The sequence below is a fragment of the Salvelinus alpinus genome, chromosome 3 (assembly GCF_045679555.1).
Source record: "Salvelinus alpinus chromosome 3, SLU_Salpinus.1, whole genome shotgun sequence".
In the NCBI taxonomy this organism is placed as follows: Eukaryota; Metazoa; Chordata; class Actinopteri; order Salmoniformes; family Salmonidae; genus Salvelinus; species Salvelinus alpinus.
Window position 1 is genome coordinate 85,928,624 of NC_092088.1, and position 288,358 is coordinate 86,216,981.

At 43.8% G+C, this 288,358-nt stretch overlaps 3 protein-coding genes and 2 long non-coding RNA genes across 8 annotated transcripts; 3 read left to right on the top strand and 2 right to left on the bottom strand.

Moving 5' to 3' along the window:
* Window positions 1-34,550: 34,550 nt before the first annotated feature.
* LOC139571473 (endoplasmic reticulum lectin 1-like) lies at window positions 34,551-44,861 on the top strand. Of its 3 annotated transcripts, XM_071394390.1 has the most exons (14): window positions 34,551-34,865; window positions 35,152-35,256; window positions 35,400-35,480; window positions 36,465-36,542; window positions 36,647-36,775; window positions 36,973-37,196; window positions 37,880-38,024; window positions 38,929-39,093; window positions 39,571-39,630; window positions 39,791-39,915; window positions 40,170-40,247; window positions 42,529-42,604; window positions 42,771-42,882; window positions 42,962-44,861. In XM_071394390.1, exons 1-13 carry the CDS (start codon window positions 34,722-34,724, stop codon window positions 42,840-42,842), a joined length of 1,482 nt encoding a protein of 493 aa, XP_071250491.1. In that variant the 5' UTR covers window positions 34,551-34,721; the 3' UTR covers window positions 42,843-42,882; window positions 42,962-44,861. The 3 variants fall into 3 exon arrangements, with proteins under 3 accessions (XP_071250491.1, XP_071250492.1, XP_071250490.1); XM_071394389.1 differs by having other exon boundaries at window positions 34,552-34,865; window positions 42,771-44,861; XM_071394391.1 differs by lacking the exon at window positions 35,152-35,256 and having other exon boundaries at window positions 42,771-44,861.
* Window positions 44,862-45,298: 437 nt separating this feature from the next.
* gpr75 (G protein-coupled receptor 75) lies at window positions 45,299-49,864 on the bottom strand. The gene is made up of 5 exons (XM_071394388.1): window positions 49,593-49,864; window positions 48,536-48,807; window positions 48,201-48,454; window positions 47,147-47,532; window positions 45,299-46,923 (listed from the first exon to the last, which is right to left on the bottom strand). The coding sequence occupies exons 2-5, from the start codon at window positions 48,607-48,609 to the stop codon at window positions 45,949-45,951; spliced, it is 1,689 nt and encodes a 562-aa protein (XP_071250489.1). The 5' UTR covers window positions 48,610-48,807; window positions 49,593-49,864; the 3' UTR covers window positions 45,299-45,948.
* Window positions 49,865-52,833: 2,969 nt separating this feature from the next.
* Window positions 52,834-53,393, top strand: LOC139571474 (uncharacterized). The gene is made up of 2 exons (XR_011674304.1): window positions 52,834-53,141; window positions 53,192-53,393. It is a non-coding gene; the product is annotated as an uncharacterized lncRNA (long non-coding RNA).
* Window positions 53,048-159,597, bottom strand: LOC139571470 (proteasome activator complex subunit 4B-like). Of its 2 annotated transcripts, XM_071394385.1 has the most exons (44): window positions 159,092-159,597; window positions 133,508-133,648; window positions 132,889-133,005; window positions 131,974-132,030; window positions 128,853-128,897; window positions 124,113-124,262; window positions 121,663-121,726; window positions 121,385-121,459; window positions 120,685-120,807; window positions 120,256-120,348; window positions 116,958-117,223; window positions 115,780-115,966; window positions 115,487-115,641; window positions 106,577-106,727; window positions 106,230-106,398; window positions 105,954-106,021; window positions 105,472-105,687; window positions 100,356-100,513; window positions 98,656-98,751; window positions 98,479-98,534; window positions 98,225-98,281; window positions 95,208-95,362; window positions 92,542-92,604; window positions 91,562-91,657; window positions 88,146-88,277; window positions 86,703-86,912; window positions 86,367-86,503; window positions 86,078-86,131; window positions 83,814-83,943; window positions 83,206-83,287; window positions 81,477-81,700; window positions 81,030-81,155; window positions 76,995-77,147; window positions 74,341-74,445; window positions 73,784-73,875; window positions 71,028-71,159; window positions 67,389-67,597; window positions 66,830-66,915; window positions 66,596-66,724; window positions 63,894-64,049; window positions 59,051-59,213; window positions 56,417-56,550; window positions 55,606-55,747; window positions 53,048-55,440 (listed from the first exon to the last, which is right to left on the bottom strand). In XM_071394385.1, the coding sequence occupies exons 1-43, from the start codon at window positions 159,286-159,288 to the stop codon at window positions 55,613-55,615; spliced, it is 5,544 nt and encodes a 1,847-aa protein (XP_071250486.1). In that variant the 5' UTR covers window positions 159,289-159,597; the 3' UTR covers window positions 53,048-55,440; window positions 55,606-55,612. The 2 variants fall into 2 exon arrangements, with proteins under 2 accessions (XP_071250486.1, XP_071250487.1); XM_071394386.1 differs by lacking the exon at window positions 131,974-132,030.
* A 3,136-nt stretch (window positions 159,598-162,733) lies between these two features.
* LOC139571475 (uncharacterized) lies at window positions 162,734-186,744 on the top strand. Its single transcript, XR_011674305.1, has 5 exons — window positions 162,734-162,895; window positions 165,019-165,198; window positions 165,303-165,420; window positions 177,292-177,400; window positions 186,001-186,744. It is a non-coding gene; the product is annotated as an uncharacterized lncRNA (long non-coding RNA).
* The last annotated feature ends 101,614 nt before the right edge of the window (window positions 186,745-288,358 follow it).

Sequence of the window (288,358 nt, forward strand, 5' to 3'; positions counted from 1 at the left end):
CAGAGTCAGGTAGAAATAGAGAGGGAGTTACCATAGACAACACGGTGTCAGAGTCAGGTAGAAATAGAGAGGGAGTTACCATAGACAACATGGTGTCAGAGTCAGGTAGAAATAGAGAGGGAGTTACCATAGACAACATGGTGTCAGAGTCAGGTAGAAATAGAGAGGGAGTTACCATAGACAACACGGTGTCAGAGTCAGGTAGAAATAGAGAGGGAGTTACCATAGACAACACTGGTGTCAGAGTCAGGTAGAAATAGAGAGGGAGTTACCATAGACAACACTGGTGTCAGAGTCAGGTAGAAATAGAGAGGGAGTTACCATAGACAACACGGTGTCAGAGTCAGGTAGAAATAGAGAGGGAGTTACCATAGACAACACGGTGTCAGAGTCAGGTAGAAATAGAGAGGGAGTTACCATAGACAACACGGTGTCAGAGTCAGGTAGAAATAGAGAGGGAGTTACCATAGACAACACTGTGTCAGAGTCAGGTAGAAATAGAGAGGGAGTTACCATAGACAACATGGTGTCAGAGTCAGGTAGAAATAGAGAGGGAGTTACCATAGACAACACGGTGTCAGAGTCAGGTAGAAATAGAGAGGGAGTTACCATAGACAACACGGTGTCAGAGTCAGGTAGAAATAGAGAGGGAGTTACCATAGACAACATGGTGTCAGAGTCAGGTAGAAATAGAGAGGGAGTTACCATAGACAACACGGTGTCAGAGTCAGGTAGAAATAGAGAGGGAGTTACCATAGACAACACGGTGTCAGAGTCAGGTAGAAATAGAGAGGGAGTTACCATAGACAACACTGGTGTCAGAGTCAGGTAGAAATAGAGAGGGAGTTACCATAGACAACACGGTGTCAGAGTCAGGTAGAAATAGAGAGGGAGTTACCATAGACAACACGGTGTCAGAGTCAGGTAGAAATAGAGAGGGAGTTACCATAGACAACACGGTGTCAGAGTCAGGTAGAAATAGAGAGGGAGTTACCATAGACAACACGGTGTCAGAGTCAGGTAGAAATAGAGAGGGAGTTACCATAGACAACATGGTGTCAGAGTCAGGTAGAAATAGAGAGGGAGTTACCATAGACAACACGGTGTCAGAGTCAGGTAGAAATAGAGAGGGAGTTACCATAGACAACACGGTGTCAGAGTCAGGTAGAAATAGAGAGGGAGTTACCATAGACAACACGGTGTCAGAGTCAGGTAGAAATAGAGAGGGAGTTACCATAGACAACACTGTGTCAGAGTCAGGTAGAAATAGAGAGGGAGTTACCATAGACAACATGGTGTCAGAGTCAGGTAGAAATAGAGAGGGAGTTACCATAGACAACACGGTGTCAGAGTCAGGTAGAAATAGAGAGGGAGTTACCATAGACAACACTGTGTCAGAGTCAGGTAGAAATAGAGAGGGAGTTACCATAGACAACATGGTGTCAGAGTCAGGTAGAAATAGAGAGGGAGTTACCATAGACAACACGGTGTCAGAGTCAGGTAGAAATAGAGAGGGAGTTACCATAGACAACACGGTGTCAGAGTCAGGTAGAAATAGAGAGGGAGTTACCATAGACAACACGGTGTCAGAGTCAGGTAGAAATAGAGAGGGAGTTACCATAGACAACACTGGTGTCAGAGTCAGGTAGAAATAGAGAGGGAGTTACCATAGACAACATGGTGTCAGAGTCAGGTAGAAATAGAGAGGGAGTTACCATAGACAACACGGTGTCAGAGTCAGGTAGAAATAGAGAGGGAGTTACCATAGACAACACGGTGTCAGAGTCAGGTAGAAATAGAGAGGGAGTTACCATAGACAACACTGTGTCAGAGTCAGGTAGAAATAGAGAGGGAGTTACCATAGACAACACGGTGTCAGAGTCAGGTAGAAATAGAGAGGGAGTTACCATAGACAACACGGTGTCAGAGTCAGGTAGAAATAGAGAGGGAGTTACCATAGACAACACGGTGTCAGAGTCAGGTAGAAATAGAGAGGGAGTTACCATAGACAACACGGTGTCAGAGTCAGGTAGAAATAGAGAGGGAGTTACCATAGACAACATGGTGTCAGAGTCAGGTAGAAATAGAGAGGGAGTTACCATAGACAACACGGTGTCAGAGTCAGGTAGAAATAGAGAGGGAGTTACCATAGACAACACGGTGTCAGAGTCAGGTAGAAATAGAGAGGGAGTTACCATAGACAACACGGTGTCAGAGTCAGGTAGAAATAGAGAGGGAGTTACCATAGACAACACGGTGTCAGAGTCAGGTAGAAATAGAGAGGGAGTTACCATAGACAACACGGTGTCAGAGTCAGGTAGAAATAGAGAGGGAGTTACCATAGACAACACGGTGTCAGAGTCAGGTAGAAATAGAGAGGGAGTTACCATAGACAACATGGTGTCAGAGTCAGGTAGAAATAGAGAGGGAGTTACCATAGACAACACTGGTGTCAGAGTCAGGTAGAAATAGAGAGGGAGTTACCATAGACAACATGGTGTCAGAGTCAGGTAGAAATAGAGAGGGAGTTACCATAGACAACACGGTGTCAGAGTCAGGTAGAAATAGAGAGGGAGTTACCATAGACAACACTGTGTCAGAGTCAGGTAGAAATAGAGAGGGAGTTACCATAGACAACATGGTGTCAGAGTCAGGTAGAAATAGAGAGGGAGTTACCATAGACAACACTGTGTCAGAGTCAGGTAGAAATAGAGAGGGAGTTACCATAGACAACATGGTGTCAGAGTCAGGTAGAAATAGAGAGGGAGTTACCATAGACAACACGGTGTCAGAGTCAGGTAGAAATAGAGAGGGAGTTACCATAGACAACACTGTGTCAGAGTCAGGTAGAAATAGAGAGGGAGTTACCATAGACAACATGGTGTCAGAGTCAGGTAGAAATAGAGAGGGAGTTACCATAGACAACACGGTGTCAGAGTCAGGTAGAAATAGAGAGGGAGTTACCATAGACAACACGGTGTCAGAGTCAGGTAGAAATAGAGAGGGAGTTACCATAGACAACACTGTGTCAGAGTCAGGTAGAAATAGAGAGGGAGTTACCATAGACAACACTGTGTCAGAGTCAGGTAGAAATAGAGAGGGAGTTACCATAGACAACACGGTGTCAGAGTCAGGTAGAAATAGAGAGGGAGTTACCATAGACAACATGGTGTCAGAGTCAGGTAGAAATAGAGAGGGAGTTACCATAGACAACATGGTGTCAGAGTCAGGTAGAAATAGAGAGGGAGTTACCATAGACAACATGGTGTCAGAGTCAGGTAGAAATAGAGAGGGAGTTACCATAGACAACACGGTGTCAGAGTCAGGTAGAAATAGAGAGGGAGTTACCATAGACAACACTGTGTCAGAGTCAGGTAGAAATAGAGAGGGAGTTACCATAGACAACACGGTGTCAGAGTCAGGTAGAAATAGAGAGGGAGTTACCATAGACAACACGGTGTCAGAGTCAGGTAGAAATAGAGAGGGAGTTACCATAGACAACATGGTGTCAGAGTCAGGTAGAAATAGAGAGGGAGTTACCATAGACAACACGGTGTCAGAGTCAGGTAGAAATAGAGAGGGAGTTACCATAGACAACACGGTGTCAGAGTCAGGTAGAAATAGAGAGGGAGTTACCATAGACAACATGGTGTCAGAGTCAGGTAGAAATAGAGAGGGAGTTACCATAGACAACATGGTGTCAGAGTCAGGTAGAAATAGAGAGGGAGTTACCATAGACAACACGGTGTCAGAGTCAGGTAGAAATAGAGAGGGAGTTACCATAGACAACACGGTGTCAGAGTCAGGTAGAAATAGAGAGGGAGTTACCATAGACAACACGGTGTCAGAGTCAGGTAGAAATAGAGAGGGAGTTACCATAGACAACACGGTGTCAGAGTCAGGTAGAAATAGAGAGGGAGTTACCATAGACAACATGGTGTCAGAGTCAGGTAGAAATAGAGAGGGAGTTACCATAGACAACATGGTGTCAGAGTCAGGTAGAAATAGAGAGGGAGTTACCATAGACAACATGGTGTCAGAGTCAGGTAGAAATAGAGAGGGAGTTACCATAGACAACACGGTGTCAGAGTCAGGTAGAAATAGAGAGGGAGTTACCATAGACAACACGGTGTCAGAGTCAGGTAGAAATAGAGAGGGAGTTACCATAGACAACACTGTGTCAGAGTCAGGTAGAAATAGAGAGGGAGTTACCATAGACAACATGGTGTCAGAGTCAGGTAGAAATAGAGAGGGAGTTACCATAGACAACACGGTGTCAGAGTCAGGTAGAAATAGAGAGGGAGTTACCATAGACAACACGGTGTCAGAGTCAGGTAGAAATAGAGAGGGAGTTACCATAGACAACACGGTGTCAGAGTCAGGTAGAAATAGAGAGGGAGTTACCATAGACAACACGGTGTCAGAGTCAGGTAGAAATAGAGAGGGAGTTACCATAGACAACACGGTGTCAGAGTCAGGTAGAAATAGAGAGGGAGTTACCATAGACAACATGGTGTCAGAGTCAGGTAGAAATAGAGAGGGAGTTACCATAGACAACACGGTGTCAGAGTCAGGTAGAAATAGAGAGGGAGTTACCATAGACAACACGGTGTCAGAGTCAGGTAGAAATAGAGAGGGAGTTACCATAGACAACACTGTGTCAGAGTCAGGTAGAAATAGAGAGGGAGTTACCATAGACAACACTGTGTCAGAGTCAGGTAGAAATAGAGAGGGAGTTACCATAGACAACACGGTGTCAGAGTCAGGTAGAAATAGAGAGGGAGTTACCATAGACAACACGGTGTCAGAGTCAGGTAGAAATAGAGAGGGAGTTACCATAGACAACATGGTGTCAGAGTCAGGTAGAAATAGAGAGGGAGTTACCATAGACAACACGGTGTCAGAGTCAGGTAGAAATAGAGAGGGAGTTACCATAGACAACACTGTGTCAGAGTCAGGTAGAAATAGAGAGGGAGTTACCATAGACAACACGGTGTCAGAGTCAGGTAGAAATAGAGAGGGAGTTACCATAGACAACACGGTGTCAGAGTCAGGTAGAAATAGAGAGGGAGTTACCATAGACAACACGGTGTCAGAGTCAGGTAGAAATAGAGAGGGAGTTACCATAGACAACACTGTGTCAGAGTCAGGTAGAAATAGAGAGGGAGTTACCATAGACAACACTGGTGTCAGAGTCAGGTAGAAATAGAGAGGGAGTTACCATAGACAACACGGTGTCAGAGTCAGGTAGAAATAGAGAGGGAGTTACCATAGACAACACGGTGTCAGAGTCAGGTAGAAATAGAGAGGGAGTTACCATAGACAACATGGTGTCAGAGTCAGGTAGAAATAGAGAGGGAGTTACCATAGACAACACGGTGTCAGAGTCAGGTAGAAATAGAGAGGGAGTTACCATAGACAACACGGTGTCAGAGTCAGGTAGAAATAGAGAGGGAGTTACCATAGACAACATGGTGTCAGAGTCAGGTAGAAATAGAGAGGGAGTTACCATAGACAACACTGTGTCAGAGTCAGGTAGAAATAGAGAGGGAGTTACCATAGACAACACTGGTGTCAGAGTCAGGTAGAAATAGAGAGGGAGTTACCATAGACAACACGGTGTCAGAGTCAGGTAGAAATAGAGAGGGAGTTACCATAGACAACACGGTGTCAGAGTCAGGTAGAAATAGAGAGGGAGTTACCATAGACAACACGGTGTCAGAGTCAGGTAGAAATAGAGAGGGAGTTACCATAGACAACACGGTGTCAGAGTCAGGTAGAAATAGAGAGGGAGTTACCATAGACAACACTGTGTCAGAGTCAGGTAGAAATAGAGAGGGAGTTACCATAGACAACACTGTGTCAGAGTCAGGTAGAAATAGAGAGGGAGTTACCATAGACAACACGGTGTCAGAGTCAGGTAGAAATAGAGAGGGAGTTACCATAGACAACACGGTGTCAGAGTCAGGTAGAAATAGAGAGGGAGTTACCATAGACAACACTGTGTCAGAGTCAGGTAGAAATAGAGAGGGAGTTACCATAGACAACACTGTGTCAGAGTCAGGTAGAAATAGAGAGGGAGTTACCATAGACAACACGGTGTCAGAGTCAGGTAGAAATAGAGAGGGAGTTACCATAGACAACACTGTGTCAGAGTCAGGTAGAAATAGAGAGGGAGTTACCATAGACAACACTGTGTCAGAGTCAGGTAGAAATAGAGAGGGAGTTACCATAGACAACACGGTGTCAGAGTCAGGTAGAAATAGAGAGGGAGTTACCATAGACAACACGGTGTCAGAGTCAGGTAGAAATAGAGAGGGAGTTACCATAGACAACACGGTGTCAGAGTCAGGTAGAAATAGAGAGGGAGTTACCATAGACAACACGGTGTCAGAGTCAGGTAGAAATAGAGAGGGAGTTACCATAGACAACATGGTGTCAGAGTCAGGTAGAAATAGAGAGGGAGTTACCATAGACAACACGGTGTCAGAGTCAGGTAGAAATAGAGAGGGAGTTACCATAGACAACACTGTGTCAGAGTCAGGTAGAAATAGAGAGGGAGTTACCATAGACAACATGGTGTCAGAGTCAGGTAGAAATAGAGAGGGAGTTACCATAGACAACACGGTGTCAGAGTCAGGTAGAAATAGAGAGGGAGTTACCATAGACAACACGGTGTCAGAGTCAGGTAGAAATAGAGAGGGAGTTACCATAGACAACACTGTGTCAGAGTCAGGTAGAAATAGAGAGGGAGTTACCATAGACAACACGGTGTCAGAGTCAGGTAGAAATAGAGAGGGAGTTACCATAGACAACACGGTGTCAGAGTCAGGTAGAAATAGAGAGGGAGTTACCATAGACAACACGGTGTCAGAGTCAGGTAGAAATAGAGAGGGAGTTACCATAGACAACATGGTGTCAGAGTCAGGTAGAAATAGAGAGGGAGTTACCATAGACAACACGGTGTCAGAGTCAGGTAGAAATAGAGAGGGAGTTACCATAGACAACACTGGTGTCAGAGTCAGGTAGAAATAGAGAGGGAGTTACCATAGACAACATGGTGTCAGAGTCAGGTAGAAATAGAGAGGGAGTTACCATAGACAACACGGTGTCAGAGTCAGGTAGAAATAGAGAGGGAGTTACCATAGACAACACGGTGTCAGAGTCAGGTAGAAATAGAGAGGGAGTTACCATAGACAACACGGTGTCAGAGTCAGGTAGAAATAGAGAGGGAGTTACCATAGACAACACTGTGTCAGAGTCAGGTAGAAATAGAGAGGGAGTTACCATAGACAACACGGTGTCAGAGTCAGGTAGAAATAGAGAGGGAGTTACCATAGACAACACGGTGTCAGAGTCAGGTAGAAATAGAGAGGGAGTTACCATAGACAACATGGTGTCAGAGTCAGGTAGAAATAGAGAGGGAGTTACCATAGACAACACTGTGTCAGAGTCAGGTAGAAATAGAGAGGGAGTTACCATAGACAACACGGTGTCAGAGTCAGGTAGAAATAGAGAGGGAGTTACCATAGACAACACGGTGTCAGAGTCAGGTAGAAAGAGAGAGGGAGTTACCATAGACAACACTGTGTCAGAGTCAGGTAGAAATAGAGAGGGAGTTACCATAGACAACACGGTGTCAGAGTCAGGTAGAAATAGAGAGGGAGTTACCATAGACAACATGGTGTCAGAGTCAGGTAGAAATAGAGAGGGAGTTACCATAGACAACACGGTGTCAGAGTCAGGTAGAAATAGAGAGGGAGTTACCATAGACAACACGGTGTCAGAGTCAGGTAGAAATAGAGAGGGAGTTACCATAGACAACACGGTGTCAGAGTCAGGTAGAAATAGAGAGGGAGTTACCATAGACAACACTGGTGTCAGAGTCAGGTAGAAATAGAGAGGGAGTTACCATAGACAACACTGGTGTCAGAGTCAGGTAGAAATAGAGAGGGAGTTACCATAGACAACATGGTGTCAGAGTCAGGTAGAAATAGAGAGGGAGTTACCATAGACAACACGGTGTCAGAGTCAGGTAGAAATAGAGAGGGAGTTACCATAGACAACACGGTGTCAGAGTCAGGTAGAAATAGAGAGGGAGTTACCATAGACAACACTGTGTCAGAGTCAGGTAGAAATAGAGAGGGAGTTACCATAGACAACACTGGTGTCAGAGTCAGGTAGAAATAGAGAGGGAGTTACCATAGACAACACGGTGTCAGAGTCAGGTAGAAATAGAGAGGGAGTTACCATAGACAACACGGTGTCAGAGTCAGGTAGAAATAGAGAGGGAGTTACCATAGACAACATGGTGTCAGAGTCAGGTAGAAATAGAGAGGGAGTTACCATAGACAACACTGTGTCAGAGTCAGGTAGAAATAGAGAGGGAGTTACCATAGACAACACGGTGTCAGAGTCAGGTAGAAATAGAGAGGGAGTTACCATAGACAACATGGTGTCAGAGTCAGGTAGAAATAGAGAGGGAGTTACCATAGACAACACGGTGTCAGAGTCAGGTAGAAATAGAGAGGGAGTTACCATAGACAACACTGTGTCAGAGTCAGGTAGAAATAGAGAGGGAGTTACCATAGACAACATGGTGTCAGAGTCAGGTAGAAATAGAGAGGGAGTTACCATAGACAACACGGTGTCAGAGTCAGGTAGAAATAGAGAGGGAGTTACCATAGACAACACGGTGTCAGAGTCAGGTAGAAATAGAGAGGGAGTTACCATAGACAACACGGTGTCAGAGTCAGGTAGAAATAGAGAGGGAGTTACCATAGACAACACTGTGTCAGAGTCAGGTAGAAATAGAGAGGGAGTTACCATAGACAACACGGTGTCAGAGTCAGGTAGAAATAGAGAGGGAGTTACCATAGACAACACTGTGTCAGAGTCAGGTAGAAATAGAGAGGGAGTTACCATAGACAACATGGTGTCAGAGTCAGGTAGAAATAGAGAGGGAGTTACCATAGACAACACGGTGTCAGAGTCAGGTAGAAATAGAGAGGGAGTTACCATAGACAACATGGTGTCAGAGTCAGGTAGAAATAGAGAGGGAGTTACCATAGACAACACTGTGTCAGAGTCAGGTAGAAATAGAGAGGGAGTTACCATAGACAACACTGTGTCAGAGTCAGGTAGAAATAGAGAGGGAGTTACCATAGACAACATGGTGTCAGAGTCAGGTAGAAATAGAGAGGGAGTTACCATAGACAACACGGTGTCAGAGTCAGGTAGAAATAGAGAGGGAGTTACCATAGACAACACGGTGTCAGAGTCAGGTAGAAATAGAGAGGGAGTTACCATAGACAACACTGTGTCAGAGTCAGGTAGAAATAGAGAGGGAGTTACCATAGACAACATGGTGTCAGAGTCAGGTAGAAATAGAGAGGGAGTTACCATAGACAACATGGTGTCAGAGTCAGGTAGAAATAGAGAGGGAGTTACCATAGACAACACGGTGTCAGAGTCAGGTAGAAATAGAGAGGGAGTTACCATAGACAACACTGTGTCAGAGTCAGGTAGAAATAGAGAGGGAGTTACCATAGACAACATGGTGTCAGAGTCAGGTAGAAATAGAGAGGGAGTTACCATAGACAACACTGTGTCAGAGTCAGGTAGAAATAGAGAGGGAGTTACCATAGACAACACGGTGTCAGAGTCAGGTAGAAATAGAGAGGGAGTTACCATAGACAACACGGTGTCAGAGTCAGGTAGAAATAGAGAGGGAGTTACCATAGACAACACGGTGTCAGAGTCAGGTAGAAATAGAGAGGGAGTTACCATAGACAACACTGTGTCAGAGTCAGGTAGAAATAGAGAGGGAGTTACCATAGACAACACGGTGTCAGAGTCAGGTAGAAATAGAGAGGGAGTTACCATAGACAACACGGTGTCAGAGTCAGGTAGAAATAGAGAGGGAGTTACCATAGACAACACTGTGTCAGAGTCAGGTAGAAATAGAGAGGGAGTTACCATAGACAACACTGTGTCAGAGTCAGGTAGAAATAGAGAGGGAGTTACCATAGACAACATGGTGTCAGAGTCAGGTAGAAATAGAGAGGGAGTTACCATAGACAACACTGTGTCAGAGTCAGGTAGAAATAGAGAGGGAGTTACCATAGACAACATGGTGTCAGAGTCAGGTAGAAATAGAGAGGGAGTTACCATAGACAACACTGGTGTCAGAGTCAGGTAGAAATAGAGAGGGAGTTACCATAGACAACACTGTGTCAGAGTCAGGTAGAAATAGAGAGGGAGTTACCATAGACAACACGGTGTCAGAGTCAGGTAGAAATAGAGAGGGAGTTACCATAGACAACACTGGTGTCAGAGTCAGGTAGAAATAGAGAGGGAGTTACCATAGACAACACGGTGTCAGAGTCAGGTAGAAATAGAGAGGGAGTTACCATAGACAACACGGTGTCAGAGTCAGGTAGAAATAGAGAGGGAGTTACCATAGACAACACTGTGTCAGAGTCAGGTAGAAATAGAGAGGGAGTTACCATAGACAACATGGTGTCAGAGTCAGGTAGAAATAGAGAGGGAGTTACCATAGACAACACGGTGTCAGAGTCAGGTAGAAATAGAGAGGGAGTTACCATAGACAACACTGTGTCAGAGTCAGGTAGAAATAGAGAGGGAGTTACCATAGACAACATGGTGTCAGAGTCAGGTAGAAATAGAGAGGGAGTTACCATAGACAACACGGTGTCAGAGTCAGGTAGAAATAGAGAGGGAGTTACCATAGACAACACGGTGTCAGAGTCAGGTAGAAATAGAGAGGGAGTTACCATAGACAACACTGTGTCAGAGTCAGGTAGAAATAGAGAGGGAGTTACCATAGACAACACTGTGTCAGAGTCAGGTAGAAATAGAGAGGGAGTTACCATAGACAACATGGTGTCAGAGTCAGGTAGAAATAGAGAGGGAGTTACCATAGACAACATGGTGTCAGAGTCAGGTAGAAATAGAGAGGGAGTTACCATAGACAACACGGTGTCAGAGTCAGGTAGAAATAGAGAGGGAGTTACCATAGACAACACTGTGTCAGAGTCAGGTAGAAATAGAGAGGGAGTTACCATAGACAACACTGGTGTCAGAGTCAGGTAGAAATAGAGAGGGAGTTACCATAGACAACACTGTGTCAGAGTCAGGTAGAAATAGAGAGGGAGTTACCATAGACAACACGGTGTCAGAGTCAGGTAGAAATAGAGAGGGAGTTACCATAGACAACACTGGTGTCAGAGTCAGGTAGAAATAGAGAGGGAGTTACCATAGACAACACTGTGTCAGAGTCAGGTAGAAATAGAGAGGGAGTTACCATAGACAACACGGTGTCAGAGTCAGGTAGAAATAGAGAGGGAGTTACCATAGACAACATGGTGTCAGAGTCAGGTAGAAATAGAGAGGGAGTTACCATAGACAACATGGTGTCAGAGTCAGGTAGAAATAGAGAGGGAGTTACCATAGACAACACTGTGTCAGAGTCAGGTAGAAATAGAGAGGGAGTTACCATAGACAACACTGGTGTCAGAGTCAGGTAGAAATAGAGAGGGAGTTACCATAGACAACACGGTGTCAGAGTCAGGTAGAAATAGAGAGGGAGTTACCATAGACAACACTGTGTCAGAGTCAGGTAGAAATAGAGAGGGAGTTACCATAGACAACACGGTGTCAGAGTCAGGTAGAAATAGAGAGGGAGTTACCATAGACAACACGGTGTCAGAGTCAGGTAGAAATAGAGAGGGAGTTACCATAGACAACACGGTGTCAGAGTCAGGTAGAAATAGAGAGGGAGTTACCATAGACAACACTGTGTCAGAGTCAGGTAGAAATAGAGAGGGAGTTACCATAGACAACACTGGTGTCAGAGTCAGGTAGAAATAGAGAGGGAGTTACCATAGACAACACGGTGTCAGAGTCAGGTAGAAATAGAGAGGGAGTTACCATAGACAACACTGTGTCAGAGTCAGGTAGAAATAGAGAGGGAGTTACCATAGACAACACTGTGTCAGAGTCAGGTAGAAATAGAGAGGGAGTTACCATAGACAACATGGTGTCAGAGTCAGGTAGAAATAGAGAGGGAGTTACCATAGACAACACTGTGTCAGAGTCAGGTAGAAATAGAGAGGGAGTTACCATAGACAACACGGTGTCAGAGTCAGGTAGAAATAGAGAGGGAGTTACCATAGACAACACTGTGTCAGAGTCAGGTAGAAATAGAGAGGGAGTTACCATAGACAACATGGTGTCAGAGTCAGGTAGAAATAGAGAGGGAGTTACCATAGACAACATGGTGTCAGAGTCAGGTAGAAATAGAGAGGGAGTTACCATAGACAACACGGTGTCAGAGTCAGGTAGAAATAGAGAGGGAGTTACCATAGACAACACTGTGTCAGAGTCAGGTAGAAATAGAGAGGGAGTTACCATAGACAACACGGTGTCAGAGTCAGGTAGAAATAGAGAGGGAGTTACCATAGACAACACTGTGTCAGAGTCAGGTAGAAATAGAGAGGGAGTTACCATAGACAACACTGTGTCAGAGTCAGGTAGAAATAGAGAGGGAGTTACCATAGACAACATGGTGTCAGAGTCAGGTAGAAATAGAGAGGGAGTTACCATAGACAACACTGTGTCAGAGTCAGGTAGAAATAGAGAGGGAGTTACCATAGACAACACTGTGTCAGAGTCAGGTAGAAATAGAGAGGGAGTTACCATAGACAACATGGTGTCAGAGTCAGGTAGAAATAGAGAGGGAGTTACCATAGACAACACGGTGTCAGAGTCAGGTAGAAATAGAGAGGGAGTTACCATAGACAACACTGTGTCAGAGTCAGGTAGAAATAGAGAGGGAGTTACCATAGACAACATGGTGTCAGAGTCAGGTAGAAATAGAGAGGGAGTTACCATAGACAACACTGTGTCAGAGTCAGGTAGAAATAGAGAGGGAGTTACCATAGACAACATGGTGTCAGAGTCAGGTAGAAATAGAGAGGGAGTTACCATAGACAACACGGTGTCAGAGTCAGGTAGAAATAGAGAGGGAGTTACCATAGACAACACGGTGTCAGAGTCAGGTAGAAATAGAGAGGGAGTTACCATAGACAACACTGTGTCAGAGTCAGGTAGAAATAGAGAGGGAGTTACCATAGACAACATGGTGTCAGAGTCAGGTAGAAATAGAGAGGGAGTTACCATAGACAACACTGTGTCAGAGTCAGGTAGAAATAGAGAGGGAGTTACCATAGACAACACTGTGTCAGAGTCAGGTAGAAATAGAGAGGGAGTTACCATAGACAACACTGTGTCAGAGTCAGGTAGAAATAGAGAGGGAGTTACCATAGACAACACGGTGTCAGAGTCAGGTAGAAATAGAGAGGGAGTTACCATAGACAACACGGTGTCAGAGTCAGGTAGAAATAGAGAGGGAGTTACCATAGACAACACTGTGTCAGAGTCAGGTAGAAATAGAGAGGGAGTTACCATAGACAACATGGTGTCAGAGTCAGGTAGAAATAGAGAGGGAGTTACCATAGACAACATGGTGTCAGAGTCAGGTAGAAATAGAGAGGGAGTTACCATAGACAACACGGTGTCAGAGTCAGGTAGAAATAGAGAGGGAGTTACCATAGACAACACTGTGTCAGAGTCAGGTAGAAATAGAGAGGGAGTTACCATAGACAACACTGTGTCAGAGTCAGGTAGAAATAGAGAGGGAGTTACCATAGACAACACGGTGTCAGAGTCAGGTAGAAATAGAGAGGGAGTTACCATAGACAACACTGTGTCAGAGTCAGGTAGAAATAGAGAGGGAGTTACCATAGACAACACTGTGTCAGAGTCAGGTAGAAATAGAGAGGGAGTTACCATAGACAACACTGTGTCAGAGTCAGGTAGAAATAGAGAGGGAGTTACCATAGACAACACTGTGTCAGAGTCAGGTAGAAATAGAGAGGGAGTTACCATAGACAACATGGTGTCAGAGTCAGGTAGAAATAGAGAGGGAGTTACCATAGACAACACTGTGTCAGAGTCAGGTAGAAATAGAGAGGGAGTTACCATAGACAACACTGTGTCAGAGTCAGGTAGAAATAGAGAGGGAGTTACCATAGACAACATGGTGTCAGAGTCAGGTAGAAATAGAGAGGGAGTTACCATAGACAACACTGTGTCAGAGTCAGGTAGAAATAGAGAGGGAGTTACCATAGACAACACTGTGTCAGAGTCAGGTAGAAATAGAGAGGGAGTTACCATAGACAACACTGTGTCAGAGTCAGGTAGAAATAGAGAGGGAGTTACCATAGACAACATGGTGTCAGAGTCAGGTAGAAATAGAGAGGGAGTTACCATAGACAACACGGTGTCAGAGTCAGGTAGAAATAGAGAGGGAGTTACCATAGACAACACGGTGTCAGAGTCAGGTAGAAATAGAGAGGGAGTTACCATAGACAACACTGTGTCAGAGTCAGGTAGAAATAGAGAGGGAGTTACCATAGACAACACTGTGTCAGAGTCAGGTAGAAATAGAGAGGGAGTTACCATAGACAACATGGTGTCAGAGTCAGGTAGAAATAGAGAGGGAGTTACCATAGACAACACTGTGTCAGAGTCAGGTAGAAATAGAGAGGGAGTTACCATAGACAACACTGTGTCAGAGTCAGGTAGAAATAGAGAGGGAGTTACCATAGACAACACTGTGTCAGAGTCAGGTAGAAATAGAGAGGGAGTTACCATAGACAACATGGTGTCAGAGTCAGGTAGAAATAGAGAGGGAGTTACCATAGACAACATGGTGTCAGAGTCAGGTAGAAATAGAGAGGGAGTTACCATAGACAACATGGTGTCAGAGTCAGGTAGAAATAGAGAGGGAGTTACCATAGACAACATGGTGTCAGAGTCAGGTAGAAATAGAGAGGGAGTTACCATAGACAACACGGTGTCAGAGTCAGGTAGAAATAGAGAGGGAGTTACCATAGACAACACGGTGTCAGAGTCAGGTAGAAATAGAGAGGGAGTTACCATAGACAACACTGTGTCAGAGTCAGGTAGAAATAGAGAGGGAGTTACCATAGACAACACTGGTGTCAGAGTCAGGTAGAAATAGAGAGGGAGTTACCATAGACAACACTGTGTCAGAGTCAGGTAGAAATAGAGAGGGAGTTACCATAGACAACACTGTGTCAGAGTCAGGTAGAAATAGAGAGGGAGTTACCATAGACAACACTGTGTCAGAGTCAGGTAGAAATAGAGAGGGAGTTACCATAGACAACACTGTGTCAGAGTCAGGTAGAAATAGAGAGGGAGTTACCATAGACAACATGGTGTCAGAGTCAGGTAGAAATAGAGAGGGAGTTACCATAGACAACACTGTGTCAGAGTCAGGTAGAAATAGAGAGGGAGTTACCATAGACAACATGGTGTCAGAGTCAGGTAGAAATAGAGAGGGAGTTACCATAGACAACACGGTGTCAGAGTCAGGTAGAAATAGAGAGGGAGTTACCATAGACAACACTGTGTCAGAGTCAGGTAGAAATAGAGAGGGAGTTACCATAGACAACACTGTGTCAGAGTCAGGTAGAAATAGAGAGGGAGTTACCATAGACAACATGGTGTCAGAGTCAGGTAGAAATAGAGAGGGAGTTACCATAGACAACACGGTGTCAGAGTCAGGTAGAAATAGAGAGGGAGTTACCATAGACAACACTGTGTCAGAGTCAGGTAGAAATAGAGAGGGAGTTACCATAGACAACATGGTGTCAGAGTCAGGTAGAAATAGAGAGGGAGTTACCATAGACAACACTGTGTCAGAGTCAGGTAGAAATAGAGAGGGAGTTACCATAGACAACATGGTGTCAGAGTCAGGTAGAAATAGAGAGGGAGTTACCATAGACAACATGGTGTCAGAGTCAGGTAGAAATAGAGAGGGAGTTACCATAGACAACACGGTGTCAGAGTCAGGTAGAAATAGAGAGGGAGTTACCATAGACAACACTGTGTCAGAGTCAGGTAGAAATAGAGAGGGAGTTACCATAGACAACATGGTGTCAGAGTCAGGTAGAAATAGAGAGGGAGTTACCATAGACAACACGGTGTCAGAGTCAGGTAGAAATAGAGAGGGAGTTACCATAGACAACACGGTGTCAGAGTCAGGTAGAAATAGAGAGGGAGTTACCATAGACAACACGGTGTCAGAGTCAGGTAGAAATAGAGAGGGAGTTACCATAGACAACACGGTGTCAGAGTCAGGTAGAAATAGAGAGGGAGTTACCATAGACAACACGGTGTCAGAGTCAGGTAGAAATAGAGAGGGAGTTACCATAGACAACACTGTGTCAGAGTCAGGTAGAAATAGAGAGGGAGTTACCATAGACAACACTGTGTCAGAGTCAGGTAGAAATAGAGAGGGAGTTACCATAGACAACACTGTGTCAGAGTCAGGTAGAAATAGAGAGGGAGTTACCATAGACAACACTGGTGTCAGAGTCAGGTAGAAATAGAGAGGGAGTTACCATAGACAACATGGTGTCAGAGTCAGGTAGAAATAGAGAGGGAGTTACCATAGACAACACTGTGTCAGAGTCAGGTAGAAATAGAGAGGGAGTTACCATAGACAACACTGTGTCAGAGTCAGGTAGAAATAGAGAGGGAGTTACCATAGACAACACTGTGTCAGAGTCAGGTAGAAATAGAGAGGGAGTTACCATAGACAACACGGTGTCAGAGTCAGGTAGAAATAGAGAGGGAGTTACCATAGACAACACGGTGTCAGAGTCAGGTAGAAATAGAGAGGGAGTTACCATAGACAACACTGTGTCAGAGTCAGGTAGAAATAGAGAGGGAGTTACCATAGACAACATGGTGTCAGAGTCAGGTAGAAATAGAGAGGGAGTTACCATAGACAACACTGGTGTCAGAGTCAGGTAGAAATAGAGAGGGAGTTACCATAGACAACACTGTGTCAGAGTCAGGTAGAAATAGAGAGGGAGTTACCATAGACAACACGGTGTCAGAGTCAGGTAGAAATAGAGAGGGAGTTACCATAGACAACACTGTGTCAGAGTCAGGTAGAAATAGAGAGGGAGTTACCATAGACAACACTGTGTCAGAGTCAGGTAGAAATAGAGAGGGAGTTACCATAGACAACATGGTGTCAGAGTCAGGTAGAAATAGAGAGGGAGTTACCATAGACAACACTGTGTCAGAGTCAGGTAGAAATAGAGAGGGAGTTACCATAGACAACACTGTGTCAGAGTCAGGTAGAAATAGAGAGGGAGTTACCATAGACAACACTGGTGTCAGAGTCAGGTAGAAATAGAGAGGGAGTTACCATAGACAACACTGTGTCAGAGTCAGGTAGAAATAGAGAGGGAGTTACCATAGACAACATGGTGTCAGAGTCAGGTAGAAATAGAGAGGGAGTTACCATAGACAACACGGTGTCAGAGTCAGGTAGAAATAGAGAGGGAGTTACCATAGACAACACTGTGTCAGAGTCAGGTAGAAATAGAGAGGGAGTTACCATAGACAACATGGTGTCAGAGTCAGGTAGAAATAGAGAGGGAGTTACCATAGACAACACTGTGTCAGAGTCAGGTAGAAATAGAGAGGGAGTTACCATAGACAACACGGTGTCAGAGTCAGGTAGAAATAGAGAGGGAGTTACCATAGACAACACGGTGTCAGAGTCAGGTAGAAATAGAGAGGGAGTTACCATAGACAACACTGTGTCAGAGTCAGGTAGAAATAGAGAGGGAGTTACCATAGACAACATGGTGTCAGAGTCAGGTAGAAATAGAGAGGGAGTTACCATAGACAACACTGTGTCAGAGTCAGGTAGAAATAGAGAGGGAGTTACCATAGACAACACTGTGTCAGAGTCAGGTAGAAATAGAGAGGGAGTTACCATAGACAACACTGTGTCAGAGTCAGGTAGAAATAGAGAGGGAGTTACCATAGACAACACTGGTGTCAGAGTCAGGTAGAAATAGAGAGGGAGTTACCATAGACAACATGGTGTCAGAGTCAGGTAGAAATAGAGAGGGAGTTACCATAGACAACATGGTGTCAGAGTCAGGTAGAAATAGAGAGGGAGTTACCATAGACAACACGGTGTCAGAGTCAGGTAGAAATAGAGAGGGAGTTACCATAGACAACACTGTGTCAGAGTCAGGTAGAAATAGAGAGGGAGTTACCATAGACAACATGGTGTCAGAGTCAGGTAGAAATAGAGAGGGAGTTACCATAGACAACACTGTGTCAGAGTCAGGTAGAAATAGAGAGGGAGTTACCATAGACAACACGGTGTCAGAGTCAGGTAGAAATAGAGAGGGAGTTACCATAGACAACACTGTGTCAGAGTCAGGTAGAAATAGAGAGGGAGTTACCATAGACAACACGGTGTCAGAGTCAGGTAGAAATAGAGAGGGAGTTACCATAGACAACACTGTGTCAGAGTCAGGTAGAAATAGAGAGGGAGTTACCATAGACAACACTGGTGTCAGAGTCAGGTAGAAATAGAGAGGGAGTTACCATAGACAACATGGTGTCAGAGTCAGGTAGAAATAGAGAGGGAGTTACCATAGACAACACTGTGTCAGAGTCAGGTAGAAATAGAGAGGGAGTTACCATAGACAACACTGTGTCAGAGTCAGGTAGAAATAGAGAGGGAGTTACCATAGACAACACTGTGTCAGAGTCAGGTAGAAATAGAGAGGGAGTTACCATAGACAACATGGTGTCAGAGTCAGGTAGAAATAGAGAGGGAGTTACCATAGACAACACTGTGTCAGAGTCAGGTAGAAATAGAGAGGGAGTTACCATAGACAACACTGTGTCAGAGTCAGGTAGAAATAGAGAGGGAGTTACCATAGACAACATGGTGTCAGAGTCAGGTAGAAATAGAGAGGGAGTTACCATAGACAACACTGGTGTCAGAGTCAGGTAGAAATAGAGAGGGAGTTACCATAGACAACACTGTGTCAGAGTCAGGTAGAAATAGAGAGGGAGTTACCATAGACAACACTGGTGTCAGAGTCAGGTAGAAATAGAGAGGGAGTTACCATAGACAACACTGTGTCAGAGTCAGGTAGAAATAGAGAGGGAGTTACCATAGACAACACTGTGTCAGAGTCAGGTAGAAATAGAGAGGGAGTTACCATAGACAACACTGTGTCAGAGTCAGGTAGAAATAGAGAGGGAGTTACCATAGACAACATGGTGTCAGAGTCAGGTAGAAATAGAGAGGGAGTTACCATAGACAACACTGTGTCAGAGTCAGGTAGAAATAGAGAGGGAGTTACCATAGACAACATGGTGTCAGAGTCAGGTAGAAATAGAGTGTGAGAGGAGGAAAGAGGATGGGAGAGGGGGAAGATAGAGTGGTTGATTCTCTGAATGTGTCCTACCCTGTTCCTCCAGTTTCTCTCTCTCTCTCTCTCTCTCTCTCTCTCTCTCTCTCTCTCTCTCTCTCTCTCTCTCTCTCTCTCTCTCTCTCTCTCTCTCTCTCTCTCTCTCTCTCTCTCTCTCTCTCTCTCTCTCTCTCTCTCTCTCTCTCTCTCTCTCTCTCTCTCTCTCTCTCTCTCTCTCTCTCTCTCTCTCTCTCTCTCTCTCTCTCTCTCTCTCTCTCTCTCTCTCTCTCTCTCTCTCTCTCGTCAACAGCTCCACCAAGAGGTAGAGAAAGCTTCCTCATGTGCATCTCTCTCCATCATAAGCCTCAGTCTCCCAACATAAAACACTGTTCCTCTACCATACCAGCTGGGCTTACCCCCCCCCCCCCCCCCATGTAAATACAGATATACCTAGCTGGGCTTAACCCCTATGTAAATACAGATATACCTAGCTGGGCTTACCCCCCATGTAAATACAGATATACCTAGCTGGGCTTAACCCCTATGTAAATACAGATATACCTAGCTGGGCTTACCCCCCACGTAAATACAGATATACCCACTATAAAACACAACAGCCCTACGAACCCCACTATAAAACACAACAGCCCTAAAAAACCCACTATAAAACACAACAGCCCTAAAAAACCCACTATAAAACACAACAGCCCTAAAAAACCCACTATAAAACACAACAGCCCTAAAAAACCCACTATAAAACACAACAGCCCTACAAAACCCACTATAAAACACAACAGCCCTACAAAACCCACTATAAAACACAACAGCCCTACAAAACCCACTATAAAACACAACAGCCCTACAAAACCCACTATAAAACACAACAGCCCTAAAAAACCCACGAGAAAACACAAGATCCCTACAAAACCCACTATAAAACACAACTGTCCTACAAAACACACTATAAATCACATAATACACCACATTAAACATATTTAAGAAAAGCAATCACATTCTGTAACATAAGCGTCTCCAATCAATAATTTAAAATGCCTGAAAGGAACCAGAATATCAAATTGCAAGTTGTTCTGCATATTGTTCCACAAATAATGAATTATGTGGAGACCAAAGGGATCTCCAGGGTTATCCATCCCTGAGAACGGGTTTGGTCATTTGTACGTCTAAAATGAATCAATGAAGCAATCTACAGAGGAAGTTTCTACAGACTGCTTTGTAAATATATAAAAGAGAGTGCAGCTCTCTTCTTACAGACAGAGGTCCATCCCACATGTTAAAAATACAATGATGAGTCCTAAAATCGCCCCCAGTGATAAAACGTATTACTGAATGGAATACTGAGTCCAATGGTTTCAAAACAGAGGCTGTCGTGTGCAAATAAATAATGTCACCATAGTCTACCACAGGGAGAGGCATTGTTTGAACAATCCTCCTTCTATTTTCAAAACTGAGGCAAGATTTGTTTCTACATAAAGAACAATCATAGATCTCAGCTTCTTTGTCAAGTTTTCAATGTGTGTTTCAAAAGACAACTATACGTGCTCTGTCTTCCAGTTAACGCGTGCCTTGTCTTGTAAAAACTCCCTTTTCTGTGTGTTCATCCCAAATGGCACCCTATTTCCTATATAGTGCACTACTTTTGACCAGAGCACTATGGTCCTGCTCAAAAGAAGTGCACTATGTGGGAATAGGATGCCATTTGGGACACATTTCTGCCTCCTCCTTGGCTCCTCTCTGACATGTATCTCTTGCTCTGGAAGGGCCGAGGCCGGAGGTGCTGACCAAGCAGAATATGAATTACATGAATAGTTGCACAATTATGAAAACAAGGACGGTAATAAATGCCTATAGACGTGAAATATCATATGGTTTCACAGCAGCCATGCAGATTATTTTTTATTTTTTATTTTACCTTTATTTAACCAGGTAGGCTTGTTGAGAACAAGTTCTCATTTACAACTGCGACCTGGCCAAGATAAAGCACAGCAGTTCGACACATACAGCAACCAGACTTACACATGGAATAAACAAACATACAGTCAATAATACAGTAGAAAAAAAGCAAGGTATATATACAGTGAGTGCAAATGAGGTAAGATAAGGGAGGTAAGGCAATAAATAGGCCATGGTGGTGAAGTAATTACAATATAACAATTAAACACTGGAATAGTAGATGTGCAGAAGATGAATGTGCAAGTAGAGATACTGGGGTGCAAATGAGCAAGATAAATAAATGAATACAGTATGGGGATGAGGTAGTTGGATGGGCTGTTTACAAATGGGCTATGTACAGGTGCAGTGATCTGTGAGCTGCTCTGACAGCTGGTGCTTTAAGCTAGTGAGGGAGATATGAGTCTCCAGCTTCAGTGATTTTTGCAGATAGCCTCACTGTTGGTGCAGTTTTATGTGTGGCTAAGATGAGATCTTCTGTTTATTTTAAATTTTTAATCCTAGCCCCCGTCCCCGCAGGAGGCCTTTTGCCTTCTAGTAGGCCAACATTGTAAATAAGAATTTGTTCTTAACTGACTTGTCTAGTTAAATAAAGGTTCAATAAAATAATGTGTGTTATGTCCCAAATGGCATCCCATTCCCCATATAGTGGACTACTTTTTAACAGAGTCCTTACCTCTCTAGTCAAAAGTAGTGCACTACATAGGGAGTAGGGTACCATTTGGGACGGACTTCATGTCGCTGCTCTGTCTGCAACATTGATATTTGCTGCATTGCCACTCACTGCCACTGACGTTTTGCTGCTGTACCAGACAAATCCACTGGGGGACATAGTTGAGGCGTAGTGTGGCCTGGGATTGTGCCTGAAGGTGAGAGTCCACTGGGGGGCAGAGTTGAGGCGTAGTGTGGCCTGGGATCGTGCCTGAAGGTGAGTCCATTCTCCACTAGACATAAATGATGCAGGACAGTCAAAAACTGCCTCAAGCAGAAAGTAGACTGCACAGATTAAAAAACATAAAAAAATAAGTAAGAAGACTAAGTATATATTTGCCTGATAAACATTATTTCAAGGTTTTAGTAAGAAAGGTCAAATCGAAATCAAATCAAATGTTAATTGTCACATGCTTTGTAAACAACATGTGTAGACTAACAGTGAAATGCTTACTTACAGACTCTTCCCAACAATACAAAGAGAAAGAAATTAAATCAAAGAAAAATAAAAACAAGAGGAATAAATACAAAATCTTGGCTATATTAAAGGAGTACCAGTACTGAGTAATGATAACTTGGTTATATACACGGGGTACCAGTTCTAAGTAATGATAACTTGGCTATATACAAGGAGTACCAGTACTGAGTAATGATAACTTGGTTATATACACGGGGTACCAGTTCTAAGTAATGATAACTTGGCTATATACATGGGGTACCAGTTCTAAGTAATGATAACTTGGCTATATACACGGGGTACCAGTTCTAAGTAATGATAACTTGGCTATATACATGGGGTACCAGTACTGAGTAATGATAACTTGGCTATATACATGGGGTACCAGTTCTAAGTAATGATAACTTGGCTATATACACGGGGTACCAGTTCTAAGTAATGATAACTTGGCTATATACACGGGGTACCAGTTCTAAGTAATGATAACTTGGCTATATACATGGGGTACCAGTACTGAGTAATGATAACTTGTCTATTCTGTCTGCAAGGGGAACCAGTACTGAGTAATGATAACTTGGCTATATACACGGGGTACCAGTACTGAGTCCATGTGCAGGAGTATGAGATAGTTGAGGTATATTAGTACATACAGGTAGGGGTAAAGTGACTAGACAACAGGATAAATAATGAACTGTAGCAGCAGCGTATGTGATGAGTCATGAGGTATTAACATACTAGACAGAATGTTATTTTAAAAACACATTGTCTAACACTAGTCTGCTGTATGATCTAGTTTTAATAAGTTAAGGTCAATAAAATGTTATACTATAACTTAACTTGACTATGACTTCAATATGTTTGATAAAGCAATAGCCTTATTAGCCTAGCAGGCCTGGATTGGGAATCACTCAAATAGACCTACAGTACGTCCTACATGTAGAATATGCATTTCTAACATGATTAAATATATCCAAAGTCATAGCAGACCAGACCAGACAAATGAGTTGAACAACTAGAGGAAGTTTAGCCAGTTCAGGCATCTCCTCCTCTCCAATCTGCTCTGTCTTTATTCCATCCGTCAGTAAGAGCTTGTGGAGCAGACCAACTCATTCCTCTGAAAGGAAAGGCTGTCGTAACATTGATGTCTCTCCTGTCCCCTAGAGAGACACACTCACAGAGAGAGAGAGAGAGAGAGAGAGAGAGAGAGAGAGAGAGATACATTGTTACATCATGCCAATAAAGCAAATTTCATTGAATTGAATTGAGAGCGAGAGAGAGGGTGGGGGAGAGAGAGAGAGAGACATAGACAGAGAGAGGGGGAGAGAGCGAGAGAGAGAGAGAGAGATTAGAAGAATCGGCAGCACCTGGTATCACCCTACACAACACTGAAATCAAGTGTCTGCTGTACGCAGATGACCTGGTGCTGCTGTCTCCCACTAAAGAGGGGTTACAGCAACACCTAGATCATCTTCACAGGTTCTGTCAGACTTGGGCTCTGACCGTTAACCTAAAAAAAACAAATATAATGATATTCCAAAAAAGGTCCGGAAATAAGGATGACAAATATAAATTCTATTTGGACACAGTTCTATTAGAACACACCAAAAACGACACATATCTAGGACTAAATATCAGCAACACAGGTAGCTTTCACATGGCTGTGAATGAGCTGAGAGACAAAGCAAGAAGAGCATTCTATGCCATTAAAAGGAACATCAAAATTCCAATTCCAATTAGAATCTGGCTCAAAATTTTTCAATCAGTTATAGAACCAATTGCTCTATATGACAGTGAAGTATGGGGTCCACTCTCTAATAATGAATTTACTAAATGGGACAAACATCCAATTGAAGTATTGCATGCAGAGTTTTGCAAGACTGTATTGCAAGTACAAAGAAAAACTCTAAATAACGCATGTAGGGCAGAATTGGGCCAATATCCCCTCCTCATTCGAATAGAAAAAAGAGCCATCAAATTTTACAACCATCTAAAAACAAGTGACCCTAAAACATTCCATCACACAGCTCTACAATGTCAAGAGATGAAACCAGAGAAGAGTCCCCTCAGCCAGCTGGTTCTGAGGCTCAGTTCACCAACCCAAACCAACCCCATAGAGCCTCGGGACAGCCCTCAGAAAATCTGGCCCAACCAAATCATCACAAAACAAAAAGAAAAATATATAACCTATTGGAAAGACACCACAAAAAATCAAAGTAAACTTCAATGCTATTTGGCTCTAAACAGACAGTACATGGTGGCAGACTATCTGACCACTGTGACTGATAGAAAACTGAGGAAAACATTGACTAGATACAGACTCAGTGAGCACAGTCTGGCTATAGAGACCGGTCGTCACAGACAAACCTGGCTGCCCAGGGAGGACAGGCTGTGCTCACTCTGCTCCAGGGGAGAGGTAGAGACAGAAGTGCATTTCCTACTACACTGTGACAAATACTCAGACCTAAGAGCATATTTCTTTCCCAAAATTATAATTCAATACAAAGAATTTGAAACTATAAAAGATGAAGAAAAATTCAAATATTTATTGGGTGAAAAGCCAAAATGTGCAATATGTGTCCTCCTGCCACAGCCTGAGGGACAGCCAGTGAAAAATGCAAAGTAATGTTGATAATATTTCCCATTTAGCTTAGTTTTGTTTTGTCTTTCGTACCAGGTCATGTGTCTTCTCAGTCATGTTGACACTGGTCTACTACTGTTGCTTTAATGTATTGTTGTTCTGATTAATATTGTTGTTGTAGCTGTTATTAATGGTAATCCCATGTCCACTACTACTATTATTATTGCTGTTAATCCCACCATTTATTTATATATAAATATATATATATTTTGTGTATATATATACATATATATTTTATTTAAATTTTTCGATATGTATACTTTGACAATGTAAGTAATAATAACTTGCCATGTCAATAAAGTCAATTGAATTGAATTGAATTGAATTGAATTGAGAGAGAGAGAGAGAGAGAGAGAGAGAGAGAGAGAGAGAGAGAGAGAGAGAGAGAGAGAGAGAGAGAGAGAGAGAGAGAGAGAGAGAGAGAGAGAGAGAGAGAGAGAGAGAGAGAGAGAGAGAGAGAGAGAGAGAGAGAGAGAGAGAGAGAGAGAGAGAGAGAGAGAGAGAGAGAGAGAGAGAGAGAGAGAGAGAGAGAGGGAGAGAGAGAGGGAGAGAGAGAGAGAGAGAGAGAGAGAGAGAGAGAGAGAGAGAGAGAGAGAGAGAGAGAGAGAGAGAGAGAGAGAAAAAGAGACAGAGGAAGACAGAGACAGAGACAGAGACAGAGACAGAGACAGAGACAGAGACAGAGAGAGAGAAGAGCAGACCAGAGCAGACCAGAGCAGAGCTGTAGCCTGTCTGCCTGTCCATCAGTCTGTTTGTCTCTCTGTCTGCCTGCCTGTCTGGAGAAGGAAGAGGAATCCTAATAAACACACCTGCGGCAACTGTGTGATGCCATCGCATCAGCATGGACCAATAACCTTCTAGAATGCCCCAAAGAATTCAGTATGTTCTGGAGGCAAAGGGGTCCGACCCGGAACTAGATGGGTGTACCTAATAAACTTTCCGGTGAGTGTAAGTTTTCCTGTGAGAACTCTTGTTCAGAACCCATTATGATGTTTCAGGTGCCAAGTGTATGGTCATGTTGCAACAGTATGTAGGAGGGAGATTTTGAAGCGTGAGAAGTGTGCTGGAGGCCATGGGACAAAAAGTGTGTAGTTTAGGTGTAAAAAGTGGAGTGTTTCAATTGTGGTGGTGGCCATGTTGCTGGGGATCAGACATGCTTTGCGAGTGAGACAGACTGAAGTTTCCAGGGTGAGAGCAGTGCAGAAAGGGACATATGCTTATGTAACAGCTGTCCCACGAAGACTGTAGTAAGTAAGACTGGTCTCGGCACCAGTGTAACAGATGCGATTGTCTAGTCTCTGGCTAGTCATGAAATGTGAAGACTAGTGGGTCTTGCGACGGGTATACAGAGATGACCAGTGTACAGAGGAGTATAGAGTGCAGTGATGTGTCCTATAAGAAGCATTGGTGGCAAATCTGATGGCCGAATGGTAAAGAACATATCTAGCCGCTCGAGAGCACCCTTACCTGCTGATCTATAAATTATGTCTCCGTAATCTAGCAAGGGTAGGATGGTCATCTGAATCAGGGTTATTTTGGCAGCTGGGGTGAAAGAGGAGCGATTACGATAGAGGAAACCAAGTCTAGATCTAATTTTAGCCTGCAGCTTTGATATGTGCTGAGAGAAGGACAGTGTACTGTCAAGCCATACTTCCAAGTACTTGTATGAGGTGACTACCTCAAGCTATTAACCCTCAGAGGTAGTAATCACACCTGTGGGGAGAGGGGCATTCTTCTTACCGAACCACATGAACTTTGTTTTGGAGGTGTTCAGAACAAGGTTAAGGATAGAGAAAGCTTGCTGGACACTAAGAAAGCTTTGTTGTAGAGCATTTAACACAAAATCTGGGGAGGGGCCAGCTGAGTATAAGACAGTATCATTGTCACGACTTCCGCCGGAGTCGGTCCCTCTCCTTGTTCGGGCGGCGATCGGTGGTCGACGTCACCAGTCTTTTAGCCATCGCTGCTCCACCTTTCATTTTCCATTTGTTTTGTCTTGTTTTCCTGCACACCTGGTTTACGTCTCCTCATAATTACTATGTGTATTTAGCCCTCTGTTCCCTCCATGTCTGTGTGGGATATTGTTTACTGTCGAGGTTGGCACGCTTCCGGCTGGTTAGAGCTGGGTTTTATGTGTACCCGTGATTTATGGCAGCCGGTACTTTGTTTGTGGTACTTTGTGCTGCCTTACTTGTTTTGGGCATTTGTTTTTTTTGTGACGCTGTTGCGTTCTGGTCTTACAAATGCCTCAGTAAAGTGCTTCTGTTCACTCATCTCTGCTCTCCTGCGCCTGACTTCCATGCACCAGCTACACCCTCCATTGACAATCATCTGTAGCAAAATGCTTGGGCTTCTAGTCCCGACCATGCAGTAATATCTAACAAGTAATCTAACAATTTCACAACAACTACCTTATACACACAAGTGTAAAGGAATGAATAAGAATATATACATAAAAATATATGGATAAGCGATGGTCGAACGGCATAGGCAAGATGCAGTAGATGGTATAGAGTACAGTATATATATGAGATGAGCAATGTAGGGTATGTAAACATGATATAAAGTGGCATTGTTTAAAGTGGCTAGTGATACATTTATTACATCAATTTTTCCATTATTAAAGTGGCTAGAGTTGAGTCAGTATGTTGGCAGCAGCCACTCAATGTTAGTGGTGGCTGTTTAACAGTCTGATGGCCTTGAGATAGAAGCTGTTTTTCAGTCTCTCGGTCCCCGCTTTGATGCACCTGTACTGACCACGCCTTCTGGATGATAGAGGGGTGAACAGGCAGTGGCTCGGGTGGTGGTGTCCTTGATGATCTTTTTGGCCTTCCTGTGACATCGGGGGGTGTAGGTGTCCTGGAGTGCAGGTGGTTTGCCTCCGGTGATGCGTTGTGCAGACCTCACTACCCTCTGCAGAGCCTTACGAGTGTGGATGGAGCAGTTGCCGTACCAGGCGGTGATACAGCCCGACAGGATGCTCTCGATTGTGCATCTGTAAACGTTTGTGAGTGTTTTTGGTGACAAGCTGAATTTCTTCAGCCTCCTGAGGTTGAAGAGGCGCTGCTGAATCCACCTCTGGCCTGCTCGCCTCCCTACCTCTGAGGAAGTACAGTTCCCGCTCAGCCCAGTCAAAACTGTTCGCTGCTCTGGCACCCCAATGGTGGAACAAACTCCCTCACGACGCCAGGTCAGCGGAGTCAATCACCACCTTCCGGAGACACCTGAAACCCCACCTCTTTAAGGAATACCTAGGATAGGATAAAGTAATCCTTCTAACCCCCCCCCCCCCCCCCCCCTTAAAAGAGTTAGATGCACTATTGTAAAGTGGTTGTTCCACTGGATATCATAAGGTGAATGCACCAATTTGTAAGTCGCTCTGGATAAGAGCGTCTGCTAAATGACTTAAATGTAAATGTGAAGCTGTTGCGCCTTCTTCACCACGCTGTCTGTGTGGGTGGACCATTTCAGTTTGTCCGTGATGTGTACGCCGAAGAACTTAAAGCTTTCCGCCTTCTCCACTACTGTCTTGTCGATGTGGATAGGGGGGTGCTCCCTCTGCTGTTTCCTGAAGTCCATGATCATCTCCTTTGTTTTGTTGACATTGAGTGTGAGGTTATTTTCCTGACACCACACTCCGAGGGCCCTCTCCTCCTCCCTGTAGGCCGTCTCGTCGTTGTTGGTAATCAAGCCTACCACTGCAGTGTCGTCTGCAAACTTGATGATTGAGTTGGAGGCGTGCATGGCCACGCAGTCATGGGTGAACAGGGAGTACGGGAGAGGGCTGAGAACGCACCCTTGTGGGGACCCAGTGTTGAGGATCAGCGGGGTGGAGATGTTGTTACCTACCCTCACCACCTGGGGGCGGCCCGTCAGGAAGTCCAGGACTCAGTTGCACAGGGCTGGGTCGAGACCCAGGGTCTCGAGCTTAATGACGAGTTTGGAGGGTACTATGGTGTTAAATGCTGAGCTGTAGTCAATGAACAGCATTCTTACATAGGTATTCCTCTTGTCCAGATGGGTTAGGGCAGTGTGCAGTGTGATTGCGATTGCGTCGTCTGTGGACCTATTGGGGCGGTAAGCAAATTGGAGTGGGTCTAGGGTGTCAGGTAGGGTGGAGGTGATATGGTCCTTGACTAGTCTCTCAAAGCACTTCATGATGATGGAGGTGAGTGCTACGGGGCGATAGTCATTTAGCTCAGTTACCTTAGCTTTCTTGGGAACAGGAACAATGGTGGCCCTCTTGAAGCATGTGGGAACAGCATACTGGGATAAGGATTGATTGAATATGTCCGTAAACACACCAGCCAGCTGGTCTGCGCATGCTCTGAGGACGCGGCTAGGGATGCCGTCTGGGCCTGCAGCCCTGCGATGGTTAACACGTTTAAATGTTTTACTCACGTTGGCTGCAGTGATCTCCCCTTTAAATAAAGAACGAACCGTGGCTGCCTTCCAAGCAATGGAAACCTCCCCAGAGAGGAGAGACAGGTTAAAAAGGATTGAGATAGGCTTGGTGATGATAGGGGCAGCAACCTTAAAGAAGAAAGGGTCTAAACCATCTGACCCAAATGTTTTTTTGGGGTCAAGTTTCAGGAGCTCCTCTAGCACCTCAGACTCTTATTTCTCATTTGCCTGAACGAGAGCCAGTCAGCCTGAGTATGCGTGTGCCTAGCGTTTCGCCAAGTGCAATTATTTTGGTGGAGTAACTCTGCAAGATCTCGGTCGAACCAGGGGCCGAACCTGTTTTTAATTCTCATTTTCTTTATGGGGGCATGTTTTTTAACAATATCACTGAAAATATATAAAAAGAAGGTCCAAGTGTCTTCGACAGAGGGGATCAAGCTGATTCTAAACCATTTTACAGATCGTCATGACATGATCGTACTTCGCAATTCTCTTGCGTTGTGTTTTTAAAGACAGGATTGCTATACAAGTGATTGCTATTAATTCTTTGCATTTCAGATTTTCTTTTATATTTTCTAAACAATACAAAACAACATTGTACAAACGACAACATCATACAAACATCACTACATCACACCTGCTCAGACATCCAGCGCCCCAAATCACTTTCCGTCACATGGCCTGAAACTGTGGCATTTTGTTTCTCTCCAAAGCACTTTCAATATTTAAAGAATAAATAATTCGATTTTTCGATTGTGTAAATGATGGCGGATTGATTTCCACATCTATAGTATACTTTTTTTCAAGATGAGTGATGAGAAGTGTTGGTGTTTATTCTGACGATAGACACAAGGAAGCACATTAGGACAACAGGATGTTGATGGCAGTGGAGGCAGCACATTAGGACAACAGGATGTTGATGGCAGTGGAGGCAGCACATTAGGACAACAGGATGTTGATGGCAGTGGAGGAAGCACATTAGGACAACAGGATGTTGATGGCAGTGGAGGCAGCACATTAGGACAACAGGATGTTGATGGCAGTGGAGGCAGCACATTAGGACAACAGGATGTTGATGGCAGTGGAGGAAGCACATTAGGACAACAGGATGTTGATGGCAGTGGAGGCAGCACATTAGGACAACAGGATGTTGATGGCAGTGGAGGCAGCACATTAGGACAACAGGATGTTGATGGCAGTGGAGGCAGCACATTAGGACAACAGGATGTTGATGGCAGTGGAGGCAGGAGCTATAGGAGGATGGGCTCATTGTAATAGCTGGAATGGAATAAATGAAATGCAGTCAAACATGTGGTTTCCAAGAAAGTGAATTTTGATGTGGAGAATCTGTTTAAGGGTAAAATTTACGTAATCTTTCTAAGACAGAGCGGGATGCAGTTGAATCATTGTCCAAAAATGAACAGATTGTGGTTAAAAAAGCAGACAAAGGTGGAGCTACAGTAGTGTGGAGTAAAGACAAATATGTGACAGAAGCCTACCGTCAATTAGACAATGACGAATTCTACCAATCTCTTACCTTCAACCCTACAGAGGACCTAAAAACGGAATTGAAAGGGATCCTCACAGAAGCTAAGGAGAATGGCTACATTTCAGACAATGAGTTCAAATTTCTTTTCAATGGCAGTCTGCGTATGGCTTCTTTTAACCTTCTTCCAAAAGTCCACAAAAATCTTGAAAATCCCCCAGGCAGACCAGTCATTAGTGGTAATGAAAGTCTGACAGAACCCATCTCTAAGTACATTGATTACTTTATCAAGCCTTTCCTGACGTCACTCCCAGCCTATCTTCAAGATACCACAGATGTGTTGAACAAAATTAAGGAATTGAACAATATAGGTACAGCTTCCTTTTTAGTCACCATGGATGTGGAGTCTCTATACACCACCATTGAGCATGAACAAGGTTTGGCAGCTATGCACCATTTCTTGAGTACCCGGCCTGAACTGAGATGCCTCCTACAGAATTCATTGTCTCACTGACTGAATGGACTCTTAATCATAACATCTTTATCTTCCAGGACCGTATTTTTAAACAGGTCAAAGGATGTGCCATGGGAGCTTGCTACAGCCCTTCCTATGCTGGTTTGTACTTGGGTAAATGGGAAAATGACTTCATTTTGGATCCTTCTAATAACCATTTCTTTGACCGGATTATATGGTGGGGACGCTATATTGATGATGTTTGCCTGTTTTGGTCCGGCTCAGAAGATGAACTTATTTCCTTCCACCAAAACCTTAACAGCATTAACCCTAACATCAAACTAACTATGGAATACAGCAAGGATATTTTTTGGACCTCGACATTAGTAAAAATGACAAAGGTTGTTTGCACATATCAATCTTTAGGAAGCCTACAGATGGGAATACCATTCTGAGGGCAGACAGCTTTCACCCCAAAAGGCTAAAAGAGAATATTTCATATGGCCAATTCCAAAGAGTCCGCAGAATTTGCGATCAGGAAACAGACTACAGTGTCAAATCTGCTGAATTGGAGAATCGCTTCTTGAATCGCGGCTACAGCGTTCAGGTCCTGAAAGATGCCGGTATAAGGGCTGGATTACTTGACAGAGAGAACTTGTTGCGAAGGGGAGTGTTTGTTACAAAATACAGCACTGAAGCAGAGAACATTAAAAGAATCATTAAAAATAATTGGGGAATCATCCAAAGTGATACGCTACTACGCCAAGTCTTTCCTGAGCCACCAGTCATAAGCTTTAAGAGATGTCCTACCCTAAATGACAAATTAGTCCACAGTTATCTTCCGGGTGACTCTCAAAAAACTTGGCTTGACCACAAACCCAAGGGCTCGACCACAAACCCAAGGGCTCTTTTAAATGTAACTTGCAACCATTGCAGAAATATTGCACAGAATAAGTATTTTGTTGACACAGCTTCCAAAATGGAGTATTACGTCAAGCATTTCATTAACTGCAAAACCACTCATGTCATCTATAGATTGGAATGTCCACAGTGCAAGGTGTTCTACATTGTACGGACAAAGAGACGCCTTCAACACCGCTTAGCGGAACACAAGTACACCATACGGGTAGGCAATAAAGACTACCCCATGGCAAGGCACTACAAGTCCTTACACCATGGCAACCCTGCCTCCCTACAAGCTATGGGTATTGATCTTATTCCGGCCTCTATTAGAAAAGGGGACCGTCTTAAACAGTTAAACCAAAGGGAAAGTTTGGGGATTTACAAACTACAGGCCACTAAATACCCTGGTTTAAATGAAGATATGGATTTCTCACCCTTCCTGTAGGGTCGTGATGGGTCCATTTGCTGTCATCTAGTGGACATTTTGCTCAATTGCCATTAGCTATGTTTAGACTGCTGTTGTTCATGTTTTGCTGTGTTCTAGTGTACTATGGAATATATTGCTTTCTTATTCTTGACACTTCTCCCAGTCATATTTAAGGTTAGAACTACCTTTTAGTGTTCTGATACTTCTAGCTTGGAGTTGTATTTTTATGATAACATAGCTACAGTATTTCACCTTTTAATGTGTATAGTATTGCTTACTAGGTGTGTCCAATCAATTTTGTAAACACTCCCTCTTCCAATTAGGGCTAATTGGAAAAGCTGTTAAAAAGAGGACATTGTATTCCTTTTTTTTTGTACTCCCTGACGAAGGCCATGCAGCCGAAATGCGTCGGTTTTTACAAAACTTTGTTTCTATTGAACATGCCATACTAATAAAGGCATTTTAATTAATTATATGAAGAGTGCCTTGGTCCTCCTTTCTTTCTGAAGACCAATTTACCCCTTTTACCAAAGAGCACCTTCTATCTACCAAAATGTACTATTGTGTACCTTAGTAGCGCTTCCCTTCCTCCTCTTTCTACATGTGGTTTCCATATGTTTGATACTGTTCCATTTATTCTATTAAAATCAAATAAAATTGTATTTGTCACATGCGCCGAATACAACAGGTGTAGACCTTACCTTGAAATTCTTACTTACAAACCCTTAAAACCTGTGGGTCCCCCGCGGGGCAGTTGAGCAAAGGCTAATGTGATTAGCATGAGGTTGTAAGTAACAAGAACATTTCCCAGGACATAGACATATCTGATATTGGCTGAAAGCCTAAATTCTTGTTAATCTAACTGCACTGTCCAATTTACAGTGGCTAGTATAGTTTAAGAATACCATGCTATTGTTTGAGGAGAGTGCACAGTTCTGAACTTAAAAATGTATTAATAAACCAATTAGTCACATTTGGGCAGTCTTGCTACAACATTTTGAACAGAAATACAATGGTTCATTGAATCAGTCCAAAACTTTGCACACACACTGATGCCATCTAGTGTCCAAAATTGCGCTTAGATTCCTAAGTCATATATTGGCCTTTCTCTTGCATTTCAACGATGATGGTACAAAATTTTTTACAAGAAAGCGCTTGGTTTGTTCTTTGTATTATCTTATACCAGATCTAATGTGTTATATTCTCCTACATTAAATTAACATTTCCTAAAACTTCAAAGTGTTTCCTTTCAAATGGTATCAAAAAAAGGGTCAGATCCTTATTAACCAACAATGCAGTTCAAAAAATAGAGTTAAGAAAATATTTACTAAATAAACTAAAGTAAACATTTTAATAAAAAGTAACAATAAAATAACAATACCGAGGCTATATACAGGGTACAACAGTATTACAACTACCACCTGAGACCCTGAGGAAAGTAGGAGAGGGTGGGCATTGGGCAAAGGGTGAGGGAGAAATTTAGGATCCCTGTGAGTAGGCCAGCACTAAATGACCCGAACAGTTTGTGCTTTAGTAAGGTTGGTTTCTGGTAAGTAGAGTTCCTAAAGATTATACATATGCTTTTGTTGACAGGAAACTTATTTTTTGGTGAAGCCGGCTATATTGTGGTAGGGTTGTTTTCCGTCGCCACCCACAAGAACAATTCTCAACTCAGGGAGTCCAACCAATACAGACTGCCGATGTTGTGTCCCAAAGCTGGCTAAACCGGCTGTACCGGAAATAGACGTGGCAAGCGACTAGATACTTCCTGTTCGCTGTGTTGACAAATGAAAGAGAGACAGCCAGATGGATTCATAATTTTACGATAACTCCGAAGCTAACCCGATTTAACTCAGGTTAGCTATCTCATGCCTTGGCAGGCACCGTAGAAGATAGTTAGCGAACGAGCCTTGCAGAGGTAATGGACGGGACTAGGCTGTTGTTCGTGTTGTTTGGGGGTTTGTTGGAGATGTGTTGTGGTGTGTCGGCTAACAGAGGTGGATCTCCTTCCTTTACTGATGAAATCCCATTCAAAATTAACTGGCCCGGGGCCGAATTCACCCTGGTGAGTGTTGTGTGGTTGTGTGATAGAGAATAAATATAGTTTTTGTCATAGTTAACGTTAAATCATGGCTGGTTATTTATGACTTAATTGAAAAGCGAACGTTAGCTAGCTAGTTTTAAATGGTGATAAAGTCTGTTAAGCTTAAGCCTAGCTAGCTGGTATTCCTTGTTATGGCTGTTGTCATATGACTGCCAACGCAAAAACTGACCATGCATAGTTTCCTGTTATGACTGCTGTAAAGTAGTGCACTTACACAACATATGACCCTAAATTTGTCCTTCCATAGCCAACCTCAGGTGCCCTCTACAAAGAAGATGACTTTGTCATCATGACAACAACAGAGAAGGAGAAATACAAATGTCTCCTGCCTTCCTTGTCAAATGGAGATGGCGTGAGTTAGATTAATACTTTTCAGTTTCACTCTTTTCAACAATATTGCTTGTCTCGCTTATCCTCCTGTCTCCCTCTGTGTCTGTTTGTCTTTCTGCCTCTCTCCTCCCTCTCTTTTTCTCTCCTCACCCCTCTCTTTCTCAGGATGATGACAAGGTGTACGCTGGTCCCACTCCAGGTGATCTGCTGGACCCACTGTTCAAAGAGAGCAGCTGCTCCTACAGAGTGAGAACTGAACCGTTTCACTTCTACTTCTGTCTAAATATAGGCTATATTGAGTCCCACTGCAACACTAATGTCATGGGTTCCCCCCTAGGGATCACATGCTATAGATGTACACTGTCTAAACTACTGGCACACAGCTCGGAGAGGTCTCTTCACAGTCCCCAAGTCCAGAGCAGACTATGGAAGGCACACAGTACTACAACTCTATTCCACATCAAGTAACTGATGCAAGCGGTAAAATTTGATTTAAAAAAACAGATGAACACCTTATGGAACAGCGGGGACTGTGAAGCAACACAAGCATTGGCACAGACACATGCATACGCACATACGATAACATACACATGGATTTAGTAATGTGGTAGTGGTGGAGTAGGGGCCTGAGGACACACAGTGTGTTGTGAAATCTGTGAATGTATTGTAATGTTTAAAAAAAATTATAAATCACCTTAAATTTGCTGGACCCCAGGAAGAGTAGCTGCTGCTTTGGCAGCAGCTAATGGGGATCCATAATAAATACAAATAAATACTACCTTTCAAAGTTTGGGGTCACTTAGAAATGTCCTTGTTTTTGAAAGAAAAGCTATTTTTTTGGTCCATTAAAATAACATCAAATTGATAAGAAATACAGTGTAGACATTGTTAATCTACCTAGCTGGAAATGGCAGATTTATTTTATGGAATATCTACATAGGCGTACAGAGGCCCATTATCAGCAACCATCACTCCTGTAGATAATCCATAAAAAATCTGCAGTTTCCAGCTACAATAGTCATTTACAACATAAACAATGTCTACACAGTATTTCTGATCAATTTGATGTTATTTTAATGGACCAAAAATGGCTTTTCTTTCAAAAACAAGGACATTTCTAAGTGACCCCAAACTTTTGAACGGTAGTGTATGTCATGTTCTGTGCTGTCACTTTCTATGGATAGGCTAACCACGGTCTCTTCTGGCATTTGTTGTGGTGTTAATGAATAGATCGAGTCATACTGGACGTATGAGGTGTGTCATGGGAAACATGTGAGACAATACCATGAGGAGAAGGAGACGGGACATGTCAGTGGGAAATTATGTTACTTCAAAATTGGCATCATTATAATGTCTACCATCAAGTATGTTGCAATAAATAAGAAAAAATGATTTTCGTGTTGATCTGGCAGATCAAAGTTCAGGAGTACGTCTTGGGAAGCATGACCAAGACGACAGAGTCTTCAGCCACTTCAGGAACAGAGATTGCAGAGGTAGAGAAAGTTGAGGAGATGGATCCTACGCCAGAAGCTGAGAAAGAGGTTGGTTGTTCAACATTTTGACTCATACACATAAAACATTTAAAAAAAACACTTCGTAAGACTTCTTTTCTCGTTTTATTTCTCTCTCTAATCATGGGTTGCTATTTTGAAGGTTTTACTTGCTGTGGTTAGTTTATCTACCTAAGTTGAATGCGCCGATTGTCTCTGATAAGCGACGAAAATATAAATGTTTCTAGGTTCCTACTAAGAACGTGGAGGGCCAGCTGACTCCATACTACCCGGTGTTGATGGCCCACGGGACGGCGTGCATCCTGAAACAGAACACTCCTCGCTCCACCAACGTGCTGTATGTCTGCCACCCCGAAGCCAAGCACGAGATCCTTTCTATCGCTGAGGTCACTACCTGCGAGTACGAAGTAGTGGTGCTGACCCCTCTGATCTGTGCACACCCCAAATACAGGTGGGTAGAGAATGAGGTACACACCCCAAATACAGGTGGGTAGAGAGAGAATAATGTACACACCCAAAATACAGCAGCATACCACCCTTCACCCCACTGCTGGCTTGCCACTGAAGCTAAGCAGGGTCAGTCCCTGGATGGGAGACCAGATGCTGCTGGAAGTGGTGTTGGAGGGCCAATAGGAGGCACTCTTTCCTCTTGTCTAAAAAAATATCACAATGCCCCAGGGCAGTGATTAAGGACATTGCCTTGTGTAGGGTACGTTAAACGTGTGTCCTGACTCTGTGGTCATTAAAGATCCAGTGGCACTTATCGTAAGAGTAGCGGTGTTAACCCTGGTGTCCTGGCTAAATTCCCAGTCTGGCCCTCATACCATCATGGCCACCTAATCATCCCCAGTTTACAATCGGCTCATTCATCCCCCCTCTCCCACATAACTATTCCCCAGGTTGTTGCTGTCAATTAGAATGTGTTCTCAGTCAACTTACCTGGTAAAGTAAGGGTTAAATAAAAATACAGGTACCAGCAGGTCTACTGTAAACTGCATCCCAAACCCAACCAGTTCCCCTCATGATCTATTTCTCAACTACCATAGCTGATTTAACTAATGCAACTATAAGTAAAGGGGTCTACCTTGTTTGAAATGATATGGAAGCTTATATCTTTATCCCGTGGTCTGTTAGGTTCAAGTCGTCCCCAGTGAATGCCATCTTCTGCCAGGCCATGTCTGGTTCTCCCCTGCGGCCTCACAGTCTCTCTCAGATGGACCGGGAGCAGGAGGAGCTGCTGAAACCTCCCTTCACTGCTGCTGCTGCCCCGGAAAGAGAAGTGAGGGAGGAGGAGAGAGAGGGAGGGAGGGGGGGAAGGAGAGAGACTAGGGGAGGGAGAGAGAGGGAGGGAGGGGGAAGGAGAGGACTAGGGGAGGGAGGAGAGTGAGAAAGAAGGGAAGATAAAGATAAAAGGATAAAGAGGTGAAGATAATAGGTGATGGTAGTGGGGCACAGTGTGGAAAAATTACCCAATTGTCATAAGTGAGTATAAGTAAAGATACCTTAATAGAAATGACTCAAATAAAAATAAAAGTCACCCAGTATAATACTACTTGAGTAAAAGTCTAAAAGTATTTGGTTTGAAATATACTTAAGTATCAAAACTAAAAAGTATAAATTGTTTCAAATTCCTTATATTAATCAAATCAGATGGCACAATTTTTCATGTTTTAAAACATTTACAGATAGCCAGGGGCACACTCCAACACTCAGACATCATTCAGAAACAAAGCATTTGTGTTTAGTGAGTTGTCAGATCATAGGCAGTACGGATGACCAGGGATGTTGTCTTGATAAGTGCGTGAATTGGACCTTTTCTGTCCTGTTAAGCATTCAAAATGTAACGAGTACTTTTGGGTGTCAGGGAAAATGTACGGAGTAAAGTACATCATTTTCTTTAGGAATGTAGTGAAGTAAAAGTAGTCAAAAATATACAGATACCCCAAAAAACTACTTAAGTAGTACATTAAAGTATTTTTACTTAAATACTTTACACCACTGATGGGGCAATACAGGGTCATGATCAGGAGAACGAAAATGTGTATTCCTGTTGGACAAGTTCGGGTAGGTAGCTATTCCCACTATTTGAAAACTGTTTTGTCTGTACTGAACACAACCCAGGTTTAGAAGCTGTCTGTTTAATGTCTTCTAACTAAACACCTCCCCCCTCTCTTGTCCTCCAGGAGGAGAGTACGTCCCCCATGAGAGAGGAGGCCTTCTCCTCTACCCATAAGCCCCTCGTGGTGGGCGGGCAGACCCAGGTTACCGTGGGAACCACCCACATCTCCCGTCTGACGGACGAGCAGCTGATCAAAGAGTTCCTGAGTGGCTCCTACTGTCTCCATGGGGTTAGTATGAGGCCTGCTGATAGGCTGGCTGTTGAAAGAGACACCTGCTCATTGTCCACAGCCACATATTGGCTACTGCTCATTGGCTGCTGTTGTTAATTCAATGTAATATGCAGTGCCTTCAAAGTATTCAGACCCCTTGACTTTTTCCACATTTTGTTACGTTACAGCCTTATTCAAAAATTGATTAAATAAATAAAACCCCTCAGCAATCTACACACAATACCCCATAATGACAAAGCGAAAACTGTTTCTTAGAAATTTTAGCAAATTTATAAAACATAAAACACGTACCTTATTTACATAAGTATTCAGCCCTTTGCTATAAGACTCGAAATTGAGCTCAGCTGCATCCTTTTTCTATTGATCATCCTTGAGATGTTCCTACATCTTGATTGGAGCCCACCTGTGGTAAATTCAACTCCCACAACTCTTCATACTTTAGCCTCTGTCTGATGTCTGGAATGTGTGTTGCAGGGAGTAGGATGGTGGAAGTATGAGTTCTGCTATGGGAAGCATGTACATCAGTACCATGAGGTAAGGGTTATTTACTTAGTAGCTCAGTAATGTTGAAATGCTTAAGCACAATATTTCCTGTACACTGAAAGATGTTACAGTATTGGCTGGCTGGGTGCCTCATGTATTTTTTACTATGTTAAAGTATCTAATATAGGATGATGAATTGATTCCCTCCCAGGATAAGGAGCAGGGGAAGAACATTGTGGTAGTGGGCAGTTGGAACGCTGAGGAACATCTGCAGTGGGCTCAGAAGAACGTGGCCCGATCCTACCAGTTCAAAGACGACGGGGTCCAGAAAGTCAAGTACGTCCGTCAGCTATACAATACGTTTATTTTTTATTTTAAGATTTCATTGATCAGCACAATGTTAATGAATATTGGGGTATTAGGGGCTGGTGTCCTGGACAAAGATAAACTCAATTAAGAATATCAATTGAAAGGGCGTTTTAGTCCAGGAATAGGATTCATCAGTGTCCAGGAAACCTGATTTTCTAATGACAACACATTGATTTGATAGTGAGGATAAGGACTTCATGGTTGTTGTACTTCCTCCCCAGACTGGTGTCCCTCTTCTACGGCCATGGGGACGTGTGTGACCTGACGGGGAAACCCAGACAGGTCATCGTCAAGCTCAAGTAGGGTCTCTTAATATTCTTATATACAGTTGAAGTCGGAAGTGTACATACACTTAGGTTGGAGTCATTAAAACTCGTTTTTCAACCACTCCACAAATTTCTTGTTAACAAACTATAGTTTTGGCAAGTCGGTAGGACATCTACTTTGTGCATGACACAAGTCATTTCTCCAACAATTGTTTACAGACAGATTATTTCACTTATTATTCACTGTATCACAATTCCAATGGGTCAGAAGTTTACATACACAAAGTTGAATGTGCCTTTAAACAGCTTGGAAAATTCCAGAAAAGGATGTCATGGCTTCAGAACCTTCTGATAGGCTGATTGACATAATTTGAGTCAATTAGAGGTGTACCTGTGGATGTATTTCAAGGCCTGGCTTCAAACTCAGTGCCTCTTTGCTTGACATCATGGGAAAATTAAAAGAAATCAGCCAAGACCTCAGAAAAATTGTAGACCTCCACAACTCTGGTTCATCCTTGGGATCAATTTCCAAACGCCTGAAGGTGCCACGTTCATCTGTACAAACAATAGTTTGCAAGTATACACACCATGGAACCACACAGCCGTCATACCGCTCAGGATGGAGACGCGTTCTCTCTCCTAGAGAGGAACGTACTTTTGTGAGGAAAATGCAAATCAATCCCAGAACAACAGCAAAGGACCTTGTGAAGATTCTGGAGGAAACGGGTACAAAGTATCTATATCCACATATCCTGAAAGGCCGCTCAGCAAGGAAGTAGGCACTGCTCCAAAACCGCCATAAAAAAGCCAGACTACGGTTTGCAACCGCACATGGGGACAAATATTGTACTTTTTGGAGAAATGTCCGCTGGTCTGATGAAACAAAAATAGAACTGTTTGGCCATAATGACCATCGTTATGTCTGGAGGAAAAGGGGGGATGCTTGCAAGCCGAAGAACACCATCCCAACCGTGAAGTATGGGGGTGGCAGCATCGTTTTGTGGGGGTGCTTTGCTGAAGGAGGGACTGGTGCACTTTACAAAATAGATGGCATCATGAGGGAGGAAAATTATGTGGATATATTGAAGCAACATCTCAAGACATCAGTCAGGAAGTTAAAGGGTCTTCCAAATGGACAATGACCCCAAGCATACTTCCAAAGTTGTGGCAAAATGGCAACAAAGTCAAGGTATTGGAGTGGCCATCACAAAGCCCTGACCTCAATCCTATAGAAGATTTGTGGGCAGATCTATAAAAGTGTGTTCGAGCAAGGAGGCCTACAAACCTGACTCAGTTACACCAGCTCTGTCAGGAGGAATGGGCCAAAATTCACCCAACCTATTGTGGGAAGTTTGCGGAAGGCTACCCGAAACGGTGATGTCTGGTGAGGACCTGCCTTACAACAGGCCTATAAGCCTATTGCCGACAGTCTGAGCACTGATGGAGGGGTTGTGCGTTCCTGCTGCAACTCGGGCAGTTGTTGTTGCCATCCTGTACCTGTCCCGCAGGTGTGATGTTCGGATGTACCGATCCTGTGCAGGTGTTGTTACATGTGGTCTGCCACTGCGAGGTCGATCAGTTGTCCGTCCTGTCTCCCTGTAGCGCTGTCTTAGGCGTCTCACAGTACGGACATTGCAATTTATTAGAGTCCGTAGAAAGGCCTCTTTAGTGTCCTGTTTTCATAACTGTGACCTTAATTGCCTACCGTCTGTAAGCTGTTAGTGTCTTAACGACCGTTCCCCAGGTGCATGTTCATTTAATTGTTCATGGTTCATTGAACAAGCATGGCAAACAGTGTTTAAACCCTTTACAATGAAGATCTGTGAAGTTATTTGGATTTTTACAAATTATTTTTGAAAGAAAGGGACGTTTCTTTTTTTGCTGAGTGGACATGATTCCATGTCTTCACTATTATTCTAAAATGTAGAAAAAATTTAAACCCTTGAATTAGTAGGTGTGTCCAAACTTTTGACTGGTACTGTATATTGTGAGTCATCATCGGTGTGGTCTAGTAGGGTCTCTTAATATAATATACAGTACCAGTTTGGACACGCCTACTCATTCAAGGGTTTTTCTTTATTTTTTACTATTTTGTACATTGTAGAATAATAGTGAAGACATCAACTATGAAATAACACATGGAATAATGTAGTAACCAAAAAAGTGTTAAACAAATCCAAATTATTTTGAGATTCTTCAAAGTAGCCACCCTCTGCCTAGATGACAGCTTTGCAAACTTGGCATTCTCGTTCAGAACGTTTCATGTCACTGAATACACAGCCGGTCTCTGATTGAAGCCCGTCCTGTGTCTCAGGTGTAAGGAGTCTGAGTCTCCCCATGCCGTCACTGTGTACATGCTGGAGCCTCAGACCTGCCAGTATGTCCTTGGGGTAAGAATGCACACACACATTACTGTCGCACCATGTTATGGTTAAACACTTGAACCCATTCTTGCTGTTTTTGTGTTTTTACCGCAAGCGGTTGGGCGAGTCAGGTTTCCAGTGTATTCACTACACATGGCAAATAAACATGATCAGGTTATTTTTTCTCCATCAGGTTGAGTCTCCAGTTATATGCCAGATCCTGGACACAGCTGATGAGAAAGGCCTTCTATCCATCTCCAGCTAACAGCACGGACAGAGGAGGCGAAAAGGAGGGATGAGCAGAAGTAAAAAGGAAGACGTTTTACTACATTTAAATTGATAAATTGATGTGCACATCTAAGTAAAACGTGTTCTTTGTTCTAGAAAATAAAGGACAGGGATTTAGGCAAAGATGTCCTGAAATGGAAGACTGTATGAACCAAGGCCCATGGCACTACTCAGGAGGTCCAGACTGACATGGACTTGGAGAGGAGCGTGTTGATCCTAGAACGGCCCTTGGAACCCAGGACCACAGCCCCCCTCTTCCACCCTGGTTTAAACCTCCTATGTACTGAACCAACTCCATGTTGCATCAAAAACCTTATGATAAACCTGACATTTGATCTGAGTTGGAAATGGGACCCTGTTCACTCCACAAGGCTCTATGGACTGGACTTCAGATCTTCCTCTTAGGGCAGGTTAGTTCTAGTGTTCTCTGGCCAAGATGCCAGGACAGAACAACCAATCATTCAAACAGCATCATCAGGAGAACCAGCTTCCATGTTGTAGTTGGTTTTATCAGCTATAAAAAATAGAGTTGAACACTATATATAAACTCCCAGTAAAGTATTGGGTAAATCACCAACATTTCGGCATCACTGTGTTCTCTTCAGGGTAATGTCATGAATGCTAAAACCAGGTTATATAGACAACAGTGCAATTAGCGCAACCAATGACATTAGTGAGGAGTGTGTCATAATTCATTCAGTAATTGAGTGAAACTGTTAAAGAACATTGACTATCCAGTAGCAGCTCACTTTGTTGAAGCTAATCAACCGTTCTCTCTCAAATGCACAGGCATTGAGCATGTTGCTCTACCAAGGAGAGGAGGTAACATGGAGATTCTACTACTACAAAGGGAGTCTTACTGGATATCCTCTCTAAAAACATTGACCCCTAGTGGTCTGAATATTGACTTTGATCTCAGGCCCATTTTATGAACAATTCTCTCTATTATGAACAAGTCTTATAAATGGATATATTCTTTCTACAGTTTATCAGCGTACACCCAATATGTTCCCCCTGTTGATGATGCTTATTATGGTTGAACCAAAAGATCACATGTTGTTTATGAAATAGGAAACAAATATATATATATATTGAATTGAACAATGTATGTTGGTGCTAATATATACAATATTTATGTTTCCATATGATAATAGCCTAATATATTCAATATGCTATCATTTTTATTTTGTAATAGTTTCACTCAATTCATTCTAATTAACTTAATTATGACACACCCTTCACTATTGTCATTTGTTGCACTAATTCCACTGTTTGTCTACATTCATGACATTACCCTGAAGAAGGCACAGTGATGCTGAAACGTTGGTGATTTACCCAATAAATGACAGGGAGTTTATATAGTGTGCGACTCTTTATTTTTTAGAGCTGATAGTTTATTCGCCGGTAGTCAGCACCTAAAATAATTTTCTCTGCTCATGTTTTTTTATACGTAGTTGGTTTTATTGTCAGCATTTTAAATGTATTTATTTGGGTTTCATTTCAGTTTGATTACATGCTTGTCCTTGACAATTATACGCATTATTTTGTTTGTAGATACAATATCTTCCAACAAAGTCCGTTTGAATTTTAAAATATGTGGACAAACAATATCTGTGCATAATAAGACTGGGGCTTTGGTGTCAGGGTTGGGGTCAAATCAATTTGTCAATTCAGGAAGTAAACTGAAATTCCAATTTCCTCATTCGAAAGCACTAAAGGAAAATTAGGATTTGAATTTCAGTTTACTTCTGAAATTGACTGTGTTGAAAAGGAATTGACCCCAACCCTGGTTGTTGTTACGTTACAGGGTGATTGAGAGTATCTTAGAAACTGATGTGCTGTGAATTCAATCCCCGGATGTTATTGACGAGCGCTGAAGATTAACATTGGTTATGCACTGAATCAGATGTCATTTCTGTGGATTTCTAAATCTGGTGTGTTCTGTGGTTTAAATGAGGGATACACTGAAAAAATAAATACAACTATCTGAACAAAATTAGGTTAAAAGGAATTCTAGTCATACCCCATTGTCTTGGATAGCTAGCCACAATGTGATAACTTGAATGGCCCTCAGCTCTCAACCATTATACATTTAGTAAAAGGCCAACTGATGCTCTTCTCTAAAAAAAAAAAGTGACTTCTGTCTGATCACAATAGATCAGGGTTCTCAAACTTCTCAGTAACCCCATACATTCCATGTATTTGAACTATTCCACAGCTAGCTCACCTGATTGAACTTGTCGACTAGGTGAGTTAGTTCAACAACATGGTGAAACGTCTGGGGGTTGAGAACCACTGTACTGGACATCACTGTGTGACATGACAAAAGCTTGGACAGTGAGTTGCAGGTTGATAGGAGTTGACCATAAGAGGTGTTTACCTTTCTGGATCTTCAATTTAGATATTTTCTTTGCCAGGAGTGCACTGGACACATTGCACTTGCAAAACATTTACTGATATCATAGAACATGTATGAGACTCACAAATACAGTATTATTATGACGAGAAAGACCATCTAAATTGTACAATATGAAAAATGTCATGTCAGTGTAAAAATTGATTCCACTTATTTCAGTAACATCAATAACAATATGGGATCAGTACTGTTTCTCTCACTCTGGACTAAGAGATCTTCCATTTTATATTCTCAAGTCAATGGGGGTTATTCTTTACCTCTAACAGTTCACTACCACATGATATTCAGACAATTAGTACCGTTTACTCTCTGGTGTCTTGTGGTAATAGTCATATAATATTATAGTAACTGTTAGCATCCCTGAACTATAAACGCCCAATCCCTCTCCAGTTTCAGCATGGTGGCTAGGTTACACTCAAAGTACAGTATCTGATCAATAAACAAATCAATTCATGTATAAATCATTGTGGTAAGTTAAACTGAAGGTATGGAGATCTGATGCACCGAGGTGCTCTCAAAGTCCGGCAGAACCACAAGACTATGTTAGCCCACTGAACTAAAGCCTATTGGCATTAGATTGGCGAGCCAACACAAGTCTTCAGGTTTAAGCCAAGGTTATTCATCAGTTTAGACTGAAGGGATCCAATCAATCAATCATGGTGGTTAGTCAGACTGAAGGTATGGGTATCTTATGGGCTGAGGTACTCTCAACGTCCTGCAGCACCTCCTGGTGGATGTGATAGTGCATGGCAACGTAGGACTTGTTGAACCCAAAGGCCTGGGAGGAGGAGGAGTTGGCAGCAGGCTGCAGACTGTTGGTAGGGGAGCCAGGTCCTGCAGAGGGGCTGCTGTTGTAGATACTGTAGTAGGGCTCGATACGGGTGTTGATGGGAGTGGAGGTACTAGGGGGCCGGGGCTTACGCCCACCATGCCCGCCCGTAGCTCTCGGACTGGGGGCACAGTCCCGGGAGTGACTGGGTCCACAGGCTTGATCCACCAGTCTCCTTTGTGGTTTGGGTGAGAGGATATAGGCAGAGTTGGTCTCGTGGTGCGAGGACTTGTTACGGTTGACCTCGAGACTGCCTTTCCCCATGGCATGGAGCCGTGTCTTGTGCTTGCAGCAGAGGAACACAAGTGCCACCCATTGGAGGCAGCAGAGGACGCGCCGGCGGAGCCCGGCGCTGTTGCGAGAGTACACGAATGGGTTGATGCACGACTTGAGGAAGATGAGCGCGAAACCGCACAGTTCGAACTGGTAGTGAGCGAAGCTGCTCTCTGGAGAGAGGACGTCCTGGGCTAAGGAGACGCCCATGGGGAGACAACAGAGAAGGACAGAGAATACAATCACCACACAGGTTACTACAGCCTTGGAGTCTTTAACTGTGGCCAGGTTGACGGTAGAGACAAGCTGGCAGCAGGTAGCTCCCTGGGCAGCCCCGGGTACTAGACCCTGGCTGGTGGGTCTGTTAGTGTAGGAGTGAGTCTGAATGTGTTGGAGCTTGTTGTAGGTCTGGTTGCGGTAGAGTGAAGGAACCTGGACGGCACACTGCATGCTCTCTAAGCCGGCCGCCATGAGCGGGGGAGGGGGTTGTGGTAGCGGCGGGCGTGTGGCGTCTACAGTGATGACGCGGCACTTCCTCACCTGGGGACAGGATGGGAACAACCACTTAGCATAGAGAGACATAACATTATTTCGCTTTATACATGCTTATAGCAAGTTATAAGAAATTAAGTGTGACTAAAATTTCTTAAAAACGTGTCAAATAATCCCGCAAGGGGTGGGTCGCTAAGGTGATTTACCTGACACGAAAATCAAATGTCATTCATCCATCTATCGATCCAATCCATCCCTCCCTCCCTCTCACCTGTGCGTTCTTCCTCAGCGTCTGAGCGATCATCAGGTAGCAGACAGACACCACCGCCACGCAGAAGGCAAAGTCTGCCAGGTAGACATATAGAACCACCCTTGCAGGCCCACCCGTTAGGCCGAAGTGAGGCAGGCAGGGTCCCTCCTTCATGGGGTAGGCTCGCAGGGTGAGCAGGGCAGCCATAGTAAAGCTAGAGGTCCAGAGGAGGGCGGTGAGAGCCAGAGTACAGGGGAGCGAGGCCATGCGGTTGGGCTGCTGGCCCAGGACCATACGGAGCCGATGGAGGGCGATCACAGCTACCGTCTCCAGAGACATGATGATGAAGGCAGAGCTGGTCAGGTGGAAGGTGAAGCAAAAAGTCTTTGACACGCCACCCCCTCCTCCTGGAACAAAAAAAAAGTTTACTCTTTAGACTTTTGCAAACCTTCAAGAATCAGACCAGGGTTCAAAAACTTGGAAAAATACATTCAAATAGTTGGATCATTTGGTTGAGTCTGCCTGGAGTGCTAGAAGGGAACAGCTTGCAGTTTTGGGACTTTGCTATTGGTTTATTAAGCCAAGCGAACTCAAATAGGCACACAACAGAACAATAATAATAATTAGGTGGGTGATTATATTCATCCTATTTCACACAAGTGTGTATTATACGCATGTGAATTAGAAAACTGTTTTTTTTGGCATATACCAACTACCCAAGATAGCCTCGGAAAGTGAGGTCACGGCCAGGGTCAGCCATTATCAACTACAATCCTGAAGCAATAAGGGCTAAGTGCCTTGCTCAAGGGTACATCAACAGATTTTTCACCTTGTCGGCTCTAGGATTCGAACATGCTCTAACGCTCTAACCACTAGGCTACCTGCCACCCAAAACAAAAATCTATTAATCGGGGACAGACAGGGCCCAGTGTCTTAGCTGAAGCAAGAGACAAGATCTAAGCAAAGAACAGAACGAAGTAAATATCATAGAGATCCTATGAAATGACTATAGAGGCTATGTTATGAATCCTCAAAGTTCCAGAATGGTATTCTATGGTAAATACAGTCTACTGACCTGAGTCCAGGAAAAGCACCAATGCGAACATCGGCGCAGTCACGCAACATATAATCATATCACAGAATGATAAGTTCAGGATCATGAAGTCGAAGTTGGTGCGGAACTTGCGGAAGGCCGGGTGGAAGAAGGAGAGGAACACCACCAGGTTGCCGTAAGAACCCAAAAAGAATATGAGGATGAGGAGGAGGGTGCAGGAAGTGAGGGTAGCCGTGTGGATCAGGGCCCAGCCAGGGGAGGAAGAGGAGGAGGACCTAGAGGGATGAGGAGAAGATGGCTGATACATATTCCTTACATTCCACAGAAATGTGTCTTTTTCTTTTCAACCCACGCACCTCGGGCCCAGGCTGCTGTTGTAGGTGTGGTGGTGGCAGACTGATGGCAGACTGGTCACATTCATCATACACATAGGGCTGGTTTCCCGGACACAGATTAAGCCGAGTCCTGGACTAAAAAGCTGTTTTAATGGAGTTTCTCCATTGGGTTAGTAAAGACTGGAGAACAGCCTCACAGGTGTTCACATCATTTCACTGAACAGGATGGCGAAGGTATCTGCTGTCTCCTCCATTGACATGGTCCCCTTGGTCATGGGAAAGACCCCATATTTCTACATAGAAACAGAGGAATCTGAGTTTAGTACAACACCATATTATTACAATGAAAGACATCTATGAGGACCATTGTGAATGATAATAATTCTGATCTTTCAATGGGAAAAGCCCTTCCCTTCCTGCCAGACAAACACTGAAGTCTAAATAGGCCTAGGCTGAAGCAAGAGCAAACAAATAAAATGTGTAGCCTACACAGTAATCTAATCCTTCTATCATTATTGTCGAGGGTGTTTAATATATGTTTATTATGTTTACACAATAGATTTGGATAGAATGATAGAATGTGGCTGAGCTTATGACGACAATAGTCCTACACAAAAGCTGCAACTCCTATCGATAATGAAAATGTACATGGAATTCTAAAATGATCACATTTACTTAGTCAAACATACAGGCTTACCGCATCTGCATTTATCTGTATGTGCGTGTGAATGATCTGATGCAAAACCATTTCAATATGATAGTCGAGTCATCATGGTCATTTGATTATGGTTATGAAAACCAATACAATACTCAATGTGTTGCTCTCCATCCAGCCACCAGCACAGCTACAGGCATTAGAAATAAAAAAGAAGTATTCCTTCACAGATAATCAGAAGCAATAATATACGATACTTATATTCTGTATGCAACCTAATATTGCGGCGTACTTGAAAATGATAAAGGCATTGTCATAATGATGTGAACGCTAATAGAGAAGACAAATACGCGAAAATAGACATAGGCCTAATTGTTATACAACCCATAGGTTACATTTTCATATTCGGAATTGGCAACTTACCGTCCGCATGCATTATAACCACACGCACTTTTATTCACAATATATCATTCAAAAAGAGCGTGTATTTTATTGTCGATGTGATGTATCCATTTTTGTTTTATCCGGGAGAAGACGAAGACCGGGCTCAGTACATCGGTAAGACGTGGGATATGACATACAGTACTGGGCGCGTTCCCCTGCTTAGGTGTTGCTGACGCATGCCAGATCTTACCAGGCCTGGATAGGTATTTTACATGTCAGCTAACCACATATTCGTTTCGGTACTGGTACTTCATGTATGTTATTAACTGTGTATATATTCGTGTCACTATTTATATTTAATGTTTGTACATCTTTAACATCAGCGCTTGCGGGTACCAGTTACCGCCTCGGGCTGTCAACCTTTAGCTCGAACATCTCATTCTAACGGAATCAAAAGGATACGAATCCATTCTCATGGGCGATAAGCTGCAACATTTAGTCTAGAAATACATTTAGGTAATATTGGGTTCCAACTCGTTCTAGAATTCCCTCTCTTTGTAGGGTACAGTATCTTTGTACATTGAGACCCAACTCCTAGCCCTCGATGGATTAAGGTACCCTCTCAACCTGGTAGGCTACGGTAAAACCAGTCAAAGTGCCATCTAATATTGCACAATTATCAAATCAAATTTTGTTTGTCACTTACACATGGTTAGCAGATGTTAATGCGAGTGTAGCGAAATGCTTGTGCTTCTAGTTCCGACAATGCAGTAATAACCAATGAGTAATCTAACCTAACAATTCCACAACTACTACCTTATACACACGTGTAAAGGGATAAAGAATATGTACATAAAGATATATGAATGAGTGATGGTACAGAACGGCATAGGCAAGATGCAGTAGATGGTATAGAGTACAGTCTATACATATGAGATGAGTAATGTAGGGTATATAAACATAAAGTGGCATAGTTTAAAGTGGCTAGTGATACATGTATTACATAAAGATGGCAAGATGCAGTAGATGATATAGAGTACAGTATATACATATACATATGAGATGAGTAATGTAGGGTATGTAAACATTATATTAAGTGGCATTGTTTAAAGTGGCTAGTGATACATTTTTTATCAATTTCCATCAATTTCCATTATTAAAGTGAGCTGGAGTTGAGTCAGTATGTTGGCAGCAGCCACTCAATGTTAGTGGTGGCCGTTTATCAGTCTGATGGCCTTGAGATAGAAGCTGTTTTTCAGTCTCTCGGTCCCTGCTTTGATGCACCTGTACTGACCTCGCCTTCTGGATGATAGCGGGGTGAACAGGCAGTGGCTCGGGTGGTTGTTGTCCTTGATGATCTTTATGGCCTTCCTGTGACATCGGGTGGTGTAAGTGTCCTGGAGGGCAGGTAGTTTGCCCCCAATGATGCGTTGTGCAGACCTCACTACCCTCTGGAGAGCCTTACGGTTGTGGGCGGAGCAGTTGTCGTACTAGGCAGTGATACAGCCCGACAGGATGCTCTCGATTGTGCATCTGTAGAAGTTTGTGAGTGCTTTTGGTGACAAGCCGAATTTCTTCAGCCTCCTGAGGTTGAAGAGGCGCTGCTGCGCCTTCTTCACAACGCTGTCTGTGTGGGTGGACCATTTCAGTTTGTCCGTGATGTGTACGCCGAGGAACTTAAAACTTTCCACCTTCTCCACTACTGTCCCGTCGATGTGGATAGGGGGGTGCTCCCTCTGCTGTTTCCTGAAGTCCACAATCATCTCCTTTGTTTTGTTGACGTTGAGTGTGAGGTTATTTTCCTGACACCACACTCCGAGGGCCCTCACCTCCTCCCTGTAGGCCGTCTCGTCGTTGTTGGTAATCAAGCCTACCACTGTAGTGTCGTCAGCAAACTTGATGATTGAGTTGGAGGCGTGCATGGCCACGCAGTCGTGGGTGAACAGGGAGTACAGGAGAGGGCTCAGAACGCACCCTTGTGGGGCCCCAGTGTTGAGGATTAGCGGGGTGGAGATGTTGTTACCTACCCTCACCACCTGGGGGCGGCCCGTCAGGAAGTCCAGTACCCAGTTGCACAGGGCGGGGTCGAAACCCAGGGTCTCGAGCTTGATGACGAGTTTGGAGGGTACTATGGTGTTAAATGCTGAGCTGTAGTCGATGAACAGCATTCTCACATAGGTATTCCTCTTGTCCAGATGGGTTAGGGCAGTGTGCAGTGTGGTTGCGATTGCGTCGTCTGTGGACCTATTGGGGCGGTAAGCAAATTGGAGTGGGTCTAGGGTGTCAGGTAGGGTGTAGGTGATATGGTCCTTGACTAGTCTCTCAAAGCACTTCATGATGACGGAAGTGAGTGCTACGGGGCGGTAGTCGTTTAGCTCAGTTACCTTAGCTTTCTTGGGAACAGGAACAATGGTGGCCCTCTTGAAGCATGTGGGAATAATAATAAATAAAATGCAAATTAATTACTTTAAAATCATACAATGTGATTTTCTGGATTTTTGTTTTAGATTCCGTCTCTCACAGTTGAAGTGTACCTATGATAAAAAATTACAGACCTCTACATGCTTTGTAAGTAGGAAAACCTGCAAAATCAGCAGTGTATCAAATACTTGTTCTCCCCACTGTATGTACTTGATATGAAGGTATAGGTATAGGAACTGTACCACGGCTGCCCTATAGAGGATACATGTCGCTGTGACTAACTTCAATATGAGCAGTGGTGGAAAAGTACCCAATTGTCTTTTTAAAAATGTTACCTAATCAAATCGGTTAAGAACAAATTATTTTTTACAATGGACAGCCTACACCAGCCAAACCCGGACGACGCTGGTCCAATTGAGCGCCGCCCTAAGGGACTCCCAATCACGGCAGGTTGTGGTCCTGCCTGGATTCGAACCTGTAGTGACGCCTCTAGCACTTAGACCACTGCGCCACTCGGGAGCACGAATGGCATATTTGAGTAAAAGTAAAGATTCCTTAATTGAAAATTACTCAAAAGTCACCCAGTAAACTACTTGAGTAAAAGTCTAACAGTATTTGGTTTAAAATATTCTTATGTATCAAAGTAAAATTAATTTCAAATTGCTTAAATTAAGCAAACCAGACGTTTTAATATATTTATTTAGGGTTAGACAGGGACACACTCCAACACCCAGACAAAATTTACAGAGGAAGCATTTGTGTTTAGTGAGTCCACCAGATCAGAGGCAGTAGGGATGTTCTCTTGATAAGTGTGTGAATTGGTCCATTTTCCTGCCCTGTTAAGAATTCATAATGTAACCAGTACTATTGGGTGTCAGGGATAATGTACAGAGTAAAATGTACATTATTTTCACTAGGAATGTAGTGAAGTAAAAGTTGTCAAAAATATAAATAGTAAAGTAAAATACAGATACCCCCAAAAACTACTTCAGTAGTATTTTTACTTAAATACTTTATACCACTGAATAGGAGCCATCCCAGAACCAATCAGCACAAAGACACACACAAAAAAGTTTATTACCCATTATTTTATTTTTATTTTATTCAGAAAACAGTACATCTAAAAAGAATCACTGCAGTTTTGGCACTACACTAAACAGGAGTGAGGTACTAAACTGAATCACTGCAGTTTTGGCACTACACTAAACAGGAGTGAGGTACTAAACTGAATCACTGCAGTTTTGGCACTACACTAAACAGGAGTGAGGTACTAAACTGAACCAATGCGACTAGATTTTCAAGTCTTCATGGAAAATTAAATATTGAACCAAAAATAAATCTCTCACTAGGGTTTTTAAAAAAGAATGGAGAACAATGTAATATTGAGGAGTCGAGGGGAAGGGGTGCGATGCTAAGGTGGTGGACAGGATGTTTGGCTATTCCTTGGGCCCTGTTTCCCAGACACAGATCAAGCCTAGTCCTGGACTAAAAAGCTTTGTTTCAATGGAGACTCTCCAATTATCATGCTTTTTAGTCCAGGACCAAGCTAGATCTGTGTCCGGGAAATGAGTCCCTTGGGGTTTTGAGAGGGGTTTAGACATGCCATGATGATTAAACTGTACTCATCAGCTGAAAACCGTGCACATAGCCTTGAGGAATGAACACACACTCACACACTCACTCTGCTACATAGTCATCATTGCCCAAGCGAGAGCAGATTACATCAAATGCTCTGTCACTAACAAGCTGAACAATCTATCTACTCACAAACCAAAATCTTTCATTACAAGCAACTTTAAGAATAATAAAATCAGCACTTCAAACAAATAAATAAACATGTTTGTGCATTTATGTTACATACACATGTTATATACACATAATAAAATATGCATATAGCAGAGATAAACAAAGTACACAAACATCAAGTATGTAAATGTGTGTGCCAGGTTAAAATCTAAGTTATGTCCCAAATGACACCCTATTCCTTTATAGTGCACTACTTTTGATCAGAGCCTTATGGGCCCTGATCAAAAGTAGTGCACTAAAAGGAAAAGGGCCCTATTGGGAAACACTCCTAATCTAATGATAATGAACGATCATCTGAACACATACAGACTGTGGCTAAGAACACTTCACTGGAGACCTGGGACAATATGGTTCCTATCCTCTAGAGCAGTGCTCTCCAACCCTGTTTCTGGAGATCTACCCTCCTGTAGGTTTTCACTCCAACCCTGTTCCTGGGGAGCTACTCTACTGTAGGTTTTCACTCCAACCCTGTTCCTGGAGAGATACCCTCCTGTAGATTTTCACTCCAACCCTGTTCCTGGGGAGCTACCCTCCTGTAGGTTCTCACTCCAACCCTGTTCCTGGGGAGCTACCCTCCTGTAGGTTCTCACTCCAACCCTGTTCCTGGGGAGCTACCCTCCTGTAGGTTTTCACTCCAACCCCAGTTGTAACCATCTTAATTCAGCTGATCAACCACGTAGTTTTTAGAATCAGGTGTGCTAGATTAGGGTCATAGTGAAACGTACAGGACGGCAGCTCCCCTGGAACAGGACTGGAGAGCCTTGCTCTAGTGGGAGAATATAGTTAGTTGGTGCAGAGTTGATAACATTGAGGGGATGTTGTACTGAGAGCAATAGTACGGGGGAAACTAGCTCTGGTCCTACGGCGTAGTGGTGCACTAATGGGGGAACACGCACTACATCTTGGACCAGAGATAGAGGGAAACCTGCAGGTATCTTCATCAAGCATTCCACTCCCCCCCCCCCCCCCAACACACACACAAAAAGGAAAAGAACAAGAGAAATCAACTGTACAGTAATATTACAGTAATATTACAAACTGCAGATCAATCATCCATGCTATGGTTTATCCTTAAATATTAAGTATAGTAGAAATGTAAATGAGCGCTAAAAACAAATACACAACTCTATTTTATTCCATCCATTCATTACGTATGCATATTCCCCCCCTCCCCCCTTCTCAAGGTCCTCAGGGTACAGGGTTGTATTCGTTACGGCACAACGTAGCAAAAACCTTTTTCTAAGGAAACATCCAGGTAGTTCCTCCTCGTTTCATTACGTTTGGTGCCTAGAGAAAACGACCCAGGTGTCGTCCATTGGTCTGGTCAGAGGGAAGGGACCTGGACGTGAGGCCCGTCTCCCCTCATGCAGGCTCGTCTGTTCTGGTATTCACACAGCATCTCAGAGTAGCGCTGCTGATCGAGGATCAGGTCGCCATGTCCATATAATGGTATTCAATACGATCAGAAAGGCTAAACTGATCCTAAATCAGCAATTGTACTCAGACGCTTTGTGAATACGGCCCTGTTCTGTTCAGTCTGAGGCTTTCCCAGACTAATAACAGAGTGAGGAACTGTTGAGTGGCTCAAAGAGGGCATTCAGGGTGTCGTTCCTCCGTTAAGAGAACATAACAATCTCCATCTGAAAGTTGTACCAGGGCCCTAAAGAGAGACCAAATGGACGCTTGGATTAATGCTTGGTGCCTTGAGGAAGTGCCTTGTAGTTTATAATGTACTGTAACTTGTGTTGGTGAGGTTTCCACCCAAGCAAACGTTTGAATTGATCTACAATGAGTGAGCATTTTAGGATGGGAGTGTGTGTCCTACCAGGTATCTAGGCATAGTAGCAGGGAGAGACCAGCAGGTCGGTCAGAACCAGCAGCTGGTCGTCAGTGAACTGCTGTTTGTGTTCCTGCCAGTTGTCATGATGAGTCCGCCGGAAGTTAGACAGGGTCTTCTTCACAGTCATCTTCAGGTGAGAGAGAGATATTCAGGAGTGAGCGAGATTCAGGAGCGAGAGAGCGCGAGATATTCAGGATCGAGAGAGCGCGAGATAGTCAGGATCGAGAGAGCGCAAGATATTCAGGATCGAGAGATTCAGGATCGAGAGAGAGTGAGATATTCAGGATCGAGAGAGAGCGAGATATTCAGGATCGAGAGAGAGCGAGATATTCAGGATCGAGAGAGATTCAGGATCGAGAGAGTGAGATATTCAGGATCGAGAGAGAGCGAGATATTCAGGATCGAGAGAGATTCAGGATAGAGAGAGCGCGAGATATTCAGGATCGAGAGAGCGCGAGATATTCAGGATCGAGAGAGCGCGAGATATTTAGGATCGAGCGAGATTCAGGATCGAGAGAGAGTGAGATTCAGGATCGAGAGAGAGTGAGATATTCAGGATCGAGAGAGCGCGAGATATTCAGGATCGAGCGAGATTCAGGATCGAGAGAGCGAGATTCAGGATCGAGAGAGAGTGAGATTCAGGATCGAGAGAGAGCGAGATTCAGGATCGAGAGATAGCGAGATTCAGGATCGAGAGAGAGCGAGATTCAGGGGCGAGAGAGAGCGAGATTCAGGGGCGAGAGAGAGCGAGTGAGAGGGAGAGTGACGTTGAGCTGTGTGTGTTAGTCCTCCTCACCTCAATGGGCTGTGTGTCGTTGAGGTGGACGCTCAGGTTCATCAGTAGCTGGGGCATCCAGCTGGGAACATCGTAGGGGCTGGACAGGATACAGGCACTCAGACCTAACACTCCAGCATGTCGCCTCACTAGATCTACACACACACACACACACACACACACACACACACACACACACACACACACACACACACACACACACACACACACACACACACACACACACACACACACACACACACACACACACACACACACACACACAGGGGGGGGCATTGAAAAACTGAACTATAACATGTTCAGCAAGGTCAAGACAAATGCATTTTAGAAGCCTATCTAACACAACCATGGCAACTGTGTTCCAAGTAAACAATTGACCGTTGGATGTAGACAGCTATGTTCTAATACCCACACCAGTGTGCCACTTAAAGTTAAGATACACAAAATATACAAAAGTATGTGGACACCCCTTCAAATTAGTGGATTTGACTATTTCAGCCCCACCCTTTGCTGAAAGGTGTATAAAATCGAGCACACTGCCATGCAATCTCCATAGACAAACATTGCAGTAGAATGGCCTTACTGAAGAGGTGTGACTTTTAACGTGGCACCGTCATAGGATGCCACCTTTCCAACAAGTCAGTTGGTCTAATTTCTGCCCTGCTAAGGCTGCCCTGGTCAACTGTAAGTGCTGTTATTGTGAAGTGGAAACATCTAGGAGCAACAACGTCTCAGCCGCGACATGGTAGGACACAGAACGGGACCGCCGAGTGCAGGAGCGCATAATAATAGTCTGTACCCGGTTGCAACACTCGATACCGAGTTCCAAACTGCCTGGAAGCAACGTCAGCACAATAACTGTTCGTCTGGGGCTTCATGAAATAGGTTTCCGTGGCCAAGCAGCCACACACAAGCCTATCACCATGCGTGGGTGCCAGGAGAACACTACCTGCCCCAATGCATAGTGCCAACTGTAAAGTTTGGTGGAGGAGGAATAATGGTCTGGGGCTGTTTTTCATGGTTTCATGTTCTCCTTAGTTCCAGGGAAGGGAAATCTTAACGCTACAGCATACAATGACATTCTAGACAAATATGTGCTTCTAACTTTGTGGCAACAGTTTGGGGTAGGCCCTTTCCTGTTTCAGCCCCTGTGCACAAAGTGTGGTCCATGCAGAAATGGTTTGTCGAGATCGGTGTGGAAGAACTTGACTGGCCTGAGCACAGCCCTGACCTCAACCCCATCGAACACCTTTGGGATGAACTGGAACGCCGACTGCGAGCCAGGCCTAATCACGCAACAGTGCACGACCTCACTAATGCTCGTAGCTGAACGGAAGCAAGTCCCAGCAGCAATGTTCCAACATCTAGTTGAACACCTTCCCAGAAGAGTGGAGGCTGTTATAGTAGCAAAGGGGGGACCAACTCCATATTAATGCCCATGGTTTTTTGGAATGAGATGTTCGACGAGCACGTGTCTACATACTTTTGGTCATGTAGTGTGTCATATACCTTTGACTATTGCATGTTCTTATAGGCACTATAGTATTGCCAGCCTAATCTCAGGAGTTGATAGGCTTGAAGTCATAAACAGCGTAATGCTTGAAGCACAGCGAAGAGCTGCTGGCAAATGCAGGAAAGTGCTGTTTGAATGAATGCTTACGAGCCTGCTGCTGCCTACCACCGCTCAGTCGGTGACTTAATTATAATATAATAACAGACAGAAATACGAGCCTCAGGTCATTAATATGGTAAAATACGGAAACTATCATTTCGAAAACAAAACGTTTATTCTTTCAGTGAAATACGGAACCGTTCCGTATTTTATCTAATGGGTGACAACCCTAAGTCTAAATATTACTGTTACATTGTACAACCTTCAATGTTATGTCATAATTATGTACAATTCTGGCAAATTAATTACGGTATTTGTTAGGGAGAAATGGTCTTCACACAGTTTGCAACGAGCCAGGCGGCCCAAACTGCTGCATATACCCTGACTCTGCTTGCACAAAAGCCAAGAGAAGTGACACAATTTCACTAGTTAAAAGAAATCCATGTTAGCAGGCAATATTAACTAAATATGCATGTTTAAAAATATATACTTGTGTATTGATTTTAAGAAAGGCATTGATATTTATGGTTAGGTACACATTGGTGCAACGACAGTGCTTTTTTCGCGAATGTGCTTGTTAAATCATCACCCATTTGGCGAAGTAGGCTGTCATTCGATGATAAATTAACAAGCACCGCATCGATTATATGCAACGCAGGACAAGCTAGATAAACTAGTAATATCATCAACCATGTGTAGTTAACTAGTGATTATGTTAAGATAGATTTTTTTTGATAAGATAAGTTTAATGCTAGCTAGCAACTTACCTTGGCTCCTTGCTGCACTCGCATAACAGGTAGTCAGCCTGCCACGCAGTCTCCTCGTGGAGTGCAATGTAATCGGCCATAATCAGTGTCCAAAAACGCAGATTACTGATCGCTATGAAAACTTGAAATCGGCCCTAATTAAATCGTCCATTCCGATAAATCGGTCGACCTCTAACATGTTTGTCAATTAGCAGACACTGTTATCCAGAGTGACTTATGGGTACAATTAGAGTTAAGTGTTTTGCTCATGGCTACCTCCAGAGGGGATGGTGTCCACCACGGAGCCCAGCTCCCTCTTCCTCTTCTTGGGCAGGCGGGTCTTGCAGAGGGCCTCAAAGTGGCTCTGCATGGGGCCCTCTATGGACAGGAAGTTACACTGAAGGAAACCGCTCAGAGTGGTGGCAGCCATCTCCCTCACCTGGGGGAGAGAAGGAAAGAGGGTTCATTATTTCTACATACATATGTGGAGCTGGCTGGTCCAGTCTGTACTGACTAGATCTGCTCAACAGACAGAAGCTCCATCTAAACTCTCCTCCTCCTCAAAATGCAGTGAAGAAAGGCTGAGGGGTGGGACCATAGTTGGACATTGTCCTCCAATACTCTTGAGAAGTAGTCAAGGAGATAGGAAGAGATGAATCACTGAAAGATTAATTGAGAGCGAGCTAGCGGAGAGGGAGCGAGCGAGGAGAGAGAGCGAGCGAGCGGGGAGACAGAACGAGCGAGCGGGGAGAGTGAGCGAGCGGGGAGAGAGAACGAGCGAGCAGGGAGAGAGAGCGAGCGAGCGAGCAGGGAGAGGGAGCGAGCAGGGAGAGAGAGCGAGCGAGCGAGCAGGGAGAGGGAGCGAGCAAGGAGAGAGAGCGAGCGAGCGAGCAGGGAGAGGGAGGGAGCGAGCAGGGAGAGGGAGGGAGCGAGCAGGGAGAGGGAGGGAGCGAGCAGGGAGAGGGAGAGAGCGAGCAGGGAGAGGGAGGGAGCGAGCAGGGAGAGGGAGGGAGCATCAAAGTATTGAGATAAACTTTTGTTATTGACCAAATACTTATTTCCCACCATAATTTGCAAATAAATTCATTAAAAATCCTACAATGTGATTTTCTGGATTTTTCCCCCTCATTTTGTCTGTCATAGTTGAAGTATGATGTATGATGAATTACAGGCCTCTCTCATCTTTTTAAGTGGGAGAACTTGCACAATTGGTGGCTGACTAAATACTTTTTTGCCCCACTGTATATAGAGGGCAGGTCAGACTAGATATAGAGGGCAGGTCAGACTAGATATAGAGGGCAGGTCATTAGACCAGAGGGCAGGTCATTAGACTAGAGGGAAGGTCATTAGACCAGAGGGCAGGTCATTAGACCAGAGGGCAGGTCATTAGATTAGAGGGCAGGTCATTAGACCAGAGGGCAGGTCATTAGACTAGAGGGAAGGTCATTAGACCAGAGGGCAGGTCATTAGATTAGAGGGCAGGTCATTAGACCAGAGGGCAGGTCATTAGATTAGAGGGCAGGTCATTAGACTAGAGGGCAGGTCATTAGACTAGAGGGCAGGTCATTAGACCAGAGGGCAGGTCATTAGACTAGAGGGCAGGTCATTAGACTAGAGGGCAGGTCATTAGACTAGAGGGCAGGTCATTAGACTAGAGGACAGGTCATTAGACTAGAGGGCAGGTCATTAGACTAGAGGGCAGGTCATTAGACTAGAGGGCAGGTCATTAGACTAGAGGGCAGGTCATTAGACTAGAGGGCAGGTCATTAGACTAGAGGGCAGGTCATTAGACTAGAGGGCAGGTCATTAGACTAGAGGGCAGGTCATTAGACTAGAGGGCAGGTCATTAGACTAGAGGGCAGGTCATTAGATCAGAGGGCAGGTCATTAGATTAGAGGGCAGGTCATTAGACTAGAGGACAGGTCATTAGACTAGAGGGCAGGTCATTAGACTAGAGGGCAGGTCATTAGACTAGAGGACAGGTCATTAGACTAGAGGACAGGTCATTAGACTAGAGGACAGGTCATTAGACTAGAGGACAAGTGAACTGGGGTATTTTGTCTGAATAGAAATACAGAAAAGGCTACATCACCCTCCCCCTTATCCCCTCCCCATAGCAACAGAATACTCCTGCAGTCTGTGGTTTCCATAGCAACAAGTGAGAGGGGGACCGGAGGGGGAGAATAAGGAGGAAGAGTGCTGTAAGACAGGGAGGGCCTGTGATCACACACACACACACACACACACACACACACACACACACACACACACACACACACACACACACACACACACACACACACACACACACACACACACACACACACACACACTTACTTTGTAACCTCCAGACCTACCTATCTACCATTCTGTCTTCTTCAATGTGATCTGTAACCTCCAGACCTACCTATCTACCATTCTGTCTTCTTCAATGTGATCAGTAACCTCCAGACCTACCTATCTATCATTCTGTCTTCTTCAATGTGATCTGTAACCTCCAGGACTACCTATCTACCATTCTGTCTTCTTCAATGTGATCAGTAACCTCCAGACCTACCTATCTATCATTCTGTCTTCTTCAATGTGATCTGTAACCTCCAGACCTACCTATCTACCATTCTGTCTTCTTCAATGTGATCTGTAACCTCCAGACCTACCTATCTACCATTCTGTCTTCTTCAATGTGATCTGTAACCTCCAGGACTACCTATCTACCATTCTGTCTTCTTCAATGTGATCTGTAACCTCCAGACCTACCTATCTACCATTCTGTCTTCTTCAATGTGATCTGTAACCTCCAGACCTACCTATCTACCATTCTGTCTTCTTCAATGTGATCTGTAACCTCCAGGACTACCTATCTATCATTCTGTCTTCTTCAATGTGATCTGTAACCTCCAGACCTACCTATCTACCATTCTGTCTTATTCAATGTGATCTGTAACCTCCAGACCTACCTATCTACCATTCTGTCTTCTTCAATGTGATCTGTAACCTCCAGACCTACCTATCTACCATTCTGTCTTCTTCAATGTGATCTGTAACCTCCAGGACTACCTATCTATCATTCTGTCTTCTTCAATGTGATCTGTAACCTCCAGACCTACCTATCTACCATTCTGTCTTCTTCAATGTGATCTGTAACCTCCAGACCTACCTATCTACCATTCTGTCTTCTTCAATGTGATCTGTAACCTCCAGACCTACCTATCTATCATTCTGTCTTCTTCAATGTGATCTGTAACCTCCAGACCTACCTATCTACCATTCTGTCTTCTTCAATGTGATCTGTAACCTCCAGACCTACCTATCTACCATTCTGTCTTCTTCAATGTGATCTGTAACCTCCAGACCTACCTATCTACCATTCTGTCTTCTTCAATGTGATCAGTAACCTCCAGACCTACCTATCTACCATTCTGTCTTCTTCAATGTGATCTGTAACCTCCAGACCTACCTACAGTGGGGAGAACAAGTATTTGATACACTGCCGATTTTGCAGGTTTTCCTACTTACAAAGCATGTAGAGGTCTGTCATTTTTATCATAGGTACACTTCAACTGTGAGAGACGGAATCTAAAACAAAAATCCAGAAAATCACATTGTATGATTTTTAAGTAATTAATTTGCATTTTATTGCATGACATAAGTATTTGATCACCTACCAACCAGTAAGAATTCCGGCTCTCACAGACCTGTTAGTTTTTCTTTAAGAAGCCCTCCTGTTCTCCACTCATTACCTGTATTAACTGCACCTGTTTGAACTCGTTACCTGTATAAAAGACACCTGTCCACACACTCAATCAAACAGACTCCAACCTCTCCACAATGGCCAAGACCAGAGAGCTGTGTAAGGACATCAGGGATAAATTGTAGACCTGTACAAGGCTGGGATGGGCTACAGGACAATAGCCAAGCAGCTTGGTGAGAAGGCAACAACTGTTGGCACAATTATTAGAAAATGGAAGAAGTTCAAGATGACGGTCAATCACCCTCGGTCTGGGGCTCCATGCAAGATCTCACCTCGTGGGGCATCAATGATCATGAGGAATGTGAGGGATCAGCCCAGAACTACACGGCAGGACCTGGTCAATGACCTGAAGAGAGCTGGGACCACAGTCTCAAAGAAAACCATTAGTAACACACTACGCCGTCATGGATTAAAATCCTGCAGCGCACGCAAGGTCCCCCTGCTCAAGCCAGCGCATGTCCAGGCCCGTCTGAAGTTTGCCAATGACCATCTGGATGATCCAGAGGAGGAATGGGAGAAGGTCATGTGGTCTGATGAGACAAAAATAGAGCTTTTTGCTCTAAACTCCACTCGCCGTGTTTGGAGGAATAGAAGGATGAGTACAACCCCAAGAACACCATCCCAACCGTGAAGCATGGAGGTGGAAACATCATTCTTTGGGGATGCTTTTCTGCAAAGGGGACAGGACGACTGCACCGTATTGAAGGGAGGATGGATGGGGCCATGTATCGCGAGATCTTGACCAACAACCTCCTTCCCTCAGTAAGAGCATTGAAGATGGGTCGTGGCTGGGTCTTCCAGCATGACAACGACCCGAAACACACAGCCAGGGCAACTAAGGAGTGGCTCCGTAAGAAGCATCTCAAGGTCCTGGAGTGGCCTAGCCAGTCTCCAGACCTGAACCCAATAGAAAATCTTTGGAGGGAGCCGAAAGTCCGTATTGCCCAGCGACAGCCCCGAAACCTGAAGGATCTGGAGAAGGTCTGTATGGAGGAGTGGGCCAAAATCCCTGCTGCAGTGTGTGCAAACCTGGTCAAGAACTACAGGAAACGTATGATCTCTGAAATTGCAAACTAAGGTTTCTGTACCAAATATTCAGTTCTGCTTTTCTGATGTATCAAATACTTATGTCATGCAATAAAATGCAAATTAATTAATAAAAAATCATACAATGTGATTTTCTGGATTTTTGTTTTAGATTCCTTCTCTCACAGTTGAAGTGTACCTATGATAAAAATTACAGACCTCTACATGCTTTGTAAGTAGGAAAACCTGCAAAATCGTCAGTGTATCAAATACTTGTTCTCCCCACTGTATATATATATATATATATATATATATATATATATATGTGTGTGTGTGTGTTACCTCCAGCTGCTCGTCCTCCAGCAGGCGTATGACCAGTGCTCTGACGTCGTTGACGGCTCCATGGTCGCTCATAAAGGTGAACAGGTTGTAGAAGACCATGATCTGTAGGTACGTCAGCACCGTGTAGCGTGCATGCCACGAACTGCTGCCCGCTATCTGGAATATAACGGAACTATGTAAATTTCAACATGACGGTAATGATCTGTAGGGACGTCAGCACTGTACAGAATGCATGCCACAAACTACTGTAACATAATCCAGCATGTGCCACAAATTACTGTAACACCATCCAGCATGTACCACAAACTACTGAAACATAATCCAGCATGTACCACAAACTACTGAAACATAATCCAGCATGTACCACAAACTACTGTAACATAATCCAGAGAGAACAGCATCCAGTGTGTACCACAAACTACTGAAACATAATCCAGCATGTACCACAAACTACTGTAACATAATCCAGCATGTACCACAAACTACTGTAACACCATCCCGCATGTACCACAAACTACTGAAACATAATCTAGAGAGAACAGCATCCAGTGTGTACCACAAACTACTGTAACACCATCCAGCATGTACCACAAACTACTGAAACATAATCTAGAGAGAACAGCATCCAGTGTGTACCACAAACTACTGTAACATAATCCAGCATGTACCACAAACTACTGTAACATAATCCAACATGTACCACAAACTACTGAAACATAATCCACAGAGACCACCATTCAGCGTGTACCACAAACTACTGAAACATAATCCAGTGAGAACACCATTCAGCGTGTACCACAAACTACTGTAACATAATCCAGAGAACACCATTCAGCGTGTACCACAAACTACTGTAACATAATCCAGAGAGAAAACCATTCAGCGTGTACCACAAACTACTGAAACATAATCCAGTGAGAACACCATTCAGCGTGTACCACAAACTACTGAAACATAATCCAGAAAGACCACCATTCAGCGTGTACCACAAACTACTGTAACATAATCCAGAGAGAAAACCATTCAGCGTGTACCACAAACTACTGAAACGTAATCCAGAAAGACCACCATTCAGCATGTACCACAAACTACTGAAACATAATCCAGAGAGAAAACCATTCAGCGTGTACCACAAACTACTGAAACATAATCCAGAGAGAACACCATTCAGCATGTACCACAAACTACTGAAACATAATCCACAGAGAACACCATTCAGCGTGTACCACAAACTACTGAAACATAATCCAGAGAACACCATTCAGCGTGTACCACAAACTACTGAAACATAATCCACAGAGAACACCATCCAGCGTGTACCACAAACTACTGTAACATAATCCAGAGAGAAAACCATTCAGCGTGTACCACAAACTACTGTAACGTAATCCAGAGAGAACACCATTCAGCGTGTACCACAAACTACTGTAACATAATCCAGAGAGAACACCATTCAGCGTGTACCACAAACTACTGAAACATAATCCAGAAAGACCACCATTCAGCATGTACCACAAAACTACTGTAACGTAATCCAGAGAGAACACCATCCAGCGTGTACCACAAACTACTGCAACATAATCCAGAGAGAACACCATTCAGCGTGTACCACAAACTACTGTAACATAATCCAGAGAGAAAACCATTCAGCGTGTACCACAAACTACTGTAACATAATCCAGAAAAACCACCATTCAGCGTGTACCACAAACTACTGAAACATAATCCAGAAAGACCACCATTCAGCATGTACCACAAAACTACTGTAACGTAATCCAGAGAGAACACCATCCAGCGTGTACCACAAACTACTGCAACATAATCCAGAGAGAACACCATTCAGCGTGTACCACAAAACTACTGTAACGTAATCCAGAGAGAACACCATTCAGCGTGTACCACAAACTACTGAAACATAATCCAGAGAAAACGCCAATCAGCGTGTACCACAAACTACTGAAACATAATCCAGAGAGAACACTATTCAGCATGTACCACAAACTACTGTAACGTAATCCAGAGAGAAAACCATTCAGCGTGTACCACAAACTACTGTAACGTAATCCAGAGAGAACACCATTCAGCATGTACCACAAACTACTGTAACGTAATCCAGAGAGAAAACCATTCAGCGTGTACCACAAACTACTGAAACATAATCCAGAAAGACCACCATTCAGCATGTACCACAAACTACTGTAACGTAATCCAGAGAGAACACCATTCAGTATGTACCACAAACTACTGAAACATAATCCACAGAGAACACCATCCAGCGTGTACCACAAACTACGGTAACGTAATCCAGAGAGAACACCATCCAGTATGTACCACAAACTACTGAAACGTAATCCAGAGAGAACACCATTCAGTATGTACCACAAACTACTGTAACATAATCCAGAGAACACCATCCAGCGTGTACCACAAACTACTGTAACGTAATCCAGAGAGAACACCATCCAGTATGTACCACAAACTACTGTAATGTAATCCAGAGAGAACACCATCCAGTGCGTACCACAAAACTCACAGCAACTTCAAACAAACATTTTGCATAGGCTCAGAGAGTTGTTAGAACCAGAGTCTTGACAATGGGGGTTTTGACATGTTTTTTAACCTTTTTCTCTTTGGAGATTGCAGTGAATGGAGAAAGTGGTTGTAGATGAGTCTGGCCTGTTTTTGGGTGTGTGTGTACACACCTCTTGCAGGGCCAGCAGGACCAGTGGTATCTGCTCTGTGTAGAGTAGTCCCTGGGACATCAGAGACAGACAGGTCTTAGCATCCCTCTTCAGCTCATCATAACTGTCATCATTCTCCACCGGAGCGATCTACAAGAGGAGACAGATGAGGGTTGTTAGCATTCAGCCAGAGGATGATAGACCTCCCATCAGTCTGGTTCCTCTCAAGGTTTCTTCCTTCCTTGACCCACCCACCTTGAACAGCAGGGGTAGCAACTGGAGCTGCTCTGGAACGGCCGTGGAGAAGGAGCGTCCAGCACTGGCCATCAGCCACTTGAGTACTGGAAACACATACATAACCTTTTTACATCGTATGCTCTGACGAAGGTCTTCATAACTAAACATTTGGCACATTCAATTACTGAAATCTGCATCGTGCAGTGATCCAGTGAGCCGGGACTCTTTTCTCTTGGCTTTACACCTGGGTTTATTAGCTCCATCAACTATATCCCTGAACATACTATATCCCTGTCTTCAGTAGTTTGATGGCCTGGGTTAGGGGTCGTACCGGCCTTTTGTAGTTTGATGGGTTAGGGGTCGTACCTGTCTTCAGTAGTTTGATGGCCTGGGTTAGGGGTCGTACCGGCCTTTTGTAGTTTGATGGGTTAGGGGTCGTACCTGTCTTCAGTAGTTTGATGGCCTGGGTTAGGGGTCGTACCGGCCTTTTGTAGTTTGATGGGTTAGGGGTCGTACCTGTTTTCAGTAGTTTGATGCGTTAGGGGTCGTACCTGTCTTCAGTAGTTAGGGGTTGTACCTGTCTTCAGTAGTTTGATGGCCTGTGTCCTCTCGTCCTGCTCCCCCACATCGTTCTCCTCTACCACGTGGTTCTGGATCTCCTCGTCCCCCTCCGTCAGGGGTTTGAGGCGCAGCAGTACTCGCTCTGTGAACTCCTTGATGCGAGGCGAGGCCGTGGGCTGGGTGTATGGCAGGTTGACGTCTATCATGAAGATGTAGGTGAGGACGCTGAAGAAGAGAGAGGAAAGAGAGCGAAAGAGGAGGCAGAGGGAGATTAACACCTTTAGTTTAGTGAATTCATTCATCTAGATTCTTCCATTTAGGCCTACATTTTTGATGTATTCCTCTTTTTCGACAGTTTGCTGGTCTCTACCTCTTTCAGTACTCTATTGAATGATAAAATCAACAATTCTACCTGGTTTTACATAAATAAAAAACATAAGGTGATCTCTTGGCCAACATGTTTGAAAAGTTATGGACAAATGTTTACCTACTATGACTGATGTGTGGTTAGATACCTAGCTGAATGAACTATGACTGATGTGTGGTTAGATACCTAGCTGAATGAACTATGACTGATGTGTGGTTAGACACCTAGCTGAATGAACTATGACTGATGTGTGGTTAGATACCTAGCTGAATGAACTATGACTGATGTGTGGTTAGATACCTAGCTGAATGAACTATGACTGACGTGTGGTTAGATACCTAGCTGAATGAACTATGACTGATGTGTGGTTAGATACCTAGCTGAATGAACTATGACTGACGTGTGGTTAGATACCTAGCTGAATGAACTATGACTGACGTGTGGTTAGATACCTAGAAGAATGAACTATGACTGACGTGTGGTTAGATACCTAGCTGAATGAACTATGACTGACGTGTGGTTAGATACCTAGCTGAATGAACTATGACTGACATGTGGTTAGATACCTAGCTGAATGAACTATGACTGACGTGTGGTTAGATACCTAGAAGAATGAACTATGACTGATGTATGGTTAGACACCTAGCTGAATGAACTATGACTGACGTGTGGTTAGATACCTAGAAGAATGAACTATGACTGACGTGTGGTTAGATACCTAGCTGAATGAACTATGACTGACGTGTGGTTAGATACCTAGCTGAATGAACTATGACTGACGTGTGGTTAGATACCTAGCTGAATGAACTATGACTGACGTGTGGTTAGATACCTAGCTGAATGAACTATGACTGATGTGTGGTTAGATACCTAGCTGAATGAACTATGACTGACGTGTGGTTAGATACCTAGAAGAATGAACTATGACTGATGTGTGGTTAGATACCTAGAAGAATGAACTATGACTGATGTGTGGTTAGATACCTAGCTGAATGAACTATGACTGACGTGTGGTTAGATACCTAGAAGAATGAACTATGACTGACGTGTGGTTAGACACCTAGCTGAATGAACTATGACTGACGTGTGGTTAGATACCTAGAAGAATGAACTATGACTGACGTGTGGTTAGATACCTAGAAGAATGAACTATGACTGATGTGTGGTTAGACACCTAGATGAATGAACTATGACTGATGTGTGGTTAGATACCTAGCTGAATGAACTATGACTGATGTGTGGTTAGATACCTAGCTGAATGAACTATGACTGATGTGTGGTTAGATACCTAGCTGAATGAACTATGACTGACGTGTGGTTAGATACCTAGCTGAATGAACTATGACTGACGTGTGGTTAGATACCTAGCTGAATGAACTATGACTGATGTGTGGTTAGATACCTAGAAGAATGAACTATGACTGATGTGTGGTTAGATACCTAGCTGAATGAACTATGACTGATGTGTGGTTAGATACCTAGCTGAATGAACTATGACTGATGTGTGGTTAGACACCTAGCTGAATGAACTATGACTGATGTGTGGTTAGATACCTAGCTGAATGAACTATGACTGATGTGTGGTTAGATACCTAGCTGAATGAACTATGACTGATGTGTGGTTAGATACCTAGCTGAATGAACTATGACTGATGTGTGGTTAGATACCTAGCTGAATGAACTATGACTGACGTGTGGTTAGATACCTAGCTGAATGAACTATGACTGACGTGTGGTTAGATACCTAGCTGAATGAACTATGACTGATGTGTGGTTAGATACCTAGAAGAATGAACTATGACTGATGTGTGGTTAGATACCTAGCTGAATGAACTATGACTGATGTGTGGTTAGATACCTAGCTGAATGAACTATGACTGATGTGTGGTTAGACACCTAGCTGAATGAACTATGACTGATGTGTGGTTAGATACCTAGCTGAATGAACTATGACTGACGTGTGGTTAGATACCTAGCTGAATGAACTATGACTGATGTGTGGTTAGATACCTAGCTGAATGAACTATGACTGATGTGTGGTTAGACACCTAGCTGAATGAACTATGACTGATGTGTGGTTAGATACCTAGCTGAATGAACTATGACTGATGTGTGGTTAGATACCTAGAAGAATGAACTATGACTGATGTGTGGTTAGACACCTAGCTGAATGAACTATGACTGATGTGTGGTTAGATACCTAGCTGAATGAACTATGACTGACGTGTGGTTAGACACCTAGCTGAATGAACTATGACTGATGTGTGGTTAGATACCTAGCTGAATGAACTATGACTGATGTGTGGTTAGATACCTAGCTGAATGAACTATGACTGATGTGTGGTTAGATACCTAGCTGAATGAACTATGACTGATGTGTGGTTAGACACCTAGCTGAATGAAGTATGACTGATGTGTGGTTAGATACCTAGCTGAATGAACTATGACTGATGTGTGGTTAGACACCTAGCTGAATGAACTATGACTGATGTGTGGTTAGATACCTAGCTGAATGAACTATGACTGATGTGTGGTTAGATACCTAGCTGAATGAACTATGACTGACGTATGGTTAGACACCTAGCTGAATGAACTATGACTGATGTGTGGTTAGACACCTAGCTGAATGAACTATGACTGACGTATGGTTAGATACCTAGCTGAATGAACTATGACTGACGTGTGGTTAGATACCTAGCTGAATGAACTATGACTGACGTGTGGTTAGATACCTAGCTGAATGAACTATGACTGACGTGTGGTTAGATACCTAGCTGAATGAACTATGACTGATGTGTGGTTAGATACCTAGAAGAATGAACTATGATTGATGTGTGGTTAGATACCTAGATGAACGAACTATGACTGACGTGTGGTTAGATACCTAGAAGAATGAACTATGATTGATGTGTGGTTAGATACCTAGCTGAATGAACTATGACTGATGTGTGGTTAGATACCTAGCTGAATGAAGTATGACTGACGTATGGTTAGATACCTAGCTGAATGAAGTATGACTGACGTATGGTTAGATACCTAGCTGAATGAAGTATGACTGACGTATGGTTAGATACCTAGCTGAATGAAGTATGACTGACGTATGGTTAGATACCTAGCTGAATGAACTATGACTGACGTGTGGTTAGATACCTAGCTGAATGAACTATGACTGATGTGTGGTTAGATACCGAGCTGAATGAACTATGACTGATGTGGTAAGTGGCAGTAAGCTATGGACAAGAGTGTCAGCAATGAAAATGTTTGTGCAATGTGTAGGCGAGGTCCTACCTTCCGATGCGCTCACGGACGTTCTTGTAGACCTGTGTGAGTTTGGGCTCTAGGTACTGCAGCAGTCTGTGGAGCAGCTCAGGGACCCTCCACTCCTGCTGAGCCAGGCCCCCCTGCAGCACATACAGACGACTGGACAGGAGAGGAGAGTTATACACACACCTAACCCTAAGTCAGGCCTCCCTGCAGAGTACACAGAAGACTGGACAGGAGAGAACAATAAAATATAATCATTTGTTTATTGTCCAACAAGGAGAATATTCTTGACTCACAGACAAACATTTTACAGACAAACAAACTATCACCGACCCAGACTCCATAGCTGTGTTCGAATACCCATACTAACATACTGTATACTACATACATAATGGGTATATACACTACATACTATTAGTTCATTTTAGCATACTGTAAACGAACGGTACCCTTTCAGTTGAGCGTACTTCGCCTGTCTACCGGAAGTTGATGCTGTTGCTATGCAACCTCTTGCTAGCTTGTTAGCATTACAAATTACTAGCTAGACTTTTTACGACTCCAGGTGTGTTCGTAAATTCAATCTGGAGTGTGCTCTGGGCGTACGTAAATTCAGGGCGTTGTCAGATTGTCCGTTAGAGAATTTTGAGTGTTTCACTCTCGGAGCATTCAGAGCGCACACTGGACCCTCTGGCCGAGGAGTAGGGTTGATCCGAGCATTCGAATATACTGGCAAGTTCGACGCATTAGTACTAGCCTACTAACGTTAGCTAGCTAGCTAACATACCGGTACATACTGCTGTAATGATATGTTGTGGTTCGTAAGGAAAGTGTAGCTAACAAATTGTCAGTCAACGTAACTTATTTGAAAAGTCATTACTTTATTATATTGCTCAAAATATCTTAACATTTGTCATGATTAGTTAAAGCAATGAAATTGTATCCTTTCTCGTCGGACTTCGGCTCAAATCGGCTGCATATTCGCCGCCATTTTCTTGAAATCTGAAACCGTTGTGAAGCCACGCCCATTCTCTGAAGAATTGTATTATGGGCTCTAAAAGCACGGAAATAGTGTCCACTGCTTGTATACTTCATATTTTGACAAATTTAGTTTGACATCCGGGAACTTTTGGCACACTAATGTCATGATGTTGCCTGCTTGGGTACTGCAAACCCCATCCCCCTCTCCCTGCCTCTCCCTTTCCACCACAACCCATGCGGTGATCACAGAGAGATGTCGTAAATTCCTGAGAATCTCCCCACCACAAACAGTATTAAGACAGAGGGTAAACTTTCAGGACAAAGGAATTCTCTTCCACCTCACAGAACTTGAGGTACGAACATATTTCATACATATTTCATTCCTGCAAAAGTATAAAGATCAGTGGAAGAGTCCAGCTATGAACCGGTCCATTTGTCCCCATGTGGGAAACTCAGGAGAGACGGGTTAGCCACACTACCATACCGCTGTTTATATAATAACCTCAGATATGAGGTTTACACCTGTTTGTTGTATAAAATGAATGAGTGAGTATGATACTGTTTGTATAATTGTGTAATATGATTTTGGACTGTTTAATTAAGAAAAATACAAATACCTTTTTGATTTGAACTAAATCCAAGGACCGCCCTGAGCCCAGTATGGGTCAGAGACCATGGGACCACCCCTCTCTGCTATCTGAATAAAAGCCAACTCTTAAGAAATTACCCCAGACCATGTTTATCCTCCAAGGAGGAGAACGAAGGTTGAGTAGAATTACTTTCTATACCACGTGGTTAAAACTCTTATACCAATAATAACAAGTTTTGATATTGATTACTAGTCTGCAGCTAGTAATTCGGTATCATTGAACGCGAAGAAAGAGAACCGCCGAAACATCCATTCTATAACGAATGACACTCTGAACAATCCACAACCGAGACAGAACTTCACTCCAACCAAAACGAACTTCTCTCCAACGACCAAGGCGACACACACACTGAACGTAACTATATATATATTGATTGCAATTGTTCCCGAATGAGTGAGCGTTCATGTGTAAAGGATTAGCATGTCAATTGTTATAATTATGGACTCTGTAGTGAATTCTTAGTCGAACGCAACTTTCCCTTTGTCTAACAGCCGCCATGCCGGTTCAGCCCACTAGGGCATATTGCTCCCATCATTTCATGTAACTATTTTAAGTTTGTTTGTTTGTTTATGCATTTCTGTGAATTAATTAGTTAGTAATAAATGAATGATTTAAGACAATTGATGTATGGATGACTCGTGGTGAAGACTGGGTTCGTGCAGATCAACGATTTACGACGTTTGGAATGAGACTGACGTAAGGTAGAGTAAATAAATCATTAATTAGAAGACCATTGATCAGATATGAAAATATCTGAAAGGTTATATTGGGAAATTATAACTTTGTAATCTAATAACTTTCCCTGGTGCCCTCGAATTCATAGTTAATTAATTACGTTATTACTCAAGTGATCGCGTAATCCCTAATTATAGGAATCTATGATAAAAACTATAAGTCTTCAATTTAACGATAGCAAAGACACGACACTAACTATATCCATACTATGGCCAATAAGCATACTACATTTCAATTTACTCATACTCAATTTACATCACAAAAAGTACAGTTAGTATGAGTATTCGAACACAGCTCATCTCTTCCATGCAGGACTAGTCATCTGAGCAGATATGGAGCAGAATAAATACACCCTTCCACACAAACACCAAGACACTGTCTAGGATGAGAATTAAAGGAGGCAAAGTGTTTCCTTACCAGGCATCTACGAAGGATCCCCCCTCCCCGTTGACTGGAGATTCCATCAGCATTTCAAACAACCAGTGGAGCTTCCTGGGGTCTCTGCTCTCCTGTACAACACAACCAACCTAAAGTCAACGTCTGCTCTCCTGTACAACACAACCAACCTAAAGTCAACATCTGCTCTCCTGTACAACACAACCAACCTAAAGTCAACGTCTGCTCTCCTGTACAACACAACCAACCTAAAGTCAACGTCTGCTCTCCTGTACAACAACAAGGTCAAATGTCAACAGCATGGAAGCAGGAAATTACCAGGCCAGGCAAGTACTAGACAGGAGCTTCAGGAGGCTATTTCTCAATATCTGTACTCAATTCTTCACTCCTCGCCTTTTTCTCAAAATGCATTGGAAGAGAAGATTCAAGTTCCCCTCCCATTCAGGCCTTCTCCTCTAATGCGTTTTGAGAAGGAAACAAGGAGAGGATGCAAATGGGAATAAAGGAACTACCAATTGAGAAAGAACCTGAAAGAAAAGGACTGCTGAATGAGAGGGATGGGAGGGCTAGCAGCTTACACAGGCTGTGGCGATGCAGGTGCCCCAGTCAGCGTAGGTTTCTACAGTGATGTTGTTCAGAGCTGTACGGATCAGAGGACACAGCAGCTCCCACAGACTCTCCACCTGGGAGGGGAACATAGGTCAAAGGTCAAGGACTTAACAAATATTCAACTTTTATTTATCCAGGTAAGTCAGTTAAGAACAAATGCTTATTTGCAACGAGGACCTGGCAAATGGCAAGTGAAATATGTAAAGTTCTGATTATAAGCATGGTGTGTGACCACAGCGTATGTCTCTCTCCCCTACCTTTCCATAGATCCAGTGTTCCTTCCTCTCCCCTACCTTTCCATAGCTCCAGTGTTCCTTCCTCTCATCTACCTTTCCATAGCTCCAGTGTTCCTTCCTCTCCCCTACCTTTCCATAGCTCCAGTGCTCCTTCCTCTCCCCTACCTTTCCATAGCTCCAGTGTTCCTTCCTCTCCCCTACCTTGCCATAGCTCCAGTGTTCCTTCCTCTCCCCTACCTTTCCATAGCTCCAGTGTTCCTTCCTCTCCCCTACCTTGCCATAGCTCCAGTGTTCCTTCCTCTCCCCTACCTTTCCATAGCTCCAGTGTTCCTTCCTCTCCCCTACCTTGCCATAGCTCCAGTGCTCCTTCCTCTCCCCTACCTTGCCATAGCTCCAGTGTTCCTTCCTCTCCCCTACCTTGCCATAGCTCCAGTGTTCCTTCCTCTCCCCTACCTTGCCATAGCTCCAGTGTTCCTTCCTCTCCCCTACCTTGCCATAGCTCCAGTGTTCCTTCCTCTCCCCTACCTTGCCATAGCTCCAGTGTTCCTTCCTCGCCCCTACCTTGCCATAGCTCCAGTGTTCCTTCCTCTCCCCTACCTTGCCATAGCTCCAGTGTTCCTTCCTCTCCCCTACCTTTCCATAGCTCCAGTGTTCCTTCCTCTCCCCTACCTTGCCATAGCTCCAGTGTTCCTTCCTCGCCCCTACCTTGCCATAGCTCCAGTGTTCCTTCCTCTCCCCTACCTTGCCATAGCTCCAGTGTTCCTTCCTCTCCCCTACCTTTCCATAGCTCCAGTGTTCCTTCCTCTCCCCTACCTTTCCATAGCTCCAGTGTTCCTTCCTCTCCCCTACCTTGCCATAGCTCCAGTGTTCCTTCCTCGCCCCTACCTTGCCATAGCTCCAGTGTTCCTTCCTCTCCCCTACCTTGCCATAGCTCCAGTGTTCCTTCCTCTCCCCTACCTTTCCATAGCTCCAGTGTTCCTTCCTCTCCCCTACCTTTCCATAGCTCCAGTGTTCCTTCCTCTCCCCTACCTTGCCATAGCTCCAGTGTTCCTTCCTCTCCCCTACCTTGCCATAGCTCCAGTGTTCCTTCCTCTCCCCTACCTTGCCATAGCTCCAGTGTTCCTTCCTCTCCCCTACCTTGCCATAGCTCCAGTGTTCCTTCCTCGCCCCTACCTTGCCATAGCTCCAGTGTTCCTTCCTCTCCCCTACCTTTCCATAGCTCCAGTGTTCCTTCCTCTCCCCTACCTTTCCATAGCTCCAGTGTTCCTTCCTCTCCCCTACCTTGCCATAGCTCCAGTGTTCCTTCCTCGCCCCTACCTTTCCATAGCTCCAGTGTTCCTTCCTCTCCCCTACCTTGCCATAGCTCCAGTGCTCCTTCCTCTCCCCTACCTTTCCATAGCTCCAGTGCTCCTTCCTCTCCCCTACCTTTCCATAGCTCCAGTGTGTTCCTTCCTCTCCCCTACCTTTCATATCTCCAGTGTTCCTTCCTCTCCCCTAGCTTGCCATAGCTCCAGTGCTCCTTCCTCTCCCCTACCTTTCCATAGCTCCAGTGTTCCTTCCTCTCCCCTACCTTTCCATAGCTCCAGTGTTCCTTCCTCTCCCCTACCTTTCCATAGCTCCAGTGTTCCTTCCTCTCCCCTACCTTGCCATAGCTCCAGTGCTCCTTCCTCTCCCCTACCTTTCCATAGCTCCAGTGTTCCTTCCTCTCCCCTACCTTGCCATAGCTCCAGTGTTCCTTCCTCGCCCCTACCTTTCCATAGCTCCAGTGTTCCTTCCTCTCCCCTACCTTTCCATAGCTCCAGTGTTCCTTCCTCTCCCCTACCTTTCCATAGCTCCAGTGTGTTCCTTCCTCTCCCCTACCTTGCCATAGCTCCAGTGTTCCTTCCTCTCCCCTACCTTTCCATAGCTCCAGTGTGTTCCTTCCTCTCCCCTACCTTGCCATAGCTCCAGTGTTCCTTCCTCTCCCCTACCTTTCCATAGCTCCAGTGTTCCTTCCTCTCCCCTACCTTTCCATAGCTCCAGTGTTCCTTCCTCTCCCCTACCTTGCCATAGTTCCAGTGCTCCTTCCTCTCCCCTACCTTGCCATAGCTCCAGTGTTCCTTCCTCTCCCCTACCTTTCCATAGCTCCAGTGTTCCTTCCTCTCCCCTACCTTGCCATAGCTCCAGTGTTCCTTCCTCTCCCCTACCTTTCCATAGCTCCAGTGTTCCTTCCTCTCCCCTACCTTGCCATAGCTCCAGTGTGTTCCTTCCTACCTTGCCATAGCTCCAGTGTTCCTTCCTCTCCCCTACCTTTCCATAGCTCCAGTGTGTTCCTTCCTACCTTGCCGTAGCTCCAGTGTTCCTTCCTCTCCCCTACCTTTCCATAGCTCCAGTGTGTTCCTTCCTACCTTGCCATAGCTCCAGTGCTTGCTGCCTCTGATCAGTCCAGAGGTGATCTCTGCTACACAGCGCTGTTTGCTCTCGTGTGTGTCGGCCACCAGACGCTCCATGTGTGGTTTCAACAGGGGCAGGAAGGCATCGTTGAAGTTCCGGAACAGACCCTGAGGGATAGAGGAGAGGAATAAAACAGTGTTAGGGAAGCCTGATTCATAACTAGGGTTGCCATATTAGAAATCCTGCTGGGAGGATTCTGGATTTCCTGCTTATTCTGGGAAACTTCCAGACGCGTTTTCTAGAAAACTGGGGATTTTGGGTTACCAGTTACCAGTACAGAGTCAATGTGCAGGTGTACGAGGTAATAACTCGTCTATATACAGGGAGTACCAGTACTAAGTTGATGTGCACATGTACGAGGTAAAAACATGGCAATTTATTATTAATATTAACACATGGGATAAACAAACGTACAGTCAATTACACAATTGATAGAAAACACAATAGAAAAATCTATGTACAGTGTGTGCAAATGTAGTAAGATTAGGGAGGTAAGGCAATAAATAGGCCAGAGTGGCGAAATAATTACAATTTGCATTAACACTGGAGTGATAGATGTACAGATGATGATGTGTAAATAGAGATACTGGAGTGCAAAAAGAGAAAAAATAAATAATTTTGGGAATGAGGTAGTCGGGTGTGCTATTTACAGATGTGCTGTGTACAGGTGCAGTGATCGGTAAACTGCCCTGACAGCTGATGCTTAAAGTTAGTGAGGGAGATATAAGTCACCAGCTTCAGTGATTTTTGCAATTCGTTCCAGTCATTGGCAACAGAGAATTGGAAGGAAAGGCGGCCAAAAGAGGAGTTGGCTTTGGGGATGACCAGTGAAATATACCTGCTGGAGCGTGCACCACGGGTGGGTGCTGCTATGGTGACCAGTGAGCTGAGATAAGGTGGGGCTTTACCTAGGAAAGACTTATAGATGACCTGGAGCCAGTGGGTTTGGCGACGAATATGAAGCGAGGGCCAGCCAACGAGAGCATACAGGTCGCAGTGGGGGGTAGTATATGGGGCTTTGGTGACAAAACGGATGGCACTGTGATAGACTGCATCCAATTTGCTGAGTAGAGTGTTGGATTCTATTCTGTAAATGACATCGCCGAAGTCAAGGATCGGTAGGATAGTCCGTTTTACAAGGGTATGTTTAGCAGCATGAGTGAAGGAGGATTTGTTGCGAAATAGGAAGCCAATTCTAGATTTAATTTTGGATTGGAGATGCTTAATGTGAGTCTGGAAGAAGAGTTTACAGTCTAAGCAGAGACCTAGGTATTTTTAGTTGTCCACATATTCTAAGTCAGAACCGTCCAGAGTAGTGGGTGCTAGTCGGGTGGGCGGGTGCGGGCAGCGATAGGTTGAAAAGCATGCATTTAGTTTTACTAGCATTTAAGAGCAGTTGGAGGCCACGGAAGGAGTGTTGTATGGCATTGAAGCTCATCTGGAGGTTTGTTAACACAGTGTCCAAAGAAGGGCAAGAAGTATACAGAATGGTGTTGTCTGCGTAGAGGTGGATCAGAAAATCACCAGCAGCAACAGCGACATCATTGATATATACAGAGAAAAGAGTCAGCCAGAGAATTGAACCTTGTGGCACACCCATAGAGGCTGCCAGAGGTCCGGACAACAGGCCCTCTGATTTGACACACTTAACTCAAAGCAAATTTCTCTTTGAAAAAGCTAGCCTTTCCTTTCCTAACTGCATGTGTATATTGGTTCCTAACTTCCCTGAAAAGTTGCATATCACGGGGGCTATTCGATGCTAATGTAGTACACCACAGGATGTTTTTGTGCTGGTCAAGGGCAGTCAAGTCTGGAGTGAACCAAGGGCTATATCTGTTCTTAGTTCTACATTTTTTGAACGGGGCATGCTTATTTAAGATGGTGAGGAAATCACATTTAAAGAATAACCAGGCATCCTCTACTGACGGGATGAGGTCAGTATCCTTCCAGGATACCCAGGCCAGGTCGATTAGAAAGGCCTGCTACCCGAAGTGTTTTAGGGAGCGTTTGACAGTGATGAGGGGTGGTCGTTTGACAGCAGACCCATTACGGACGCAGGCAATGAGGCAGTGATCGCTGAGATCCTGGTTGAAGACAGCAGAGGTGTATGTAGAGGGCAGGTTGGTCAGGAGGATATATATGAGGGTGCCTCGTGTTTACGGATGTGGGGTTGTACCTGGTAGGTTCCTTGATAATTTGTGTGAGATTGAGGGCATCTAACTTAGATTGTAGGGCGGCCGGGGTGTTAAGCATATCCCAGTTTAGGTCACCTAACAGTACGAACTCTGAAGATAAATGGGAGGGCAATCAATTCACATATGGTGTCCAGGGCACAGCTAGGGGCTGAGGGGGGTCTATAACAAGCGGCAACAGTGAGGGACTTAATTCTGGAAGGGTGGATTTTTAGAAGTAGAAGCTCGAACTGTTTGGGCACAGACCTGGATAGCATGACAGAACTCTGCAGGCTGTCTCTGCAGCAGATTGCGACCCCGCCCCCTTGGCAGTTTTATCTTGGCGGAAAATATTGTAGTTGGGGATGAAAACGTCAGAATTTTTGGTAGCCTTCTTAAGCCAGGATTCAGACACTGCTAGGACATCAGAGTTGATGGAGTGTGCTAAAGCAGTGAATAAAACAAACTTAGGGAGGAGGCTTCTGATGTTAACATGCATGAAACCAAGGCTTTTACGGTTACAGAAGTCAACAAATGAGAGCGCCTGGGGAATGGGAGTGGAGCTAGGCACTGCAGGGCCTGGATTAACCTCTACATCACCAGAGGAACAGAGGAGGAGTAAAATAAGGGTATGGCTAATGGCTATAAGAACTGGTCGTCTAGTGCGTTGGGAACAGAGAATAAAAGGAGCAGATTTCTGGGTGTGGTAGAATAGATTCAAGGCATAAAGTACAGACAAGGGTACGGTAGGATGTGAGTACAGTGAGGTAAACCTAAGTGTTGAGTGACGATGAGAGAGGTTTCGTCTCCACATGTGTGGGGGGGCCAATCAGAGCGCCGCCTCTAGATGAGCATTTTCTTGTTTGCTTATGGCCCTATACAGCTCATTGAGTGTAGTCTTGGTTTGTTGTGGTAAATAGACAGCTACAAAACATTTATAAAAACTATTTTGGTAAAAACTATGGTCTACATCTAAGGTATTAAGGTATTCAAGCGAGCAGAACCTTGAAACCTTAATATTAGAGATCGCGCACCAGCTGTTGTTAACCATGAGACACACACCACCCCCCGTTATGTCAGATACATAAAAAAAAAACAGCTAGATGTATATTATCCCTGTCCTTGTTCCACGACTCTGAGAAACATAGGACATCACTGTTCTTCAGGTCCCGTTGATAGGAATGGCGCTTGTCCAGTTTGTTCTCCTGTGAATGTACATTCGCCAATAGAACGGGAGTGTATAGGCAGTTTATCTAGTCGCCGACGTAGTTTTGTCAGGGTGCCCACACGGGAGTGTATAGGCAGTTTATCTAGTCGCCGACGTAGTTTTGTCAGGGTGCCCACAGGTCGGCCTCTCTTACGCCGTCTCTTTCTCTTCCGAGTGTCGGTGGTCCTGCGCCACCGACTCGTTGAAGTAGAAATCTTGATCTAAATCGAGGTTATTGATCGCTGTCCAGAAGTTATTTTTGGTCATAGGAAACGATGGCAGAAACATTATGTATAAATAAAGTTAAGATCAGTGAAAAAAAGAAAAACACCCAAAATAGCAGACTTGGTCAGGAGCCTGTAAAGCGACAGCTGTCCATTGCAGCACCATTCCAACCATATTCTTAGCCTACAAAAACTGTCTAGGTTAATCCTCAGAAGTCTTCCCTCGCTTACGTAGCGTCTATCTTTCATGCTCACCCAGTCTACATTTGAAAAAGTCAGAGGGAAGCAAGGATACCATTTGAAGAGAGAACTCAAGGTATTAATGAGGGTTCAGGAAAGACCGTTGAGATTGGGTGAGACTTAAATCCTGATCTGTGTCTCCCTCACCTTGAAAAGGCAGAACCTGCGGGGACTGAACTTGTCCTTGCCCTTGCGGTCCTCCAGAGAGAGGAACTCAATCAGCTGGTTGATGAATCCTGGATCTGAGAAGTGGTCGTAGATGATCTGCTCTCGCTGGAGAGGGAAGAAACAAAACAGTTATAACAGTGGACCTGAGATATCACCTTTAACAGCAGAGGATGTTACATACATTTTCCAAGAGCGAGAGAACGCATTCTGATTCTCTACCCTTCAGCCAGAAGTGTGCAGTTGTCACTCCCGCTCATGCATTTCAAAAGCATTGGAAGCGTGCATGGCTGGAGGGAGTTTCCACCATATTCCTTACACTAATAAATTAATTTTACATCCATGAGGGGGAGTGTAGGAGTGCACACTTCGGGACAAGGGTAGAGCATCGGACTGTGGCCATTGTGTGTGTGCGTGTCATCTCCTCACCTCGGTCATCTCCTCCCTGGTCAGTCCTTGTTTGGGCTGCTCCTCAGAAGGAGCGTACATCATGAGTTTCTGTGGCCAGCTGTAGTATCCCCAGTGGGTCTTCTCTACAAACGTACAGCCCTCCCAGTCCTGCTGGGTACGAGGCAGACTGCTACTGTTATACTGGAGCCACTGGTTATCAGGCCTGTCTCCTGCTATCAAACCAGCCAGCTCTTTCATACCACCTGGTAGAGAGGGAAGAGGAGGAAGAAGGAGAGAGGGAAGAGATGGTGAGATGACCATAAGGTTACTGTTATACTGGAGCCACTGGTTATCAGGCCTGTCCCCTGCAATAAGACCACTTGGTAGAGAGGGAGAGTTGGTGAGATAAGCTGCATGTATCTGTTACAGGGTTCTCACAGGCAGTGGCAAGTCAAATTCAAGGACTTAAGTACTTTTTCAAGCACCAATATTTATCTTTAGGATCTTCAATTTGTAGTTGTGAATATTATGTGATTGTTTCTAGTCGCCACCAGATGGCAGTATATCGCTACAACCTCATAACTACCTAACAAGTTCTACGCAGTAATACGTTGTTTCAGTTACTTACTACATACATGAGTGGTAAGTCAGCACTAATGATGATGTAATTTGAATAGTGATGAGCAGAGTTTTGGGACCTACTGGTGAACACACATTTCCTATTCACATTACTGCACAAGTCCAGCTTAATGACTGTGCTCTAGACTGGCAGCTTTAGTGTTGCCGGTCAGGAGAAGAGCAGGTGGGCTGTGTGAAGAAAACGCCACATGAATGACAACCAGAATGGCAGGAGCACGGTTGCCACTTGATAAAGCAGAAAATGGCGGGCGCCTCGTGAAGCTCTGGAGGTTGTTGCAGAAAACGTCACAATGTAGAACAGGCACCAGCGCAGAATGCAGCATTGTCATTCCCCCTTCATGTGGCTCTTCAGGACCTATTCACCCAATGTCAAAGTTTGACACATTTTTTGCACCTTACAAGGAGTGGGTTGGAGGGGTCCAGTGATGTATTGGTAAAAAAGGTGAGTAAACTACACTGAACAGAAATATCAACACAGCATCTAAAGTGTTGGTTCAATGTTTCATGAGCTGAAATAAAATATTCCAGAATTGTTCCATACGCACAAAAGGCAGAATTGAATCTACATTTGCCATTTCAGCTGGCGATGTGACGTTTGGCAGCGCCTAATCAGTCAGTTCTGTACCTGCCTGGCTGAGTGTCATTGTGGGTGGAATGAACGAGCCCGCCTGGCAAACACAGCGCTAAACACGTGGGGAAATAAAACTCGGTAGTCTGCCTGGAAATTAATTTGGAAGACCAATACATTTTTCTAATATTTTTCATAAATATATTTGAAAATGATCTGTTCTCACCTCATTTTAATTCAAGTACTTTTCAAGTACCAACAAAATGTCAGGTTTTCAAGGTATTCCAGTACTTGAATTTCAGAGTGCCACATTCAAGTACTTTAAGCACCTTGTGCAAGCCCTGCTGTTATAAATCAGACCTGGGGTCAAATAGTATTTGTTTAATTTCAAATGCTTTGATTGAGCCTGCCTGGAGTGCCAGGTGGACAGGGTTTGCATTTTTGGGACTATTCCTTTGGTTCCACAGCGCCAGAGCAAACACAATCAACCGCAGCTTGAAACAAATATTATTTAAACACAGGTAAAATGACTGGTGAGGAGACAAAGTGCAGGTTACTTACAGAGCGTGTTGGGGCTGACTGGTACTTTTTTGTGTGGCCTCTTGAGTTGCTTCATGATCCCTGCCACGGCTGATATCGCCACCTGGTGGGGAAATAAATAAATGTATAAAGATGTTTCTATCTTACAATGAAATACCATAATGATTAAAGTCCTCAGCAGAGATGAGAATATACATGCATGTATGAAGATAAGTGCATTTGTGTGTGAAACGTTGTTGACTGCTGCCATCTTGAAGAGATCTCTTTTACTTTATCTCAATGTAGTGAATGAAACTGGACGCATGACTGGGTGTCTGAGTGATTCTACGTGTGTATGGACAGAGTGTGTATGGACAGAGTGTGTATGGACAGTGTGAATGGACAGAGTGTGTATGGACAGAGTGTGTATGGAGAGAGTGTGTATGGACAGTGTGAATGGACAGAGTGTGTATGGACAGAGTGTGTATGGAGAGAGTGTGTATGGGACAGTGTGTATGGAGAGAGTGTGTATGGAGAGAGTGTGTATGGACAGAGTGTGTATGGAGAGAGTGTGTATGGACAGAGTGTGTATGGACAGTGTGTATGGAGAGAGTGTGTATGGAGAGAGTGGTTGCTGTGGCAGTGCCCACCTTGCGGACCAGGAGGGAGTCATGGTTGAGGCTCTTGACGAAGAAAAGGACAGCGGGGGAGGGGAGGGGGTGGTCATCCCTCAGTAACAGAGACATGAAGCCAATGGCAATGTGCTCAAACTTCCAGGGCCTGCAACATAAAGCAGGTGTGTTTAGGAGGTGGAAAACATTTTGAAACAGAAGTCGTCCAATAAACTGAAGTCGTCCAATAGGAACAGACATTTTGGTATTTAGTGGAATTTTAAATGTTGCAAATAGAAATGTAAGAAATAAAGCCGACAGGATTCACATATTGTAACGTCTGTCGTCGAGACGAGGTGAACCTGCACGCCTCAGTCATCGAGACGAGGTGAACCTGCACGCCTCAGTCATCGAGACGAGGTGAACCTGCACGCCTCAGTCATCGAGACGAGGTGAACCTGCACGCCTCAGTCATCGAGACGAGGTGAACCTGCACGCCTCAGTCATCGAGACGAGGTGAACCTGCACGCCTCAGTCATCGAGACGAGGTGAACCTGCACGCCTCAGTCATCGAGACGAGGTGAACCTGCACGCCTCAGTCATCGAGACGAGGTGAACCTGCACGCCTCAGTCATCGAGACGAGGTGAACCTGCACGCCTCAGTCATCGAGACGAGGTGAACCTGCACGCCTCAGTCATCGGGACGAGGTGAACCTGCACGCCTCAGTCATCGAGACGAGGTGAACCTGCACGCCTCAGTCATCGAGACGAGGTGAACCTGCACGCCTCAGTCATCGAGACGAGGTGAACCTGCACGCCTCAGTCATCGAGACGAGGTGAACCTGCACGCCTCAGTCATCGGGACGAGGTGAACCTGCACGCCTCAGTCATCGGGACGAGGTGAACCTGCACGCCTCAGTCATCGAGACGAGGTGAACCTACACGCCTCAGTCATCGGGACGAGGTGAACCTGCACGCCTCAGTCATCGAGACGAGGTGAACCTGCACGCCTCAGTCATCGAGACGAGGTGAACCTGCACGCCTCAGTCATCGAGACGAGGTGAACCTGCACGCCTCAGTCATCGAGACGAGGTGAACCTACACCCTGCACGCCCCAGTCATCAAGACGAGGTGAACCTGCACGCCTCAGTCATCGAGACGAGGTGAACCTACACCCTGCACGCCCCAGTCATCGAGACGAGGTGAACCTGCACGCCTCAGTCATCGGGATGAGGTGAACCTGCATGTTTCTGTCATTGGGACGAGGTGAACCTACATGTTTCTGTCATCTTGACGAGGTGAACCTACATATAAACTGTCATCGGGATGAGGTGAACCTACATGTTTCTGTCATTGGGATGAGGTGAACCTACATGTTTCTGTCATCGGGATGAGGTGAACCTACATGTTTCTGTCATCGGGATGAGGTGAACCTACATGTTTCTGTCATCGGGATGAGGTGAACCTACATGTTTCTGTCATCGGGATGAGGTGAACCTACATGTTTCTGTCATTGGGATGAGGTGAACCTACATATAAACTGTAATTGAAACGAGGTGAACCTACATGTTTCTGTCATTGGGATGAGGTGAACCTACATGTTTCTGTCATTGGGATGAGGTGAACCTACATGTTTCTGTCATTGGGATGAGGTGAACCTACATGTTTCTGTCATTGGGATGAGGTGAACCTACATGTTTCTGTCATTGGGATGAGGTGAACCTACATGTTTCTGTCATTGGGATGAGGTGAACCTACATGTTTCTGTCATCGGGATGAGGTGAACCTACATGTTTCTGTCATCGGGATGAGGTGAACCTACATGTTTCTGTCATTGGGATGAGGTGAACCTACATGTTTCTGTCATCGGGATGAGGTGAACCTACATGTTTCTGTCATTGGGATGAGGTGAACCTACATGTTTCTGTCATCGGGATGAGGTGAACCTACATGTTTCTGTCATCGGGATGAGGTGAACCTACATGTTTCTGTCATCGGGATGAGGTGAACCTGCATGTTTCTGTCATTGGGATGAGGTGAACCTACATGTTTCTGTCATCGGGATGAGGTGAACCTACATGTTTCTGTCATCGGGATGAGGTGAACCTACATATAAACTGTAATTGGAACGAGGTAAACCTACATGTTTCTGTCATTGGGATGAGGTGAACCTACATGTTTCTGTCATTGGGATGAGGTGAACCTACATGTTTCTGTCATTGGGATGAGGTGAACCTACATGTTTCTGTCATTGGGATGAGGTGAACCTACATGTTTCTGTCATTGGGATGAGGTGAACCTACATGTTTCTGTCATTGAGGCGGTCCAGAAGTTCACCAACCAGCTTGTCATATTTCCTGAGGGAGACAGAACAGTAGTAGTTTAGAAAGTATGTGGACATTATACTGTAGACATAACTGAGGGATTAGTTTAAAAATGGGAACTGGTAGACCTTTGCTAGTGTAATAATACACCAATACAAATGCAAGTTGAAGATTTTGTGCACAGTCCAACAACAGTATTGTAGTGTTTATTCATTAGCATTGTCCAGCACTCTTCTTGCTGTCAGATATAAAATAGATATGTACTCACTGTTCAGAGTCTAAGTTCTTCTCCTCCTGCTTCCTGAGGCCCTCTGCTTCTTCTTGGTCTGAGGGGACAGGTTCCGGGGGCAGAGGAACACCAGAGATCTGGAGCTGCACCGCCACCGCACGGCATTCTGATGGGATCTACATTACAGTTAAGAGGTTTAATCATATATTATTATACATGTTATATAGGATGAGGTCTGGAACTGCAGTAATGATGTCATGATGTCATTACTTTCAAGATCAAGTTGACATGAAGTTATTACTTTCAGTTTACAATCAGATCAAGTTGACATGGTGTCATTAAAACCCAGATGGTTGTAATGATAATAACTCTTACAGCGAAGTCTATGCCGATGGTCTCGTACTGGCGGTGGATCTTGTCAGCGAGGTCGTCGAACAGGCGGACGATGGAGGGCTTCTCCAGGGACATAGCTGAGCTGAGTCCTGAGCGGACGATGGCAGGCCAGGTCAGGGTGATGCAGTCCCAGTCGTGCAGGTTGGCCAGGCACACCCCACTGTGGTTCCCCAAGAGACAGTACAAGGCACCCTGAAGAGAGAGAGCGAGAGGAGAGAGGGCGAGCGAGAGGAGAGCGAGAGGCGCGAGAGGAGAGAGAGAGCGAGAGGTGAGAGAGAGCAAGAGGCGAGAGAGGGAGAGGAGAGAGAGCGAGAGGCGAGAGAGAGATGAGGAAGGATGAAGAAGACAATGAAGGATGGGGAAATATAAGGAAGAGGGATCAGTTCTTTTCATTTTTCTCCATTTATACTTAAGAAAAATATAAACGCAACATGCAACAATTTCAAAGATTTATAAGGAAATCAGTCAATTGAAATAAATTCATTAGGCCCTAATCTATGGATTTCACATGACTGGGAATACAGATACGCATCTGTTGGTCAGACACCTTAAAAAATTAATTGGCCTCACAATGGGCCTCATTATCTTGTCAGGGTATTTCTGTGCATTCAAATTGCCATCGCTAAAATGCAATTGTGTTCGTTGTCCGTAGCTTATGCCTTGGGGCACTCTGTTCACAACGTTGACATCAATAATCAGCTCGCCCACACGACGCCATACACGTGGTCCGCGGTTGTGAAGCCGGTTGCACATACTCACAAATTCTCGAAAACAACGTTAGAGGCAGTGATTATGGTATAGAAATGTACATTAAATTCTCTGGCAACAGCTCTGGTGGACATTCCTGCAGTCTGCATGCCAATTGTGCACTCCCTCAAAACTTCAGACATCTGTGGCATTGTGCTGTGTGACAGAACTGCACATTTTACAGTGGCCTTTTATTGTCCCCAGCACAAAGTGCAGCTGTGTAATTATCATGCTGTTTAATCAGCTTATTGATATGCCACACCTGTCAGGTGGATGTGTTATCTTGACAAAAGGGAAATGCTCACTAACAGGGATGTAAACACACTTCTGCACAACATCTGAGAAATAAGCTTTTTGTGCGTATGGAACATCTCTGTGATCTTTTATTGCAGCTCATGAAACCAACACTTTACATGTTGCGTTTATATTTTTTGTTCATTGTACAACATTCAATCAGTCAGTCACACAATCATTTAGTCAGCTGATTGATCAATAAATGACTCAATCAATTGATTGATCAACAATGAATCAATTAATTGATCGATCAATTTGCAAAAACCAGCCTAGACCGTGTGTGTGTGTGTATGTGGACAAGATAAGAGTATTGAAAAGACAGGACAGAGAGCGAGACAGGACAGAGAGCGAGACAGGACAGAGACAGGACAGAGACAGTCCTACTTTGAACTGCTGCTGTGTGACGTCGGAGCGGTCTGGCTCCAGGAACTCCAGCACGCGGGGGATCACGTCCCTGCAGCAGAAGTTATAGGTTCCCAGAGCCGTGAACAGCACACTCTGAGCCCGGCTACGCACCTGGAGGAGCACACATGGGGAGAGAGACACTCAAATGGTGTTTCTTAATACATTTTCCTTGATTCCTTACTTCCTCAAAAAAGAGAAAACCCATTGTTCAGACTTAAAATTCTCCTCCAATATGTTTTGAGGTACAATATATGATATTATATATGCCATTTACAGACCTGCCAACCCTGTCCCACTTTTTAGAGTACCAGAAGCGCGTGGCATGCGCTGTTTGTGAGTCTGATCGCAATTATAGAATTGTACCAAATCAGGCCTATAAAAACAATGGAATACCTTCTTTTTTGACAGCATTCCATTTACACACATGGTAAAAGTCACGAACAAGATGCAATTAGAAAGAACACAAAGGGCCTTTATTCTGGAGCTTTTTTATTTTATTAAACAAAAAATAAAATATTTTTTTAGGTACAAAATGTACAAACGTCTTATACACTACTATTATTTTTTAAACTCTGATATGATAAGAACAAATGTTTGAAGAACAGCATCAGTATCAAATAAACATGTTACCCATAATAAAAACCAAAAAGCTGTGATAGGAAACAGTGGGTGAGAACTAATCACCTGGAGACCTTCAAATGTTCAGGAAATCATTTCCCTTGACAGATTTGCCTGGAATAGTTGAAGTCAGAAGTTTACAAACACTTTGGTTGGAGTCATTAAAACTTGTTTTTCAACCACTCCACAAATTTCTTGTTAAACCTCTCTGGGGTAGGAGGCAGTATTTTCACGTCCGGATGAAAAGCGTGCCCAAAGTAAACTGCCTGTTACTCAGGCCCAGAAGCTACGATATGCATATAATTGGTAGATTTGGATAGAAAACACTCTAAAGTTTCTAAAACTGTTCAAATAATGTCTGTGAGTATAACAGAGGTGATATGGCAGGCGAAACCCCAAGGACAAACCATCCCAACAAAAAACAATTCAGCTTACCAATGGCTAGTATTTTAATAATAAGGCCAAGTCCTCCCAGATTGCAGTTCCTAGGGCTTCCACTAGATGTCAACAGTCTTTAGAAAGAGTTTCAGGCTGGTTTTTGGAAAAATGAGCCAGAAATTGTAGTTATTCTAGGTGGCTCCCATTATGGCTGTAGTGTTTCCAAGCGCGTGGAGGAAAGCTTGTTCATTCGTATTTATCTCCGGTAATGAACATACTATTCTCCATCTTAAATGTTACCAACTGAGCTACAGAGGACCAGGAGCCATGCTCTACCAACTGAGCTACAGAGGACCAGAAGCCATGCTCTACCAACTGAGCTACAGAGGACCAGGAGCCATGCTCTACCAACTGAGCTACAGAGGACCAGAAGCCATGCTCTACCAACTGAGCTACAGAGGACCAGGAGCCATGCTCTACCAACTGAGCTACAGAGGACCAGGAGGCGAGGAGAGAGCCGAAGAACCCAGATTGATCAAACGTCTCTCTCACCATAGTAATGGTTTATTTACCTACTGGAGCTACTAAAACAAACGTGTGTGGCAGAGAAGTCTAAAACAAACGTGTGTGGCATAGAAATCTAAAACAAACGTGTGTGGCAGAGAACTCTAAAACAAACGTGTGTGGCAGAGAACTCTAAAACAAACGTGTGTGGCAGAGAAGTCTAAAACAAACGTGTGTGGCAGAGAACTCTAAAACAAACGTGTGTGGCAGAGAACTCTAAAACAAACGTGTGTGGCAGAGAACTCTAAAACAAACGTGTGTGGCAGAGAACTCTAAAACAAACGTGTGTGGCAGAGAAGTCTAAAACAAACGTGTGTGGCAGAGAAGTCTAAAACAAACGTGTGTGGCATAGAAATCTAAAACAAACGTGTGTGGCAGAGAACTCTAAAACAAACGTGTGTGGCAGAGAACTCTAAAACAAACGTGTGTGGCAGAGAAGTCTAAAACAAACGTGTGTGGCAGAGAAGTCTAAAACAAACGTGTGTGGCAGAGAAGTCTAAAACAAACGTGTGTGGCATAGAAATCTAAAACAAACGTGTGTGGCAGAGAAGTCTAAAACAAACGTGTGTGGCAGAGAACTCTAAAACAAACGTGTGTGGCAGAGAAGTCTAAAACAAACGTGTGTGGCAGAGAACTCTAAAACAAACGTGTGTGGCAGAGAAGTCTAAAACAAACGTGTGTGGCAGAGAACTCTAAAACAAACGTGTGTGGCAGAGAACTCTAAAACAAACGTGTGTGGCAGAGAACTCTAAAACAAACGTGTGTGGCAGAGAAGTCTAAAACAAACGTGTGTGGCATAGAAATCTAAAACAAACGTGTGTGGCAGAGAACTCTAAAACAAACGTGTGTGGCAGAGAACTCTAAAACAAACGTGTGTGGCAGAGAAGTCTAAAACAAACGTGTGTGGCAGAGAACTCTAAAACAAACGTGTGTGGCAGAGAAGTCTAAAACAAACGTGTGTGGCAGAGAACTCTAAAACAAACGTGTGTGGCAGAGAAGTCTAAAACAAACGTGTGTGGCAGAGAAGTCTAAAACAAACGTGTGTGGCAGAGAAGTCTAAAACAAACGTGTGTGGCAGAGAACTCTAAAACAAACGTGTGTGGCAGAGAACTCTAAAACAAACGTGTGTGGCAGAGAACTCTAAAACAAACGTGTGTGGCAGAGAACTCTAAAACAAACGTGTGTGGCAGAGAACTCTAAAACAAACGTGTGTGGCAGAGAACTCTAAAACAAACGTGTGTGGCAGAGAACTCTAAAACAAACGTGTGTGGCAGAGAACTCTAAAACAAACGTGTGTGGCAGAGAACTCTAAAACAAACGTGTGTGGCAGAGAAGTCTAAAACAAACGTGTGTGGCAGAGAAGTCTAAAACAAACGTGTGTGGCAGAGAACTCTAAAACAAACGTGTGTGGCAGAGAACTCTAAAACAAACGTGTGTGGCATAGAACTCTAAAACAAACGTGTGTGGCAGAGAACTCTAAAACAAACGTGTGTGGCAGAGAACTCTAAAACAAACGTGTGTGGCAGAGAACTCTAAAACAAACGTGTGTGGCAGAGAACTCTAAAACAAACGTGTGTGGCAGAGAACTCTAAAACAAACGTGTGTGGCAGAGAACTCTAAAACAAACGTGTGTGGCATAGAACTCTAAAACAAACGTGTGTGGCAGAGAACTCTAAAACAAACGTGTGTGGCAGAGAACTCTAAAACAAACGTGTGTGGCATAGAACTCTAAAACAAACGTGTGTGGCAGAGAACTCTAAAACAAACGTGTGTGGCAGAGAACTCTAAAACAAACATGTGTGGGAGTGAACTCTAAAACAGTGAACTGGGCTAACCTGACTGTAGGTGCTGGTGGATAGCCTCAGCAGATCCCTCATCAGTTCCTGGTGGATACTCCTGTACTCACACCCCTCCACTGTTAGCTTACGAAGCTGGACAACACAAAACACATGACAATTAAACAGCAGCTGGGTTACTACCAGGGGTAATAGAAACACATGACAGATTATTCCATGACAGCAGCAGACACTTGAGAATGGATAGCACACACACACAGAGCGAGAGACACAGAGCGAGAGACACAGAGCGAGAGACACAGAGAGCGAGACACAGAGAGCGAGACACAGAGAGCGAGACACAGAGAGCGAGACACAGAGAGCGAGACACAGAGAGCGAGACAGAGAGCGAGAGCGCCAGAGAGCGAGACAGAGAGCGAGACACAGAGAGCGAGACACAGAGAGCAAGACACAGAGAGCAAGACAGAGAGCGAGAGCCCCAGAGAGCGAGAGCCCCAGAGAGCGAGAGCCCCAGAGAGCGAGAGCCCCAGAGAGCGAGAGAGCACAGAGAGCGAGACAGAGAGCGAGAGCGCCAGAGCGCGAGACAGGGAGCGAAACAGAGAGCGAGAGCGCCAGAGAGCGAGACAGAGAGCGAGAGCGCCAGAGAGCGAGAGCGCCAGAGAGCGAGAGTGCCAGAGAGTGAGACAGAGAGCGAAACAGAGAGCGAGACAGAGAGCGCCAGAGAGCAAGAGCGCCAGAGAGCGAGACAGAGAGGAAGAGCGCCAGAGAGCAAGAGCGCCAGAGAGCGCCAGAGAGCAAGAGCGCCAGAGAGCGAGACAGAGAGGAAGAGCGCCAGAGAGCGAGACAGAGAGCGAGACAGAGAGCGCCAGAGAGCAAGAGCGCCAGAGAGCAAGAGTGCCAGAGAGGGCCAGAGAGCAAGAGTGCCAGAGAGCGAGAGCGACAGAGAGCGAGAGCGACAGAGACACGACAGAGAGCGCCAGAGAGACAGAGAGCACCAGAGAGACAGACAGAGGTCCTACCTCATGCTGTAGCATAACTCTGTCGATCAGTAGGGCTCTGATGTGCTGCTTCCTGCCATGAAGCTTTAGGTGGAACAGGAGGAGAGAAATTAGTAACTACTGTCTAGACCAAGGCTGGGCCCTATTCCCTATGTAATGAACTACTGTCTAGACCAAGGCTGGGCCCTATTCCCTATGTAATGAACTACTGTCTACACCAAGGCTGGGCCCTATTCCCCATGTAATGAACTACTGTCTAGACCAAGGCTGGGCCCTATTCCCTATGTAATGAACTACTGTCTAGACCAAGGCTGGGCCCTATTCCCTATGTAATGAACTACTGTCTAGACCAGGGGTGGGCAAACTTTTTGACTCGCGGGCCACAATGGGTTCTAAAATTTAGCTACAAGCAGAGGGCCGGGCCATTCGGATGTTCATTTGGAGGAAGTGTTTAGGTGCCGGATATAGTCTAAAGCACTTAAATGTAGTGTGCTGCAAACCTAACAAATATGTTCCAACATGATAAGATACACTACAACCCATATTTACTTATGACTCTGTCAGTAATCTTCAAATGTCAACAGACACAAATAGACACCTTATCAGTTATATAAAAATTTGTCATAACATGGACATTAAATGCAAGATACTGGCATTTACAGGTACTATTAGTCGCAGATATCTTCGGGATGAGCGAAAGTGGGCTAAATAGACTTCAAAGATAACATACAGCACTAGTGATTTTCTATCATCGATTGCGTCTGAAATATTTTTAAAATATAATTGGATTGAAATACAATACGATAAGGTGCAAAAGTCTATTAATCGAAATCAACACTTTATTGAAGGAGAATGTGACATGCACTTTCAACAAATATCAAAACTATAACTTATTACACTTGAACTGAGTAAATACTCTAAATATGCGATTGCACAGTAATATCTCACTTGTGTTGAAACTCCGCAATAATACATGGATGGATTGTCCCGACCGCGCGCTCTACAAACTCGCCAATGGACGCCCTACGCCTCTCAGCTGCGCAAATCCTCAGTATCGACGTGTAGGTCGTTGCCAAGCAGCACAGACGACTAGGCTGTATTAAATATCCTACCTGCAGGCTGATCAAATTTAACATTTAAATTCACAGAGCGTATGTGCGGCGTGTTAATAAAGACTACGTGTGAGCCGCCTGCTGATGCGTAAATGGCGCATTGCTCTTGAATTAAACAGACGCACTTCGCAACACTTTCCACTATCGCATATTTTGCCCTCAGTAACATCATTGCATTGAAAAACTCAACCAATTTCAGTGGGAACAGTGTTGTTGGTCTCCCTTTTTATGCCAGTGCATCAAAGTCTGGAGTTAGTTTTGTTGTGGCAATTCTCGCTTAATGGTGACGTGAAACGAAGTGAAAATTAAAGTGAAATAAAGAGAAATACGCGCCACTCCAACAACGGTCAATGTGTTTTGAGTGCGCCATCTATTGGGGAAACGTGGGCATTGCAGGGAAAGGGGAAAAAAAGGAGGTTTTTACTATAATTTGGACAAGTTCGGCGGGCCGGATTAAAAAGCCTAACGGGCCGTATGTGGCCCGCGGGCCGTAGTTTGCCCATGTCTGGTCTAGACCAAGGCTGGGTTCCATTCACTATGTAATGAACTACTGTCTAGACCAAGGCTGGGCCCTATTCCCTATGTAATGAACTACTGTCTAGACCAAGGCTGGGTCCCATTCACCATGTAATGAACTACTGTCTAGACCAAGGCTGGGCCCTATTCCCTATGTAATGAACTACTGTCTAGACCAAGGCTGGGCCCTATTCCCTATGTAATGAACTACTGTCTAGACCAAGGCTGGGCCCTATTCCCTATGTAATGAACTACTGTCTAGACCAAGGCTGGGTCCCATTCACTATGTAATGAACTACTGTCTAGACCAAGGCTGGGCCCTATTCCCTATGTAATGAACTACTGTCTAGACCAAGGCTGCGCCCTATTCCCTATGTAATGAACTACTGTCTAGACCAAGGCTGGGCCCTATTCCCTATGTAATGAACTACTGTCTACACCAAGGCTGGGCCCTATTCCCTATGTAATGAACTACTGTCTAGACCAAGGCTGGGCCCTATTCCCTATGTAATGAACTACTGTCTAGACCAAGGCTGGGCCCTATTCCCCATGTAATGAACTACTGTTTAGACCAAGGCTGGGCCCTATTCCCTATGTAATGAACTACTGTCTAGACCAAGGCTGGGCCCTATTCCCTATGTAATGAACTACTGTCTAGACCAAGGCTGGGCCCTATTCCCCATGTAATGAACTACTGTCTAAACCAAGGCTGGGTCCCATTCCCTATGTAATGAACTAGTGTCTAGACCAAGGCTGGGCCCCATTCCCCATGTAATGAACTACTGTCTAGACCAAGGCTGGGCCCTATTCCCTATGTAATGAACTACTGTCTAGTCCACGGCTGGGCCCTATTCCCTATGTAATGAACTACTTTTGGCAAGGGCCTTGTACTAATCAGAAGTCTACACTAGAATAAATTCAAAATGAAAAACTAAACTCTTACAAATATATGTTAGATAAGTCTGTGGGTGCCTTACATGACCAGCATTCATTCACTGAAGAGAAATATGTCATTCAATCACACAAGTTCCACCACGGCGTCCTAGCTATATCTCTCACCCTGTTCTCCATGGACTTCTTGACCAGGTTGAAGCTCTTCCAGCGAGAGTCAAACTCGTGTTTTTGGGAGCCTTTGAAGTGTAGCAGGTCACTGATGATCTTGATGATGGAGAATAGAGACTTGGTGTCGTCCTCGGAGTGTTCCAGAATGTGATCTGGGGACATAAAACAGAACCAACCGTTATGTTGACATGAAGTGAAATGATCTAGATCGGTTTTAGGGGGCGGTTTTAGATGTCTTTGTTTAATTAAAAAAAATATATTTAACCTTTATTTAACCAGGAAAAGCCCATTGAGACCCAGAGTCTCTTTTTCAAGGGAGACCTGGCCAAGAAGGCAGAAACAATCAATACATTGCATAATTAAAACATACAACAATACAACACGATCCAGCCTAAAAAAAAGCATTAACACTCCTTCGTAACAGAGTCTCCCATCAATATTTTAAAATCATTCACTGGCACTAACATATCTAGATGAAGCATGGATTGTAGACTATTCCATGCCTCTGGTGCACACGAAGAGAAGGCAGTCTTGCATAATACTGTGAATGTCCTGGGGACTTGAAGTAGCAACAACCTAACAGACCAGGTATGGTGACTGCTGGTGGTGAGGGAGACCAGACTACAGAGGTAAAGAGGGAGTTGACCCAAAAGGGCTTTGTAGATGAACACATATACAACAAGTCACCATAATCAATTACAGAGAGAAAAGTGGCCTGAACAAGCTTCTTTCTAGTCATAAGTTGGAAGGAAGCAAGCCTTATTACAAAAATAAAAACCCAATTTCAATTTAAGCTTTGTCACAAGATTATCCACATGAACTTTAAAGGACAACTTGTCATCCAACCAAATTCCTAGGTATTTGTAAGATGACACTTTTTCAACAGATAAGCCACCATATGTGACAATGCTAACCTTCTCTGGCTGAGTTCTAGCTCTGGTAAAGGTCATGAATTTAGATTTTTGTACATTCAAAATCAGTTTGAGACCATAAAGGGAATGACTGAAAAGCAGTCTGGAGCTCTTCAACAGCCTGAACCAGAGAAGGAGCACATGATATATTCATGTGCTCGTATCATCTGCATATCAGACTGTTGAAGCTTTGCTGGATTGCATTCCATGTCACATATTAGGACTCCCTTCATGGTCGCAAGACAGATGATGAAGACACAAAGACATCTAAAATAACATTACATCTGGACAGCTTTACACTGTTAGTTACATCTGCGTACAGCTTTACACTTTGTTAGTTACATCCGGACAGCTTTACACATGTTAGGTCTTCATCTGGACAGCTTTACACTGATTAGTTACATCTGAGACAGCTTTACACTGTTAGTTACATCTGGACAGCTTTACACTGTTAGTTACATCTGGACAGCTTTACACTGTTAGTTACATCTGGACAGCTTTACACTGTTAGTTACATCTGGACAGCTTTACACTGTTAGTTACATCTGGACAGCTTTACACTGTTAGTTACATCTGGACAGCTTTACACTGTTAGTTGGGGTTAAGTTGTGGTTACAGACAGGAGGGAGGGAGGGGGGAGACACTATTAGGGTTAGAGACAGGAGGGAGGGAGGAGACACTTTTGGGGTTGAGTTGTGGTTGCAGAGGAAGGGGGAGGGGGCACTATTGGGGTTGAATTGTGGTTAGAGACAGGAGGGAGGGAGGAGACACTATTAGGGTTGAGTTGTGGTTACAGGCAGGAGGGAGGGAGGGGACAATATTGAGGTTGAGTTGTGGTTACAGAGGAAGGGGGAGGGGGCACAATTGGGGTTGAATTGTAGTTACAGAGGAAGGGGGAGGGGGCACAATTGGGGTTGAATTGTGGTTAGAGACAGGAGGGAGGGAGGAGACACTATTGGGGTTGAGTTGTGGTTACAGGCAGGAGGGAGGGAGGAGACAATATTGAGGTTGAGTTGTGGTTACAGAGGAAGGGGGGAGGGGGCACTATTGGGGTTGAATTGTGGTTACAGACAGGAGGGAGGGAGGAGACAATATTGAGGGTTGAGTTGTGGTTACAGAGGAAGGGGGGAGGGGCACAATTGGGGTTGAATTGTGGTTACAGAGACAGGAGGGAGGGAGGAGACACTATTAGGGTTGAGTTGTGGTTACAGACAGGAGGAGGGAGGAGACACTATTGAGGGTTGAGTTGTGGTTACAGAGCAGGAGGGAGGGGACACTATTAGGGTTGAGTTGTGGTTACAGACAGGAGGGAGGAGACACTATTAGGGTTGAGTTGTGGTTAGAGACAGGAGGGAGGAGACACTATTAGGGTTGAGTTGTGGTTACAGACAGGAGGGAGAAGACACTATTAGGGTTGAGTTGTGGTTACAGACAGGAGGGAGGAGGCACTATTAGGGTTGAGTTGTGGTTAGAGACAGGAGGGAGGAGACACTATTAGGGTTGAGTTGTGGTTACAGACAGGAGGGAGGGACACTGTTAGGGTTGAGTTGTGGTTACAGACAGGAGGGAGGAGACACTATTAGGGTTGAGTTGTGGTTACAGACAGGAGGGAGGAGACACTATTAGGGTTGAGTTGTGGTTACAGACAGGAGGGAGGAGACACTATTAGGGTTGAGTTGTGGTTACAGACAGGAGGGAGGAGATACTATTGGGGTTGAGTTGTGGTTACAGACAGGAGGGAGGGACACTATTAGGGTTGAGTTGTGGTTACAGACAGGAGGGAGGAGGCACTATTAGGGTTGAGTTGTGGTTACAGAGGAAGGGGGGAGGGGACACTATTAGGGTTGAGTTGTGGTTACAGACAGGAGGGAGGGACACTATTAGGGTTGAGTTGTGGTTACAGACAGGAGGGAGGGACACTATTAGGGTTGAGTTGTGGTTACAGACAGGAGGGAGAAGACACTATTAGGGTTGAGTTGTGGTTACAGACAGGAGGGAGGAGACACTATCAGGGTTGAGTTGTGGTTACAGACAGGAGGGAGGAGACACTATTAGGGTTGAGTTGTGGTTACAGACAGGAGGAAGGGAGGAAACACTACTCACGTAGCAACTGCCTCATCACTCTACAGATAGCATCTCTGTAGTTCTCTCTGGACACATCTGGAGGAGGAGAGAAAGTTGAGGTTTTACATAACAACATGCACGCAAACATGTCTCTGGAACAATAAAAATCAACATATAATTACTGCTGTCACCACAACAAGTGAGTGATACTGCAAACTATGAAGGCTCAAGGACCATTTTGTCTGTTACCAAGGCCTCAGAATAATGACTATGAGCTAAAGCATGCAACTCACCATAAGACACTCCTGTGAAGAGGTTGGTCTCACCCAGATTCACCATGCTAGTCACCCTGCCAGAGAAAGAGACATTTCATAGTTAAAACACACTGTAGTAAAACACTGACAACTATTGATGTAAAAAGGGCTTCATAAATACATTTGATTAATTAAGCTTGACTGTGTACTACTCACAGTTCTGGAATGGGCTCTCCTCGCAGCGGTGGAAACAGACTTCCTGCTCCGAGAAGGCAGTGCTGTACGATAGACAAACTCTGTAGGACGTCATCCCTGAAAAATGGGATTAGTTACATGCAGGGTCCACAACACTGACTACACATTATAAAGCAGAACGGAGGTGTTTTAAGTGGGGAGAACACGTTTGAAACAGAGTGAAACCACCTAAACTTGTCGTGGGACAACAGGACACTAGTTGGTTCTTAGATTAGTGTAGAGAACTTTTGCAGTCACAAAGCAAGCCAAGATATAGTGCTCAGAATTGTTTTTAAACATGACCATTTTTTTTTTTCTTTTCATTTACTTAACAAAAACAGTTCTTTTGGAATGAGGTTTGTGCAGTAGGCCTAATACATTATCACAGCATAATGGCTATATGCCTGGCCCGCCAACATTGTTCTTCTCAGACCATAGCATATTTCAAAATTTGAGCTGTGATAACAAAATAGATCAGTTGGTGTACCTTTAGCGAGGCACAGCTGAGCATAAATTGAAATTATTTGCTTTTTTATTTTACAGGAATGATGGTACCGGCATCTGATGGTCATGGTGCTTTCAAGACAACAGAGAACTAGATCAAATAATGACGTCAGTGATCTTCAGGTCAGAAAGTCGGAGCCTTAGAAAGATGCCAGAGTTTCTGACTTGGATGGCCGTTCAAAAGATTCCCCGGCCCCAGTTGTCTGGAACGCTCGGGAAGTCGTAGATTTCCAAATTCCCCATTGTTTTGAACACGGCATTAGTCTCAGTGAAGGGAGTGAGAGAGCAGCAGCCTCTCACCTATGACCAGAGAAAGTTAAATATTCCTCTATATTAAAATAGACAATGAGCTGCTGTTAATAATTAAAACGCAGAGCTATAGATACACTTGACTACTAATTCATAGCAGATGCAGCACGAGTGGAAGTAGAGAGAAGCACATTTTATGTTTTGTAATAGTGTTGACTAAATACAGTGTTGACAGTGCTGAATAAAGTCACTCATAAAAACAGTAGCTCTTTGACAGTCTCCCTCTGGTAATAGTTTTAAAAGTTATTAAATCTCATGTAGGCTAGTATCAAACAATGCTGTAGCCGGGGTTGTGGAAGCTGTAGGTAGGCATTTGAGCTATTCGATTGGCCAGAGCAGTAGGCACACTTGATTTAGCCACAGATCTCCAGGTCCGCCGGGTACGCTGAGTTTGTCGTTTCAGACAAATTAAATGGTTGAAAATGGGAACACTTTGCCTACCAGGTGCAGCAGGGCTTCTGAATCAGGAGCACCTACCGTCAACAGCGCAACACACAAACATAACAAAAATAAAAGGAGCTCAAGCCTTAATGTCTTTATCATTGGATTTTCTACAGAAATGTTTGGTGATTGACTAGGAATGCCTTGGAGATCACGATCGACCGGTTGATGACCACTGGTGTACAGTATCCTATCCAAGTCTGCTCCAGACTTGTCGTGGTCTGTTTAATGTGCCTTCACCTGGCAATCCCCTAGGTCCCAACTATTCATTAGGGCATATCGTAGCAAAACGTTTCGCAAATGAAAACAAAAATGTGTGTTTCTTATTGGACAAGTTTAGGTAGTCTTACAGTCCGTTTTCTTCTGTTTGATAACTGATGAATAGGACCCTCTTACTGCCTTCACACAGTCTGTTTGTCCCCCCTCACCTGGTCATGTCCCGTTCCCCCTGGGCGTATCTCTGCAGTCGCAGCAGCTCTGGCTGTAAGATCAGGTCCAGAACATAGAACACAAATTTGGTCTCCTCCACACTGGGGACGTGCCACTGGATGTTCAGGTTCCACAGGTCCCCCGGACGACCCCAGTCCTGGACAGAGGGAGAGAAGGTTGAGATCAATATATAATATTATATACACTACTGGTCAAAAGTTTTTGAACACCCCCATTTTTCCAGTTTTTTTTTATGTAAGCAGTTCAAGTCCAGTGAATAACCTGAAAATGGTAAAGGTAAGCAGTAAACTGCCAGAGGTCAAATATAATAATAATAATTTTAAAAATCATGTAGTTTACCAAAAACTGAAAAAGATTGTATTTTTCAGAGTTACAAAAAAAGGCATTTTCAGGGAACAAGTAATGGGTTAACAACTTACAGCTGTTCTGCAGCAATGGAAGTAAATTAAGCCTCAAAACTTTGGTTGATTACTTACAAACCCTCTGTCTGTATAAAAGCAGTGTTGGAACAGAGTGTTACTACACCTTCTCAAGCATTATTTGGACAGTGTTGTACTGCAGGAAGTAGTATATTGCTATTAAAATGGTGAGAAAAAGGCAATTAACAAAGGCAGACAGACAGACCATTATAACCCTTAAAAGTGTGGGTCTTTCCTTTAGAGAAATTGCAAAGAGAGCCAAGGTGTCAGTGAGTACAGTTTCCTACACCATCAAAAGGCACTTGGAAACTGGATCGATACATGCTAGAATCACCTTTGCCAGCAATTACAGCTATGAGTATTTTTGGGTAAGTCTACGAGCTTTGCACACCTGGGTTGTACAATATTTGCACATTCTTAAAAAAATTATTCAAGCTTTGATAAGTTCGTTGTTGATCATTGCTAGCCAGCCATTTGAAGATTTTCAAGGCGATTTAAGTCAAAACTGTAACTAGGCCCCTGTTGGGATGTGCTAAACTTTGAACATTGAGATATTAAATGAATGATAGGAAATGAGACTGGGTTATGTTAGAAGTTAATGGTTCTCAGAAGAAAGAAGGCTTTGGAATGTGTTTGATGGAGGAGAGGAGAGCGATGTGTTGATACAGGGAAGACAGATGGACATCTGTGTATTAGATGAAAGAGGGTTGAGGTCAGGAGGTGAGGAAAGATTATCTTAAGAGAGTAATAAATGTTTGGAATCCTGTTACCCTCTTTATTAGCTTCCTGTAGAGACATAAAATGTAAGGATTGAGAGAAAGGGGAGTGTCTTAACTTCTTTGGGGTAGGGGGCAGTATTTTCACGTCCGGATGAAAAGCGTGCCCAGAGTAAACTGCCTGCTACTCAGGCCCAGATACTAGGATATGCATAGTATTAGTATATTTGGATAGAAAACACTCTGAAGTTTCTAAAACTGTTTGAATGATGTCTGTGAGTAGAACAGAACACATATGGCAGGCAAAAACCTGAGAAAGATTCCAACCAAGAAGTGGGAAATCTGAGGTTTTTAGTTTTTCAACTCTTTGCTTATCCAAGATAGTGGAAATGGGGTCACTTCCTAAGGCTTCCACTAGATGTCAACAGTATGTAGAACCTTGTTTGATGCTTCTACTGCGACTTGAACGCGCGTCGTGAGTTTAGATTGTTTACTGAACGCGCGAACAACAAGGAGGAATTTGGACATAAATGATGGACATTATCGAACAAAACAAACATTTATTGTGGAACTGGGATTCCTGGGAGTGCATTCTGATGAAGATCATCAAAGGTAAGTGAATATTTATAATGCTATTTCTGACTTCTGTTGACTCCAACATGGCGGATATCTCTTTGGGTTGATTTGTCGTCTGAGCGCCGTACTCAGATTATTGCACGGTTTGCTTTTTCCGTAAAGTTTTGGGGAAATCTGACACAGCGGTTGCATTAAGGAGAAATGGATCTAAAATTCCATGCATAAGAGTTGTATATTTCATCAATGTTTATTATGAGTATTTATGTAAATTGATGTGGCTCTCTGCAAAATCAACGGATGTTTTGGAACTACTGAACGTAACGCGCCAATGTAAACTCTGATTTTTGGATATAAATATGAACTTTACCGAACAAAACATACATGTATTGTGTAACATGAAGTACTATGAGTGTCATCTGATGAAGATCATCAAAGGTTAGTGATTAATTTTATCTATATTTCTGCTTTTTGTGACTCCTCTCTTTGGCTGGAAAAATGGCTGTGTTTTTCTGTGACTTGGCTCTGACCTAACATAAACGTTTGGTTTGCTTTTGTCGTAAAGCCTTTTTTTATTTTTTTTATTTTTTATTTGTTTTTAATCGGACACTGTGGCCGGATTTACAACAAGTGTATCTTTAAAATGGTGTAAAATACATGTATGTTTGAGGAATTTTAATTATGGGATTTCTGTTGTTTTGAATTTGGCGCCCTGCAGTTTCACTGGCTGTTGACGAGGTGAGACGCTACCGTCCCACATACCCTAGAGAGGTTAAGTAGGATGCATATAAACGGTGAAGTCAAATCTTTAGCTGTCTGTTTTCAGCTGTACAGAACCTTTGGGGAATGATTAAACTTGGTTAAAGCTTCTATAGTGTACGTGAGTTATTTACTCTGAAAAATAAGAACCTAACACCCCTCAAGAACATTCAATGTCATCTTGGTAAGCAACACCAGGGTATATTTGGCCTTGTGTTTTAGGTTATTGTCCTGCTGAAAGGTGAATTCCTGTCCCAGTATGTGTTGGAAAGCAGACTGAACCAGGTTTTCCTCTAGGATGGTGCCCCCCCCACCCGAAAAAACTCCCTAGTCTCTGCCAATGACAAGCATACCCATAACATGATGCAGACACTATGGTTGAAAATATGAAGAGTGGTACTCAGTAATGTGTTGGATTTGCCCCAAACATAACACTTTGTATTCAGAACAAAAAGTTAATTGATTTGCCACATTCTTTGTGCAGTTTTACTTTTGTGCCTTAATGCATGTTTTGAAATATTTTCGATTTTGTACAAGCTTCCTTCTTTTCATTCTGCCATTTAGGTTAGTATTGTGGAGCAACTACAATGTTGTTGATCCATCTTCAGTTTTCTCCTATCACGGCCATTAAACTTTTTGTATATTTTTGGAGCAGGTTTTCATCAAGGATCTCTATAAAGGACCCGCGAACTCCCCAGAGCAGCATCTACGCATTATCGACGCTCGGCCTTGGGGCAAATCCTAAAGATGGAAGCACATTTTGGCTGAATCGGTACGTCGCACACATAAATACGCACGCACACACACACACACATATATATATATGTATATATATATATATATATAGAAAACACACCCCACACACTGTTCACAAAGCCCTGCTTGTCTTGCAGTACGGAGACCTATCCAAAGAACAACAGACAAGACACCTTATCATCTAGTGCCATAGAGACTTTAATCCATTGAGCTAGCCAACAAGCAGCTCTCTCCTTCCTCCTGAAGTGTGCACTTGTTCACTACCCCCCACACATTTAAAATCATTGGATTGATGTAGGCAGTATCCATATATAGCAGATATTTCCTTTCAAATCGATGAAGGGAAGTGAACAAGTGCACACTTCGGGAGAAAGGAGAGATTATGCCTCTACTGAGATGACATAATAGGATCACACTCAAAGACCTTCCATAGAGAGGGATAGAAGGCGCACTTGCCACAAAATCCTGTCATGGCATGAGTGGCACCATGGAGGGATTTCAACATGTAAAGGGACTTCCTATGGGCAAAGATGGGAGGTGTCCCCTCAATCTATCTCCATGGGCCCTTCTCATTGACTATGTGGACAAGAGGTGGGCTGCGGGAAGCCTGAGAGGCAGGAGGGAGAAACAGAGGAGAGTTGTGTAACTGTCTGGTGGGTTAACAAGGTAACAAGGTGTTCACCTATACAATTATTCATTCATTCAGTCATTCAAGGTTTATACAAAATATCCATTCAACAGAGAATTGCGTCCGAAAAACAATAGTCCACACCCCATGTCTCTACCATATATGGTTCAAAAGTTAGATGATTTACTTTGAGAATTTAGCATGTATAGATGGAATGGAATGTCGTCACTGCTCCATAGAACTCTGTGGCGTTGCTTCGTGGCAGAACAGCGCCAACTTCGAACACCAACTGACAAGCTAACTAGTGGCTGCAGGTTCGTGAGTGAAAACAAGGTATTTTTCTAAATGACATCCGCAGAATACAAAACAGGGACTAAATATATATTTATTTACAAAATTAAACAGACCGAATTCCAATATTCACCCTCCACTAAGACAATCAGATCCTGTTTCATGGTGTATGGGTCTTTCCCTCTAATCGCAATAGAAACAGCCCCTCTCAATGTTGATTTATCGCCAATATAGCCAAAGAAAGTCAAGAATATGGAGATTAAATGACTAGAGGATCAAGCTTATTTTGATTGGTCCAACCCGCGGAAACACCTCCAAATGGTACCACCTCACAACGCAAAATATGGAAAAGATACAACCAAGAGCAGCACAGTCTAAACTAGCTATGGTCACAGCAAATTAACGTTTTTATTTCATCAACAACGTCAAGTACAAGTATATTAAGGTTATAATATTGTAGAAAAAAATCGAAAAGAGTAATTCAATGTGATTTATAATGACATAGGACCAAGAAAACTAATGTTTTGACAAATTTTGTAGTAACCTCTTGAATTGACCCGTTTTTCCTCTACATTGTAGAGCCATGAGTGAACATCCTACACACTTTCTATCACAAGGTCCAGAGTGGCTGATCAAACCGATCAGGAAGAGATCACATAAAAAGTAATAAAAGTAACACAATTTGTGATAGAAATGGACAGAAGCGCTCTACAATCGCCATTGTTTGGGGTCTGTCTGGGTTACAAAAAGTTATTCGCACTAAAGAGAATGTTGTAGAAATTTGGTAAGCAGGAATTTAGAGAATGTACAACTAAAAGTAAAGTTCTGAACTTGATACCTTGTGGGTAGGTAGGTAGTCCTATATGGGCTGGTACACTGCAGTTCTCTGTGGGGAAGGTGAGGGCTATAGAGCCCCTAACACCAACCTTAGTACCTCTAACCCTGTACGTACCTTGATGGGAAGGTAGTCCTGTGTGGGCTGCTGAAAGCTTCCTGGTACACTGCAGTACTCTGTGGGGTAGATGAGAGCTGTAGACCTCAGGATATGATGCAGCAGGTTACAGGCCAGGGTGTAGCCCTGTTTACACTTCAGATGGAGGGTCAGCTGCAGGATCTGAACCAGCTGGGTGCTGTAGGGGAGGATCTTGTCCCCGTCCACACGAGTCACCTGGGGAGGACAAGGAGACAACAGGAGGGAAGGAGGGTTAGGAGAGAACATACAGGACCACCCTGTGTTCTGTTCATTAAGGCACAAAAGGAAAACGTTTGAAAACATTTGCAAAATAAAATAAAAAATGAGCTTTCTTATTGGACAACTTTAGGTAAGTAACTCCCCCGTTTCAAAAGTGTTTCCTGTTTGGTGTCTAGTCTACTGAGAGGTGAAGGGAACAAGCGAATGTCTCAGTCAGTATGGATGCAGGGTGATGATCTCACCTCTGACAGTAGCTGAAGGTTCCATAGTAACTCCTTATCCAGTTCCTCCTCACTCAACACCTCCTCATCTGGAAATCAACAACCAAGAAACAGAGTGAGATACTCCGAGACCAACACAGAACAACGATCCATTGATTCCCACTTCTCCCCAACTCTAACCCCACCATATCAAAATCAACAACAGTCTCAAATTAAGACCAAATCCAGATTGGCTTTATAGCCCTCCACTCCAACAGAACACATCCAGAACACATGTCCGGCTTAGTGAGCACTTACTGACAGCGAGCTGGTTTATGGCATTGCAGCAGTGTGGTACCAAAAGCTTCAAAGACTGTGCAGGGTGAACCTTGGAGGCTGCTCTGCACATGTCAGCCACCATCCTGCCAGCCACACGAGTCTCAAAGATGTTGGTGGTGGCAAAGATGAAGACCTTCTCCAGAGCCACCTGAACAACACAAATGAACCAAAGGATACATTCACATGCATGTATCCAATCACAATCGCATGCATGTACAGTGGCTTCGGGAAAGTATTCAGACCCCTTGACTTTTTCCACATTTTGGTACTTTAAAGGACACACACAATGAGAAAGGCATAGGTGTACAGTGAGTTATGTGGCCTACCTTGAAGATATCTATAGAGCACTGTGTGAGGATGGTGCTGAAGGTAGAAGATAGTCCCAGCTCCACCAGGCTCTCCAGATGGGTCATCTTCTCTGTCTCTGTCTCCTCTCTGGTCTGCTCTAGAGTACTGCTGTCTATCAGGGCAAAACACCTGGGGGCAGATTCACAAAACATTACTTACAAAAAAACGTAAGAAGTTTAAGGAAAAAAATAAGTAGTTCATAAGATAGCTCGTAAGTTCAATTCGTCAAAATGTTCTTAGGAATTTAAAGTTTTCTTATGAACTTTATAAACATCTTATGTTGCATTGACATTAGTGACGTGTTTGAAACCAATAAATAAGCCGATGTGACAGGGATGATAGGATTTGGCCCACTATAATAAAGCGATATTTCCATTTTATTACATTTATCTGCACCATGTCTCAATATTTGTTTTTGTAGTTGGCTTGCGAACCCTTCATAAACAAAAACAAACGTTATTTGTTCACACATTATAGCCATCAGACTAGCTATATCAAAAACTAAAATGGATAACCAAGGAAAGCACAATAAACAAGAGCTTGAAGTGATGGTGGAGGAAATAGCAGCCAGGAAAAGGTTGCAGATGGGGAGACTTAAACTGCGGGGTCACGGCAGAGAGAGAGGATGGGCGAGAGTGGCCGAGGCAAGGGACAGTGTCTGCCGACGGGGGTATGGCAAGCGACAGTGACGCCGCCGTAAAAAAATTGTGGTCTGACATCAATTCGGCTGCTAAAAAGAAGGGAGCTGAGAGACCATTCATATGGACCAGTGAGAGAGGTGTCGTCCATGGTAGGAGAGGCGGTGGTAGAGGGACTGCGCAACCGGTAAGTTGGGTAGCTACGTTAGCTAGCTAACGTGTAACAACATTATAGCCAACATAGCTAATGACGTTAACATCAGCCAAGTTCCTCATTGAAAATTGATGAGCTAACACTAGCTATTTAACACTTCTAGAATATTGTAATATATTGTTAACTAGCTAGCTAGATAATGCGGGTTTAATTAGTTTTCTTGCTGTACTTAAATGTTCGGTAGCCAAGAACATTTCCAAGAAGAAATCCTAAAACATTATTTTCAAGAATCCCATTTCTTCTTAAAAACTTCTTGTCAATAGGGGGGCGCCATTTCGACTTTGTAAAAATTCGTTCCCAAATTAAACTACCTCGTGCTCAATTCTTGCTCGTACAATATGCATATTATTATTACTATTGGATAGAAAACACTCTCTAGTTTCTAAAACCGTTTGAATTATATCTGTGAGTAAAACAGAACTCAAGTTGCAGCTAACTTCCTGTCAGGAAGTGAGAAATCTGAAATCGATGCTCTGTTCCAGGGTCAGTTTATTAAATTGCATGTGATCTATGAGTCGACATGCACTGCATACGATTTCCCCTAGATGTCAGTAAGCAGTGAGAATTGGAATGGTGTTGCTAGGCAGATCTGAGGCCATATAAAGGCTCATGGAACCGGGGGTGCACTCTTTTCAACGTTCGTCATGGCGCAAAGGAGGACCTCAGGATGGCATTCTGAAAAGCTCTCGTTATAGGCCTTAGATATATCCGGCTCCGATTTTATTCGATATAGGTGTTAAAGACATCATAATGTAGTTATTTTAAACCGAGTTATATCAGTTTATATCAGTATATTGCGATTTTCGGATATTTCTTTGTGCTGCGTTATGAAGAGTTGGGCACGTCTGGGCCACATAGTTAATGTTTGCTGCTAATTCCTAAGTTGAAGACGGCAATCTACAACCGAGCAACGATGATTCTGGACAAAGGACCACTTGCACAAGATTCTGATGGAAGCTCATCAAAAAGTAAGAACTATTTATGATGTTAATTCGTTGTTCTGTTGAAAAATGTAAAACTATTATTCGGCCATTAATTTCGGTGCGGTCTCGCTTTAGCGCACGCTGTATGTCGTAGTAACGTTAATTTTAAAAATCTAACACAGCGGTTGCATTAACTTCTTGCGACTACAGGGGGTGCTGTTCCGAATTAGCATTTTGTCGTCTCCAAATTAAACTGCCTAGTACTCAATTCTTGCTCGTACAATATGCATATTATTAATTATATTGGATAGAAAACACCTTCTAGTTTCATACAACGTTGAAATTATGTCTGTGGGTGACCCAGAAAAATTTCTACAGCGAAATCCATGACAGACAGTGAAAGGTCTGAGAGCGAAGCTCTGGTTTCAGATCAGTTTTTAAGGTCTCTGTCTATCCTATGGCACGACACGAACTGCACCCGCCTTCCCCTGGATGTCAGTAACCAATGAGAAGTGGAATGGGCCTTCTAGGTAGCTCTCAGAGGTTATAAAACACCAAGGAGTGAGAGTAGCCCCCCTTTCGACGCAAGCCCTTACGCAGGATGGGACCTCCGGACGCCATTTTCACAGGCTCGGTTATCAACTTGAAATGTATCCGTCTGTAATTTAATTCGATATAGGACTTAGAAACATCATAAGGTAGTTAATTTAAACCGTTTTATAGCAATTTATATCCGTTTAGTGCGATTCTGAGGAATTTCTTTGTCGTGCACTTTCTAGCTTTGGGAACGTTTCGCGGTCTCGGTCGTTGTTAGTGGACATTTCGAAGGACAGAGGACATCTATCGACCAAAAGACGTTTATAACATAGAAAGGATACATTGCCCAAGAATATGATGGAAGATCAGCTCAAAGTAAGCAATATTTAATATGATAAACCGTGTTTCTGTCGAAATATTTTAAACGCATACATCGCCATTTTGTTTTGTATAGCTTCACTTGGCCAACCCTGTATTGAAAAGTAAGGATAATTTTAAAAATGTAAATCAGCGGTTGCATTAAGAACTAATTTGTCTTTCGATTCCTGTCAACCCTGTATTTTTTAGTCAAGTATATGATTAGCTTTTAATTAAACTAGATCACTCTGATAGATGACGTCAGACATATTGAGGCTTGATTTCCTAGTATTTTCATTGTGTAACCACGGTTTTGTATGGCTAAATATGCACCTTTTCGAACAAACTGTATATGTATGTTGTAAAATGATGTTACAGGAGTGTCATCGGAAGAATTCTGAGAAGGTTAGTGAAAAAATTAATATCTTTTGGCGGTGATTACGTTATAGCGCTCTTTGGCTGGAATCGATGCTCTGGTAACGTTTTCACATGTAGTATGCTAACTTATCGATTTATTGTGTTTTCGCTGTAAAACGCTTAGAAAATCTGAAATATTGTCTGGAATCACAAGAACTGGGTCTTTCCATTGCTATGCTTTGTCTATTCTTATGAAATGTTTTATGATGAGTAAATTGGTCATACACGTTGCTCTATCTAGTAATTCTAGTCGATTTGCGATGGTCGGTGCAATTGTAAACTGTGATTTCTACCTGAAATATGCACTTTTTTCTAACAAAAACTATCCTATACCATGAATATGTTATCAGACTGTCATCTGAAGAGGTTTTTTCTTGGTTAGTGGATATCAATATCTTAGTTGAGCCGAATTGGTGATAGCACCTGAAGGAGTAAGAAACTGATGGAGTTAGAATAGTGGTGTATTTTGCTAACGTGTTTAGCTAATAGATTTACATATTTTGTCTTCCCTGTAAAACATTTTAAAAATCTGAAATGGTGGCTTTATTCACAAGATCTGTATCTTTCATCTGGTGTCTTGGACTTGTGATTTAATGATATTTAGATGCTACTATCTACTTCTGAAGCTATGCTATCTATGCTAATCAGTGTGTGGGGGGTGGGGGGTGATCCCGGATACGGGGTTGAGGTTCGGTAAAGGTTAAGAACTAGTGTATCTTTAATTTGCTGTCCAACATGTATTTTTTTAGTCAAGTTTATGATTAGTTATTGATTAGATTAGGTGCCTCTCCCAAGATTTCTCCCGACATTTTGTTGGCAGCTTGGCTACTATTCTCATTGTATAACCACGATTTGTGACGCTAAATATGCACATTTTCGAACAAACAATATATGTATTGTGTAATATGATGTTATAGGACTGTCATCTGATGAAGTTTTGAGAAGGTTAGTGAAAAAAGTAATATCTTTTGCTGGTTTATTCGCTATCGCTAACGTGCATGAATCAATGCTGCTGTGTGGTTGGCTATTGTAGTAAGCTAATATAATGCTAAATTGTGTTTTCGCTGTAAAACACTTAAAGAATCTGAAATATTGGCTGGATTCAAAAGATCTTTGTCTTTCATTTGCTGTACGCTGTGTATTTTCCATAAATGTTTTATGATGAGTATTTAGGTAATTCACGTTTGCTCTCTGTAGTTATTCTAGTTGCTTTGGTGAGAGTTGTGATGGTGGCTGCAATGTAAAACTATGATTTATACCTGAAATATGCACATTTTTCGAACAAAACATATGCTATACAATAAATATGTCATCAGACTGTTATCTGATGAAGTTGTTTCTTGGTTAGTGACTATTTATATCTTTATTTGGTCGAATTTGTGATAGCTACCTATGCAGGAAAAAAATGGTGGGAAAAAAAAGTTGTGTCTTTTGCTATGGTGGTTAGCTAATAGAAATACATATTGTGTCTTCCCTGTAAAACATTTTAAAAATCAGAAATGATGGCTGGATTCACAAGATGTGTATCCTTCATTTGGTGTCTTGGACTTGTGATTTCATGAACATTTTATTATATGATATCCCTGTGGCTTTCGGCTAGGCTATGCTAATCAGCTTTTTTGATGGGGGGGATCCCGGATCCGGGTTTGTGACTCGTTAGAGGTTAACGCAGACCAGACCGCAGACACCCCCCCCACGCGCGCGCAGACTAGGTTTGCACATTTTGTGGAATATTCAGAGGTGGAAACGGGAATATATGGGAAATAAACTCAGCAAAAAAAAGAAACGTCCCTTTTTCAGGACCCTGTCTTTCAAAGATAATTAGTAAAACTCCAAATAACTTCACAGATCTTCATTGTAAAGGGTTTAAACACTGTTTCCCATGCTTGTTCAATGAACCATAAACAATTAATGAACATGTACCTGTGGAACAGTCGTTAAGACACTAACAGCTTACAGACGGTAGGCAATTAAGGTCACAGTTATGAAAACTTAGGACACTAAAGAGGCCTTTCTACTGACTCTGAAAAAACACCAAAGAAAGATGCCCAGGGTCCCTGCTCATCTGCGTGAACGTGCCTTAGGCATGCTGCAAGGAGGCATGAGGACTGCAGATGTGGCCAGGACAATACATTGCAATGTCCGTACTGTGAGACGCCTAAGACAGCGCTACAGGGAGACAGGACGGACAGCCGATGGTCTGCCACTGCGAGGACAATGTGTGAAAACACCTGCACAGGATCGGTACATCCAAACATCACACCAGTGGGACAGGTACAGGATAGCAACAACAACTGCCCGAGTTACACCAGGAACGCACAATCCCTCCATCAGTGCTCAGACTGTCCGCAATAGGCTGAGAAAGGCTGGACTGAGGGCTTGTAGGCCTGTTGTAAGGCAGGTCCTCAACAGACATCACCGGCAACAATGTCACCTATGGGCATAAACCCACCGTCGCTGGACCAGACAGGACTGGCAAAAAGTGCTCTTCACTGACGAGTCGTGGTTTTGTCTCACCAGGAGTGATTGTTGGATTTGCGTTTATCGTCGAAGGAATGAGCGTTACACCGAGGCCTGTACTCTGCAGGCTCATCCCGAGCCCTGCAGGCTCATCCTGACAACCCTACAGCATGCCAATGCCACAAGCCATACTGATCGTTCTGTGCATGATTTCCTGCAAGACAAGAATGTCAGTGTTCTGCCATGGCCAGCGAAGAGCCCGGATCTCAATCCCATTGAGCACGTCTGGGACCTGTTGAATCGGAGGGTGAGGGCTAGGGCCATTCCCCCCAGAAATGTCCGGGAACTTGCAGGTGCCTTGGTGGAAGAGTGGGGTAACATCTCACAGCAAGAACTGGCAAATCTGGTGCAGTCCATGAGGAGGAGATGCACTGCAGTACTTAATGCAGCTGGTGGCCACACCAGATACTGACATACTTTGATACTGACTGACCCCCCTCCTATGATCAGGGACACATTCTTCCATTTCTGTTAGTCACATGTCTGTGGAACTTGTTCAGTTTATGTCTCAGTTGTTGAATCTTGTTATGTTCATACAAATATTTACACATGTTAAGTTTGCTGAAAATAAACACAGTTGACAGTGAGATGACGTTTCTTTTTTTTGCTGAGTTTATATGGGAATTAACAGAAATATATGCAAATTATTATTAATACCATTTAAATGTAGATGTTTTTTGCATTGGATATATTTACCATATCATATGGAGACAGAAACAATAACCTTTTAAGTAGACAATTGCAAATTACTAAATCCTTCCAACAGAAATTTAAAAAAACAATTTAGTTATGATTTGAACTTTAATTAAATGAGTTGACTCTTCACATGGGATGATTTCACGTAACAACAAAAGGGAATATTGAATGATCCATCGCATCTCGCAAAGACATTTTCAACATACATCTGTGAAATGATAGTCTAGAAACTAAAGCTTTGGTTGTCTTCCTCTCAGGCTTCCATGTCTTCTCCCTGGACCTCCTCAATGTCCACCTCTTGAACATCAGACTCTGATGCCTCATCTTCACTGTCACTTTCCAACCTTGTTGAGAATGGCTCGTTGTCAGGCTCAAAAAGCCTCAATTTGACCAGATGGCCATCAATTCTTCAACCCTTGTGTTGGTCAGCCTGTTGCGTGCTTTGGTGATTGTGTTCCCAAACAAGGACCAGTTACTTCGCCAGACTGCCAAGAACCTTGCCCTCATCCAGGCCAAGGTGGCGAGACACGGTAATGATGACACCATAGGCCTTGATGATCTCTGCACCAGACAGGATGCTCTTGCCAGCATACTTGGGGTCCAACATGTACGCTGCGGTGTGTATGGGCTTCAGGCAGAAGTCTTCACGCTTTTTGATGTATTTCAGAACTGCAGTTTCCTCTGCTTGGAGCAACAGTGAAGTGGGCAGGGCAGTACGGATTTCTTCTCTTACATCTGCAAGCAGAGTCTGAACATCAGACAGGATGGCATTGTCTCCCTCAATCCGTGCAATGGCTACTGCTATAGGTTTCAGGAGTTTCAGCCAAAATACACTCTCTCACAAAATACATTATCCACGAGGATCCACTTGATGGGGCTGTCCATATCGGCAGACTGTGATATGGCCATTTCTTGGAGAGACTCCTTCCCCTCCAGGAGACTGTCAAACATGATGACACCACCACCCCAACGGGTGTTGCTGGGCAGCTTCAATGTGGGGATCTTATTCTTCTCACTTTGCTTGGTGAGTTAGATTGCTGCTATAACTTGATGACCCTTCACATACCTAACCATTTCCTTGGCTCTCTTCTAGAGTGTATCCATTGTTTTCCGTGCCATGCTGTCCTTGAGGAGCAAATTCAATGCATGAGCAGCACAGCCATTGGGTGTGATGTCAGGGTAGGACTCCTTCACTTTTGACCAAGCAGCCTTCATGTTCACAGCATTGTCTGTCACCAGTGCAAATACCTTCTGTGGTCCAAGGTCATTGATGACTGCCTTCAGCTCATCTGCAATGTAGAGACCGGTGTGTGTGTTGTCCCTTGTGTCTGTGCTCTTGTAGAATACTGGTTGAGGGGTGGAGATGATGTAGTTAATTATTCCTTGCCCACGAACATTCGACCACCCATCAGAGATGATTGGAATACAGTCTGCTTTCTCTATGATTTGCTTGACCTTCACTTGAACTCTGCATCCAGAAAATGAGTAGATAAAGCATGTCTGGTTGGAGGGGTATATGCTGGGTGAAGAACATTCAGAAATCTCTTCCAATACACATTGCTTGTAAGCATCAGAGGTTAACCAGTTGCATACACAGCTCGAGCAAGACATTCATCAGCATTTCTCTGACTACGTTCCTCCATTGAGTCAAAAAACTTCTGATTCCAGGAGGACCATGAGCTGTTGCTATTGATAAGGTGTCTGATTCATAATTTTCACCTCGAATAGAAGTAGAGGGACTTTTGTCAGAGGTTGCTTGTTGTGAGCGCAGAGGGAACTTTCTAAAATTGGCCAGATGATTCGGCATCTCCATTGCATTCTTTACATATGATTTGGCACAGTATTTGCAAATGTACACAGCTTTTCCTTCTACACTAGCTGCAGTGAAATATCTCCACACATCAGATAGTGCCTGTGGCATTTTAAGAAAAAGATAAGATAAGAAAAAATATATACAATTCCATGTACAGATCAATAGTTAACCAGTTAGATTAAACAACTTCTTTGTAAGATAAATGTTTTAATGAAACATGTATGGAAACAGGTGAATTAACACGCCTCAGTTAGCAGGCTCAAACAAGCTAAAACCCACATTGTAGCAAAAACTAGTAAAAATTTTAACAAGTTAGAAATTATTTAAACACACTTTGATGTAGGCTACTATTTACTACTTAACAAAAAATATTCACCCCACCTAGTATTGTAATCAAAACTTACCAGAAAGCATGTAGTCCTTGGCTCAGACAGTGTAGTAGTGTGGGCTCAATAGTATCTCATTAGTGTGCAAGATCTTGAGAATCAGCTGCACATGTGATGGAAGAATGCACTGTGCATGCAAAGGGTTGCAATTCCATTGAATTGGGGATAGCTTAACCAAAATATGTCACAAGACCTAGAATTGCCTTATGCATATCCCACAAAAAAGGTTCAATGTTATAAGCTAACATTTTTGAATAATTTAAGCAAAATTCCCCAAATTCCAGGGCTTAACTTCCCATGGAAAAATTCCTGTAAAAATGTACCGTAAAGTTTCCAATCCTTTGCAACCCTACCTGAGTCCTATATTGACTTCCTCCATACTCATACCTGTCCATGAACTGAAGAACAAAGTCCTCAAACTCTGCAGAGGCTGAGCACATCTCTCTCTCCACCGATGTCAGGTCGCTCCTTTCATGAACAGCAGAGGAGCAGTCCACCAAAGGCACAAGAGTAACAAACGTAGCAATGAATTGGAATGTTATCTGCAGAAAGGAGGGAGATCACACTTAGACTTGCAACACACACAGAGACAACTTCCAAATGATGACAATATCTGTACCCAAGCAACCCCAGGGTAGGAGGCCTACAAGAGCTTATTTTCTATGAACTCTATTACCCACCATGCACTTGCTGAAGTCATTGGGGTCAACACCGGGCAGAGCCCTCATGAGGAGGGGCAGCATGTGTGTGGGGCCCTCGGGGAAGCGCTGCCCCCCAGACACCAGGCTGCGAGCCACACCAATCATACAGCTCAGGGTGGCAGTCAGCTGGTGGGGCTCTGTCAGGGTCTCCATAGCAGGGTAGGTTCTATAGAGGAAGACCAGATAAATTAGTGCTGGGCCATATATCCTATCTTAAGGTATGCTGGTATGGATCCACATGCCGGTATTGATCTTTTTAATAGTCTATAACAATATAATAAATAAAAAGTTCAACTTATGAGACTACTTTACTGTCAGGTTTGTCCTAGCTTGGTTGAGGAGAAGTCCATCAGCATGGAGAAAGCCTGCTAAAGCCACTTAGGATTCACTTGCCATCCTAGGGTCATTCACTACTTAGAAAATTATTAACTTCTATTTTTCATAAACATAAAACACCAGTGTTGGAAACAGTACCCAATTGTCATACTTGAGTAAAAGTAAAGATACCTTAATAGAAAATGACAAGTAAAAGTGAAAGTGACCCACTAAAATACTACTTGAGTGAAAGTCTAAAAGTATTTGGTTTAAATATACTTAAGTATCAAAAGTAAAAGTCTAAATAATTTCTAATTCCCTATATTAAGCAAACCAGACGGCACCATTTTCTTGTCTTTAAAATTTAGGGGCACACTCCATCAGTCAGAAATAATTTACTAATGAAGCATTTGTGTTTAGTGAGTCTGCCAGATCAGAGGCAGTAGTGATGACCAATAATGTTATCTTGATAGGTGTGTTATTTGGATCATTTCCCTGTCCTACTTAGCATTCAAAATGTAACGAGTACTTTTGGTTGTCAGGGAAAATTTATGGAGTAAAAAGTACATCATGTAGTGAAGTAAAAGTAAAAGTAGTCAAAAATATAAATAGTAAAGTACAGATACTCCAAAAAATTACTGAAGTAGTACTTCAAATTATTTTTACTTAAGTACTTTACACCACTGTAAAATACCACCATACTGTCCAAAAAATGGTGATATGATATTTTGGCTATATCGCCCAACCCTAAGACAACAGATCTACTGGGAACCGCCCCACCAAAACAACGACAGGGGAAACACTGCCCATTCACTTCTGACTGACTGCTTGATTTCACTCACTTCTCCAGCACTGGTGGTATGACAAGTTCAGGTCTCATGAGGGCCAGGTTCTGCAGGGACTGAGCAGCATCCAGACTGCCCGTCTTACTGAACATGGCCAGCAGCACCGGCTGCATCATACTCTCCACGAACGCCGTGATGTCCGCCTCCGTCAACTTGTGGCTGTCCGGTACCGGAGTGAGCCACGTGGGCTTCCGGTAGCGCTCCCGGTGGAGCCGTCTTACCACGCTGGCCGGGAGGCGCTGCAGCAGCTTCATCAACTTCATCTAGGGACAGAGATAGGTGTGAGGACTAGAGAGACCGGTATCAGTACATGAGATAGGTGAGGATTCGAGAGACAGGTGTGATGACATTATTTTACCTTATTTCAACAAGGAACACAGACTGAGACCAAGGTCTCTTTTACAGCTGGGCCCTGCGTATACATGTTTACACATAGAGTTTTAGGTACAATGATTAAGAAACTACTCCAGACAAACAAAACGATCACAGATAACATAAAAATACAGCAGCAGATTGTTACATTTACACACAGGTCATTCCCCTAACAGCACAAGAACTTGCATTACCCGAAGCAGTTACAATCAATACAAAAATCCTCCAATAAATGTTTAAAATGGGCAAGGGAGACAAGAGTCCCAAGTTTAAGTTTAGTCTGCAGGCTATTCCATAGGCAAGGAGCGTAAACAGGAAAAGGCAGCCATACCCAACTCTTGAGACCTGGTTTTAGGAATTATAATTTCTAATGTTGATGAGTGATGATAAATAAGAAGGTAGTTTATTCAGAAGTGCTATATAGACAAACACGAGAGCATGTTGTTCTCGTCTCACGGACAGCGAAGTCCAACCCACATTTTGATATAAAACACAATGGTGAGTTCTGTAGCTAGCACCCGTAATAAACCTAAGTGAACAATGATAAGTAGCATCCAGCGATTTAAGTGTTGATGCCGTAGCATGCATGTAAATAATATCCCCATAATCTATAACAGACATAAAAGTAGCTTGCACAATTTGTCTTCTATTTGTAGAGGTCAAACATGTCCTGTTTCTATAGAGGAAGCCTATCTTGATTTTTAGCAGTTTACAAAGTTCGTCAACGTGCATTTTAAAAGACATTTGAACATCCAACCATATCCCTAAGTATTTATATGCAGAGACCTGATTAATTTGAGAGCCATCTAAGCTCATGAGGGACAGAGAGACAGGTGTGAGGGACAGAGAGACAGGTGTGAGGGACAGATACAGGGTTAGAGAGAAGCTGGACGGGAGGCAGATATGAGGACAAAGACAGACAGGTACGTGACAGAGGGGTGTCAGACAGTGTGGTGATAGCGTGCCTTCCATGGTTGAGGTAAATTACATTTAGTATCTGTAAGTACACTGAAATTGAGCACAGCATGGCTTTAGAACCAATACCCTGTCAGGACAGCATGGCTTTAGAACCAATACCCTGTCAGGACAGCATGGCTTTAGAACCAATACCCTGTCAGGACAGCATGGCTTTAGAACCAATACCCTGTCAGGACAGCATGGCTTTAGAACCAATACCCTGTCAGGACAGCATGGCTTTAGAACCAATACCCTGTCAGGACAGCATGGCTTTAGAACCAATACCCTGTCAGGACAGCATGGCTTTAGAACCAATACCCTGTCAGGACAGCATGGCTTTAGAACCAATACCCTGTCAGGACAGCATGGCTTTAGAACCAATACCCTGTCAGGACAGCATGGCTTTAGAACCAATACCCTGTCAGGACAGCATGGCTTTAGAACCAATACCCTGTCAGGGCAGCATGGCTTTAGAACCAATACCCTGTCAGGACAGCATGGCTTTAGAACCAATACCCTGTCAGGACAGCATGGCTTTAGAACCAATACCCTGTCAGGGCAGCATGGCTTTAGAACCAATACCCTGTCAGGACAGCATGGCTTTAGAACCAATACCCTGTCAGGACAGCATGGCTTTAGAACCAATACCCTGTCAGGACAGCATGGCTTTAGAACCAATACCCTGTCAGGGCAGCATGGCTTTAGAACCAATACCCTGTCAGGACAGCATGGCTTTAGAACCAATACCCTGTTAGAACAGCATGGCTTTAGAACCAATACCCTGTCAGGGCAGCATGGCTTTAGAACCAATACCCTGTTAGAACAGCATGGCTTTAGAACCAATACCCTGTCAGGACAGCATGGCTTTAGAACCAGTACCCTGTTAGAACAGCAGGACCTTGTGTACGTTCCCCAATCCACTAAACCAACAGCTACTAAGGGGCATGGAGAGACTGACTTGCACAGAAACTTTAAGTATGGGTTCAGGTCAATTATTGATTTTGCACAGGTTTATCTCAGGTGAGTTGAACCCATACATTCTCAATAAAGACTGAAATATCTCCGTCCCAGATTCAGTTCCCTTATTGGGTGACAGAATGAGATATCTTGGGAATGTCAGGGGCTGGCCAAAGGCATTTGATGAATTCTAAAAAAAGACGTGTCTTTCTACGTCACTATAGCGACGAGGACTAGATTACAGGTACATTACTGTCTTACTTCAGCCGACTCAGGATGCATGGTACTTTTATATTGGACACAGATCACAAGAGCGTGAGATTGTCTGTTTCCATTCCCCTACACTGCAATAGGACTAACTCCTGAAAACAAATCAGGAGAACATCTCACCAGTTGATGGGGTTTACCAGAAACATAACGGGGTCACAACTCTACCTCCAGACCTGGGTTCAAAAACTTTGAGCGTTTGCTTTAGCCTGCCTGGAGTGCAGGATGAGCAGGGTGTGCATTTTTGTGACCATTCTATTGGTTCCATTGCGTCAGGCAAGCTCAATGAATCCCAGGTTAAGTATTGGTAATGGAATCAAGGTCTGAGTCCCTCTGCCATAAATAAAGGATTGTGTATGACTGTGAAGACACAGCTTGCAGCCTGGGGCTCTGGTCTGATGACGGAGGTTGGATGTTTCTAGAAAAGAATGGCATGAGCCCCGGATATCTGGCTGACCTTTTACAGCACTGCTGGCAGCTCCCGCTCTCTTATGTGTCATCAGGGCATTATTTCTGAACGAACGGTATGTACACAAACCCCTGAGGCTTGGAGAGGGAACTGCCAGGAGGCCTAGGGAAGCTTCCGGAGCAAGGAGAAGGGGAATGTGGGGCACGTTCAGAGAGCTAGTCACTTTCACTGTGATTTGAGTGTGCAGGTATGCCAGTGCAACGAAAGGTTTGTTAGGAGAATGAGATGCCCGTCTGGGTAAACATTGTAGAAGTGAGCGCTGCAGTGACTCACCAGCCAGCGTCCATGGTTGGATGGGTGGAAGAAAGACGTGATGCTGTTGAAAAGGCCACTGAGCTGTGCCTGGGCGTGTTTACTGGGGCCTCCCTGCCATCACACAAACAACAGATGCTTAACAACATGAAAAACAAAACGGATTATTCCATTAACACAACTATCATTCCATCGTGAGCCAATGCTAACTAGCGTTAGCCCAATGACTGGAGGTCTACCGGAAACAGCAGTATCCAACAGAACAGCACTACGCTTATTCCAGAGTATTATTGTGTTGTGATCTGGCATTGTATGATTACTGTATTTTTACCCCTCTAAAAATGATTGACTTAATTTCCATCAGTCAATTATACATGAAAACATTGAAATAAACTTGAAGAGCTATAAAAAGCATTGATTGGGCAACACTGATTGTGAATAGTGACTGACCAGTAAAGCGGAGACCCAGAGGACCACGTGTGCGACATCGTAGGCGTTTGTCAGGTATCTGGGAACCAGCATCTGACTGGTCCCCACCGGGAGGTTCAGACTACGCAGCACTCTGGTGAAGATCTGGAATCAAAAAGGAGAAATCCATGTGAAGAAGATGAATACTTTACTGTCCAGTCATTGAATGCATTGTCCAATTACTTTTTCTGATCACAGGATTTCATATTTTTGTGGGATTTTTAAAATAATTTTCATCCATTTCATTACATCACATTTGAGATCAGGGCATGTTGGGCAATAATATAAAAACATGGCGAAAGACATGTCGCAAGCCAGGAAGACCAACAGGGAAATGTGATACAGTAGTTAGAGCCACTAACAGGCAGCACTTTCAGTGACTGTCTGGTCTGCTATGACATGCACACCAACAACTAAGGTCACAGGTCAAAGAGGGTAAGATTTCAGCATGTTGCAAAAACACTTGACACTCCCAACTGGCTCACTTGGCCCTAACCCTTCAACGTTATGCATATCTGTATTGCTTACACCTTATAGATCAGTAAACATCAAAGTGTTAAGACCAAGGGAATAGGGGCAGGGAGTGAATTGGGACCTGCTAGAAGAGACCATTGGGGTGGAGTAATGGGGTAGTTCTATAGGCACAGCTAGACAAATGTTATTGATGGAGGAGTGTCCATACCTTGGGTATATATGGGTCCCAGTCAATGTAGCCAATGTTGTCGTTGGCCAAGCGGGCAAACAGGTTGACAAGATGCTGTGGGGAAAAACAAATGAATAAGGAAAACTTTAATTGAGGAATATCTAGCGAATAGTTAAAAGTTCTGTATCAAAAGGAATGTTGGAAACTGTACTACAATAGCCTGGTTCCAGATCCGTTTGTGCCAACTTGTCAAGACAGCATTCGGCTAATACTACCACACACCAGTATGTCAATCAAGTGAATGTTGTCCAACTTACCACCTCCCAACCTGGAAGGTTCTGTACTGCCACCCACAAGCTGATGAGCTCATCAAACCACAACCTGGTGATCAGAAAACAAATTCTCATACATACTGAAGCATACTGCACACACACACACATCTCATAGCTGAAGCATACTGCACACACAACACATCTCATAGCTGAAGCATAGTGCACACACACATACCTCATAGCAGAAGCATACTGCACACACATCTCATAGCTGAAGCATACTGCACACACACACAATCTCATAGCTGAAGCATACTGCACACACACAATCTCATAGCTGAAGCATAGTGCACACACACACACCTCATAGCAGAAGCATACTGCACACACACATCTCATAGCTGAAGCATACTGCACACACACATCTCATAGCTGAAGCATACTGCACACACACACACCTCATAGCTGAAGCATACTGCACACACACACACACACACACACCTCATAGCTGAAGCATACTGCACACACACATCTCATAGCTGAAGCATACTGCACACACACACATCTCATAGCTGAAGCATACTGCAAACACACACACATCTCATAGCTGAAGCATACTGCAAACACACACACATCTCATAGCTGAAGCATAATGCATACACACACACACCTCATAGCTGAAGCATACTGCACACACACATCTCATAGCTGAAGCATACTGCGCACACACACACATCTCATAGCTGAAGCATACTGCGCACACACACACATCTCATAGCTGAAGCATAATGCACACACACACACACACACACACACACACACACACACACACACACACACACACACACACACACACACACACACACACACACACACCATAGCTGAAGCATACTGCACAAACACATCTCATAGCTGAAGCATACTGCACACACATACACCGCATAGCTGAAGCATACTGCACACACACACACACCATAGCTGAAGCATACTGCACACACACATCTCATAGCTGAAGCATACTGCACACACACACACAATACATCTCATAGCTGAAGCATACTGCACACACATAATACATCTCATAGCTGAAGCATACTGCACACACATCATAGCTCATAGCTGAAGCATACTGCACACACATCATAGCTCATAGCTGAAGCATACTGCACAAACACACACACACCTCATAGCTGAAGCATACTGCACACACACACACACACACACACACACACACACACACACACACACACACACACCTCATAGCTGAAGCATACTGCACACACACCTCATAGCTGAAGCATACTGCACACACACACACACACACACACACACACACACACACACACACACACACACACACACACACACACACACACACACACACACACACACACACCTCATAGCTGAAGCATACTGCACACACAACACATCTCATAGCTGAAGCATACTGCACACACAATACATCTCATAGCTGAAGCATACTGCACACACACACATCTCATAGCTGAAGCATACTGCAAACACACACACATCTCATAGCTGAAGCATAATGCATACACACACACACCTCATAGCTGAAGCATACTGCACACACACACCTCATAGCTGAAGCATACTGCACACACACATCTCATAGCTGAAGCATACTGCGCATACACACACATCTCATAGCTGAAGCATAATGCACACACACACACACACACACACACACACACACACACACACACACACACACACACACACACACACACACACACACACACACACACACACACACACACACACACACCATAGCTGAAGCATACTGCACACACACATCTCATAGCTGAAGCATACTGCACACACACACACACACCTCATAGCTGAAGCATACTGCACACACACACATCTCATAGCTGAAGCATACTGCACACACACACACACACACACAATACATCTCATAGCTGAAGCATACTGCACACACATAATACATCTCATAGCTGAAGCATACTGCACACACCTCATAGCTCATAGCTGAAGCATACTGCACACACACACACCTCATAGCTGAAGCATACTGCACAAACACACACACACACCTCATAGCTGAAGCATACTGCACACACAACACATCTCATAGCTGAAGCATACTGCACACACAATACATATCATAGCTGAAGCATACTGCACACACAATACATCTCATAGCTGAAGCATACTGCACACACAACACATCTCATAGCTGAAGCATACTGCACACACACAATACATCTCAACTGTGGCATTTACACAGTGTTCATATTTGTTTTTTTTTATTAAAGAATAAAATTGAAATGGTCATTTAAATCCAAGTTTTGGGAAGTCGTAAGGTTGAAATATTTCAGAAACGTTCCTGTAATCAGAAGGGAATAAGCTGGAAGGGAATCCCTCAACTGGGATTTCTGAAAAACCTGTGCACTTTGGGAGTTTCTGTAACTATGCAACCCTATGGGGAGGTGGCAGAGGTGTGTTCTCACTTGAAGCCCTTGTGGTGCAGCTCTGGGGGTAGGGTGGTGGGGAGGAAGAGCTCTAAGTATCCTATTGCTCTCTGCATGGTCACGTCAAATGGACAGAGCAGTGGACGCCACTCCTCCAACATCTCCTGGGTGGCCGACTCCGGAAAATACCTGAAGAATAAAATAAAATATCACAAAGGCCTGTATTTATAGTGCCATCATAAAGGCCTGTATTTATAGTGCCATCATAAAGGCCTGTATTTATAGTGCCATCATAAAGGCCTGTATTTATAGTGCCATCATAAAGGCCTGTATTTATAGTGCCATTATAAAGACCTGTAGTTTGGTGTGGTGTAGATCAGCCATAACACTACAAGCATCTAAAATGAGCATAATAAAGTTGTTTAACCCCTTGCCAAGGACAAACAATGTGTGATGTGCATATGGCAGTCATCATACAAATCATGTATGTACTATTTTATAAATAATTGACGCCAAAGCATCCTACTCCTAGACATGCAAAGAGCAATGCTGCACGTAGGCCTTGACCATGGCCACAAACCATTGGTTGGCAGACAAATAGATGAATTACATTAGAATTTCTATTTTCGCAGCTATGGCAATGGAATCAAATAAAATGTGCATATGAAACAATGGCAGTTAAGCTGGCGTTTGCTGATATAAAACAGCATCAGTATAGCTAATGTAATCAGATAGTGAGCAGGTTTGTGTGAACACAACAGCATCAGTATAGCTAATGTAATCAGATAGTGAGCAGGTTTTTTGTGAACACAACAGCATCAGCACTTGGACCGCAGAAGAGCAGTTTTGCATGGCTTCAACGGAGCTATAGGCCAACAACTGCAGTTCTTTCTACCTACACATTCCAATTCAATTGAATGGCCGGAAAACCCCAAATAACAATATGTACTACTATTCAATTCCCTTCTCATGTCCTTCCCATCGCTTTGCAGTTGCAATTGATCTTCATTAAACTCCTTAACAGGTCTTGCATTAGGCTACTCTGCTGCTGAGTGCTCCTGGCCCCAAAGGGCTCTCTCTCTCCTGTACCTCTCTCTCGGTCCCTACTTTACTGCTGCTGAGTACTGCTGGCCCCAAAGGGCTCTCTCTCTCCTCTACCTCTCTCTCGGTCCCTACTTTACTGCTAGTGAGTACTCCTGGCCCCAAAGGGCACTCTCTCTCTCCTCTACCTCTCTCTCGGTCCCTACTTTACTGCTGCTGAGTGCTGCTGGCCCCAAAGGGCTCTCTCTCTCCTCTACCTCTCTCTCGGTCCCTACTTTACTGCTGCTGAGTGCTCCTGGCCCCAAAGGGCTCTCTCTCTCCTCTACCTCTCTCTCGGTCCCTACTTTACTGCTGCTGAGTACTCCTGGCCCCAAAGGGCGCTCTCTCTCTCCTCTACCTCTCTCTCGGTCCCTACTTTACTGCTGCTGAGTGCTCCTGGCCCCAAAGGTCTCTTCCTCTCCTCTACCTCTCTCTCGGTCCCTACTTTACTGCTGCTGAGTGCTGCTGGCCCCAAAGGTCTCTTCCTCTCCTCTACCTCTCTCTCGGTCCCTACTTTACTGCTGCTGAGTACTCCTGGCCCCAAAGGGCGCTCTCTCTCTCCTCTACCTCTCTCTCGGTCCCTACTTTACTGCTGCTGAGTGCTGCTGGCCCCAAAGGGCTCTCTCTCTCCTCTACCTCTCTCTCGGTCCCTACTTTACTGCTGCTGAGTGCTCCTGGCCCCAAAGGGCTCTCTCTCTCCTCTACCTCTCTCTCGGTCCCTACTTTACTGCTGCTGAGTACTCCTGGCCCCAAAGGGCGCTCTCTCTCTCCTCTACCTCTCTCTCGGTCCCTACTTTACTGCTGCTGAGTGCTCCTGGCCCCAAAGGTCTCTTCCTCTCCTCTACCTCTCTCTCGGTCCCTACTTTACTGCTGCTGAGTGCTGCTGGCCCCAAAGGTCTCTTCCTCTCCTCTACCTCTCTCTCGGTCCCTACTTTACTGCTGCTGAGTACTCCTGGCCCCAAAAGGCGCTCTCTCTCTCTCCTCTACCTCTCTCTCGGTCCCTACTTTACTGCTGCTGAGTGCTGCTGGCCCCAAAGGTCTCTTCCTCTCCTCTACCTCTCTCTCGGTCCCTACTTCACTGCTGCTGAGTGCTCCTGGCCCCAAAGGTCTCTTCCTCTCCTCTACCTCTCTCTCGGTCCCTACTTTACTGCTGCTGAGTACTCCTGGCCCCAAAGGTCTCTTCCTCTCCTCTACCCCTCTCTCGGTCCCTACTTCTCTGCTGCTGAGTACTCCTGGCCCCAAAGGTCTCTTCCTCTCCTCTACCCCTCTCTCGGTCCCTACTTCTCTGCTCACAGTAACAGGAAACTCTACCAGGCCAGAATTAGATCGGATAATAGGATTAAGTCTCAGTCGCTACAGAAGCAAGTAACTCAGGGACTCAACTGAGTGACTAAGCGTCTTGACACTTGCACGCGCGCACACACACAAACCTCTGGCACCCTGCCTGTGAGCGGTTACAATAGTCCCTGTGCACAAGGAAGCGAAGGTAACCTGCCTAAATGACTACCGCCCGGTAGCACTCACGTCTGTAGCCATGAAGTGTTTTGAAAGGCTGGTCATGGCTCACATCAACAGCATCATCCCAGATACCCTAGACCCACTCCAAACCCACTCCAAATTGCATACCGCCCCAACAGATCCACAGATGACGCAGTCTCAATTGCACTCCACACCGCCCTTTCTCACCTGGACAAAAGGAACACCTATGTGAGAATGCTGTTCATCGACTACAGCTCAGCGTTCAACACCATAGTGCCCACAAAGCTCATCACTAAGCTAAGGACTCTGGGACTAAACACCTCCCTCCGCAACTGGATCCTGTAATTCCTGATGGGCCGCCCCCAGGTGGTAAAGGTAGGCAACAACACGTCTGCCATGCTGATCCTCAACACTGGGGCCACTCAGGGGTGCGTGCTTAGTCCCCTCCTGTACTCCCTGTTCACCCACGACTGCGACTCCAACACCATCATTAAGTTTGTTGACGACACAACAGTGGTATGCCTGATCACCAACAACGATGAGACAGCCTATAGAGAGGAGGTCAGAGACATGGCAGTGTGGTGCCAGGACAACAACCTCTCCCTCAATGTGAGCAAGACAAAGAAGCTGATCATCGACTACAGGAAAAGGCAGGCCTAACAGGCCCCCATTAACATCAATGGGGCTGTAGTGGAGCGGGTCGAGAGTTTCAAATTCCTTGGTGTACACATCACCAACGAACTATCATGGTCCAAACAAACCAAGACAGTTGTGAAGAGGACACGACAACACCTTCTCCCCCCAGGAGACAGAAAAGACTTGGCATGGTTCCCCAGATCCTGAAAAAGTTCTACAGCTCCACCATCGAGAGCATTCTGACCGGTTGCATCACCGCCTGGTAAGGCAACTGCTAGCATCCAACCGTAAGGCGCTAGAGGGTAGTGTGTATGGCTCAGTACATCACTGGGGCCAAGCTTCCTGCCATACAGGACCTAGATACTAGGCAGTGTCAGAGGAACTCCCCCCCCCCCCAAAATTGTCAAAAAATTCCAGTCATCCAAGTCATAGACTGTTCTCTCTGCTACCGCACGGCAAGCGGTACCGGAGCACCATGTCTAGGACCAAAAGGCTCCTTAATAGCTTCAACCCCCAAGCCATAAGACCGCTGAACAATTAATCAAATGGCCACCGAACTATTTACATTGACGACACCCCCCCACCCCATTTGTTTTTACACTCCTGCTACTTGCTGTTTATTATCTATGCATAGTCACTTCACCCCTATCTACATGTACAAATTACCTCAACTAATCTGTACCCCCGCACACTGACTCGATACCGGTACCCCCGGTATATAGCCTCGTTATTGTTATTTTATTGTGTTACTTTGTATTATTTTTTACTTTAGTTTATTTGATCAATATTTTCATAACTTTTTCTTGAACTGCATTGTTGGTTAAGAGCTTGTAAGTAAGTATTTCACTGTAAGGTCTACACTTGTTGTATTCGGCGCATGTGACAAATAAAGTTTGATTTGATGTGCAAGGAGTGTGATGGAGTCATATACATCAGAATGCAAAATATATCCTTGCCTGTCATCCAGGGATGGAAATAGCTAGCACCCCTTTTTCTCCCCAATTTCGTGGAATCCAATTGGTAGTTACTGTGTTATCTCATCGCTGCAACTCCTGTACGAACCCGGGAGAGGCGAAGGTCGTGAGACATGTGTCCTCCGAAACACAACCGCGCTGCTTCTTGACACAATGCCCACTTAACGAGGAAGCCAGCCGCACCAATGTGTCGGAGGAAACACTGTACACCTGGCAACCTTGTCATCGTGCACTGTGCCTGGACTGCCACAGGAGTCGCTAGTGTGCGATGGGACAAGGACATCCCTGCCGGCCAAACCCTCCACTAATCTGGACGACGCTGGGCCAATGGTGCACCGCCCAATGGGTCTCCCGGTCGCGGCCAGCTTTGACAGAGCCTGGACTCGAACCCAGAATCTCTAGTGGCACAGCTAGCACTGCGATGTAGTGCCTTAGACCACATGGGAGTTCTAGCTAGCATGACCTTGACAAATTGTCAGTCAGATGATATGCCTGTGTAAGTGTTCACCAAAAGTGTCCCAAGAGTAAACGCAACCATGAGCTCAGCAACTGAATTCTTGAAAAAGACATACAGTATATTTCATATAGGGGTTTAAAAATATATACTTACGGTCTGCAGCTTTTCACAAGTGTTTTCAGAACGTTTTCCACCGAGCTGGGGGGGAAAGAGAAAAGACAAGAGAGAAGAGGAACGAGAGAGAGAGAGAGAGAGAGAGAGAGAGAGAGAGAGAGAGAGAGAGAGAGAGAGAGAGAGAGAGAGAGAGAGAGAGAGAGAGAGAGAGAGAGAGAGAGAGAGAGAGAGAGAGAGAGAGAGAGAGAGAGAGAGGTGTTGACACATCAGAACAGACAGAGGTGGCTGTTAATGAAACAACGAGCACACTGAACACACCAATGCAATTATGATGAGGCTGACTGACTGCATGCAGGTACAGCCAAATCACTCACATTGAAATTCCACGTTTAGTACATGCTCATCAAAAGCGGTGCCTGAAATGTAATGAGAAAGGTGCTGGCTTGGGTACTCACTTGAGCTGTGGTGCTCATTTTAAGTTACAGCAGTGTTCATATTTTAGAGCGAGTACTCTGAAAGAGGGGTCTGTAATCAAGCAGTAGAGCGACAAGTGTCTGGAGCTCCTCAACTCAAGCACTGATCAAAAGTAAGGGATGTGAGGACCATGTGTGTACATAGAAACAGCAAGGAAATTAGGGACACACAAACTGGCATAGCGTAACAAAAGGACTACATAAACAGAACTAAAGTAAATGACTACAACAATGTGACTATTCCAGGGCCGTTCAACTTCTGTCCTGGATGGCCCTGGGCCAGCAGTGTAACTGCAGAACATGAATGGTAAATCATTTAACAGATGTACTCTGTTCATTCAGAATCATCAGAATGGGGCTTTTTATTGGGCTTAGGGAATTGTCTTGGAGAGAAAATGACTGGGACTGAGGCTTTATGTAAATAGGAGGTTTAGCCGTTAATACTTGTAATGAACGCTGATCTTGACAGTGGAGAGAGTTGACCTTAAATGGAGGGTGCCTATTGTTTTAGGCTTTTTAAATCCCCTAGCCTGACTAAACAGTAAACAAATCTGCGTTGTACTCAGGGCACGCAAAGAAAAAAACAGAAATTAATGTTTCTTATTGGACAACTTCAAGTAGTCCCTCCCATATGAGTGTTTCTTAATGGACAACTTCAAGTATTCCCTCCCATTCAGTCCATTTTCTTCCGTTTGCTGCCTAAATAATACAACCAACACCAGGCTACACTGTAGTATTGCTGACTGCTGTTACAGGCTTTGGTTTGGTTACGGTTGGGCCTATTTCTGAACGTTACCATCATTATGAACAGCTTGAAAAGGTTGGTCACTCAAACACCCTTAATCCCCCTGCCTTCCCGCCACTCACACACCCTGAGCTCAAACACCCTCAATCCCCCATGCCTTCCCGCCACTCACACACCCTGAGCTCAAACACCCTAAATCCCCCTGCCTTCCCGCCAATCACACACCCTGAGCTCAAACACCATCAAACCTCCTGCCGTCACTCACACACCCTGAGCTCAAACACCCTCAAACCTCTTGCCGTCACTCACACACCCTGAGCTCAAACACCCTCAAACCTCTTGCCGTCACTCACACACCCTGAGCTCAAACACCCTCAAACCTCCTGCCGTCACTCACACACCCTGAGCTCAAACACCCTCAAACCTCCTGCCGTCACTCACACACCCTGAGCTCAAACACCCTGCCTTTCCATCACTCACACACCCTGAGCTCAAACACCCTGCCTTTCCACCACTCACACACCCTGAGCTCAAACACCCTGCCTTTCCACCACTCACACACCCTGAGCTCAAACACCCTGCCTTTCCACCACTCACACACCCTGAGCTCAAACACCCTGCCTTTCCACCACTTACACACCCTGAGCTCAAACACCCTGCCTTTCCACCACTCACACACCCTGAGCTCAAACACCCTGCCTTTCCACCACTCAAACACCCTGCCTTTCCACCACTCACACACCGATCTCAGTCATGCGTTGTAACTGCCTCGTCTATCCCATTCAACCACGCGCTAAACTCAAACTTATTCAAGTCTCTTTCAAATCAACCGTACTGCATTGCTTTAATTTAATAGACTAATGGGAACTATACAGATGAGCGACTTCTGCCAAGGGCTCCTGGCTTTGCATCTCAGGGCTTGAATGAGTTGGGGTGCGTCCCAATATCCTAATCTCTTTTTTCTCCAGAAATGTGCACTTGTTCACAAATGTTTATAAATGTTTACAGAGTAGGGAAAGAGTGCACACCTCAGGAGGAAGGAGAGATTTTTGGGACCCAACTATAGTTCTCTTATAGGTCTACTTCCCACCGACCGACCACACTGACAATCCCCAAACTCATGATCTGAATTACAAATCCAAAGTAGCATGACCAGAACACCAACGGCTCCAACACTCAACCCTGGGGAACCCCAAACCCAATGACCTTTAGAATACGTGGGTGAAATATGTGCTAATCACCCCCATCTTATACCAGTATACCAGGGGGGAACATGATACAAGAGCTTCAAACTACCCTTACCATGACTCTCACTCACAGATATGGGACAACAGTTGTGGCACAAAAGAGCACAGATCAGTGCAAAGAAACACGGTAAAAATGTATTATTTGGTAGGGTGATTTAGGCCAAATTTGAAACTTTTCTTTAACAATGTGCATTATAAGGAAGCATTTTCTTTGTTGTTGCACAAATCTGTGCTCTTTAGCACCACGAAAAAGTTGTCCATCATGGCCGTTTAGAAACAGGTGACTTCAGAATGTGCTAGGCTACTCTAGGCTGCTGCAAAACCTCCAGTGCTGACAAAGCGGGTCAAACCACCAAATCATATGGGACTTGACAAAGAATGGGTATGGGGGATATAGAGTCCAGTTAGATGCAGTGCGACAGGCTCCAATATGAGTGAAATGTTAACATTGCTTTTGGTTTTAGGTTGATTTGTAGTTGATTTGATGTCAAACCAGCTGCGTGGGGGTGTCCAGTGTGCTTTTTGGTTTTAGGTTGATTTGTAGTTGATTTGATGTCAAACCAGCTGCGTGGGGGTGTCCAGTGTGCTTTTTGGTTTTCAACATGCAACATAGACAAATATAAACCAAAGAGTGCCTGAATAAAAGGATGAAATACATTTTATTTTTTATCACAAAAGAGAAGCGTTGTCCTTACCACCTCTGAAACAATTTTATCATTACGTGTTTAGAGGAAGCACGAGGCCGTAGAGAACTGAATGTGAGAGGAAACAAAGGCATAAAAACAGATTCAGATTCACACTATGAAAAGCCAATCCATTTCAATATCAAATTCTAACACCTTTTTTTGTACCGCAGGGTCATTGCATATTTTCTCTTCTTTTTTTTCACTGCTCCTTTATTATTATTTTTTACAAAAGGGAGCAAGTATCAATAAACCGGGTAACTTGCTTCCCTTTGTGAGAGCCCATTGTTATGTGCTAGCAAGGCCTTGATGTAACACAATGTTTCCATAGCACTATACAAGAGCACCTCGCACTGCTTGCTGGGAGAAAAGGGGTGGGATGGGGGTCCTCGGCTATATGCAACCTGGGGGTGTGATGGTACAGATTTGACAACTTTCAGAAATGAACCTACAAAAATGGGCAGGGATAACAATCTTCGCATGTAAAGGCATCAGCATACTTCCCAGCCAAAACAGTCTGGAAGAGTTTGTGCATATATTATCATAACATTGTGACGTTTTTGTTCGTTTTGGACTTCGATAAGTTGTTTTTTCAAGCGAATGTCTTAAGGGAGTCCGCAAGCTACTCGTGTGGCAGTAGGCAGTACCAACAAATCTCCAACGGATTAACTGACAGAAAGCCAGCTACATTTCACAATAAATTAATTTATACCACCACTAGAGATTAAGAAGTGAGCTCCATAACAAACACAAAGGTAGAAGCGTGGCACCCACCACCTTCCTGCTTATAGAGGGAGGGCTCAAAATGGGAAGAACCTATATTGGTTGGGTTGGTTTCAATGTGTCAATATGTGGAGTTCTAAACATTTTTTTTTTTTAAAGACAGCATGTTTTTAACCATTCTGGTAAAAGAGAAGAGGGGCATACTTGGGGAACCAGTTGAGGCCCAGGTGTTCTGTCTTTGAGTAGAGGATCCTGTCTTGCAGCTCGTACAGTGGTCTCCAAGGCAACTCCAGGTCCTCACGCGACAGCAACTCTGTTTTCCTGTTAGAAATAGAGTAGGTGGGGTTAAAATATGTTAAAGACTTAATTGAAACCATCATGTCACCCTTGCCTCAAAAAGCTACAAGTATGTGGTCAGAGGGTTCAATTTATGGAGAGTATTTCAACTCTGAAACATGAGTGACACTCAAGCTTCTCACACAATTAGGAGGAAAACAATAGACCCGCAAGAAGTACATGATCAAAGGCTGATTAGAGTGACATTATGTGATATTGATTGATGAGGTGGACGAAGCATTGCATCATACTGGTCTCAAGATTGTTGATGGGTGTGTGTGTGTGTGTGTGTGTGTGTGTGTGTGTGTGTGTGTGTGTGTGTGTGTGTGTGTGTGTGTGTGTGTGTGTGTGTGTGTGTGTGTGTGTGTGTGTGTGTGTGTGTGTGTGTGTTTCTCAGCTTTCATGCTGATCTCCAGCTTGTCAATGTGAGTGTGTTTGAATGCGTGACTGTATACATACGGACCATATGTGTAACCCATGGTCTTACTTGAGGAGGTTGATGAGTAGCCGGGCTAGGCCTTGCATCATACTGATCTCCAGCTTGTCGATGGTGATCAGCTCGTACAGCAGCTTGATGAACAGCACATGGTCCTCCTTGCTGAACTTCCTGCCGTACAGCCGTATGTACCTACAAGAAAATAATCTTTAGGGTACAGCCACAGAGATGCATGAACACAAATCAGACAGGCCTCAACATTAACGCTTGTCCAGGACAAGTTAAAAAAAGAATTAAAAAAGAACGTTTCACAAGAATAGAGTTAAGCTGCCCGAATGGAAATACAGTGGGGAGAACAAGTATTTGATACACTGCCGATTTTGCAGGTTTTCCTACTTATAAAGCATGTAGAGGTCTGTAATTTTTATCATAGGTACACTTCAACTGTGAGAGACGGAATCTAAAACAAAAATTCAGAAAATCACATTGTATGATTTTTAAGTAATTAATTTGCATTTTATTGCATGACATAAGTATTTGATCACCTACCAACCAGTAAGAATTCCGGCTCTCACAGACCTGTTCGTTTTTCTTTAAGAAGCCCTCCTGTTCTCCACTCATTACCTGTATTAACTGTACCTGTTTGAACTCGTTACCTGTATAAAAAGACACCTGTCCACACACTCAATCAAACAGACTCCAACCTCTCCACAATGGCCAAGACCAGAGAGCTGTGTAAGGACATCAGGGATAAAATTGTAGACCTGCACAAGGCTGGGATGGGCTACAGGACAATAGGCAATCAGCTTGGTGAGAAGGCAACAACTGTTGGCGCAATTATTCGAAAATGGAAGAAGTTCAAGATGACGGTCAATCACCCTCGGTCTGGGGCTCCATGCAAGATCTCACCTCGTGGGACATCAATGATCATGAGGAAGGTGAGGGATCAGCCCAGAACTACACGGCAGGACCTGGTCAATGACCTGAAGAGAGCTGGGACCACAGTCTCAAAGAAAACCATTAGTAACACACTACGCCGTCATGGATTAAAATCCTGCAGCGCACGCAATGTCCCCCTGATCAAGCCAGCGCATGTCCAGGCCCGTCTGAAGTTTGCCAATGACCATCTGGATGATCCAGAGGAGGAATGGGAGAAGGTCACGTGGTCTGATGAGACAAAAATAGAGCTTTTTGGTCTAAACTCCACTCGCCGTGTTTGGAGGAAGAAGAAGGATGAGTACAACCCCAAGAACACCATCCCAACCGTGAAGCATGGCGGTGGAAACATCATTCTTTGGGGATGCTTTTCTGCAAAGGGGACAGGACGACTGCACCGTATTGAGGGGAGGATGGATGGGGCCATGTATCGCGAGATCTTGGCCAACAACCTCCTTCCCTCAGTAAGAGCATTGAAGATGGGTCGTGGCTGGGTCTTCCAGCATGACAACGACCCGAAACACACAGCCAGGGCAACTAAGGAGTGGCTCCGTAAGAAGCATCTCAAGGTCCTGGAGTGGCCTAGCCAGTCTCCAGACCTGAACCCAATAGAAAATCTTTGGAGGGAGCTGAAAGTCCGTATTGCCCAGCGACAGCCCCGAAACCTGAAGGACCTGGAGAAAGTCTGTATGGAGGAGTGGGCCAAAATCCCTGCTGCAGTGTGTGCAAACCTGGTCAAGAACTACAGGAAACGTATGATCTCTGTAATTGCAAACAAAGGTTTCTGTACCAAATATTAAGTTCTGCTTTTCTGATGTATCAAATACTTATGTCATGCAATAAAATGCAAATTAATTACTTAAAAATCATACAATGTGATTTTCTGGATTTTTGTTTTAGATTCCGTCTCTCACAGTTGAAGTGTACCTATGGTAAAAATTACAGACCTCGACATGCTTTGTAAGTAGGAAAACCTGCAAAATCGGCAGTGTATCAAATACTTGTTCTCCCCACTGTATATATATACAGTGGGGAGAACAAGTATTTGATACACTGTCGATTTTGCAGGTTTTCCTCCTTACAAAGCATGTAGAGGTCTGTAATTGTTTTATCATAGGTACACTTCAACTGTGAGAGATGGAATCTAAAACAAATATCCAGAAAATCACATTGTATGATTTTTAAGTAATTCATTTGCATTTTATTGCATGACATAAGTATTTGATCACCTACCAACCAGTAAGAATTCCGGCTCTCACAGACCTGTTAGTTTTTCTTTAAGAAGCCCTCCTGTTCTCCACTCATTACCTGTATTACCTTGCAATCTACTGCAGAGATAGCCTGCAAAGTTCTGTCATACTTTCCAGGTCTATGCCCAAACAGTTCGAACTTCTAATTTTAAAAATTAATCTCTCCAGAAATAAGTCTCTCACTGTTGCCGCCTGCTACCGACCCCCCTCAGCTCCCAGCTGTGCCCTGGACACCATCTGTGAATTGATCGCTCCCCATCTAGCTTCAGAGTTTGTTCTGTTAGGTGACCTAAACTGGGATATGCTTAACACCCCGGCAGTCCTACAATCCAAGCTTGATGCCCTCAATCTCACACAAATCATCAAGGAACCCACCAGGTACAACCCTAAATCCGTAAACATGGGCACCCTAATAGACATTATCCTGACCAACCTGCCCTCCAAATACACCTCTGCTGTCTTCAATCAAGATCTCAGCGATCACTGCCTCATTGCCTGTATCCGCCACGGGTCCGCGGTCAAACGACCACCCCTCATCACTGTCAAACGCTCCCTAAAACACTTCTGCGAGCAGGCCTTTCTAATCGACCTGGCCCGGGTACCCTGGAAGGATATTGACCTCATCCCGTCAGTTGAGGATGCCTGGTCATTCTTTAAAAGTTACTTCCTCACCATATTAGACAAGCATGCTCCGTTCAAAAAATGCAGAACCAAGAACAGATATAGCCCTTGGTTCACTCCAGACCTGACTGCCCTCGACCAGCACAAAAACATCCTGTAGCGAACTGCAATAGCATCGAAGAGCCCCCGCGATATGCAACTGTTCAGGGAAGTCAGGAACCAATACACGCAGTCAGTCAGGAAAGCAAAGGCCAGCTTTTTCAAGCAGAAATTTGCATCCTGTAGCTCTAACTCCAAAAAGTTCTGGGATACTGTAAAGTCCATGGAAAACAAGAGCACCTCCTCCCAGCTGCCCACTGCACTGAGGCTAGGTAACACGGTCACCACTGATAAGTCCGTGATAATCGAAAACTTCAACAAACATTTCTCAATGGCTGGCCATGCCTTCCTCCTGGCGACTCCAACCTTGGCCAACAGCCCCGCCCCCCCCGCTGCTACTCGCCCAAGCCTCCCCAGCTTCTCCTTTACCCATATCCAGATAGCAGATGTTCTGAAAGAGCTGGAAAACCTGGACCCATACAAATCAGCTGGGCTTGACAATCTGGACCCCCTATTTCTGAAACTGTCCGCCGCCATTGTCGCACCCCCTATTACCAGCCTGTTCAACCTCTCCTTCGTATCATCTGAGATCCCCAAGGATTGGAAAGCTGCCGCGGTCATCCCCCTCTTCAAAGGGGGAGACACCCTGGACCCAAACTGTTACAGACCTATATCCATCCTGCCCTGCCTATCTAAGGTCTTCGAAAGCCAAGTCAACACACAGATCACTGACCATCTCGAATCCCACCGTACCTTCTCCGCTGTGCAATCCGGTTTCCGAGCCGGTCACGGGTGCACCTCAGCCACGCTCAAGGTACTAAACGATATCATAACCGCCATCGATAAAAGACATTACTGTGCAGCCGTCTTCATCGACCTGGCCAAGGCTTTCGACTCTGTCAATCACCATATTCTTATCGGCAGACTCAGTAGCCTCGGTTTTTCTAATGACTGCCTTGCCTGGTTCACCAACTACTTTGCAGACAGAGTTCAGTGTGTCAAATCGGAGGGCATGTTGTCCGGTCCTCTGGCAGTCTCTATGGGGGTACCACAGGGTTCAATTCTCGGGCCGACTCTTTTCTCTGTATACATCAATGATGTTGCTCTTGCTGCGGGCGATTCCCTGATCCACCTCTACACAGACGACACCATTCTATATACTTCCGGCCCTTCCTTGGACACTGTGCTATCTAACCTCCAAACGAGCTTCAATGCCATACAACACTCCTTCCGTGGCCTCCAACTGCTCTTAAACGCTAGTAAAACCAAATGCATGCTTTTCAACCGGTCGCTGCCTGCACCCGCACGCCCGACTAGCATCACCACCCTGGACGGTTCCGACCTAGAATATGTGGACATCTATAAGTACCTAGGTGTCTGGCTAGACTGCAAACTCTCCTTCCAGACTCATATCAAACATCTCCAATCCAAAATCAAATCAAGAATCGGCTTTCTATTCCGCAACAAAGCCTCCTTCACTCACGCCGCCAAACTTACCCTAGTAAAACTGACTATCCTACCGATCCTCGACTTCGGCGATGTCATCTACAAAATAGCTTCCAATACTCTACTCAGCAAACTGGATGCAGTTTATCACAGTGCCATTCGTTTTGTTACTAAAGCACCTTATACGACCCACCACTGCGACCTGTATGCCCTAGTCGGCTGGCCCTCGCTACATGTTCGTCGTCAGACCCACTGGCTCCAGGTCATCTACAAGGCTATGCTAGGTAAAGTGCCGCCTTATCTCAGTTCACTGGTCACGATGGCTACACCCACCCGCAGCACGCGCTCCAGCAGGTGTATCTCACTGATCATCCCTAAAGCCAAAACCTCATTTGGACGCCTTTCCTTCCAGTTCTCTGCTGCCTGCGACTGGAACGAATTGCAAAAATCTCTGAAGTTGGAGACTTTTATCTCCCTCAACAACTTTAAAAATCTGCTATCCGAGCAGCTAACCGATCGCTGCAGCTGTACATAGTCCATCTGTAAACTACCCACCCAATTTACCTACCTCACCCCCCATACTGCTTTTATTTATTTACTTTTCTGCTCTTTTGCACACCAGTATCTCTTCTTGCACATGATCATCTGATGATTTATCACTCCAGTGTTAATCTGCTAAATTGTAATTATTCGATTTATTGCCTACCTCATGCCTTTTGCACACATTGTATATAGATTCTCTTTTTTTCTACCATGTTATTGACTTGTTTATTGTTTACTCCATGTGTAACTCTGTGTTGTCTGTTCACACTGCTATGCTTTATCTTGGCCAGGTCGCAGTTGCAAATGAGAACTTGTTCTCAACTAGCCTACCTGGTTAAATAAAGGTAAAAAAAAAAATATATAATAAAAAAATAAATAACTGCACCTGTTTGAACTCTTCTTAACGCTAGGGGTCAGATTTTTTATTTTTAAATAACGTTCCCAAGGTAAACGGACTATTTCTCAGGTCCAGATCGTAGAATATGCATATAATTTACAGATTCGGATAGAAAACACTCCAAAGTTTCCAAAACTGTCAAAATATTGTCTGTGAGTATAACAAAACTGATTTTGCAGGCGAAAACCTGAGGAAATCTAACCCGTAAGTGATTTATTTATTTTTTAATCTGTGTTTCATTGCCCGTCTTTCTTCCATTTAAAGGGGTATCAACCAGATTCCTTTTCCAATGGCTTCCTCAGGCTGTGACCAGGCTTTAGACATAGTTTCAGGCTTTTATTTTGAAAAATGAGCGAGATTTTTCAAAACTAGTCAGGTGTCCTTTGAATAGTTCCTGCGCGCGAGAGGGGTAGCGCTCCATTTTCTTTCTTTCTTTTATTGAATAGGTTACGGTCCGGTCAAAATATTATCGATTATGTTTGTTAAAAACAACCTGAGGATTGATTATAAAAAACATTTGACATGTTTCTACGAACATTACGGATACTTTTTGTAATTTTCGTCGAACGGAACGAGGCTGTGGTTTTCTGAACATAACGCGCAACCCAAATGGTGTTTTTTTGTTATAAAACGAATATTTATCGAACAAAAATAACATTTATTGTGTAACTGGGAGTCTCGTGAGTGCAAACATCCGAAGATTATCAAAGGTAAGCGATTAATTTATTGCTTTTCTGACTTTCGTGACCATGCTAATTTGGGGCTAGCTGTTCTAGCATTGATTGATACACTCACAAAAGCTTGGATTGCTTTCGCTGTAAAGCATATTTTCAAAATCTGACACGATAGGTGGATTAACAACAAGCTAAGCTGTGTTTTGGTATATTTCACTTGTGATTGCATGATTATAAATATTTTTTGTAATATTTTGCGCCTTGCAATTCAGCGGTTGTTTAGGAAAATGATCCCGCTAAAGGGATCCGTAGCGCAGAGAGGTTAAAAATCATACAATGTGATTTTCTGGATTTTTGTTTTAGATTCCGTCTCTCACAGTTGAAGTGTACCTATGATAAAAATTACAGACTTCTACATGCTTTGTAAGTAGGAAAACCTGCAAAATCGGGCAGTGTATCAAATACTTGCTCTCCCCACTGTATATTCTGGTAATCCGACCAATTGAACATATGCGGTGGTACTTAATGTATATTATGTCAGTTCGGTTGCCCTCTGACACATTCTCATCAATGATAGAATGACAAACTCTACAGTGGAAAGTCTACACATCAGAGTTATCGGATTCACATGGAATTGTTGTTCAATTGAAATGTTTGAATATGAAATTATTCGTGACGGGATGAAATGTGATTTTAGCTTCTAAAATGTGAGAATTGGGTTTTCATGAGTGACTTAGGCCCGGCTCAGTGGTCCGCCCATGTGAAGAGACATAGGCTGTAAACTATGAAACACACCCCTTTTCTCCCTCCACTATATAAGCCCTTGACGAAAATGTAACCTCCTGTTCCGAGGATGTGAGGACGACGGTCCGATGTCAGAATGGTTCAGATAATAACTACAGAACGAAGCCAACATCAGCATGAGCTTTGGTTGCGAATGGTATGAACTTTGAACTCTTATTCACTATAGAAGTGATACCTCCTAGACGTTGAGTTAGCAACAGCAGCTGCAAACGTAAATTAGGATAGGACAGACAGAGTATCCCGTCTACCACACAACGACGTTACTACAAAGTATGCAATTGACCAGCAGAGACATTCTTCAAAGGACAAAGGACTCGGTTGGGCAACAAGGCCTTCCACCTACCACCAACCTACTGAAGCGCAGCTCAGCGTAAATATTTATTGCGTTTTCCTTTTCCAAATGGGCGGTAATTTAGAATGCCTAAGATACTGCATTTACGATAGCATGGCTTCTTTCTTTGTTCCTCAAGTCTTCCCGCTCTTTCACTCAAACCCAGCACCCTTTTCTTTTGTGTAACCAGCTGTCATATCTGTTCCGCCCACTAGAGACGTTTTCCTTTATGACATAATTTGTAATCAAGGTATGATTCATTCTGTGTATATGTAATTCTGTGTGATTAGTTAGGTATTAAGTAAATAAATAATTAAACTCAATTTTGTATTGCTGATTCAACTTGTTAGCCAGGATTCCTGAAGATAACCAAGAATTTACAACTTTCAGATGAGACTGAAATAAGGTGACGATTAATATTGACTGCTATTGATGTAAAATATTACTAGGTCTTTAAGAGTTTATTCGGAAGATAACAGCTCTATAAATATTATTTCGTGGTGCCCCGACTTTCTAGTTAATTACATGAGTAGCTCAATCAGGTAATAGTTATTACGGAGAAAGGATTTTATATAATAGCATGTCATATCACTTAATCCGGCATAGCCAAAGACACGACAGCTGTTAGGGTCTTAACGACCGTTCGACAGGTACATGTTCATTAATTGTTTATGGTTCACTGAACAAGCATGGGAAATAGGGTTTAAAGCTTTTACAATGAAGATCTGTGAAGTTATTTGGATTTTTACGAATTAACTTTGAAAGACAGGGACCTGAAAAAGGGACGTTTCTTTTTTTGCTGAGTTTATATATGTAATAATGACAATTACAACAATACTGAATGAACAATGAACATTATGATTTTAACTTAACACATCAATAAAATCAATTTAGTCTCATAAATAATGAAACATGTTCAATTTGATTTAAATACTGCAAAAACAAAGTGTTGGAGAAGAAAGTAAAAGTGCAATATGTGCCATGTAAAAAAGCTAACGTTTAAGTTCCTTGCTCAGAACATGAGGACATATGAAAGCTGGTGGTTCCTTTTAACATGAGTCTTCAATATTCCCAGGTAAGAAGTTTTATGTTGTAGTTATTATAGGAATTATAGGACTATTTCTCTCTATACCATTTGTATTTCATATACCTTTGAAAATGTTTGTCAACTAATTTGACAGGGCTTGAATAATTTTGAAAATAATAAAATGGGCAAATGTTGCACCATCCATGTGTGTAAAGCTCTTAGAGATTACCCAGAAAGAATCACAGCTGTAAATCGCAGCCAAAGCTAATTCTAACTAGGGATGCACGATATATCGGTGAACATATTGTAATCGGACGATAGATGAAAATGACAAATTGGTATCGGCCTGATGTCTAGTTTAACTCTTATATGCAAAACCGATGTCAAAGCTGATGTGCATACCTATATATCGTAGGTAAGGCAACGTGTACCAGTGCTCAACCATAGTTACACAGTAATAGCGTCACTGGTATTAGCTTCATGACATACTATGGAACGCCGTTTGGGTCTTTGCGTGTCAAAAAAGATACGTCAAATAACACTATTTGACGCGTTAAAAAAGCTTTTAATTTGACACTTCAAAATAACACAGTTCTATTATAGAATATTGCGTGTTCTGAAATTGCAAGTGCAAGCCAAGTGCCACCACTATCAGTAGCAGTCAAAGCTGTACAACAAAAAAAGTCTGCAAACAAGCAAACACCGGCCACGAACGACGTGTTTCAAATCAAATCAAATTTTATTAGTCACATACACATGGTTAGCAGATGTTAATGCGAGTGTAGCGAAATGCTTGTGCTTCTAGTTCCGACAATGCAGTAATAACCAACAAGTAATCTAACCTAACAATTCCACAACTACTACCTTATACACACACACAAGTGTAAAGGGATAAAGAGTATGTACATAAAGATATATGAATGAGTGGTGGTACAGAACGGCATGGCAAGATGCAGTAGATGGTATAGAGTACGGTATATACATATGAGATGAGTACTGTAGGGTATGTAAACATAAAGTGGCATAGTTTAAAGTGGCTAGTGGTACATGTATTACATTAAGATGGCAAGATGCAGTAGATGATATAGAGTACAGTATATACATATGAGATGGGTAATGTAGGGTATGTAAACATTATATTAAGTGGCATTGTTTAAAGTGGCTAGTGGTACATTTTTACATAATTTCCATCAATTCCCATTTTTAAAGTGGCTGGAGTTGAGTCAGTATGTTGGCAGCGGCCGCTAAATGTTAGTGGTGGCTGTTTAACAGTCTGATGGCCTTGAGATAGAAGCTGTTTTTCAGTCTCTCGGTCCCTGCTTTGATGCACCTGTACTGACCTCGCCTTCTGGATGATAGCGGGGTGAACAGGCAGTGGCTTGGGTGGTTGTTGTCCTTGATGATCTTTATGGCCTTCCTGTGACATCGGGTGGTGTAGGTGTCCTGGAGGGCAGGTAGTTTGCCTCCGGTGATGCGTTCTGCAGACCTCACTACCCTCTGGAGAGCCTTACGGTTGTGGGCGGAGCAGTTGCCGTACCAGGCGGTGATACAGCCCGACAGGATGCTCTCGATTGTGCATCTGTAGAAGTTTGTGAGTGCTTTTGGTGACAAGCCGAATTTCTTCAGCCTCCTGAGGTTGAAGAGGCGCTGCTGCGCCTTCTTCACAACGCTGTCTGTGTGGGTGGACCAATTCAGTTTGTCCGTGATGTGTACACCGAGGAACTTAAAACTTTCCACCTTCTCCACTACTGACCCGTCGATGTGGATAGGGGGGTGCTCCCTCTGCTGTTTCCTGAAGTCCACAATCATCTCCTTTGTTTTGTTGACGTTGAGTGTGAGGTTATTTTCCTGACACCACACTCCGAGGGCCCCCACCTCCTCCCTGTAGGCCGTCTCGTCGTTGTTGGTAATCAAGCCTACCACTGTAGTGTCATCCGCAAACTTGATGATTGAGTTGGAGGCGTGCATGGCCACGCAGTCGTGGGTGAACAGGGAGTACAGGAGAGGGCTCAGAACGCACCCTTGTGGGGCCCCAGTGTTGAGGATCAGCGGGGTGGAGATGTTGTTACCTACCCTCACCACCTGGGGGCGGCCCGTCAGGAAGTCCAGGACCCAGTTGCACAGGGCGGGGTCGAGACCCAGGGTCTCGAGCTTGATGACGAGTTTGGAGGGTACTATGGTGTTAAATGCTGAGCTGTAATCGATGAACAGCATTCTCACATGGGTATTCCTCTTGTCCAGATGGGTTAGGGCAGTGTGCAGTGTGGTTGCGATTGCGTCGTCTGTGGACCTATTGGGTCGGTAAGCAAATTGGAGTGGGTCTAGGGTGTCCGGTAGGGTGGAGGTGATATGGTCCTTGACTAGTCTCTCAAAGCACTTCATGATGACGGAAGTGAGTGCTACGGGGCGGTAGTCGTTTAGCTCAGTTACCTTAGCTTTCTTGGGAACAGGAACAATGGTGGCCCTCTTGAAGCATGTGGGAACAGCAGACTGGGATAAGGATTGATTGAATATGTCCGTAAACACACCAGCCAGCTGGTCTGCGCATGCTCTGAGGACGCGGCTGGGAATGCCGTCTGGGCCTGCAGCCTTGCGAGGGTTAACACGTTTAAATGTTTTACTCACCTCGGCTGCAGTGAAGGAGAGCCCGCAGGTTTTGGTAGGGGGCCGTGTCAGTGGCACTGTATTGTCCTCAAAGCGGGCAAAAAAGTTGTTTAGCCTGTCTGGGAGCAAGACATCCTGGTCCGCGACGGGGCTGGTTTTCTTTTTGTAATCCGTGATTGACTGTAGACCCTGCCACATACCTCTTGTGTCTGAGCTGTTGAATTGCGACTCGATTTTGTCTCTGTACTGGGACTTAGCCTGTTTGATTGCCTTGCGAAGAGAATAGCTACACTGTTTGTATTCGGTCATGCTTCCGGTCACCTTGCCCTGGTTAAAAGCAGTGGTTCGCGCTTTCAGTTTCACGCGAATGCTGCCGTCAATCCACGGTTTCTGGTTTGGGAATGTTTTAATCGTTGCTGTGGGTACGACATCGTCAATGCACTTCCTAATGAACTCGCTCACCGAATCAGCATATTCGTCAATATTGTTGTTGGACGCAATGCGGAACATATTCCAATCCGCGTGATCGAAGCAGTCTTGAAGCGTGGATTCAGATTGGTCGGACCAGCGTTGAACAGACCTGAGCGCGGGAGCTTGTTGTTTTAGTTTCTGTTTGTAGGCTGGAATCAACAAAATGGAGTCGTGGTCAGCTTTTCCGAAAGGGGGGCGGGGGAGGGCCTTATATGCGTCGCGGAAATTAGTATAACAATGATCTAGGGTTTTTCCAGCCCTGGTAGCACAATCGATATGCTGATAGAATTTAGGGAGTTTTGTTTTTAGATTAGCCTTGTTAAAATCCCCAGCTACGATGAATGCAGCCTCAGGGTGTGTGGTTTCCAGTTTACAAAGAGTCAGATAAAGTTCGTTCAGGGCCATCGATGTGTCTGCTTGGGGGGGAATATATATGGCTGTGATTATGATTGAAGAGAATTCCCTTGGTAGATAATAAGGTCGACATTTGATTGTGAGGAGTTCTAGATCAGGTGAACAGAATGACTTGAGTTCCTGTGTGTTGTTATGATGATCACACCACGTCTCGTTAATCATAAGGCATACCCCCCCGCCCCTCTTCTTACCAGAAAGATGTTTGTTTCTGTCGGCGCGATGCATGAAGAAACCAGCTGGCTGCACCGACTCCGTTAGCGTCTCTTGAGTTAGCCATGTTTCCGTGAAGCAGAGCACGTTGCAATCCCTGATGTCTCTCTGGAATGCTACCCGTGCTCGGATTTCATCAACCTTATTGTCAAGAGACTGGACATTGGCGAGTAGTATGCTAGGGAGTGGAGCGCGATGTGCCCGTCTCCGAAGCCTGACCACGAGACCGCCTCGTTTGCCCCTTTTACGGCGTCGCACAGGGTCGCCGGCTGGGATCAGATCCATTGTATTGGGTGGAAGGCAAAACACTGGATCCGTTTCGGGAAAGTCATATTCCTGGTAGGAACGATGATGAGTTGACGTTAATCGTATATTCAGTAGTTCCTCCCGACTGTATGTAATGAAACCTAAGATTACCTGGGGTACCGATGTAAGAAATAACACATAAAAAAACAAAATACTGCATATTTTCCAAGGAACGCGAAGCGAGGCGGCCATCTCTTTTCGGCGCCGGAAGCTGATTTACAATACCGCGTTGGTAATAAATCATTACTTGGTCGACTGCAACTTCAGGGGTACCTAGCTATCACCAATACAACCAGCCTGAAAACAATGACCAGTAGAAACTGCAGTCATTTTCATTATTCTTAGCAATGATTTAGGAATCCTTGTGAGTAAGTATTAGCTAGGTAGCCACTTGTAGTTCACCTATTGAAATTGAACTTCAGTTCATGAAAATAAATAGCTAGCCAGCTACTTAATCCTGTTGCCCAAAGCTAATGTTATAAGCAGCCAGCTAGCTTCATCTGGCTAGTGATGCTCGACCGGACCGGGTTATGTGTTGTGAAGCTAACCACAATAAGGATTAGGCACAATAGTGGAATTTGTGGTTTGCCTTCAAAATAAAAGTACCTCAAAGTGACGCAGATGGTTACACATTGGTGGAATCATGCCAAATATAGACTGGATAAAGTTAAACAAGGTTGGAATGTGAAGCAATGAAATATCAGTCTACTTGTTGACACCCACAGAACACAACTGTGTTGACACCCACAGAACACAAGAGTTTAAGCAAATATTAGCGTTGTAGCTCTTATCGCAGGACTGTGACTGTGTGAAATCACCTCCCCAGTCAGCCTATTGTGTGTACTGACATTCATGTTGCACCGTACAGCTTTACCTAAGGATTGGGGATCAATAAAATGGGGTAAGATATTTTTTCCCAATGTCATCCTCAGAGTTATCAGACTCCAAAGCATCCACGCAGTATTGTTTTTTCTCTGGAATAGTGTTCAATACACATAGCTTGACAATAAATGTGGCTCAATTCACAGTTGTTTCAGAGTTCCACAATAATAGTTATGACGCTAATGTTCTTTGGGTGTCACTGAGTAGACTGATACCATGTCATTGATCCACAATCCCGAGGTAAGGCTGTACAGTGAAATAAGTACAACCCCAATACAATTCTAAAGTATAATACATCCAGTGTGATTTCAACAGATTTTTGTCAAATTAACAAATTATTTATATAAACAACATTCCAACCTCATTTAGCATGATCTATTTAATTATGGCATAATTCTACTATTTTTATTAATTTGCATCACTGTCAATGACATACTTTTATTTTGAAGGCTAACCGCAAAGTCCACTATTGTGGCTAGCTTCACATAGATGGGTCTGACCACCAAGAATCAAATAAGGACTGTTTTATAAATTAGGGTTATTTTATATGACACCTAGCTATATAGTTAGCTAGCTAACTAAAAGCTACTGAAACAGATTGTCATTTGCATCCATCAGCTAGCTAGCTTTTTTTATGACCAGCACTGTAGGTGCGCGAGACAACTTTACCAGCATCATAGCAGACGTAGATGAATCGTTGTGACATATGAAATACGAGTGATAGTGTAATCAATGTGTAATAGCTACATAAAAACTTAATGAACACGTTAAATTATTATGTGATGTGCAGTCCTATTCAGGTCCTGTTTGGTCAACAAGCTTATCTGACACATCAAATAGTGTTATTTTACACGCAAAGATCCAAATGGCGTTCTATAGTATGAGCAATCCTGGTTGAGAATGAAACAACTGAACAACGAAACAGCACAGCAAGTAAGTGAAAGAAATAGGTTTTGTTATGTTTTACTGGTAATGGGGACATGCGTAAATGCCAACAAAATAACTTTTTGGTCAGTGTGGTGTGTGTGTAACCTTTATTTAACTAGCAAGTCAGTTAAGAACAAATTCTTATTTACAATGACGGCCCGGACGACGCTGGGCCAATTGTGCGCTGGGCCATTATGGGACTCCCAACCACGGACGGATGTGATACAGCCTGGATTCGAACCAGGGACTGTAGTGACGCCTCTTGCACTGAGATACAGTGCCTTAGACCTCTGTGTCCATGTGTGTGTGTGTGTTAACTATTTAACTGTAGTAGAATGCCTAAAAGGCCGCAATTTTTTTTAATAATATCAGTATCGTTTTTTTGGGCAAGGAAAATAATCGTATATCGGGCAAAAATGTAATATCAGCGTATCACTACCTTTAGGTGTTTGTTATTCAAGGAAAGAAACTCAGACGCAGCTTGTAAAGTAGCTCCATAACTTTTAATAAACCCAATCGCTCCTTTTTTTTTTCTTCTTCATTGAATAACATTCACACATTTCTGATACATCTGCTGGGAATTCTCCACCCTCTGCAATAAACCATTCCAATGTGCCTAATAGGCATGGGTGGTATACTGTACACACACACACCATATACCGGGGTATTTGCAAATAGCCACAGCATTGTTTTTCCAATACCTTCAAAACTATTTCGATTTTTTTTCAAATAAATGTGAATATTTGTAGATACTTAAGTAATACCTGTAGGCAACTTGTGCAACACGTTAGGAGAAAAAGCAGATTGCGTTCATTTCACCGGTCACTTTTTTCATTATGAAGCTTACGGTAGTCCCCAGTAAATTGGTGTTATTTTACAAGCACACAACTACACGAGACCGGGGCCTTGAGTCACTGTTGTGCAGCACACACCAGGTGATCTAGTTATAGTATGGAATTCACAGTGAAATGTTTGCCAGCAAGATATTAAGCTATAATATAATATTAAGCAACCATTAAGTTAACTGTATAATATGTTCTAAATGCTCCGCAGTTTTGTATTTGGTTTGCATACAGTGGGGAGAACAAGTATTTGATACACTGACGATTTTGCAGGTTTTCCTACTTACAAAGCATGTAGAGGTCTGTAATTTTTATCATAGGTACACTTCAACTGTGAGAGAAGGAATCTAAAACAAAAATCCAGAAAATCACATTGTATGATTTTTAAGTAATTAATTTGCATTTTATTGCATGACATAAGTATTTGATACATCAGAAAAGCAGAACTTAATATTTGGTACAGAAACCTTTGTTTGCAATTACAGAGATCATACGTTTCCTGTAGTTCTTGACCAGGTTTGCACACACTGCAACAGGGATTTTGGCCCACTCCTCCATACAGACCTTCTCCGGATCCTTCAGGTTTCGGGGCTGTCGCTGGGCAATACGGACTTTCAGCTCCCTCCAAAGATTTTCTATTGGATTCAGGTCTGGAGACTGGCTAGGCCACTCCAGGACCTTGAGATGCTTCTTACGGAGCCACTCCTTAGTTGCCCTGGCTGTGTGTTTCGGGTCGTTGTCATGCTGGAAGACCCAGCCACGACCCATCTTCAATGCTCTTACTGAGGGAAGGAGGTTGTTGGCCAAGATCTCGCGATACATGGCCCCATCCATCCTCCCCTCAATACGGTGCAGTCGTCCTGTCCCCTTTGCAGAAAAGCATCCCCAAAGAATGATGTTTCCACCTCCATGCTTCACGGTTGGGATGGTGTTCTTGGGGTTGTACTCATCCTTCTTCTTCCTCCAAACACGGCGAGTGGAGTTTAGACCAAAAAGCTCTATTTTTGTCTCATCAGACCACATGACCTTCTCCCATTCCTCCTCTGGATCATCCAGATGGTCATTGGCAAACTTCAGACGGGCCTGGACATGCGCTGGCTTGAGCAGGGGTACCTTGCGTGCGCTGCAGGATTTTAATCCATGACGGCGTAGTGTGTTACTAATGGTTTTCTTTGAGACTGTGGTCCCAGTTCTCTTCAGGTCATTGACCAGGTCCTGCCGTGTAGTTCTGGGCTGATCCCTCACCTTCCTCATGAACATTGATGCCCCACGAGGTGAGATCTTGCATGGAGCCCCAGACCGAGGGTGATTGACCGTCATCTTGAACTTCTACCATTTTCTAATAATTGCGCCAACAGTTGTTGCCTTTTCACCAAGCTGCTTGCCTATTGTCCTGTAGCCCATCCCAGCCTTGTGCAGGTCTACAATTTTATCTCTGATGTCCTTATACAGCTCTCTGGTCTTGGCCATTGTGGAGAGGTTGGAGTCTGTTTGATTGAGTGTGTGGACAGGTGTCTTTTATACAGGTAACGAGTTCAAACAGGTGCAGTTAATACAGGTAATGAGTGGAGAACAGGAGGGCTTCTTAAAGAAAAACTAACAGGTCTGTGAGAGCCGGAATTCTTACTGGTTGGTAGGTGATCAAATACTTATGTCATGCAATAAAATGCAAATTAATTACTTAAAAATCATACAATGTGATTTTCTGGATTTTTGTTTTAGATTCCGTCTTCCACAGTTGAAGTGTACCTATGATAAGAATTACAGACCTCTACATGCTTTGTAAGTAGGAAAACCTGCAAAATTGGCAGTGTATCAAATACTTGTTCTCCCCACTGTATGTAGTGTTTAGTGTAGAGGTCAACCGATTATGATTTTTCAATGCCGATACCGATACCGATTATTGGAGGACAAAAAAAGCCGATACCGATTAATCGGCCGATTTATAAAAATATAAAAAAGTATATATATATATCATACACACACACACATTTTTGTAATAATGACAATTGCAACAATACTGAATGAACAATGAACACTTTTATTTTAACTTAATATAATACATAAATACACACACACGCACACAGCTCTGAAGTGACAATGATACTGAAGAGTCTGCTTAGTAGACAAATACTCTCAACTGTTTGAATAAAAATAGAGTTTAAGTTACCTGTGATGAATGTTGAAAACAATAACCTTAATTTCTATATGCAGGAAATCCTATTTTAATAATGGGCACGGTAAGAATTGACAACCAAAGTGCGAGTCATAATTCCCATGACACCTAGCAAAATCTGAAAAGCGGTTCCTTCATTTATTGCATAGGATATTTTTAGATTCACTTAAAATAAGGTCTGTGTTTCGTGTAGGCTTACATCACCGTGCCAATTTTATAACTGTGTAGATATCCATAGGACAAGGTAACTCTGATCAATATTGGCTAAATATAAGCGAAGATTTAAAAAATTGTAGAGTGGATTTATGAAAATATGTTGACAAACGTTACCTTATCCTAGTGAGATTTACACGGGTATCAAAACGTCAAGGCGGTTTAAGTCTGCACGAAACACAGACCTTATTTGAAGTAGATCAAGACATTCTCTATGGAAGACATGAACGGTAAAATAACGAATGAACCCCTTTCAAATTCAGCCGCAAGTTATTACAGGAATTATAACGCGTCGACTATTTCTCTCTAAACCATATACCTTTGACTAATCCGGAAACTATCACCTCGAAAACAAAACGTTTATTCCGTTCCGTATTTTATCTAACGGGTGGCATCCATGAGTCTAAATATTCCTGTTACATTGCACAACCTTCAATGTTGTCATAATTACGTAAAATTCTGGCAAATTAGTTCGCAAAGAGCCAGGCGGCCCAAACTGTTGCATATACCCTGACTCTGCATGCAATGAACGCAAGAGAAATGACACAATTTCACCTGGTTAATATTGCCTGCTAACCTGGATTTATATTAGCTAAATATGCAGGTTTAAAAATATATACTTGTGTATTGATTTTAAGAAAGGCATTGATGTTTATGGTTAAGTACACATTGGAGCAATGACAGTCATCGATTGATTGTTTTTTATAAGATAAGTTTAATGCTAGCTAGCAACTTACCTTAGCTTACAGCATTTACCAACAGGCAGGCTCCTCGTGGAGTGCAATGTAATCAGGTGTTAGAGGATTGGACTAGTTAACTGTAAGGTTGCAAGATTGGATCCCCCGAGCTGACAAGGTTAAAAATCTGTCGTTGTGCCCCTGAACGAGGCAGAACGTTCCTAGGCCTCCATTGAAAATAAGAATGTGTTCTTAACTGACTTGCCTAGTTAAATAAAGATTAAATAAAGGTGTATTAAATTTTTTTTAAAAATAAACGGCAAATCTGCGCCCAAAAATACCGATTTCCGATTGTTATGAAAACTTGAAATCGGCCCCGATTAATCGGCCATTCCGATTAATCGGTCGACCTCTAGTTTAGCAAAATGTGACCAATAAAAGAACCCCCTCCTGGATCAAAAACCTTGCTGTCTAATATTTATTTTGCAGCAAACGGTGAGTAGCATTTTTTCTTTGTTACTTGCATAACTGAGCTGGGATGGCTGTCCTGCAAATATTTCAGACTGCAGAAAAAGTTTGCAGTGCACGAATTAGCATTTAGCTAGCATTTGCTATGGGATTTTACATGTACAGTGGGGCAAAAAAGTATTTAGTCAGCCACCAATTGTGCAAGTTCTCCCACTTAAAAAGATGAGAGAGGCCTGTAATTTTCATCGTAGGTACACTTCAACTATGCCAGACAAAATGAGAAAAGAAATCCAGAAAATCACATTGTAGGATTTTTAATGAATTTATTTGCAAATTATGGTGGAAAATAAGTATTTGGTCAATAACAAAAGTTTATCTCAATACTTTGTTATATACCCTTTGTTGGCAATGACAGAGGTCAAACGTTTTCTGTAAGTCTTCACACACTGTTGCTGGTATTTTGGCCCATTCCTCCATGCAGATCTCCTCTAGAGCAGTGATGTTTTGGGGCTGTTGCTGGGCAACACGGACTTTCAACTCCCTCCAAAGATTTTCTATGGGGTTGAGATCTGGAGACTGGCTAGGCCACTCCAGGACCTTGAAATGCTTCTTACGAAGCCCCTCTTTCGTTGCCCGGGCGGTGTGTTTGGGATCATTGTCATGCTGAAAGACCCAGCCACGTTTCATCTTCAATGCCCTTGCTGATGGTAGGCTTTGTTACTTTGGTCCCAGCTCTCTGCAGGTCATTCACTAGGTCCCCCCGTGTGGTTCTGGGATTTTTGCTCACCGTTCTTGTGATCATTTTGACCCCACGGGGTGAGAGCTTGCGTGGAGCCCCAGATCGAGGGAGATTATCAGTGGTCTTGTATGTCTTCCATTTCCTAATAATTGCTCCCAGAAACAAAATTGTAGACCTGCACCAGGCTGGGAAGACTGAATCTGCAATAGGTAAGCAGCTGGTGTCCTTTGACAGCTCTTTGGTCTTGGCCATAGTGGAGTTTGGAGTGTGACTGTTTGAGGTTGTGGACAGGTGTCTTTTATACTGATAACAAGTGCAAACAGGTGCCATTAATATAGGTAACGAGTGGAGGACAGAGGAGCCTCTTAAAGACGAAGTTACAGGTCTGTGAGAGCCAGAAATCTTGCTTGTTTGTAGGTGACCAAATACTTATTTTCCACCATAATTTGCAAATAAATTCATTAAAAATCCTACAATGTGATTTTCTGGATTTTTTTCTCTCATTTCGTCTGTCATAGTTGAAGTGTACCTATGATGAAAATTACAGGGCTCTCTCATCTTTTTAAGTGGGAGAACTTGCACAATTGGTGGCTGACTAAATACTTTTTTGCCCCACTGTACATACTAGCATTGACAACATTTGGATTACAGAGGTTTAGTGGGGTTTGAAGATAGCTCCCATTGTGTTCAGTGCCGGTATTAACGAATATCTTGGGATTGCAAAAGGTGATGTGTTCCTGGTTCGAGCCCAAGTAGCGGCGAGGAGAGGGATGGAAGCTATACTGTTACACTGGCAATACTAAAGTGCCTATAAGAACATCCAATAGTCAAAGGTATATGAAATACAAATCGTATAGAAAGAAATAGTCCTATAATTCCTATAATAACTACAACCTAAAACCATGTTAAAAGGAACCACCAGTTTTCATGTGTTCTCATTTTCTGAGCAAGGAACATAAACGTTAGCTTTCTTACATGGCACATATTGCACTTTTCCTTTCTTCTCCAACACTTTGTTTTTGCATTATTTAAACCAAATTAAACATATTTCATTATTTATTTGAGGCTAAATTGATTTTATTGATGTATTATATTAAGTTAAAATAAGTGTTCATTCAGTATTGTTGTAATTGTCATTATTACAAATAAAGATTTTTGTTTTTTATAAATCGGCGATTAATCGGTATCGGCTTTTTTTGGTCCTCCAATAATCGGTATCAGTATCGGCGTTGAAAAATCATAATCGGTCAACCTCTAATTTCAATGCAGCAATGTAGAAGGAAAAGCTGTGTACATTTGCAAATACTGTGCCAAATCATGTGAAGAATGCAACAAAGATGCAGAATCATCTGGCCAAGTGCATAAAGTTCCCTCAGCGATCACAACAAGCAACCTCTGACAAAAGTCCCTCTACTTCTATTCAAGGTGAAAATGATGAATCAGACACCTTATTGATAGCAACAGCTCATGGTCCTCCTGGAATCAGAAGTTTTTTGGACTCAATGGAGAAATGTAGTCAGAAATGCTGATGAATGTCTTGCTCGAGCTGTGTAGGCAACTGGTTCACGTCTGATGCTCACAGGCAATGTGTATTGGAAGAGATTTCTGAATGTTCTTCCCCCAGCATACACCCCTCCAACCAGACATGCTTTATCTACTCACTTGCTGGATGCAGAGTTCAAGTGAAGGTCAAGCAAATCATAGAGAAAGCAGACTGTATTCCAATCATCTCTGATGGGTGGTCGAATGTTCGTGGGCAGGGAATAATTAACTACATCATCTCCACCCCTCAACCAGTATTCTACAAGAGCACAGACACAAGGGACAACACACACGTCTCCATATTGCAGATGAGCTGAAGGCAGTCATCAATGACCTTAGACCACAGAAGGTATTTGCACTGGTGACAGACAATGCTGTGAACAGACAATCCTACCTCACATCACACCCATTGGCTGTACTGCTCAAGGACATCATGGCACTGAAAACAATGGATACACTCTACAAGAGAGCCAAGGAAATGGTTAGGTATGTGAAGGGTCATCAAGTTATATCAGCAATCTACCTCACCAAGCAAAGTGAGAAGAATAAGATCCCCACATTGAAGCTGCCCAGCAACACCCGTTGGGGTGGTGGTGTCATCATGTTTGACAGTCTCCTGGAGGGGAAGGAGTCTCTCCAAGAAATGGCCATATCACAGTCTGCCGATACGGACAGCCCCATCAAGAGGATAACGTATTTTGTGAGACAGTGGTAAGCAGCCTGAAACTCTTGAAACCTATAGCAGTAGCCATTGCACGGATTGAGGGAGACAATGCCATCCTGTCTGATGTTCAGACTCTGCTTGCAGATGTAAGAAAATAAATCTGTACTGCCCTGCCCACTTCACTGTTGCTCCAAGCAGAGGAAACTGCAGTTCTGAAATACATCAAAAAGCATGTAGACTTCTGCCTGAAGCCCATACGCCACAGCGTACATGTTGGACCCCAAGTATGCTGGCAAGAGCATCCTGTCTGGTGCATAGATCAACAAAGCCTGTGGTGTCATCACTACTGTGTCTCGCCACCTTGGCCTGGATGAGGGCAAGGTTCTTGGCAGTCTGGCGAAGTACACTTCCAAGCAAGGGTTTTGGGATGGAGATGCAATATGGCAGTCTTGCCAACATATCTCATCAGCCACCTGGTGGAAGGGACTTTGTGGATCTGAGGCTCTTTCCCCCATCATCCTCCAAATCCCACCAACATCAGCCGCCTCAGAGCGCAACTGGTCCTTGTTTGGGAACACACACACACACACCAAAGCACGCAACAGGCTGACCAATACAAGGGTTGAAAAATTGGTGACAATCTAGGCAAATTTGAAGCTTTTTGAGCCTGACAACGAGCCATCCTTAACAAGATTTGAAAGTGACAGTGAAGATGAGGCCTCAGAGTCGGATGTTAAAGAGGTGGACATTGAGGAAGTCCAGAGAGAAGACATGGAAGCGTGAGAAGAAGACAACCAAAGCTTTAGTTTCTAGACTATGATTTTACAGATGTATGTTGAAAACGTTTTTTTGGGAGATGTGATGGATCATTGAGAATCATTCAATATCCCTTTCTTTTGTTGTTCAGTGAAATCATCCCATGTGAAGAGTCAACTCATTTAAAGTTCAATTCGTAACTAAATAGTTTTTTTAATTTCTATTGGAAGGATTTAATAATTTGTAATTATCTCTACTTATAAGGCAAAAGGTTTGTTTCTGTCTGCATTTGAAATGGTAAATATATCCAATGCAAAAATCCACATTTAAATGGCATTAATATTAATGTGCATATATTTCCATGAATTCCCATATATTCCCATTAATTCCCATGGAAAGTTTCCAACTCTGAATATTCCCCAAAATGTGCAACTCTAACGGTGCCACATTAAAAGTCACTGAGCTCTTCAGTAAGGCCATTCTACTGACAATGTTTGTCTATAGAGATTGCATGGCTGTGTGGTTTTATACACCTGTCAGCAACAGGTGTGGCTGAAATAGCTGAAACCATTAATTTGAATGGCTGTCCACATACTTGTATATAGTGTATGACAATCTGGATACCACCAAAGCCCAGTGCTAAGGGCCAAGCAACAACAGTACATAAATAGGCCTGCTATGCCTGCATTGAATGCTTCTTGTTCTTGCCAAGGAGCCAAAATACTTGTCTAGCTCCAGAATCTAGATCAACTGTTGAGAGCAGTGACTCGGTCATAGCCTGGACATAATCCTAATGCCCTGTTGGCATGTTTTCTGAGTCCCAAAAGGCACCCTATTCCCTCAGTAGGTCACTCCTTTGGACGAGGGCCCATAGGGAATAGGGTGCCATTTATGACACAGTTACAACTGACTGACACAGCTTAAGGTGAAAGAGCCTAATGAGCCTAGTAGCTAGTACAACCAAATAAAACATGGCAAACACAGACAGAGTAACCTGATGTAACAACATTGGCAAGGTGTGAAAACACTGTCTACTTGTAACTATTCCTATAAAGCAGTACACAGCCTATATGTTTGGAACAGAACTCTTCTGATTTTGTGAGGGGCTCTGAAGTTCCTTGAATTCAGAACTTCTGAAACAGGCTCACAGATAACTGTGCTTCCATCTTCTGTAGCCTGACACTTTATAAAGTATAATTTGCTCTTTACTGAAGGTCTGGGTACAACAGGGATGTGGTACAGTTATTATACAGTCAACCATTGTATCAACCTTGTGTAAGGCCTTATTATTATGGTGCTGTATCGTGTTTACATCCTTAATTAGTCAGCTATAGAATGGGATCACCGGTGTGTCACCAATCCCACACGTGGTCACACCCAAGCAACACCAAAAGCATTGCAAAACGGCATGTCACGTTGTGGAAGCGTTTCCCTGGGACAGCATATCATATGAAGCAACACTGGCAGTGATTAGGCCATATGAGAATGTAAATAGTGCATGTTGAAGCAGACTTTGCACAATCAGTGAGCCCTGAACTACAGAGTACTTGTGTTGTGTAGTTATGAGCAGTAGCTTTACTATACAAAAATGAACACAATAAGCAACCATTTCCAAATTTTAATGAGTTACAGTTCATAAGGAAATCAGTCAATTTAAATAAATTCATTAGGCACTCGTCTATGGATTTGACATGACTGGGAATACAGATATGCAGCTGTTGATCACATATACCTTAAAGGTAGGGTTGCGGATCAGAAAACCAGTCAGTATCTGGTGTAACCACCATTTTCCTCATGCACCGCAACACATCTCCTTCGCACACAGTTGATCAGGCTGTTGATTGTGGCCTGTGGAGCGTTGTCCCACTCTTCTTCAATGGCTGTGTGGAGTTGCTAGATATTGGCGGGAACTGGAACACACTGTCGATGCAGAGCATCGAACATGCTCAATGGGTGGCATGTCTGGTGAGTACGCTGGCCATGGATGAACTGGGACATTTTCAGCTTAAAAGGAATTGTGTACAGATACTTGCGACATGGGACCGTGCATTATCATAACGTGATGGTGGCAGATTAATGGCACAACAGTGGGGCTCAGGATCTCATCACACTATCGCTGTGTATTCAAAGGTGCCATCGATAAAATGCAATTGTGTTCATTGTCTGTAGCTTCGCCTGCCCATACCATAACTCCACCACCACGGGGCAATCCGTTCACATCAGCAAACCGCTTGCCCACACAATGCCATATGTAGTCTGTGGTCGTATGGCCATTTGAACATACTGCCAAATTCTCGAAAATGACATTGAATTAGCTTATGGTATAGAAATGCACATTCAATTCTCTGGCAAAAGCTCTGGTGGACATTCCTGCAGTCAGCATGCCAATGGTACACTCCCTCAAATATTGAGACATCTGTGGCATTGTGTTGTGTGACCAGACTGCCCATTTTCGAGTGGCCTTTTGTCCTCAGTATATGCTGCACATGTGTAATGATCATGCTGTTTAATCAGTTTCTTGATATTCCACATCTGTCAGGTGGATGGATTATCTTGGCAAATGAGAAATGCTCACTAACAGGGATGTAAACAAATATGTGTTTGTGTGTATGTGATCTTTTATTTCAGCTCATGAAACATGGGACCAACATATTACATGTTGTGTTTATATTTTTGTTCAGTGTAGTTTATTGCCATGTGACAGTAAAACTGAACTCCTTTCTGGAAAATAATATTGTTGTTATTTGGGAATATGAAGTAATGTTTGCCTTAAGATTCTCACACTGTTGTCTATCTACTCAGCTAGATAAATCATGGGACTAATGTAAAACCGTCAACACCGAAGTCTTTGAAAGTGAACACAACAGACTTTCACAAGTCTTGCGTCCTCCCTAGGGCCAAACAATTCCCGTGAGATGGTACCAACCACACCGTCACAGTGACTAAGCAATGGCTGGCTAACTTAGCTAGCTAAGTAAAGGTATGATTAGGTAAAATGGACAATAGGTTACATGTCAGTAACATGTCTCAATTAGCTAGCAAGCTGGATAGATAGGTTCGCAGGGAAACGGGTGTTAGAAAGATATAGTTGGTAGTACAACCAACTAACGTTAGGCCTATAGAGTTAAGCATGCTTACAAACAAGATGCAACTAACGTTAGAGGGCTTGCCCGTTATGTAGTTAACAGTTAGTGTTTCCCTAGCCACTAGCTGAGTTAGCTAACATTAACTAGCGTGCTTAGTCTGTCTTAATGACACAGCAATTGATAGCTAGCACGGCGTTACTATCCGTGTCCATGGTTAACGTTACTCATATCGTGATTTAATACAGCCATTTCGCTTGCAATCTGTCTTGAAATGTTAAAGTTGAGTAGCTGCCTATTGTTCTGGCTGGCTAATGTTGGCTAGCTGACTAACTTCGTTAACTTTAGCCAACTAACGTTAACTCAGGGTTTCTTGCCTGGCTAACCTTAATCCTGGGAGCTAATACCGTTATTTGGCCAATCAAATGTAGTTCGTTCCTCGTTAACCACGTTACTACCTAAAGCTAGTTCAGGGCAGGTGAATGGCAACCAGCTAGCTAGAAAGTCAGACACTTGGGTAAATTCACACTTACGTGGAAAGTTTCCTTGTCCAAAACAAGACACCCGGCCATATCTCTCGAAGCTGGACAGCCCGGCCCAAGTTCCCTTTGATTTGACCCAAAATGTCATTGGATTCTTCGTCTAATATATCCGCATATGGCAGAAGTTTGTTGTAGACGATGTCTTTTTGAGAGACAAATCCTAATGTCCCCGACACGTCTTTTTTCATATTACAATTTCCCAAAATGTCTTTGTTATCTTCTTTGCTTGACAAGTTAGCACGAAGTAGCTAGTTTGTGTCCTTCTATAGCTAGCTACAACAACTTAATGTTTATTTTGTAACATCCTAGCTAGCTAAATATCACAATTTTGCAGTGATATGGCTATATCCGATATATCCGATTCAGCTGAAGATGGTTTCTTGAAAAATTGCTTTGGCACTTAAAAATGATTTATTCTTAGCCAACTACCGAAGCTACATTCATCTGACTTCACGCAAACCGCTCCTCCCCGACCCTTACAGTCATTTCCGCCAGTCTAAAAACAACTTCTTCGGCGGATTGCATACCATTTAAGGAGCGTACCACGCCACCTACTGTAGTGGAGGCAATTCACTGCCTACCTAAATTAAATTATTTGCGATATAGTACTATACAATTGGGGGAAAGGAACAATTACCCTGCCAACTATTAGCACTCAAAAATATAATAATTTAAAAAAAATACCCATCTCATCCTACTCCAGATGTATGGTCTGGGAGGACAGAACTCTACCACTCAATACCCCCTAAAACTGTTCTGCAGTAAAATCTCGCAACGCCAAGTATTTGTCTGCCGCTGCCACCACAACCTCTTTTCTGTGACTTTCGATCAATTTCTGCAGCACAATTGACAACCATAGCTATGAATGCAAAGAAGCCTACCTTACTGACGCATACAGCATATTCTTCACATCACTCTATTAGTCTCTGCCTATTCACAGGAATCCTCTCAGGATCCCTCACCCTGTACCACTCTTCACTGCTACAGCATACAATACTTTATGTACTACTCTGACCGTGGCAACTTGCCTTTCACCAGACACCTTTGATCTCTAGCCCCACAACTAACTTCCTCCACTGAAACTACTCATTTCAAGCCCTCCTGCACACTTCCCACATCTAGGCCTCACCCTCCTACATACTGCTGCCCATAAATTTGACACCAAATTTAGGAACAAGCACTCCCACAGAGTAACTTACACTTCTTACCTTGACCTTATCTGGCAAAGACTACATCAAAACAGACAGCGTCTTCTCCATTTCCCCACCGGATCTGCGTTGAACCAAACGGCAAGTATCAGACACGGGGAGTCTTCACTTTCAACTGATCTTCAACATTTAATATCAACCCTGTTATCACTCCTTTCAACAGTGCCCTGCTCCAGAGAGCAAAGCAAGTCACATTTCTTCTATCTAATCGCGTGATCCAGAGCGCCCGCTTCCTCTGGGCTGAATAAACAATAAAACCACCACTAGTCCACTCCTAGTTACTGTCACCAACTCAACCTCTTCTCCACCCAACCTACCAACACAACATATGAGATCTCAAACCAGTGTGCCTTTCACCTAATAGCATACCCTATTCAAAGGCACTGAAATATTTTGTCTTGCCCATTCACCCTCTGAATTGCATACATACACAATCCATGTCTTTAAGGTTGGCGGATCACATCCAACTTATAGGTGCATACACCGCCACCTACTTTCTGGAGCGTGAGGCCAGTCACAGCCTACCTACATGAAATGCTCTTCATTAGACCTGTTCCTCTAAGTTAAATATAGCCCTAGACACCACCTACACTCCAGTATAAAAACCCAATACCACTACTTTGACCCTATCTGCACCATGCCAATGGCCTGTGAGGACAGGACACCACCCTGTAACACACCCTGTAATTCTTCTGAAGTCAAATCTCATATACATCTCTGCAACTGCCACCACATCTATTTTCTGTGATTTACATTGCTGCAGTACAGTTGTTTACCATTGGTTTGAACGCTAAGAAGCCAACCTTACTGAAGCATAAATCTCTCTTTGGCCTATCCCTCTGTTCTGGTACAAATCTACTACTCACTGGAATCCTCTCAGGATTCCTCACCCATCCTCCATTTATAAACTGCCTCAGTATACGACACCTTCTGCACTACTTTGACCACTTCAAGCTGCCTCACTTGCACCAGACACTTTCCGATGCCCTCCTGCACACTTCCATTATCTTGGAATCTCCCTCCTACAAACTGCCGCAGCATGACCATCAACGTTGCACCTGAAACAACAGTGTATTCAGTACAAAAGCTAAACGGTATAACTGATATAGCCTAACATTACTTTCTTAGGTTGAGACAGACTCAAAACAACTGACGCTTCCCACCAGGTCTGCGATACACCAATGGAAATCACTCCTTTCAATGGTGCCCTGCTCCTAAGAGCAAAGCAAGAAACAGATCTTGACCCAAGTTGCGTGACACAGAGCACCTCTTCCCTCTTATCAGAAGAGACAAACAACTATCACAAGTCCACTACAGGTTACCCTGAAACCACAAATGAATCTACCAAAAGGCAACAGCCCACTTTCAAGGCTTAAACATCCTTCTTTAACCTGTCTCCTCCCCTTCATCTATGCTGATTGAAGTGTATATAACAGATGACATCAATAAGGGATCATAGCTTTCACCTGGATAGTTTGGTACACTCAGTGTATATGGAAGTAGTTTAGTGCCCCAAAAAATTGGTTAAATATGTGTAAATGGTTAGTAGTATGACCATCTTAAAACAATTCCATATGTTAGCTTAGTAGAACATCCCATGCTTACACTGTGGGGCAGGGGTGTCAAACTCATTCCCTGGATGGCCTAGCATCTGCAGGTTTTTGTTTTTTCCTTTCAATTAAGACCTAGACAACCAGGTGAGTGGGGTTCTTTACTAATTAGTTACCTTAATTCATCACTCAAGTACAAGGGAGGAGCGAAAACCCGCAGACACTCAGCGCTCCGTGGAATGAGTTTGACACGAGCTCTGAGGGGTTGTAGTCAACTGGGTGGGACTTCCAACTTCATTGGTTGATCCCTCCCGGTGACCCTGTTAGAGTCATGTCCAACCGGGTCATCAGGAAGGATCAGCCAATCGTGAAGAAGAAAATTGATTACTTCAAACTAGAGAATTCCTCAAATGGTGCCTGCTGCCCATGCTGTCACAGACTCTATAATGGCACCGATGGAAAGATTAGTCCTCTATCTATCTCTATGAATGCAACACACTTTGAAAGGCGGTGACCAGGGGCGGTTTGGTACTAAAAATCGTAGTTTCCTAACCTGCTGTGTAAGGTCTCCTAACCAGCTATGAAAATGTCACTTCGGTATCAAAGTGCCATGTATCAAAGTGCATGTGCCTGTCATCATGCTTCCCATGGGTGTTCAAGCAGTAAGGCTAACGAAGCCGAATGTAGTCAGTGAAGTGCATCTGTGACAGTCGAAAGACATACAATTTGGTTGTTTTCCAACATAAAGGCTCAGATCAACTTGGCAGTGTTAACATAGATGCTGATGTTTATAAAAGTTTTCACAAATGAATGTCAAAATAAACTTCTCCATACCCTCATCACACACTCACAAACTGAAAACATAACGTGTACAATTCATTGGTTAGAGAGTGGTCTCATATTACTTTTATTTGTATCCCTTGTAAATGGTTCTGTGCTATGTACCAGATTGTAACCATTTATACGATCAGCACACATGCATTTTATTGTTTTCTGACCTCTGTAATCGAGAGGCAATGCTGGAGCCGTGTGATAAGGTAAGCAGTGTTTGCTAGCTGCTAACACGCTATTTTGGTTAGGTCAAAGATCTGTGGTTAGCTAGGTGCTAATGAAAATTAGCTAGATAACCACCGACTGTAGTTACGTGCACAACACACATCACCTTCCTTACAAGTAAAAAGTAAAACAGCATAGGCTAGCATAATGAATGTTTTGACATGTTTTTAGTGAGCTAGCCAGCTAGTTAACATTAGCTCATGGTTTGTGTAGTCATACGTTTTCATGTGGGATCATGCTAGCTAGCGTTAGCCCACCTGGGAAGGGATATTATGCTATCTATTGTGGGGTTTTATAAAGGTTTTTTGACATGCTTAACTAACTATAAGCTAGTAGGGCTTCTTATGCATTAAAGTTTGAATTACTGACTCATGTGAACCTGCATTTTCCATTAGTCTCTACTCTTACCAGTGCTCTGTCTAATCATGAGGCCACAGCCTGAAATTGCAACAAATGTATCTGAGCATAAGATATGAACAGCAGTCTGAAATGTGTGTGTGTTAAAAAGGGCGCTGTGGGCGCTGTACTGTGTGACCGAGACTGTGCTAATCTTAGAGAGACACAGGAGGGGGGTGAATCAGGGGACTGCTGACTGTGGTGTACAATAGACAATAACAGATAAAATATACACACGAAGAACATCTGTGAGGTTCTGAGTTATGCACTATAACCCAATACTATAACAAACGTGATTAGCAACTGTATTAAATGTGATTGGATATTGACAAACTGTTGGCCTGGGAGCCTGGGTGTCTGTGTGTGTGTGTGCTGGAAGTAACAGTTAGCCAGATAAGAGTGCTGGGAAGCTGTGGTTAGCCTTGAGCGAGAACAGTGGCCATTGTATACAGGTGCGAATAGCTCAGACAATATTACAGAGCTGTCTGACCTCAGTCTTTGGGGTGAAGGAGCGTAATCTACACAGCAACAGAGCTGTCTGACCTCAGTCTTTGGGGTGAGGGAGCGTAATCTACACAGCAACAGCGTCGGGACATCACATGCGCTAAGGGGCCAGGACTGGCTTAAGGCGCCAACACCAACGATAGGCTGGGTAAGTCTGAACCACGCCCAGTCTCTACTCTGACAGGCCGGCTCGGAAGTGGGAACTATCTCTGTCATGAGTATTTATTATAATGTCTTTGTCAGTAACAAGTGTCTTCTCTGTTTTCATCCTGCGTGATGTTACAGTGAACCCGTATATACGGAAATTGCATTTGCCATTTATTACTTAGTTAATAAAAAGTACATAGCATACAATTAGTGACTCATTGTCATACTTGTCCTTATACCAGATTGAATTGACGCAACCCTAACACTAGTTAATGTTAACTCACCGTTCGTGTAGTCAGACTTGCTAGCTAACGTTAGGCCGGCACCATGGCAAGGATAATTGGTTAGCTAACATGTCACCACTTAGAAAAGTCTGACTACATGAACGGTGAGCTAATGCTAACTAGCTAAATATCACCTGGTGGACTAGTTAGCTACATTAACTAAAGTTGGCTAGCTAGCTCACAAATGACTTGTGGGCTCTAGCCCAAGGCTAGTACTTTTCAGACTGTGCTAGTAGACAATGTGCCAAACTGCCTGACACAGCAGTGACATTTTGCCTTTACAAACATCACATGCCACAGATTTAGGACCTGAATGCTACCCTGGCTAGTAGAAATCGTGGTCTGCTGGCCAGTGTCAAAATCCTTATGTTCACTCCCTGCATGTCAGTACCTTTCAGACGATCCCCCTACCACTGTTGGTCCTCCTCAGTGACATCACGGCGGGGGGGTTTATCTGGAATACTCAACTAAAAGATTAGGACAGTCTAGGGTACTACTTGCCCGAAGAGATTAAGTATTGCGATGAGCTATACGGCTATACTTATGACTCTAATTCTCAAGAGGAAAGTCCATCCCAGCAGAAATGTCCCATCCACATAGTAGGATTTTAGATGTGCAGATAGACCAAAGCATAGTCTATTTTATTGTTATTATAGTCAAGTCTCTAGGTCATGGTATTTACATATCAATGTTACCATTTTAGTAATCAACATAGCTAGCTAGTAAAATGTACTTTTTTTCTTGTCTTTCTGACGGGCGGCCCGGAAACCCAGTGACACACTAGGGTCTGCAGCTGCCATTTTCCGTTGGGAAAGAGAAATGGCCCTGTATTTACCTGAAAAGGTAGCTCATCCACCATGGCAGAAGACAAATATCCAGATTATTGATTGGGAAGAACAAACAATGAGACATAAGGATTGGTTGTTGAGGGAACACTTGTCCCATTGTCCAAGGTGGGTTTGTGTAATGATAAACAATGTATTTTCTGTCCAGATAAAGATGCTGATACAGCATTGAAAAAGACCTACCACTGACTAAATGTCTCTTTGTTTTCCAGTCCAACAGAAGTGCATCCTTCAGACCATCCAGTGCATGGACATCCTGTGCTAGTGTGATCCGAGCACGAGCGTCCAGTTTTGGAGAGACTACAGCACATCGAGCCTGTGGGCTGAAAGGTCAGAAACTCAAATATGTTACAATATTTGGTAAAACATTGAATTTGTACATTTTGATTTTATGTCCACTTTTCCCCATGTTTTAGACATGAGGCACTTGTTTTTCAACAATGTCAGGTACAGGCAGGGATGACTGGGGCCTTCAGCAAGTAAAACACAGTGGGAAATAAATAATTTCAACATCAGTGGTAGGTTCTAATTCTCAGAGCAAGAACTCTACGGACACTATTAAAGCTCAAACCAAGTTTATTCTTTCAAGAGGATCAATATAGCTGCATTAGACAAAGACATTGTTTACACGAATCCCCGAGCTGACAAGTTAAAAATCAGTAATTCTGCCCCTGAACAAGGCAGTTAACCCACTGTTCCTAGGCCATCATTGAAAATAAGAATTTGTTCTTACGTAACTGACTTGCCTAGTTAAATAAAGGTACAATAAAAATAAATAAACAAGCACTGATATTTAACTGTTTCTCATAGGCTGAGTCTCCTCCTACACATCTGAACAAACATTGTATCTTAAGTGCTAGGCAGGAAACTAAGTGATACGGCCATAAACTTTTCTTTCTCTCTTATCCAACCATTCCAGTGTTTTTTAGTTTTTATTTTACTTGCTGTGTTGTATTTACTTCGCCACCATGGCCTTTTTATATTTTTATTTATTTATACATATATTTGTTTGCCTTCACCTCCCTTATCTCACCTCACTTGCTCACATTGTATATAGACTTATTTTTTTTCACTGTATCATTGACTATATGTTTGTTTTACTCCATGTGTAACTATGTGTTGTTGTATGTGTCGAACTGCTTTGCTTTATCTTGGCCAGGTCGCAATTGTAAATGAGAACGTGTTCTCAATTTGCCTACCTGGTTAAATAAAGGTTAAATAAAATAAATAAATAAAATCGTGACCTGACCTCAACCCCCTTCATCACTAATCCATGGCTCTCTCCCCTTATCAATGCCTGCCACATGTCATAATTTCCCCTGCACTCTGCACATTCCAAGCTTAATTGCACACACTATATACCTTCCTCATACAGATAACCATTAACTTCTGGTGTAGACCCTCTAAACCTAAGCACTCAATATTTCAATAGGAGACCTGATAATTAACCATATCCCAAGTTTAGGAGTTAGGACCCAGAATAAAATCAACAGATATCAATTCCCCATAAAGTTTACTACACTGAACAAAAATATAAATGCAACAAAGTGTTGTTCCCATGTTTCATGACCTGAAATAAAAGATCCCAGAAATGTTTCATATGCACCAAAAGCTAATTTCTCTCAAATGTTGTGCACAAATTTGTTTGCGTTTCTCCTTTGCCAAGATAACCCATCCACCTGACAGGTGTGGCATATCATATAAGAAGCTGATTAAACAGCATGATCATTACACATGTGCACAAATGTGCAGTTTTGTCACACAACACAATGCCTCAGATATCTCAAGTTTTGAGGGAGTGTGTAATTGGCATGCTGACTGGAGGAATGTCCACCAGAGCTGTTGCCAGATAATTGAATGATCATTTCTCTACCATTCAGCTGAACAGCTGATGAAACTGTGGGTTTGCGCGACCAAAATATTTCTGCACAAACTTTCAGAAACCGTCTCAGGGAAGCTCTTCTGCGTGATCGTCGTCCTCACCAGCGTCTTGACCTGACTGCATTGAGGCGTCGTAACAGACTTCAGTGGACAAATGCTCACCTTCGATGGCCACTGGCACGCTGGAGAAGTGTGCTCTTCCAGGATGAATCCCGGATTCAACTGTACTGTGCAGATGGCAGACAGCGTGTATGGCGTGGTTGTGAGCAGAGTGCCCTTTGGTGGTGGTGGGGTTATGGTATGGGCAGGCATGAGCTACGGACAACAAACACAATTGCATTTTATCAATGGCAATTTGAATGGACAGAGATTGTGACGAGACCCTGAGGCCCATTGTCGTGCCATTCATCCGCCCCATCACTTCATGTTTCACTATGATAATTCACTACCCCATGTCGCAAGGATCTGTACACAATTCCTGGACGCTGAAAATGTCCCAGTTCTTCCATGGCCTGCATACTCACAAGACATGTCAGCCATTGAGCATGTTTGGGATGCTCTGGGTTGACGTGTGCGACAGCGTGTTCAGCCATTGAAAAGGAGTGGGACAACAATCAACAGCCTGATCAACTCTATGCGAAGCAGATGTGTTGCACTGCATTAAAATGGTCTTCACGGAGGCTGTAAGACCTTCCCTGGATGTAGAAATCCCTCGACTTCACTACCTCTTCAATGGTAAGGTCCATTGCACCATAGGCACACTTGCCTTCAACCCTTGACCTTGTCTCTTTCTGAATACAATGTAAAAAATAAATAAACATTTTCAACAATATGGTCCCATTCTGTGTGCAGCGTTGTCTCTTTCTGAAGACAATGTAACAAAAAATAAATGTTTTCAGCAATATGGTCCCATGTGGAGCAGTCAGTGAGGAAGGCCTCAAAACGCCTGCACTTTGACTGTTCTTGCCAGAAATAGCCTACCCACTGAAGTTCTGGTCAAAGTCTATACTACACTGGTCAGCCCTTCTCTGGAATATGGTGGAGTGCTGTTAGTTGGATGCAGAGGAGGGCCTTGAGGATCCTCTCCAGTGGCAGAGCAGTCCAACTACAGCTCCCCTCACTGCACAGCAGGGCCTTGAGGATCCTCTCCAGTGGCAGAGCAGTCCAACCACAGCTCCCCTCACTGCAGAGGAGGGCCTTGAGGATCCTCTCCAGAGGCAGAGCAGTCCAACCACAGCTCCCCTCACTGCAGAGGAGGGCCTTGAGGATCCTCTCCAGAGGCAGAGCAGTCCAACCACAGCTCCCCTCACTGCAGAGCAGGGCCTTGAGGATCCTCTCCAGAGGTGGAGCAGTCCAACCACCGCTCCCCTCACTGCAGAGGAGGGCCTTGAGGATCCTCTCCAGTGGCAGAGCAGTCCAACCACAGCTCCCCTCACTGCAGAGCAGACGAGAGCAGGCTGCAGTGCACCTAGTGAAGGATATCACATTTTAATATTTCCATCATGATATGTCCTATAATGTTTCAACTGTTCTGTATTCTATTCGTGTCACGTATTATGTGTTATGTACTTTAAATGAGTGTTTTGCAATTATTAGTAATGTAAATTCTGCATTTCGTCAGTTTTATCTGTGGAAGAATAAAACTCATTCTGTGTGCAATGTTCTCTCGTTCTGAAGACAATGTAACAAAAAATAAACATTTTCAACAATATGGTTCCATTCTGTGTGCAACGTTGTCTCTATATAAATTATTTTATCTTTCTTCTCTCTGTGTTTCATAATTTTCCTTCAATTCCAAGAGGCTGAATGTATCGCACAGGAGAAAGCATCCGAGCAAGTGAAACAGCGCCCCCCTGTCCTGTCTCTCTATGTGTAGGTCATCTATCTGATGCTGTCAGGCCCAAACGAGTATGACATTGTTGCCGCCTAGAACATTGAAGGCAAGGGAAGCCAGCGAGCATCTGGCCTCCCTTGACAAAAAAATATAACAAATTAGCCAATCAGCGTTGAGCCAAACTGAGCGAGCTCAACTGTGAATGGTCCACCAAAAAAAAGTGTGAAGGGGAGCCAGCTTGAATTTGGCGTCACTCCTATCAAATCCCATTGAGAGCATACGTTATTGACAGAAAAACTTGAATTGTTGCATCTCGTTGTGTTATTGTCCTCCGGTGTCTAGCTAGCCAGCTAACTAAAATTGTCCCTTTCCTAACTTAGCCATGGATGGAGATAAGGATTTGGACTTGTGGTTTTACTTAATTCTCCATACTGGCCAATGATTATAACGGCAATTTGGATCCAACCACTAATTCATGCATTGTTGTGCCCCTGGCCTGGAAGTTGTGTAGCTAGATGTAGAAAGATAACCTAGCTAACGTTACCCATGAATGGAAGTTAGGCTAGCGAGCAAGCATTTTAGCCAGGTAGCCTAGGACAACAAAAATGTAACGTGTGTACTGTATGACAGAGTGATAGACCATTTCGTAAACATGAAAGAGAAGATGGCATTGGCGTGTTCTACAAGTAGGGTGAGTCTACTTGCATGCACAGACACACACACACACACACACACACACACACACACACACACACACACACAGAAATCAGAACCATGGACAGACATCATTTTTAGCTTACATTGATTGGACTAAATTGTTTTGATATCTTTTAGTTGTATTAGACTAAGCAGAGGTGATTAGATGATGTTGACGTTGAAATAGTGGAGGCAGGTAACGCTCTGTGGTTCTAAATCAATAGTTAGTATAGTGGTCCGAAAATGACAAAAACATTAACTTACTTGACCATGCTGTAGGTCATGTACCTGTCTGTTACTGTACATGCAATATGCTTTGTGGACTTCACTGGACAGAGGTTGCTATCTGATAAAACAAAGGTTGGTTGAATTTATTCTGCCACTGTGTCTAATTATTGTCTCTGCCATAGGCCTATATATCACAGTGATTAGGCATATGAACTAACGGGTTATAGAGCAAACAATGTAATTATCACAACTAAAACACTCTGAGCCACATGTGACTCCAGTACTGACCTCAGTTCTCACCACTGTCTGAATGGAGCCTCACCCCTTTAACAAGTACAAAATGGTCATATTAGATTGTGATGTTATGAAAAAAATAATACCTTCCTCCTACAGATAAACATTAACTAACTAGGTTAATTAGATTCTAGATTATATCCATACTTTATTTATATTTTTGACAACTTTTACTTCACTACATTCATAAAGAAAATAATGTACTTCTTACTCCATACATTTTCCCTGAAACCCAAAAGTATGTCACATTTTGAATACTTAACAGGACAGGAAAATGGTCAAATTCACACCCTTATCAAGAGAACCACACTAACCTTACCTACTGCCTCTGATCTGGCGGACTCACTAAACACACATGCTTCATTTGTAAATGAGGTCTGAGTGTTGGAGTGTACCTCTGGCTATCCGCAAATTTAAAAAAACAAGAAAATGGTGCTGTCTGGTCTTCTTAATAAGTCATTTGAAATAATTTATACTTTTGATACTTAAGTATATTTTAGCAATTACATTTACTTTTGATACTTAAACATTTTTAAAACCAAATACTTTTACTCAATAAATATTTTACTGGGTGACTTCCACTTTTACTTGAGTCATTTTCTATTAAGGTATTTTTACTTTTACTCAAATATGACAATTGGGTACTTTTTCCACCACAGATTTTTTTTACACATTAACCTAATAAAAACTGTTCTGTATGAATGAGGTTTGTGCAGTAGGTCTAATACATTATCACAACCTATTGGCTATGTGCCTGGCCTGCCAATATTGTTCATTTCAGGCCATGTTATATTTCAACACTCAAGCTTTGATAACAAAAGAGATCAGTTGGTGTAGCACTTGCAAGGTACAGCTGAGCATAAATTGAAATAATTAGCTTTTTTATTTTACAGGACTGATGGTACCTGCAACTGATGGTCATGGTGCTTTCAAGACTGGGAACTCGGATAAAACTAGGTCAAATCACGACGTTGGTGAACTTCAGGTCCGGAAAGTTAGAGCTCTAGAAAGATGCCAGAGTTTCCGAGTTGGATGACTGTTCAAAACTATTTTTCCCAGTCGGATCTCGTTTTTTTTTTCCAGTTCCCAGTTGTCTTGAACGCAGTGGAGTCAACACTGAATTCGTCTCAGCTGGGGGAGAGAGAGAGCAGCAGATTGTCCGCCTCTCAAGGTCCCTGCTCTCCCCGTCCTTTCCTCCGGTGAGACTGACCAGAGCGAGGGGACAGTCTTCCATCTGATGGCGAAACTCGAGTTGAAACGCACAAATGCATGTTGTTCCTATGACCAGAGAAAGTAAAATAGAACAGGGCAGCACGGCTGACCCTTAAATGCACATTTAATTTATTTTGACCTTTATTTAACTAGGCAAGTCGGTTAAGAACAAATTCTTATTTACAATGACGGCCTACATGGGGAGCTAACAATGATATGCATGTAAATCTCTCATGGCTCAAAGTGGAGGAGAGATTGACTTCATCACTACTTTTTTTTGTCAAAAGTGTTGACATGCTGAATGCACCGAGCTGTCTGTTTTAACTACTAGCACACAGAAACGGAAACCTATACATACCCCACAAGACATGCCACCAGAGGTCTCTTCACAATCCCCAAGTCCAGAACAGACTATGGGAGGCAGTACTACAAATAGAGCCATGACTATATGGAACTCCATTCCACATCAGGTAACTGATGCAAGCAGTAGAATCAGATTTGAAAAACCCCGATAAAAATACACCTTATGGAACAGGGGGGACTTTGAAGAGACACACAGGTACAGGCACACACATACGCGCACAAACGCTAGCACTCTACCCACACGTACATTGAAACAACGTTGTATGGTGGTATTATACATTTTGTATTGTAGATATGTAGTGGTGTAATAATGTTATATGATGCACTGTTTTATCTTTTGTTTTATATTTAATGTAAGTGCCTTAATGTGTTGGCAGGAACTAATGGGGATCCCTAATAAATACAAAATATTCCTCGGCATTAAAATAGACCAAACGAGGTGCTAATAATAATTAAAACACAGGGCTATCGATACACTTGGCTACTAATTAATTGCAGCTGCAGCGCGATTAGAAGTAGAGAGAAGCGCATTTTATGTTTTGTAATAGTGGTGACAGTGCTGAATAAAAGTTTGACATGAACTCACTTATAAAAACAGCAGCTCTTTGACAGTCTCCCTCTGGTCATAGTTTAAAAAGTTATTAAATCTCATGTATGCTAGTAACGTAAACTCACCCCATTCCTTACAAATGTGCGCATCCGCAACATTCAAACGAGGCTACAAAGAAAACTGATGGGACTGTAGCGACTGTGTTGACTTCAAAATCGGGGGTGTGAACTAGGTTTCTATTCAAGCGTTGATCGACATGGTAATGACTCTATAGTATTGGAGAAAAGTTGAAAAAACGGACCCTCCGTTACATTGTGACGTGTCCCCTCCTCTCTTCTCCAGACCATTTCCGGAGACCTTCTCCCTTACCTCACCTCGCTCATCAACTCATCCTTGACCGCTGGCTACGTCCCTTCCGTCTTCAAGAGAGCGAGAGTTGCACCCCTTCTGAAAAAACCTACACTCGATCCCTCCGATGTCAACAACTACAGACCAGTATCCCTTCTTTCTTTTCTCTCCAAAACTCTTGAACGTGCCGTCCTTGGCCAGCTCTCCTGCTATCTCTCTCAGAATGACCTTCTTGATCCAAATCAGTCAGGTTTCAAGACTAGTCACTCAACTGAGACTGCTCTTCTCTGTATCACGGAGGCGCTCCGCACTGCTAAAGCTAACTCTCTCTCCTCTGCTCTCATCCTTCTAGACCTATCGGCTGCCTTCGATACTGTGAACCATCAGATCCTCCTCTCCACCCTCTCCGAGTTGGGCATCTCCGGCGCGGCCCACGCTTGGATTGCGTCCTACCTGACAGGTCGCTCCTACCAGGTGGCGTGGCGAGAATCTGTCTCCTCACCACGCGCTCTCACCACTGGTGTCCCCCAGGGCTCTGTTCTAGGCCCTCTCCTATTCTCGCTATACACCAAGTCACTTGGCTCTGTCATAACCTCACATGGTCTCTCCTATCACTGCTATGCAGACGACACACAATTAATCTTCTCCTTTCCCCCTTCTGATGACCAGGTGGCGAATCGCATCTCTGCATGTCTGGCAGACATATCAGTGTGGATGACGGATCACCACCTCAAGCTGAACCTCGGCAAGACGGAGCTGCTCTTCCTCCCGGGGAAGGACTGCCCGTTCCATGATCTCGCCATCACGGTTGACAACTCCATTGTGTCCTCCTCCCAGAGCGCTAAGAACCTTGGCGTGATCCTGGACAACACCCTGTCGTTCTCAACTAACATCAAGGCGGTGGCCCGTTCCTGTAGGCTCATGCTCTACAACATCCGCAGAGTACGACCCTGCCTCACACAGGAAGCGGCGCAGGTCCTAATCCAGGCACTTGTCATCTCCCGTCTGGATTACTGCAACTCGCTGTTGGCTGGGCTCCCTGCCTGTGCCATCAAACCCCTACAACTCATCCAGAACGCCGCAGCCCGTCTGGTGTTCAACCTTCCCAAGTTCTCTCACGTCACCCCGCTCCTCCGCTCTCTCCACTGGCTTCCAGTTGAAGCTCGCATCCGCTACAAGACCATGGTGCTTGCCTACGGAGCTGTGAGGGGAACGGCACCTCAGTACCTTCAGGCTCTGATCAGGCCCTACACCCAAACAAGGGCTCTGCGTTCATCCACCTCTGGCCTGCTCGCCTCCCTACCACTGAGGAAGTACAGTTCCCGCTCAGCCCAGTCAAAACTGTTCGCTGCTCTGGCACCCCAATGGTGGAACAAACTCCCTCACGACGCCAGGACAGCGGAGTCAATCACCACCTTCCGGAGACACCTGAAACCCCACCTCTTCAAGGAATACCTAGGATAAAGCAATCCTTCTGCCCCCCCCCCCCCCTTAAAAGATTTAGATGCACTATTGTAAAGTGGCTGTTCCACTGGATGTCATTAGGTGAATGCACCAATTTGTAAGTCGCTCTGGATAAGAGCGTCTGCTAAATGACTTAAATGTAAAAATGTAAATGTGTCATAAAGCATAAGGCAACTATTTCTGTCTTACAATCTTTCTCCACCAGGTGTAGCACTTCTCTCATCGTTTAAAAACAAGAAATGGACAGTGACGGTGGTAAGGGGGGATACCTAGTCATTTTTTGCGTCATCATTGCATGCGATCATCTTTCTCAAAGCCGCTGTTTACTTCTAAGATCACTTTAGCACCGCCCTAAAAACCCGATTCAAATTCGACGCAAACCTTCAAATAGGTATGTAATGACACATTATATAAACTCTTTATAGTGTTTTATTTACATTTTAGAGGCGATAAGGTGATAAGTTGGACAGATCGACTTTTTAAAAAGACCCGACGGGGCTCTTTGCCTGCTTGAATTATGCAGAAACGGGCAGCGTTTAGGTCATGTAATTGATTCTGTAGGAAAGGGGCGAAATTGTGCTTTACAATGGTATTGACATTACAGTTGATCTGGAAGTATTACGTTTTTGGGGCGCTAAAATAAGGGCAATTGTACGGACCAAGGCGATGTACGAGTTTACGTGAGTTTACGTTATCAAACAATGCTGTAGCCGGGGTCGTGGAAGCTGTAGGTAGGCATTTGAGCTATTCGATTGGCCAGAACAGTAGGCACACTTGATTTAGCCACAGATCTCCAGGTCCGCCGGGTACGCGGAGTTTGTCGTTTCAGACAAATTAAATGGTTGAAAATGGGAACACTTTGCCTACCAGGTGCAGCAGGGCTTCTGAATCAGGAGCACCTACCGTCAACAGCGCAACACACAAACATAACAAAAATAAAAGGAGCTCAAGCCTTAATGTCTTTATCATTGGATTTTCTACAGAAATGTTTGGTGATTGACTAGGAATGCCTTGGAGATCACGATGAACGGTTGATGACCACTGGTATAAAGCATGCCTGACCCATTCAAGGCAAGAGCACCTCTGGAGCAGGGTTCCATTCAAAGGTGTGATAACATTGGTGGCATTAAATGTTGAAGAGGCTCAGATTAGTACAGAAAGTGTTGTATGCTGAAGCAGTGAAAAGTGGTAGAGGAAGATGTGTACAGGGTGAGGGATCCTGACAGGATTCCTGTGAATAGGCAGATACTAATAGAGAGTGATGGGAAGAATATGTGCTTCAGTGAGGTGGGTTTCTTAGTATTCATAGCCATGGTTGTCAACTGTACTGCAGAAATGGAATGTACAGTAAGTCACAGAAAATGTGAGGTTGTGGTGGCAGCTGTAGAGAAGTATTTGGGATTGCAAGGTTTTACTGCTTTTAGTGTTCTGTCCTCCCAGACCGTTAGCCTGGAGTAGGATTAGATAGGATAAATTAGTGGAATGGGGTGTTTTTTTGTTGTGAGGACTAATAGTTGGCAGGGTAATTTTGTAGTACCTGAATTGAATGTAGGTAGGCCGTGACTGGCCTCACACTTCAGTACGGTGGCGGTTTATGCACCTAAAAGTTGGATGCGGTCAGCAATCTCAAAGAAGAAAGAAGAAGACGGGAAGCGCACTAAAAATTATGCACGTGACAACATTACCACCTGGTGGTAGATGCAATAACTGCTATTTTACAAGTCAAGACAACCATCTGCTGTTCAATTCAAGGGGATTTATTGGCATGGGAAACATATGTAAACATTGCCAAAGCAAGTGAAGTAGATAATATACAAAAGTGAAATAAACAATAAAAATGAACAGTAAACAGTACACTCACAGAAGTTCCAAAAGAATAAAGACATTGCAAACGTCATATTATATATATATACAGTGTTGTAACGATGTGCAAATGGTTAAAGTACACAAGGGAAAATAAATAAACATAAATATGGGTTGTATTTACAATGGTGTTTGTTCTTCACTGGTTGCCATTTTCTTGTGGCAACAGGTCACAAATCTTGCTGCTGTGATGGCACACTGTGGTATTTCAGCCAGTAGATATGGGAGTTTATCAAAATCGCGTTTGTTTTCGAATTCTTTGTGGATCTGTGTAATCTGAGGGAAATATGTCTCTAATATGGTCAGACGCTAATATGCTCTCCCTTGCGTCCAGGCAACCCTCCTCAAATATTGGTAGTAGGCTGGTTGCTAGTAGGTGATGTTAGCAATTAACTATAGCTAGGTAGCTAGCTTGCTAGAGATTAAATGAACATGAAGTTGTTTTAAGGTGGGTGACTATGTTGCTGAATAACTTCTTCGGGTAGAATACGACTGTAGCACAAATTATTAGTTTACAGGGCAAGTGGTCTGTGCGGAGGGTTGCCCAACTAGCTAGCTAGGTAGCTAACTCTAGCTAGTAGTTTACCCTAGAGAGGCTAGGGTTACTACACAAAGTGCAGCTACTACAACAATAATATATTACCTGTTCCTATTTGGGTTACCAATACAGTTTGTATTGGGTTATTAGCCCTAGCTATGCAGTTATTTCAATGTCTGATGATTTCTTTAATGTTGCTCTGTTCAAAGAGTAGCTACATGTAAAGCCATCCCCATGGATGCCTGCTGTCCCTGTCACTGTGCTTCACCATTACACAGACACACACTGGGATTTGATACCAGCAAATACCCTTCAGGCGCTCCTCAGTGGCTTCCCACCTTTGTGTGTAAAGAGGTCGGCTTCTTCAATCATTGCATCACCTGACTCCACCACACTCCAATGCATTTCCTCTGGCCTGCAGGCCCTTTGACTGACAGGTCACCATGGAGACATTTCTGCCATGGAGTTTGGGACAGGTAGAGTCCTGCTCTGCTCTACCTCTGCAGATTATGTCATAGTCTGAGATATCCAGCGCTGCTACAGGAGAACCAGGGAGGGTGAGGATCTCTGCTACGTAGCTGTATGGAAATGCAGTATATTAAAATAAAACATTTAAAAAATACAGCTCAGTTAGTTTGTTTTCAGGTGTTGTTGCGTCTGATACAGTTATTGGGACTACAGGGCAATGTAATCCATCTGTCATTTTGTTCCTGTGATCAACGAGTGGCTGCATGCTCAGGGGACAAAGTATACATACTCAACTCCAAGTTAGGTACAGGATGCTGAATATGTACTCTTCCAGTCAAATTCAACCCTTAGTGTTTGTGTGATGTTTTTATAACTTTTTGTAAGATGATGACAAAGGAATGGACAATAAAGTTATCTTCTTTCTCTTCTTTCATACATTGTCTGTTTGACTCTGACCTCCAGATAGAGGAAGTGTTGGCTGGCTATCCACATGGTACCTTTGGCAGCAGCAGACTTCTGTCCATGGGATGAAGACATCCTGGTGTGCATATCAGAGGACCGCATATTTAAGGTACAGCCATGTTATTCACTCACCAGTAAAATAACCCAGCTTCAGTTGTTTTAACTCATTTTTTTGCATCCCTTATGAAGGCTACACTAGCTTTCTACTACAAATGATAGGACTGCTAGTCAGTCAGCTGTATCTTTTTACTACAAATGATAGGACTACCAGTCAGACAGCTGTAGCTGTCTACTACAAATGATAGGACTACCAGTCAGTCAGCTGTAGCTGTCTACTACAAATGATAGGACTACCAGTCTGTCAGCTGTAGCTGTCTACTACAAATGATAGGACTACCAGTCTGTCAGCTGTAGATTGCATAATTTCACATGTGTGGGATTGTCTGTGTATTATTCCAAGAGAGACTGTTGTCTAAAGGAGGAGTTTTTAAATGTTTACCAATTTTCTAAAGGGTTGGGGTTTAAAAACAGAATATTCTCTATCAGTGTGCTGTATGGTCAGGTAGTTCTCTATCAGTGTGCTGTATTGTCAGGTAGTTCTCTATCAGTCTGCTGTATGGTGAGGTAGTTCTCTATCAGTGTGCTGTATGGTCAGGTAGTTCTCTATCAGTGTGCTGTATGGTGAGGTAGTTCTCTATCAGTGTGCTGTATTGTCAGGTAGTTCTCTATCAGTGTGCTGTATTGTCAGGTAGTTCTCTATCAGTGTGCTGTATGGTCAGGTAGTTCTCTATCAGTGTGCTGTATTGTCAGGTAGTTCTCTATCAGTGTGCTGTATTGTCAGGTAGTTCTCTATCAGTGTGCTGTATGGTGAGGTAGTTCTCTATCAGTGTGCTGTATTGTCAGGTAGTTCTCTATCAGTGTGCTGTATGGTCAGGTAGTTCTCTATCAGTGTGCTGTATGGTCAGGTAGTTCTCTATCAGTGTGCTGTATTGTCAGGTAGTTCTCTATCAGTGTGCTGTATGGTCAGGTAGTTCTCTATCAGTGTGCTGTATTGTCGGATAGTTCTCTATCAGTGTGCTGTATGGTCAGGTAGTTCTCTATCAGTGTGCTGTATTGTCAGGTAGTTCTCTATCAGTGTGCTGTATGGTGAGGTAGTTCTATATCAGTGTGCTGTATTGTCAGGTAGTTCTCTATCAGTGTGCTGTACGGTCAGGTAGTTCTCTATCAGTGTGCTGTATGGTCAGGTAGTTCTCTATCAGTGTGCTGTATGGTCAGGTAGTTCTCTATCAGTGTGCTGTATTGTCAGGTAGTTCTCTATCAGTGTGCTGTATGGTCAGGTAGTTCTCTATCAGTGTGCTGTATGGTCAGGTAGTTCTCTATCAGTGTGCTGTATGGTGAGGTAGTTCTCTATCAGTGTGCTGTATGGTGAGGTAGTTCTCTATCAGTGTGCTGTATTGTCAGGTAGTTCTCTATCAGTGTGCTGTATGGTGAGGTAGTTCTATATCAGTGTGCTGTATGGTCAGGTAGTTCTCTATCAGTGTGCTGTATGGTCAGGTAGTTCTCTATCAGTGTGCTGTATGGTCAGGTAGTTCTCTATCAGTGTGCTGTATTGTCAGGTAGTTCTCTATCAGTGTGCTGTATGGTGAGGTAGTTCTATATCAGTGTGCTGTATTGTCAGGTAGTTCTCTATCAGTGTGCTGTACGGTCAGGTAGTTCTCTATCAGTGTGCTGTATGGTCAGGTAGTTCTCTATCAGTGTGCTGTATGGTCAGGTAGTTCTCTATCAGTGTGCTGTATTGTCAGGTAGTTCTCTATCAGTGTGCTGTATGGTCAGGTAGTTCTCTATCAGTGTGCTGTATGGTCAGGTAGTTCTCTATCAGTGTGCTGTATGGTGAGGTAGTTCTCTATCAGTGTGCTGTATGGTGAGGTAGTTCTCTATCAGTGTGCTGTATTGTCAGGTAGTTCTCTATCAGTGTGCTGTATGGTCAGGTAGTTCTCTATCAGTGTGCTGTATGGTCAGGTAGTTCTCTATCAGTGTGCTGTATGGTCAGGTAGTTCTCTATCAGTGTGCTGTATTGTCAGGTAGTTCTCTATCAGTGTGCTGTATGGTCAGGTAGTTCTCTATCAGTGTGCTGTATGGTCAGGTAGTTCTCTATCAGTGTGCTGTATGGTCAGGTAGTTCTCTTTCAGTGTGCTGTATGGTCAGGTAGTTCTCTATCAGTGTGCTGTATGGTCAGGTAGTTCTCTATCAGTGTGCTGTATTGTCAGGTAGTTCTCTATCAGTGTGCTGTATGGTCAGGTAGTTCTCTATCAGTGTGCTGTATTGTCAGGTAGTTCTCTATCAGTGTGCTGTATGGTGAGGTAGTTCTATATCAGTGTGCTGTATTGTCAGGTAGTTCTCTATCAGTGTGCTGTATGGTCAGGTAGTTCTCTATCAGTGTGCTGTATGGTCAGGTAGTTCTCTATCAGTGTGCTGTATGGTCAGGTAGTTCTCTATCAGTGTGCTGTATTGTCAGGTAGTTCTCTATCAGTGTGCTGTATGGTCAGGTAGTTCTCTATCAGTGTGCTGTATGGTCAGGTAGTTCTCTATCAGTGTGCTGTATGGTCAGGTAGTTCTCTTTCAGTGTGCTGTATGGTCAGGTAGTTCTCTATCAGTGTGCTGTATGGTCAGGTAGTTCTCTATCAGTGTGCTGTATTGTCAGGTAGTTCTCTATCAGTGTGCTGTATGGTCAGGTAGTTCTCTATCAGTGTGCTGTATTGTCAGGTAGTTCTCTATCAGTGTGCTGTATGGTGAGGTAGTTCTATATCAGTGTGCTGTATTGTCAGGTAGTTCTCTATCAGTGTGCTGTACGGTCAGGTAGTTCTCTATCAGTGTGCTGTATGGTCAGGTAGTTCTCTATCAGTGTGCTGTATGGTCAGGTAGTTCTCTATCAGTGTGCTGTATTGTCAGGTAGTTCTCTATCAGTGTGCTGTATGGTCAGGTAGTTCTCTATCAGTGTGCTGTATGGTCAGGTAGTTCTCTATCAGTGTGCTGTATGGTGAGGTAGTTCTCTATCAGTGTGCTGTATGGTGAGGTAGTTCTCTATCAGTGTGCTGTATTGTCAGGTAGTTCTCTATCAGTGTGCTGTATGGTCAGGTAGTTCTCTATCAGTGTGCTGTATGGTCAGGTAGTTCTCTATCAGTGTGCTGTATGGTCAGGTAGTTCTCTATCAGTGTGCTGTATTGTCAGGTAGTTCTCTATCAGTGTGCTGTATGGTCAGGTAGTTCTCTATCAGTGTGCTGTATGGTCAGGTAGTTCTCTATCAGTGTGCTGTATGGTCAGGTAGTTCTCTTTCAGTGTGCTGTATGGTCAGGTAGTTCTCTATCAGTGTGCTGTATGGTCAGGTAGTTCTCTATCAGTGTGCTGTATTGTCAGGTAGTTCTCTATCAGTGTGCTGTATGGTCAGGTAAGCTATGTGGAGACACCAGTTTGAGGGACATTTGGTTGAATATTTAGTAAATAATACTTAGTGGCATGTTAACTGTATGTCTCTTCCTCTGTTCCGCTCCATTACTCAGTGTGTTCCGCTCCATTACTCAGTGTGTTCCTCTCCATCACTCAGTGTGTTCCTCTCCATTACTCAGTGTGTTCCTCTCCATTACTCAGTGTGTTCCTCTCCATTACTCAGTGTGTTCCTCTCCATTACTCTGTGTGTTCCTCTCCATTACTCTGTGTGTTCCTCTCCATTACTCTGTGTGTTCCTCTCCATTACTCAGTGTGTTCCGCTCCATTATTCAGTGTGTTCCTCTCCATTACTCAGTGTGTTCCTCTACATTACTCTGTGTGTTCCTCTTGGAAAAGAGCAGGCAGCTGGTCACTGGTTCTGCTGATGGACAGGTTGGTGGGACACACACCAGAGGAGGCTGGTGGGATGAGCTATTGGAGGATGGGCTCATTGTAATGGCTGCAATGGAATAAATGGAATGGTATCAAACACGTCAAATATATGGAAACCACATGTTTGACTCCCTTCCATCAATTCCATTCCAGACATTACAATGAGCTCATCCTCCTATAGCTCCTCCCACCAGCCTTCTTTACATTTACATTTAAGTCATTTAGCAGACGCTCTTATCCAGATTATACACATACACACTCTCTCTTCCTGTGGACCACATATGTAATTTGGTGACCAGACTGGACCTTCACAAGGTGCATCAACGACACCAAAAGCACCTGTACACAGTGGCCCCACAGACTGGTGGTGTAGTAGGGTAGGCAAGATAGTACAGTAGTTATGGAGGGGATTTGTTGGATTCCTGTGATGTGTTTTAGCCAAATCCACATTTCCATTTTCACATAACGTTTGGAACTTGAACTTATTTCCCATATTTTCTCTCCCTTTATGAGTATCAGACTTAAATATGAAAGTGTTTTTCCTTACATTTTACCACTAGATGGAATCAGAACACTTTTAGTTATGTTCTGTAGGAGGTTTGGGGGTGTATAGTAATATGCTGTGTCTGACTGTTTGAGCTTTGGGGTATATAGTAATATGCTGTGTCTGACTGTTTGAGCTTTGGGGTATATTGTAATATGCTGTGTCTGACTGTATGAGCTTTGGGGTATATTGTAATATGCTGTGTCTGACTGTATGAGCTTTGGGGTATATAGTAATATGCTGTGTCTGACTGTTGGAGGTTTGGGGTATATTGTAATATGCTGTGTCTGACTGTTGGAGGTTTGGGGTATATTGTAATATGCTGTGTCTGACTGTTGGAGCTTTGGGGTATATTGTAATATGCTGTGTCTGACTGTTTGAGCTTTGGGGTATATAGTAATATGCTGTGTCTGACTGTATGAGCTTTGGGGTATATTGTAATATGCTGTGTCTGACTGTATGAGCTTTGGGGTTATATAGTAATATGCTGTGTCTGACTGTTTGAGCTTTGGGGTATATTGTAATATGCTGTGTCTGACTGTTTGAGCTTTGGGGTATATTGTAATATGCTGTGTCTGACTGTTTGAGCTTTGGGGTATATTGTAATATGCTGTGTCTGACTGTTGGAGGTTTGGGGTTATATAGTAATATGCTGTGTCTGACTGTTGGAGCTTTGGGGTATATTGTAATATGCTGTGTCTGACTGTTGGAGGTTTGGGGTATATTGTAATATGCTGTGTCTGACTGTTGGAGGTTTGGGGTATTTAGTAATATGCTGTGTCTGACTGTATGAGCTTTGGGGTATATTGTAATATGCTGTGTCTGACTGTTGGAGCTTTGGGGTATATTGTAATATGCTGTGTCTGACTGTTGGAGGTTTGGGGTATATTGTAATATGCTGTGTCTGACTGTTGGAGGTTTGGGGTATTTAGTAATATGCTGTGTCTGACTGTATGAGCTTTGGGGTATATTGTAATATGCTGTGTCTGACTGTTGGAGGTTTGGGGTATATTGTAATATGCTGTGTCTGACTGTTGGAGCTTTGGGGTATATTGTAATATGCTGTGTCTGACTGTTGGAGCTTTGGGGTATATTGTAATATGCTGTGTCTGACTGTTGGAGCTTTGGGGTATATTGTAATATGCTGTGTCTGACTGTATGAGCTTTGGGGTATATTGTAATATGCTGTGTCTGACTGTATGAGCTTTGGGGTATATTGTAATATGCTGTGTCTGACTGTTGGAGGTTTGGGGTGTATAGTAATATGCTGTGTCTGACTGTTTGAGCTTTGGGGTATATTGTAATATGCTGTGTCTGACTGTTTGAGCTTTGGGGTATATTGTAATATGCTGTGTCTGACTGTTGGAGGTTTGGGGTTATATAGTAATATGCTGTGTCTGACTGTATGAGCTTTGGGGTATATTGTAATATGCTGTGTCTGACTGTTGGAGCTTTGGGGTATATTGTAATATGCTGTGTCTGACTGTTGGAGGTTTGGGGTATATTGTAATATGCTGTGTCTGACTGTTGGAGCTTTGGGGTTATATTGTAATATGCTGTGTCTGACTGTATGAGCTTTGGGGTATATTGTAATATGCTGTGTCTGACTGTTGGAGCTTTGGGGTATATTGTAATATGCTGTGTCTGACTGTTGGAGGTTTGGGGTATATTGTAATATGCTGTGTCTGACTGTTGGAGCTTTGGGGTATATTGTAATATGCTGTGTCTGACTGTTGGAGGTTTGGGGTATATTGTAATATGCTGTGTCTGACTGTTGGAGCTTTGGGGTATATTGTAATATGCTGTGTCTGACTGTTGGAGCTTTGGGGTATATTGTAATATGCTGTGTCTGACTGTATGAGCTTTGGGGTATATTGTAATATGCTGTGTCTGACTGTATGAGCTTTGGGGTATATTGTAATATGCTGTGTCTGACTGTTGGAGGTTTGGGGTATATTGTAATATGCTGTGTCTGACTGTTGGAGCTTTGGGGTATATTGTAATATGCTGTGTCTGACTGTTGGAGCTTTGGGGTATATTGTAATATGCTGTGTCTGACTGTTGGAGCTTTGGGGTATATTGTAATATGCTGTGTCTGACTGTTGGAGCTTTGGGGTATATTGTAATATGCTGTGTCTGACTGTATGAGCTTTGGGGTATATTGTAATATGCTGTGTCTGACTGTATGAGCTTTGGGGTATATTGTAATATGCTGTGTCTGACTGTTGGAGGTTTGGGGTATATTGTAATATGCTGTGTCTGACTGTTGGAGGTTTGGGGTATATTGTAATATGCTGTGTCTGACTGTTTGAGCTTTGGGGTATATTGTAATATGCTGTGTCTGACTGTTGGAGCTTTGGGGTATATTGTAATATGCTGTGTCTGACTGTTGGAGCTTTGGGGTATATTGTAATATGCTGTGTCTGACTGTTGGAGCTTTGTGGTATATTGTAATATGCTGTGTCTGACTGTTGGAGCTTTGGGGTATATTGTAATATGCTGTGTCTGACTGTTGGAGCTTTGGGGTATATTGTAATATGCTGTGTCTGACTGTTGGAGCTTTGGGGTATATTGTAATATGCTGTGTCTGACTGTTGGAGCTTTGGGGTATATTGTAATATGCTGTGTCTGACTGTTGGAGCTTTGGGGTATATTGTAATATGCTGTGTCTGACTGTTGGAGCTTTGTGGTATATTGTAATATGCTGTGTCTGACTGTTGGAGCTTTGGGGTATATAGTAATATGCTGTGTCTGACTGTTTGGGGTATATTGTAATATGCTGTGTCTGACTGTTTGGGGTATATAGTAATATGCTGTGTCTGACTGTTTGGGGTATATTGTAATATGCTGTGTCTGACTGTTTGAGCTTTGGGGTATATTGTAATATGCTGTGTCTGACTGTTTGAGCTTTGGGGTATATTGTAATATGCTGTGTCTGACTGTTTGAGCTTTGGGGTATATTGTAATATGCTGTGTCTGACTGTTTGAGCTTTGGGGTATATTGTAATATGCTGTGTCTGACTGTTGGAGGTTTGGGGTATATAGTAATATGCTGTGTCTGACTGTATGAGCTTTGGGGTATATTGTAATATGCTGTGTCTGACTGTTGGAGGTTTGGGGTATATTGTAATATGCTGTGTCTGACTGTTTGAGGTTTGGGGTATATTGTAATATGCTGTGTCTGACTGTTTGAGCTTTGGGGTATATAGTAATATGCTGTGTCTGACTGTTTGAGCTTTGGGGTATATTGTAATATGCTGTGTCTGACTGTTGGAGGTTTGGGGTATATAGTAATATGCTGTGTCTGACTGTTGGAGGTTTGGGGTATATTGTAATATGCTGTGTCTGACTGTTGGAGCTTTGGGGTATATTGTAATATGCTGTGTCTGACTGTTGGAGCTTTGGGGTATATTGTAATATGCTGTGTCTGACTGTATGAGCTTTGGGGTATATTGTAATATGCTGTGTCTGATTGTATGAGCTTTGGGGTATATTGTAATATGCTGTGTCTGACTGTTGGAGGTTTGGGGTATATTGTAATATGCTGTGTCTGACTGTTGGAGGTTTGGGGTATATTGTAATATGCTGTGTCTGACTGTTGGAGCTTTGGGGTATATTGTAATATGCTGTGTCTGACTGTTGGAGCTTTGGGGTATATTGTAATATGCTGTGTCTGACTGTTGGAGCTTTGGGGTATATTGTAATATGCTGTGTCTGACTGTTGGAGCTTTGGGGTATATTGTAATATGCTGTGTCTGACTGTTGGAGCTTTGGGGTATATTGTAATATGCTGTGTCTGACTGTTGGAGCTTTGGGGTATATTGTAATATGCTGTGTCTGACTGTTGGAGCTTTGGGGTATATTGTAATATGCTGTGTCTGACTGTTGGAGCTTTGGGGTATATTGTAATATGCTGTGTCTGACTGTTGGAGCTTTGGGGTATATTGTAATATGCTGTGTCTGACTGTTGGAGCTTTGGGGTATATTGTAATATGCTGTGTCTGACTGTTGGAGCTTTGGGGTATATAGTAATATGCTGTGTCTGACTGTTTGGGGTATATTGTAATATGCTGTGTCTGACTGTTTGGGGTATATAGTAATATGCTGTGTCTGACTGTTTGGGGTATATTGTAATATGCTGTGTCTGACTGTTTGGGGTATATTGTAATATGCTGTGTCTGACTGTTTGGGGTATATTGTAATATGCTGTGTCTGACTGTGCACCCAGTTACTCAATAGCCATATGTCATATTCATTACCCCAAGAACCCGTTATTTTTTTCTCCACAGTTGGGAGAGCGCAATGGGACAAGGACATCCCTGCCGGCCAAACCCTCCGCTAACCCGTACGACGCTGGGCCAATTATGCGCCGCCTCATGGGTCTCCCGGTCGCGGCCGGCTGTGTCACAGTTCGGGATTGAACCAGGGTCTGTAATGACGCTTATAGCACTGTGGCGCACTGCGTTAGACCGCTGCGCCACTGGTGAGGCCCCAAGCACCCTCTTGTGTTTCGTTCCAGGAATCACTCCAGACCCAGTGGAGACAGCAAAGCCAGTTCTCAGAATATATGCTCATCACAGGAGGCTACCTGGCAGCAGAGGTAAAGAGGGGTTCCAAATGGGGTTTCCTTGCAGGGTCCATGTGTAACCGATGTGAAATGGCTAGCTAGTTAGCGGTGGTCCGCGCTAATAGCGTTTCAATCGGTGACGTCACTTGCTCTGAGACCTTGAAGTAGTTGTTCCCCTTGTGCTGCCAGGGCCGCGGCCTTTGTGGAGCGATGGGTAACGATGCTTCGATGGTGACTGTTGTCAATGTGTGCAGAGGGTCCCTGGTTCAAGTCCAGGTAGAGGAGAGGGACGAAAGCTATACTGTTACACATGTACTATAGATAAAAGTCCTTTCCTTATTAATCACTTGTTTAACCCTTTGTTTGCTTATTACAGTCTATTTTACTTGTGTAGATGTTTTATGCATTTGCAGTCTACAGTGCATTCGGAAAGTATTTAGACCCCTTGACTTTTCCCACATTTTGTTGTTACAGCCTTATTCTAAAATTGATTAAATAAAACATTTCCCTCGTCAATCTACACACAATACCCTATAATGACAAAGTGAAAACAGGTTTTTAGAAATGTTTATAAATGTATACAAAATGTAAACAGAAATACCTTATTTACATAGGTATTCAGAACCTTTGCTATGAGATTCAAAATTGAGCTGAGGAGCATCTTGTTTCCATTGATCATCCTTGAGATGTTTCTAAACTCAGCAAAAACAGAAACGTCATCTCACTGTCAACTGTGTTTATTTTCAGCTAACTTAACATGTGTAAATATTTGTATGAACATAACAAGATTCACAACTGAGACATAAACTGAACAAGTTCCACAGACATGTGACTAACAGAAATTGAATAGTGTGTTCCTGAACAAAGGGGAGGGGGGGTCAAAATCAAAATGAACAGTCAGTATCTGGTGTGGCCACCAGCTGCATTAAGTACTGCAGTGCATCTCCTCCTCATGGTCTGCCAGTTCTTGCTATGAGATGTTACCCCACTCTTCCACCAAGGCACCTGCAAGTTCCCGAACATTTCTGGGGGGAATGGCCCTAGCCCTCACCCTCCGATCCTATCACCTGCAAGTTCCCGAACATTTCTGGGGGGAATGGCCCTAGCCCTCACCCTCCGATCCAACATGTCCCAGACGTGCTCAAAGGGATTGAGATCCGGGCTCTCTCTCTCAGCCTATTGCGGACAGTCTGAGCACTGATGGAGGGATTGTGCGTTCCTGGTGTAACTCGGGCAGTTGTTGTTGCCATCCTGAACCTGTCCCGCAGGTGGGATGTTCGGATGTACCGATCCTGTGCAGGTGTTGTTACACGTGGTCTGCCACTGCGAGGACGATCAGCTGTCCGTCCTGTCTCCCTGTAGCGCTGTCTTAGGCGTCTCACAGTATGGACATTACAATTTATTGCCCTGGCCACATCTGCAGTCTTCATGCCTCCTTGCAGCATGCCTAAGGCACGTTCACGCAGATGAGCAGGGACACTGGGCATCTTTCTTTTGGTGTTTTTCAGAGTCAGTAGAAAGGCCTCTTTAGTGTCCTAAGTTTTCATAACTGTGACTTTAGTCGCCTACCGTCTGTAAGCTGTTAGTGTCTTAACGACCGTTCCACAGGTGCATGTTCATTAATTGTTCATGGTTCATTGAACAAGCATGGGAAACAGTGTTTAAACCCTTTACAATGAAGATCTGTGAAGTTATTTGGATTTTTACGAATTATCTTTGAAAGACAGGGTCTTGAAAAAGGGACGTTTCTTTTTTTTCTGAGTTTACAACTTGATTGGTGTCCACCTGTGGTAAATTCAATTGATTGGACATGATTTGGAAAGGCACACACTTTTTATGTAAGGTCCCACAGTTGACAGTGCATGTCTGAGCAAAAACCATGCCATGAGGTGGAAGGAATTGTTATTAGAGCTCGGAGACAGGATTGTGTCGAGGCTCAGATCTGGGGAAGCAGCTTGACCATGTGGTACGTAAGAAGTGCCCATCAAGCCAATCCAACTCGTGGGAGGTGCTTCAGGAAGCATGGGGTGAAATCTCTTCAGATTACCTCAACAAATTGACAACTAGAATGCCTAAGGTCTACAAGGCTGTAATTGCTGCAAATTAAGGATTCTTTGACGAAAGCATAGTTTGAAGGACACAATTATTATTTCAATTCAAAATCATTATTTATAACCTTGTCAGCGTCTTGAATATATTTCCTATTCATTTTGCAACTAATTTCATGTATGTTTTCATGGAAAACAAGGACATTTCTAAGTGACACCAAACGTTTGAACGGTAGTGTGTGTATATATATATATATATATATATATTATTATTTTTTAAGAGCTGTGCAGCCTCCGAAACACAACCCAGCTGAGCCGCACTGCTTCTTGACACAATGCCAGCTTAACCCGGAAGCCAGCCCCACCAATGTGTCGGAGGAAACACCGTACACCTGGCGACCGTGTCAGCGTGCATTGTGCCTTGCCCGCCACAGGAGTCGCTAGAGTTCGATGGGACAAGAACATCCCTGCCGGCCAAACCCTCCTCTAACCCGGACAATGCTGGGCCAATTGTGCGCCGCCCGATGGGTCTCCCGGTTGTGGCCAGCTGCGACAGAGCCTGGACTCGAATCAGGATCTCTAGTGGCACAGCTGGCACTGCAGGAGGCCTCGTCACATTTAATTTTTAATACATTTGCAAAGTTTTCTAAAAAACAGTTTTTGCTTTGTCATTATGGGTGTAAATTGATGAGGAAAAAAATCATCAATTTTAGAAAAAGGCTCACGTAACAAAATGTGGGAAAAGTCAAGGGGTCTGAATACTTTCTGAATGCACTGTATAGTGTATCTAAACATATCAAATAGTATTATTGCCCACTACAAGTGTACTAGGCCTGTGTTTTTGTTACACTTTAATAGTTTCCTTATTTCTGTTTGTCAGGCTTAGTGTTTTCAGTGATGGTGGGTGTTTATATTTGAGTTATTGATTGAGATTAATTGTGGGCATAGGCCAGGGTTAATTCCAGTTAATTGCCTGGATTCCCCATCTAATAGGTAGGACGTGTGGAACACTGTTTCACGCCACACACACTCCGGTTAATGGGGAGGACGTGTGGAACACTGTTTCACGCCACACACACTCCGGTTAATGGGGAGGACGTGTGGAACACTGTTTCACGCCACACACACTCCGGTTAATCGGGAGGACGTGTGGAACACTGCTTCATGCCATCTTCGGCATGTCAGTGAGAACCCTCCACATGTTCGGCCCAGATGAACATATTTTTCTGAAAGGGAGAAAGGGAGCTTATTGAAATAGATGGACAACATGACAGCATCAACCTGATTTAAATTATCCTCAAGTTATTTTGCAAAGTGAGGCCACACTTTGTGCGTGTGTGTGTGTAGACGTGCTGTCTGTCTGACTGGGACATCAATAGACAGACAGGACAGCAGCAGGAGGCAGAGAAAAGTGACTCATATTCTGCCCCTTTCAGCTGGTGAGCTGTCTACTGTGATAGATTTCAGTCAGTCAACCAGTCAGGGTACTACTGTGTTTCGGACAGACAGACCAACAGGCAGACAGACAGACAAGCAGGCATGCAGACAGACCAAATGACGGACAGACAGACAGACAGACAGATAGGCAGGCAGGCAGTAGTCTTTCACATTCAGCACTTCTGCTTCTCTCCTAGTATTCTTCATTTCTCACAAGGCGAGACCCAGATGCAGACACGGGAAGCAGATGGTTTGAGTCTTTGATATTTATTAATCATCCAAAAGGGATAGGCAAGAGATTGGTCGTGGACAGGCAAAAGGTCAAAACCAGTTCAGAGTCCAGGAGGTACAGTGTGGCAGGCAGGTTCGAGGTCAGGGCAGGCAGAGTGGTCAGGAAGGCGAGTACAGAGTCCAGAAAACAGGCAAGGGTCAAAACCGGGAGGACTAGCAAAAGAGAATAGAAAAGGCAGGAGCATGGGAAAAACACGCTGGTTGACTTGGAACATACAAGACGAACTGGCACAGACAAACAGAAAACACAGGTTTAAATACCCAGAGGATAATGGGGAAGATGGGTGACAGCTGGAGGGGGTGGAGACAAGCACAAGGACAGGTGAAACAGATCAGGGTGTGACACTCCCACTCTGTGTCCTAGGTTTTCTCAGGTCAATGCAGCTATAGTCACACAGAGGTAGGCTTATGTTACGCCATAGAAACTGCACCTCTACCTGCTATTGTTACAATACTTGGAGGCTTGAATTGTACTCAAACCTTTTTCTTGGCCCATAGTCAAGCCCTGAATGCCAACCCAAACCCAGCCGTGCCTCCAGAGTTACAGTAAGCAGTTAGGCCCTGTTAGGCCTGGCCCAGTTACCTTACTGAGTACATTTAGGCCTGGCCCAGTTACCTTACTGAGTACAGTTAGGCCTGGCCCAGTTACCTTACTGAGTACAGTTAGGCCTGGCCCAGTTACCTTACTGAGTACAGTTAGGCCTGGCCCAGTTACCTTACTGAGTACAGTTGGGCACTGTTAGGCCTGGCCCAGTTACCTTACAAAAGCAATGAGGTGCAGTTCAGTTCAGATTTTTTTTAAGTGTCAATTTGCGAAAACTGTTTTAACATTCATAAAACTTCCTACTAGTATTCTTTATATAAGAACAAATAATTTAAGGAGTTAAAAAACAGTAAAACAATCAAAGTATACTCCATAAACACAAAATAACCATCTCTCCTTTTTCATATGTAACTTGATTATCATTATTATAGCTATTCTTAGTTACGAGGCTATTTGACTTTTCCTTATTTTGCCTGCGGACGACAGGAAATGTGTTTTTGGAAAACCACACGTTTTAATGGCTGTGGAAAAAGTGAGCTCACTCTCCACTCCAGAGAAGGTTCTGACAGTGAGGAGAGGAGTGTCCCACACACACACATCTATAGTGTCCTAATGATGACAGTATGTGATGGAATATAACTATATACTTCATGCTGTCGGTGAATGGAGCCTTCATATAAATCTCTGCATATCCGATCAATGACTCTAGATGTCTTATCTCTCTTCCTCTCAGGCTCAGACAAACGTGGTGTGAAGGAGCAGCCTAATTTTCATTAGAATACACAGTCTCCCCGGCAGGGTGTGTGTCCCCGGCAGCACTTTCGGTATTTTTCAACCCATTTGAAGAGAACGTTACACATCAGAGGTACTGAGACACAGAGGAAATAAACACCTTACAACCTTTAGATGGACACCTTTAGATGGATTATAATTTTAATTTTAATAAATTGAATTCTTTCTGTCTTTTTACATAGCTGTTGTCATGGCCGGATTAAGAAATCATAGGCCCAGGGCCTTAGTTTTTTTTATAGCCCCCTCCCCTAAGCGACACAGATTGTACAATATAAGGAGGCAATATAGATTAAGAAGTGGAGGCTCCTCAGAGGAGGAAGTGGAGGAACGTCCTCAGTGAATTTCATAAAAAAATGTAAACATTTAAAAAGTTGTCCTTTTTAGATAAAACTATGCTAAATATAATTGCATGTCACCAAGTAATTGATTAAAACAAAGAAGGTCTACAGTAGCCAAAACAGCACTCTGTAGGGTAGCACCATGGTGTAGCCGGAGGACAGTTAGCCTCCGTCCTCCTCTGGGTTCATTGACTTCAATTCAAAACCTAGGAGGCTCATGGTTCTCACTCCCTTCCATAGACTTGCACAGTAATTATGACAACTTCCAGAGGACAACCTCCAACATATCAGAGCTCTTGCAGCATGAACTGACTTGTTGTCCACCCAATCAAAGGATCAGAGAATGAATCTAGTACTGAAAGCATAAGCTACAGCTAGCTAGCACTGCAGTGCATAAAATGTGGTGAGTAGTTGACTCAAAGAGAGAGAAAGACAATAATTGAACAATTTTGAACAAAATAATTTATTCCAAAATGAAGAAGAAGCAAGAGAGAAATAGAGAGTGTCATTTGTCCCCCTTTCAGTTTCACTTACTTAGCTAGCAAATGTAGCAAGTAGTTTAGCCTACTGAAACACCCTGCTCACACAGAGGGATGCTACGTTAGCTAGCTGGTTATGACTATCCAACACAACACTGGAACTCTTCCAAGTCAAGGTAAGCTTTTGGTTTTATGGGGGCCCACCAGTGTAACTGCTTACTGACTGTAAACTGTAATGTTACTGCATGATTGTAGCAGGTTTACTAACAAGTTAGTTTTATTAGTAATAGTATTAGCTATGCTAACTATGACGTTACTTTAGCTAATATGGTGACAAGGATGTAGCCTGTGTGTAGCGGTTCGGCCTCGTCACACACAGCTGATGTGTTGTGCATTGAAGTCCACAAGCAAAGGGAAGAGGTGAGAGGAGAACTCATAGATGCGAGATGGAATACAATGTGGCTGCTATGAAAGTGAACTGTGTTTGCGCATGATCAGGGGTGTTTTCATTCTGATTATTCTGTTGCGAAACTTCTTAAACGGAAGCAAACGGAACAGGGATGAACATATCTGAATTTGACCAATAGAAAGTCTTGTTTGCAACTGTTGAAATGATGGTTACACCCTATATCAGCTAGATGCAGGCAAGACTGTGCAAGGTGGTATTGAATGTCACTGTCTGTCACCTGTGTGCACCTACTTTGTAAACTTTCTTTCATAGGCTAGGTTGTAGCAACCTCATGACGGTATAGGGAAAATATGAGTGTCATGTAAACTCAGCAAAAAAAGAAACGTCCCTTTTTCAGGACCCTGTCTTTCAGAGAAAATCCGTAAAAATCCATATAACGTCACAGATCTTCATTGTAAAGCGTTTAAACACTGTTTCCCATGCTTGTTCAATGAACCATGAACAATTAATGAACATGCACCTGTGGAACGGTCGCTAAGACGCTAACAGCTTACAGACGGTAGGCAATTAAGGTCACAGTTATGAAAACTTAGGACACTAAAAAGGTCTTTCTACTGACTCTGAAAAACACCAAAAGAAAGATGCCCAGGGTCCCTGCTCATCTGCGTGGACGTGCCTTAGGCATGCTGCAATGAGGCATGAGGACTGCAGATGTGGCCAGGGCAAGAAATTGCAATGTCCGTACTGTGAGATGCCTAAGACAGCGCTACAGGGGGACAGGATGGACAGCTGATCATCCTCGCAGTGGCAGATCACGTGTAACAACACCTGCACAGGATCGGTACATCCGAACATCACACCTGCGGACAACGTCGCCTATGGGCACATGATGGAGGGTCCATCATGGTCTGTGACAGTGTGTCACAGCATCATCGGACTGAGCTTGTTGTCATTGCAGGCAATCTCAACGCTGTGCGTTACAGGGAAGACATCCTCCTCCCTCATGTGGTACTCTTCCTGCAGGCTCATCCTGACATGACCCTCCAGCATGACAATGCCACCGGCCATACTGCTTGTTCTGTGCATGCACCCCTGAGGGGTCCCCTTGTTGAGGATCAGAGTGGCAGATGTGTTGTTGCCTACCCTTACCATCTGGGGGCGGCCCGTCAGGAAGTCCAGGATCCAGTTGCAGAGGGAGATGTTTCGTCCCAGAGTCATTAGCTTAGTGATGAGCTTTGTGGGCACTATGGTGTTGAACGCAGAGCTGTAGTCAATAAACAGCACTCTCACATAGTTGTTCCTTTTGTCCAGGTGGAAAAGGGCAGTGTGGAGTGCGATTGAGATTGTGGTTCTGTTGGGGCTGTGTGCAAATTGGAGTGGGTCTAAGTTTTTAATGGTATTGATGTGAGCCTTGACCAGCATTTCAAGCACTTCATGGCTACTGATGTGAGTGCTATGGGGCGGTAGTCATTTAGGCAGATTTATTGGGCACAGGGACTATGGTGGTCTGCTTGAAACATGTAGGTATTACAGACTCGGTCAGGGAGAGGTTGAAAATTTCAGTGAAGACACATGCCAGTTGGTCCGCACATGCTCTGAGTGAATGTCCTGGCAATCCGTCTGGCCCTGGGGCCTTGTGAATGTTGACCTATTTAAAGGTCTTGCTCACATCGGCTACGGAGCGCGTGTTCACACTGTCGTCCAGAACAGCTGGTGCTCTCATGCATGCTTCAGTGTTGCTTGCCTCAAAGCGAGCATATAAGGCATTTCGCTCATCTGGTAGGCTGGCGGCACTGGGCAGCTCATGACTGGGGTTCCCTTTGTAGTCCGTAATAGTTTGCAAACGTGCCACATCTGACAAGCATCAGAGCTTGTGTCGTAGGATTCAGTCTTAGTACTCTATTGAAGTTTTGCCTGTTTGATGGTTCGTCTGAGAGCATAGCGGGATTTCTTATAAGCGTCTGGATTAAATTTCCACTCATTGAAAGCGGCAGCTCTAGCCTTTAGCTCGTTGCAGATGTTTCCTGTATTCCATGGCTTCTGGTTGCGATATGTACCTACGGTCACTGTGGGGACAAAGTCGTCAATGCACTTATTGATGAAGCCGGGATACTCCTCAGTGCCATTGGATGAATCCCAGAACATATTCCAGTCTGTGCTAGCAAAACAGCCCTGTAGCGTAGCATCCGCGTCATCTGATCACTTCCGTATTGAGCGAGTCACTGGTACTCCCTGGGCAGCGCATAGGGAGACGGGAGGAGGAGCCAAAGTTTGGGTTAAAGTTTGTGCTCTGGCTAGGACACTCAAGGACATTCAGAGACTTGTCCCGAAGCCACTTTTGTGTTGTCTTGGCTGTGTGCTTCGGGTGGTTGTCTTGTTAGAATGTGAACCTTCGCCCCAGTCTGACGTCCTGAGTGCTCTGGAGCAGGTTTTCATCAAGGATCTCTCTGTACTTTGCTCCCTTCATCTTTCCCTCAACCCTGACTCTCTCCCAGTCCCTGATGCTGAAAAACATCCCCACACCATGATGCTGCCACCACCATGCTTCAGCGTAGGGATGGTGCCAGGTTTCCTCCATACATGACGCTTGGCATTCAGGCCAAAGAGTTCAATCTTGGTTTCATCAGACAAGAGAATCTTGTTTCTCATGGGCTGAGAGACTTTAGGTGTCTTTTGGAAAACTCCAAGCGGGCTGTCATGTGCCTTTTACTGAGGAGTGGCTTCCGCCTTGTCACTCTAGCATAAAGGCCTGATTGGTGGAGTGCTGCAGAGATGGTTGTTCTTCTGGAAGGTTCTCCCATCTCCACAGAGGAACTCTGGAGTTCTGACAGAGTGACCGTTAAGTTCTTAGTCACCTCCATGTCCAACGCCTTTCCCCCCTAATTGCTCAGTTGGACGGACGGCCAGCTCTAAGAAGAGTATTGGTTGTTCTAAATGTCTTCCATTTCAGAATGATGGAGGCCACTGTGTTCTTGGGGACCTTCCATGTTGCAGAAATGTTTTTGTTCCCTTCTCCTGATCTTTTTCTCGACACAATCCTGTCTCGGAGCTCTACGGATAATTCCTTTGACCTCATGGCTTGGTTTTTGCTATGACATGCACTGTCAACTGTGGGACCTTATATAGACAGGTGTGTGCCTTTCCAAATCATGTCCAATCAATTTAATTTACCACAGGTGGACTCCAATAAAGTTGTAGTAATATCTCAAGGATGATCAATGGAAACAGGATGCACCTGACATCTATTTCGAGTTTCATAGCAAAGGGTCTGAATTCTTATGTAAATAAGTTATTGCTGTTGAGGGAAAACTATTTTTTTATCAATTTTAAGAACAAGGCCATAACGTAACTAAATGTGGAAAAAGTCAATGGGTCTGAATACTTTCCGAATGTACTGTAAGTGTCACGACTTCTGCCGAAGTCGGCTCCTCTCTTTGTTCAGGCGGCGTTCGGCGGTCGACGTCACCGGCTTTCTAACCATCGCCGCTCCATTTTTCATATATCCATTTGTCTTGTCTTGTTTTCATACACACCTGGTTTTCATTTCCCCAATCAATCTACTTGTATTTAACCCTCTGTTTCCCATCATGTTTTGTGTGTAATTGTCTTCGTGTCAAGTGATGTTCGTTAAGCGCTTTACTTTATTGTTCCGTTTTTTGAGCGCGTTTGCTTTGTTGTGCTCCCGGTTTGGAACTATAATAAAGTGCGCTTTATTTAATCATACTCTGCTCTCCTGCACCTGACTTCGCCTTCATACACATCTTGACAGAATTACACACCGATTGAATGGAGTCAGCAGGATCAGGTACCCCGGTTAGAGGAGTCGAGGAGCGCGTCCAGGAACATTCGGCCATGCTACATCATCTTGGTGCCATGATGGATCGCGTTGTCCAGACCATGGACCGCTGGGAGAGACAGGAGGTCTCCAGTGCCTCGACCAGCACAACCGGGGTTGTCTCCACCCGTTCCATCCAGAGGGGATTCTGGGGGGATGCGTCTCTCCCTCCCCAGGGAGTATGATGGAACGGCAGCACAGTGCCAGGAATTCTTGCTTCAACTGGACGTCTACCTGGCCACTGTGCACCCAGCTCCCTCGGGAGGAGAGAGAGTGGCCGCTCTCGTCTCCTGCCTCACAGGAAGAGCGCTGGATTGGGCAAACGCCATTTGGAGAGAAGGAGACACGGCTCCAGACCACTTCGAGGATTTCACCCGTCTCTTCAGGGCCGTCTTCGACCATCCACCTGAGGGCAGAGTGGCGGGGGAGAGGCTCTTCAATTTGAGGCAGGGAATGAGGAGCACCCAGGACTTCGCCCTTGAATTCCGAACCTTGGCCGCCGGAGCAGGCTGGAACGACAGAGCCCTCATCGACCACTATAGATGCAGCCTACGAGAGGACGTCCGACGTTAGCTGGCCTGCAGGGATGCCACCATTACCTTTGACCAACTGGTGGATTTGTTCCTGAGGCTGAATCTAGTTGATGACCACTGTCTTACAGCCTCTTTAGCTTTGTAGACCTATATGTTAGGAAATGTATGATGGAGTGAGTGTTGCTGGTCGTTGCCTTAATGCTCCATCACTGTTTTCATTTATGTAGCATGAATGAAGTGAAAACTCTTCAGAATGCTATTTGAACTCAAGCTATTTCTATATCTGAGCTTTTCTATACAGTTGATACAGGGTAGACTTAGCTGATGATGATTTACTTATTTAATCTTGGATGGTAACCGTGATTTGAATCAGGTCCAGAGGCTCAACATGAAATGCCTCAGGAGAAGATCCAAACATCCACTTATATCCTCTGTCTAACTTTTAGATAAACATGCTTTGATCTCCCAGTGATGGTGAAGCATTCTCTGGGTCTCTGCCAAGGTATGAGCATGAGTTAGGACTTGTCTGCCACAGATGGGTGCTACAACAACATGTCTTCCGCTTCTGTTCATAACATCTTGCTCAACATCTGCACTCCATCTAACCCAAAACCTCCCTCACACACATGCATGTGCACACACACACACACACACACGCATGCACTCATCCCTGACACTTGCTTTGATAGTTCCAAGCCACTATTGCTAAATGCATTCTCTTGGAGGTGAATTGTGTTGATTTAAAGAGCTGTCTACAAATCAAATCAAATTTGATTGGTCACATACACATGGTTAGCAGATGTTATTGCGGGTGTAGCTCCAACAGTGCAGTAATATCTAACAAGTAATATCTAACACTTTCACAACAATACACACAATAAATAAAACACACAAATAAAGCACACAAATCTAAAGTAAAAGATTGGAATTAAGAATATGTAAATATTTGGACGAGCAATGTCAGAGCGGCATAGACTAAAATACAGTAGAATAGAATATATACAGTGGGGAGAACAAGTATTTGATACACTGCCGATTTTGCAGGTTTTCCTACTTACAAAGCATGTAGAGGTCTGTAATTTTTATCATAGGTACACTTCAACTGTGAGAGACGGAATCTAAAACAAAAATCCAGAAAATCACATTGTATGATTTTTAAGTAATTAATTTGCATTTTATTGCATGACATAAGTATTTGATACATCAGAAAAGCAGAACTTAATATTTGGGGAGGTGCAGTGAGACCAGCTACACTAGAGGACAGTACTGCAGACCAGGGCTTGGGGAGGTGCAGTGAGACCAGCTACACTAGAGGACAGTACTGCAGACCAGGGCTTGGGAGGGAGCTGTCAGACCAGATCCACTAGAGGACAGTACTGCAGACCAGGGCTTGGGGAGGTGCAGTGAGACCAGCTACACTAGAGGACAGTACTGCAGACCAGGGCTTGGGGAGGTGCTGTGAGACCAGCTACACTAGAGGACAGTACTGCAGACCAGGGCTTGGGGAGGTGCAGTGAGACCAGCTACACTAGAGGACAGTACTGCAGACCAGGGCTTGGGGAGGTGCAGTGAGACCAGCTACACTAGAGGACAGTACTGCAGACCAGGGCTTGGGGAGGTGCAGTGAGACCAGCTACACTAGAGGACAGTACTGCAGACCAGGGCTTGGGGAGGTGCTGTGAGACCAGCTACACTAGAGGACAGTACTGCAGACCAGGGCTTGGGGAGGTGCAGTGAGACCAGCTACACTAGAGGACAGTACTGCAGACCAGGGCTTGGGAGGGAGCTGTCAGACCAGATCCACTAGAGGACAGTACTGCAGACCAGGGCTTGGGGAGGTGCAGTGAGACCAGCTACACTAGAGGACAGTACTGCAGACCAGGGCTTGGGGAGGTGCAGTGAGACCAGCTACACTAGAGGACAGTACTGCAGACCAGGGCTTGGGGAGGTGCAGTGAGACCAGCTACACTAGAGGACAGTACTGCAGACCAGGGCTTGGGGAGGTGCTGTGAGACCAGCTACACTAGAGGACAGTACTGCAGACCAGGGCTTGGGGAGGTGCTGTGAGACCAGCTACACTAGAGGACAGTACTGCAGACCAGGGCTTGGGGAGGTGCAGTGAGACCAGCTACACTAGAGGACAGTACTGCAGACCAGGGCTTGGGAGGGAGCTGTCAGACCAGATCCACTAGAGGACAGTACTGCAGACCAGGGCTTGGGGAGGTGCAGTGAGACCAGCTACACTAGAGGACAGTACTGCAGACCAGGGCTTGGGAGGGAGCTGTCAGACCAGATCCACTAGAGGACAGTACTGCAGACCAGGGCTTGGGGAGGTGCAGTGAGACCAGCTACACTAGAGGACAGTACTGCAGACCAGGGCTTGGGAGGGAGCTGTCAGACCAGATCCACTAGAGGACAGCAGAGGTAAAAGGACAGACAATGTAACTATAGGGTCATGAATGATCATGGATCTTTCTTCCACTCTGTCCTTACTCTGCCTGAGACTGAAAACATGTCAGTGATCCTAGAGCAGTGTGTGTATGAAAGTATATGTCAGAGTCTGTGTAGTAGTGGTAGGAGTGGTGGTAGTAGTAGAGGTAGCAGTAGTAGTGGTAGTGGTGGTAGTGGTAGTAGTAGTAGTAGTAGTAGTAGTAGTGGTAGTAGTAGTAGTAGTAGTGGTAGTGGTAGTTGTTGTTGTTCTTACCACCGTCCGATGTACAAGACATGCCATACTCTTTTTCTTGTTTGATTTTTAAAAATAGTGTTACCATGGAGAATAGTATTACTATGGAAAATTGTGTTACCATGGAGAATATGTATAATTATTGTGGTGCACTAGAGCATAGGGTGCTATTTCAGAAACTATCAGCCAGCACATTACTGTACATTACAGTTTGGGTTGCCACAATGAACATTTATGTATGCTTGTCTTTCAGAGGGGTTGGAATAAAGCAGAATTCAAATTTCGGTTGGACTTTGTGTACTACTGACTAATAAACTGATGTTCATCTTAAAAGGGGTTCACTGACTACTGTGGTTCCATCAACTCCTTGCACTACTGTGGTTCCATCAACTCCTTGCACTACTGTGGTTCCATCAACTCCTTGCACTACTGTGGTTCCATCAACTCCTTGCACTTGTCCATCAGCTCCATGCTGATCCGGCACAACTCTGAATGTGTAAGCAGCTCATGACAAGGCAGTGAGCCGTGTGGCCTGGAGTCACAGCAGACAGGTGTCTGGGTGCCTCAAAAGACAGGGCCCTCAGGATCTGGACCCTGGAAGTCCTTGTTTACCATGGTAAACAATCAACAAACATGCAGAAGGCACTACACAGACATAGTCATCTCTTTAAACAATATTATGTAATGTTTTAACTTCCACTTAGTTAGATTAGTAATTCCACCAATTTTTTATTGACAAGATTTGTTGTATATAATGTGACCAAGTAGATCTATCATCATGCCATAAGAACTTTTTCATACTCAAGGTTTTCCAGGATCCATGATGTGACAAGCCTCATGGAATAGTAAAATCCTAGTTAATGAGGTTGATGACATGCTGTGTCTCTTGGCCTGGCATTGTGTGACGCTGTTATAGGGAACATCTGCACAGAACTCTCCTGTCCGTCTGTCTATTTGTCTGTTGGCCAAATACACAGCGCAGTGAGCATGTGCAGATCCTCTTGACTTCCTAGTCACATTCTCTCCTGGAAGTCCCAGAACATGTGACTGTATATGTTTGTTTTATATCCCCATGCTTTCCAGGGTGGGGATCGGTTCCATTTCAATTCAGTCTGAATTCAATTCCAATTTTCCTGAAGACTGCTTCAATAGTTTTAACAGAAGCTTCTGACGAATGGAGACATGGGGAAACAAAGTTTTTCTCCAGAGCGGGTTAGGACGAGTTGTGACATGTAATTTGAGCAGTTTTCTCCCCTCTGCTTCTTTTAACCATCCCAGCCTATCTATTCTAAATGAGGAGATCTTCGACTTGGCTGGACCTCCAGCAGTTTGTCTTTTTGTTGTGCACGGAAAAAGTTTTAAGTAAGCATCTTGGCAACAAAGACAAGTCATTTGGGGCAGGAAACTACGCAGGGCGAAGACTTATTGCACATTGCTCAATTAAGTAGTTAAGATGTCTGTTTAATGACTAGGCACTAGCTATGTTTGTTTGTTGTTGCTGTCTTTGTGTTTGTCTTGTTAAAAAAAAAACTGTCATCCGTTCCGCATCAGAGTTGGTGGTTTTCTGATTAGGGTTGCAAAGTTCCATAAACTTTCCCAAAGTTCCCCAGATTTTCAGGAATGTATGTTATATTGTATAAGCTGTATAACGTTGCAGCTCCTCCAAGCCTGGGGCCTAAGTAAAGTAAGTGCCTGATGAGGCATGATGGCTTATTATCAGGTTAACCCTAATCACTATGTTTGTTTTGGCTCTGGAAACTCTCTCCCCCTTTTCCTCTCTCTTCCCCTCTATTTCCTTCTCTTCCCTTCTCTTTCATTCTCTTTCCTTATCTCCCCCCCCTTTTCCCTTCCCCCCTCTTTCCCTCTCTATCTTTCCCTCTTTCCCTTCTATTTCCCTCTTCCCCTATATTTCCCTTTCCCTCTCTTCCCCTCTTCCCATCTCTTTCCCTCTCTTCCTCTCTCTTCCCCTTTATTTCCTTCTCTTCCCCTCTCCTCTCCTCTTTCCATCTCTTCCCCTCTCTTCCCCCCTCTCTTCCCCTCTCTTTCCCTCTCTCCCCTTCTCTTTGTGCCCTCTTTGTACCCCTCTCTTCCCCTATCTGACTCCCTCTCCTCCTCTCTTCCCCTCTCTCCCTCTCCTCTCTTCCCCTCTCCTTCCCTATTTGTTCCTCTCCTCTCCCCTCTCCTTCCCTCTTCCCCTTTCTCTCCCTCTATTCTCCTCTCTTCCCTGTTATGTCCTCTCTTCCCCTTTATGTCCCTCTTCTCCTCTATTCCCTGTTATGTCCCTCTTCTCATCTCTTCCCCTTTACGTCCCTCTTCTCCTCTCTTCCCCTTTATGTCCCTCTTCTCCTCTCTTCCCCTTTATGTCCCTCTTCTCCTCTCTTCCCCTTTATGTCCCTCTTCTCCTCTCTTCCCCTTTATGTCCCTCTTCTCCTCTCTTCCCCTTTATGTCCCTCTTCTCCTCTCTTCCCCTTTATGTTCCTCTTCTCCTCTATTCCCCTGTATGTCCCTCTTCTCCTCTCTTCCCCTTTATGTTCCTCTTCTCCTCTATTCCTCTGTATGTCCCTCTTCTCCTCTCTTCCCTGTTGTCTCTCTTCCCCTTTATGTCCCTCTTCTCCTCTCTTCCCCTTTATGTCCCTCTTCCCCTCTCTTCCCTGTTATGTCCCTCTTCCCCTTAATGTCCCTCTTCTCCTCTCTTCCCCTTTATGACCCTCTTCTCCTCTCTTCCCCTTTATGTCCCTCTTTTCCTCTCTTCCCCTCTCTCTTTTAAAGAAAGAGACGGGTTGCAGAGCATAGTCTAGTGGTACCACACCTGGCTCCTAACGTATATTTTTGATTTGACAGCTAGTCTTACTGGGGTCCGACACATAACAAAAATATTTGGACCCAGGTAACCACCTGTGTCCACTTTTCCTACTGTGTCCTCTTTATTTACCTACCCGTCTACTTCTATACTGCCAAATTATAAGCATCAAAGATATGACAAGAGGACACCATAACTGGTCCACAACGAAGCATAGCACACTGAGGAGAGCACAGCCACTCTCCCTCTCCCACTCTGTTTCAATCCAAAGGAGTTTCTTTCATGAATCTTTTTTTCCACTCAGGAAAAATAGAAATTCCTGTGTCTTACTGACTCTGAGGCCAGGGAAAACTCCTCACAAAGTTTTTTAAAAGGAGAAGGAAAGAGGGGGAAAATGAGAGAGAGGGATTTCTGAATGCAACAAGCAATCTATTAAAGTGGAGATCTGTTTAATGCACATATGGTATCAGGCTGTGAAAGTAGATCCTTAGACTTTTATTAAAATAGTTGGTTTAACGCTTAGAAATAACTCATCACATTCATTAGATTCAATAATAGCGTTATGGTACAGTATTTCACAGTCATCATATTGTTGGACTAGTCTTGGTTTCCAGTCTTTCACATTATTTGTCTGACTTGTTAGACTATTGCTGGACTATGGATGTTAGAGGTAGTGATTGTTTTGCTAGTCTTTACGTAAAGCCTGGAGGTAACAGGTATGACTCGTTCATGCCCTTACAGTGCCTTCGGAAAGTATTCAGACCCCTTGGCTTTTTCCAAATGTTATGATACAGCCTTATTCTAAACCTGATTAAGTTGTTTTTTCCCTCATCAATCTACACACAATAGCCCATCATGACAAAGCAAAACAGGTTTTTAGACATTTTAAAATGAAATAAGACATTTACATAAGTATTCATAACCTTTACTCAGTATTTTGTTGAAGCACCTTTGGCAGTGATTACAGCATTGAGTCTTCTTGTGTATGACGCTATAAGCTAGGCACACCTGTATTTGGGGAGTTTCTCCCATACTTCTCTGCAGATCCTCTCAAGCTCTGTCAGGTTGGATGGGGAGCGTTGCTGCACAGCTATTTTCAGGTCTCCCCAGAGATGTTAGATCGGCTTCAAGTCCGGGCTCTAGCTGGGCCACTCAAGGAAATTCAGAGACTTGTCCAGAAGCCACTCCTGCGTTGTCTTGGCTGTGTGCTTCGGGTTGTTGTCCCGTTGGAGGGTGAACCTTTGCCCCATTCCAGACGCTGTGAGTGCTCTGGAGCAGGTTTTCATCAAGGATCTCTCTGTACTTTGCTCCGTTCATCTTTCCCTCGATCCTGACTAGTCTCCCATTCCCTGCCGCTGAAAAACATCCCCAGAGCATGATGCTGTGACCACCATGCTTCACCGTAGGGATGGTGCCAGGTTTCCTCCTGACGTGACGCTTGACATTCAGGCCAAAGAGTTCAATCTTGGTTTCATCGGACCAGAGAATCTTGTTTCTCATGGTCTGAGAGTCCTTTAGGTGCCTTTTGGCAAACTCCAAGCGGGCTGTCATGTGCCTTTTTACTGAGGAGTGGCTTCCGTCTGGCCACTCTTCCTCTCTTCCATTTAAGAATGATGGAGTCCACAGTGTTCTTGGGAACCTTCAATGCTGCAGCAATGTTTTGGTACCCTTCCCCAGATCTGTGCATCGACACAATCCTGTTTTGGAGCTCTACGGACAATTTCTTTGACCTCATGGCTTGGTTTTTGCTCTGACATGCACTGTCAACTGTGGGACCTTTTATATAGACAGCTGTGTGCCTTTCCAAATCATGTCCAATCAATTTAATTTACCACAGGTGGACTCCAATCAAGTTGTAGAAACATCTCAAGGATGATCAGTGGAAACAGAATGCACCTGAGCTCAATTTTGTATTCATGTGTCTGTGCCAATGTTTGTGTTGCTTCACAGTCCCCGCTGTTCCAAAATGTGTTTTTTTATCAATTTTTTTTAATCAAATTTTACTGCTTGCGTCAGTTACTTGACGTGCAATAGAGTTGCATGTAGTCATGGCTCTATGTAGTACTGGGTGCCTCCCATAGTCTGTAATGGGCTTGGGGACTGTGAAGAGACCTGTTGTGGCATGCCTCGTGGGGTATTTCAATTGACTACAGCTCAGCGTTCAACACCATAGTGCCCACAAAGCTCATCACTAAGCTAAGGACCCTGGAACAAAACACCTCCCTCTGCAAAGGTCCGCCCCCAGGTGGTAAGGACAGGCAACAACACATCTGCCACGCTGATTCTCAACACTGGGGCCCCTCAGGGGTCCGTGCTTAGTCCCCTCCTGTACTCCCTGTTCACCCATGAATGTGTGGCCAAGCACGACTCCAACACCATCATTAAGTTTGCTGACGACACAACTGTGGTAGGCCAGATCACCGACATTGATGAGACAGCCTATAGGGAGGAGGTCAGAGACCTGGCAGTGTGGTGCCAGGACAACAACTTCTCGCTCAACTTGAGCAAGACAAAGGAGATGATTGTGGACTTCAGGAAAAGGAGGGCCGAACACGCTCCCATTCACATCGACGGGGCTGTAGTGGAGCGCATCATCAACAAACTATCGTGGTCCAAACACACCAAGACAGTCGTGAAGAGGGCACGACAATGCATATTCCCCGCAGGAGAAAAGATTCTACAGCTGCACCATTGAGAGCATCCTGACTGGTTGCATCACCGCCTGGTATGCAACTGCTCAGCATCTTACCGTAACGCGCTACAGAGGGTAGTGCGTACGGCCCAGTACATCACTGGGGCCAAGCTTCCTGCCATCCAGGACCTATATACTTGACATTGTCAAAAAAAGGCCCAAAAATTGTTCAAGACTCCAACCACCAAAGTCATAGACTCTCTCTGTTTTCGCGCGGCAAGTGGTACCCGGAGCGCCAAGTCTAGGTCCAAAAGGCTCCTTAACAACTTCTATCCCCAAGCCATAAGATTGCTGAACAATTAATCAAATGGATACCCTGTATATAGCCTCATTATTTAAAAAAATAATATATAATTTTTTTTTATTGAGTAAATATTTTCGTAACTCTTATTTTCTTTAAACTGCATTGTTGGTTAAGTGCTTGTAAGTAAGCATTTCACTATAAGGTGAATACAACACGGCGCATGTGACAAATAAAATGTTAGGAGATGGCCATGCCAGAACAACCTACCACTTCAGCTGAGAAACGCTAAGAAAGAGGACTTTGATCATCACATCTTTACCAGTAATGGGGTGGAAAAGACTTGTGGCATCTTTTGTTCCGCATGCACACTTTTCCCCAAAGCTTCTTCCACTGAAACAGTGAAACTGCATGAGGCGGCACAATCGTTGTTTGCTCAGCAAGAGAAGGGAGGAGAAAGGCTGCCAAATCCCCCCCACCCCCTCACTCTCTTTAGGCTAATTTGATGAGGAGGGTTCTGTTTTCAGTTAGTCTCCACCACAGGCTTAGTGTTGACACTCAGCACAACTCAGACTGTTGCCCAGACCTGTACTGTAATCAAGCTGTGTGTGTGTGTGTGCTGTAAGCTGTCAGGGCCCATTTAGAGAGACCAGGGGTGGTGAAGGCACATGGCCTCCAGCCTGAGTCTCTCAACAGAGCATGCTGCCTTCAGTATCACACCCTCCAGCCTGAGTCTCTCTCTCAACAGAGCATGCTGCCTTCAGTATCACACCCTCCAGCCTGAGTCTCTCTCTCAACAGAGCATGCTGCCTTCAGTATCACACCCTCCAGCCTGAGTCTCTCTCTCAACAGAGCATGCTGCCTTCAGTATCACACCCTCCAGCCTGAGTCTCTCTCTCTCAACAGAGCATGCTGCCTTCAGTATCACACCCTCCAGCCTGAGTCTCTCTCTCAACAGAGCATGCTGCCTTCAGTATCACACCCTCCAGCCTGAGTCTCTCTCTCAACAGAGCATGCTGCTTTCAGTATCACACCCTCCAGCCTGAGTCTCTCTCTCAACAGAGCATGCTGCCTTCAGTATCACACCCTCCAGCCTGAGTCTCTCTCTCAACAGAGCATGCTGCCTTCAGTATCACACCCTCCAGCCTGAGTCTCTCTCTCAACAGAGCATGCTGCCTTCAGTATCACACCCTCCAGCCTGAGTCTCTCTCTCAACAGAGCATGCTGCCTTCAGTATCACACCCTCCAGCCTGAGTCTCTCTCTCTCAACAGAGCATGCTGCCTTCAGTATCACACCCTCCAGCCTGAGTCTCTCTTACTTCCTCTTTTTCATTAATATGACTATGGTGAAATGTGTAAATGACACACATGGATATAGAGGTGATGCCTATTTGAGAAGTTTAGTTAGATCAGTTTTGAATGCCTGGCTGTAGCCTGTATAATGACTAGCCGTCATCAGTTCAACAATTACCACATATTGTGGTGTAAAGGCCAAGACCAGGGCCTGTATTCATTAAGAGTCTCAGAGTAGGAGTGCTGATGTAGGATCATTTTTGTCTTTTAGATCACGATGCCCACCTACTTTCGAAGTTTACCAGTAAACTATCAGGTTTTTCGGTAACTTTCAAGGTTTATTTGGAATTTTGGAATTCTATTGGCCTTTTTGAGCACTTCATACTATCATCTGTAATTATCTCTGGCCCTCTGTGTGGCCTTATCACATGTAAAGTATATTTGAATATAAAGATTTTCAGATTATCAGATAAAAAAAATAAAAATACATGAAAGACAAAGTTGTAAATCATTATTCTAAATATAAACCATCAACATAGTGAATACTATTGCCGTTTTTTTTACACACTTTTATTTATTTAACTATGTCAATATGTCTTTGTTGTAAATGTTTTGGGTCCAAACTGGTGGCAGTTGTGAAGAAAAAAAAATATTTGGAAGAGTTGCAGGGTTAATATAAAATAATGCAATTGTCTTTTTTCATGAATTTGTCTATTTTCTCTTGAACCATATCCACTATATATCTATCAACTAAAAACTACTGGACAATATGGTCTATCCACTAGAAACTACTGGACAATATGGTCTATCCACTAGAAACTACTGGACAATATGGTTTATCCACTAGAAACTACTGGATAATATGGACACCGATATACACAATGTTATATTATACACTGCTCAAAAAAATAAAGGGAACACTTAAACAACACAATGTAACTCCAAGTCAATCACACTTCTGTGAAATCAAACTGTCCACTTAGGAAGCAACACTGATTGACAATAAATTTCACATGCTGTTGTGCAAATGGAATAGACAACAGGTGGAAATTATAGGCAATTAGCAAGACACCCCCAATAAAGGAGTGGTTCTGCAGGTGGTGACCACAGACCACTTCTCAGTTCCTATGCTTCCTGGCTGATGTTTTGGTCACTTTTGAATGCTGGCGGTGCTTTCACTCTAGTGGTAGCATGAGACGGAGTCTACAACCCACACAAGTGGCTCAGGTAGTGCAGCTCATCCAGGATGGCACATCAATGTGAGCTGTGGCAAGAAGGTTTGCTGTGTCTGTCAGCGTAGTGTCCAGAGCATGGAGGCGCTACCAGGAGACAGGCCAGTACATCAGGAGACGTGGAGGAGGCCTTAGGAGGGCAACAACCCAGCGGCAGGACCACTACCTCCGCCTTTGAGCAGGAGGAGCACTGCCAGAGCCCTGCAAAATGACCTCCAGCAGGCCACAAATGTGCATGTGTCTGCTCAAACGGTCAGAAACAGACTCCATGAGGGTGGTATGAGGGCCCGACGTCCACAGGTGGGGGTTGTGCTTATAGCCCAACACCGTGCAGGACGTTTGGCATTTGCCAGAGAACACCAAGATTGGCAAATTCGCCACTGGCGCCCTGTGCTCTTCACAGATGAAAGCAGGTTCACACTGAGCACGTGACAGACGTGACAGAGTCTGGAGACGCCGTGGAGAACGTTCTGCTGCCTGCAACATCCTCCAGCATGACCGGTTTGGTGGTGGGTCAGTCATGGTGTGGGGTGGCATTTCTTTGTGGGGCCGCACAGCCCTCCATGTGCTCGCCAGAGGTAGCCTGACTGCCATTAGGTACCGAGATGAGATCCTCAGACCCCTTGTGAGACCATATGCTGGTGCGGTTGGCCCTGGGTTCCTCCTAATGCAAGACAATGCTAGAGCTCATGCGGCTGGAGTGTGTCAGCAGTTCCTGCAAGAGGAAGGCATTGATGCTATGGACTGGCCCGCCAGTCCCCAGAGTTCCCCAGACCTGAATCCAATTGAGCACATCTGGGACATCATGTCTCGCTCCATGCACCAACGCCACGTTGCACCACAGACTGTCCAGCAGTTGGCGGATGCTTTAGTCCAGGTCTGGGAGGAGATGCCTCAGGAGACCATCCGCCACCTCATCAGGAGCATGCCCAGGCGTTGTAGGGAGGTCATACAGGCACGTGGAGGCCACACACACTACTGAGCCTCATTTTGACTTGTTTTAAGGACATTACATTAAAGTTGGATCAGCCTGTAGTGTGGTTTTCCACTTTAATTTTGAGTGTGACTCCAAATCCAGACCTCCATGGGTTGATAAATTTGATTTCCATTGATAATTTGTGTGTGATTTTGTTGTCAGCACATTCAACTATGTAAAGAAAAAAGTATTTAATAAGAATATTTCATTCATTCAGATCTAGAATGTGTTATTTTAGTGTTCCCTTTATTTTATTTTTGAGCAGTGTATATGAATACATCAAAAAATAAACAAGTTATTCAAGCATAAATGACCAATGTTACCATAGATTGCCATAGATTACCTGTTATTTGCCAAAATTACCAAAGATTCTTTGGTAAATTACCGGTAGCTTTGCAAACGCTAAATATGGGCCTGCATCTAAGGTGCAAATTATGATTTATTTCATTGCTAGGTACCCAGACCTGAGTACATCTCTAATTTCTCTAGTACTTGTATGGCTGCCATCTTGAGAGCTCCGAACCAACTTTTATATTTTGTGATTATTTTGGCGTATATCCACTATCATTTTGTCACGAATATCACCGAAGGTGGCTTCCCTTCCCGTTCGGGTGGCGCTCGGCGGTCGTCGTCACCGGCCTACTAGCTGCCACCGTTCCTTTTTTCCTTTTTCGTTTGGTTTTGTCTAATTGTTTTCACCTGTTTCTTGTTGGGGTGTTAGGGTGGTGTTATTTAAGTTCGATTAGCCCGCTTGTGTTTGTGCGGGCTTGTTTTCTGTATTGTGAGAGGTGGTCTTGTTTATTGGGTTTTTCGCTGTCCGGTTTGTTACCAAAGTGTACTTAGGTGGAGTGTATTACGCCTATGTTTGGCATTACCTTTTGTACCTTTTTTGGTTGGACATTAAAGCATGTTTTTCCCCGTATCCTTTGCTCTCTGCGCCTGACTCCACACCCATTCACTCTTTGAACGTTACACATTTGTTATGATCAACAAAACTTTTTAACATCTGATCAGTTACTAAATTACATTTCGACTTTGACTCCTCCCTGGGCTCTTTATGTACCGCCGATCCAATCCTCGGGCTACCCAAGCGGAAACGCCAGCGGAAAAGAAGAAAGCGATCATGCGTCCTGTTGAGCTTCAAGTTCCTCTGTGTCCCGTGTGGCTCAGTTGGTAGAGCATTGCGCCTGCAACGCCAGGGTTGTTGGCAGTGGTGGAAAGTACTTAAGTAAAAAAAATTATTTTTAAGTACTACTTCAGTAGACACAATCCTTGTCTCAATTGTCTCAAGGATTAAACATCCTTCTTTAACCTGTGTCCTTCCCTTCATCTACACTGATTTAAGTGGATTTAATAAGTGACATCAATAAGGGATCATAGCTTTCACCTGGATTCACCTGGTCAGTCTGTCATGGAAAGAGCAGGTGTCCTTAATGTTTTGTATACTAAGTGTATATTACCTTTAGTATATTACCATAAATATTTATATATTCCTGCTACCAGTCACTTTTCAGCCCAGTTTACATGTGTATCCTACAACTAGTCACTAGTTATGTATAAATCCACCTCAACCACTCCAGTACCCCTGCACATTGAATAAGGTACTGACACTGACCTGTATATATGTAACCGCTGTGAAATGGCTAGCTAGTTAGCGCGCTAATAGCGTTTCAATCGGTGACGTCACTCGCTCTGAGACCTTGAAGTAGTTGTTCCCCTTGGGTAATGATGCTTCATGGGAGGCAGTTGTTGATGTGTGCAGAGGGTCCCTGGTTCGAGCCCAGGTAGGGGCGAGGAGAGGGACGGAAGCTAAACTGTTACATTGATGCTGTTGACCCGGATCACTGGTTGCTGCGGAAAATCGTGGCGCAATGGGTAACGATGCTTCGATGTGTGCAGAGGGTAACTAGTTCGGGCCCAGGTAGGGGTGAGGAGAGGGACGGAAGCTAAACTGTTACATACACATCCACTCCAGTACACCAGCACATTGAATACGTTACTGACACTGAAATGTCAGGAAAAGACGTGTTTGCCGTCAATGACTTCTGCTCCTGTATCCTTCCTCACACTATCAATCCAGCGATCACTGTAACTAGAGAATTAAGGATCAACTATCCACTCTCTCCTCAGAGGTAGCAGTTCATTCATGTCCAACTGGGCTTAGATCATTGTTACCAAAAATAATTCACGTAAACTCTCAGGAAAAAGGGTTCTTTGGCTGTCCTCCAGTTAGAGGCCTTTTTGGTTCCAGTTAGAACCCTTTCTACCTGGAACCCAAAATACTTTCTACCTGGAACTAAAAATGGTTATTCAAAGGGTTCTCCTATGGGGACAGCCAAATAACCCTTTTAGGTTCCAGATTTCTAAGAGAGCACCCTCACATTAGTTAATTCTTTATCGTAGTGACACTGTTTGAGGGTATTCATCTATAGTTGTGAAACAGAATCCTACAAAGTCTTTGGTTCTAGATGATAATCTCTAGAGCATCTTTATCAACAATAACCCATATCATTCACTGACTGACAGCAAGGAATCTCTTCAGAGAGCAGACTCACGGATAACACAGTAACACACAGACAGTGGAAAATCTTACAGACTCATCTGATATCTACTTTCCTTTCCACTTTGTCCGTTGCCAAGCACAACACAGCGTAATACCTCAGTAAAAATGACACTCAGTCCTCCAAACATTGCTATAAATGGGCATTAGTGTTCTGTTTTGTGAACTCTTTAACAAGGAGACATTCTGGATGGAGACATTCTTGAAAAATTTAAGTAATCGACTAGTGCACTAAATAGGGAAAAGGGTGCCATTTAGTATGCATTCATGTTGCCAAGATCAGCTGTAGCAGACCGAAGGCTACAGGGTTTGAGTTCCTTCCTGAGGCTAGATCAGCTGTGGCAGACCAGAGGCTACAGGTGAGGTTTGAGGCCCTTCCTGAGGCTCCCAAGTGGCGTAGCAGTCTAAGACACTGCATCTCAGTGCAAGAGGTGTCACTGCAGTACCTGGTTCCATTCCAGGCTGCATCACATCTGGCTGTGATTGGGAGTCCCATAGGGTGGCGCACAATTGGCCCAGTGACGTCTGGGTTTGGCCAGGGTAGGCCGTCATTGTAAATAAGAATTTGTTCTTAATGAAGCTGCCAGTTGAGGACTTGTGAGGCGTCTGTTTCTCAAACTGGACACTAATGTACTTGTCCTCTTGCTCAGTTGTGCACTGGGGCCTCCCACTCTTTCTATTCTGGTTAGAGCCAGTTTTCGCTGTTCTGTGAAGGGAGTAGTACACAGCGTTGTACGAGATCTTCAGTTTCTTGGCAATGTCTCGCATGGAATAGCCGTCATTTCTCAGAACAAGAGTAAACTGATGAGTTTCAGAAGAAAGTTCTTTGTTTCTGGACATTTTGAGCCTGTAATCGAACCCACAAATGCTGATGCTCCAGTTACTCAACTAGTCTAAAGAAGGCCAGTTTTATTGCTTTAATCAGGACAACAGTTTTCAGCTGTGCTAACATAATTGCAAAAGGGTTTTCTAATGATCAATTTGACTATTAAAATGATAAACTTGGATTAGCTAACACAACGTGCCATTGGAACACAGGAGTGATGGGTGCTAATAATGGGCCTCTGTACGCCTATGTAGATATTCCATAAAAAATCTGCCATTTCCAGCTACAATAGTCATGTACAACATTAGCGATGTCTACACTGTATTTCTGGTCAATTTGATGTTATTTTAATGGACAAAAAATTTGCTTTCTTTTAAAAAAAAAGGACATTTCTAAGTGACCCCAAACTTTTGAACTGTAGTGTGTCTTCATACATGGCTCTGTGGAAACATGTGGTCTATCGGCAACATGGGGTAATGCAAATCAGCAGTTTTTTAATATGGTTGTGATTTAACAAAGTACTCCATTGATCAAACTAAAACATCCAGCCACTCAGAATTCATTAATGAATTCCTTTGAGTTCTAAACTATATTTACGTTGTTATTAATCAATACATTATATGAGCCATGTTAAAATCTGGTACCATTAGAGAAAACAGCACCTTACTGGAGTTAAGAAGGAGCAATGTATGTTTCAAAGTAAAAGTCAGCTGTTCATTGGGTACTGTACTGGACTTTCCTTAGCAGCTGTTTGTGTGGTGCTGACCACTCAATCCATGTGTTGGATATGAACACAGGGACAGTGGCTTCACAGCTCCCTGATGCCCACAGCTGTCCATCACATCACACAGAACCCTGAGCACACAACAGTCACAACACATTCAAAACCAGTACATAGGCTAGCCTAAAACTTTACCAGCAGGAGGTTTCATCTGGGTTCAACAAACCGGTCCTATATGTTCTAAAATGTATTTGAAGTATGATCTGTAGGAAAAACATGGAACATAACTGTTTTCCGTTAGTCAGTGTCAGTTCAGATGACATTGGTGGCTGTTGAAGTGATTGAGGTGATGTCACTAGGGTTTTTCGTCCAGGACAGATCAGAGAGAAATGGAGTTAGTGATTAAAATACCACATCATGGTTAAGTCTATAAAAGCTGAAAACCTCATGGACTGAGGTCACTTCCTTCCCTGAGTGGGGTTGTGATGGGACACTCCTCCATCTCTGGAAAGCACACTGGGTTCCTCGACAGATATTGCTTTATAGGTCAATAAAGTCAATCTGAATCAATGAAAGCAAACGTTTCCTAGTAACATGATGCCATTTTTGGGGGGTAAGATTTGAATTTGGTATGTTTGGCTGACAACAACTCAGTGTAGAATTAATGTCAGCATGGTTAATTTTAATTTCCTCCTTGGAAAATAAATATTATGCATTATGAAAACAGTATTGATTATTTGTATCTGATGTAACCTTTCTTGCATAGAGGCTGCGGTGAAAAGAGACTGGAGGCAAAAAGCTCTAAGTGGAATACTAAATCAGCGGCAGGTAGCCTAGTGGTTAGAGGCAGGTAGCCTAGTGGTTAGAGGCAGGTAGCCTAGTGGTTAGAGCTGGTTAGTGGTAAGAGGCAGGTAGCCTAGTGGTTAGAGGCAAGCAGGTAGCCTAGTGGTTAGAGGCAGGCAGGTAGCCTAGTGGTTAGAGGCAGGTAGCCTAGTGGTTAGAGGCAGGTAGGTAGCCTAGTGGTTAGAGGCAGGTAGCCTAGTGGTTAGAGGCAGGTAGCCTAGTGGTTAGAGGCAGGTAGCCTAGTGGTTAGAGCTGGTTAGTGGTTAGAGGCAGGTAGCCTAGTGGTTAGAGGCAGGTAGGTAGCCTAGTGGTTAGAGGCAGGTAGGTAGCCTAGTGGTTAGAGGCAGGTAGCCTAGTGGTTAGAGGCAGGTATGTAGCCTAGTGGTTAGAGGCAGGTAGGTAGCCTAGTGGTTAGAGGCAGGTAGCCTAGTGGTTAGAGGCAGGTAGCCTAGTGGTTAGAGGCAAAGGGCTTTATTACAGACAGAAATACTCCTCAGTTTCATCAGCTGTCCGGGTGGCTGGTCTCAGACGATCCCCGCAGGTGAAGAATCCGGATGTGGAGGTCCTGAGTTGTGGTGGGGTTACACGTGGTCTGCAGTTGTGAGGCCTGTTGGACGTACTGCAAAATTCTCTAAAACAACGTTAGAGGCGGCCAATGGTAGAGAAAGGAACATTAAATTATCTGGCAACAGCTCTGGTGGACGTTCCTGCAGTCAGCATGCCAATCGCACTGTCACGCCCTGACCATAGTTTGCTTTGTATGTTTCTATGTTTTGTTTGGTCAGGGTGTGATCTGAGTGGGCATTCTATGTTGTTTGTCTAGTTTATTTCTATGTGTTTGGCCTGATATGGTTCTCAATCAGAGGCAGGTGTTTGTCGTTGTCTCTGATTGGGAGCCATATTTAGGTAGCCTGTTTTGTATTGTGGGTTGTGGGTGATTGTTCCTGTGTTTGGTGTTCACTATTCGGGACTGTTGCGTCTTCGTACATTTGTCGGTTTATTGTTTTGTTCTTGGTTTCAAGTATTCTAATTAAAATGAATACACACAACGCTGCATTTTGGTACTCCTCTCTTTCGTCCGACGAAGAACGTCCAAAGGACCAAGCAGAGTGGTAACGGGCAGCAGCAGCAGCAGCGACCGAAAGCTCGAGAGGAATGGACATGGGAGGACATTCTAGACGGCAAGGGATGTTATACATGGGAGGAGATTCTAGCTGGAAGGGATCGCCTTCCATGGGAACAGGTGGAGGCAGCCAGGAGAGCGGAGGCAGCAGGTAAAGGGAACCGGCGTTACGAAGGAACACGGCTGTCAAGGAAGCCCGAGAGGCAGCCCCAAACATTTCTTGGGTGGGGGCACACGGGGAGTGTGGTTAAGTTAGGTAGGAGACCTGAGCCAACTCCCCGTGCTTACCGTGGAGAGAGAGGTACCGGGCAGGCACCGTGTTATGCCGTGAGGCGCACGGTGTCCCCGGTGAGCAGGCATAGCCCGGTGCGGTACATAGCAGCGCCTTGTATCGGCCAGGCTAGAGTGGGCATCGAGCCAGGTGCCATGAAGCCGGCTCAACGCATCTGGTCTCCAGTGTGTCTCCTCGGGCCGGGGTACATGGCACCAGCCCTACGCATGGTGTCCCCGGTTCGCCAGCACAGCCCAGTGCGGCCTATTCCACCTCGCCGCACTGGCTTGGCTACGGGGAGCATTCAGCCAGGTAGGGTTGGGCAGGCTCGGTGCTCGAGACCTGTAGTGCCCCTTCACGGTCCGGTCTATCCGGTGCCACCTCCACGCACCAGCCCTCCGGTGGCAGCCCCCCGCAACAGGCTGTCTCTCCGTCTCCGCACTACAGGTGCTCCCGCCTGCTCAGCGCTGCCAGAGTCTCCCTCCTGTCCAGCGTCGCCTGAGCCATCCGTCTGTCCAGCGTCGCCTGAGCCGTCCGTCTGTCCAGTGTCGCCTGAGCCGTCCGTCTGTCCAGCGTCGCCTGAGCCGTCCGTCTGTCCAGCGTCACCTGAGCCGTCCGTCTGTCCAGCGTCGCATGAGCCGTTTGTCTGTCCAGCGCCGCCTGAGCCGTCCGTCTGTCCAGCGCCGCCTGAGCCGTCCGTCTGTCCAGCGCCGCCTGAGCCGTCCGTCTGTCCAGCCCCGCCTGAGCCGTCCGTCTGTCCAGCGCCGCCAGAGCCGTCCGTCTGTCCTGAGCTGCCTGACCTGCCAGGTCACTGAAGCGGGCAATGACTATGGTGGAGTGGGGTCCACGTCCCGCACCAGAGCCGCCACCGCGGACAGATGCCCACCCAGACCCTCCCCTATAGGTTTAGGTTTTGCGGCCGGAGTCCGCACCTTGGGGGGGTGGGGGGGGGCACTGTCACACCCTGACCATAGTTTGCTTTGCATGTTTCTATGTTTTGTTTGGCCAGGGTGTGATCTGAGTGGGCATTCTATGTTGTTTGTCTATTTCTATGTGTTTGGCCTGATATGGTTCTCAATCAGAAGCAGGTGTTTGTCGTTGTCTCTGATTGGGAGCCATATTTAGGTAGCCTGTTTTGTATTGTGGGTTGTGGGTGATTGTTCCTGTTCCTGTGTCTGTGTCTTTGTTTCCTGTGTTTGGTGTTCACTATTCGGGACTGTTGCGTCTTCGTTCATTTGTCGGTTTATTGTTTTGTTCTTGGTTTCAAGTATTCTAACTAAAATGAATACACACCACGCTGCATTTTGGTCCTCCTCTCTTTCGTCCGAAGAAGAACGTGACACGCACGCTTCCTTAACTTGAGACATCTGTGTTACTTACTGTGTTGTGTGACAAAACAGCACATTTTAGTGTGACCTTTTATTGTCCCCACTACAAGGTCCACCTGTGTAATGATCATGCTGTTTAATCAGGTTCTATACCATACCTGTCAGGTGGATGGATTATCTTGGCAAAGGAGAAATGGTCACGAACAGGGATGTAAACAGATTTGTGCACATCATTTGGGAGAAATACGTTTTTTGTGCGTATGGAACATTTCTGGGATATTTTATTTCAGCTCATGACACATGGGACCAACACTTTACATGTTGCGTTTATATTTTTGTGTGTGTGTTTTATGTGTCTGTCCATCCGCGTGCATGCGTGTGGGTGTGTGCGCGTCTGTCCATGTCTGTGTGTGTGTGACTACTCCCTCCTATCACGCCCATTGAGTTGGACCAATATGGAGCTAATTACTGCCTCACAACTGGAAAGAAGTTGACTTTCCAGCCCATATGTCTCCGTTAAGGATGGCGGAAAATATACATTAAGACTGCCTCCCAAATTGCACCCTATTCCCTATGTATTGCACTACTTTTGACCATCCCCATAGGGCTCTGCTTCAAACTAGTGCACTATATGGGGAATAGGGTGCAGTTTGGGCCGGAACCCAAGAGTTGTCTCAGCCTCAACCAGTGCATGGAAACATATGGAAATATCATGTGAGCAGTAAATGCATACATGTTCAATAAATTAGTCAAGCGTATAGGAGGGGTATGCATATAATTCCAGTCTTCCACATAGCTGTCAAATGAATTTAACAAGTTTCAGATCTGTTTTTATTTATAATATATTATTTCATATACAAGACTTCTGCCCAAGTTATAGCTATGAAACACAGTCAGTTTTGTAACAATATGAATATCTATAAGTAGCCATGTTTTACATTTCTGAGATATATTGTTTGGAATATTTAATCGCTCACAGACAGATAGACAGGCGGACAGACACATTATAGACAAATTGACAGACAGATAGACAGAGACCGACATATGGACAGATACGCAGAAAGACAGGCAGAAAGACGCAGGCAGGCAGGCAGGCAGGCAGACAGACAGTGATCGTGGGGTAGAACAGACAGTGATCGTGGGGTAGAACAGACAGTGATCGTGGGGTAGAACAGACAGTGATCGTGGGGTTGAACAGACAGTGATCGTGGGGTTGAACAGACAGTGATCGTGGGGTTGAACAGACAGTGATCGTGGGGTTGAACAGACAGTGATTGTGGGGTTGAACAGACAGTGATCGTGGGGTAGAACAGACAGTGATCGTGGGGTAGAACAGACAGTGATCGTGGGGTAGAACAGACAGTAATCGTGGGGTAGAACAGACAGTGATCGTGGGGTAGAACAGACAGTGATCGTGGGGTAGAACAGACAGTGATCGTGGGGTAGAACAGACAGTGATCGTGGGGTAGAACAGACAGTGATCGTGGGGTAGAACAGACAGTGATCGTGGGGTAGAACAGACAGTGATCGTGGGGTAGAACAGACAGTGATCGTGGGGTAGAACAGACAGTGATCGTGGGGTTGAACAGACAGTGATCGTAGGGTAGAACAGACAGTGATCGTGGAGTAGAACAGACAGTGATCGTGGGGTAGAACAGACAGTGATCGTGGGGTAGAACAGACAGTGATCGTGGGGTAGAACAGACAGTGATCGTGGCGTAGAACAGACAGTGATCGTGGGGTTGAACAGACAGTGATCGTGGGGTTGAACAGACAGTGATCGTGGGGTAGAACAGACAGTGATCGTGGGGTAGAACAGACAGTGATCGTGGGGTAGAACAGACAGTGATCGTGGGGTAGAACAGACAGTGATCGTGGGGTAGAACAGACAGTGATCCTGGGGTAGAACAGACAGTGATCGTGGGGTAGAACAGACAGTGATCGTGGGGTAGAACAGACAGTGATCGTGGGGTAGAACAGACAGTGATCGTGGGGTAGAACAGACAGTGATCGTGGGGTAGAACAGACAGTGATCGTAGGGTAGAACAGACAGTGATCGTAGGGTAGAACAGACAGTGATCGTTCACCCATTGACTCTACTATGTTCACTGTGAAGAGGGACCATGGATCAGCTCCTGTGTTGATCTGAGGGTTCATGCACAACACAGGCTTTTGCCATGTCACACACACACACACACGCACATGCACACGCACACACACACATATTTTCTCGTGTTGACCTCCCCTCATTTTCTCTGATCTTATCCCTGGGCTGGCTGGAGTCCTTGCATAAATTAAAATAAAGCGAAATAAATGTAAATAAAGGTGTATATAAGATGTGTTGCTCACCCCGCGAAAACTCTTGAAGAGTTCGTTGTATAGGGATTTGTGTGTGCACCCTATCTCTCTACATTGACTGAACATGTGGCTCAGACATTGTGAGCTGAAGCAGCTTCTCCAACACTACTTCTACTTTCCATCCTTTCCGTCTCTGCAAATATCACCTGGAAATCGTCAAGGCCCTTCTGGGAAACTAGAAATGGAAAAGCCTTCTCAGACTCACTTTCCCACACTCTTACTGGAAACCTAAACAAAAGCGCATCATTCATTCTGCATCATTAGAGGGTCTGGCGTAAAGGTCATAAATGGACTCCATGAATATCCCTAAAGGCTAAGATGATGAAAAGTCTATGTTTTAGCGAGTGAAGAAACAGCCTCAGTCCAAGACTATGTCACAAACGGTAAGCTAGTTCCTATATAGTGCACAACCTTTGACCCTATTTCCTATATAGTGCACTATTTAGGGAATATGGTGCCATTAGGGACGTATCCTCAAGTCTCTTATCCCAACTCGGTGGGGTGGTGGTGGTTGAGAATGACACATTTGTTTCCATTCCAGCAGTCAGAAGAGTAATGAAGCTACAGGGTCTCAGCACCACATTCAGGAGTTACCTCTACTCTGTCTCTCTGACTCTCTCACATTCATGAGTTACCTCTACTCTGTCTCTCTCTGACTCTCTCACATTCATGAGTTACCTCTACTCTGTCTCTCTCTGTCTCTCTCACATTCATGAGTTACCTCTACTCTGTCTCTCTGACTCTCTCACATTCATGAGTTACCTCTACTCTGTCTCTCTGACTCTCTCACATTCATGAGTTACCTCTACTCTGTCTCTCTGACTCTCTCACATTCATGAGTTACCTCTACTCTGTCTCTCTGACTCTCTCACATTCAGGAGTTACCTCTACTCTGTCTCTCTGACTCTCTCACATTCATGAGTTACCTCTACTCTGTCTCTCTGACTCTCTCACATTCATGAGTTACCTCTACTCTGTCTCTCTGACTCTCTCACATTCATGAGTTACCTCTACTCTGTCTCTCTGACTCTCTCACATTCATGAGTTACCTCTACTCTGTCTCTCTGACTCTCTCACATTCATGAGTTACCTCTACTCTGTCTCTCTGACTCTCTCACATTCATGAGTTACCTCTACTCTGTCTCTCTCTGACTCTCTCACATTCATGAGTTACCTCTACTCTGTCTCTCTCTGTCTCTCTCACATTCATGAGTTACCTCTACTCTGTCTCTCTGACTCTCTCACATTCATGAGTTACCTCTACTCTGTCTCTCTGACTCTCTCACATTCATGAGTTACCTCTACTCTGTCTCTCTGACTCTCTCACATTCATGAGTTACCTCTACTCTGTCTCTCTGACTCTCTCACATTCATGAGTTACCTCTACTCTGTCTCTCTCTGACTCTCTCACATTCATGAGTTACCTCTACTCTGTCTCTCTCTGTCTCTCTCACATTCATGAGTTACCTCTACTCTGTCTCTCTGACTCTCTCACATTCATGAGTTACCTCTACTCTGTCTCTCTGACTCTCTCACATTCATGAGTTACCTCTACTCTGTCTCTCTGACTCTCTCACATTCATGAGTTACCTCTACTCTGTCTCTCTGACTCTCTCACATTCATGAGTTACCTCTACTCTGTCTCTCTGACTCTCTCACATTCATGAGTTACCTCTACTCTGACTCTCTCTGACTCTCTCACATTCAGGAGTTACCTCTACTCTGTCTCTCTGACTCTCTCACATTCATGAGTTACCTCTACTCTGTCTCTCTCTGACTCTCTCACATTCATGAGTTACCTCTACTCTGTCTCTCTGACTCTCTCACATTCATGAGTTACCTCTACTCTGTCTCTCTGACTCGCTCACATTCATGAGTTACCTCTACTCTGTCTCTCTGACTCTCACATTCATGAGTTACCTCTACTCTGTCTCTCTGACTCTCTCACATTCAGGAGTTACCTCTACTCTGTCTCTCTGACTCTCTCACATTCATGAGTTACCTCTACTCTGTCTCTCTGACTCTCTCACATTCAGGAGTTACCTCTACTCTGTCTCTCTGACTCTCTCACATTCATGAGTTACCTCTACTCTGTCTCTCTGACTCTCTCACATTCAGGAGTTACCTCTACTCTGTCTCTCTGACTCTCTCACATTCAGGAGTTACCTCTACCCTGTCTCTCTGACTCTCTCACATTCAGGAGTTACCTCTACTCTGACTCTCTGACTCTCTCACATTCAGGAGTTACCTCTACTCTGTCTCTCTGACTCTCACATTCAGGTGTTACCTGCAACGTCGGCTATTCTCTGACACTATGTGAAATTGAAGTAAATTAATGTGGCAAAAGAAATGAGACGCTCTTTACTTCTCGCTGCATAGTTGATTGTTTAGCTGAAGATGTCCTATAACACTGCCAAGTGACAATGTTTTCTGTTGTGGTATCTTCTTACTGTATTAACATATTTGACACGTGGTCGGCTGCTGGACACAAACGCTAACGGTTATCTAACCTCAGACGCTTGCAGCGGTCTCGAGTTTTCTTTCAGTTTTTTTAATGAAACTTGTTCTTGGTTACAATGGAGAATTACACTGACCAGCTTGTCACGTTAGGTCAATGTTGCCATCTGCTGGTCATTGTTAAAGGTGAAATGTGTCTACTGCACCATGATTTTAAACAAGAGGGAATTAATTAATCAAATCAAATGGAAATAATTTGTAATGCATCAATCAAAGTAATGCATTTAATTTGTATTGGTTTAATGTGTCAACACCATTTATTGATCTTGCATCGCAATGTCTGCGTATGATTACAAATCTGCCAGCTGAGAAATGCTTTCTCATTACGCTAAGAATCTCCGTCTACCAGCAGGAAAACAAATTTCATGATTTGATCCTCGTTGGCTTTCGTATGTATGGGTGTCATGGCAACAAAATCAACAAATGTTAACCTCCATGACCTAAATGGAGAGCGATTTTTGAAGTGATAAGTGAAGAGCTGGCAGGAGCCGTTCATCGCGATTCAATCATTTAAAAGCTTAGACTATACATTTGGTCACATGTAGAAGTGAGGCCGTCTTTATTTACCTAAATATGCAAGTAGAGTCGTGAAATTTTGTATTTGTACTCTTGAATATGTTACAATGTATGAGAACAAATTTTTGCCAGGGAGGCTTCAATCGTCGCGGGAAAAGAGGGTATGCTGTCCGAGCATACTTGCCGTGTCCAAGCATAGAAGATGACTCACTAACTCTCACCCTTTACTAACTCTACCAACTCTCACCCTCTACTAACTCTACTGACTACTAACTCTACTAACTCTACTAACTCTACTGGCTCTACTAACTCTACTGACTCTACTAACTCTACTGGCTCTACTAACTCTACTGACTCTACTAACTCTCATCCTCTACCATTTCTACTAACTCTCACCCTTTACTAACTCTACCAACTCTCACCCTCTACTAACTCTACTGACTACTAACTCTACTAACTCTACTAACTCTACTGGCTCTACTAACTCTACTGACTCTACTAACTCTACTGGCTCTACTAACTCTACTGACTCTACTAACTCTCATCCTCTACCATTTCTACTAACTCTCACCCTTTCCTGACTCTACTGACTCTAATGACTCAACTCTCACCCTCTACTAACTCTCAACCTCTACTAACTCTACTACCTCTCAACTTATAATAACTCTCACTAACTCTAGCTCTCACCCTATACTATATCTACTAACTCTCACCCTTTCCTGACTCTACTGACTCTACTGACTCAACTCTTACCCTCTAGTAACTCTACTAGCTCTACTAACTCTCACCTTATACAAACTCTCACTAACTCCTCTAACTCTCACCCTATACTATATCTACTAACTCTCACCCTCTATGGACCCTACTAACTCTACTAACTCTCACACTTTGCTAACTCTACGAACTGTACAAAGTCTCACCCTCTAGTAAATATCACCTTCTGCTAACTCAACTAACGCTACTAACTCTAAAAGCTCTACCAGATCTATTAACTTGCACACTCTAGTAACTCTACAAACTCTCACCATCTACTAACTCTACTAATTCAAATAACTCTGTTATCTCTTACCGTCTAAGAACTCTACTAACTCTACTAACTCCCACCCTCTACTAATTCTACTAACTATTAACTCTCACCCTCTACTAAATTTAGTAGCTCCACTAACTTTACTAACTCTCAACCTCTGCTAACTTGACTAACTCTCACCCTCTACTAACTCTCCTAACTACCACCATCTACTGACTCTACTAATTTAACTAGCTTTATTTATTTTTTTACTTGAAACTTTATTTAACTAGGCAAGTCAGTTAAGAACAATTTATTATTAACAATGACGGCCTACCGGGGAACAGTGGGTTAACTGCCTTGTTCAGGGGCAGAACTACAGATTTTTTACCTTGTCAGCTCAAGGATTCGATCGGGCAACCGTTCGGTTACTGGCCTAAAGCTCTAACCAATAGGCTACCTGCCGCCCCTATTAACTTTCCCTCTCTACTAACTCCGCTGACTCTACTAACGCTCACCCTCTGCTAACTCTACTAAATCTCACCCTATACTAACTCTCACCCTCTACTGACTCTCACCCTATACTAACTCTCACCCTCTACTGACTCTACTGACTCTACTAACTTGTATAACTCTCACACTCTACTAACTCTACTGACACTACTAACTCTACTGGCTCTACTGACTCTACTGACACAACTAACTCTACTAACTCCACTGACTCTACTAACGCTCACCCTCTGCTAACTCCACTAACCCTCACCCTACACTAACTTTCACCCTCTACTGACTCTACCAACTCTACTAACTCTAACCCTCTAATAACTCTACTAACTCTACTAACTCTCACCCTCTACTGACTCTACTGACTCTACCAACTCTACTAACTCTAACCCTCTAATAACTCTACTAACTCTACTAACTCTCACCCTCTACTGACTCTACTAACTCTACTGACTCTACTAACTCTCACCCTCTACTGACTCTACTGACTCTACTAACTCTAACCCTCTACTAACTCTACTAACTCTCACCCTCTACTGACTCTACTAACTCTACTGGCTCTACTAACTCTACTAACTCTACTGACTCTACTAACGCTACTGACTCTACTAACTCTAACCCTCTAATAACTCTACTAACTCTACTAACTCTCACCCTCTAACTCTACTGACTCTACTGGCTCTACTAACTATACAAACTCTACTAACTCTACTAACTATCAACCATCACCCTCTACTAACTCTACTGACTATACGGACTCTACTAACTCTACTAACTCTACTGACACTACTAACTCTACTGATACTACTAACTCTACTGACACTACTAACTCTACTGACTCTACTGACTCTACTAACTCTGCTAACTCTACTAACTCTCACCCTCTACCCACTCTACTAACTCTCACCCTCTACTAACTCTACTAACTCTACTGACACTACTAACTCTACTGACACTACTAACTCTACTGACTCTACTGACTCTACTGACACTACTAACTATACTGACTCTACTAACGCTCACCCTCTGCTAACTCCACTAACTCTCACCCTCTACTGACTCTACTAACTCTAACCCTCTAATAACTCTACTAACTCGCACCCTCTACTGACTCTACTAACTCTCACCTTATACTAACTCTCACCCTCTACTGACACTACTACCTCTACTGACTCTACTGACTCTGCAAACTCTACTGACTCTACTGACTCTGCTAACTTTACTGACTCTATGGACACTACTAACTCTACTAACTCTGCTAACTCTACTGACTCTCACCCTCTACTAACCCTACTAACTTTCACCCTCTACTAACTCTACTAACTTTCACCCTCTAGTAACTCTACTAACTTTCACCCTCTAGTAACTCTACTAACTCCACTAACTCTTCTAACTCTCACCCTCTACTAACTCTCACCCTCTACTGATTCTACTAACTATACTAACTCTACTGACTCTACTAACTCTACTGACTCTATTGACTCTACTAACTCTCACCCTCTAGTAACTCTACTATTTCTCACCCTCTATTAACTCTACCAACGTTCACCCTCTGCTAACTCTACTAACTCTCACCCTATACTAACTCCACTGACACTACTAACTCTACTAACTCTGCTAACTCTACTAACTCTAAGAACTCTACTAACTTTCACCCTCTAGTAACTCTACCAACGTTCACCCTCTGCTAACTCTACTAACTCTCACCCTATACTAACTCTCACCCTCTACTGACACTACTAACTCTACTGAATCTACTGACTCTGCTAACTCTACTGACTCTACTAACTCTGCTAACTCTACTGACTCTCACCCTCTACTAACTCTACAAACTCTACTGACTCTACTGACTCTACTATCTATACTGACGCTACTGACTCTACTAACTATACTGACTCTACTATCTCTGCTGACTCTACTGACTCTGCTAACTCTACTGAATCTATGAACACTAATAACTCTACTAACTCTGCTAACTTTTCTAACACCACCCTCTACTAACTCTACAAACTTTACTAACTCTACTAACTTTCACCCTCTACTAACTCTTCTAACTTTCACCCTATACTAACCATACGAACTTTCACCCTCTACTAACTCTACTAACGTTCACCCTCTAGTAACTCTACTAACTCTCACCCTCTACTAACCCTACTAACTTTCACCCTCTACTAACTCTACTAACTTTCACCCTCTAGTAACTCTACTAACTTTCACCCTCTAGTAACTCTACTAACTCTACTAACTCTCACCCTCTAGTAACTCTACTAACTCTCACCGTCTACTAACCCTACTAACTTTCACCCTCTAGTAACTCTACTAAATCTCACCCTCTACTAACCCTACTAACTCTCACCCTCTACTCACCCTACTAACTCTCACCCTCTAGTAACTCTACTAAATCTCACCCTCTACTAACCCTACTAACTTTCACCCTCTACTAACTCGACTAACTTTCACCCTCTAGAAATTCTGCTAACTTTCACCCTCTACTAACTCTACTAACTCTGCTAACTCTACTAACTCTACTAACTTTCACCCTCTACTAACTCTGCTGACTCTACTAACTCTAGTAACTTTCACCCTCTAGTGACTCTACTAACTTTCACCCTCTAGTAACTCTACTAACTCTCACCCTCTACTAACTCTACTAACTTTCACCCTCTAGTAACTCTACTAACTCTCACCCTCTAGTAACTCTACTAACTCTCACCCTCTATTAACTCTACCAACGTTCACCCTCTACTAACTCTACTAACTCTACTAACTCTCACCCTCTAGTAACTCTACTAACTCTCACCCTATACTAACTCCACTGACACTACTAACTCCACTGACACTACTAACTCTACTGACTCTACTGAGTCTGCTAACTCTACTGACTCTACTGACTCTACTGACTCTGCTAATTCTACTGACTCTACTGACACTACTAACTCTACTAACTCTGCTAACTCTACTGACTCTACTAACTCTACTAACTCTACTAACTCTCACCCTATACTAACGACACTGACACTACTAACTCTACTGACTCTACTAACTCTACTAACTCTGCTAACTCTACTGAATATACTAACTCTACTAAATGTACTAACTCTACTAACTCTGCTAACTCCACTGACACTACTAACTCCACTGACTCTACTAACTCTACTAACTCTGCTAACTCTACTGACTATACTAACTCTACTTAATGTACTGACTCTGCTAACTCTACTGAGTCTACGGACACTACTAACTCTACTAACTCTGCTAACTCTACTGACGCTACTGACTCTACTATCTCTGATAACTTTTCTAACTCTCACTCTCTACTAACTCTAGTAACTCTACTAACTTTCACCCTCTACTAACTCTAGTAACTCTACAAACTTTACTAACCCTACTAACTTTCACCCTCTACTAACCCTACTAACTTTCACTCTCTAATAACTCTAGTAACTCTACAAACTTTACTAACCCTACTAACTTTCACCCTCTACTAACCCTACTAACTTTCACCATTTACTAAGCCTACTAACTTTCACCCTCTACTAACCCTACTAACTTTCACCATCTACTAACTCTACTATCTTTCACCCTCTAGTAACTCTACTAACTCTCACCCTCTACTAACCCTACTAACTTTCACCCTCTACTAACCCTACTAACTTTCACCCTCTACTAATCCTACTAACGTTCACCCTCTAGTAACTCTACTAACTTTCACCCTCTACTAACCCTACTAACTTTCACCCTCTACTAACCCTACTAACTTTCACCATCTACTAACTCTACTATCTTTCACCCTCTAGTAACTCTACTAACTCTCACCCTCTACTAACCCTACTAACTTTCACCCTCTACTAACCCTACTAACTTTCACCCTCTACTAATCCTACTAACGTTCACCCTCTAGTAACTCTACTAACTCTCACCCTCTACTAACCCTACTAACTTTCACCCTCTACTAACCCTACTAACTTTCACCATCTACTAACTCTACTATCTTTCACCCTCTAGTAACTCTACTAACTCTCACCCTCTACTAACCCTACTAACTTTCACCCTCTACTAATCCTACTAACTTTCACCCTCTACTAATCCTACTAACTTTCACCCTCTACTAATCCTACTAACTTTCACCTTCTACTAACCCTACTAACTTTCACCCTCTACTAATCCTACTAACTTTCACCCTCTACTAACCCTACTAACTTTCACCCTCTACTAATCCTACTAACGTTCACCCTCTAGTAACTCTACTAACTTTCACCCTCTACTAACCCTACTAACTTTCACCCTCTACTAACTCTACTAACTTTCACCCTCTAGTAACTCTGCTAACTTTCACCCTCTACTAACTCTACTAACTCTCACCCTCTAGTAACTCTACTAACTCTCACCCTCTAGTAACTCTACTAACTTTCACTGTATAGTAACTCTACTAACTCTCACCCTCTACTAACTCTGCTAACTTTCACCCTCTACTAACTCTACTGACTCTACTCACTCTACTAACTCTACTGACTCTACTAACTCTACTAACTCTACTAACTCTACTCACTCTACTAACTCTACTGACTCTACTAACTCTACTGACTCTACTAACTCTACTGACTCTACTCACTCTACTAACTCTACTGACTCTACTAACTCTACTGACTCTACTCACTCTACTCACTCTACTGACTCTACTCACTCTACTAACTCTACTAACTCTACTGACTCTACTCACTCTACTAACTCTACTAACTCTACTGACTCTACTCACTCTACTCACTCTACTAACTCTACTGACTCTACTAACTCTACTGACTCTACTCACTCTACTGACTCTACTAACTCTACTGACTCTACTCACTCTACTAACTCTACTGACTCTACTAACTCTACTAACTCTACTAACTCTACTCACTCTACTAACTCTACTGACTCTACTAACTCTACTGACTCTACTAACTCTACTGACTCTACTCACTCTACTAACTCTACTGACTCTACTAACTCTACTGACTCTACTCACTCTACTGACTCTACTCACTCTACTAACTCTACTAACTCTACTGACTCTACTCACTCTACTAACTCTACTAACTCTACTGACTCTACTCACTCTACTCACTCTACTAACTCTACTGACTCTACTAACTCTACTGACTCTACTCACTCTACTCACTCTACTAACTCTACTGACTCTACTAACTCTACTGACTCTACTCACTCTACTCACTCTACTAACTCTACTGACTCTACTCACTCTACTAACTCTACTGACTCTACTCACTCTACTCACTCTACTAACGCTCACTCTGGCACGCTGCACTCTTTAACAGGGTTACCCTATTTCTCAGGCAATTGGAGTGACTAATCCTTTTAACGCACACACACACTTGATATTGAGGGAAGGAATTACTTTTCTGAGTCATTACTGATTAACTGCACATTAATGACACACCAAGAACTTCAAACCAACTGCCATCCAGAACCATAACAAATCTGTCAGCTACGTACACCGAGTGCAGAAAAAATTAGGAACACCTTCCTAATATTGAGTTGCACCCCCTTTTGCACTCAGAACAGCCTCAATTAATCAGGGCATGCACTCTACAAGGTGTCAAATCAAATCGAATCAAATGTTACTGGTCGCATACACATATTTAGCAGATGTTATTGCTGGTGTAGTGAAATGTTTTGGTTCCCAGCTCTAACAGTGCAGTAGTATCTAACAATTCACAACAAGACACACAAATCTAAAAGTAAAATAATGGAAAGCATTCCACAGGGATTGTGGCCCATATTGACTCGAATTTCCACAGTTGTGTCAAGCTGGCTAGATGTCCTTTGGGGGGTGGACCATTGTTGATACCCACGGGAAACTGTTAAACGTGAAAAATCCAGCAGCATTGCAGTTATTGACACACTCAAACCGGTGTGCATGTCACCTACTACTCCGTTCAAAGGCACTTAAGTATTTTCTCTTGCCCATTCACCCTCTGAATGGCACACATACACAATCCATATCTCAGTTGTCTCTAGGCTTCCATATCCTTCTTTAACCTGTCTCCTCCCCTTCATCTACACTGATTGAAGTGGATTTAACAAGTGACAATAAGTGACCATAGCGTTCACCTGGATTCACCTGGTCACTCAGTGTATACACATTCAATAAGTATCTTTCGAATATTAGATAGCTAAAGCAGGGTTCACGCGCGCCACGTGTTTTGTTATTTCTTTCCACTTCCTTGGGTCTTGATAGTCTCAGGGAATCTGAAACATGTCCTCCACTGAGAGCTTGTGAGACTTATCCCACTTTCCCAACCTCAGCCACAGCGAGAGAGAGTGTGTGCGTGTGTGTTTGTTGGTGGGGGATTTGGCAGCCTTTCTCCTCCCTTCTCTTGCTGAGCAAACAACGATTGTGCCGCCTCATGCAGTTTCACTGTTTCAGTGGAAGAAGCTTTGAGGATTCTTTGCCTAAATTTGCTTATTGCTTGTTTTTTTGCCTAGGTGATTAGAGCGTAGTGCTATCCATGCCAAGATGGTGGGTTTAATTCCAGCAGGCAACATACACATACTAAAAATGTATGTACAGTAAGTCGATTTGGAGGACAGCGTCTGTTAAGTGCTGTATAGTTGCTAAACCCAGGTCTGAGCTGAGTGCTTTATAGTTGTGAAACCCAGGTCTGAGCTGAGTGCTTTATAGTTGTGAAACCCAGGTCTGAGCTGAGTGCTGTATAGTGGTGAAACCCAGGTCTGAGCTGAGTGCTGTATAGTTGTGAAACCCAGGTCTGAGCTGAGTGCTGTATAGTTGCTAAACCCAGGTCTGAGCTGAGTGCTTTATAGTTGCTAAACCCAGGTCTGAGCTGAGTGCTGTATAGTTGCTAAACCCAGGTCTGAGCTGAGTGCTTTATAGTTGCTAAACCCAGGTCTGAGCTGAGTGCTGTATAGTTGCTAAACCCAGGTCTGAGCTGAGTGCTGTATAGTTGCTAAACCCAGGTCTGAGCTGAGTGCTGTATAGTTGTGAAACCCAGGTCTGAGCTGAGTGCTTTATAGTTGCTAAACCCAGGTCTGAGCTGAGTGCTGTATAGTTGCTAAACCCAGGTCTGAGCTGAGTGCTGTATAGTTGTGAAACCCAGGTCTGAGCTGAGTGCTGTATAGTTGCTAAACCCAGGTCTGAGCTGAGTGCTGTATAGTTGTGAAACCCAGGTCTGAGCTGAGTGCTTTATAGTTGCTAAACCCAGGTCTGAGCTGAGTGCTGTATAGTTGCTAAACCCAGGTCTGAGCTGAGTGCTTTATAGTTGCTAAACCCAGGTCTGAGCTGAGTGCTGTATAGTTGCTAAACCCAGGTCTGAGCTGAGTGCTGTATAGTTGCTAAACCCAGGTCTGAGCTGAGTGCTGTATAGTTGCTAAACCCAGGTCTGAGCTGAGTGCTGTATAGTTGTGAAACCCAGGTCTGAGCTGAGTGCTTTATAGTTGTGAAACCCAGGTCTGAGCTGAGTGCTGTATAGTTGTGAAACCCAGGTCTGAGCTGAGTGCTGTATAGTTGCTAAACCCAGGTCTGAGCTGAGTGCTGTATAGTTGCTAAACCCAGGTCTGAGCTGAGTGCTGTATAGTTGCTAAACCCAGGTCTGAGCTGAGTGCTTTATAGTTGCTAAACCCAGGTCTGAGCTGAGTGCTGTATAGTTGCTAAACCCAGGTCTGAGCTGAGTGCTGTATAGTTGCTAAACCCAGGTCTGAGCTGAGTGCTTTATAGTTGCTAAACCCAGGTCTGAGCTGAGTGCTTTATAGTTGCGAAACCCAGGTCTGAGCTGAGTGCTGTATAGTTGCTAAACCCAGGTCTGAGCTGAGTGCTTTATAGTTGCGAAACCCAGGTCTGAATGAGTGCTGTATAGTTGCTAAACCCAGGTCTGAGCTGAGTGCTGTATAGTTGCTAAACCCAGGTCTGAGCTGAGTGCTGTATAGTTGTGAAACCCAGGTCTGAGCTGAGTGCTGTATAGTTGCGAAACCCAGGTCTGAGCTGAGTGCTGTATAGTTGCTAAACCCAGGTCTGAGCTGAGTGCTGTATAGTTGCTAAACCCAGGTCTGAGCTGAGTGCTTTATAGTTGCGAAACCCAGGTCTGAGCTGAGTGCTGTATAGTTGCTAAACCCAGGTCTGAGCTGAGTGCTGTATAGTTGCTAAACCCAGGTCTGAGCTGAGTGCTGTATAGTTGCTAAACCCAGGTCTGAGCTGAGTGCTGTATAGTTGCTAAACCCAGGTCTGAGCTGAGTGCTTTATAGTTGCTAAACCCAGGTCTGAGCTGAGTGCTGTATAGTTGCTAAACCCAGGTCTGAGCTGAGTGCTGTATAGTTGCTAAACCCAGGTCTGAGCTGAGTGCTGTATAGTTGTAAAACCCAGGTCTGAGCTGAGTGCTGTATAGTTGCTAAACCCAGGTCTGAGCTGAGTGCTTTATAGTTGCTAAACCCAGGTCTGAGCTGAGTGCTGTATAGTTGCTAAACCCAGGTCTGAGCTGAGTGCTGTATAGTTGCTAAACCCAGGTCTGAGCTGAGTGCTTTATAGTTGTGAAACCCAGGTCTGAATGAGTGCTGTATAGTTGCTAAACCCAGGTCTGAGCTGAGTGCTGTATAGTTGCTAAACCCAGGTCTGAGCTGAGTGCTGTATAGTTGCTAAACCCAGGTCTGAGCTGAGTGCTGTATAGTTGCTAAACCCAGGTCTGAATGAGTGCTGTATAGTTGCTAAACCCAGGTCTGAGCTGAGTGCTGTATAGTTGCTAAACCCAGGTCTGAGCTGAGTGCTGTATAGTTGTGAAACCCAGGTCTGAGCTGAGTGCTGTATAGTTGCTAAACCCAGGTCTGAGCTGAGTGCTTTATAGTTGTGAAACCCAGGTCTGAGCTGAGTGCTATATAGTTGCTAAACCCAGGTCTGAGCTGAGTGCTTTATAGTTGTGAAACCGAGGTCTGAGCTGAGTGCTGTATAGTTGCTAAACCCAGGTCTGAGCTGAGTGCTGTATAGTTGCTAAACCCAGGTCTGAGCTGAGTGCTGTATAGTTGCTAAACCCAGGTCTGAGCTGAGTGCTGTATAGTTGCTAAACCCAGGTCTGAGCTGAGTGCTGTATAGTTGCTAAACCCAGGTCTGAGCTGAGTGCTGTATAGTTGCTAAACCCAGGTCTGAGCTGAGTGCTGTATAGTTGTGAAACCCAGGTCTGAGCTGAGTGCTGTATAGTTGTGAAACCCAGGTCTGAGCTGAGTGCTGTATAGTTGCTAAACCCAGGTCTGAGCTGAGTGCTGTATAGTTACTAAACCCAGGTCTGAGCTGAGTGCTGTATAGTTGTGAAACCCAGGTCTGAGCTGAGTGCTGTATAGTTGCTAAACCCAGGTCTGAGCTGAGTGCTGTATAGTTGCTAAACCCAGGTCTGAGCTGAGTGCTGTATAGTTGCTAAACCCAGGTCTGAGCTGAGTGCTGTATAGTTGCTAAACCCAGGTCTGAGCTGAGTGCTGTATAGTTGCTAAACCCAGGTCTGAGCTGAGTGCTGTATAGTTGCTAAACCCAGGTCTGAGCTGAGTGCTGTATAGTTGTGAAACCCAGGTCTGAGCTGAGTGCTGTATAGTTGTGAAACCCAGGTCTGAGCTGAGTGCTGTATAGTTGCTAAACCCAGGTCTGAGCTGAGTGCTGTATAGTTACTAAACCCAGGTCTGAGCTGAGTGCTGTATAGTTGTGAAACCCAGGTCTGAGCTGAGTGCTGTATAGTTGCTAAACCCAGGTCTGAGCTGAGTGCTGTATAGTTGCTAAACCCAGGTCTGAGCTGAGTGCTGTATAGTTGTGAAACCCAGGTCTGAGCTGAGTGCTGTATAGTTGGTAAACCCAGGTCTGAGCTGAGTGCTGTATAGTTGCTAAACCCAGGTCTGAGCTGAGTGCTGTATAGTTGTGAAACCCAGGTCTGAGCTGAGTGCTGTATAGTTGTGAAACCCAGGTCTGAGCTGAGTGCTGTATAGTTGTGAAACCCATGTCTGAGCGACTGTATCTGAGCTCTTCTGAACTGATGGTAGAATGCTTACTGGCACCGTCTCTATTGTCTTTGCCACATGGTGTATTTTAACCAAGCTGGTCCCAGATCTGTTTGCACTGCCATGCCAACTCATATGGTCATTGTCTGCAAGACAGCACTAACAGATCTGGGACCAGTCTACATTTGAACTACAGGACATCTGAAAACAATTAGTATCACGAATAGTTTGTCTTATGCTTTGTTTATAATGAGCTTTAAAGTATTAGCACTTATAATCGACCTAATGCATTAGAAAGCCATCTTTTGGCCTTCAGGCGGAGTGCCAGCTGACCTAGGAGTTAATCATGTACTTTGGAACAGGTGTTTTCCTCTTTGTGATACTTGCATATTCAAAGTGTACCTAGTACAACCAGAGGAGGATGTGGTTCCCCTCTGAGTATGGTTCCTCTCAAGGTTTCTTCCTTCTAGGGAATTATTCCTTGTCACTTTTCCTCTGCTTGCTCTTTGGGGTCTTGGCTGTGTTATTATAAAGGATTTGTGATTGATAAATTGCTTCTCTCAATGAGGATTCCATTTGCTCTTGTAAAATGACTTGTTTCATTCTAGAACACTTAATCCTTCGCAGCATTTGTAGATTGTTTTAGGATTTAGGTCCCAGTCTATTTCAATACAAATACATTATATTTTAACTAAATGTCTAATATTTCAGATGTAAACATTCCAAAGGTAATCAGTGTATACTAATAATCTCCTTGACAAATTAATTAGAACTTGGACTACATTTTGTCATTTTGTCTTCCACTGCAAAGATATCCATAACCTGCTTATGTATGCAGGTTATTGAAAGGTAGGTACATTATTTGGCTCTGGGTAGGCCTATACTATTTGTCTCTCAATGCCAAGTGATGTCTAACTCCACTTTGCTTCGGCACGGTGGAGAAACATTGCTAAGCATTTTGTGTCTCATTCTTTTGTTTCTGAGCTGAGTGAGAGCATGTGTTCCATCCAGCATGTGTTCCATCCGGCATGTGTTCCATCCAGCATGTGTTCCATCCAGCATGTGTTCCATCCAGCATGTGTTCCATCCAGCATGTGTTCCAACCAGCCCTGGGTTCAAACACTATTTAAAATATTTAAAATAGTTTTAGCGTTTGCTTTAGTCAGCCAGGTGGGTGGGGTTTGCAATTTTGCGACAATTCTATTGGCTCCATTGCACCAGGTAAACGGAATCAAACACAGAAGGAGTATTTGAAATTATTTCAAATCTGTATTTTTTTTAACCCAGTTCTAGTTATATCCAAGGCCCAGATACTGTCTGTCAAAGCCTGATTCCCCTCAGATAAATATTTGTGCCTCATTTCCAGGTCATGTTCTGGTTATGGTCTGGTTCTGTGCCGTGTCATGGAGTAGCCCAGCTCTGTAGTGTGTGTGTGTGTGTGTGTTTTCTCTTAGAGGAAAACACATGGTGGATGTGCTCTTGAAATATGTGTAAGGGCATTAATAATCTCTCCTGTCTTGACAATATTATTGTTCATTGCTAAAAATAAGAATCTTCTGGCAGAACACTGCATCTCAGCAAACTTAGTTCACATTTACTCGGTAGGTTGGAAAAGATAAGTAAAGCTTCACTTGGTCTGGCCTTGATGCTGTAGGATAGAAGGCTACACACCCTTGCACTCTTACTCATCACCAATGACAAATCTTTGTCTCCCTCCTCCACTCCATTTCACTCGTCTTCTTCTTGGTGACAAAGATCCAGTTTGGGTTTTTCTTTTAAATACTTTTTTCTTTTTATTTAACTAGGTAAGTAAGAACAAAATATTATTTACAATGACGACCTACCCCGGACAAACCCAGACGACACTGGGCCAACTGTGTGCCGCCCAATCACAGCCAGATGTGATACAGCCTGGATTTGAACCAGGTACTGTATTGACACCTCTTGCACTGAAATGCAGTGCCTTAGACAACTGCGCCACTCAGGTTCCTGCAAATTTTTCATTTCTGTACTCACAACCTATTAGACTTTTCCTTTAATTTTGGCAGATGGTGTTTTGGAACAGATGAGGATATTTGGTTTACCTCTAACTGCCCCTAGGGTTAAAAAAGGTCAATGTAGAAGCCTCCAAGGAATGTCTCATAATGATGATGTCAGACTACTTAAATGTGCAGGTGCACACATGTGACAGGCAGCTGGTCATAATAACATTGACCCTGTGTCAGTTCATTAGTTATTAGTGGAGATTTCCCTGTGCTGCACTTTAATATTATATTTATAACTATTATTTATTTTCTTTGTATCCCAAATGCCACCCTATTCCCTATACAGTACACACATAGGACTCTGGTCAAAAGTAGTGCTCTACATAGGAGATAGGGTACCATTTGGGACGCACACATTGCCTTGCTTCGACCATGTGTTGACATCACGTACCTGAAAGGAATTGATACAAAAACCCAAAGAGCTTGGAAAATGTAAAATTTTTCCTCAAGCTTCATCAAAAAATAAGTGACATAATTTTAGCAGAAAATAAAGTGAAAAGAAAGTTCAAGTTTGAATATTGAGTATTTTGGCCTTAGGTAACATGCTTTTCAGACAGACTGGCCCCTATGGGCCCTGGTCAAAAGTAGTGCACTAGGGGAATAGGGTGACATTTTGGACGAAACCTTTGTGTATTTGCTTATAGGACCATTTTGCTTATGGTGTAATGCTTATTAGAATTCACTCTGTATAGACATTGGCCTCATTACAGGTGACATGTCATGTCCCAACCTCATCCAACTTTTTTAACTGCTCCCTGTTGGGTCACAGACCAGGAGTGAGTATTGTGGCTCAGTAGAGGATTTTTATTTTATTTGACAATTTAAAATACGCAAACATTTTATACCAGGGAACAGATACATATACCAAATATTTACCAGGATACCATGCACAAAAAAGTAAAGAGACTTGTTTCCATTGTGTTCCTCAATTTGTGTGTGTTCGTGTGCATGAGTGCGTGTTTGTGTGTGTGTGCATGTGTGTGACTGACTCAATGGGTCAATCAACTCAACCCACTAGCCAGCATCCCACTGTCATTCTCCTAATCTAGCCTGGACAGGACCTACTAGCCAGCATCCCACTGTCATTCTCCTAATCTAGCCTGGACAGGACCTACTAGCCAGCATCCCACTGTCATTCTCCTAATCTAGCCTGGACAGGACCTAATAGCCAGCATCCCAATGTCATTCTCCCAATCTAGCCTGGACAGGACCTACTAGCCAGCATCCCACTGTCATTCTCCTAATCTATCCTCTACAGAACCCACTAGCCAGCATCCCACTGTCATTCTCCTAATCTATCCTCTACAGAACCCACTAGCCAGCATCCCACTGTCATTCTCCTAATCTATCCTCTACAGAACCCACTAGCCAGCATCCCACTGTCATTCTCCTAATCTAGCCTGGACAGGACCTACTAGCCAGCACCCCACTGGCATTCTCCTAATCTAGCCTGGACAGGGCCCACTAGCCAACATCCCACTGTTATTCTCCTAATCTAGCCTGGACAGGGCCCACAAGCCAACATCCCACTGTCATTCTCCTAATCTAGCCTGGACAGGATGTACTAGCCAGCATCCCACTGTCATTCTCCTAATCTAGCCTGGACAGGGCCCACTAGCCAACATCCCACTGTTATTCTCCTAATCTAGCCTGGACAGGACCTACTAGCCAATATCCTACTGTAATTCTCCTAATCTAGCCTGGACAGGGCCCACTAGCCAACATCCCACTGTTATTCTCCTAATCTAGCCTGGACAGGACCTACTAGCCAATATCCCGCTGCTATTCTCCTAATCTAGCCTGGACAGGGCCTACTAGCCAGCATCCCACTGTTATTCTCCTAATCTAGCCTGGACAGTAGTCAGGAGTCAGAGGAGAGGCTCCACTGGTAGAAGTCCAACTAGGGACAATTTCCCTGACACAGATTAAGTCTAGTCTGGACTCAAAACCTGGTTCAATGGAGATTCTCAATTAGTCCAGAACTAGGCTGAATCTGTGTCCAGGAAATCCACTCCGATTGTTGCAAATCATTACACAGCTCTGTTATTTATTTAGCTGGTTCTGCTCTTCTCCAAATACAGTATGTTAATATTGTTTTGCCAAAAAGGTAATGTCTAAAACATCTTCCCAGCACTCCCAGGGTTGATTACACAGGGTCCAGCATGCACTGCAAGGTGGCCAGACACACACACACACACACACACAAATATATATATATATATATATATATATATATATATATATATATATATATATATATATATACTGTATATATACAGTACCAGTCAAAAGTTTGGACACACCTACTCATTCCAGGGTTTTACATTGTAGGATAATAATCAAGTTATCAATACTATGAAATAACACATGGAATAATGTAGTTACCAAAAGAGTGTTAAATAAATCAAAATATATTTTATATTTGAGATTCTTCAAATGCCCACCCTTTGCCTTGATGACACACTCTTTGCATTCTCTAAACCAGCTTCATGAGGATTGATTTTCCAACAGTCTTGAAGGAGTTCCCACATGTGCTGAGCACTTGTTGGCTGCTTTTCCTTCACTCTGCGGTCCAACTCATCCCAAACCATTTCAATTGGGTTGAGGTCAGGTGATTGTGGAGGCCAGGTCATCTGATGCAGCACTCCTTTACTCTCCTTGGTCAAATAGCCTTTACACAGCCTGGAGGTATGTTTAGGGTCATTGTCCTGTTGCAAAACAGATCATATTCCCACTAAGTCAAATCAGATGGGATGGTGTATTACTGCAGAATGCTGTGGTAGCCATGCTGGTTTAGTGTGCCTTGAATTCTAAATAAATCCCAGAAAGTGTCAGCTAAGGGTGGCTACCTTGAAGAATCTAAAATATATTTTGATTTGTTTAACACTTTTTTGGTTACTACATGATTCTATATGTCTTCTTTCATAGTTGTGATGTCTTCACTATTAATATATAATGTAGAAAATAGTAAAAATAAAGAAAAACCCTTGAATGAGTAGGTGTGTCCAAACTTTTGACTGGTACTGTAAACACACACACACACACACACACACACACACACACACACACACACACACACACACCAGGCAGTCTGATGTTTGGTTCTGGTCCACTGATGGAGTAAATATTCAGGAAATATGAGGGCTTTTTAAAATAATGTTGTTTATCCCTGTTCTTAGTTGTTGTAATCTTTTATTCTAACGAGAACCAGACAGACCCAACCTGGATTGTGAAGAGAAAACTAACAAAAGGTTCAGTGTTAACGTTGCTGAATCCAAGTATCCAAGTCAGACCTGGATTCAAATACTATTTGAAATCATTTCAAATACTTCAGCTTGGCTTGATTGAGTGTGTGTCTTGCAATGGAACCAATACAAAAGTTCCCAAAGTCCAAACCCGGCCCACCCTTTTACTCCAGGCAGGCAAGATTTCAAATAGCATTTGAACCCAGGTCTGAAAGTCTGAATGTGAACATCCTAAGTACTAAGATCTTAATAATGATGCCTGGCAGGCGAAGTAGGAACATTAAGGAAAGAAAAGAAGGCAGGCGGTCGATTTTGGGGAAGATAAACTCACTCTCTCTCTCTCTCTCTCTCTCTCTCTCTCTCTCTCTCTCTCTCTCTCTCTCTCTCTCTCTCTCTCTCTCTCTCTCTCTCTCTCTCTCTCTCTCGCACGTGCACACACACAAACACACACACACGTGCACACACAGCATTCTCACACACGCAGGATGAGATTGTTTGAATTAGCAGACACATTTATTGTGACCTTTACCTTCATAGAAACTGTCTGTGTGCCAAATGGCAACCTAATCCTTTTTTAGTTCATTTATTTTGTTCTAGGGCTCTGGTCAAAAGTAGTGCACTATATAGAGGATAGGGGGACATTTTTGTCAGGAAATAAAAGGATATGTTGGTAGTCTGGACAAAATCATCAAAAAGGCGTACACTTATTGTTATTGTCCTGCTCCATAAGCATTGATGATGAAGAAGTGGCTATTAAAAAGCTACAGTTTGCGTTTATAATCAATTCATATGGCCATGCCCTGGTGCCTGTTGTCAGACACTGTTCAAGGGGCAATCTGGGATTCGAAAAACAACAATGTGGGCACACTTCCACTTATTTTGGTTAACAGCTGAGGGATGTGGCTGGATAAATATAACCACTCTCAAAGTCATAGACAGGGCTATGGATGCAAGGACTGACCATCCATGAAATCAAAATGACAGATAATATACAGCCATAGATTCTTGAAGAATATAACTTAGAAATGCCCCCTTGAGCTAAGTTCAATATAAATGTGTTTTAGTCCACTCTTCAACGTAAATGTCATCTAAACAAATACTGTGTAACATCAAAACATAGTTGGTCAATTACAAGCAACGGGCAGAATTTATCACGCAGTTTAGCATGCAGATTGCCTCTTCAATTCTCATTAGACATTTTATAAGCACCATGATTAATATTCCCTACATGTTTATTAATTAACCCTGATTTCTGGATCTCTACAAGATCGGTGTCCCATCCTCAGGACGGTTGAGCTAAGGTGCGCTAATGTAAATAGCATGAGATTGTAAGTAACAAGAACATTTCCTAGGACATAGACATATTTTAATATAATATTTTTATTTTAATATATTCTACTTGCACATTCCTCATCTGCACATATATCACTCCAGTGTAAATTGCTAAATTGTAATTACTTCGCCACTATTGGCCTATTTATTGCCTTATTTCATTACTTCATTTGCACACACTGTACACAGATTTTCTATAGTGTTGTTGACTGTACGTTTGTTTGTTTATGTGTAACTCTGTGTTGTTGTTTTTGTCGCACTGCTTTGCTTTTTCTTGGCCAGTTCGCAGTTGTAAATGACTGGTCTACCTGGTTAAATAAATGTGAAATTAAACATAAAAAAAATATATACTGCTATCATATAGTGGCCAAAATCTAAATTGCGCCTAGAGTCCAAGTAAAGGGTCGGAAAATTTCCGGAATTTTTTCGGAAATTTCCCATGGGAAATTAAGTCTGGGAATTTTTCATCAAAAAAAGTTTGCTTATATCAGTGAACCTTTTTTGGTGGGGTACACATAAGGCACTTCTAGGTCTTGTGCCATATTTTGGTTAAACTATCCCCAATTCAATGGAATTTTAACCCTCTGCACTGCACAGTGCATTTTCCATCACATGTGCAGTGCACTCTTCTATCATATACAGCTGATTCTCAAGATCTTGCACACGAATGAGATGCTATTAAGCCCATACTACTACACTGTCTGAGTCAAGGACTACATGCTTTCTGGTAAATTTTTATTACAATACTGCCTGGGGTGAATATATTTTATGACATATGATTTTATTTTGTTAACTAATAAATAGTAGCCTACAGCAAAGTGTGTTTAAATCATTTCAAACTTGTTAACAATTTCTGCTAGTTAGTTTTTGCTAACATAAGGGTTTTAGCATGCTTGAGCCTGCTAACTGAGGAGTGTTAATTCACCTGTTTCCATACATGTTTCATTATAAAACATTTATCTGTCAATGTTTAATCTAACTGCTTAACTATTTATCTCTACATGGAATTGTATTCAGGTTTTCCCCTCCTGGAGGGGAAGGAGTCTCTCCAAGAAATGGCCATATCACAGTCTGCCGATATGGACAGCCCTATCAAGAGGATCCTCCTGGATGATGTATTTTGGGAGAATGGTAAGCAGCCTGAAACTCCTGAAACATATAGCAGTAGCCATTGCACTGATTGAGGGAGACAATGCCATCCTGTCTGATGTTCAGACTCTGCTTGCAGATGTAAGAGAAGAAATCGGTAATGCCCTTGCCACATTTTGGTCTTGTGCCATATTTGTTGGCTCCAAGCAGAGGAAACTGCAGTTCTGAAATACATCAAAAAGCGTGAAGAATTCTGCCTGAAGCTCATACACGCCACAACGTATGTGTTGGAGTCCAAGTATGCTGGCAAGCGCATCCTGTCTGGTGCAGAGATCAACAAGGCCTATGATGTCATCATTACCGTGTCTCGCCACCTTGGCCTGGATGAGAGCAAGGTTCTTGGCAGTCTGGCGAAGTACACTTCCAAGCAAGGGCTTTGGGATGGAGATGCAATATGGCAGTCGTGCCAACATATCTCATCAGCCACCTGGTGGAAGGGACTTTGTGGATCATAGGCCCTTTCCCCTGTTGCCTCCATCATCCTCCAAATCCCACCAACGTCAGCGCAACTGGTCCTTTTTTGGGAACACACACACCAAAGCACGCAACAGGCTGACCAATACAAGGGTTGAAAAATAGGTGGCCATCCGGGCAAATTTGAGTGTTTTTGAGCCTGACAACGAGCCATCCTCAACCAGGTTGGAAAGTGACAGTGAAGATGAGGCCTCAGAGTTTGATGTTAGAGAGGTGGACATTGAGGAGGTCCAGGGAGAAGACATGGAAGCCTGAGAGGAAGACAACCAAAGCTTTAGTTTCTAGACTATCATTTTACAGATGTATGTTGAAAATGTTTTTGGGAGATGTGATGGATCATTGGGGATCATTCAATATTCCCTTTATTTTGCTGTTCATTGAAATAATCCCATGTGGAGTCAACTCATTTAATTAAAGTTCAATTTGTAACTAAATAGTTTTTTATTTCTATTGGAAGGATTTAATCATTTGCAATTATGTCTACTTATGATAACTTAAAAGGTTTATGTTTCTGTCTCCATATGATATGGTAAATATTTCCAATGCGAAAAACATCTACATTTAAATGGTATTAATATGAATTTGCATATATTTCCGTTAATTCCCATATATTCCCGTTAATTCCCATATATTCCCGTTTATTCCCACGGAAAGTTTCCAACTCTGAATATTCCCCAAAATGTGCAACCCTAGTCCTAAATCAGATAATGGCCTTTCTCTCGCATTTCAAAGATGATGGAACAAAAAAATACACAGAAACACATGTGTTTTTCTTTGTATTATCTTTACCAGATCTAATGTGTTATATTCTCCTACATTAATTTAACATATCTACAAACTTCAAAGTGTTTCCTTCCAAATGGTATTAAGATAACATATATCCTTGCTTCAGGTCCTGTTCAGGTCCAGTTAGATTTGGGTATGTCATTTTCGGCAAAATTGGAAAAAAAGGGTCCGATCCTTAAAAGGTTTTAACTGTTGTGTAGATCTACAAGGAAGCACACATACACAGACACCCACACCCACTCTCTCTCTCTCGCCCCCCGCCGCCCCACACACACACACACACACACTGGCACCACAATGAGAACATTCTACGTTTCTGTACTGCGGCTTTTTCTCCTATTTGACATGTTGCTTAAGTTGGGAGAAACTGGCTTTTAAAGCCTTGTAAATCACTGGACTGACAAGCATTTATTATTACCCTGCAATCTGTTATCCCTACACACGTCATTGTAAATGCAGTTGTGGCCTCCACCGCATTTCCACACGATGAGACAGCAGTCCAAATGCAGAAAAAAAACATTCCCCATCAATATGTGATGGGTAACCGCAGTTCTAAGATTTTTGGCCTGTATTCAAAAGCATCTTAGAGTAGGAATGCTGATCTAGGATCCGGTCCCCCTTAATGTGCATTATGATTTATTATTAATGATTCATTAATCAAAACTGATCCTAGATCAGCACTCCTAACTCGGAGATGCTTTAGGAATACAGGCCCTCAACATCACATCAGCATGCTTCACAAAAATCCCTGTTTCTGAGGTGAAGGTGAATATCTAGTGGTATATTTCTGCTTAGTTCAAAAATATATTTTACTCCAAATATGCTGGAAACTCCATCCCCTGTTAAATCCATACCGTAATGTAGCATTATATGCTGGATTTAAAAAAATTAAAGGATGAATAGAGAATAAAACTATAAACTACAAACTTCTTCCTTGTTAAAAGGTTATTGCATTATTTTACTTTCTCTTAAAGGGATGACATCATGCAGTCCAGTTTCAAGAAAGGGAAGAAAGGATCAAAGAAAGAATTACAAAAATATATATTTTTTACCTTTGACATATATTTGATCGTTACAGTAGCCTGACAATTCAATTATGGTGGCTACAAGACAGCATATGGGAGAGTTTCTGTCAAGTTTAAAATGGGAGTTAAAAAATGCAATTATTCACCTATCCTCTGAGGATACAGAGTTAGTGAAGTGGAATCTAGGCTAGCATTAGCCATTTAGTGGCCAAAAGACTATCTAGGCCATTAACCATTTAATGGACAGATTATTATCTAGGCTAGCATTAGCCATTTAGTGACCGGAAGATTATCTAGGCTAGCATTAGCCATTTAGTGGCCAAATGACTATTTATGATTACATTGACAAGTGACTCAGAGGACCAAGGTATATTTAGTAACCTTGTCAGCACAGACTCAAGAGAACCAGACCTTCCTATCACTGTCTGTGTTAGTCATCAGCAGAATGCCGCATTGTCATCACACACAGACGCTTGGACAGGAAAGCGTGTTGGACGAACTCAGTTCCTCCTCATCCTTTTCCTCTATGTGCTGTCCCTGCTCAGTCAAAATAGTTTGTCCACAAACTCCTCTTCCCCTCCTCCTCCTCTTCACTGCTCAGTAAAAATACAGTGACCCCAAAAAGCAGTAGGTCACCTGTCTGTTGTCAGTGTGCCAGTCTGACAGTATATTATAATACTGGATCCTTCAGTCTGCTGCAGTGTGCCAGTCTGACAGTATATTATAATACTGGATCCTTCAGTCTGCTGCAGTGTGCCAGTCTGACAGTATATTATAATACTGGATCCTTCAGTCTGCTGCACTGTGCCAGTCTGACAGTATATTATAATACTGGATCCTTCAGTCTGCTGCAGTGTGCCAGTCTGACAGTATATTATAATACTGGATCCTTCAGTCTGCTGCAGTGTGCCAGTCTTACAGTATATTATAATACTGGATCCTTCAGTCTGCTGCAGTGTGCCTGTCTGACAGTATATTATAATACTGGATCCTTCAGTCTGCTGCAGTGTGCCAGTCTGACAATACATTATAATACTGGATCCTTCAGTCTGCTACAGTGTGCCAGTCTGACAGTATATTATAATACTGGATCCTTCAGTCTGCTGCAGTGTGCCAGTCTGACAGTATATTATAAGACTGGATCCTTCAGTCTGCTGCAGTGTGCCAGTCTTACAGTATATTATAATACTGGATCCTTCAGTCTGCTGCAGTGTGCCAGTCTGACAGTATATTATAATACTGGATCCTTCAGTCTGCTGCAGTGTGCCAGTCTGACAGTATATTATAATACTGGATCCTTCAGTCTGCTGCAGTGTGCCAGTCTGACGATACATTATAATACTGGATCCCTCAGTCTGCTGCAGTGTGCCAATCTTACAGTATATTATAATACTGGATCCTTCAATCTGCTGCAGTGTGCCAGTCTTACAGTATATTATAATACTGGATCCTTCAGTCTGCTGCAGTGTGCCAGTATGACAATACTTTATAATACTGGATCCTTCAGTCTGCTGCAGTGTGCCAGTCTGACAGTATATTATAATACTGGATCCTTCAGTCTGCTGCAGTGTGCCAGTCTGACAGTATATTATAATACTGGATCCTTCAGTCTGCTGCACTGTGCCAGTCTGACAGTATATTATAATACTGGATCCTTCAGTCTGCTGCAGTGTGTCAGTCTGACAGTATATTATAATACTGGATCCTTCAGTCTGCTGCAGTGTGCCAGTCTGACAGTATATTATAATACTGGATCCTTCAGTCTGCTGCAGTGTGCCAGTCTGACAGTATATTATAATACTGGATCCTTCAGTCTGCTGCAGTGTGCCAGTCTGACAGTATATTATAATACTGGATCCTTCAGTCTGCTGCACTGTGCCAGTCTGACAGTATATTATAATACTGGATCCTTCAGTCTGCTGCAGTGTGCCAGTCTGACAGTATATTATAATACTGGATCCTTCAGTCTGCTGCAGTGTGCCAGTCTGACAGTATATTATAATACTGGATCCTTCAGTCTGCTGCAGTGTGCCAGTCTGACAGTATATTATAATACTGGATCCTTCAGTCTGCTGCAGTGTGCCAGTCTGACAGTATATTATAATACTGGATCCTTCAGTCTGCTGCAGTGTGCCAGTCTGACAGTATATTATAATACTGGATCCTTCAGTCTGCTGCAGTGTGCCAGTCTGACAGTATATTATAATACTGGATCCTTCAGTCTGCTGCAGTGCTGATTTATAAGCACACATGCAGCTTTTATTTCCTCCCACTCGTTTAGCTGGAGGTGAGAGGTGGGGGGTTCATGACCTTTGACTTTGTAATGTCTGTCAGTCAGCCTGTCTGTCCGGATGGATGGATCACTGTCAGTCTGTCTGCCTGTCTCTGTCTCTCTGTCTGTCTGTACATTAACATTCCCATTAACATTGCCATTCATGGTTTACACATTGTATTTATTGCAGTATGTAAAATACAGTGTTCACCCACACCACCAACATTTCTGTGTTTCTGCCCCTATGAGAACACCAGTCATTAGGTTTGACCTAGTTTTTGGTCTGATGAGATAAGCATGTGAAAGTCCAGGACAGATACACACACACACCAGGAGCTGTGAAATCCCTGGTCACGCCAACATCGTCCATTAGCAGAGAGCAAGGCTCAGCTCAATTTGCTAGCCTGTCCTGCAGTGGAATGGTAAAACCATTGCCTGCTGTTGCAACTAAATGAAGGACGGAACAGGTTACCATCCATCTGCTTCTATTTATTTCCTGTGTCTTGTTTGGGTCGATAACCATTTCCTCTCTTCCCTGTCTCATTGTCCTCCTGTGGTACTGTACCTCACTACGACGTTGACACCTGGGTACCCTGTCCTGTTTTGTGCTGAAAGGAGCTTGCTCTGGGGTGTAATGGCACTTTGCTACTAGACTAGTCTGTAGTCCCTAGGGGTAGCAGAACTATTTGCTATTTGATAGGGCTTCTCTCTCTCTCTCTCTCTCTCTCTCTCTCTCTCTCTCTCTCTCTCTCTCTCTCTCTCTCTCTCTCTCTCTCTCTCTCTCTCTCAGCAGAGATCTCACGGTGAGATGTTTGACATTCTGCACACTCGTAAATCAAAAGGTTTGTGTGTATATGTGTGTGTAGTGGTGGAAAATGTATTCAATTGTCATACACACACATGAGTAAAAGTAAAGATTCCTTAATAGAAAATGACTGAAGTAAGAGTGAAGGTAACCCAGTAAAATACTACTTGAGTAAAAGTCTTAAAGCATTTGGTTTTAAATATACTTAAGTATCAAAAGTAAATGGAATCGCTAAATTGTACGTACGTATCAAAAGTAAAAGTATAAACCATTTCAAATTCCTTATATTAAGCAAACCAGGCTGCACGATTATTATAATATTTTTTTTGACGGATAGCCAGGGGCACACTCCAACACAGACATATTTACAGACGAAGCATTTGTGTTTAGTGAGTCCGTCAGATCAGAGGCAGTAGGGATGACCAGGGATGTTCTCTTGATAAGTGTGTGAATTGGACCATTTTCCTATCAAAATGTAACAAGTACTTTTGGGTGTCAGGGGAAATGTATGGAGTAAAAAAGTACATTATTTACTTTAGGAATGTAGTGAAGTAAAAGTAAAAGTTGGAAAAAATATAAATTGTAAAGTAAAGTACAGACACCCCAAAAAACTATTTAAGTATTACTTTAAAGTATTTACACCACTGTATGTGTGTGTGTGTGCGTCTCCCTCGCTCTGTGTGTGTGTGTGTGTGTGTGTGTGTGTGTGTGTGTGTGTGTGTGTGTGTGTGTGTGTGTGTGTGTGTGTGTGTGTGTGTGTGTGTGTGTGTGTGTGTGTGTGTGTGTGTCTGCAAAACTAGGCATTTTTGCAGCTAGTGGAAATATTTGGCATCCTGGTTAATCCCACACACACAACCACCCAACATGTGTGGATACCAGTACTAAGGCTGATGTTTGCACAGCAGAATCAAGCAGAATCATGAAATGTCACTATTGCCCTTTCAAATGGAGCAGCAGTAGTAGTGTTTTCGCTCCATTGGTGTGTGCGGCGCTACAAGAGCCACTTGAACCGCTGTTCTCCATGCTCCGCAGCCTTCTCACCCTGTGGACGACTCCTCCTCCTCCTTCCCTACTCAATCAATCAAATGTATTCATAAAGCCCTTTTTACATCAGCAGATGTCACAAAGTGCTATACAGAAACCCAGCCTAAAACCCCAAACAACAAGCAATGCAGATGTAGAAGCACGATGGCTAGGAAAAACTCCCTAGAAAGGCAGGAACCTAGGAAGAAACCTAGAGAAGACCCAGGCTATGAGGGGTGGCCAGTCCTCTTTTGGCTGTGCCTGGTGGAGATTAAAAGAGTGAATGGCCATTTAAGGCCAGATTGTTCTTCAAGATTTTCAAATGTTCCTAGATGACCAACAGAGTCAAATAATAATCACAGTGGTTGTATAGGATGCAACAGGTCAGTACCTCTGGAATAAATGTCAGGTGGCTTTTCATAGCCGAGCATTCAGAGGTCAAGATAGCAGGTGTAGTAGAGAGAAAGAGAGTCAAAAACAGCAGGTCCAGGACAAGGTAGCACGTCCAGTGAACAGGTCAGAGTTCCCTAGCCGCAGGCAGAACAGGAGCAGTAGCACGACCAGGTGGATGATCCTAGGGCCCAGGTCCTCCGGGAGAGGAGGGAGAGAGAATTAGAGGGAGCATACTTAAATTCACACATGACACCAGATATAACAGACTGACCCTGGCCCCCTGGCACAAAGACTATTGCAGCATAGATACTGGAGACCGGAGACTGAGACAGGGGTGGGTCGGGGGACATTGTGGCCCCATCCGACAATACCCCGGACAGGGCCAACCAGGCAGGATATAACTCCACCTATTTTGCCAAAGCACAGCCCCCACACCATTAGAGGGATATCAACAAACCACAAACTTACTACCCTGAGACAGGGCTGAGTATAGTCCACGAAGATCGCCTCCACTGCACAAGCCCGTACAGAGCTCCGGTGACAATGTTGCTGTACGGTAGTGTATGGCCTTAAGCACACCCCTGCATGTGAAATGAAAACTTGTTGCTGGTAGTATACAGTGGCTTGCAAAAGTATTCACCCCCTTTGACATTTTTCCAATTTTTTTGCCTTACAACCTGGAATTAAATTGTATTTTCGGGGGGTTTGTATCATTTGATTTACACAACATGCCTACCACTTTGAAGATGCAACATATTTTTTATTGTGAAACAAACATGAGCGTGCATAACTATTCACCCCCCCAAAGTCAATACTTTGTAGAGCCACCTTTTGCAGTAATTATAGCTGCAAGTCTCTTGTGGTATGTCACTATAAGCTTGGCACATCTAGCCACTGGGATTTTTGCCCATTCTTCAAGGCAAAACTGCTCCAGCTCCTTCAAGTTGGATGGGTTCCGCTGGTGTACAGCAATTTTTAAGTCATACCACAGATTCTCAATTGGATTGAGGTCTAGGCTTTGACTAGGCCATTCCAAGACATTTAAATGTTTCCCCTTAAACCACTCAAGTGTTGCATTAGCAGTATGATTAGGGTCATTGTCCTGCTGGAAGGTGAACCTCCGTCCCAGTCTCAAATCTCTGGAAGACTGAAACAGGTTTCCCTCGAGATTTTCCCTGTATTTAGCGCCATCCATAATTCCTTAAATTCTGACCAGTTTCCCAGTTCCTGCCGATGAAAAACATCTCGGATGGTGTTCTCGGGGTGATGAGAGGTGTTGGTTTTGCACCAGACATACCGTTTTCCTTGATGGCCAAAAAGCTCATTTTTAGTCTCATCTGACCAGAGTACCTTCTTCCATATGTTTGGGGAGTCTCCCACATGCCTTTTGGCGAACACCAAACATGTTTGCTTATTTTTTCATTAATATTTCTTTTTTTCTTGCCACTCTTCCCATAAAGCCTCATTCTGTGGAGTGTACGGCTTAAAATGGTTCTATGGACAGATACTCCAATCTCCGCTGTGGAGCTTTGCAGCTCCTTCAGGGTTATCTTTGGTCTCTTTCTTGCCTCTCTGATTGGTGGGTGGCCCTCTCTTGGCAGGTTTGTTGTGGTGCCATATTCTTTCCATTTTTTAATAATGGATTTAATGGTACTCCGTGGGATGTTCAAAGTTTCGGATATTTTTCTATAACCCAACCCTGATCTGTACTTCTCCACAACTTTGTCCCTGACCTGTTTGGAGAGACTTCATAGTGCCGCTTGCTTGGTGGTGCCCCTTGCTTAGTGGTGTTGCAGACTCTTTGGCCTTTCAGAACAGGTGTGTATATTTACTGGGACCATGTGACAGATCATGTGACACTTAGATTGCACACAAGTGGACTTTATTTAACAAATTATGCGACTTCTGAAGGTAATTGATTGCACCAGATATTATTTAGGGGCTTCATAGCAAAGGGGGTGAATACATATGCACGCACCACTTTTCCATTTTCATTTATTTTGCATTGTTTGAAACAAGTCATTTTTTTTCATTTCACTTCACCAATTTGGACTATTATGTGTATGTCCATAACATGAAATCCAAATAAAAATCTATTTAAATTACAGGTTGCAATGCAACAAAATAGGAAAAACGCCAAGGGGGTGTATACTTTGGCAAAACACTGTAGGTGTCTGTAGTTGTATAACACGTGATTAATACCTGGTACTTGGTACACATGACTGACACATTCCCATGTTGAACCTTCTCCAACTTCACTGACATCAGAATAAGTCTTTCCTCTTTTTGCTAGACAAAACAATATCTGCGTCCCGATTCTCCAACTTTCTCCCCATAATGGATTTAAAAATGGTGGAAATCTCAAAGCCAACGCTTAACCCAATCCAATATTTACCCCAATCCAATGTTTACTACAACCCAATGTTTACCCCAAACCAATATTTACCCCAATCCAATTCTAATCCCAATCAAATGCTTATCCCAATCCAATGCTTAACCCAATCCAATATTTACCCCAATCCAAAGCTTACCCCAATCTAATGTTTACCCCAATCCAATGTTTACCCCAACCCAATGCTTACCCCAATCCAATTCTTATCCCAATCAAATGCTTATCCCAATCCAATGCTTATTCCAATACAATGCTTACCTCAATCCAATGCTTTCAAATCCATGAGTGGGAGTGTGAGAGACCAAGAGATTAATGGAATTGGAAAACATAACTTCAATGGCCAAAATACAGATTTGTACCACATGGTGACGCAAAGCGGGTTTATTCCTGAATGATGTGTAGAGATCACCAATACACAAGTCACAATTTATTTCCTCTCTTCCCTCTCTCTTCCCTCTCTTCCCTCTCTCTTGCCATTTTTTTCCAACCGTGTCTGTCTTTCCTCTAGCCTTGTGAGTAAATCTTATCACTGGTCTTTTATTGAGCAGCTGCTTTGTGTTTATCATTGATCCTCTCCATGTCTGGTGCCAACCCAGCGCCAGAACTGTCACAACAATTCATTCTTCCCAACCAAGACAACAGTAGTGGAACTTCTATTCCATGATTGTCCACTAGCACAGTCATGTTGAGAGACAGAGTTGTTGGGGAGTTCTGTTTAGTCAATAGTCGATAGATTAGAACACTGAACCAGTGATGAGTTTACCCTTCAAACAGTTCTCTTTCCAGCTAGAGCACTGAATAGAACACTGAACACTTGAGTATAGGCGTTTAACTTTTCAGTCTCTCTTCCAAGCACTCTTGTTCTTCAAAGGATTTGGACCCAGTTCTTGGTGCTTTAGTGGACAGATAAAATACATGAAAGCCTGGTGAGTCCCATTCCTTGAAGAGGACTGTTAAATTTAGCATTGTAAGGAGCTGGCTCAACATAGCTTCTTGCCACACGTGGACCAGACTCAATAACAGATTTAATTTGTATAGAGATTTTTGTGAAAGACCGGAAAGTAGCCATTTGGCGTCCAACATTTCATTGGTCAGGATAATGTACTAAAATGTGATGGATTGCTTCCACCAATTGAATTCTGTTTTTGACCTTAAAGGATACTTTGGGATTTTGACAATGAGGCCCTTTATCTACTTCCCCAGTGTCAGATGAACTTGTGGATACCATTTTTATGTCTCTATGTCAAGTAGGAAGGAAGTCAGAGGTTGTTTTGCGAGCCAATGCTAACTAGCATTAGTGCAATGACTGGAAGTCTATTTGGAATCTGCTAGCATGTTAGCAGATACCATAGACTTCCAGTCATCATGCTAATGCTAGTTAGCAATTGTGCTAGCGCTAGTTAGCAACTTCCTTCCAACTGCACGCAGAGACATAAAACATGGAACCTACGAGTTCATCGGACTCTAGGGAAGTAGATAAAGTGCCTCATTGCCAAAATTCCAAAGTATCCCTTTAACTTGTTGAGGAACCCCATGGTAATTTGAGCCCTAGTAAGAAGGTTCCAATTGATTGATTGATTGATTAATTGATTGATTGATTGATTGATTGAATGATTGATTGGTTGATTGGTCAGGTACTGTAGGTGAGAGGGTCAAGCTCTGTAACTCAAATGTTAGTAACAGATACAGTACAAGGCCCTGGGAACCATCACAAACTCACATCCTAAGAGGCTTACCACTCAGTTCAGTCATGAAGCTTATTGCAGATGGCTTTTGAGCAAAGTCAGTGAATAGCACCCTGGTGGTTTGGTAATAAGAAACCCAGACCTTAAACTATGTAGTTCGAATGCTTCTTTCTCCAAGTGTAAATCTTGCCCTGCTGGTTTCGCAGGTCAGAGCGAAGACATTTCCCTCCCTTCACTCAGTGATATACTGTATATATGTAGTATAACCGAGCATGTTCTTCAGCCTGATCTTTGCGCCAGATGACTGTCTCGATTGATGTGTTGACTTGCATTTTCATCCCAATGGTGTTCATTTACTTATGAACTCATGTTTGTTTGTTATTTACCATTGTTATTTACAATGGTATTTACATATATCAACAAATGTAGTGATACCTCATAGAAATAAAAGGCTGGTTAAACAGTGTAGATGTTTATAGAAAGATGAAAGGCTGGTTACACAGTTTAATCAGGAGTTTTTTGGACTGATGACATGGGGGTCATTTCATATCAATTCAACGAGACCATGACCCCCACTGTCTCAGATTGGGAAACTTGAACTGAGGAGAGTTAGATAAGGATCCATGGCTGCCACACAGTTTTTGAGAATGTTAATTGGCTGCTGAGATATGACTTGTTTACCAGACTGCAAAAACCTATAGATACAGTATATTAGGGACTATTGGACTTTGGTGCAGTCAGTCCGTACCCCTTCAACTATGTCGTCCCCAGCAACTGTCAATGTACATTCAGTATGTATGTATTCTATGTTTCAAAACCTTTTTCCTCTTGGACAAGAACGTTGAAACTTAAACTATGACAATCGAACGATCTATCTATCTCACCTTTTCCTCATTCAGTCTAATGGCATTGGCTGCTAAGCCTATTCACCTTCAACTTGGACTACCTGGACTTACTCCTTTTAGTTCCTAGAGGTGCAAAAGCCCTCAACAGTACATCCCCACCTTCAACTCATTTTCTTTTGAGGGGAGGATATACAATCTTCTGTCCCTATAGATCCTCACATGGTCTTGAATTTAGCCTTTTTTCCATTGAAGTTTGATGCAACATTTTTGTTGAGGCACAGTTGTTTTAATTACTTTTCCAGACTAGTGAGCCTCAAACTGCCCCTGTAGTGTTTTTGGGAGATTCCCTTCTTCTCCCTGTCCGGCTCTACTCTCATTTTTCCTGCTATGTGTTTGGTGAAAGCAGTGGAATAATATATGAATGCTGATGGTTGTCGGATTATTAATTGCGGGGACTCGTCTTGTCTCGCCGAAGCAACAGAATTTTGAGAGCATCTCCTTTGAGAGTGGACGCTTCCAGGCATTTATTGGCAACCAGTGGAGCTTGGTGAAGCGTGTACGGTAGTGAGCTACACCGTACCTTATTTGTGACTGCCCTGAGAGTACCATGAGCCAGAGAGTACCATGAGCCAGAGAGTACCATGAGCCAGAGGAATTTGTATTTGTCTTCTTATTTCACAAGACAATCATGGAAAAATAACTCCCAAAAAAGAATGTACTGAACTGAACACCCCACCAAAAAGACTCTCTAGAATGGAAATTGTGTAAAGGCCTACTGTATATCATATGACATAATTTCCACCCACACAAATAAGAACAGAATGTAAACGAGATGAGATATGATTCCAATGTGGTTACATGTGTTAATGATATTGAATCGGTATGGTACACTGGAACATAGCTGTTATCAGAAGGCATCAAGATTCTTCAGGATTCAGCATGTATGCCTGAACTATAGCTGGATTGTACATTTTAATGTTCAGCTCCCTGTGTTGATGGAAAACCTTCACTCAACCTGGAGACAGGAAGAAAAATAAAATAATCCTGCAGCAAAAGTAAATGTGAATTATTATGTGGCTCATAATTACTGGACATTTTTGTACAGGTTGATTCATTTTTCTTAAGGGAAAATCAAGTCTGAAATTTCAAAGTGGAAATGACCAACTTCAGTAGCCTTTTTAAACCTTAAATCAACTACAAGTTTTAAATGTACTGCATTGCAGGAAAGTTCCCCAGCAACAGGGTGATCAAATTTAGATCCTACATCTGTATGAGACTGTAGGTCATCAACCATCACACATGCCCTTCCATCGTAGCCTCATCAAATGAATAACTCCATGTCATGTATACACTAACATAGACACGTAGCACTATAGGTTGTGAATATACTAATTTCTAGTGTTCTCACGCATTAGGCTCACCATCACCATAGCCATGACCTTCTGTTGAGTTTAAAATGAATCACCCTACGGCATGTTTTTATTTCATCTTTATTTCACCAGTCCCATTGAGTTTAAAATACCTCTTTCTCAAGGGAGGCCTGGTCATTATCACCATAGATGATGAATATTAGATCATAGGCCCAGATGATCTAGTGTTGTCACACGTTAGGCTCCAGATGATCTAGTGTTGTCACGTTAGGCTCCAGATGATCTAGTGTTGTCACGTTAGGCTCCAGATGATCTAGTGTTGTCACGTTAGACTCCAGATGATCTAGTGTTGTCACGTTGGGCTTCAGATGATCTAGTGTTGTCACACGTTAGGCTCCAGATGATCTAGTGTTGTCACGTTAGGCTCCAGATGATCTAGTGTTGTCACGTTAGGCTCCAGATGATCTAGTGTTGTCACGTTAGGCTCCAGATGATCTAGTGTTGTCACACATTAGGCTCCAGATGATCTAGTGTTGTCACACGTTAGGCTCCAGATGATCTAGTGTTGTCACGTTGGGCTTCAGATGATCTAGTGTTGTCACGTTAGGCTCCAGATGATCTAGTGTTGTCACACGTTAGGCTCCAGATGATCTAGTGTTGTCACACGTTAGGCTTCAGATGATCTAGTGTTGTCACACGTTAGGCTCCAGATGATCTAGTGTTGTCACACGTTAGGCTCCAGATGATCTAGTGTTGTCACACGTTAGGCTCCAGATGATCTAGTGTTGTCACACGTTAGGCTTCAGATGATCTAGTGTTGTCACGTTAGGCTCCAGATGATCTAGTGTTGTCACACGTTAGGCTCCAGATGATCTAGTGTTGTCACACGTTAGGCTCCAGATGATCTAGTGTTGTCACACGTTAGGCTCCAGATGATCTAGTGTTGTCACGTTGGGCTCCAGATGATCTAGTGTTGTCACACGTTAGGCTCCAGATGATCTAGTGTTGTCACGTTAGGCTCCAGATGATCTAGTGTTGTCACACGTTAGGCTCCAGATGATCTAGTGTTGTCACGTTAGGCTCCAGATGATCTAGTGTTGTCACGTTAGGCTCCAGATGATCTAGTGTTGTCACACGTTAGGCTCCAGATGATCTAGTGTTGTCACGTTAGGCTCCAGATGATCTAGTGTTGTCACGTTAGGCTCCAGATGATCTAGTGTTGTCACACGTTAGGCTTCAGATGATCTAGTGTTGTCACACGTTAGGCTTCAGATGATCTAGTGTTGTCACGTTAGTCTCCAGATGATCTAGTGTTGTCACGTTAGGCTCCAGATGATCTAGTGTTGTCACGTTAGGCTCCAGATGATCTAGTGTTGTCACACGTTACGCTTCAGATGATCTAGTGTTGTCACACGTTAGGCTCCAGATGATCTAGTGTTGTCACGTTAGGCTCCAGATGATCTAGTGTTGTCACACGTTAGGCTCCAGATGATCTAGTGTTGTCACACGTTAGGCTCCAGATGATCTAGTGTTGTCACACGTTAGGCTCCAGATGATCTAGTGTTGTCACGTTAGGCTCCAGATGATCTAGTGTTGTCACACGTTAGGCTCCAGATGATCTAGTGTTGTCACGTTAGGCTCCAGATGATCTAGTGTTGTCACGTTAGGCTTCAGATGATCTAGTGTTGTCACACGTTAGGCTCTAGATGATCTAGTGTTGTCACACGTTAGGCTCCAGATGATCTAGTGTTGTCACACGTTAGGCTCCAGATGATCTAGTGTTGTCACACATTAGGCTCCAGATGATCTAGTGTTGTCACGTTAGGCTCCAGATGATCTAGTGTTGTCACACGTTAGGCTTCAGATGATCTAGTGTTGTCACGTTAGGCTCCAGATGATCTAGTGTTGTCACACATTAGGCTCCAGATGATCTAGTGTTGTCACGTTGGGCTTCAGATGATCTAGTGTTGTCACGTTAGGCTCCAGATGATCTAGTGTTGTCACACGTTAGGCTTCAGATGATCTAGTGTTGTCACACGTTAGGCTTCAGATGATCTAGTGTTGTCACACATTAGGCTCCAGATGATCTAGTGTTGTCACGTTGGGCTTCAGATGATCTAGTGTTGTCACGTTAGGCTCCAGATGATCTAGTGTTGTCACGTTGGGCTTCAGATGATCTAGTGTTGTCACGTTGGGCTTCAGATGATCTAGTGTTGTCACGTTAGGCTCCAGATGATCTAGTGTTGTCACGTTAGGCTCCAGATGATCTAGTGTTGTCACACGTTAGGCTCCAGGTGATCTAGTGTTGTCACACGTTAGGCTCCAGATGATCTAGTGTTGTCACACGTTAGGCTCCAGATGATCTAGTGTTGTCACACGTTAGGCTCCAGATGATCTAGTGTTGTCACACATTAGGCTCCAGATGATCTAGTGTTGTCACGTTGGGCTTCAGATGATCTAGTGTTGTCACACGTTAGGCTCCAGATGATCTAGTGTTGTCACACATTAGGCTCCAGATGATCTAGTGTTGTCACGTTAGGCTCCAGGTGATCTAGTGTTGTCACACGTTAGGCTCCAGATGATCTAGTGTTGTCACACGTTAGGCTCCAGATGATCTAGTGTTGTCACGTTGGGCTTCAGATGATCTAGTGTTGTCACGTTAGGCTCCAGATGATCTAGTGTTGTCACGTTAGGCTCCAGATGATCTAGTGTTGTCACACGTTAGGCTCCAGGTGATCTAGTGTTGTCACACGTTAGGCTCCAGATGATCTAGTGTTGTCACACGTTAGGCTCCAGATGATCTAGTGTTGTCACACGTTAGGCTCCAGATGATCTAGTGTTGTCACACATTAGGCTCCAGATGATCTAGTGTTGTCACGTTGGGCTTCAGATGATCTAGTGTTGTCACACGTTAGGCTCCAGATGATCTAGTGTTGTCACACATTAGGCTCCAGATGATCTAGTGTTGTCACGTTAGGCTCCAGGTGATCTAGTGTTGTCACACGTTAGGCTCCAGATGATCTAGTGTTGTCACACGTTAGGCTCCAGATGATCTAGTGTTGTCACACGTTAGGCTCCAGATGATCTAGTGTTGTCACGTTAGGCTCCAGATGATCTAGTGTTGTCACGTTAGGCTCCAGATGATCTAGTGTTGTCACACGTTAGGCTCCAGATGATCTAGTGTTGTCACGTTGGGCTTCAGATGATCTATTGTTGTCATGTTAGGCTCCAGATGCGTGTTCCGTTGCTTACAGGGCCAGAGGACCACTGGAATAAGGCTTGCAGGGCCAGAGGACCCCTGTAATGAGGCTTGCAGAGCCAGAGGACCCCTGGAATGAGGCTTTCAGGGCCAGAGGACCCCTGGAATGAGGCTTGCAGGACCAGAGGACCCCTGGAATAAGGCTTGCATGGCCAAAGGACCGCTGGAATGAGGTGTGCAGGTCCTGAGTACCACTGGAATAAGGCGTGCAGGGCCAGAGGACCCCTGGAATAAGGCTTGCAGGGTCAGATGACCACTGGAATAAGGCTTTCAGGGTCAGAGGACCACTGGAATAAGGCTTGCAGGGTCAGAGGACCACTGGAATAAGGCGTGCAGGGTCAGAGGACCACTGGAATAAGGCGTGCAGGGTCAGAGGACCACTGGAAAAGACGTGCAGGGTCAGAGGACCCCTGGAATAAGGCTTGCAGGGTCAGAGGACCCCTGGAAAAGACGTGCAGGGTCAGAGGACCACTGGAATAAGGCGTGCCGGGTCAGAGGACCACTGGAAAAGACGTGCAGGGCCAGAGGACCACTGGAATAAGGCTTGCAGGGTCAGAGGACCCCTGGAATAAGGCTTGCCGGGTCAGATGACCACTGGAAAAGACGTGCAGGGTCAGAGGACCCCTGGAAAAGACGTGCAGGGCCAGAGGACCACTGGAATAAGGCGTGCAGGGTCAGAGGACCACTGAAATAAGGCGTGCAGGGCCAGAGGAGCACTGGAATAAGACGTGCAGGGTCAGAGGACCCCTGGAAAAGACGTGCAGGGCCAGAGGACCACTGGAAAAGACGTGCAGGGTCAGAGGACCACTGGAAAAGACGTGCAGGGCCAGAGGACCCCTGGAAAAGACGTGCAGGGTCAGAGGACCACTGGAAAAGACGTGCAGGGCCAGAGGACCACTGGAAAAGACGTGCAGGGCCAGAGGACCACTGGAATAAGGCTTGCAGGGTCAGAGGACCCCTGGAATAAGGCTTGCCGGGTCAGATGACCACTGGAAAAGACGTGCAGGGTCAGAGGACCACTGGAATAAGGCGTGCAGGGCCAGAGAACCCCTGTGGCAAGGCAGCAGGACTGGACCCCTCACTGTGGAGTCCTTCCTGTACCAATTGCCTGATGTGATCATCTGGCCTGGCTGTAAGGCACCAGTGCGCTCCGTAAATGCTGTAGCCATAAAAATATAATTACTAGAATGGACAAAGCCCCTCAGACTGGATGTCCATTCCAGTAATGATTTTTCTATGTTTGTATTTCTGGTTCTCTAGCATTCTGGTTCTGCCCATGGACCGTTCCCATCACAGACTGTTGACTTGAATGGGAATGCCCATTTAAGTAATTATATTATATTATACTGTATCTGTAGCTCTGTACCTCTACCATGGCATGAACCCTTCTAGGAAGCAATAGCCGGAGCCTTTTTCAGGGAAGCCTAATAAAAAGCAGCTGCAGGAATCTGATGTGTCGTCGCCTGGTAACAAACATCCCCACATCTGGTTTTATCATGGCAGATGGTCCCCCGTCTTCCTCCTCATCCCTCCTCCACCTTGTCTTCCTCCTCTCTCACTTTTTCTCTCATTTCAAAATGGGTTATTTTTTCCACACTGTGAAAAGCCTCTACTTTGGTTCGTCAGTTTGCTAGTGGAGAAGAGATTGGAGTAGAAACTCCAATTGTATCCATCCAAACTGTACAAAACAATCTAATACCTTCAAACGGTTTATAAGTTACAGGTTTATAAGTTACAGATGAACTACCTTATACTTTATGGGTAAACTAAAATATTAGATGTTAGACTCAACCCATGTTGTCCTCAGTGCATGTGTATGGCATCTGTAGAAAGTTAACATTTTAGATATACCCATATGACCCTTGACCCTTATTCTCCTCTCTGCAGGTGTAACCCCTCAATTCTTGAGTCTCTACTTTGCAGGACTGTTACACACACACACACACACAGGATCATCGGGTTCAGGCGAGTGCCCTGTTTATTGTAGTCTGGCAATAAAGCATACAACGTGTTTTCAAGTTAGAATCAAAGGATTATGAATTGACATTCCTCCACCTCTGTCTTCGCCATAATCATAAATGAAAGGAGCAAATAATGGCTATAGTAACACAATGTGATCGTATAGTTTTATAGAGAACACTTTCAGTACACACATCACCAGAACCCATTTTTAATTTTTTCAGTAACACAACAAAGGCTCAAAATGAAATATCAGAGCTAGGTAGCATGATAAAAAAACATTTCTAACACTGTAAATAAAATACATCATACCTGGCAATAAAGCACAAAATGTAGGTGTCCAAGTGAATTGACATTCCTCCAGCTCCTGTACATGAAAATATAATACAGTCACAACTCTGTCTTGACCGCTTGTGATAACATTAGCCATTTCACGCCTCTTTAGCTAGCAAAGTAAACATTCAGAATGTTTGTTTAGTGCCAAGTAGTTAGCTAGCATCACGATACAAAATAAATCAAGAAACTGATATATTACAGTGAGGGAAAAAAGTATTTGATCCCCTGCTGATTTTGTACGTTTGCCCACTGACAAAGAAATGATCAGTCTATAATTTTAATGGTAGGTTTATTTGAACAGTGAGAGACAGAATATCAACAAAAAAATCCAGAAAAACGCATGTCAAAAATGTTATGAATTGATTTGCATTTTAATGAGGGAAATAAGTATTTGACCCCTCTGCAAAACATGACTTAGTACTTGGTGGCAAAACCCTTGTTGGCAATCACAGAGGTCAGACGTTTCTTGTAGTTGGCCACCAGGTTTGCACACATCTCAGGAAGGATTTTGTCCCACTCCTCTTTGCAGATCTTCTTCAAGTCATTAAGGTTTCGAGGCTGACGTTTGGCAACTCGAACCTTCAGCTCCCTCCACAGATTTTCTATGGGATTAAGGTCTGGAGACTGGCTAGGCCACTCCAGGACCTTAATGTGCTTCTTCTTGAGCCACTCGTTTGTTGCCTTGGCCGTGTGTTTTGGGTCATTGTCATGCTGGAATACCCATCCACGACCCATTTTCAATACCCTGGCTGAAGGAAGGAGGTTTTCACCCAGGATTTGACGGTACATGGCCCCGTCCATCGTCCCTTTGATGCGGTGAAGTTGTCCTGTCCCTTTAGCAGAAAAACACCCCCAAAGCATAATGTTTCCACCTCCATGTTTGACGGTGGGGATGGTTTCTTGGGGTCATAGGCAGCATTCCTCCTCCTCCAAACACGGCAAGTTGGGTTGATGCCAAAGAACTCCATTTTGGTCTCATCTGACCACAACACGTTCACCCAGTTGTCCTCTGAATCATTCAGATGTTCATTGGCAAACTTCAGACGGGCATGTATATGTGCTTTCTTGAGCAGGGGGACCTTGCGGGCGCTGCAGGATTTCAGTCCTTCACGGCATAGTGTGTTACCAATTGTTTTCTTGATGACTATGGTCCCAGCTGCCTTGAGATCATTGACAAGATCCTCCTGTGTAGTTCTGGGCTGATTCCTCACCGTTCTCATGATCATTGCAACTCCACGAGGTGAGATCTTGCATGGAGCCCCAGGCTGAGGGAGATTGACAGTTCTTTTGTGTTTCTTCCATTTGCGAATAATCACAGAAACTGTTGTCACCTTCTCACCAAGCTGCTTGGCGATGGTCTTGTAGCCCATTCCAGCCTTGTGTAGGTCTACAATCTTGTCCCTGACATCCTTGGAGAGCTCTTTGGTCTTGGCCATGGTGGAGAGTTTGGAATCTGATTGATTGATTGCTTCTGTGGACAGGTATCTTTTATACAGGTAAGAAACTGAGATTAGGAGCACTCCCTTTAAGAGTGTGCTCCTAATCTCCGTTCGTTACCTGTATGAAAGACACCTGGGAGCCAGAAATCTTTTTGATTGAGAAGGGGTCAAATACTTATTTCCCTCATTAAAATGCAAATCAATTTATAAAATTTTTGACATGCATTTTTCTGGATATTTTTGTTGTTATTCTGTCTCTCACTGTTCAAATAAACCTACCATTAAAATTATAGACTGATAATTTCTTTGTCAGTGAGCAAACGTACAAAATCAGCAGGGGATCAAATACTTTTTTCCCTCACTGTAAATATCTGAGACAGTCTGATCTCCTGTTTGTTCCATATACATTCATAAGGCACTTCATACAGTTAGAGGATTATGGCATGTTATATCACAAAAACGAGCGGAGCTCAACTTTCTACATACCGTCTTCGCCATTATCATAAATGAAAGAAAACTCAAATATGGCAACAACGGTAAACTTGACACCAGACCAATAACAGCTTGAATAGAGACATAACATCTTGGAAGTTATTCCCATTAGCCGCAGGAAGCAGGGGTGCTGAGGGTGCTGCAGCACCCTCTGAAAAATAATAATAATACAAAAAAGTTATACAAAAATATAAAATTGTGCACTGGGCCTTTAATAGTCCAGTATTAGCAGACCAATATAGCTGTCTGTAGCAAGGTAGAAGTCAGAGCATGATGGTAATACATTAACCAGACTAGAATCAGGCAGAGCATGATGGTAATACATTAACCAGACTAGAATCAGGCCTGTGGTTTATTTTGTTGTCCTGCTCCCCTTGGACTTGCTCCCCTCTATCAATCGGATATTGGACACAGTCTCGGAGGGAGGTCCAGCTCTGACTGGCCTGACTGAGTAGAAAAACACACTGCCATATTCGCTGCTGTGGTGGATTCCATGGAGAACCCCCAAGATTACAGACCTGGATTCAAATGGTATTTGTTTTCTTTAAAATATTTTCAGTGTTTGCTTGAGCCTGCCCAGGGAACCAGATGGGTTGGGTTTTCACTTTTGGAACTATTCCATTACTTATGTTGTGCCAGGCAAGCTCAATCAAGCACAGCTAAATGAATTAAAAGGATTTTGAATAGTATTTCAACCCAGGTCTGGTGATGTCTGCTGTGTGGATTCCATGGAAAGGAAAACCCCCAGGAATATAGATGGAGTGGGCAGTTTGGACTTGCTAAGTCCCACTTTGGACCCCCTCTCTGGGCAATCCTGGGCAATCCTTGCTTCCAGAGCCATCGTCCCTGGAATAGCCCACTGGGGGTGTTCAATACCCCACTAAGCAGTGTGTTCAGAGAAGACTCAGGCCATAGCAAAAGCCTTTCTTACCTGTCAATCAACACAATCTCCAATTGATCTGCTTCAGGGAGCAACTTTCAGTCCTGTCTCTATTCTGTTAGTCCATAAGAGCTAAGGCTATCTATAATGTCTACATCGGATTCCAGGGTTCAGTTTAATCCTAGTGCTGGTACCAGAAAACATAAATAATGCATCTTCCGGGTGTTTGTTATTTATTTAGTTGTGTGGTGCTTAACGTCATTGCTTTACAGTAAGGAAGCAGTGCCCTAGAGGCAGATTTAATTCCGGGGATGTTAAGTGTTCCTTGCCATCACCATGTGAGGTGAGTTGTAAACAGATTGAGTACCATCCTGTCTTGATGAGTCCAGGTTCAGGAAGACAGCTGAAGAACAATAAACCACACTGCTGAATTCATTCATTCATTCATGTATTTTCGTGTCAAATCTCCATGTAAGGCAGTTTTTCCCACCTCCAGTCCTCAAGTAACCCCAACAGCACACACTTTGATGTAGCCCCAGACAAACACACATGGTTCAACTAACTTGTCAACTCATCATCAAGCCCGCGATGAGTAGAATCAGGTGTGTTTTTCCGGGGTTACAACAGAAATGTGTACTGTTGGGAGAACTACTGAAGCACACTAGGATCATTAACGAACAGTTGATGAGATGTTGGTGTCCAAATTGGCTTGTGTTTATTGTGTGTTTATGTTGGGTTGGTTGTTTTTAAAATAGAATATGCTACTGTGGTCGTCTGTAGCTCAGTTGGTAGAGCATGGTGCTTGCAACACCAGGATAGTGGGTTTAATTCCTGGGACCACCAGTACAAACAAAATAATATATGGATGCATGACCATAAGTTGCTTTGGATAAAAGCATCTGCTAAAAATCATACTGGCTTTCAGTCAGTACCTTTTAGTCAACTACTAGAGAAGGAGAACAATAGGGAAACTCAGTCTGAATTATCTGTGTCTAAGGTAATATCCATTTTTGTCGTCAGATTTTCATAGTCCTCTTTGGGGAGAAAAATATTTAATCTGATTCTGGAAACAGTCTCCTCTTTCCATGCTCACCCTGTGTTACTTCTTGGCGTTATTTTCTTAATATTCACCTTTATTTCCGTCACGACTTGGGTCTTCCTCAACACCTTTCTGAGTGAAAAGCTATATATGTGTTCCAAATGCCACCCTACAGTAAACTACTTTTGAATATGGGCCCTATGTGCACAAGTGACTTCATATGGTGTCAGCAAATCAAATCAAATCAAATTGTTCACATACACACGGTTAGCAGATGTTAATGTGAGTGTAGCGAAATGCTTGTGCTTCTAGTTCCGACAGTGCAGTAATATCTAACAAGTAATCTAACAATTCCCCAACAACTACCAAATACACACAAATCTAAAGGGGTGAATGAGAATATGTACATATATGTATATGGATGAGCGATGGCCGAGTGGAATAGGTAAGGTGCAATAGATGGTATACAATATATACATATAATATGAGTAATGTAAGATATGTAAAAAAAAATAAAAAATAAAAAAAAAGTATGTAACTAGGCAAGTCAGTTAAGAACAAATTCTTATTTTCAATGACGGCCTTGGAACAGTGGGTTAACTGCCTTGTTCAGGGGCAGAACAACAGATTTTTACCTTGTCAGCTCAGGGATTCAATCTTGCAATCTTTTAGTTACAAGTCCAACGCTCTAACCACTAGGCTACCTGCCGCCCCAGCTATTAAAGTGGCATTATGTAAAGTAGCATTGTTTAAAGTAACTAGTGATCCATTTATTAAAGTGACCAGTGATTGGGTCTCAGTGTAGGCAGCAGCCTCTCTGTTAGTGATTGCTGTTTAGCAGTCTGATGGCCTTGAGATAGAAGCTGTTTTTCAGTATCTCGGTCCCAGCTTTGATGCACCTGTACTGACATCGCCTTCTGGATGGTAGCGGGGTGAACAGGCAGTGGCTCGGGTGGTTGTTGTCCTTGATGTTGTCGAGAGGATGCTCTTGATTGTGCATCTGTAAAAGTTTGTCAGGGTTTTTGGTGACAATACACATTTCTTCAGCCTCCTGAGGTTGAAGAGGCGCTGTTGCGCCTTCTTCACCACACTGTCTGTGTGGGTGGACCATTTCAGTTTGTCCGTGATGTGTACGCCGAGGAACTTAACACTTTCCACCTTCTCCACTGCTGTCCCTTCAATGTGGATAGGAGGGTGCTCCCTCTGCTGTTTCCTGAAGTCCACGATCATCTTCTTTGTTTTGTTGACATTGAGTGAGAGGTTGTTTTCCTGACACCGCACTCTGAATGCCCTCAGCTCCTCCCTGTAGGCTGTCTCATCGTTGTTGGTAATCAAGCCCACTACTGTTGTGTCGTCTGCAAACTTGATCATTGAGTTGGAGGCGTGCATGGCCACGCAGTTGTGGGTGAACACAGAGTACAGGAGGGGGCTGAGCAGGCACCCTTGTGGGGCCCCAGTGTTGAGGGTCAGCGAAGTGGAGATGTTGTTTCCTACCTTCACCACCTGGGGGCGGCCCGTCAGAAAGTCCAGGACCCAATTACACAGGGTGGGGTTGAGACCCAGGTCCTCCAGCTTGATGATGAGCTTAGAAGGTATTATGGTGTTGAAGGCTGAGCTGTAGTCAATGAACAGCATTCTTACATACGTAGGTATTCCTCTTGTCCAGATGGGATAGGGCAGTGTGCAGTGTGATGGCGATTGCATCATCTGTGGACCTGTTGGGGTGGTATGCAAACTGAAGTGGGTCTAGGGTGGACGGTAAGGTGGAGGTGATATGATCCTCGACTCGTCTCTCAAAGCACTTCATGATGACAGAAGTGTGTGCTACAGTGCGGTACGCATTTAGTTCAGTTATCTTTGCCTTCTTGGGTACAGGAACAATGGTGGCCATCTTTAAGCATGTGGGGACAGCAGACTGGGATAGGGAGAGATTGAATATGTCCGTAAACACACCAGCCAGCTGGTCTGTGCATGCTCTGAGGACGCGGCTAGGGATGCCGTCTGGGCCAGCAGCCTTGCGAGGGTTAACACGTTTAAATGTTTTACTCACGTTGGCCACGGAGAACTTCCGGCGCCGAACAGGATGGCTGCCTCGCTTCGCGTTCCTTGGAAAATATGCAGTATTTTGTTTTTCTATGTGTTATTTCTTACATTGGTACCCCGGGTGATCTTAAGTTTCATTACATACAGCCGGGAGGAACTACTGAATATACGATTAACGTCAACTAACCACCCTTCCTACCAGGAATATGACTTTCCCGAAACGGATCCAGTGTCTTGCCTTCCACCCAATACAATGGACCTGATCCCAGCCGGCGAAGCTACACGACGCCGAAAAAGGGGCAAACGTAGCGGTCTCCTGGTCAGGCTTCGGAGACGAGCACATCGCGCTCCACTCCCTAGCATACTACTCGCCAATGTCCAGTCTCTTGAGAATAAGGTCGATGAAATCCGAGCACGGGTAACATTCGAGAGAGACATCAGGGATTGCAACGTGCTCTGCTTCACGGAAACATGGCTAACTGAAAAGACGCTAACGGAGTCGGTGCAGCCAGCTGGTTTCTTCACGCATCGCGCAGACAGAAACATACATCTTTCTGGTAAGAAGAGGGGCGGGGGGGTATGCCTCATGATTAACGAGACGTGGTGTGACCATCATAACAACACTCAGGAACTAAAGTCATTCTGTTCACCTGATCTAGAACTCCTCACAATCAAATGTAGACCGCATTATCTACCAAGGGAATTCACTTCGGTCATAATCACAGCCGTATATATTCCCCCCCAAGCAGACACATCGATGGCCCTGAACGAACTCTATCTGACTCTCTGTAAACTGGAAACCACACACCCTGAGGCTGCATTCATCGTAGCTGGGGATTTTAACAAGGCTAATCTAAAAACAAAACTCCCTAAATTCTATCAGCACATCGATTGTCCGACCAGGGCTGGCAGAACTCTGGACCATTGTTATACTAACTTCTTCCGCGACGCATATAAGGCCCTCCCCCGCCCTCCTTTCGGAAAAGCTGACCACGACTCCATTTTGTTGATTCCAGCCTACAAACAGAAATTAAAACTACAAGCTCCCGCGCTCAGGTCTGTTCAACGCTGGTCCGACCAATCTGAATCCACGCTTCAAGACTGCTTTGATCACGCGGATTGGAATATGTTCCGCACGGCGTCCAACAACAACAATGATGAATATGCAGATTCGGTGAGCGAGTTCATTAGGAAGTGCATTGACGATGTCGTACCCAGAGCAACGATTAAAACATTCCCAAACCAGAAACCGTGGATTAACGGCAGCATTCGCGTGAAACTGAAAGCGCGAACCACTGCTTTTAACCAGGGCAAGGTGACCGGAAACATGACCGAATACACACAGTGTAGCTATTCTCTCCGCAAGGCTATCAAACAGGCTAAGTCCCAGTACAGAGACAAAATTGAATCGCAATTCAACAGCTCAGACACAAGGGGTATGTGGCAGGGTCTACAGTCTATCACGGATTACAAAAAGAAAAGCAGCCCCGTCGCGGATCAGGATGTCTTGCTCCCAGACAGGCTAAATGCCTTTTTTGCCCGCTTTGAGGATAATACAGTGCCACTGACACGGCCCACTACCAAAACCTGCGGGCTCTCCTTCACTGCAGCCGAGGTGAGTAAAACATTTAAACGTGTTAACCCTCGCAAGGCTGCAGGCCCAGACGGCATTCCCAGCCGCGTCCTCAGAGCATGCGCAGACCAGCTGGCTGGTGTGTTTACGGACATATTCAATCAATCCTTAGCCCAGTCTGCTGTTCCCACATGCTTCAAGAGGGCCACCATTGTTCCTGTTCCCAAGAAAGCTAAGGTAACTGAGCTAAACGACTACCGCCCCGTAGCACTCACTTCCGTCATCATGAAGTGCTTTGAGAGACTAGTCAAGGACCATATCACCTCCACCCTACCGGACACCCTAGACCCACTCCAATTTGCTTACCGACCCAATAGGTCCACAGACGACGCAATCGCAACCACACTGCACACTGCCCTAACCCATCTGGACAAGAGGAATACCTATGTGAGAATGCTGTTCATCGACTACAGCTCAGCATTTAACACCATAGTACCCTCCAAACTCGTCATCAAGCTCGAGACCCTGGGCCTCGACCCCGCCCTGTGCAACTGGGTCCTGGACTTCCTGACGGGCCGCCCCCAGGTGGTGAGGGTAGGTAACAACATCTCCACCCCGCTGATCCTCAACACTGGGGCCCCACAAGGGTGCGTTCTGAGCCCTCTCCTGTACTCCCTGTTCACCCACGACTGCGTGGCCATGCACGCCTCCAACTCAATCATCAAGTTTGCGGACGACACTACAGTGGTAGGCTTGATTACCAACAACGACGAGACGGCCTACAGGGAGGAGGTGAGGGCCCTCGGAGTGTGGTGTCAGGAAAATAACCTCACACTCAACGTCAACAAAACAAAGGAGATGATTGTGGACTTCAGGAAACAGCAGAGGGAGCTCCCCCCTATCCACATCGACGGGTCAGTAGTGGAGAAGGTGGAAAGTTTTAAGTTCCTCGGTGTACACATCACGGACAAACTGAATTGGTCCACCCACACAGACAGCGTTGTGAAGAAGGCGCAGCAGCGCCTCTTCAACCTCAGGAGGCTGAAGAAATTCGGCTTGTCACCAAAAGCACTCACAAACTTCTACAGATGCACAATCGAGAGCATCCTGTCGGGCTGTATCACCGCCTGGTACGGCAACTGCTCCGCACACAACCGTAAGGCTCTCCAGAGGGTAGTGAGGTCGGCAGAACGCATCACCCGGGGCAAACTACCTGCCCTCCAGGACACCTACACCACCCGATGTCACAGGAAGGCCATAAAGATCATCAAGGACAACAACCACCCAAGCCACTACCTGTTCACCCCGCTATCATCCAGAAGGCGAGGTCAGTACAGGTGCATCCAAGCAGGGACCGAGAGACTGAAAAACAGCTTCTATCTCAAGGCCATCAGACTGTTAAACAGCCACCACTAACATTTAGCGGCCGCTGCCAACAAACTGACTCAGCTCCAGCCACCTTAAAAATGGGAATTGATGGAAATTATGTAAAAATGCACCACCAGCCACTTTAAACAATGCCACCTAATATAATGTTTACATACCCTACATTACACATCTCTTATGTATATGTATATACTGTACTCTATATCATCTACTGCATCTTGCCATCTTATGTAATACATGGACCACTAGCCACTTTAAACTATGCCACTTTATGTTTACATACCCTACAGTACTCATCTCATAGGTATATACCGTACTCTATACCATCTACTGCACCTTGCCTATGCCGTCTGTACCATCACTCATTCATATATCTTTATGTACATATTCTTTATCCCTTTACACTTGCGTGTATAAGGTAGTAGTTGCGGAATTGTTAGGTTAGATTACTTGTTGTTATTACTGCATTGTCGGAACTAGAAGCACAAGCATTTCGCTACACTCGCATTAACATCTGCTAACCATGTGTATGTGACTAATAAATTTGATTTGATTTTGAGAAGGAGAGGGGGGGGGGGGGTTGTGCAGTCCTTGTTAGCGGGCCGAGACGGTGGCACTGTATTATCCTCAAAGCGGGCAAGGAAGGTGTTGAGTTTGTCTGGAAGCGTGATGTCAGTTTCCGTGACATGGCTGGTTTTCTTTTTGTAGTCCATTATTTCCTGTAGAGCCTGCCACATACGGTTTGAGTCTGAGCCATTGATTGCGACTCCACTTTGTCCCTGTACCGGCATTTCGCTTGTTTGATTGCCTTGCGGAGGGAATAACTACACTGTTTATATTCAGCCATATCACCAGACCTCTTTCCACGGTTAAATGCGGTGGTTCGCACTTTCAGTTTTGCGTGAATGCCGTCATCCATCCACGGTTTCTGGTTAGGGTAGGTTTTAATAGTCACAGTGTGTACAACATCTCCAATGCACTTCCTAATAAACTCACTCACCGAGTCAGCGTATAGATCAATGTTGTTCTCTGAGGCTTACCGGAACATTTCCCAGTCCGCGTGATCAAAACAATCTTGAAGCGCGGATTCCGTTTGGTCATACCAGCATTGAATGATTCTAGTCACTGGTACATCCTGTTTGAGTTTCTGCCTATAAGACGGTAGGAGCAAGATGGCGTCGTGGTCGGATTTGCCAAAAGGAGTGCGGGGGAGGGCTTTGTATGCATCGCGGAAGTTAGAGTAGCAGTGATCAAGTGTATTACCCCGGCGAGTACTACAATCAATATGCTGATCGAATTTAGGTAGCCTTGTTCCCATGCTTTGTTCAAATCCCCAGCTACAATAAATGCAGCCTCAGGATATATGGTTTCCAGTTTACATAGAGTCCAGTGAAGTTCCTTGAGGACTGACGTGGTGTCTGCTTGAGGGGGAATGTACACAGCTGTGACGATAACTGACGAGAGTTCTCTTAGAAGGTAATATGGCCAGCATTTGATTGTAAGGAATTCTATGTTGGGTGAGCAGAAGGACTTGAGTTCCTGTATGTTGTTATGATTACACCATGAGTCGTTATTCATGAAGCATACACCCCCGCCCTTCCTCTTCCCAGAGAGGTGTTTATCTCTGTCGGCGCGATGCATGGAGAAGCCCGGTGGCTGAACCGATTCAGACAACATATCCCGAGACAGCCATGTTTCCGTGAAACAGAGGATGTTACAATCTCTGATGTCTCTCTGGAAGGCTTGCTCGAATTTTGTCTACCTTGTTGTCAAGAGACTGGACATTGGTGAGTAGTATACTCGGGAGCGGTGGGCGATGTGCACGTCTACGGAGCCTGACCAGGAGGCAGCTCCGTCTGCCCTTCTGTGGCACCGTTGTTTTGGGTCGGCTTCTGGGATTAGATCCATTATCCTTGGTGGTGGTCCAAAAAGGAAAGTCGTATTCCTGGTCGTAATGTTGTGAGTTGACGTCTCTCTTATATCCAATAGTTCTTCCCGGCTGTATGTAATAAGACTTAGGATTTCCTGGGGTAACAACATAAGAAATAATACATAACAAAATAAAATACTGCATAGTTTCCTAAGAAACGAGGCAACCAGCTCTGTCGGCGCCATCTTGCGCCAACAGTCAGCAGTCAGCACTACTCCTCTCTCTGGCCCGCGGAGCAGCTGCAGAAGCCATGCGTCACTTCTTAAAGCAGGGTTCCCCAAAATTTGGCCTGACATAAAAGACTGTAGAAACACCAGGAAATCAGTTCCAAGTTATTTTAATTTTGGAAATCTGTTCCCAATTGTTCCCATGCATAATAGAGAAACACGTGATTGAATACAAATGTAAGCAAGTTTTGAAATTATTATGTTTTTAATCAAATATTATATAGGTTTGGGCTTCTTGTGGTCAATTTGCAGTCTACAAATGATTTGTAATTATGTTCTGCCCCCCGACCTTCCACTCATGAAAAAAACTAACTGAATATAGTTTATGATCCCTGCCTTAAATGTTGAAGCCGGGATTCTGTTTAAGAGCCATTTCAATTCTTGATATTGACCCACTGATTATTGAAGAATAGAACTTACAAATGCCTTATGAGCTCTGCACAACTGTCTTACTTTATCACAACTCCATCCCTCAGCCATATACCAAAACAAGTGGCGGGGCTGTCATTTAACTGTAAAACAAATCCCAGACTGTAGCTTTGAGATGAGATGCTCAGCCTCATACATACTACTGTTGGATCCCAGGACTGTTTGAAGTGCCAAGACGTTTTCACCGCAACTCATCTATCTGCACTACGCATTCTTTATAAGGACAAAAAATAGACCCAGCTAAGCCCCTTGCTTCCTTCGTCTGCCCCCCCTCTCTCCCCCCGTAGATTTTCCGTCAACGGTGCTTTAAAAATAACAAGCAAGCCCATAAAACTGTGAATGATATGAATGTTATTGCTTTTCAGTAGTTAGATGAGGTTACAGCACTGACTAGCTGTTTGTTTGACCCACTTAATGTGCCTTGAATGGCAACTGCTGTTTACATTGTGATTACCGTAATCATTATACTGCCCCAGCCCCTCATATCTAATGGCACCCGTCAGTATCCATGTACTCTTGTTAAGTAGGGAGTCCAGTCTTCTTCTTAGCTTCCAATCATTCCAAACAGGGCTGATAAGATAAGTGACAGGTTGCTTCATCCAAGCTGTGTTGGGAAGGCTAGTACAATTGAATTTGTTCCTGTCCTAAATACTATATGTATTCATCATTCAAAGTCTAACGTTATAGGTATTAATAAATATATGTTTGTTTTCAGGTTAGATGATTGGAGATAATTAGGTCTGTACTGCCTGCAAAAGATATTAGTCCTGTGGTATGTTACCTACAACCATGAAATACATAAATATTTGTTTCTGGTTCAAATCTCAGTGTTTCCAATGTGTTGTATCAGACAATTTATTATTAGTGATTTAAAAGGTTGTTTTTATGGGAGTTACATAACGTTTTGTCCCTGTGAGTGTAGTCAGTTGCTGTTAAATCAATTAGTTAACAGGTACCTGGAAGAAGTTGGCCTCAAAGGTGAAGAGTAGTGACTCACAAGAGATGGGGGAGGAAGAGTAGTGACTCACAGGAGATATGAGAGGAAGAGTAGTGACTCACAGGAGATGGGGGAGGAAGAGTAGTGACTCACAGGAGATATGAGAGGAAGAGTAGTGACTCACATGAGATGGGGGAGGAAGAGTAGTGACTCACAGGAGATGGGGGAGGAAGAGTAGTGACTCACAGGAGATGGGGGAGGAAGAGTAGTGACTCACAGGAGATATGAGAGGAAGAGTAATGACTCACAGGAGATAGGGGAGGAAGAGTAGTGACTCACAGGAGATGGGGGAGGAAGAGTAGTGACTCACAGGAGATATGCGAGGAAGGGTAGTGACTCATAGGAGATATGCGAGGAAGAGTAGTGACTCACAGGAGATGGGGGAGGAAGAGTAGTGACTGACAGGAGATATGGGAGGAAGAGTAGTGACTCACAGGAGATAGGGGAGGAAGAGTAGTGACTCACAGGAGTTAGGGGAGGAAGAGTAGTGACTCACAGGAAATAGGGGAGGAAGAGTAGTGACTCACAGGAGATATGGGAGGAAGAGTAGTGACTCACAGGAGATAGGGGAGGAAGAGTAGTGACTCACAGGAGATAGGGGAGGAAGAGTAGTGACTCACAGGAGATAGGGGAGGAAGAGTAGTGACTCACAGGAAATAGGGGAGGAAGAGAATAAGAAAGATAAACATTCATATTTTGGAAAGTGGAAACGCATCAAGAAACTATTTCTCCCTCAAAATAATGCTGGGAAAATATCCTTTGGTAGAGGTCTTGGTAATCGAGTCATTGATGACTAATCATTCAAACTGGAATGTGAAAACAGGTCCTAATATGACTCCTCACCATGCCCCTAAGTGGGGTATGTTTGAGTGTCAGCTGAATGTGAAAACATTTTCTGTTGGAGAGAATATAGACTGTTGATTGTTGATGATCGTGAAGATAAACCACAGTTGGCCATTTTGTGGATGTGATCTCTGCGGGCATTGCCTTTAAAAATCTATTTCTGTGTGCAGGCTGTTAATCGTGTTGTAATGAATCCCGGCCTTCATTTTGCTTACAAAACAAATCGAGTCTCAAACCATTCCAAGGGCTCTTCTTCTTCAACTGTTTGGTATGTTGCTAATGTGTGGTAGATGCCTGTAAGGAAGAAAACTCCCTACACCTGTGGAGTATTACTGTAGTTACCAGACTACTGTAAGGAAATACCCCACACCTGTGGAGTATTACTGCAGTTATCAGACTACTGTGAAGCAACACCCTGCACCTGTGGAGTATTACTGTAGTTATCAGACTACTGTAAAGCAACACCCTACACCTGTGGAGTATTACTGTAGTTATCAGACTACTGTAAGGAAATACCCCACACCTGTGGAGTATTACTGTAGTTATCAGACTACTGTAAAGCAACACACTACACCTGTGGAGTATTACTGTAGTTATCAGACTACTGTAAAGAAACCCCCTACACCTGTGGAGTATTACTGTATTTATCAGACTACTGTAAAGAAACCCCCTACACCTGTGGAGTATTACTGTAGTTATCAGACTACTGTAAAGCAACACCCTACACCTGTGGAGTATTACTGTAGTTATCAGACTACTGTAAAGCAACACCCTACACCTGTGGAGTATTACTGTAGTTATCAGACTACTGTAAGGAAATACCCCACACCTGTGGAGTATTACTGTAGTTATCAGACTACTGTAAAGCAACACCCTACACCTGTGGAGTATTACTGTAGTTGTCAGACTACTGTAAGGAAATACCCCACACCTGTGGAGTATTACTGTAGTTATCCGACTACTGTAAAGCAACACCCTACACCTGTGGAGTATTACTGTAGTTATCAGACTACTGTAAAGAAACCCCCTACACCTGTGGAGTATTACTGTAGTTATCAGACTACTGTAAAGAAACCCCCTACACCTGTGGAGTATTACTGTTGGTATCCAGACCCAGACTACTAGTTTTCAAGTTTTACGGCCTACCGACCATGCCAGATTAAGACTCTGAGGTAAGATATGTCCTAGGGGATAGAGTGGAGAGAATGTTCTAGAGAAATATGACACTATGTAGATATACAGGTTGAGGTTGACATGTTCATCCTGCCAGTCAGTCAAGGCTTCAGATGAAGAAATCCATAGGGCGTTCAAGGTGGTCAAAAACACACAAACCCTTCACACCCAGAACTACATTTCAGGACTTTCCTGCTACTTTTCCAGACATTCCAGCTAGGCTAGTTTTTCACTGCTAGTTTTTCAGACTTTTGCAGACTAGGCTACTCCTGGACGAAAAAAAGTACTTTCAAACTCAAGAGATTCTCCCTTGAGCGTTGTTTTTAGTCCATTAGTAGGCTCATCACTTTTCAATGGCATGCCCAGTACATATTGTAAACTCCAGAGATAATGTATAGTTATTCCTACCTGCTATCTTGACTAATACCCTCAGCTGCTCTTCTGGCCAGCAGGGATCTGGCCCTGTTCTGTTCTTAGATCTGAGGACAGTGAGTGAATGAGTGGTTTAACCTTTGAAATGAGGCACTAAAGGCCCCATGCAGCCATTAAACATAGCTACATTTAGGCAGAAAGCCATTCATTCTCATGATTCGAGTCTCTTTAATTGTCATTATTGAGGAAGTCAAAGTTAAAAGAAACAGTGCTATCACTAGAGACCAGGGACCTGACAGTGGCCCAACCTGCCAATGAGACAGAATGTCGTCTGATAAAACACACCCCTGAGACCGGCGAGTGCCATCGGTAGTCTGCGAACAACCCCTTTAAAAACCTCACAACATCGATCCCAACTTCTGTTGCTTGTATCATGGGAACTTCTCTACTTCTTTTACTTGCTTTGGATGGGAAGTCGATTTGGACACGTGTTTTGAAGGCGCATGCATGGCCTCCTGTGTTGTTCTATTCCCTTGTCTCTTCTTCGCTTCACGCTGATGCATTGAGATTCTCTGAGGTATGTTGAAAGTGGAAACTTTTATCCGTGGCTAGTTTACTGGCCTGATTGCTGTGTAATCTATCTATCTATCTATCTATCTATCTATCTATCTATCTATCTATCTATCTATCTATCTATCTATCTATCTATCTATCTATCTATCTATCTATCTATCTATCTATCTATCTATCTATCTATCTATCTATCTATCTATTCAATTCAATTCAAGGGGCTTTATTGGCATGGGAAACATGTGTTAACATTGCCAAAGCAAGTGAGGTAGATATTATACAAAAGTGAAATAAACAATACAAATTAACAGTAAACATTACACATACAGAAGTTTCAAAACAATAAAGACATTACAAATGTTATATTATATATATACAGTGTTGTAACAATGTACAAATGGTTAAAGCACACAAGTTAAAATAAATAAGCATAAATATGGGTTGTATTTACAATGGTGTTTGTTCTTCACTGGTTGCCCTTTTCTTGTGGCAACAGGTCACAAATCTTGCTGCTGTGATGGCACACTGTGGAATTTCTCCCAGTAGATATGGGAGTTTATCAAAATTGGATTTGTTTTCAAATTCTTTGTGGATCTGTGTAATCTGTGGGAAATATGTCTCTCTAATATGGTCATACATTGGGCAGGAGGTTAGGAAGTGCAGCTCAGTTTCCACCTCATTTTGTGGGCAGTGAGCACATAGCCTGTCTTCTCTTGAGAGCCATGTCTGCCTACGGCGGCCTTTCTCAATAGCAAGGCTATGCTCACTGAGTCTGTACATAGTCAAAGCTTTCCTTAAGTTTGGGTCAGTCACAGTGGTCAGGTATTCTGCCACTGTGTACTCTCTGTTTAGGGCCAAATAGCATTCTAGTTTGCTCTGTTTTTTTGTTAATTCTTTCCAATGTGTCAAGTAATTATCTTTTTGTTTTCTCATGATTTGGTTGGGTCTAATTGTGCTGTTGTCCTGGGGCTCTGTGGGGTGTGTTTGTGTTTGTGAACAGAGCCCTAGGACCAGCTTGCTTAGGGGACTCTTCTCCAGGTGCATCTCTCTGTAGGTGATGGCTTTGTTATGGAAGGTTTGGGAATCGCTTCCTTTTAGGTGGTTGTAGAATTTAACGGCTCTTTTCTGGATTTTGATAATTAGTGGGTATCGGCCTAATTCTGCTCTGCATGCATTATTTGGTGTTCTACGTTGTACACGGAGGATATTTTTGCAGAATTCTGCATGCAGAGTCTCAATTTGGTGTTTGTCCCATTTTGTGAAATCTTGGTTGGTGAGCGGACCCCAGACCTCACAACCATAAAGGGCAATGGGCTCTATGACTGATTCAAGTATTTTTAGCCAGATCCTAATTGGTATGTTGAAATTTATGTTCCTTTTGATGGCATAGAAGGCCCTTCTTGCCTTGTCTCTCAGATCGTTCACAGCTTTGTGGAAGTTACCTGTGGTGCTGATGTTTAGGCCGAGGTATGTATAGTTTTTTGTGTGCTCTAGGGCAACGGTGTCTAGATGGAATTTGTGGTCCTGGTGACTGGACCTTTTTTGGAACACCATTATTTTGGTCTTACTGAGATTTACTGTCAGGGCCCAGGTCTGACAGAATCTGTGCAGAAGATCTAGGTGCTGCTGTAGGCCCTCCTTGGTTGGTGACAGAAGCACCAGATCATCAGCAAACAGTAGACATTTGACTTCGGATTCTAGTAGGGTGAGACCGGGTGCTGCAGACTGTTCTAGTGCCCGCGCCAATTCGTTGATATATATGTTGAAGAGGGTGGGGCTTAAGCTGCATCCCTGTCTCACCCCACGACCCTGTGTGTATCTATCTATCTATCTATCTATCTATCTATCTATCTATCTATCTATCTATCTATCTATCTATCTATCTATCTATCTATCTATTCAATTCAATTCAATTCAAGGGGCTTTATTGGCATGGGAAACATGTGTTAACATTGCCAAAGCAAGTGAGGTAGATAATATACAAAAGTGAAATAAACAATAAAAATTAACAGTAAACATTACACATACAGAAGTTTCAAAACAATAAAGACATGACAAATGTCATATTATATATATACAGTGTTGTAACAATGTACAAATGGTTAAAGCACACAAGTTAAAATAAATAAACATAAATATGGGTTGTATTTACAATGGTGTTTGTTCTTCACTGGTTGCCCTTTTCTTGTGGCAACAGGTCACAAATCTTGCTGCTGTGATGGCACACTGTGGAATTTCACCCAGTAGATATGGGAGTTTATCAAAATTGGATTTGTTTTCGAATTCTTTGTGGATCTGTGTAATCTGAGGGAAATATGTGTCTCTAATATGGTCATACATTGGGCAGGAGGTTAGGAAGTGCAGCTCAGTTTCCACCTCATTTTGTGGGCAGTGAGCACATAGCCTGTCTTCTCTTGAGAGCCATGTCTGCCTACGGCGGCCTTTCTCAATAGCAAGGCTATGCTCACTGAGTCTGTACATAGGCAAAGCTTTCCTTAAGTTTGGGTCAGTCACAGTGGTCAGGTATTCTGCCACTGTATACTCTCTGTTTAGGGCCAAATAGCATTCTAGTTTGCTCTGTTTTTTTGTTAATTCTTTCCAATGTGTCAAGTAATTATCTTTTTGTTTTCTCATGATTTGGTTGGGTCTAATTGTGCTGTTGTCCTGGGGCTCTGTGGGGTGTGTTTGTGTTTGTGAACAGAGCCCTAGGACCAGCTTGCTTAGGGGACTCTTCTCCAGGTTCATCTCTCTGTAGGTGATGGCTTTGTTATGGAAGGTTTGGGAATCGCTTCCTTTTAGGTGGTTGTAGAATTTAACGGCTCTTTTCTGGATTTTGATAATTAGTGGGTATCGGCCTAATTCTGCTCTGCATGCATTATTTGGTGTTCTACGTTGTACACGGAGGATATTTTTGCAGAATTCTGCATGCAGAGTCTCAATTTGGTGTTTGTCCCATTTTGTGAAATATCTATCTATCTATCTATCTATCTATCTATCTATCTATCTATCTATCTATCTATCTGTCTATCTATCTGTCTGTCTGTCTGTCTGTCTGTCTGTCTGTCTGTCTGTCTGTCTGTCTGTCTGTCTGTCTGTCTGTCTGTCTCTCACTCTCACACTCACTCTCTCACTCTCACTCTCACTCTCACTCTCAGTACTGGCAGACATTGTTTTGTATCAATACCATGCACACTCATTCATCATTGTGTCTGAACACATGCAGCACAAGAAATATCAAAACAACATGCTGAAAAATAGATTTAAAGAATGGGGCCATGGTGGTTGTTGTTGAAGTACATGTGGTTTAGAGAGGGAAGCATACATGCAATGGTTACAGTTAAGGACAATTTAGTTAGGCTATACATTATATTATGATGGAGATTTGACAGAAATGTATTGGTACCATTTAACTATACAATTCACATTCGTCACACAAGCCCCACACAACAAACGGAAGCAATAATGTGAAAGGAAAATGTAAGATTAGATTTACAGTAGTTTACAGTGGTTTCGTTGACAGTTATTTGTTACCCAGCCAGAGAGACTAGATCTCCTTACTGGAAGGGGATAGTTCATGTGTCACGTTCCTGACCTATTTATGTTAGTTTGTTATGTGTGTTAGTTGGTCAGGACGTGAGGTTGGGTGGGCATTCTATGTTTTCTGTTTCTGTGTTGGTTTTTGGGTTGCCTGGTATGGCTCTTAATTAGAGGCAGGTGTTTGGCGTTCCTCTAATTAAGAGTCATATTTAGGTAGGCGTTGTCACAGTGTTCGTTGTGGGTGATTGTCTCCTGTGTCGTCGAATGTATGTACCATACGGGACTGTTTGGCTGTTCGTTTATTTTGATGTCGTCTGTTTCCTGTCCGTGAGTTTACGTTTAGTTATGTAAGTTTATGTTCAGGTTTCGTCAACGTCGTTTTCTTGTTTTGTATATTTGAAAGTGTTTTGTTTCGTGTTGCCATCGGGTTCAAATAAAAGATGGCTTACTTCCCGAATGCTGCATTTTGGTCTGATGATCCTTCTCTCCTCTCCTCGTCCGAGGATGAGGAGAGCGACAGCCCTTACAGAATCACCCACCAAGAATCCAGAACCAAGCAGCGTAATTTGGAGCAACGGGGAAGTATACAGGACTTATGGAGTTGGGAGCAAGTATTTAACGGAGAAGGACCATGGGCTAAAGTAAATCACCGTCCATGGGAACAGCTGGAGGCACTGAGGAGAGCAGAGGCTACCGGAGAGAGGAACCGGAGTTATGAGGGAACGCGTCTGGCACGGAAGCCCAAAAAGCCCGTGAGTAACACCCAAAAATTTCTTGGGGGGGGGCTAAGAGGTAGTGGGCCAAGGGCAGGTAGGAGACCTGCGCCCACTTCCCAGGCTTACCGTGGAGAGCGGGAGTACGGGCAGGCGCCGTGTTACGCAGTAGAGCGCACGGTGTCTCCTGTACGAGTGCATAGCCCAGTGCGGGTTATTCCACCTCCCCGCACTGGTAGGGCTAGATTGGGTATTGAGCCAGGTGTCATGAGGCCGGCTCAACGCGTCTGGTCTCCAGTGCGTCTCCTCGGGCCGGCATACATGGCACCTGCCTTACGCATGGTTTCCCCGGTTCGCCTACATAGGCCGGTGCGGGTTATTCCACCTCCCCGCACTGGTCGGGCAACCGGGAGTATTCAACCAGGTAAGGTTGGGCAGGCTCAATGCTCAAGAGAGCCAGTACGCCTGCACGGTCCGGTATTTCCGGCGCCACCTCCCCGCCCCAGCCTAGTACCTACAGTGCCTACACTACGCACTAGGCTACCAGTGCGTCTCCTGAGCCCTGTTCCTCCTCCACGCACTCTCCCTGTAGTGCGTGTATCCAGTTCGGTGCCTCCAGTTCCGGCACCACGCACTAAGCCTCCTGTGCGTCTCCAGAGCCCTGTACACACTGTTTCTTCTCCCCCTACTAATCCTGATGTGCTTGCCCTCAGCCCGGTGTCACCAGTGCCGGTACCACGCACCAGGTATAGAGTGGGCTTTGAGAGTCCAGTGTGCCCTGTCCCTGCTCCCCGCACTAGTATGAAGGTGCGTGTCCTTAGCCCGGTGCCTCCAGTTCCGGCACCACGCACCAGGTCTACAGTGCGCCTTATCCGGCCAGAGCCATCCGTCTCCCCAGCGCCATCTGAGCCATCCGTCTCCCCAGCGCCATCTGAGCCATCCGTCTCCCCAGCGCCATCTGAGCCATCCGTCTCCCCAGCGCCGTCTGAGCCATCCGTCTCCCCAGCGCCGTCTGAGCCATCCGTCTGCCATGAGCCTGCAAAGCCGCCCGTCTGCCATGAGCCTGCAAAGCCGCCCGTCTGCCATGAGCCTACAGAGCCGTCCGCCAGACAGGAGCCGCTAGAGCCGCCCGCCAGACAGGATCTGCCAGAGCCGCCAACCAGACAGGATCTGCCAGAGCCGCCAACCAGACAGGATCTGCCAGAGCCGCCAACCAGACAGGATCTGCCAGAGCCGCCAGCCAGACAGGATCTGCCAGAGCCGCCAGCGAGCCATGAGCAGCCAGAGCCGTCAGAGAGCCATGAGCGTCCAGAGCCGTCAGCCAGCCATGAGCGTCGAGAGCCGTCAGCCAGCCATGAGCGTCGAGAGCCGTCAGCCAGCCATGAGCGTCGAGAGCCGTCAGCCAGCCATGAGCGTCGAGAGCCGTCAGCCAGCCATGAGCGTCGAGAGCCGTCAGCCAGCCATGAGCGTCGAGAGCCGTCAGCCAGCCATGAGCGTCGAGAGCCGTCAGCCTGCCATGAGCGTCGAGAGCCGTCAGCCTGCCATGAGCGTCCAGATTCGTCAGTCAGCCATGAGCTGCCCTTCAGCCTGAAATGGCTATATACCCAGAACTGCCCATCAGTCCAGAGCTGTCTCTCTGTCTGGAGCTGCCTTTCAGTCCAGAGTTGCCCCTCTATCATTATCTCCCTCTCTATCTTGATCTACCTCTATATTCTTATCTATCCCTCTGTCTTGATCTATCTCTCTGTCCCGGTGCTGTCCCTATCAGTGATGTTACTAAGAAGATTTTGTGGGGGTAAAAGGAGGGTGGACATTCTTAGGGGGAGATGGAGGCTAGGATGGATTATGGTGGGGTGGGGACCTCGCCCGGAGCCTGAGCCACCACCGTGGTCAGATGCCCACCCAGACCCTCCCCTAGATTTTGTGCTGGTGCGCCCGGAGTTCGCACCTTATGGGGGGGGTTATGTCACGTTCCTGACCTATTTATGTTAGTTTGTTATGTGTGTTAGTTGGTCAGGACGTGAGGTTGGGTGGGCATTCTATGTTTTCTGTTTCTGTGTTGGTTTTTGGGTTGCCTGGTATGGCTCTTAATTAGAGGCAGGTGTTTGGCGTTCCTCTAATTAAGAGTCATATTTAGGTAGGCGTTGTCACAGTGTTCGTTGTGGGTGATTGTCTCCTGTGTCGTCGAATGTATGTACCATACGGGACTGTTTGGCTGTTCGTTTATTTTGATGTCGTCTGTTTCCTGTCCGTGAGTTTACGTTTAGTTATGTAAGTTTATGTTCAGGTTTCGTCAACGTCGTTTTCTTGTTTTGTATATTTGAAAGTGTTTTGTTTCGTGTTGCCATCGGGTTCAAATAAAAGATGGCTTACTTCCCGAATGCTGCATTTTGGTCTGATGATCCTTCTCTCCTCTCCTCGTCCGAGGATGAGGAGAGCGACAGCCCTTACATCATGTCCAAAATATCAGAAGAGCTAAATAAATGAGAGGGATCTCCTCTTAGTCACCACCACCACTGGCGCTGTAGTGATGTTGATTGGGCAACCAGGTTTTCAGTGGTTTGCTTTCAGGTCCAGCGCTAGTTCTCCCAAACAATGAGACAGTTGTCTGGGTGCTATTACAGAACAGCTGCGCTCTGTCACGTGGATGGCTAAGTAACTATTCTCTCTCTGCTTTCTGCCCACCCAGGGACCGGAGACAACTCTAACCTGGTCTTCATCACCATATAGGGGCCAACATCACCGTATAGAGGCCAGCATCACCATACAGAGGCCAACATCACCATATAGAGCCCAGCATCACCATATAGAGGCCAACATCTGCATATAGAGAACAGCATCACCAAATAGAGAACAGCATCACCATATAGAGTACAGCATCACCATATAGAGGCCAACATCACCATATAGAGGCCAACATCACCATATAGAGGACAACATCACTATATAGAGGCCAGCATCACCATTTAGAGTCCTACATCACTATATAAAGGCCAACATCACCATATAGAGATCAGCATCACCATAAAAAGGCCAGCATCACCATATATAGCACAACATCACTATAGTGAGCCCAACATCACCATATAGAGTCCAACATCACCATATAGAGGCCAGCATCACCATATAGAGGCCAGCATCACCATATAGAGTCCAACATCACCATATAGAGTCCAACATCACTATATAAAGGCCAACATCACCATATAGAGATCAGCATCACCATAAAAAGGCCAGCATCACCATATATAGCGCAACATCACTATAGTGAGCCCAACATCACCATATAGAGTCCAACATCACCATATAGAGGCCAGCATCACCTTAGAGAGGCCAGCATCACCATAGAGAGGCCAGCATCACCATATAGAGTCCAACATCACCATATAGAGTCCAACATCACCATATAGAGGCCAGCATCACCTTAGAGAGGCCAGCATCACCATAGAGAGGCCAGCATCACCATATAGAGTCCAACATCACCATATAGAGGCCAGCATCACCTTAGAGAGGCCAGCATCACCATAGAGAGGCCAGCATCACCCTATAAAGGCCAGCATCAACATAGAGAGTCCAGCATCACCATATAGAGGCCAACATCAACATAGAGAGGCCAACATCACCATATATCGAGTCCAACATCACCTTTTAGAGGAAACATTACCTTATAGAGGCCTACGTCTCCATATCGAGGCCCACATCACTATATAGAGTCCAATATTGCATATAGCGGCCTTAGAGAGGCCAGCATCACCATAGAGAGGTCAGCATCACCATATAAAGGCCAGCATCAACATAGAGAGTCCAGCATCACCATATAGAGGCCAACATCAACATAGAGAGGCCAACATCACCATATATCGAGTCCAACATCACCTTTTAGAGGAAACATTACCTTATAGAGGCCTACGTCTCTATATCGAGGCCCACATCACTATATAGAGACTAATTTTACATATAGAGGCCAACATCACCATATAGAGGCCATCATCACCATATAGAGGACAGCATCACCATATAGAGGCCAGCATCACCTTAGAGAGGTCAGCATCGCCTTAGAGAGGCCAGCATCCCATTAGAGAGACCAGCATCACCATAGAGAGTCCAGCATCACCATAGATAGGCCAGCATCACCATATAGAGGCCAACGTCACCATAGAGAGGCTAACATCACCATATAGAGGCCAACATCACCATATAGAGGCCAACATCACCATATAGAGGCCAGCATCACCTTAGAGAGGCCAGCATCACCATATAAAGGCCAGCATCAACATAGAGAGTCCAACATCACCATGTATCGAGTCCAACATCACCATATAGGGGCCAGCATCACCATAGAGAGGCCAACATCACCATGTAGAGGCCAACATCACCATATAGAGGCCAACATCACCATGTAGAGGCCAACATCACCATATAGAGGCCAACATCACCATATAGAGGCCAACATCACCATATAGAGGCCAACATCACCATAGAGAGGTCAACATCACCATATAGAGGCCAACATCACCATAGAGAGGTCAACAGCATTGACTCTCAGTGTATGACAAATCCATTTGTACTGCTAGTTGTAGATCATATGTGATGCGTTATGTGAGAATGAAGCCACCTGTCAGAAGATGATGCATTCACCCTTAACAAACGTATCTTTCTCCGCTTGTTAAAGAGGGGAGTGTTTTCCTAGGCCAGTGTTTCTTAAAGTATGGGTCGCGACCCGACCTGCTAATGGTGGGTCGCGACGTAAATGTATAATTATTTAATAAATGACTGGAATTGATTTGGCCAAGTGCAACTGCGCTCTCGGTTTAGTGCGCTCCCTGCTTAGCAGCGGTCTCTGTTACCGGATCTTTTTTCTGCAGTTTTCTTGAAGATCACTCCATGACCCACGTGCTGTTGTTCAGCCACTGACTTGTTATTCTCACTCGCCATCACTTACCGCTGTCATGAAATGGACTCATATAGGTGCCCTCCAGGACACCTACAGCACCCGATGTCACAGGAAGGCCAAAAAGATCATCAAGGACAAGAACCACCCGAGCCACTGCCTGTTCACCCCGCTATCATCCAGAAGGCGAGGTCAGTACAGGTGCATCAAAGCTGGAACTGAGAGACTGAAAAACAGCTTCTATCTCAAGGCCATCAGAATGTTAAACAGCCATCACTAACACAGAGAGGCTGTTGCCAACATACTGACTCAAATCTCTAGCCACTTTAATAAATGGACTTAATAAAGTTATCACGAGTCACTTTAAATAACGCCACTTTAATAATGTTTACATACCCTATATTACTCATCTCATATGTATATACTGTACTCTATACCATCTACTGCATCTTGCCTATGCCGCACGACCATCGCTCATCCATATATTTATATGTAAATATTCTATTCATCCCTTTGTATTTGTGTGTATAAGGTAGTTGTTGTGAATTTGTTAGATTACTTTTTAGATATTACTGCATGGTTGGAACTAGAAGGACAAGCATTTCGCTAACTCTCATTAACATCTGCTAACCATGTGTATGTGACCAATAAAATTTGATTTGATTTGACTTGCTAGCCACAAGTTTTGACTGAGCTCAATCGTCATGAAACGCAAAAACAGTGATGACTTTCTGTCTCTTTCAAACAAACCTTGAGAAATAACGAGGAGTGTGTTTTGTGCGGGGAAGTGCTTTGTGTTTTGTGCGGGGAAGTGCTTAGTAATGAGTCTCTCAAAACAAACTAATTAATAAAAAGACACGTCCTGACCAAACATCCACAACATGACGATAAACCCAGGGAGTTCTTTCAGAACAGAGTAGAATGCTTCAGGAAACTGCTTTGAAAGTGGAAAGGAAGTCAACTAGCAAGGCATTGTTGTCATTTTATAACAGGTGATGATAAGCAGAAATAAGGGAGTACTATCTCTTATAGTAGTAGATGTGAGTTTCTCTCCCATGGCCAGCTAATAGCTAACGTTAGCCAAACCAAGCTAGCTACCTACTGATAGTGCAAACCTAAGAGACAGTACAGATGAAGATGAAAAATGATCAGGCCTACTGTACATTTTACTGTAGAAATTATTGTCGAAAACAAGTCTAGGTTGGAACTGTTGCTGTTAAAATACAAGTAATATTTTTTATTCTGAACTGGAATAAACTGATTGAAGCAAGATGCTTTTTGGGGTGGCAGGTAGCCTAGTGGTTAGCTCTTTGGGCCAGTAACAGAAAGGTTGCTGGATTGAATCCCCAAGCTGACAAGGTATAAATCTGTTGTTCTGCCCCTGACCTAGGCCGTCATTGTAAATAAGAATTTGTTTGTAACTGACGTGCCTAGTTAAATTGAAAAACAAAACAATGGAGGCAAACTCAGTTCTGGGTTGCTCATCTACAGCAGGAAGTGGTCTCCAGCCTGACTGAGAAAGCAGTAGATGTTCTGATCCAGTTTGGCCCCACATACACGAGTCAAGGTTCTCAAGTACAGAAGCAGTGTCAATGAGCATGACCTCAGTGTTGACACTGAGGTCAGCCCAGTCAAAACTGTTCGCTGCTCTGGCACCCCAATGGTGAAACAAACTCCCTCACGACGCCAGGTCAGCGGAGTCAATCACCACCTTCCGGAGACACCTGAAACCCCACCTCTTTAAGGAATACCTAGGATAGGATAAAGTAATCCTTCTAACCCCCCCCCCCCCCCCCTTAAAAGAGTTAGATGCACTATTGTAAAGTGGTTGTTCCACTGGATATCATAAGGTGAATGCACCAATTTGTAAGTCGCTCTGGATAAGAGCGTCTGCTAAATGACTTAAATGTAAATGTAAATGTTGTACTGTCAAAAACTGAGCCCAGAATAGACATGCTTGTTGAAAACTTCAACCAGCCACACACCTCTCATTAGGACTGTGTGTGTTTTCTGGTCTACCTCTGTGTGATGTGATCAATCTTTTTATTCCAGTTCAGAATGAAATTATGTATTGTATTTTAACAGCAACAGTTCCAACCTAGACAGGTATGTATGAGTGTTTATAACGGGGAAAAATAAACATGAAAATATATTTATGGGTATTTAATTGTTATTTGTTTTTGTCTATATTGCATTTTTTTTTAGGCATAAGGGCAATGAAACGTACCGATATTTACATATTGTTGCATATTTTTCTAAGCTTGGGTCCAGGAAAACACAGAATTTCTCATTTCTTCCCTCAAAAGGACTGATAGTGTGATATGGACACCATGTGTTAGCTTTGTACACTACACTATAGTAAGACAAGTAAATGTGTTTTCTTAATGACGGATACGGTCTAAGATAGGCTATACATTGGCCTTCTAACCAGCTGTACTTGAATGATGTTTGTCAATGTGTAAACCTGACCCAGATATCTCTGGTATAAAACAACATATGACAGGCTTCTTCTAGTAATGCATCTACTGTCTTAGATTCTAGAAATACAAGGATGCCACAGACAGAAGGCTTATATTAGCGTGATTGATGTTTCTTTTCAGCACCATTAAGTGTATCTGTGGCAGTGGTTGGGGTTTGACTGGGATTGGGACTAACGCAAGTAATAGATCATAGAAATTAAATGATGCCACTGACACAGAGAGCTTAGTAAATATGATTGATGTGTCTCTTAGTTAGTTTCTTCATCACCTCATTGTGTATCTGAATCAGTAGGTAAGGCTTGACTGTGTGTGGTAGGGAGTAAAGTCCCAAGCCTTACGTCATAAGAAGGCTACAAAGCAGGAATATGGGATTGGTTTAGATAGCCGGGATGATATATTCCAGTCAGAAAGTCTGAAATTAAATGACACAGGAGAACAAATGAACAGAGAAACCACATGGAGCATCCATTGCAGACTAGCCTATATAGGCCAATGTTGGCATAGTGTTGGCATCCAAATCTGAGCCAATTCTTATGGAACAGAGAAAAGTGGGTCTTGGAAAGGCTTACAATCTGAGGTTTCCTCCCCTCCAGTCAGAGTATGTGGTTGGTACAACGTAGCACTTTTGCAGATGTAGTGTAGACCTGTTGTAAATTGTATTTAATGGTCTACACCAGTTGTATTCAGCGCATGTGAATAATACAATTTGATTTGATTTGTGCTAGACATTACTGGGTCACAGCAAACCAGGACTGTTGAAGAACTTCTGGTTAAAAGGTTCCGCTCAATAAAACAACAGGAGTATACAGTATCTTTTTTATGACTATACTTTTTGTGTCCTGCACCTGAAAGTTGCTGGTTGTGGCTTTGGACTTCCATTTTATGAGATGAGTGATTGATGATTGTGAATCTGCCGATTCATCACTCTTGGCCCCATGCTGACTATGATGCCATGACAACTCGGCCAAGCCAAGCCTCGTTTCCTGCATCCACAACCTGCCAATGGCTTAGAGAGAGAACGTTCTTGATGTTTACCTGTGACGTGTGGCGTGGTGAAAGACAGTTTGAGCCCTAGTTCAGGCAGATGGTAAAGACATCCTGTCCTGAAGGATATCTGAGTCGTTCAGTCAGGACCCTGGAGGGTTGAAATCAGTTCAGTATCCAGAACAGCTTCCTCTTGTCTTCTCTTCTCCTCTTGTCTTCTCTTGTCTTCTCCTCTCTTGTCTTCTCCTCTCTTGTCTTCTCTTCTCCTCTTGTCTTCTCTTCTACTCTTGTCTTCTCTTATCCTCTCTTCTCCTCTCTTGTCTTCTCCTCTCTTCTCCTCTCTTCTCTTTTTTCTTCTTAGCTTGTTTCTCTTTTCTTCTCTTTTAATTGTCTTCTCCTCTCCTCCCTCTATATCTCTCTCTATATCTCTCTCTATATCTCTCTCTATATCTCTCTCTATATCTCTCTCTATATCTCTCTCTATGTCTCCTCTCCTCTCCTCTCCTC

Coding starts and splice junctions, on each gene's coding strand:
- gpr75 (XM_071394388.1), bottom strand. CDS start 48,609: ATGTGTATGATGAATGTGACCAGTCTGCCATCAGTCTGCCACCACCAC. Junction 48,455..48,535: donor AACAGCAGCCTGGGCCCGAG/GTGCGTGGGTTG, acceptor TCATCCCTCTAG/GTCCTCCTCCTCTTCCTCCC. Junction 47,533..48,200: donor GGTGCTTTTCCTGGACTCAG/GTCAGTAGACTG, acceptor TTTTTGTTCCAG/GAGGAGGGGGTGGCGTGTCA.
- LOC139571470 (XM_071394385.1), bottom strand. CDS start 159,288: ATGAAAAAAGACGTGTCGGGGACATTAGGATTTGTCTCTCAAAAAGAC. Junction 92,605..95,207: donor AGAAGTCCATGGAGAACAGG/GTGAGAGATATA, acceptor TTCCACCTAAAG/CTTCATGGCAGGAAGCAGCA. Junction 88,278..91,561: donor CCACCAGCACCTACAGTCAG/GTTAGCCCAGTT, acceptor GTGCTCCTCCAG/GTGCGTAGCCGGGCTCAGAG.
- LOC139571473 (XM_071394390.1), top strand. CDS start 34,722: ATGGACGGGACTAGGCTGTTGTTCGTGTTGTTTGGGGGTTTGTTGGAG. Junction 35,481..36,464: donor AGAGCAGCTGCTCCTACAGA/GTGAGAACTGAA, acceptor GTTAATGAATAG/ATCGAGTCATACTGGACGTA. Junction 38,025..38,928: donor CTGCTGCCCCGGAAAGAGAA/GTGAGGGAGGAG, acceptor CTTGTCCTCCAG/GAGGAGAGTACGTCCCCCAT.